Source organism: Dermacentor andersoni, chromosome 9 (genome assembly GCF_023375885.2).
Source record: "Dermacentor andersoni chromosome 9, qqDerAnde1_hic_scaffold, whole genome shotgun sequence".
Classification (NCBI taxonomy): Eukaryota; Metazoa; Arthropoda; class Arachnida; order Ixodida; family Ixodidae; genus Dermacentor; species Dermacentor andersoni.
The window spans coordinates 21,089,055-21,377,412 of NC_092822.1; the positions used below are offsets into that span (position 1 = coordinate 21,089,055).

Below are 288,358 nucleotides of genomic sequence, written 5' to 3' on the forward strand. Positions count from 1 at the left end.
AGACTCATTCCTTCTTGGCAAATCGCTAACAATCTTCATTCCAGTCGCCTGCACTTGTTCCGTTAGAAATGGGAGCGCTGCACCAGTACCACCGTGTTCCCTCCGCCAGTGATGCGTGGCGTGGGCATCTGCACGTCGCCACCGGAACCACACCACGGTGCATACTTCGTGCAGAACAAGTTCACAGCGAGTCTCCTCGCCGTCCGTGAGAGTGATATAGCGCATGACACGAGATGTTGGTTTTGTTCTGCGTGAACACAGAACAGGGACACCTGGACTGCCGCAAAAGCGAGTTCACGAAATGCGCGGCCATTCGACTGCCACTGTACGTACTGCACCTCGACAGCAGATATAAGAGAGCTTTAAAATATGGGCCCCAATAGGCTGGGGCCCCAAAGAGCTTTGTGGGTGTTAGTACAGGAGTGAATGGAGAGTTTTAGAATAGGGGCCCCAAAGAAGTAGCGTCGAAGCCACTGCGCATGCGCGAGACGCGAACTGCGCTTGGGTTTTGCGTCGGGCACGCTATTTCACTGATTTAGCAGGAGCACCAAAAGCTTCCCCAAAAGATATGCGTAAACGAACATGGCGGCACCCATCGAAGCGACGGCTCCAATCTAGCACCAAACTGGGCTCGATTCACGGTAACGCGTGAAGTTCGCAAGCTAGGAGAGGTGACTGCTCTTATCGCTTTCTCTCGACTAGCGTGTTTTATTAAGATTGATTAATTAGACGCCGCTGATTCCGAATTTGATTGTGGATTTTATGGCTCGTAGGCCTAACACGGCTTAGTTTGGCTTTCGTGCTTTAGCATTTAATTACAATGTAGAGGTTACTCTACTAGCAGCAAATAATCAGTTGCGCATATTTTTGAGTAACTAACGTTACGTGCTTTCACCAGCCAAGCTAAGCCGTGTTAGGCTTACGAGCCATGATATCCACAATCGAATTCGGACTCAGTGGCCTCTAATGAATCAATCCTCATAACAAACGCTAGTTGAGAGAAAGCGATAACCGCAGTCACTTCTCCTAGCTTGCGAACTTCACGCGTTACCACGAATCGAGCCCAGTTCGGTGCTAGGTTGGAACCGTCGCTTCGATGGATGCCGCCATGTTTGTTTACGCAAATCTTTTGGGGCAGCTTTGGGGCTCCCGCTAAACTAGTGAAACAGCGTGCCCGACGCAAAACCCGAACGCAGTTTGCGTCTCGCGCATGCGCAGTCTCTTCGACGCTATTGCTTTGGCGTCCCTATTCTAAAACTCTCTATAGGCGAAGACTTCCGCATTGACCTGTCCAATGTGAGAGTATACAATCCGCACCTTGCGAAGAAACTGTCGTTTACTCTATACCGCTACGACAAATACGCTCCATGTGAACTGCCGACGCTAATCAGGCTGCGTGCCCGTTGTTGTTTACATGCAGTGTGTACACATGTCTGTATATATAGCATGCATTTAGATGTGTGACAATATGCGAAGAGAACGTCTCGTGACTCTTGTCTGTAGACTAGGTTGATGTTGGGCACGAGGTGATATACGTAGTATTTATATATATATATATATGTGATGCTGTGGGTAAACTCTGTTAAACTATGTAATGTACAAACAACTTTTTTAAGATTTACCAGACGCGCGGCGACCAAAAAGAATAAAATAAAAACTCGACGAAACGAACGCACGGACGGACTGACTCACGGACGGACCATTTTGTTTAGCTTTTTTTTTTTTTCCTCCCTCGATAATGCGGCGACTAGGAGCGAGGAAACAGCAGAATGCCGATCCACGCATTCTTTTTCATATATGTGTATATGTTATGACGTGTGCGCCAAGCTTCATGCGAAACGCTACGTGACACACTTGCTCTCCTACAGGGGGGGCAGAGAAACATTACCGACGGTGCTCGTGTGCTTTTAAGATGCAAAACACCGGTCAAACAAGACAGGAACAGTCTGAGAACAATGTGCTACATCTGAAACCGTCTCATACCCAACTTCCATTTTTTTTTTCTTCTCCCTTCGCCACAGAAAGGCAACGCGTAGCGACCGAAGCGCTACCTTTCACTGTGGGAACATTTGCTGTGACGTCACAAGGCCTCGGCCACAGTCGTCGCGTGCGTGCATGAGCGTTCAAGACATATGTCGTAACTGACGCGCATGTCGGATCGCGTAAGAAATCCGACACTTCCGATCGGTCAACTCGGGCGATGACGTCGTCCCGCGTTGTAAAAACGGTTGCAACCACGTAGTGCGAAACCAGCCTTACCGAGGCGCTGTCATCGCAAGTGTGAACCGCGAACATGCACACTTGGACGCGGCCACTGTACGAGTCCGAGCGTTTCGACTTTCCTGACGTGACTTCCGACGCCCCCTGTCGGTGCTGCTGCCAACGAATTTCAATCCTGCTCAAGTACACGGAATGGTGTCGTGCACAGACCACCTGAAATCCTAGCGGTAACGCACGCGAGCTAGGCCTAAAATGAGCGAGCTTATGCTGAAGTGAAGTGAAACTCTTCTCCGACGCTTTCAAAGCCAATCGAAGAGGCCGGAAAGAAAAGGCTTCGAATCAACGGTCTTTGCGCATCACATTTGCACGTGATCCCCGCTTCAGACATGACGCCGCGCCCCAAACGGTGCTTCAGTTGGAGGACTCGCTCGGTTCACGGATTGCAATGACATCGCCTGCTTACCGGCGGGCACGAAGACGAGTGTGACTGCGGGCGTACACCACCTCTAAGGCAGTGTCCCTGATTTTTTTTCTTTCGTTCTTTTTTTTTCGCCTGCGTTACGGAGCAACAAACTTCAGGAGGAGAAACTCCAATCGGTCACATATAAAGGCGACCCGAACGCCGTTTGCAGGCAGGCTTACGATGGCGTCGTCCGACAGCTACTAAAGAGGCGACCATGGACAATCGCTCGTCACGACATTTCAGAACGCTCGCGTCAAGGGCGCGCCGCACGGGCAGGCATCACGAGACATTGTCTCGTCGACCGCTAGCACTGGGCCCGACCAGAGGCTTCTCCAGAAAATTGTTGCCCCGTAACCAGGAGGTGCCAACTGCCAAACTCCGCCAAATTGTCCAAATTCTGCAATGGCGCTTTTTCGACCAGCCAGTCAGAACTGGCAAGATGGTGAACTTCTGCAATTTGGCGGGGTTCTAACAGCATCCAGAATACCACCCCAGAAACAGGCATCGACATCGACTTGCCGAAGGGGGGGGGTCCCCCCCACTGACTCTTGGCTGGCGAGACCGGCTTCCCGCGGCGAAAGCGGCACATGCAGACACTTTTCCACAAACCGAAATATAAAAGAAGAAGAAAAAACACTCGAAGTAACAAATGCTCACTGAGAATGAAAGCCGGTCACGTGTCTCTCGACGCTGGTCGAGTGTCCCAGCGTTGGGAACGTTTCCCCATCGTCGCTGGTCAGGCAGCGACCGAGTGGGAGCTCCCTGCCGCGACAATGATCGAGCCGCGCGCACAACTCGATTGCTACGCGAAGCGTCCGAGGTACAGTGGGAGCCAGCTACACCGTTCGAGCACATCTCGAGAATATCGGCTCGGCCCCATCTCGCTCCGAATAAGTTAAGTGTCTTTGTCCAGTGAGAGAGAAAATGCCGGTGTGGGGTGCGCTGCTCGGGACGAGGCCGGTGTGCACGGTGCCGAGGGGTGGCGGTGTAGTAGTAGTGGTGGCGGTGCTTGTGGTGGTCGTGGTAGCGATGCAGGTGGCACGAGGAGGTGAGGGGGCGCTAATGTTTGACGCGCGAGAGGTGCCCCGGACGAAATGAAGACGGCGAAACAAAGAGTCGGATGAGTGGCACGGGAAGAAAGCGAGGATGGAGCGTGGAAAACACAAGGCACACACACGCACACACCACGCACGGGCACGCCCGTCTCAGGGGTCGAAAGCCTAGGAGTCAAGGCACGGCCGCGAACGGACGCCGCTGGATGCCCCAGGCTTCCCGGCACGGCGACTTCGGCGACCGCCAGGACCACAGAACGTTAGCGCTCCCTCTTAACTGTAGGGGGTCTCGTGTGTCTCTGCCACTCACGCTCGGCTGCGGAGCCATATGGCGTCGGAGTACGGCGCGCGTCATCGCTGTTCGTCCGAGGCGGCGCCTCGGCCGTGCCCTGGCCCCTAAACTTCCGGCGACGGCTGTACGACGTCCGCCCCTGGGTCCCGCGCCTAGGAGAGAGGGGACGGGGCGGCCGTGGTCCGCTATCAGCTGGACGCTGCTCGCTTCTCTAGTTCGCTCAGCGCAACGTCCACTAGCAGGTAGAGGCAGCTGAAGGGGTCGCCGTCGTCGGCCGGGGACCTCTCGACGACGCGGCCCTTGACGTCTTCGCGAAACCAGGGCGAGCCCTCCTCTTCCTCGTCGTCCTCGTCCTCGTCGTCGCCCTCCCCGTCGTCACCTTCGTCGTCGTCCTCGCCGTCGTTCTCATCGTCGTCGTCGTCTTCGTCGTCGTCGTCCTCATCCCAGGACGAAGGCGACGGGTCTTCCTTGAGGTCCCGCTCGTGGCTCCGCTGCCAGCGCTTGGTCAGCTTGAGCGGCGATCGCGGCGAGCCGAGACTGGCGGCCCCCTCGGAGTCGTCGCTGTTGAGGTCCTCGTCCTTGACGGCCTTGAGCGGTGCCGACGAGGGCGCGGCCGACGTGCCGAAAGGTGGCACCCCGTGGTGCCGGTGCGCGGGCGCCAAGTGCGGGGCCTGCTGGTGGTGGCTGCCGCCGCTGTGGTGGTGCACCAGGGGCGGCAGAGACGGCGGCGGCAGTGACGCCTGCGTCGCGACAAGAAGAGCGTGTCAGTTACGCGATCCTCGTGTGCAACTGACAAGGCGCATCGGTCATGCGCAGTGCGCTATACGGCGGTTACATATAAATCCCAGTGAACTATATACTGATAGCCTATCAACATCCAGGTGGGATCCATTCGTCTACGTCTCGTCGTAGCTCCTAATAGACGTCCTACTAACGTATTTTGTAAATATCAAATAGGCGACGTCGTATTGACGTTCATTCTACTTTGGAATTGGACTGTTTATGGACATTGCGTTAAGGCGTCATGGAGATGTCTGTGCTACGCGTCATATCGGTTGGGTACATTTTCAGTTTTCTTGAAGATTTATTTAGGATTTCATATCGGTTGGCGTAATTTAAATATTTTTTTCTTGAAATATTGATGCCACTACATCTTTCGAAATGGTAAGTACCCCGAGCTTTATGGCACACGCATTAAGATTCGCACTAAATGTGGTCCTCATGTTTTGCAGAAGTAAAATGGGGAACCATAGGCTCAGATTAGACAGTGAAGGCTTGTAGAAAATTGCAGAGAATGTTCGTTCAGAAACGTGGTAGTCCGTGGCTATGGTGTTGCGCTGCTGACCATATGACTTCTATAATTTATGTAACGACATGACAAATAATTTTCCGGTCCACACATGAATACTTGTCCTCCCCATAGGCCTTCTTTTTCCAGATTCCCTAGGACTCCAATTATGCGTTCTGATCTTATAGATATTCACAATGTCCAGAAGAAACTTGCTAGAAACGTCCAAGCAATATTTGCGATTTACTAGGATGCGGCGCACACAATCAACCGCCCTTATTGTTCCGGCGGTCCTGATGTCGCCTCTGTCATACACGAGTATTAGACCGACAGAGAGAGAACCACGGATTTGTGGCAAACTCTTCTCATCGCGGCCAGGTTGTACCACGTACATCGCACAGCCGGGGCGCATGCCAGGGGTGTCCACGACACACGTAATCAAGCAGGCACGAAAGGGTTCGCCACGTTGTTCAAGAAGCACGGCGAAAAAGAAATCGCGACAGTTTCTGATCCTAATGCCGCCGGTGCCACGTCCTCCCTACGCAAAAAAACACACCGCTCTGTGGCTTCCTAGAAATGCGAATGCGTAGTTTCGTGAAAACTGACTCATGCACATGAAATATATATGCTCATCGTGCCTATAGGTCCTGTCTCTTATCTCACACCTTATCTCACAGAGAGAGAGAGAGAGAGAGAGAGAGAGAGAGAGAGAGAGAGAGAGAAAGGACAGGAAAGGCAGGGTCAACCATACGAGCACCCGGTTTGCTACCCTTCACTGGGGATGGGGGAAAGGGGAAATAGAAAGAAGGGAGAGAGTAAGCATTGGGTGCGTGTGAGGTCAGCATGGATCGAGTGCGAGTCGGCCTGTTGTGTGCTCGTGAGGCGAGTCTGGCGACCGACACCCACCTGACTCGGCGGCGACCTGCCGGAAGAAGAGGACGAGGAAGACGATGACGACTTCCGGGTGATGGTGTACTGATGCGGATCGTGGCCCTCCTTGCGGATCATGTCCGGCAGGATGCGCCGGCGGGCGTTGATGAACCAGTTGCACACCTGCAGCACCGACAGGTTCGCCTCCCGCGACAGGTGCAGCTTCTCCTGCGACGCAGCGTCAAGCAGGAAAAGCGCAGGCGCGTGATCAAACCGCGCGAGCGGGGCACATCGTGTAATATATATACGACTGGCTTGTCCTAAGGAGCCACTCCCCCCCCCCAAAAAAAAAGAAAATCTGGTTTTCGGTACCTTTGTTTGCAACGTTCCGAGCAGCCGTGTTTCTGACGCGTCGTCTCTTCTGTGAGTTGCTAAACGTATTCGCGAAAGAAACATTTTATCACTAGCGGTGTTTAACACGAGTATAGGCCTGCGCTCCCTAACTTTCTCGAATCGGGGAACCCCACCTGCCTTTCCAGTGTAGGCCGACAGTCCGACAGTAAAGTGGCCCGATCCCGGAGACGGTGCAATGAAAACGTGGCCGATCCCGGAGGTGGGTCGCGTAAATAGGGGAGGGCGGGCGTGTCTGGTTTCGCGTCTTGCCGGGTATAGGCACGTGATAGGCCATGCTACAAAATCCGGTGCATTGAGGCAATTGTAGACTTGCATTGGAATGTATACCATATGCCTACTTTGGCCGCCAAGTACAGGCGGCTGGCAGTGCCGACTATGGGTGATAAATAAATAAGTGCGCCCACCTGGTCGGAAGGGTATGCGTTGTACCGGTGCTCGTAGAGCCACATGCGAAGTATCTTGACCGACTCCTTGGGAAGGTTGCCACGGCGCTTGCGCGGGGACAGCTCTCCCAGCGTCCCTCGCGGGTACGGCAGGGACTCATCCCCCGAGCACAGCTGCAGCTTCAGCCGGTCTCGACCTGGTTGAGGGCAGAACGAGAACTCTGCGTCACGAGGTGAAGTATACACTCCTACGTCTAGTTCGCGTGATCAACTGAGCCGCACAATGACTTGGCGCATCGCACTGAAAGAGCGCGCACCTTAACGAGAGGGAAGCGGCACTCCGGCGCGGCACATGTCTGAATACGAGAGTATGAATTACGTGTTTATTGATTATTGACCTGTATGGTGTACAAATGGGAATACAATATACAGGAATAGCTCCTCTAGTGAAAAACACTGCAATGGAATCTTTTGTTATAACATATACGTAACAAAATATGGAACACAAGCAATTGCAAAACGTACGAAAGGTAGGCACACATGCATCTGTCGCTTCGTGGTAGTTCAACGTAACATGCCAGGATTAAAAGAACTCAAGAAAAAAAAAGAACGGGTAAAAAGTATCTGCTTCATTGGCGAAATAAAACGAAGAAAAAAAAATAAACGAGACGCAATACTCTATGCAAAATGCAATATTTAGTAATATTATAATACCTTACTACAATTAACCATCATTTCACAATTTTCTAAACAGCACCTGTTGAGGCATCTAAAGCGAGCAAAATTGATGTATTGTACATATTATACGTTATATATACGTATGATACACCGTTTGTAGGATATACCACTAATTTGTGAGTAGCATTGCGCAACACTCGTAAATATAGTAACAATTGTACGTCACTGTAAAGTTATACATCACATTTGTCCGTTTGAAATGTTCTAGGAGAAGTAGTTTGCAAAACTACGTTATCTATTCGGGTGCAGAGTTAGGGATTTGAAAATTTGTGCTTCAATTTTCTTGGAACTTACTGGTTTTAAACAATCCCTTTTCTTTCTTTTTTAGATTAAGAGGCCATAAATCAAAATTATCTTTCACGCAAACTGAATTTCTGCTTTCTCTCTTGAATGTAACATATCATTCATATGTTGTCTAATGAGAATCTTAATTGCTGGGCCGTGTGTCGTGTGTGCATCGCATAATTACGGGTGTGCTTTAGCAAGCTTCACCGCAATACAGATATTTATTGCTGTAAGTTTATTAGGAAAAAAAATATGCACATAGAAATGAGGAGAGCACCGGAGATTATAATAAACCGGAGCGGCGCAGGATCTTCAGGGCCCCCTAGGGGCAGCGGAGGGACTAAAGCTGGAACCAGGGTGGTCCGTGGGTTGGGACCTCGTCGGGTTCCAGCTTTCGTGTCTCATTTGCTCCTTTGGTGTCTCGGAGCTGCCGCCAAAGAATACTAAAGACACGTTGTTTAAACTCAGTACTTGCGCAAATTCTCACTTCCCTTCTCTGCAGCACACTGTTCATGCTTCACCGCATTACGCAACTGTGCTGAGGCGAAGCCCTTGCGGAACGCCTGTTTTTGCGTTTAGCAACTGTTTAATGGAGAAATCGGAGTTGGCCGCTAGCTGAAACGCCATCTAATGCCAAATTATCGCACTGTAAACCAATGTAAACCAACATTGTGAAATCACTTATATAAAACAAAAGCGTCTAAGAATAAACTAAGAAAAACCATGCTGATAACGTGTACGCATGCACTGTAAAGCACGCTTCACCTCATCACGATGCGCGCTGTAAGGATGGCTTTTTCGCAAGCCGTAACGCCGTGCTAGCAAGTACTTCTCAAAACGAGAAGGAAGGAAAATTTTTGGGTCTTACGTTAAATTCGAATTAACCGAAAAAACAAGAAAGCTTCAGAAATAGCTTTGCCCTGCCTGGCGGAACAGAGATGACCGCACGCAGGCGCGCATTTACACACCCATATTTTCACTACTCGGGTTTGGCAGTTTTCGGTCATCGCCGTAGCAGGCCGTGATAAGAGCGAAACCGAAACTTCGTGTCCGTTTCTGGCTTCCCAATAATTTAGTTCTGTTCACAAGAGTAAATGCTGAAATGAATAGAAGCGCCGATTTGTAAAATAATATCGAAATAGCTGCATTAACGAGGTATCAACCACCCGAGTCAGCGAACGCATTCTTTTACAACAATGAACGGTACACGAAGAAATTCACACGCAGTACGGTGCGAAAACAGCTACGGGCTCCGCGCGGAAATTTTCTCAACTAGTGCGCCTACGCGTGCGCTTCTCTCAACGAAACGGCCTCGACGAGATGACGCCGTGCAGAAAAGCGAACAATTGTGGCATGACCTCCCTCCGGGATTGGCGGGCGCAGAAAATCACGCGCCGACGCAACTCGGGAGGCCATGTGGCGTGGCCTCCGAGATTTCGACGGTGAACGCCGAACGAGGTTTCTCCGTTGAGCCGAAGGGCGGCGCGGCGAGTGCTATCGCGACGCGCACGCACTCTGTAGCTGGTGGCCTCTGTCGGCAAAGGGAGAAGAAGCAACGAGCGAAGTGGTAGCACCGAGACCATACTGCTGCTTTTCTACGCCGGTTGGGTCTCTCGGGGAAAGGGTTAATCGGTTAGGCGGCTAAAGATAGTCGGCGAGAGCGCCGGCAGAGCGGCAAATTACGTTGCCCGCTCGCGCCCCTCTCTTCCCTTTTCTCTTCTCCCACCGGCGAGAGAGGGCGCTCCGGCGACGTGTCCGTCCCCATGTTTGGGTTTTCCGCGCGCGCCGCCCGTGTGTCCCGAAAAAAGCCGCACGCAGAACTCGGAGCCCCGCGGCAGGCGATGTGACAGGTGCGGCCTTGGGTGACGATGCGTTTCATCTGGGAGGACGACGCGCCGCTTCCTACGCAACGATTTCTTTTGAGTTTTTCTTTTTGCTCGCAGTATAGCGACGGGAAAGCCATCGAAGCCGGATCAAAGTCGTGTAACTGTTTATGACGACGAGGAGGAAAGACGGACAAGTGTACTGAGGATGGTGTAACTGCCAATTTGAAGACATTGATGCAGCACGTTATTTTGTTTGCTAGCAGCCGAGAACCTCAGTGCGTAGGCGCTGACGCAAGCGTTGAACGCATGAAAAATACCGCCATAGTCACTCAACTCGTTCACATAATTTCTATTTTTTTTTTCTTCTTCGAAATGCCGCTTCATTGAAAGTCACCCTCATCGTGCTCTGCCGAGAGGGGTGGGGGGTGGCACAAGATGTCACGTGTCACCACGCTCTCCTCACTTGCTCCGGCTCTGCTGGTTCGGTTGCTCGGTGGTTAAGCATCGCTTTAATCACATCGCATCACTGACAAAGCTTCTGGGAGATTTGAGCTTTGATTTCCCGAGGCTTTCGATTACGGCTGGGAAGGGGAGGAGGGTTCCCGATTAACTTGGATCACCCAGGGTTCCTTGACGTGCGCTCGAGGAAGCACAGTACTCGAAACACGGCCGCAGAGGCCTGCCATATAATTCGCGACCTCGCGTAGTGCAAACACTAGAAGACACGGGCGTTTTGCATCTTTTGGTTTCCCAACGCCGTTTAATTTATGCCGTACTGCGAACTAGCTATCTCGGAACGCAACGCTACTAACACAGGTCGGCACGGTAACTCACTCACTCGCTCACTCACTCACTCACTCACTCACTCACTCACTCACTCACTCACTCACTCACTCACTCACTCACTCACTCACTCACTCACTCACTCACTCACTCACTCGATGGAATAATTTTCCTTTTGCGAAAGGAGATCATAACGAAAAGCCGTGCTTCGGCTTGACTGAGGTGCCGAACTCATAGGTGCAGTCGCTGATATTCATAACTCATTTCAAAGGCATAAGTGTGAGTTGGCGTCACCGAGTACCTATGAGTGTGCGCAGACGTGAGTTTAAACGAGAGTGAGGGTCAGTGAGTGTGAGTGGATGAAACTATGAACGCGAGTATCTGTGGGTGCCAGTGAGTACGAAGAATTTGAGTGAGTGCTCATGAGCATACTAGACTATAAGCGTGAGTGAGTACCCGTGAGAGCGAACAGACGCGAGCATTAAAGCCTAGTGCGAGCGACTGTGGTTAGCCTTATAACGCGTTCCCCTCGAAGCTTCACGGGAAGGGGGCGCTGGCTCTCCCTTCCCTTCAGGACCAACTAGGGATGTTATTCTGGACGTTGCCAAAATCCGTCATATGGTCAGACTCCGCAATGGAGGTATCTTTAGCCAATGAGAGGGTCCGTAGCAGCCCTGCGAGCCAATCGGAGCTGACAAAATGGTGAATTCGACAACATGGGTGAATTTGGCAGTGCCTACAAGAGCACCAGTGCTCGCTCAGCGCCACCGCGAACGCTCCGACTGCGGCGCAAGTCCTGAATACACTCGACGTCCTCGCCCCAGGTTATATCAACCCTACGCCCTCGCCGGCACGTCATTCCCACACGACCGTCGGTTCGGCTTTGTCGCAATGCGGCTCGGGGGGGGGGGGGGGGTGAGGGGAGTGGCAAATTCGACGCTGGCTCGGTCATGCAATCCGCTTACGGAAGGGACGCTTCTCTTCTTCCGTCGCACCGCCTTCTAAATGCGTTCGCCCTTTCCAAATGCGGCGCGCGTGAGGGCCGCCAGGCGACTATTCTAAAACGGTTCCTCCGTTACCCATACGCGGAACGGTATTTATACAGTGGCCCTGTTGCGTAACGTTTTGGCACGGATCGGTTCCGCCTGTCTCATCCGCGCCGCGCAGTGAAATCTGTAGCTTGCCTCTACCAATTAGGAATTATATTACTGCCCGTTGAAGGAATAATAAAAGGCACAAACAAACAGACTCGGCATAAACAGACTCGGAAGATTAATTACTAGCCGTGCCAAACCACGGGCAAATTTCTTACGTGATCAATGAGAGAAGGATCTTCAGTACAACATTAGTTTATGAAAAAGAAAAAGAGCTGGACATCCACCTGTCTTTTAGCACACAGCTTTACAAAGAATACCCATACGGGTTCCACATAAAGCTTCGCAGTTGAAGAAACATTCGTCCTGGTCTGGGATTTCCTTTGTCTATAGCTTCCTGTTACAAAACGGGTGGCAGTGATTTTTTTTTTCCCCTTTCATAAACTTTCCTCCCCCTAGCGAGCTTCCGCACAACTGATTTACAAGGTTAGTTTTGACGTGTTGTGGCTGCCTGGTGATAACGTTAGGCGCTATTTATAGACAACACGAGACCCTTCGCTTTAAACGGACACTAAAGTGAAGAATGATTTCTTCTGAATCAGTAAATTACCGTTCTACAACAACAAAAACACCACTCTTACAACGATAAGACGTTTGGTAAGCCAGAAAAAGCGCAAGAACGAAATACGGGTGGCGACGCCTACTTGAGTTCCCGCACCTGGGGGCTGTGACGTCATGGATTTTGATGGCATCTTCTAGGGCCTACTAATTATATATAGTGGTACAGATTGACTACATTGTGTTCTAAAGGAACCAAATATTAAACATTGCAAGTTTCGGGAACATTTATTCAGCCAACGCGGCCCAAATGCGAAAATATGCTTTGGAATCCCTGACGTCACGCTGACGTACCGGCGCTGGGGTTTCGGCGCGAAATTCAAATGCTGATACTTGGACCTTCATTTTCTCATCTAATAATCAAACTATCTTTTTGAAATGACTGCCTGCAGGGTTCTCAAACAATGCTCCATTAGTTTAAACTGATTTATTGTTTCCCTTTAGTGTCCCTTTAACAAGATCTTTGGCGACCACGTCCGTGCACATTCGTTATTGCATCTTCACGTCGACCATTAATGTCGTTGGTATTCTTCTCATTGCAGAGATAATCGCAACGGTTCTGCAACTGCGAAAAGAATGACAAAAAATGATTTCGTTCATTAAGCGATTGGCACGATCCGAAGCCTTCGACTGAGCACCGTTGGCCTCCAGTCACATCGATATTCGATACCGCACCCAGCCAGACAATCACCCACAGCTCGCTTCCCATGGTAGCGTCCCTCTTTAGCTAGCCATGACGTTTAACCCTTTCCAGACCGGGATATAACAGCGACGTGATAGCTGCAGTGCAGACTGTACGGGAAGGAAAACAGCTTGTTGTGATTGACTGTCTGTGCGCGGTGCTGATCTCGAAGGAATCCAGGTGCACTACGCCGAGCGGCTGCGAAAGTGATATACGCGACAGCGAGCGAAAGGAACGAAGCCGTATGATTGTGAAAGAGGTAACACACGCTAACGACGCAAGACTATGCCGTATGCAGCTTTCCAGGCTGGACGGCCTTCCCCTCCCCCCCACCCCCGCCCACGCAAACGCACAAAGGCTATAGGAACACCAGGAGAGGGACGATAACGAGCTTAGTACGAGAAGATGGGGAAGCCTAATACCTTCGACTAACAGGGAAACATTGGCGCACGCAGCTCCGCGTTTGCACGGAGGAAAGTAACTGTAAAAAAGGCATAACATGAACTGAAAGCTAGGGGAGTTAGTGCGGCGGTGCAGTACCGAGAAAAACACAGCATAAATGAGATTTCTTTGGTTCCGCGACTAGAGTCGCAAAGCTGCCGAGCCGCAGGAGCGGGAAGTCGGGAACACGCTGACAGCTGCTTCACACGGCAGTGGCGGTGCGAGCAGACGCGAAAGGCACCGTTCGCGAGACATCGCATGTCGCTGGTGCCGCGGGTCGCCCCACGGTCGCCAGTCGCGCGGTCGGTCGCGCGACCTCTAAAAATCGCTAGTGTGAACGCGTCACGTGAACTGCGTAATCACGCGTGCCGGTCCCACATGCATACGCGCGCGTTCACTTTGTCTGCGTATCTCGGACGCGTCGCACACAACACGCCTTGGGGGGCACGTCCCGTGCCTTTGTCGCACAACGCATCTTTCGACTCGTTGCGCAACACGCTTTGGGTACGTCTCGCATGCCTCGTCGCGCGACGTCCCTCGGGCCATGGCTGCATGCGCAACGAGAGCGTGTCCGAAATTGAAACGCCGTCCTCGCCGCAGCGTCGTCCGCTAATACCACTGCACGGAACTACAACAGAGGCGACTACTACGACTATGTGGGGTCCACACAGTCGCGCTTCCGTCTGCGTGCACAGTAGGGAGGGAGGGGGGGGGGGGGGGGACCGCGTGCGACCGGGAAAGTCGCTCTGTGCGCACGACACGCCACTGATTAACGAAGCGGCCGACCGACTGACCGCCGCCGAGCCTTTCGCCGGAGCGGCAACGGGGAAGCGAGATAGCGCACCGCGGACACGTGTTGGGGAAAGGCGCTGCACGAGGAAGGCGCCGCGTCCGCTGCCACTGACACTGACGGAACGGCGCGGGTCCCGGGCGGGGCGTGGTCCAAACAGCACCGCCGCTAGCTTTTCGCGAGGAGTGAGCGAGTGCGCGTTTGTTTGTACGCTGGCTGTTTGGAAGAGCCACAGTCGTTTGTGCGTGCGCGTATACGTTTGTGCCTGAGAGAAAGAGAAAGTGTGTCTGTACGTGTGTGCCTGCAGTCATGATAGAACGACTTGGACGACGTCCAGTCCTTCTGTGTCGTTCCTTCGGCCCTGCGTATAGGTTTCCGCGCTGCCATTCAAACGTGGATCAGTACCGACTTGCCCGCTTTGCAAGTCTCCTCAAGCCCTTTTAGGCAAGATGCTCTGCTAAGTGTTCATCCGCGATCGATACGCTGCGTTTGTTTTCGTTCGTACGTAATTACTCACTTGGCCATCGCGCGTGACCCTCAGGCATGCAGTGGGTTTCCTTTTTTTTTTTCCTGTGCATTTTCTATTCTCAAGTGAAATAACTCCTCCGAGCCTGCGCGTGATCAATCGAAGGCAGAGGTATAAAGAGAGCTCGGCACAATACGAGCGATCAATACGATCACCAGCTGCACGAGGGGTTGAAAGGAGGCGTTCCGGGTCTCGAGCTCTCATGAAGCTACAAATATATGGAGCGCATTTTCGGCGTATTTACCGCGCGGCGTGGCACAGCTTCGGGGCGTCGATTACAAAAGCCACACAATATGATCACGGTGCATGTGGCCCTTCAGAAATGCGCTGTACGCCGGTTACCAGACACGGTGAATACACAAGGGTATATACACGCGCGTTTCGTTCGTGAAAAGAGCGTGATTACGACGCACTGTAAAATGAGCTCCACTGACGCCGGGCGATGCAGGGCCGAAAATGCGTCGGACACGCTTTCCGTACAGGTGTCGCTTCGATCGAATCAGTGGCAGGATGCAAACGATAGCCCTCGTTTCCTCTCTGCTTTGAACAGATCCCCCCAGCTTCCCGGATTTCAACTGTCTCTGTAGAAAGAGGCACCTGGTCACGTGCTGCGCCTTAAACTCAATCTTTTCTTGGCCTAATTAAGTAGCTCGGACTGTACTACTGTAAACTCGGTAGCGCTTGCTGCGCGATCCGATGCCATGGCCTGAGGCATGATGAAGAGCGAACACGTACGACAAATTTCAATAATGGAAAATAGAACAAATAACGTAAAGAAAAGAGCATGCGACTTTTACGTGTGCCCCATAGCGTTATAGAGGCACGAATGAGACGCGTCTGTCTCACCTGTACTCCGCGCGCTGCAGCGAAGCTAGGCTACAGGAGCTCGTGCGAGCCAATCAGAAACGAGAGCCAGCTGCGCGTTCCGAGAAGGGAAAAAGGGGGCGCTCGCCCATTGTGAACCTCCAATCCGTCCGTGAGCATACAATTCCGTTCAACGCGCGCTGCGCACAAGTCGTTGAGAAGCGAGTCCTCGGCTGATTGGCCGACGCGGTCCCGTAGATTTCGCACCACTGCACGGAACTGGTGAGACGGCGAGCATACGCACTCACAGTGCGGTTCAATCAATGCCGACCACGTATGCCAGTGTGCTCGAAGAAGCATTAAAGTGCGCTCACTGTTCGCGATGCGTTGCTTTTGATGGCGCTGGACCCTTGGCAATCGAAGAAGTATTCTGTGTTCGTTCGTTTCGACAAAGAAAACGCGCATCGCATTTCGAACGAATATATTAGCCAGCCCGAAGTGTTCCGGTCAACTGCCTCTCTTCGGCAACCGAGACATTAAAGTTTCGTTTTCTACCATCTCTCCCAGCTAACGTTAGCCAAGCTCTTCCCCGAAACGAAAAATATATATGTATGTATATTAAGAAAAGATGGCGCAAGATACAGTTATAAGACCTACAGTGTTCGAGCAACAAACCTCTGACGACCGAGTACCGCAGATGTTGAAATCGCATCTTGCACCGTATTATTATTATTATTATTATTATTATTATTTCACTGAAGAGCTTGGCTAACGTCAACTGGGACACCCTCTATATAGGCGAGCCCTGCCGTCTCTGCACGGACGGCCACAGCTGCGGTGAGTGCGGGGTGCATCCGGCACACCGCACTGTAATGGGCGCCGCCTGCGAACGCAGTGATGCGACTATAGAAGTAGGGGGAGGGACGGCGGGCGACCAAGATGGAGGCCAACCTGTCGACGACCGACGAGCTTCGCAGCTGGCGGCGTTGCGCCTTTGACGCGCAGCAACGTACGGCACACAGCCAGCCAGCCATCCACGCTCGACGAACGACGCTATGTGACGTTCCGACGACGACGACGACGACGAGAAAGGTCAGACAGGCATGAAGGAAGGATAGAAACTGTAAGGTGGGCAGCACGGTGTAACAAACAAAACTGAAAGCCAGGAAAAGTCGGCCCAACACGTGACCATGTCGCGGTGCGCTTTGGTACCTATACACCACCCGTCGGCGCGCTCAGTCGCTCTTCGGAACAGACAGACTGTTGAGACGGCAACGTATAGTACGTGCGGCTGCCGTGAACTCCCAGTTAGCAACGAAGGCGATGAATGTGTGAACGCATACGCTGCTATAAATAACCGAAGTTGCACACTGAGCATATTCGGGAGAAATTAATGCGCACAGCGGTTGGGTAAAAAAGAGAGAGAGAGAAAAGAAACCCGAGAGAAGTGCGCGTCGATTAAATCCTACCGGGAACCGAGCGCACGAGGTCACGAGGCCTCCGAGCTCAGGGTCACGTGTTGGGCCGACTCCTTGTTTTGATAGAGAGATAGCGTAGGGATATATAGCGCCGCGGGGAGTTGGCTACAGCGAAGGCAACTTGCCGTGACGTAATGCTGCCTCCTATAGTTCAGTTCCTCCCTAGACGTGTATCCATCAGCCTTTATTTTTTGGTGACCATGCTTCAAAGCTGTCGAGTCGCGTTCCTTGCTATAGTCATTTTCCTTTCGTGTGACCAGCGAAGAGAAAGTCACGGTGGCGCAGATTTTTCACGTGTACGCGTTACTATTGTTACTGTACCAAGTAGTCAGGCAGGGTTCGACAGTTCCATTTTCTCGGAGCAGATACTGAACAAGGCGTCGCTCACTGTACTAGTGACGGTTTAGAATTTGGCAATAACGTGCAATAACGTTACTCTAGTAGACAAGATGTTCTTTTCTTTTATTGTATCTCAACAAACAAATTAAAATGTGGGACTATTTTTTCAAGCGCAGTAGCGCACGCGCTTGGTCCCCGTATAGCTTTCCCTTCATTGCCACGGAAAGTTGACCGCGAGGCCGTGGCAAGAGTAGTTAGTACTTGAACAGGAGAAGGAAACGCCGCGATGCTGTATCGCAGACTAACTCGTTATCCCGTTGACTAACTCCCGTGTTCTAATACCATGTCTACTGTTCTAGCGTTCTTCTCGGCCCGACCTTTACCTGTGCAACGAATAAACCGTCACGGCTTGTGTTACCTCGTCAAGTCGTCGTCGGCGCACGATTCCACGCTATGTCACAAAAAAGTACATTTTAACGTGTTAGCGTTAAGGACCCCGCGTCGCAGAAAATCCGGTGCTGGCGTCGGAGGAGTTGTCCGTGAGCGAAAATTTCCGTATATATTTAGGTATATGTATATTCCACGCCCCGCTGTATGACATGCGGTATATGCGGGTTACACTTCCACACCATTCTATCACTAAAGTTGCTCATACTTTGTCTTATATTCTCGACAAAGTTATTCCTTGGAATCTTGAGAGCGACAGCCCACAAATGTCACGAAACGAAACACAGACAGCGCTCGCCTTTTATGTTAAATCTTCCCCGACTGAAATAATAAAATTTCGAAACAATAACAGAAACCTGAAAATGATGTAATTTTTCTGAAGCGGCTGTGCTCCAGCAACCTCCGGGATCGGCCCACGCAAGAGGCCGCGTTTCCACAAGAAAGCTCGTCGTCATGCATAGCGTTTGCCGCAAGCGTTTACCTGTAAACATTACGCTTACATAAGCTGCAGTTGCCTGGAAGTGTGAGAAGTCAGGGATCTTTGGAAGCTGTCGCGCTCCACCTCTTAAAGGCGAAGCTTGAGCGTCCTCCAAGTTTTCAGGAGCTGGGAAAGACATACTTTTGGCGCGCTATTCGAACGTATCCCCAGAATAACCATCGGCACCGTCCCACAGAAACGTTCGTGCGGGTTCTGCGTGGGATAATTAAGCGAGCGGACTGTCTGGCATGCAGTTAATTGCCACGGCGACGACACCGTTTCCTTTCGTTCCGTTTTTCGTTGGCATACGTTGCACCGATTTGTCACCGGATGACGCTGCGATCAACGGTCTGTTTAATGGCAGCGTGTATAGGGACATTATCATGACACACATGCGACGACATTCATTGCGAAGTGTTCCGCACCTAAAGACTATAGATCTTACACACGACGCACAATGACGAACGACTTTTCAATCCTCAAGAATCCGTCCTTTAACGGATTCAGTACGCCTTCTTGAAATGCGGTATAATGTACGCAGTTTCAATCCTGCTATAGCGAAGTATTTCCTAGTTCGCAGCGCGCCGGCTCCAACGCTAATCGCAGGTCACTCGACAACCAAGTCTTTATTTTCCTTCCTTCTGCTCGCCAAGTCAGCAACTGCAGTTCAACTGTAAACAAAAGTAAAAAATGTTCAAAACTATGAGGTATGAACGTAAGCGAAGAAAAACAAGGATATGGCGCCTCTTCGATGTGCCCTATAAGCTCATATATATTATAATCAGATACATTTGACACATCTTCTGGGCCAATCCCAAGCTGCGCGCGCACCTACGCACCACCACGTCTTTCGAAGAAGCGATGGAAGAAGCTGACTCTGCGGCCACCTGCTAGCTCACGCGACAACCGAAATCAAACAGCAAAAACGCTTATTAAACCGACCTTGCAAGTTCAACCTTATATAGCTGCATATGCGCAGCAGCAAACGCTCGGCACATTCTCAATCGTCACGAGCATCGCGCCGAGAGATCCAAGAATGTCACGTATCGCCGGCGCGTCCGACTTGTATCAGCGAGGGCTGTGTACACAGGCCCAGTGGGAATGTCAGCACATGTCGCGCGCGCGCCGTGTGGCGAGCAGAGACGCGGCCTTTGCCGCTGCAGGGAGACAATTCAATGTCAGCGCAAAGTCAGCGCTTGCGGCGCCTCGAGCGTAGACGTCGAACGTGAAGAGCGACAGTCTCGGGCCAAGACGAAACACTACGGGAGGCACATATATGTGGGCGTAGACTCGGAGCTTATAGCACACTCTCCGTGCTTGTCGGATAATCCTTCTATATATGTGAGGCGGCGGCAGCATGTCGCTGTAGTGAGTCGATCGACCACCAGACGTGGCTCACAAGCACCCGCGTATACGCAAGAGGATGTCCTTGTCCGCTTTGTTCTTTGTGGTCCTTTATTAATTTGCGCTTAATCTACCATAATAATCGGCATTATACACAGATGCGCGGGGATGTTCGCGCGGTCGCGTCCTGCAGTGTGTGTGTGTGTAGCTTAGTTATTACTCGCGAGTGTCTGGTTCTCGCGAGACGTAGTACGTAACGTTCCGGGTTGCGCAACGCGCAAACCGTCTAGCCAAGGCCGAGAAGTTGCGCTCCACGTTGGGCCTCGCGTTAAGTGACAAACAACAACGCGGAACGCGATACTCCAGCCAGCGTGAGAAGTGCGCGCCGTAAAAACAGGCGTGACGTCGTACGTCGGCGCCAAAAAAAGAATAGGTGGTGTCTAAATCTCGTTGTACCCCCCCCCCCCTCCCCTCCCCTTTCGAAGTTTAGAAAAATCCGTGTACTTTCTATCATTCGCATGCTAGATAAGCATGCACTGCTACCAGAGTTCCCATAGCAATTTTCAAACGTTATACGGCTCTCTGTATACTCTTCAGTGAGGAATGGCATGCGCTTCCAGGCGTGACCATAATGGCCTGACATATAGCGTTCTTGGCAGGAAATTACAGAGCTTTATAATAGGCACCAGCCTTAAACTACGGTGTCTCTGTCTTGTTACCGCCATCAAGCACGCTGACAGAGGCGGCCTGGACTGAGGCCACCTTCTCGGTAATCCAGTGAGCGACAATAAAGTTCTCTCTCTCTCTCTCTCGTTCCGCGTTGCTACAGCGTGTTTCAGGAAGACCGGTCAGGTTGTATCGCAGACCACCAGATCATCCCTGGACACTATAGCAGCGCTCTTCGAATTCCTTCCCGTGCTATGTCAAACGGGTCATCGCTCCACTTGTCGGTGACTGTACGTAGACTGTAGCTCTGAACGACGTGAACGCAGCAATAATCGGCTTTACTGAAGGGTCGCGCTGCTGTTCGTTCTTGAAGACGGCAAAGTCAGGAAAGTCCGGTGTGATTGTAGTTAAGTAGTTGTCGAAATCGCCATCATCATCAGTACCTTCACTCTGAGAGGGAAGACGAGATAAGCAGTCGGCATCTGTGTGCATGGCACCGACCGCTCTTATAAGCAACAGAAAAGTCGTAATCTTGAAGGCGCAAGACCCACCGAGCCTATCGCGTGGCTGGGTCACGCAGTCCAACGAGCCAGCAGAGACAATGATGGTGGGTGACAGTCTTGAAATGGCGGCCATACATATAAGATGTGAACTGCCGGTTTGTTCCCAGCACTTCCCATTTACCAGCGCTTGCAAAAGGTGGTGTCCAAATCCGTGCCCCACTAAAGCCACCGGAACATGGAGTTCCAGTGACCTTCTGCGCCAGAGACGGCTCTTCTTTGGGTAGCACAAACAGATCTCGAGAGCAATGCTTTTTTGCTGCGGCTGCATGCGCATGGAGGCGATTGCGGGAGCCGGAAACTCGTAGTAGGCGCCATGTTTTGGACGACACCTGTGTATACCTTTATATATCACTCAATTGATCAATCGCCTGTTAGGACGTCGTCATAGCCGCACCACGTGAAAGAATGATGGTACGCGACGCGGAACGAAGCAGCAGGTACACGCACGAGAGCTTATATAGCAAAGCCGAGTTACAAGGAAGTTGGAGGAGGGAGCAAAATTACTCATCAATTTTTAATGAGATTTCAAGGAGAATTTCACTTCCCTATATTCACGATTTCCTTATATTCAGTTTTATTATAACGAAGCTTGACTGTGGTTTCTTATAAAGATCACCATTGAGGAAACTCTGGCGATAGTGTGTATACGGGAGGTGCACGCATGCACGCACGCCAGTTCGGCCAGCATGGAAATGTTGGTCATATAGTGCATTCGTCTATCCGTCCGCAATGCTGGCTTCACACGGGTTTCACGCAGCAAAATATGGCGTTACATGCACGTGCGCAGAGTCTCATTGCCTTACGCGTTTACACAAATAGCATTGCTTCGAAATTTAGGGCAATTAGGTCAAGTAAAGCGTAGTAAACGCGGCGACAAGGACGCCCCAAGCTATACAAGCACGAAGGTGAGACAAACCCGTGTACTAGACATCGTTTCAATAGCTGAGCGATCGCCTCCGCCAGAGTATACCCTCTAGTAAATTTAGAGTAGGAGGCCACTAGGAGCATCGCACTAGCACTAGCGCTGCAGAGCATCGAGCGACTTGACACTCGTCGCCTGCTTGCACAACGTGATCGCCTGTCCTTGGGGGCACGTAGCGGGGAGCACTCCGATAAGAGGCGCGAATTTCTTATCAGATGGTCGAAAGGAAAGAAAGAAAAGAAAAGAAAGAAGGAAAGTGACCGAGAAACGTGGTTACAAGGTGCGCACGCGGAATAGTCACATGGCAGCAAAGAGTTTGCTACAAGAACTGCAAAAGAAGCTGTGGCGCGAGTGGCCTTTCTTTAAAATCTTTTCTTTTCCTTTCTTATCGGACACTGTTATTTTATTGTTTTAATTTTTGTTGTCGCGGCTGGGGCGCAGCACCTGCGGCTGCCCGTTCAAAAGGGCGAAGCCACATCAACAACAACGTGATGGGAGCGCTACCCGGTCAGCGGTCGAGATTGGCAGAAGACGCTTATAGTATTGATGGGGAAAAAGAAAAAAACTTTCGGTATCGGTGCCTCTTCCACACTGCTTTGTAACGTGGAGGCACAAAGGGCGAACGCGCAAAGGTGGTTCTTGCGGGCGTATACTATAGCGTGTGCTGAATTCTTAGGCTGTCACCGACTGAGTATAGATTAATCGTCGCCGTTACAACGCCCGCCATCGATCAAACTGTGAAACACCTTTATAATATCTATTAGAACCCACCTCGTGATGGATGTCGGCGTTATAATGCTATCAGCATTGAATCAATGTAGCGACATGCCGTATTGCCATCGCTGAGACGCGTCATGCTAGAGGTGTGTACGCCACTTGGCTCCTCTCTCCCTTTTCCCTCTGGGCACGCAGCGCGACCTAGGGGCGCCGCCGCGAAGTACGCGCGTGGTGCATGTGTGAATATGTTCAGACAATACTGTCTGAATATACATTGTATATGACGCGGGTTCGATGCCGCCATGCACCGTATAAATTTTAAAGGCTTATTTTACTATCTTCCATTTTCTTTTTGTCCTTGAAGAGCGGCACTTTCCTAGTATCAAATATCCAGTGACCCAAGTTGTTCCGACGGTTGGTTTCGAACCGGGTTCCCTGAGCACATTATCCCAATGCTTTACTCATTACACCATATGGACCACCCAGTTACCCAAGATGGAGGAAAAACGGTTGGAGACCCCGACAGACAGACAGACAGACAGACAGACAGACAGACAGACAGACAGACAGACAGACAGACAGACAGACAGACAGACAGACAGACAGACAGACAGACAGACACCGGGAAATGCTTGAAGTAGCTTAAGGATTCTACTCCCATTAATAAAACGTGGCGAGTGTTGGCAGCGTCGTCTGCTCAGTACCTACCAAGATCGAGCGGCATGGACACACGCACGTACCTCGCGGAGCAACACGCATGCTTCTGCAGTGCGCTCGCTCTCTACCGACTGACCGACGCTGAGTCCTCCGATAGTGCCGCGAAAACAGCGCGCAACGGGCGCCATACGCGTCCGTCTCTCAATATCGCCAACGCCGTCATACGTCGTCGTCGCGTCCGCATGTCCGTCGCACTTATCGGCCCTTATCTCAGCCTTCGGCGCATAGGGGGAGCCCTCAGCGGTTGCGCAGGGTCTCCGGCGCAGAAGACCGCATCGGCGACGACAGCCACCCCACTTTCTCCCAACAGAGATACCACAGCAGTGAGACCCAACCGAATGGCGCGGCTGCTTCCTCATTCACCGGACGTCGCAGTTGCGTGCAACGAAGTATATATAGGGGGGCTTACATCCACGCTTACATCCAAGTGAAGAACTATACGGTTTGGTCGTTGTGTGTACGTGTGCGCGACGTCGTCGTCTGCTCGCGGGAAGCGGCGAACAGACGCGATCGCTTTCAGAACACATCTCTGACACTTGTGTATGTCACGGTGGCCGGCACTCCTGTAAATATACATACGATGACGAGAGCAAGAATGCATATGCGTCGTCTCATCAGCGGGGCGCGTCGTTCAACTACACTGTGGGTTGTGAGGGACGCCGAGGGCTCCGGTTCGACCCCACTGGCGTTCTTTAACGCGCACCCAATGCGCGGAACACTAGAGTTCTTGTATTATGCCCCCATTGGAAAGCTGCCGTGCCGCGACCGCATTCTATGGTAAGCATTTGTTGAAACTTAACGCTTGTGTGCCTCGCCTATATACTCTGTCCCTTGTCTTGGTTTGCGCTGTTGCTCTTTCGTATATATTGCTCGGCTCCTCTCTTTAGGAGATAAGATAGACGCGGTATAGTTGCCAGAGAGAAGTGGGAGAGAACGAACATGGCGGCTAGGGAGCGATTTCGATTTCGCGCCTTATCGCGCGGCCTGCAAGTCTTGTTCTTGCTTTCGGGGCAACGGAAAGGCCGGGGTGAGGGAGGGGGGAGGCAGACGCGCGGTTTTCGGGGGAGTGGGGAGGAGGAGTAGACGACACAGTTGTGTCAGCTGGGGCGACGACAGTGCGTAGACGTGCATGGAGCAGTAGTCGCGACGCTTTGTCAACCGTGGAAAACTTCCACGGCAGGCGCAAGGAAAGACGAACACTGCCAAGAGAAGCTTCCAGCGGAAAACACTGACATGGACAGAAAAATACGAGGATAAACGCCACACCACTGGACTAGCAACTGTCACTGCAGAAATTGTTTGCTATATTCCAACGGTGTGGCGTGTGTTTTCTTCCCTTCTGTCCATGTCAATGTTTTTGCTTGGGAGCCTCTCTCCTGCAGTGCGCATCCAACAAGTTAAGGCAAACACCTGTATAGACCGACGTGTCTAAATCCAGCACCCAGCGACCGAAGCTTCCTTGGGGTAACAGATGAAAATTTCAAAGGTCATGTTTTGGAGAATTGAGTGCAAAGGAAGCAGTTGCAGAGCGGAAAACTTGTCACTGTAGCCAAGTATCTTGTAAATCACGTGTTATCAAAGGTTAACAGGCCGAGCAGCAGCACACACTTTTTGGACCTGAAAGAATGACGCCTAGCAAGGACGAAGGCTTGGAAACGCTTATTAGATGTTTTCATTTTTACGAAAGTTCGTCTCGAAATGCCAAACCTGCAGTTGTCATCGACATTACCGCAACGTCAACACACAGAGCGAAATTTGCTCACGTCGTGTAGCAATAAAGACTACGTATGATGACGTCGCGCGTAAAAAATAAAAATAAATAAATGAATAAGCAAGACTTGTGCGCGCGTTTTCTTTGGCTTCGCTATCGCGTGGTATATCCGCACTGACAGCAGGAGCGGGGGTCAGCCAGTGTTTTGTGACGTCATGACGCGTCCACCTCCTGGGTATTGCAACCGAAACTCCTGCGTAGACACATAGTACTATAGCAAATCACTTAAGGCCTTACGCGTGCCTGTCAGTATTTCTTATAAGGTTCAAACGGTTTTGTTCTTCGTTTAACGCAAAGAAAGTGTGGAAGTCAAGAGTGTCATGTCAGTACTCTTCTAAGATGACGGAAAACTGGAGGATGAGGATGAAAAAAAAAAGGGGGGGGGGAAGACAGGTAGTTTAGCAAATGCAATGCCGGCTGGCTATCCTGTGCTAAGTTCTGTACTGTGACTTTCAGCGTACGCTGAAGGTCCATCACATCACATCACATCAGCGCAGCGGCGCGTTTAAGGCCTTCCGTGCTGAGTGCGATCTGAGTCAGTGACTCAGGATTCTCTCCTCCGACAAGAGCAACGTTTAACGTGGTTGCTCCCATCTGAATACGCGGGACAACTGAGATATCGTTGTAGATCGGAGTCCATTGCATGGAATTTGATGAGGTTCGTTGCATTTAACTGAGCAGAGTTGTAAACTACCGTATGTAAGCTGTAGATTTTTTATATACAAGGCCATCAATTTGTTAGAGAGAGAGAGAGAGAGAGAGAGAGAGAGAGAGAGAGAGAGAGAGAGACTGATGCTTCAAGCTTACACCTCTGCAACTGTAAGCAATAAAAGAAGCGATATCACGATTCTATAAATTGCACCTGTAACGGGACATCTAACGCGAACAAAATTGATGCATTATACATCGCTTTTTTAACGTAGCACTAATTTGTGAGTATGAAATATTAAATAGTCCTGCCACCGCAAAACTCCACCTTCCACCCCTTACCCTCTTGTTTTTTGTATTTTTCAAATCTCTCTCTCTCTCTCTCTTTATATGTGTTTGTGTGTTTTATTCCTGTCAAATCAGGGTTGTCTGTTGACTGTCAAAGAGTCTACAGACCGTGAAAACTAGGCTCGCTGGCACTATCAGTGTAGCCCCGTCAATGATCTGCATCATCACGCTGTTTGTGAAAGCGTAAACCTCCTTATCTTTGTTCGCGCGCAGATTGCAGCGAGGGCATTTATCTATTCACTTGCTCGTTTGCATAGTGCGTGCGGTGCATGCACACTCAAGCGGGACCTTTACATTTACACAACAAACACGACGCTCCGTCGCGCAAATACGCTGCGGCGAAAACAGAAAGCTAAGACGAAGCGGTGGAGGTGAAGTTAGATAAGACGGCGCAGTGCAAGCGGCACAGAGTCCAGCGTAAAAAAGAATTCTGTAGAAATTATCACACTGATTGTCAATGTAAGCAAACAGTACGAACGAACGAACGAAGCACGAACGAACGAACGAAGAACGAACGAAGAACGAACGAACGAACGAGATAGAGCGAGATAGAGCGAGCAAAACAAGAGAACGAGAGAGAGCGACCGAAGGAACGTTTTTCTCGCCGAGTCCGACCACCGACCTTAGACCGACCACCGACCAACAACAAAAACGGCCGAAAGAGCCAAAGAAAGCTGTTCGCTTTAAAACTCGGCTGAGGCTCTCTGCTAGTCTTGTTAAGTTTATTGCACGTACACCGATAGCATCCCCCAACTTTTTATCACCTATTTCTAAAGCTCCCTAATCTCGAATTCAGAAGTAGCCTACTCAAGCGTCTTGGCTCACTCAAAGAGAACCCAAACTCTGGTTGTGTCACTCTTGTTTCGTTGTGTTCTCCTCAGGGTGGACAGAATCCCCTAACTTTGGGTACCATGTTTCTAAAACTCCCTAATAGAAAAGTTAAAATAGTCTACCTATGCGACTTAGCCTGCCCAGAAAACCCGAACTCCAATTGTAGTTTTCTTCTTCCACACATTTTGTCTTGTCTTGTATCCACGGTCAACAGCGTCCCCTAAATCTGGGTCCCTTGTTTCTAAAACTCCCTAATAAGGAGTTTAAAAATGCCCTTATAACCCCCCCCTCCAAAAAAAAAAAAAATCCAAACTGATTGGGTTCTATTGCATTCTTCCTTTGTGGTCTTGCATGTACCGCCAATAGCGTACCCTTACTTTGGGTCCCCTGCTTCTAAAGCTCCCTAATTCGGCGGCTCAAACAGTCCATATCATATCCGCCTCTGAGTTATCGGCCAAAGCGTTCCCCGCCTTGACTGCGAGCACGCGCAACGCGAACCGCATATACTATAAGGGCCATGTCGCTCTGCTTCAATTTTCAGCCCCTTTGTACGCCCGTTTAACTGCAGCTTCGCAGGCGCGCGTCCAGGTCGGCCCTATTGAGGCTGTCAGCCGTCAGCAGCATCCCCTAAATTCGGGTCCCCTGTTTCTAAAGCTCCCTAATAAAAAATTTAAAAAATAACCCATTTAACCCCACCAAAAAATCCAAACTCTGATTGGGTTCTATTGCATTCTCCCTTTGTGGTCTTGCATGTACCGCCAATAGCGTACCCTAACTTTGGGTCCCCTGTTTCTAAAACCCCCTAATTTGGCGGATCAAACAGCCCATATAGTCAAAGTAATCGGCCAACGCGTTCCCGCCTTGACTGCGAGCACGTTAACTATAAGGGCATATATACTATAAGGGCCATGTCGCTCTGCTTCAATTTGCAGCCTCTTTGTGCGCCCGTTGAACTGCAGCTTCGCAGGCGCGCGCCCGGCTCGGCCCTATTGAGCAGTCGCAGCTGCCGCACGTGAGGCCAGTTGCGCGCTTTGTTTATCGCGCCGCACTCGTTGCCCCAGACATGGCGTAAGCAAGAAAAAGGAACTTGCCCTCAACGCTGGGCGAAAGAAGAAGAAGGAGAAGAAGAACGGTCAAGATATGACTCCATAAGGAGTGAACTACAAAGTATATATATAAAAAAAGAAACAAGACGCCGTTAAAGAAGCGGAGCTTTGTTAACTGCAGGAGGTGCAGTTCGCACAGCGCTCGAGAATCACGCGTTATAGACTCCTCCTTCAATAGATGCGTGACAGCTGGGCAGAGGGAACCTCGCGGGCGGGCCTTATCTGGCAAGAAGGACACAAAAAGAAAAAGAAAAAAAGAAGGAAAACGGGGAGGGGGGTGATTTCGTTTCGCGCGGGGCGGCGCGTCTTATCGGCGGTCGTGCATGCAGGTAGGTCCATTTTTGTGGACGAGTGTTGCCTACAGGCAACGCACCCGCACCCGAGTAATTATTTGTTTCTCGCTTAGTTTCGGTTTGGAGTACGGAGTTTGTGGCTGAATGCCTTCGGCCGACACCGACTGATGGGCAGCGAGCGCCGTTTCTTTGGATTATGGAGCAGAAACAGAGGAAGAGGAAGTTTGACACGCGCCTTGCTTTCTTTTCCTCCTCACCGCGAATACATATTGCCGATTAGTATTCCCTTACTAGTCTTTCTTAATTTACGAAATTCCCCAAAGTTACATTTTCTAAGCTTAGAGTTTCCAACAAGAGTTACTACAGGGAACTGTGGCGCTAGTGTGTATTATAAGCTGTTACATAAGCTGCAAATATCGCGGTGTGGCGAGCATGGAAATGACGGCTAGTGCATGGAGTCACTGAACTCCGTTCTCTCGTCTTCGACTGGCTTTGTGACTTCGCGAGTCGATCGTTCTTGAATAAAATATTGCATTGTATACACGCAACGATTCGCAATGATCATGCATGTGAGCAAACACTAATTCATTTCCTGTGTTTAGAAAATATGTAAGAGTGCTCGGAAATTAAACAAAGAAGAGTCAAAGCGCAATAAATAAACTCGAAAGAACGTTTGAAGCCACACGCACGAAGATTGGAGAAATTAGTGTACTAATCACCATGGTGACGGAGCAACTCCAGCGCCAAATGCTCCGGTAATGTTTGTGGAAAAAAAAAAATTATGGTGTACACGCCGGTCTGAGCTGAGCGCACCAGTGTGCACGCTAAGCTAAAACTCTCTATTATAACGGAGGGGGACCATTACATTTTTCCATACGGCACGCAGAGCCGGCGAAAAGGAGAAGTCAGCGTGTCACACGAAAGCGGGGGTTCCGAATGACGAAAGAAAGAAAGAAAGAAGGAAAGAAAGAAAGCTGAGAGGAAAAAAAGCAGAAGAAAACTAAAGAATTAGAGAAAGGAATCGGGAGGGTAGCGGTGCGGCCGGGGTCCGTGACGCGTATATTTAGGGATGTGCCATCGATTGGCAGAGCTCGATCGCGTCGCACAGCGAGGAGGAGAGTAAGGTCCAACTTGCGGCCGAGTACGCTGCACCAAGCCAACACGAAAAAAAAAAAAGAAAGAAGACGGGAGCTGTCCTCAAAAAAGCGACAGTGCGCGTCCAAATTGAACTTACGTTGACGCTGCGTTAATTGAGCCGATCATCGTCGTCGGCCTATATTATGTGCACGGCGGGACGGATGCCTCTCTCTCCAACTACCCTTGCCTCGCGCCAGCTGACACCAACCAGCAAGCTTCGTAATTTCGGCACGGCTCATTGCCCCCTGCCGTCCTGGACTGCGCGTGGGCCCTTTCTTCCCTTGGCGCGCAATCGGTAACTCAGACCATGGGTTATTACCTGTCCTACACGTTACGTGGTCTGCCCAGCTCGCCATTTCTGGCTCGTGATGTCAACTAGATTAGTGGCTGCCTCCGTTTGCTCTCTAATCCACGCCGCTCGTGAAGTCAGGGGGAGTTGCAGGGGACCTTACGCCTATGATTATGAACGTAGGTGTTCTGTTACATCAAGTCTGCAGTGTCAAATGTACACGAAGTGTCAAACACGATTAACTGAATGGCGATACTTACACGCAAAGGACACCCTCATCGCATTGACGGTATTTATAGTTCCCTATTTATTTTTCTTTCAGTCACTGCTATTGGTGAGGATAGCTTATAACACTGACTTTACGTATCTTGCTTTCAACTTGCTGTGTCATGTCAGGTATCTCTTTTTTGTACATGTTTAACCCGTTAAACAATTATTGAACGTTCTGAATTTTTTTTTGTGTGTGCGGATTTTTGTATTATGTCCGATAAGTATGAAAATGTTTTATATTGTATAATTCATTGTAGGTCACGGCAGCTGTCACGTTCCTACGAGACCAAGACCCAGTCAGGAGACTTCATAGTTTCTCATTTAGTGTTCGCCCGTGGGCAGTACGATTGTATACATTGCCTGAAACAACAATAAACTTCAAACTTCAAATCCTAAGAAGAACTGCAGGCCCCATGCATTGTCCCTCTAGGGAGGGTCAGTGTTTAATCTACCCTGCTTGTTTACCTCCGGAACATTGGCTTGCTTGACAAGCCCTCGGAATTCCTTTACACACATTAGAACGCGCAATTGGGAATATGTCGGTACGGCTCCCACCTGCGCTAAGTTGTCTGACTCACACGGCAGGCACGTATAATAGATAAATGAGCAAATCGCAGGAGATAAACCACGAGTAATACGGGGGTTAACTATATTGCACGGCCAGAAATGTCTGTTCGATGCGCGCAGGACCACTGTGCAATGTCAGAACCGCAGCAAAATGGCGGCACGTGGTGTACAGTGAAGACAAGCAGGGGAGACTGGAGACACGTCGGTTGCCGCTCTTCACAGAGGCCGTTCATAGACACGCGTGGGAAGCATTTGTTTCTTGCAGCGCGGCGCTATAGGTATACAGATGGCAGTCTTTAAGTGGAGAAACCGCCACGGACAGCGAATCCTGCGCTTTAAATGTCACTGCGAAAGCAGCAATGCTATTGTTTAGAGCACTTAAATCATGCACTTGAACCGTTTGTACCCACACGGTACAATCACTCACGTGTTTCCGCCATATACACACCCACGCGCAGACAGAGACAGACAGAGACAGAGACAGACAGAGACAGACAGAGACAGAGACAGAGACAGAGACAGACAGACAGACAGACAGACAGACAGACAGACAGACAGACAGACAGACAGACAGACAGACGCGCAATGTTGCGGCTTTCCAGCAGATCTCAATCGAAACAGAGGGCCGGAAGAAAAGGTGCTTGAAGAGTGCCGGAGCGTCAACTGTCACATCAGCTAAGCCTAGCGGAACCGTTGGAACGCCACACAGATACCAGACGGACGACGCGGACGCCTCTATTACGCAGGGCGACAATCTCCCGCGCAATTCGCTCGCGCCTGCCAACGATACGCCATAGCGCGGAAACCTCCGCTCCGTGCCAAAACGCGCGCAGCTATAGAAGCCGGTGGAAGAATCCGCCTCACCGGTTGTCACGTTATCGTACAGCTCTAAACGTCTCTATAGCCCGGCCTCGTGTATATACCCTATACTGCAGCCCCGGTAGCGGCGCTCGGTCCTCTCGCGGTAATGAGCACCGCCTAAATGGGAGCGACGCTCGGAGGTGTACATTGGGGGTGGGGGGAGGGGTCAATTGCGCCTCGCGACGCTCGAGTTCGCGTTTACGACGAGGTTAACGAGGTACGCGACAAGTGGACCGCTCGCATGCACGGGCCCTCTTACCGCGCCTTATCTCTGCCCAGACGTGGCGTCTGCTGCCCCCCCGCTGTATCTCGGCGAGAGTAAAATCGCCGTTATCGGCGCACGTCACAACGAGCCGAGGAGCAACTTGGAGTGCCTCCTCGCTTTTGTCTTCGCTTCCTTTTCGACATATTTTTTCCATTGTTCGAGATAGCGCGCGCACCGGGAGCCATCGTATCTGAGGGCGCGAGGAGTAGGGAGCGGAAGAGAGGAGTTTCGACAGCTGGCACGTCCTGTAAACGAACGCGTATATAACACTCCATGTGGAGAGGCCTTACGAGTGATCGCGTCATCTATGGACACCGAAACTAACTACAATATGTCACTTTTCGAGCGCAAAAACAGATCTAAGACCTGTAATCGACATTTAGGAGACATTTAAGTCAGAGAACGGAAAATGTAAGTTAAGCGTTGAAATAGTGAGTAAAAGGGGGCCAACGAAAGTGGACGAAAAGATAGCTTGCCACAGGTGGGAGTCGAACCCGCACCTGTACCGCATGACGTGTGCGTTGCTTTAGAAATTGCTGTACCAATGCGAGCGGCACTGTCTAACACTCCGAGGGCTGATTCGGTACACCCCCACGCATACACAAAACATATCCAAAAGAAAGTGACGGTGAAGATGGCTCCTCGGTAGCTGCAGAATTGGCGAAGCAAACGCACGCGCGACGCGTGGCAGATGTACTACGTGTCGGCTCCAATACCGTAATTATACAAACGGCAGAATTGGGCGCAGAGCACGCCACATACTCTGCTCATGCGACCTGGGAAACGAAGTTCAGCATACCATAATCTGGGTACCAGGGCACACTGGCATAACAGGGAACCAAGAGGCGGATAGGATAGCTCGAGGGCATACCAACCGGGCGTCTCAGATATCCTAAATTATTATAAAGGGGTCAGACTGAGGTACCCACCCCCAGATAAGGATCTCAGCAGAGAGGATGATGTTGCATGGCGACAACTGCAGACTGGTACTTTCCCGAATCTAAACCTTCTCAATAAAATTTTCCCTGCACAGTATGAGGCTAAGTGCCCATGGTGCGGAGAGAAACCAGATCTATACCACATATCATGGGCCTGTCAAAATATTGAGTCCCCAACTATCTATAAAATTAAAAACCCGAGTGCGGAACAGTGGGAGAGTATGCTTTCCAGCGTAAGCTTGAACGGCCAAAAGCGCCTAGTAGAGCGAGCTCGCGGGTTGGCCATACTCAGTGGAGCCTTGGACCAGGACACCAACCCTGTGATTGCAGACAGAAGAATCCATCAGAAGATGGAAGAGGCCGTCTGAAGCCGCTAAGATCTCTTTTCTAGATCCCAATAAATGTTTTCCGATCCGATCCAATACCTTGGCACATAATACTGCGCGCGCACTGGAAGCCCAAACGTTCACCGAGCTTTCGCCGAGCTTGAAGCAAGGTTTCGGAACCAAATGATACGGTCCAAGAACTCTGCGTATGGGACCATCGTCCGTCCGCGGTCTGTATTACGCACTGTACGTGGCATATGACGGGCGTTCGTGTCGAAATAACGTAATTACGGATCATACAAGAAATTGCAGACACTTCCAAATTCCAAGGCCTTTTTTTTTATTCTTTTGTCGGTGACTGTAGAGGCTGTGAAGGACGCATTACAGTCGACGGAGCATGGCAGATTACTTCCTGCTGCTGCGACGTTCGGTTAACGCGCGTCGAAAATCTCCGCGCACGCGTGTACTGTCTGGTGTTTCGCCCGTCGCGTCGCAGCGTCGCCTCCGCACACAGAAATATAACCCGCGACATCGTGTATGCATGGTCAGCGAAATCACCGCGTATCCTAACTAACCACTACGGCCCGAGAGAGAGAGAGAGAGAGAGGAAAGATGCGGGAAAGATTACAGAGGGCGCGAGCTCGGTTGCGTACCTCGTTCTCCGGGCCAGCCTCGGGTTATTATCCCCGCTATTATCTCTTCGCGCAGAAGGCGCCGTTCTTCGCAGAAGACCGCGCCTCGCGCGACGCCAGTCCGCGTGCGTAGTAGAGCAGCCCACTGTGTATAGCTCGAACGCATAACCACCGTTATTTGCGTATTCATTTACTTTCTTCATTTTCTTCGCGTCGACCGCCCTGGGCCTATAGCTCGCCATCGCGCGGTGTATTTGCACCGGTCAGCGAGGCGATCGAGGCGATTCGGGCCGATGCGCTATCTCGCGAACCATCGACCTCCCGCGGCAAACGCGACGCTGAAGCGCGTCCGAGTTGCACTGCGCTAATCTGGTATCGTCGCCTCGCCACACGCCTCGCAGCCTCCTCGTACACATCTACCCCTCCCTTGTGCTTCCTCTCTCCACGAGGCAAGCTTTCACCGTGCGCGCTTATACCACCATTCGTTTCTCTCCTCACTAACCATTTCGTTGCGACTGAAATAATCCGGACACTCGGGGCGCGCTTCCGCCGCCGCCGTGCTGTCCCGGCTGCGACGGCGCATGCGCGGCCTGCACGAAGTGTGTTGGAGGTCACGTGATGGGCTGCGGGCGACAATGCGAGTTCAAGCCGAGTACAAGTCTGCGTCCTCTCGCGCGCCCCGTGTTGGGGTCACGTGATCTGCTGTATTTTTGGAGGCACGGGCAAAGTGGTACGGTAAAAAGAAGCGGCGGCACGGAACGTTCGCTCAGGGGCGAGCACCGTGCGCTTCGCGCAGCCGGCGCGATCCTCACCAAGCCAGCGTTGTGACTGCGAGTGCTTGAGGTCATTGGGTAAACTCTGTTAATGAGTGTTAATTAGGCTAATGAGTCCCTAATGAGTGTTAATGAGGCTAATGAGTGTCTGCTAAATCGGGTCGAGCAACGAGTGACAGTATAACATGACCGAGCAGCCGAAGGAGTGCCAGAACATCACGGATGTTCTGCACTGACGTGACGGCCTTCTGCGTCATGACGTCATCACAAGTACACTTCCGGGGAAGCGATACCGGAACTGGTTCGCAAGAAAGCTACTATAAATACGTTATTCAGGGCGCTCGGATGCATGCCAGTATATTTTCCTAGGGTTTCGAGACTGAGGGCCTTCACTCAACGCAAGGATAGAAAAAAAGGTAGAAAATGTTATGTCAAATCTTTTTTTAAATCGTTTAAGAGCACGCGCCCCTTTTCACCTGTGCCCTCGCCCCTGGACTCCCTACTGAGTCAACAGCCCCATTAATATTCTCAGTTTTCATTAGTAGTGGAGTTACGGCAGCTTTTACAGGCACGGACACGTGCACACATACATACACGCGGAGAGCCGCTACTAATGTTACAACTGCTGTTACTATAACACCACCATCGCTACTCCTTCTACTAAAGGTACTACTAGTACTGCTACAATACCAATAACGACTACTAGAAAAAAAAAAAACACGAAGTCTTGTGGTCACTGACGAAGTCAACAAAACACGAAACAGTAAACAGATCAATGCTTTTGCGTTTTTTCTAATATGCTACCTGACTAGACGAGATTTCGTCGAACTCTCGACTAAGTGTACTACTACTACTACTACTACTACTACTACTACTACTACTACTACCACCACCACCACCACCACGACCACTAATACTACTTCCACTGCTTCTATTTTTATAGCCTTACCACGCTCTCTCTCTCTTTCTCCCTCTAAATGATACTACGACTACTACTGCCGGCATAAGCAGACGCGAATACAATACAAATAGCGTATAACAATGCCGCTATAATGAACGACCTCGGCAGAGGCAACGACGAGACGCGCGCGCTAGCCGCGCGGCTTTTGTTGGCTCATATATATGGACGAGAACGCAATCGGCATTATCGGACTCTGCAGCGGGGGAAAAGTCACGGAACACGCAAACGCGCCTTGACGGGAATACAGCGGGCTTGCGCTCCCCAGGTCGACCGGCATCGATCCCTGCACGGGCGAGCGTACGTCGCCGCGCAGGAGGTCGATAGCCCCCCCCCGCCCCCCCCTCTTTTGCGCGGGGCACCGGAAGAGGACTTCGAACGACAGCGATTGTAATGCACGCTGCTTCGGACCATATATATAGGGCGAAAGTTCGACACCCGCTCGAGGCACGTACGCTGCAGCCGCAGATCCGAGTTGAAGCGAGAAAAGGAAAGGAAACGAGCAGATCCAACGTAATGTTGGAGGAGATCGCATTTCGCTCCCCGTCGAAATGCGGCCGCCTTGTTAGGGAACCGAAGCCGCGACCTCGTGCTAAGCAGTGTAGCGCCAAAGCCACTGAGCTGCCGCTGCTATGTTGGAATCGCAACGACGCGGTGTTTGAGTTTTGCATTGTATATAGCGGCAGTAAATGATGCTGTATAGCAGTCTCTGAGTCTCTGTCACAAAGACGAAGCCTGGGCAACGTGTATTATGCCTGTCGAGGGATGAACGCTGATGAGAGGCGTACTCACAGAGAACTACTGCGCGAATCTGAATACACACAAGGATTTTATAGGCCTCTTGTGTCGCAATGGAACAGGCGTGCACCCATTTCTGGGGGGGATTGGCCAAGAATGGGCGTGTGTGTGTGTGTGTGTGTGTGTGCGTGTGCGTGCGTGCGTGCGTGTGTGTGCGTGTGCGTGTGTGTCAGTTTTCTCTCGTCACGACGAAACTGATCTTGTCGTATGGTACGAGACGGCTGGAGTATATATGTTTAATACACGCTCGACTTCAGGACGACTCGACTACAGAACGACGACCAGAGGACGACGCACCCGAAAACAAGAATTGTAGTCATGGCAACGAGACTGTACGTTCCAGACGTGGTGCAATGTTTACGCGCTACACAGTTGACGACCTGAGGCGAGATGAAGACGGCAGTTCGTGCGAATGCACGCTGCGATCGAGACGTCGACGCAGTGACGTCATGCGTCCATGGTCTAATGGTCCATGGTCTAATGTGAAGCTGGCGCGTTCCGGAGAACGTTAGGGGAACGTTTCGCTTTGCTCGCGGAAACCTTCTGGGACAATGACTGGAAAGCTACGGGGGCGGAGCATCTGCGCGTGTGTCACTGCGCCAAGTAGTCCGGCAGCGTTCGAAGGCGCTTTTTGTTCCTGGGAAACAGATACGGGATCCGCGCATAGCTTCTACGCGCGATGGTTTCGCATTCGCCCAAGCGAGGAAAGTAAAGCTGTGAAAAAAAAAGTCAAATTTTAACACTTAGTGGTTTGTTCCGTCATATTTTGGCGTTGCGAATAGGGATGTTTATGTTGCCGGCTACACAGCTTTAAAGGCTAACGCGGATGATAATGTGGGACTATATTTAGGCGCGCCCTCACTTGTGCGCGCTTTGCCTCCGCAGCTTTCCCACTCTGTTGCCACAGAAAATTGTCCGGGAGAAAGCTTCGCTTTAATAGAAAGAAGAAAAAAATTCGACTGAAGGAAGAGCGTCGAAAGAAGGAGAGGCCCTGGCCGGCGTTCCGTACACTTTGCTGTGCGGCTTCTGACACCGATGTTGCTACTTTGGAGGCGAAGCGTTCGAGGCTTGACTCCTCCGTTTCTCCACCGTGTTCTGGATCACTGCCAGATGAGACCGCGGTGGGTTCGTACCGTCGTCGCCGAAAGCGAGCCCTCCTCGCCTGGCTTATACTTGCCGCTCTGCGCGTCAGCGGAAGCTTGCAACGGATTCCGCGGGCTAATTAATAGCGACAATGTTGTAAACGCGCGCTTCTCGACGAGTGAGATTTCAGTTGGCCCGCTATATGAGTGAAGAAGCGGAGCTCGTAAATTTGCGCAGCGTCTAATATAGCTTTAACTGCAAACATGTGCTCGTTTTCATTTTTTTTTTTCGTGCTACATAGTTGCCGAGTAATGTGTCGTGGACTTATTAAAAAGAAAGAAAGAAAGAAAGGAATAGAATATAGCAATTATATGTAGCAAACGGTGACTGGGCGAGGAGATATGTTGGTTTGCGAAACGGTGACCGACTGGTAACAAATTACACTCGGTGATAGCGCGTGCGTGGCAGTGCTTGTGGTCAACGCGCCTTGCGCACTCGCAACATTCCCGCGGGAGTCGCACCCGCGACGTCCCCCACTTGCCATCGCACTCGCATGTCATCCTTATCAGGCACGCGCCCCGGGTAAACTTCCGGGGTCGCTCGCTGCCCCCGGACGTAAAAACGGTGCGGAATACATTCGCAGCGTCTTTATCGCGTGCAACCGTGCCCTGTGTGTGTGTATACACGACTATCATGCGAATGCAGGGACGATAACGTGACGGGAGGGGAGGGGACGCCGCGCGGTGAGCCAAGGGGCTGGGCTGCAAGCCTCGTCCCATCGTGAATGGTCCATCTTTGTTTTGGGGGTGACAAACTCGAACGTGTCCCTCTCTATCGGCGCTCCTTGATCGGAGAAAGATTGCGGGCAGGTCAACCCCTCCCTCCCCTTCATCTCTCTCTCTTCCCTTCTCCCGCTTCTTCCCTTCGCGGTCGTGATACGCACGCTTGGGCGCAAGTGGACATCTTTAACGCGAAGCTTCCTTTGCGAGCCCTCCCGGGACATTCCTGAGCGCGTCCTGCCGAACAGCGCAACACAGCACAGTACGTACTCGTACGGTTCTTATTAGACCTTTGCGCCCGCAAAGACAGGCCGTCGAACGAAGAAGGGACGCACACGATGTCCCTTCTTCGTTCGACGTCCTGTCTTAGTGCGCGCCAAAGTCTGATAAGAACCATGTACAACCAACTCGCCCAAAACGTAACGCTACAGAACGCATCGGCTGATACACTCCTATATGCAGTTGTGCCGGCGAGAGGCTCTAAGCCCTATACGGAATTCATCAGTGACCAATGATACAACGAAATGGTACCTAAACATTCTTCCCGCAACAAATACACGTCAGTGTGCACAATTCGTATATCGAAGCGTTCTACGCCTCAGTCGGTTTCTCGCCTATAGTAAAGTGGGCCGAAGAGTGTGATCAAAGCTGGGCCGACACCCTGGAGACAGCGTAACCTGTGGTCACGTGAGTCACTTGGCTCGGGGTGCAAGGCGTGGTATCCCTGTGCCGTAAGGCTCGGTGCGGAACGCGAAACAGTATATAGCTACGTATGTACATCCGCGTCGCCGCGAAGCCAAGGGACACAAAACTGCTGCGATGGGAGAACGACTTGAACAGTTCGAGGAAATATTAAAGTGCAGGCGTCATGCGTTCTTCGTAGAGCATTTAATTGAAACGTCTCAATCCACGGTTCAAGTTTCGCTCATCGTTGATTCCAGTAACTGCGTCGTTGAATACGCCGTACGATTTTTTTAAATTTATTTTTTCGACGGACGCAGGTGCGATGAGTGTCTCGATCGTCGGTGTTCCTCGATGGCGAGTCGTTGGTGAAGATAAGACAAAAGTCCGGATTTCTGGTGGATTCGCGTGTTTGGAGAGCTTATTGACCAACTGGCAAACTGCTTACTTAATTCATCAATCGACTGACTTGGTTTGACTGGCTGATTGATTGTGGAAATAGAAATTGATTAATGCGCTCAATTGATTGATTGATTGATTGATTGATTACGTGAGTGAGCGAGCGAGTAACTTTGCTTTCTGTGACTGGTTTCATTGACTAAACCGACCGACCTGAGTGAGTGCGTGAGTTATGAATGAATGAATGAATGAATGAATGAATGAATGAATGAATGAATGATAATTATGGGGTTTTACGTGCCGAAACCACTTTCTCAATATGAGGCACGCCGTAGTGGAGGACTCCGGAAATTTCGACCACCTGGGGTTCTTTAACGTGCACCTTAATCTAAGCACACGGGCGTTTTCGCATTTCGCCCCCATCGAAATGCGGCCGCCGTGGCCGGGATGAATGAATGAATGAATGAATGAATGAATGAATGAATGAGCCGGTGAGTGAGTGAGTGAGTGAGTGAGTGAGTGGGTGAGTGAGTGAGTGAGTGAGTGAGTGAGTGAGTGAGTGAGTGAGTGAGTGAACTCCTTGAAGAATCGTTGAGCTTACGAGACACTAAGCGAACGACCGAGTAAGTCAAGGAGCAAGGAGGCTGCTCACCGAGACAATAGTAGCTTCCGAGCAAATCAGTCACGTACTGACTGCCTTACGAGGTTCCGTCACGAAAGACTACCCGCATCCCTGTCAGTCCGTCTTGAAATACGCACCCCACGTCTTCGCTAGCGGAAAGCACTTCCAGGAAACGATGCGCCGTAACCGTGTGACGCAACTAGAACCGAGTCAGGGAGATCCCTGACTCGACGCCTTAGCCTCTCGACAGGCGCTTATTCGTCTGGGCGGTTTTCCGCAGGCTGGCTTCTGCACCGTCACAAAGCCGCGCGTCGAAACAGAACTGGGCTAGCAAGCTCTTTCTGGAATGACGTGATAGCTGGCTGGTAATACTATAACGGCAGCCTGCGGGTTTCAATAAACAATAGTTGAAAACTAAAGCTAGTGAAAGCTTGCAAGGAGCCGATGACAATCCCTGAGGGCCTCTAAAGCACACAAACGTGATACCAGAGTCCTTCCATTCTTTTGAAGGACTCTGGTGATACTGAGCTCACATGAAGCTTAAATTTGACGTTGTTACAGTGTTTACGAGGGTTCTGCAAAACTCCAACTCGCAGCTTAAAGGTATACATATTTTAGAGCGGTGTATCACACATCAGTTTTGTCCACTTTACCTGTATTTATTTGGCGATTCTAAATAGTTTTGTAAAGTGACGGCCTAAACAAGAAAATCTTCCTGCAGTCAAAAGTGCGTTTAACTGAGCCAGTTGGTTCATTCTTCGAGGATTGTAGCAGCAGAAGTTGTAGAACAAAGACAGAGAAAGGAACGAAATCAGTTGACGGTGCAGCTGCGTCTGCGTCTATTCGTTCCTTTATGTGTCTGTGTTCCACAGATTCTCAAAGAATACCCGCATTTGACAGTGATTAATAATTTCACTTGAAGTGCAGCAAACCTCATCAAATTGGGTTCACTTGTCGCCGCCGAGCAAAACGACTTCCCCTTTTCCATGCGTATACTCAGAGAGGAGATCTCGAAAAGTTTGTCAAACTGAGTTTAGACTCTTCCGCTATAGCTACAGAGTCATGAAGAACTGGCCCTGTGCGTTGTCACTCATTGTCAATCCATTATCACTTGGGACAATACTTGTACCATGACCAGTTAGTGTCCCAGAAAAGGACAGCTTTCACTGCAAGGAAAGACTATGTTTATAAGTACGGACACGTGCTTCAAATACTAGGAACGATGTTACGCACTGACTCTCCTTCGTTGTTTTAATGTTTCGTAATTTTCTTTCTTTCCTGTATGTGTTAGTGTTTGGGCAATCTAACCTAATCTTTTTTTGCATAGAAGTGAGATGGAATAGCCGGGTGCGTAGCGCTTCCGACCTCTCCAGCTAGACCCCATTTAACCCTAATAACCTACAACGCTACCTGGTTCGACAGGTGCAAGCAGGCTTGACGGCAGATCAGTCTTTCAGGAGGAACCAGTGCGACAAAGAACAGCAGGTGACGGCGACGACAAATTGCTTTAGCAATTCTTCCAGCGACGGTGCGCCCGGTTCCACTCGCCCTTATCTCTGCCGTCTCTTGCACCCCCGCCGTTTCGTTTTCTCTTCAAGAGGCGCGTTCAGGTCATCACGCGGGTATCGCATTGTTGCAGTGTGCTAGCTTTCTTCAAGCCCAAGCGACGGAGAGAGTCGTCTTGGAAGCGTGCCCGGCGCAAGTGGAGCGTTTGCTACGCCGTAGCGATGGCGTCTTCGGGCTTCTGAGACGCGGCAGTAGTTCTTTTAGGCAGTTTTAGAACAATGTTCGGCTCCTTAAGCACTTTAAACGCAGGCTCTTTGCACGACGCTGCGTACGGTGCGCGTCCCTTGAAGGGTTTTAGTAAAACACTGGAATTCAGGATTAAGTAAACCGTTAAGGTGTATACCACGTGACAAATTTGACTTTCATTTCTTCTTTGTGATGCGATAGCATCAAATGGCCCAGTGAGCGAAAAAGCCGGCGTCTGCAGCAAAGAAACGGCGCCTAAATTCGCATTGGCTGCGAAGCCACGTCACGAGCACGTCACGGTGTCGCGATGCGTGCTTGGACGGTGCAGAGCGGGAGAAAGGGAACACCTGCTGTGCGTTAGTAGGCCAGTTGTCGCGTGAGAGGAGAGGGCATCGCGCGACGCCACGTCACCCTTGCTCTCGCTCTCGGGAGCCGGCGCGCGGTCCGTATTTCTCTCACCCTCCACTGTGCTTAGCTATAGACTGCACGCCCCTGCCGGTCTTGGTGGCCGCTGCTGCTTCCTCGGTCTCTCGTCGCGCAGGACGTCGCTTACATGCGGCGTTGGCTCTGCAGGCTGCTGCTTCTGCTTGCTGGCTCGGAGCCTGAAGCATCTATGTCGGCGGCGGCCGCAACGAGCTCGGGAGTAGCAAAACGTGGCCGTTTACGCCAGCACATCGCAGACGACGTAAGGAAGCGGAAGAACGCAGCAAAACGAGCGAAGAAGCAGCCAGCAGACCAGTTGAGGGGGGAATGAAAACACTGTGGCCACAGAATAAGACATCGTCAACTTGACTCTTCCCATAGCGATTAGCAAACGCACTGTGCGAAAATAAATGCGCTTGATTTCTCAGAAATATCGTTCAAATGATTCATGTCTACAGCCAACGTGCTAACTTAGAAATTGCAAAAATAAATAAATAAGTAAACAACCCGTACCAATTTAATCGCAGAACTAGATAACATACACTACAGCAAAACTCGAAAAGATTTCTGGCAGCGCATAACTGGAAGGACCGCTTAGGGGCTTTCAGTTGGAAATTTTTTCGTTAAGGTCTTGCACCTTGAAACCCAGAACAAATGCTGGACAGCCCCGGAGCGCCCTGAATAATTTGTAGCAATTAATTTTCTACGAGCATGCGTTACCGTTTTCTTTCCGTGGAGGTGTAAGTGTCGTGACAATTCATGACGCAGAAGGTGCTCACGTGGGAGCAGGACATCGCGGCGTTTCGGCACTCATTCCGGCTCGATCGGTTGCCTGGTATACGCTGCTGCAGATTGGGCCCATGCCAAATGCAACCCTAGCTGTGCAGGGGTGGATGTTTTAGATAGCGTTAAATTTCGCAATACTGTCGAATTCTGAGGCGTTTTGAACCAATGAGAGAGGCCATGGTGGCCCTCTAAGCCAATCACAGCCGACAAGATGGCGATATCGACAATATGGCGGAATTCGACAGCGTATACAGGACAGCACCCCCGGACTACTTGGTGCAGTGACACACACACACGCACAGAGAGAGAGAGAGAGAGAGAGAGAGTAAGCGGAAATAAAGTAACTGTTGCTGGTGGATTGGCTCCATGCACGCGCCAAAGGCTGCCGTAGAGCATCCGGGTCCAGGTTCACCGCACGACTCTATACCCTGATGACTGTAGTCACGCAGATGGAGTCTGCTAGCACCTGTCAGCGGTACACGCGCAAGGGGGGGAGGGGGGAGGTGGTAGGGAAGCGTCACCGCCTTCTATAGGTAGTTCAGGAGCACCGAAACGATTCACTCGACGACTAACTCGAGCCACCACCCGAGGGGACGCGCAGAGACGCAACGTTGCGTGATGCCGGTCATGCAACGGTTTTACAAATGTTCCGCTTCGAAAAGAAGCAAGACACGGCGAGCACAGCCCCATGTGTTTCTCGAAGTTTGAAGTTTATCTTTTTCTTCACACACACACACACACTCACACAAAAAAAAAAGAAAAGATACCATGGGCCAGAACTTATCATCGCGAACTCTCTCAACGATTGTAGGAGATTATGCGATAACGTAATTAGAATGCGATGATTGCGACGTCTCCAGAGTGCGTGCTTGACGCTTGACCTTGCACGCTGTCACTTACCAAGGTGACGTTTCTACACACAGAACATCTCTTACAAACTTTCGATTTCGTGCACACCGTGACGTGCTTCCGCGCGCTAAACACGCCTCGGGTGTTCTGTTAGGTACCGCCAAAGTGGGTGAGGTCTACCTATATAGAGTAAGCTATAAAGAAATGCGTCACCGACGGTGGGATCAGACCTCTGTCTTCCGGCACAGCATCGAAGTGCTGTAATCATTACGCCACGATCGCACGCACGCTTCTTTCGTGCCATAGTCGCTCCTTGAGATGTCTGGCGTGTTCGTCACGTGCCACTTTCTCGCGTTGAGTGAGACCGCACTGCATTCGAGATGCATATGGGCCCACAATTTCTGTTAGATACGCGCAGTGGATGGAGTCCGCCTGTAATGCTATCGCATTAAAAGAAAGCGGAAACCGAAGCGAAAGGCGGAGGCCTGACGAGGCCTCGGTGCCCGCAAGTGCAGCTGGCGTTGTCAGAGATTCAGGTAATAATAATAAAAAAAGAATAAACATAACTAGCATTATGCAATCATGGACGAAGTCACAAAATACCGTTGAAAAAAGAAAGAACTCCAGGACAGGTTACGTAAATTACATAATTTGTGGGTCATGAGAAGCCAACACTAATAAAAATCGGGACCCTCGGTTAATCCCCTCTCTTCTCGTTTATAATTTGTGGGTGTGTTTTAATCAATAAAGAAAATTTTCACTCTGTACAGCGTGACGCAAAAAAAAAAAATCGAGTCCGATGGGTGCCACGAGATTTTTTTTTTCGCTATATATATATATACATACATTATATATATATATATATATATATATATATATATATATATATATATATATATATATATATATATATACATACATACATACATACATACATACATACATATATATATATATATATATATATATATTTGCTGCTACGGCGCACGTGCGTGGTGCATATAAAGGTGGTCGGCAATCCCGTCACGTGCGCGCCGAGTCGTTTCATGTCAGGGTCACCGGCTGTTCCGGCCAAGCCAAGTCGTTTCCCGTCACCCTCCTCCTCCTTCTGCGGCTGGCCGACCAGCCAACCCCAAGAGAACCAACCGAGTGTGCGTACGTGCGCGAGTCGGGCGGCACACTCCAATCAGCGGTGATTAAGGCCGCTGGCCTAGAGAAGAGGAAGACGCCACGAAAAAGAAACGGAGGCCTGCGCGACTTCCAAATCCGCAAGCGCGCAGCCCAAGACACCTCGAGGACAAAACGAAAAAAGAAAAGTAAAGACAAAAGAACGACGAGCTACTGCGCACTCCCTGAAATGGCGAGTGAGGAAGCATCGAAGGGGAGAGAGAGAGAGAGAGAGAGAGAGAGAGAATTGAAAGTTACGACAGATATCGACGCTCTTGTTGCAATCAACGTTAAGCGAAGCGCCTTTGCTAAACGTTTAAATTAAGTGCAACGCAAAGGGACACATGATGCGTACAGTTTTATTTTACGTTCCGGTACGCGTTTGCGTTCTCCTCTAGTCGGAGAAGTGCCACGTGATCTCGCGGTCGTGCGCGTGTGACTGATTCGTGTCCTGCGCCGCGTTTTTCCCGGTTTTGCAGCGCATGGCGGTCGCGAACGCGACCACGTGACACACGCGACCACGGATGACGCTGTCCTCGGTATCGGTTTACCTTGCACGGCTAGAAACCGACAAAGCGGACGCCCGCCAGTCCACGCGAAACTTGGAAGGCATAATTGTACGCGCTCGAAAGGGTCTAGTTGTTGCGGATCGTACTTATGGTAGCGTTTTGCCTGATCCATCGCGCAATTCCGTAGAGGAGAAAGCCAGTCACCACCGCAACTGCATGGGTATCATAGTTCAGCTGGCTGCATAGGTCGTCCCAGCGAACGTTAGCCAAGCTGTTCAAGGAAAAAAAAAATATTTAGAACACACGGTGCAAGATATGATTTTAACAGATAATTGTGGTCGGTTGTCAAAACTCTGGCGACCGAACGCCGCGCCTTTTAAGTGCACCTTGTACCGCGTGTTCGGTAAGACAGTAGCAGCAGCAGCAGCCACGTGATCGGCACAGTAGGGAAGGGTTAACAAAGAAAGCTTCGCTTTAAAAATGTGTCTCGCTGCTTCCGTGGAGTTCGCCCCGTTTCCACGCAGCACGCATCGCAACGCACGCGACGATCGGTCCTTTTTTTGCGTCGTCGACGTTCAAGAGGTTCAGGTGGGGGGGGGGGGGGGGGGGGGGGGGCTGTCAGCGCGCGTGCGTGCCGCGTCCGTCAGGCACACGCGTCTATGGAAAAGGGGGTCAGTGTGGGGGGGGGGGAGGGGAGGGGTTTTAGCCAGAGACAGGAGCCGACGTAGTCGGGAGTGTGTACGAACGAGGAGCTGTGTGAATGGTCGCGTGTGCGTACGCAAGCACGTACGTACGTAGAAGGCAAGCAAGTACACAGGCCGTGCGCCCTATAATTGGGGGGGGGGGGGGAAAGGAAATGACGTCGTCGCGTGCGCTGGTACCGTTGGCTGCAGTAGCACACAAACGGTCGAGGAAGAGTGATGGAGGCTTCTGAAGAGAGAGGGAGAAAAAGACACCGGCGTTGTGCGTGGGGGGAGGGGGGGAGAGAAAGGGGGGCGTAGCGGCAGCGTAGCTCTGCCGCCGCAGCACCGTTCACAGTGATTTCTCCCCCCGTTGCGCGAGCGCTGCCTCGGCGCCGTCGCGGCAGGGAGCGACGACGCTGGCGCGCGCTGCGGCGCGCTCGTTAGCGGCGTGACGCGTGTCAGCGCTCCGTCAAGGCAAGCGGCGAGCGTCGCCGCTTCGAGGCTGCGGAAGGCATCGAGGACGTCCCGCTCCGGGCTGCACGCAGTTCAGCCGAGCGTTCAGAGAGCGGGCCGCGCTTCGCGACACGTCGAGGAAGGGGTGGGGGGGACTGCGTGCACGCCATGGGAACGGACAAGCCCGCACCACGGGGGTGGTTGCGCGTCGCTGACTCGCGCTAATCGCGCCGGCAGTTGCGACGACGCGCATGCGCCAGTAGCGCGCGCGGGCGATGTCATCGTGAAGAGAACACGAGCATTCGTCGACAATCGCCGCTGCTTGGAGCTACCGATGTCCTTTGATACTTTCTTTGGAGCACGCACGCTCTGGAGCTAGCAGAAACTGTGTGTATACGTCGTGCCTTGCCATATGGCGCTGCTATATACTTATCGATGGCCAGCCACTATACTACCCCCTTTTTCCTACGTACCCGTCGGTTGTACGTACAGCTGGCCACAAAATATTACGGACCAAGAAATCTGAGAAAAAAGCTGAATATCTCCGCAAGCTCACAACTCAGCCTGGAATTTGCATTTCGGGCCTCGACTAGAATACGCTAACAACATTGTCGTAGACAGTTTTACTGGCTACTGCTGCAGGTTGCTGAGGAACTGAGTGTTTTCTGACATTCCGTGGTCTGTAAAGTTTTGTGGCCGGGTGTACGTTATTGGAGGAAATGCTATTGGAGGAAACTCTGGCGCTAGTGTCGACGGGAACTACATACAAACGTGACGGTTCCGCCAGCGTGGGAATGGTGGTTATAGCACGCGGATTTGCCTGAACTTCGCCCTTCTGGCTTCCGACGGCTTTGCGAGTTTCCAAATTTCCAAAGAGTCTCAGTGCCTGCTGTGTTTGGGAAAATTGGAATTCTTTGAAATTTAGGCCAATGAAGACCTGATGAGGCGCAGTAAATAAGACCGTAAGAACGCCCGATGATACAAGCACGAAGATGCGACAAATCCGTGCACTAACCTCGATTCCCACGCAAGCTGAAAAATCTGCGTGCCAGAGTTCCCTATATACAGCGGTTTTAGTAGGAAAATAGGCACCCATTATTCCTCTGTCAACAAAAACCCTCTCTTTTTTTAAATTTTCGTTTTGTTTAAGGCGTCGACGCTTCGCCATTCTCCGTAGCTCTAAACGCGCATCGCATCGCTCGGCCGGCTGTTGTTAGCGACGTCGTCTCGTCCTCGCTCGTGACGATTTGTCGCGTTTAGTGTCATTTCGCAAATATTGCCCGAAATAATAGGCGTATATATAGTGCGCCCGCTGATTCATCGATCCACCACTGCCATCCATTCCGAAATAACACGCATACTTTTTCCTTTCCTGTCTTACAAGCGCCCCGCGAGAAAAGTGACACTCGCTGCGGCGAAGTGCGCTCGCGCTCACTGTCACCAAAGTTTGCCCGCGTGTCACTGAGGCGGCGGCATGTATATGCACTTACGTCACGGTAAGAGGGTCCTTCGGTAAACTTGCCGAAACCCAATGGCATGCACAAAACGCTTGACAACATCCGGGCTTGAAGGGGGGTGGTTGGGAGGGGAGGGGGGTGAGGTTACCACACGAGCACTGCGGACAACGCAACACGCACGAGATGCAGTCGAATACGGGGAACCGGGGAGGACGGAGGGATCGGGGGAGGAGAGCGGGGAGGGCAGAGGGACGCACGGACATCCGGTGTGGGTTTACACTCCCCGCCAGACTCCGTAAAGGAAACGAACGAGGCGAACAAAAAAAAAAAAAAAAAAACCAACAATAACCGATGCGGTGAGGACGCGTGCAGACGGGCACCCAGTGCTGAGCATACGCATCGACATTGCGTGGGACGCGCCGTCCCGGCGTGTTCGCGGCGTTGGGCTTCCCCGCAACGCACTCAGTGCAGCGGCTTCGAAAAGCTCTCTCGAGATAAGGACGGAGGGAAAGGGGCGTGAAGCTACAGGGACGTTAACCGAATGGTCGTCCGGTTCGCTATGCCACACATGGGGCGGGGGGAAGGGGGAGGGGATAATATAGAGATGAGTGAGAGTAAGGCATGGTTCTCTGAAAAGTAACCAAGGGCACAGAGTTGCTTCATAGTGTCACAGTAGAAAGAGATGCGCCACAACCTTGCGGTAAACGTGCATTGCTGTGCCCTTTACTCTTTTTCACAGCCGTTTTACGCATTGTAAGCACCGAAATAACTGAAACACCGATGTATTTCGTCGCACACCACGGCAATGGATTGTTGCATTTCCCGCGTTCATCCTTGAGAAACGAAGACGACGAGGTTCGTGCCGTGGTGCAAGGGTTGAAGGGGTGGGGGGATTCGACCGCGCTTAGCAGCCGTCTTTTCTTTTTTCGGACTCGGGAGGTCGCTGATGAACGTGCGGCTCTGAGCTCCGAATATTTGCCAGCTGGTCCGTTCGATATATTTAATAGGATAGCTCGAAAGTCGTGTCATCCAGGGAATTTATTTAAGGGGATACGTCATGCGAATTGATATGTTACAACTGGCAAATTGCAATGCGTGCCTAATTAGTTAATAATCCGGGCAATCTTTTTAATTAGTTGGTCATCAATTTCTCTTTCTAGTCCAAATTAAGTAACCCCCCGCCTCTTCGAGTAATCCAACTCTAGGAACAGAATTTTGCAGCTTACCACACGCGATTTAAAAATAATCATGTACAGTTGAAACAAAACGAAAGGGGGGGGGGGGGGAACACCAGCTATACAATCTCTCTAGCAACAGGCGCTTCGCCGCCTTACCAGGAAGGTACCGCAGTCCGCGGATTGTGGCACCCCGGTCGTCGGCTCCATCAGCACGTGGTGGTACGTAAGCTCGACGGAACCATCGTTGTAGACGGCACGCAGCAACAGGGCCAGACGACACCGCGGCCTAGTCCCGCCTCAGAGTGCAGGACCAACCGGCACGGGCTCCGCGCCGCGGACTCATCTCCGCCACAATACGAACAGCGAGCACCGAACCCCGCGATGACCCTATACAGAGTAGAGGAGCACAGTCCAGCCCGCCTATCCCGCAGGGACCTCACGCGAAGCGCGTTGCGACGTCCCACATATGTGGCGCGCCGTACGCGAAGCATGTGTTGTCGGAAGACCCCCCCTGGCGGGCACGCTCTACCCACGTGTATGCTGCGGCTTCATCTTTCCATTCGGTTTGCCTTTTCCCTTTCTCGTTCTTCTTTTAATTTTTTTTTGTCATTTGTCCCCTCGCGACTCGAGAGAGACACGTGTCTTTCTGTTGGGCACTGCGTTGGGCTCCACCGCCATAGTAAACTTTTTGCACATAAGGTGAGACGAAAGGGGGGAGGGGGCAAACAGGGAGGGGCGATGTTATACCCCCCGCAAGCCGCGCAGCATCGTATGGAGGCAGGTGTATTGCTTTAACGGTCACGACGCGTGACCTCCGAGACCGGCGCGCGTGAGGTTGCGCTGATAATCTCGGGAGGGAAGAGGGGGGGGCGGGAGAGTGTTAACTTACATTGCGACTAAAGGTATGTAAAAATTGGCATAGAAGTGGCGCGAAACCTTCTAGAACGAACGCCTCCGGTTATGGAGTTAACAGCGGAGCCGCTACCGCGTCTCGACGGTCGCCTTGCGCAATTATATCTTGCGACATTGCCAATAGGTGGTGTCCAAATCGGAATAATTATGACAATTAACTTCGGGTATTCTTAACGTGCACCTAAAAAGTGCACGAGCGTTCTTTCATTCCGCCACCATCGCAATGCGACCGCCGCATCAGGGGATCGAACACGCGACCTAGCGCCCTGTAGCAGAATGCCACAGCCACTGAGCACGGCTCACTGGCTCTGATCAATGATCCATTTGTAAGAAAGCACCCTTAACCGTGTACTACAGGCATTATAAAGACCGCCATACGGAAACGAACGCCGACATCGCTTCCAGGTCTGCACGTACGTATCAAACACCTTTAAATGTGGCTTTCCCGCAATATGAGTGCTTGTGTGGCGAAACCCGCTTTTGCGACTCCCTTCGTTTCACAGGCGGCGAACTCTATATAGTCGTGTAAACAAGCGAGTTCGCTCCGAAACAGCAACCGTCGCCACAAAGCAAATATAGGCGTTAAATTTGGATTGAAGGCGGTGCTTCTCGATACTGATGCCGGCGCTCAACTGGATATATGCGTATATAGGATAGGCTGCTCACACTGGAAATGCCTAATGCTTCACGACATAGCGTGCGGTGAACGCCTAACGTTGGCGATGATCGACTGCAGCATCCGGTCCGAAAGAGCGGTGCCAAAGATGACGTGTATCAGAGATACGGCAGACAGGTTGAGCACATGTAAGGCAGAGCAAGGATGCGAGTCTGAAGGTTTTAGGGACGTACAGAAGTGTGGACGGCTGACGCCCGTGCGAAACTAATACTAACGTTGGGAAACGTATAAGCCCAATTATAGAGCGATTGAGGCAAGTCCAAATCGCCGCGCACACTTTGAAAGGGGGCGCTGCTGTACGGTGTTGGAATCGCACCGCTGGCACGAGTTGTTGGGGTCTCGGTGCTGACGCCCGTTATTGCCAATGGGTCGCAAGCCCCAAGGGTAGCGTTGGCCTGGCGGCCTGGGGCACTGGAAGCATCCGAAGGTCCCGGCAAAGCAAGAGAAGACTGGTAACAGAACAACTTGTTTATTCTAACATAGCAAAAGAGCGGCCGGTCAGTTCGACCGAAGTGGAGAGACGGGAGAGCACGTAACTCAACAGTACAAATCGGAGCCTCTCTCCTGGCGTCCGGGGGCAGCTGCTCTTATACCCTCGGCGTCGCGGTCCAAAAGAGAAGGTCACGGGATGAAGGTCACGGGATGAAGGTCACGGGACGGCGGAGCATGACCCCACGACGGCGCGAACTGTCGAGCCGAGAGACCTGCTGAACCGAGTGTAGTGACGCATCGCCAACCCTCACACACGACGGCGCGAACGGTTGAGCCGAGAGACCTCCAGGCTCCTCATTCGGGGAACTCCGCTCCCCGGCTGCCGCGCTTTGACAAGCGAGGGCACACACAGACACACGCACACACGAAGACACGTGGCACTGAAACACGCCTGGACACGCTTGGCGGGTAGGCGTTGCGGCGGCGTCGAACGGCCCAAAATGTCCGCCGCTTTGAACAAAGCCCCGGCGTCCGCTGCATCCGCGCCGGCATTACCGCGCGTTGTAGGCGAAACGTAACAACGGTGAGGCTTAGCAGCACAGGCTAGTTCACTATTTCGGCGCACTCTATCGTATAGTGCTGTGCCAAGAGGGTAGAAATATTAATTTTTTGTTGTCCACCACTTTTGGTCGCGTTGTGGGTGAAATTATTTACAAATAGGTGCAGGGTAAGTTTCCTTTCACTTGATTTTACGACGTGGCGTCGTCAGAAGACTGGCTCCAACACGCTTATGATGACGTCATGAGCAACACTTCAGAGAGACTTACCAGCAGTTTTAGCGGCAGTAAACCCGGCGACTCGGAAACACATTTCTGAGCCACAGCGGCTCTCCAAGAATACTCGTATCTCGGTAGTTCGGCGTCTCGAACGCGACCAAGCGCATGGAACCCGCCTTACTTTTCTGGAAGAAGCGAACTTGGCTTACCTGGCATATCACCCCCATACCCGCCCCCATCCCTCACCCTTCTTTGCGAGTAACGAAACTTCAACCCTTCTATCCTCGGTCATCGTTGTAATTATTGTGGTGGGTCATGTTCGTTTTACCTTCGCTTTGTCCTATATTCAATTTATATGTTTGTATCTTCACCGATGCCTCAAGAGTATAGGCAGGCGGTGTTCTTCTTCCCATGGTAGCTGTCAAGCTGTTCTTCCATTTTTCCTTCTCTGTCAGTTGTGTGTGGATATAATATATATATATATATAGTGTGTGTGTGTGTTCTTTCTAGGCAACAATCATCATCATCAGTCTACCTATTTTGTATGTCCACTGCAGGAGAAGGCCTCTCCCAGCGATCTCCAATTACGCGTGTCTTGCGATAGCTGATTGCGACTATAGCGCCGGCAAATTTCCCAATTTCGACACCCCACCTAGTTTTCTGCCGTCCTCGACGGCGCTTCCCTTCCAATGACACCCCATTCTGTAACTCTGATGGTCCACCGTTGGTTATCTACCCTACGCATTACGTGACCTGCCCAGCTCCATTATCTTCGTTTCTCTTACGCCCCGCCCCTCTCCCCCCCCCCCCGCAAAACCAAAGCAAACTAGGGTATGCAAATATCGTGCCGCAATATTAACAGGAACAAAATAAAGTAGGGCGTGCCCTCTGGACACAGCGACGACGTCGACATTCCCGTACGCTCGCTGGCGCCGTGTATTGATCCGCGGCAGTCAACCTTCGGCAGACAAAGCGTGCAAAAAAAAAAAAGAAAGAAAAGAAAAAGAAGAAAGGAAGGAAGAACAGAAGAAAAGAAGGGAAGAAAAAAAAAGACGATATTGACCTTTAGAGGCGACCTGCGCGTATAAGTCTTCCGAGGACGGTGAACACAAGTACGCACAATTAAGCGGGAAGGACCAAGTTAACTTCGGTGTTACGATTGACAGTAGCGTAGGAAGTGTAAGCCGGTTGGTGCATAGCATTGTCGAGGGTGAAGCAGGCGCAAACACGCGGGAGGAAAACTAGACTGCACGCGAGCGCAGACTTGCGAAAAAAAAAAAAAGAGAACAAGATGCCGCGGAAAACCCTCGTTTTGCCAAACATCCACGCATGCGTGTACGTCAGGTCTGTAATCTCCTCCGGCTTCTTTTTTTTTTAATTATTATTGTCAGATGACTACTATTGCAGGGGTGTCAGCGGGATTAACACTTTCGGTAACAGGCTTACACCGACTGGTCCCAGTGCGGAATGATTGTGGCCCCTGGAGTTCGGTCGATCTCTCAACTGATTGTACATAGATGATTTAGTCGATACCGTGAATTTTATCGTTCGACAGATCGAGCGATTTGTTTATTTATTGGGCGTAACTTCCTACAGTGACGCAAGGGCTTTGAGAGGCACCGCGATGGAAATCTCTTGGATTGACACACTTAAATCTAAGTACACGATTTCTCTCTCTCTCTCTCTCATTGCACCCCCTTCGGAATGCAAAAACGCGTGTGTGCTTAAATTTAGGCGCACGTTAAGGAACCTTGGGTGGTTAATCCAGAGCCCCCGCCGCGGTGTATCCAATCGTTCAATCAATCAATCAATCAATCAATCAATCAATCAATCAATCAATCAATCAATCAATCAATCAATCAATCAATCAATCAATCAATCAATCAATCAAGAGTCCTACGATCAAATGATCAATCAAATTCGGGAGATTGTTATGTTCGAGTAAATATACTCAATCTTCAATCAATCAATCAACCAAATCGATAAAAGAATCGCGGTTATGCTAAATTTGAGGAAATGCTGTGCACAGACCACATCGGCAAATCAGTCAGCGTGACGAGAATGCCGCGGCCTTTATTCTGCGCTTAAATTACCATTCCTCATCGGCGCGCGCGACTTGCGCTCAGCCAACGGTATCCAGCCTCTGGATGCTTTATTTGATAGCGAACGTAATCGTGCCTGCGTGACGACTCCGACATCGCCCGAGTCACGTATGTATACCTATATATATACAGCGCAGCAATGACAAATAGGATGGCGAAAGGCGATATTAAGAAGAATAGAACACAGCGGGAAAGGGGTGGAAGGGGAGAATGAACAACAATGATAAAAATAAAACGAACGAGTGTCCCCCCGTCTTTATCTCTCCTTATTCCCACGACCGTCACGGAGACCGCAGAAGAACAATCGACTCGCTCTCCTGTATACCGTTATCTCGAAACGGCGGCAACAACCACGGTCATCCGGGTTACGCGCGCCATTGACAGTCGACCAGCGCGTTCGTGGGGAGCTTTAATGCGATTAGCATTCTCTGGGAAGGTCACCCGCTTATGCGATGTGTGCGCTTTCCGCATCTAACCTCTTTCACATACACAGCGATCCAAGATGTCCACCAGCTTGGGCCACCGAGTGTGTGTCGTCTGCAGTCTTGCCGAGCAGCAGACGACATGGGCCGCTTGGCATGTTCCCGAATAGAGAACTTTCTGCTGTCTGGCATACAGTAGCCAGCTTTGGTCACTGTATTGGTGCCACTGGGCATTTGCCCGAATGGATGTGCCAAGCTGACACGAATGATATGTAGCTTCAAGATATCAAAGCGAAGGCTGATGGATAGCTATTCGTCGACGCCAGCACTGACGGACGAGAGGCTGCTGCTGCTGCACCTGACGATGCCGTGCCTTCGACTATACGTGTGCTGGTGAACCAATGGACACTCTAACTTAAAGTGTGTGCATATGCGCATATAGAGAAAATGCAGAAATACGAATGTGTAAAGAGAGAAAGTGTATATGAAACAGTTAAACGATCAAGCTCTTTAATAAACACTATGCACTTGTACATGTCACAACTCTGTTTCGCCACTCCCGTCATCGTAATCGTCACAATAGACGGAATAATAATCATCATAACGTATGAAACATATAATCACTAATAGCATAGCGATCATAAGAGACTGCTTATCGCACTAACGCCGCCATCCATCTACAAACGACGGATGCGCCTGCAAATTCCTTCGCTTTCTTTTTTTCGCGAAACTCGGTATACGCGGCGTGCACGCCGATGGCCGCGCCACTGGTGGCGGCCTTGCGCAGAACGCATGGGAGAGGAGCGAGCCGCGCGCCGTAGCACGCCGTAGTTTGTTGCGTCGCTGATGGTGCTTCTCCGTCTTATTTGTGTTTTCAGAGCAAAATAAGCAACACCCTTCGCATGTGTGGGATGGCCAAAGCTTCCGAACAATGTCGAAGAAGAATTGTTGCAGGGTGGGGGGGCTCAAATACCGGCGAAAACGTGCCGGTGATACGGTTCTAATTATTCCCCGCAAAGCCTCATCAGCAGGAGCAACGGTGGCAATGGATCGTAGCTTCGGCGCGAAATTTCTTGTTCTCATCCTTTCCTTTGTCGCTTCGGTGTTTTTTTCTTTTTTATTATTATTTTTTTACTCAATTGTAGTTAGACGGGTAAGCGACGAAGTTCGTTTGCAGTGCAACCTGTGGTTGAAAGGCATTTCGCTAAAGTTCGGAATGCCGTTTGCCGCTTATATTGTTTTCCGCTTCTTTACCGCGTTGGGCTAGCTAGGCAGCACGACTGCATGAGCGCATTGTTTTGCATGTTAAAGCTACAGAAGTTTGCAAGAACTGAAATTGTTAGTTTTATGTGGCCCGGTAAATCCTCGCACCAGCTGTCGCGCACTTCATGTTTTTACATTTATTTTATGCGTGGCTTCGCCCATGTTTAACTGTTGCTAGTTGCTTCATGCATAACTCCTGATTCTTTTGAGCTGCGAGGTTTTCACCCTGCCTCGTTTGTAAAGGGTATAAATCACGCTGTGTCTTATCGGAATGACACCAAGCAAGTGCTTCTTTAACAGCTTTATTCATTTCGCCCGAGGGCACCTTAGATATTGTGGTTTTTTGGGAAATGTGTTTAGAAAATAGGTAGCTCAGGGCGAGAATTGCTAATAGTTACTGCATATGGTATCTTTGTTCTATTTTTCGCTGATCCATTTTTCGCTGAGTAGTTCGCGTCACATCATCATACCTTGATGCTGTCTGAGCAGACTTAACACGCCGAGTGATTTGTTTGTTTCACAACGTAGTCGCTTCTTGCAAGTGAATTTTGCACTCAGCTGAATTATTTCTTATTATGATTACGCCGCATAGGACTAAACCCGGCCTTGCCGCCAGCGCTGTATCTAATTTGACTGACGCTGCTCTGCCTTTAAATATATCATGTGGCCATTCTCTCTAGTAACATTTAAAAAAAGTACTGCAATGTTAGTCACACTATAGCTTTGTACGTTTCCAAGCAGTTCCCTTAGGGAATTTAAAATTGCAAAAACTGCAGCGCGAACGGCAGTTCATCGGCGGTACAGCGCTAACACGCGCTTTTATTAACCCGTGCGTTTGGTGGCTTCGTTGACTATAGTGTACGCGTTTCTATCAATAAATTCGCAATTATTCTACTTCAGGCGACTTTCACTACACTTATTCGGCGGCGTCACATGTATTCATCGGCAGAAAAATCACAACGGTATATGCAGACATCGCACCGTGCGGATTTGTTATCTAAGTCTGCACTAACGACGGGTGCTTATTATTGAGGTACAGAAGCAGCATTACGGCAAGGGTAGAATTAAAGAAAAAAAAAACGGTCGAGACATCGCATTAGTCAACAAAATTTGTCGGCTAGTTTACATGAGCTCCACTTCATATAAATGGTCTTCATGGCGTTTGTCTGCGGGACGCACCTGGCGCGTATGTGGACCATGTTGCCCCAAACACCGGTAACACCTTGTTCATACCCGCTCCCACAGAGGTCTGCGTCTTCCCTACAGCTGTCACCGCAGAAGAAGCAGTCTGGCGCCCGAACCAAGGACAAATCGCAGCCGCGAACTTCAGTCACCCTTGCTGCAAAGCGTTGTCGTCTGCTACTGCTCCCACGCGTATTGTTGGAAGCGCCCGCTAGGTGGCTATCAGTGGCGCCTCTATAGGCGGTGAACTGAGACTGAACGGGACGGCAGCGTCGCCACATCTTAACGTCGCACTCTAGCTGCAACGATTAGGGCGAAGGCGGTCCCAATCCACAGTACAAGTCGAGCTAACAAGGAAAATCGTCGTTTCTCGCAGGGTGCAAGGAAATGCGCGCAAGGACATGTTTGTCGCGCCCATTGCAAGCGTAGAGCAGCCAAGCGGTCTCGGTATAGTAATGCCCATACCGTGGCCAATCGCGGTTCGTGCTCTTTTTACCATTTTAAGCGTTAGCTTCTTCGTGACGATGAAGTACTTCTGTAACTGGGTCGTTGGTGCCGTCTCTGGCAGCGGACGCGAAGCGGTGAATTCACTTATCTGTACTACACCTACAGATTTGCCGTTGACCGGCTCTTGTTCTCTACGACACTTCGCTCAGAAACATGAAACGGTACCTAAATATTTCTCAGTGCAACAAATACACGCCTTCGAGCGCACACTTCTTTTATTAAAGCGAAGCTTTCTCTGCCCTTCCTCTCCGCGGCGTTCGGCGCGTCTGCTCGGTAGGCGTCTCTCGCAGAGTAAAGCGGATCAATCACGGAGGCAACACAATAGTAAGCCAGGCCAGTTCCGGCGGCGGTGTAACGAAAACTGTGCCGATCCCGGAGACAATGTAATCAGCGGTCGTGTAGGTGACATCGTGGTGGATTCGCTGCTGTATCTTTATTAAGCCACTCTCTCTTGCCCACTGTGCGACGCGCTTGTCCTTGCTTCGTCCTTTAGGACAAAATGCCGCTTAACAGAATTCCGTTGAATTCAAACGAAGCTAACGCTGTCCTTGACAAGAATTATCGATGGTCCCTAGCGGAATTTTAATTGGTGCATGCTAATGTCGAAACAATGGCATTTCACTGCTCTGCACCTGTTTAACTATTTTTTGTTACGTTAGATATATCAGTATTCATGTATACCTCTGTCATCCGCAGGTCGCGTACGGTGACCTCGTCAGCAGTACGTGTTGCTGGGCTAGTCGATTCACACCGAACAACTTCAGGCCGTAAAACCTGTGGTCACTTAGCGCAAAGAAATAAAAAGGCGAGGACACACACACACACACACACACACACACACACACACACACACACACACACACACACACACACACACACACACACACACACACACACACACACACACACACACACACACACACACACTGCTTCGTGACCTTGGCAATGCTCAATTGCCTGTTGTCCTGTTTTTCTTTCGTTGTACATCTCTTTTTCGAGATTCTCGGTTGGAGCGGCACACCGCAGAGTTTCCGACAAAAAAGGAAAAAAAAAAATAACACAGGAGAGACACGGCGCTTGCGTCTGTGGGAGCTGAAAGTATGGTAGAGTTCAGCAACACACGAGAATGGTGGGTAGCGCGCATGGATTTGGCTAAAGTTCGTCTTCAAACGGCTCTGCAAACTTTGCGAATAAATCATTTTCATAAAATATTCCCTTACAAGTGAAAAAAAAAATTCGCAATGACAATATGAGCACGTGCGCAGAAACTTATCAGTTTCCGGCGTTTAGAACAATATGATTTCTTGGACAATAATGGCGAATTCGGGAGATCGCACCGGGGCGCCCCCATGCACCGTTTCATCCAGTGATCGTCGCACCAGAAAGCCAAAGCTCAAAGGCGAAGCTTTGTCAGAAAGACAAAGCTCAAAGGTTACAAAAATCTACGTACTATACAGCATACCCATCATTCGTCCGGTATACCTAAACAATGGCGGCGCCAGATTTTGGACTAGTAAACCTTTTTTTTTAGGAACCTCCAGTGGCCCAACGACAGGTCCTGACATGATCGCCAAAACAGAAGCAGCGTCTTCTAGTATCAACCTATGGCGGATAAGCCCCACGACAAAGCTGCACGCGGTCTCAGCGTGATTTTCGCACGCCCTGTTGTGTTGGCTTCACCCGGAAACGCCGCTCGGGCGCCCGCATCGTCGCGCCGGCGTCCTGCACGCATACGCATATAGCGTAGGTCACCGCGTCCTCGTCCCCAAAGCGTGCACGAATTCGTAGGGGCTGGCTGGTTCTCGAATCCGGCCAAGTCGTCTATCCAAGACAACGAAGGGCATAGTACACAGGGATGCCGTTAGAGAAAAAAAATATAGGGGACGGGGTGGGAGGGGTTGGCGAGGGGGGAATCAGTACGGGGGAGAGAGTTTCGGAGCTGGACGAAGAGACTGAGGGAAGGTCGACGCGCACACCGACTCCAGTGATGCATGCAGCCGAGGCAAACACCACCACCGCCGACGGCGACGTAAATACGCGCGCGCCCACATCAGCGCGCAAACCCGCCGCACTCTGGCCCCGGTGTCGGGCGGACGCGAGAAGGTTTAGAGAAGGTAGCTTCCCCTTTCCGAGACCCCTCTTTCCCCTTCGTTTTCGGCTCCTTTGTGAGCTCGTCCGGCGAGGAGGAGGGATGACGCAGCGGTTGAAGGCGACGAGAAAGACGGGGGAGGTAGTAGTCCGGGAGGAAGACGCGTTCGCGTCGTTCTTCCTTTCGAAATTCTCACCGTGGCCTCGGCCAGGGGGAAAGGGAGTTCGACGTGACAGAGAGAGCGCGCGGGATGCGAGGCAGAGAGCACCCGAGAGAACGGAGCAGGCTGGCGAGAGAGGGCGAGAGCTTGGGGAAAGTGCGTCCCCTGGGCGAGGGCAGACGTCTCTCCTCTCGGAACTTCTTTGTGTCCTCGAGTCTCGGCCACGGTGCGGCACCGGGGAAGGAGTTATGCAGAGCGAAAAGCGGAGTGGAGTCGACGCACGAGGGAGGAAAAGTGGCGACGCAGTAGCGGCACATCGTCCGGAAATAAAAGGAACCGAACCCTAAATTTAGCCCCTTGTGGTCCGGGGAGCCCCGGCCCTCCGGCGAGGAGCTCGGAGAGGGGCTCGCAAAAAGCAAGCGCGCATGCATGCATAGGGCGGGGGTGTAGGGGGGTGTACCGCTCGGTCCTCCTCCTCGCAGTCTATTTTTTTCTTTCCTTGCGCAGGCGGAATGCCCCTTTCACCCTTTCTCGTGCCTTTCTATATAGTAGCTGCTCCGTGCCGGTCGCAGGGTTTCCACCGCGGGCCGGGCCTATTCGCGTCTTCCCTTCTCTCAATTCGCGTCCCTCACACTCCCTCTCCGTATCGCAATCGTCGTTCGTTCGCGCTCTCTTTGTGATGCCCCTCACCTCCTCGCAGTTTTGCGCACGGAAGCACCAGTTAGGTGACGCCGATCCGGACGGAACGCGGCCCTCGACGCCGCTTTATGTGGACGGTGACCTTTACCAGCCGGAGCTTCGAGTCATGGCGTTTAACCGTAGGTCGGCACGCTCGCTTACGGGCACACCCGCTCGCACTCGCTCTCATTTCGCAGCTGTGAGTGTGAATATATGTCAGTGACTGAGGAAGAGCGTGAGTGACTAGTATACCGCTGAGTGTGAATAGACGTGAGGGTATATGAACGTGAGCGATTGCCGACGAATGTGAGTGGACGTGAGTATGAACGCGAGCGAGTGCGAGTTGACGGTAGTGGGAACCGGCGAGTGAATTTCGGTGAAAGTGAGCAGGGCGTCAGTACGAACGTGGGTGAGATTAGATGAATTATGAGGGCGCGAGCGAGTATACCGGTGAGTGTCAGTTGACATGAGTGCGACTGCGCGTAAATGCGTATCCTTAAAAATAAATAACTAAGTAAACGTCGGTGAGTGACTGAGTTCTACCGAACTATGCTTTTTAACGGGCGAATAGCAACTCGCTGGCTATACGAGAGACACACGCGTATAGGAGAGAACTATCAATCCCTTTCGATCACCTGGGGTTCTTTAAAGAGACATAAAATAGAAAAATAGTTTGACCTGTGTTAAGTCATGTCCTTCTGCAACACTTAAAAACAAAAATGCCAATCTTACCGTGAGCGAGGACGTTTGACAAAACAGAAAAATACGCAGAGCTAAAGACGGGTGGCGTCGCCGCCTCGATGCTCCCGCACGGCGTGACGTCACGTATTGTGACCTCACGACGCGAAGTTAACAAAAGAAAAAAGCAAACAAGAACAGTGGCCTTCGTTTTCTTTTCTATAATCAACATAATTGAGCGGAAACAGCGCAAATGAACAGGACACAATAAAGATATATATACACACAACGACGCTGACTATTTAAAAACCAATATGGCCGACCTATAGTCACTGCAATGCGTTGTATATGGCTGTGAGCCACTTTTTAAAGAATGCACTATACATTGTCAAAACACCTAAGTGAGGGCGCACGGCTCATATCCGAAGCCATCCACATCCAAAAGAGCTATAGTGGAGAGGGATGCGCAAGCTCCCCTTCAGTTTCACGCCTTCTGAAGGAGATGTATCATTCACATCGGTGGGATTTCGTTCCATGTATTACTTTTCCACGCATGCTCCCTTTTTGGTCTTTTCTGATTGTTTTTCTGTGCCCGTTCCTCGTCATCTCGTGTTTGCGCTGTTCCTCCACCAGGTGACCAGCTGTATCTCACATGTGCACCCCCTGCCTACGTGAGTACTCACGTGGCGTGCGCAACGGGGCCCGCGGGCCCGCCAGTGCCGCGACAAAAAAGCCTTGTGCGACGATGCCGATTCGTCCGGGAGGGTGGGCCCGCCATGCACACACAGTGACGCCGCGCGAGGCAACAACAGTGCGCGATCAGCGCACTGGAGTGACGTAAGCAAGAAGCAGCGTCGACTTCACCTGCGCGCGCGCAATAAACAAATGGAGCGCAAGAGACGTCGAGAGCGGCCGCTATAATAAGCAGCGCGCAGCGCAACCGTGCACGGGCCATGGGACGCGCGCGAGCACCTGTGCCAATTTCGTGCCCCCCCCCCCCCTTCCCCCACGCGCCCGCTGTCCTGGTCGCGGGCATGTCTGAACAGAGGTCCTTGCGTGCCAGCGGCTGACTCGACTCAGGGTTTCTCTCTCTCTCTCTCTCTCTCTCTCTCTCTCTCTCGACTTGGTTGAGGCTCTTGGTTCACAGGGGTGGAAGAGAAAGTGGAACGCTGACAGATCGGCGTCCGGACAACAACAAGGGCCACAAGGTCCCGAAGAAGACACGAGGCGGGCGTCCTCTTGTCCCCGTATACTCGCAATAAATGCTCGGGCGTCGAAGCTCCTCCTCCGGAATTCCAGTCCACGGATGCATGGATGGATGATACGAACAAACCCTTTAAAATAAAAGGGGAGTGGTCGCGAGCGTCATAAAGCTTTTCCTTCGGGCATATGTTCATTAAATTCAACGAGACGGCGTGCAGTTCTCAATGGTCACAACTCATACCGTAGGCCCGATCTCGGAGGCTGGATGTAACCGAGGCCACGCTCTGTCTTTTCCAGACCTTTCACTCTCGCGGTTCGCGGTGACGATACGTCAAAACTGTGAAGACTGCCGGAAGCTGAGCTACATCATGAAGCCGACAGATAGTGAAACCAAGGAAAGCATAAGGTAAATTACTTGTTTCGAATGAAGATGTAAAAAAGTATAAAGTGAAGAGAAATGAAGAACGGACGAAAAGATAACTTTGCCACAAGTGGGATCAGAACCAACGTCTTCGTGTAGACGTGGGTCGTATCGAAGACGTGGGGACCCTACGCTACATAGGCCCTCGTCGCGGCACACATTCTCCACGGTCGGGGCCCACCACGTGACCCTACCGTGACCTGCAACCTACTATACAACGGATGGCCCGTAGTATACCATATAGTTAGCGTCAATAAATGTCTGTCTGTCTGTCTGTCTGTCTGTCTGTGTCTGTCTGTCTGTGTCTGTCTGTCTGTGTCTGTCTGTCTGTGTCTGTCTGTCTGTGTCTGTCTGTCTGTCTGTCTGTCTGTCTGTCTGTCTGTCTGTCCGTGTCTGTCCGTGTCTGTCCGTGTCTGTCCGTGTCTGTCCGTGTCTGTCCGTGTCTGTCCGTGTCTGTCCGTGTCTGTCCGTATCTGTCCGTATCTGTCTGTATCTGTCTGTCTGTATCTGTCTGTATCTGTCTGTCTGTATCTGTCTGTCTGTCTGTCTGTCTGTCTGTCTGTCTGTGATCAAACGGTCCTGTTGCTAGGGGAACCGGTCTCTGCTGCGGTATTTCTCACACGTTATTTTAACAGTTACTTATTTTTAAATTTCATTATGATTCCAAATCAAAATATCACCCCCCTCTCCCCACCTCCAATTTTGTTCTGTACAGCTGGTCAGACCCCTTGTCTTCGTGTGGCCGATTCCACTGCGAGGGCGTGCGTCATGTCGTAAGAAATAGCGGGAAAAAGGAAGGACGGACGGGCACAAGAAAGTTTTTTGAGCGTTCACCTGCCCGGTATATATAGCCGAGAAGATATTGTCGTATAAGTCTCCGTCCACTGGGACGTATATGCGCGTCCCGCTAAAGTGAGAATGCGTTAAAACGTTTCCGCGCGCGGCTTTCCCCGGTCGCTCGGGCTCCTCCACCACCGACGGCAACGCGCGGTCCTTTTCGGTTGCCGAAGCTGACTCGGTGGAGTCGAGCACGCGAGTCAGGAAGACCCCGGGTGGAAAAAACGTGGAAAGGGGTGGGGTGGGGGAGGGAGGAAGAGGAAGCACTGTTGCGTCAGTTGCTTGCGTGAGCTATATTTGCGGCAGCAGAGAAGCAGCGGCAGCGGCGGCAAGCCGAGAGAGACGCGCGACAGTAGCGCTGTGCCGCGATTCGGAAAGGCGTGCAGCAGCCGTGGAGACCGGAGGAGGGAACGACTTTTTAGACGACAAGCGAGCGGCACGGAGTGCTCGCCGGTGGCGGTGTTTCGCCGACGACTGTCGTGATGAGACCAAGGGAGGGGACACCGGGCCCGCCGACTGCATGGAGTCGCACCCCTTTTCGTCTTCTTAAGGCCGAGAGTTCGGCCTCGCGCGAGGAACCGCGGATGCTGCTGAGTCAGAACTCGCCGCACTCTCGACGGGCGCGCGGTTCCCGAGCTCGCGTTCATATATGCCCGCGACGCGGAAAGCCTGTCCTCGCTGCGCGCTCTTCTTCTTTTCTTTTTTTTTTTCGGAGGTGGGGGGATGGGGGAGGAGACTGTGTGTGCCGGCGTGCCGCTGGAACAACGTTCCCCGCGCGCTTTCAGCGCTGCAGAGTCAGCGGTTCCGCAATCGTTCTCGCGCGTCGTTCTCTGCTCGAGGAGAGCGGGAAAAAAAAAAAAAGTTGAGCTTCGGTGACTGAGCCTCGTATAGTGATTCGTAGCATATGCATAGTTTATGCCAATGGTATATTTATTCTGTATAGATAATCTAGAGACTCGCGGTAGAGTGGCCTGCCTTCTTCCAGGCTAGTCCCCCCCCCCCCCCCCTTTTCTTTTTCTAAGGCCCGTAATAGTGTCTTTTTAGCGTTTAAACACAAATATCCCTTCAGGTTTCTCCTTCTAGAAGGCCCCGCTACATTTTGGCAGGTAACGAACAGAATAGTAAAATGCAATAGCCTGCAATATACGTAGAATTCTATATAGTTGCACCATTCTTTTTTTTTTCTTTGTGCGTCCAGTTAAAAGAAGGTCAACCACTTTCACTGCCTCCTTTTTCTTCCGAACCGCCACAGACTGCAACAGTCTTCATCCCAACATCGCTAGTACCACTTGTCCATCTTCGTTTGCAGAACTCGTAACCGACCATATTGTTAAATGATTACTTCTCACGATGTTTTTGCTATTTTATGAAAACCGACCCCTTATGCAATGCCCCTGTGGGGGAACTGAACTGAACTGAAGGTAGACTGATCAATTGATTTTACTGAGTCTCGTCCTATACCTCAGACAGAACAATTGGCGTCCCGCTCACGAATTTTTCGACACCGCTTCGCCCGTCATCCAAAGCTCGTGCGGGCGGCTGCTATATCGTACACTGGTCACGTAACGCGCCACTCCGGAAAAAAAAAAAAAATCAGAAAGAAAAGGGGAAAAAAAAAGAACTTCGCGCTAAGTGGCAGCTGGGACAGTTCTTCGTGACAGCACTATGGGTGCGGCCTGGACTGGGGGTGCGAGTGCGTAAGTATATAGAAGCATGCATATAACAGAGCGCGAGCAATGCATTCGGTGGGTTCCGACGGAAGAGGGAGTGCGGGCGAGGGGGTGCCACCTCCTCCCGCGCTATCGCGGGGTTGTCGGTTATAGAGTTTCACTTTCGGAGGGAAGACACCTGCCACCGCCGCAAAAGCTGGTTTTCCTGCGCCAGAGCCTCCGCGACGATTGGTAGTTATTTATCCTCGTTTCCTTTGTTTGTTTGTTGTTGTTTTGTTATCGCTATCTTTCGCTCACTCTTACCTTCGGGAACGAAGCGTGGTTGTCGCGTTGCGCTAAAACTCTGTGCGCAAGTGAAGCCACCCCTTGCCCTCCTCCTCCCTCAATAAAAGAAAGAAATGACAGGATTAAAATTGTACAGAGCCGGGGAAAACGCAGGTGGAACCTTTGTGGCTTGGATCACGAAGTCAACTTAAGTGTTGTAAATCCCCCCCCCCCCCCTCACACACACACACCGCACCAAAAAATAAACGTATTTTCATTCATTTCACTAAGAAAGATGCCCAATTACTACCGAAAACGACAAAGGCCGAATATACGAATGTCGTATTTTGCACCGACACGAAAGCATCGGTTAGTGTGAATGATGTCGCGGAGTTTCAATTATATCGCGTATACGGGCTGCTGCTGCTTTGGCGCAGGAAGAAATTCCAGAAGCTTCGTAGGTTGATTATAGTTTGCTCATTTACAATGCAGCGTATAGTTCTTGTTTTTAGTCGATAAACAATTAACGTATAGTCCCGCGGGTACAGACACTGTCGAAATGCATGACACCGCGGCTAGCCGTAGTGCGTGAACTTCAAGGCATCTATTTGCCCCCCGTCTATCGTCTTTGCCACTTTACTGGATTGTACCATGCCGCGGCTTTCCTTCTTTCTTTTTCTTCGCATTGCAGGAAGGTATCGAATTTACGAATACAGCTAGCTCAACCTATCTTTTTTCTCTTTAGTGCCCGAGGGACCACTGTAAAGCGATTGGCAATCTCTGGGGCGATCCTCTCTCGACTATCACCTCGATCGTCGTCGCCATTGGTGGGCATGCACTTGAACGCCTCCAGATGACGTCACATACCTACGTATAAGGAGTTTCCCCCGAGGAGAGATGCCCTTCTGTCCTGATGCATGCAGGCACGTTCTAAAGACGGCCGAAGGTTGAACAAATGCTTTTTTTTTTGTTTTATGTAGACAACCGGTGCATTCAAAATCGCCATCACGATTATGTAGGTCGCCCTTCCTCCCCCCCCTTTTCGAAACGAGCGTGCAATAGAATATTCAGGAACGTTAACGCAACCGGCGCTCCTTATCATCAGGAAGGCTTTACGTGTCCCACATACCGGATACATGTAATGAGCACTGTATACACTGTATAAGCAAGTGCGCTGTAACTCAGGAGCCCGCTGCGCCAGAGATAACTCGGCACAGTGTCTAGTGGAACGCCAAGATATTCACCGAACCCAAAACCGCGGACAACGTTCACTTTCGAGAGGCTGACACGGAAGCGCCGTATAGCTGCTCTGCTGTCGAGGTGGGCTAAAGACACGTTTAGAGTATTGGTAATCAAAAAATGCAGGTGGGCGGGATGGTCGGGGGCGACATCGTTAGAGGAATAGGTAACCTTACAATGCAAAAGGCAGAGATAGGCGAAGCGCCCGACTGCTATGAGATACAGCAAGAACGTATTCGCTCACGTAGGCTAGGTGAATATTTTGTCGCCGGCCCGTTTCGAAGGGGATGCCATTAGAAATCGTCATCACGTCGCCATCGCTGTCGAATGAGAAAAGCGCAGCCACCGTTATCTTACTGCCTCCCCCTCACCCCCTCCCTGCCCCGTGGTGCATCCGTCCGTATCTATTCCATGGTTACAATTCGCGATGCAAGCACGCGCGCACTCACAAAGTTAGGTTTAATCACGCTGCACCGACAGCCCTGTTATCAGACCGCGTACGTTTCCGGATGAAACTTCAGCGGGCCCAATCTCCATTCAGTCGTATTAATCAACAGAGAGAATCACACACACACACACACACACACACACACACACACACACACACACACACACACACACACACACACACACACACACACGCAAAAAAAAAAAAACTTAGTTGGCAAATCAGTTCTGCGAAAGCCCGCAAGGTGGAGGAAAGTACATGAAAGGGAAGACTTGGCATCCACCCGAATCGTAGCACGATGCTACAGAGGTAACCCATACGGGTTTCTCAGAAAGAAACCTCGCAATTAAAGAAAATTCCGTGTAAAATATTATATATATATATATATATATATATATATATATATATATATATATCGGTTTCGACGCAGGCGTGCTTCCGATGGTTTCTGCTATTTTTACTTTTCTTTTTTTGCCAAGAAGGCAAAGGCGCACGGGCACTAACAATGCCTCAGCCGGGATTTGCTCCTGCGAACTAAACTCCCCCTCACCAGCTCCCTGCAGTGCATTGCAGTGCAGCGAAGCGAAAGCTAGGCGATCGTGTCAGCCAATCAAGAACGAGCGCCGGCTGCGTGTTCCATAACGAAGAAGGAAAGCTCGCCAGTTCGCACGGCTGCTAATCATTCCGTTGAAGCTTCCATTCAGTCAGCGTCGTCGCGCATAGGGAGATGAAGGTCACGCCGCGCAGGAAGCAGCCCACGGTTCTCGCTTTTGTGGTTGGCTTACGCAAACCGTGGGTTTCGCTGAACTACACACAAATTGTAAGGTGGGCTACATACTCCCGTATTCTAGAACGTCCCTCCACTTCTGCCTCGAGAATACAACGTTCCTACAAGAAAGCGGATGGTGGCGCCGTACCTCGGCAGAAGTGGTCACTGCGCTTCACTGATACTTCACGGGAATTATTGAGAATCATAGAGTCTTTTTCGGACGAAAGGTGGAGCTGTGCTCAACTCGGTGGAGTGGAGGAAGAGCTTCGAGTCCAGGAAGGTTTGAGAATACGGGCATTGCACGCAACTGGTGCGTACACGTAGCCGTAGCACCTTACATGCTTCGGTCGTGTCGGAGTCGGCGAACGCGAAAAATGCGAGGTGAAGACCACCGAAGCCGCGCCCGAACGTCACCGCTGGTGGAAAGTGCGAAGGAGTGAGAGGAGGTGTTCTCTTTCGTAACACCGTGGCCGATCGGGAGCCCTGCCAAGGAAGGCGGCGGTGATGCGCCGCGCAGCCTTGGCGGATGCGTGAATAAGTGCGCATGCGCCACTGCCCTTCCCCTCCCCACCTCCTCCCACCTCTGGCAGGAGTTCACTACCATGGCGGCAGTGTGCGCGTCCTGACCTGTCTGTTTACAAGCTACCGGCACGTTACACAATGCTCGCGCAATTATAGGACAGCAGACTAGCATCCTTACAAAGAGATCGTAGAGACGGGAAAGTTGACTTCGTTATAAGCGGGCATTTCGGTAAACGCGAAGGGGGCTGTTAAAGATTCATGGTATAATGCGGGATGCCCACTTCGACAGCGCGTGTGCTCGCAAACCGTATATCGAAACAATAAAGCCGCAACCCAACAGCGCCGACATGACCGATTGGCAAAATCCTGCTCGCGCCCGTGACCAGCTCTGCCTAGTCTGTCGGTTATCGTCACGTGACAGGGTTAGGCCGAAGGAGCTGCCGCCACCTGGCGGAGTTACCTTCGCAACGTTCTTTGCAGGAGAAACGCAAATACTGCAGCGAGCGGTCCCGTGTGGCTTTCCCGCTTCGCTTTTCGTACTATAAGCTGAGTTTGGTGCTACTACACTGCGGCTGGGAGCTCGAAAAACTTCGAATAAAGCGGTATTTCGAATGAAGCGGTTTGTTGTAACGAGGCACAGAAGCGCAGCTATACACACACACACTCATGCAGGCCGCTGAAAAGACCATTTGACGAGCTGTACAGAAGAAGATTGACTTGCTCGCGTCTGTGTGGAACGTTTACTCCTCCCGGAAGGACAGCGAATTACGCTGAAGGAGCCCTCGCTCTTTCTCGTATTTTCACGATGCTCTGAACTCGTCGGCGAAACGGCAGCGCGTATTTCGTGTTTTGCAAAGAGGCCCATTGGCGGATTGCGAAGCTACCAAATATTGCCGGAAAGGACACCGCGCTACTCGAGCCGTTATATTGACATATGTAGGGAACAAGCGAACGTGTCATGTATAACAGACGAACTACACTCGCGCCGACAGTCCGCAGCTTTCGGAGAAAGAGGAAACAAACGCCCGTCGGGACCTTGGTGGCGGCTCGGTGAGTGGGCTGACAACTGCAGCGTCAATCGACGCTCGTTGAGGACTCTCGATACTGTCCCAGAACCGGTGCTCTGGAGATAGCCGTCAGAACGACACGGCGGGCATTGGCAGACCCGTGGACGCTTTTTCCGCATGGACGCAGCCTCGCACTGCATATTGAGAACCCGTTCCCGACGTGATCGAGACCGTTTGCGGAGCGCGTCCCTTATCTGCGCGTCTCACAACGGGAACACGTCCATGCGGACCGCGTTTTGACGGCGAGACCCTCGTCCGTGCCCTGCACGGGTGCCCGAACGTCGCCGCCGCTTTGGCGTATCGCGCGGGTGGCGTCACCTGGTGCCCCTTGTAAAGTGACTCTGCGATAAGGCACACCTACAGTGTTCGCCCGTATAGATAGCGTAACCGTCGCTCTCGGCACGGAGAACAATGCGCCTGAAAGAGCAACGGATAAGTGGGTGAGGAAGCGATAGAAGCAACACGAAAGACGTTTCGCGCATTACGTCGATTACGCGTATACATACACTTGAGGTACAAATCTGTTCCTTTGTTGGTCGCCGTTCAAGGTCGCCGTGATCAGCGTGGAGAACGGCTTCGGTTGTTTCTATGTCCTTTTCTGGTAAGTGAAGAGATTTTCGGGACTACAAATTTGCGAAGCTCGCTTTCAGTTGCATTACAAGATCACACTCAGGACATCAGGGTTACCTGTCAAATTCCGCCATGTTTTTCGCATTCGCCATCTTGAGATCTCTGATTGGCTTACAGGGCGGCTGCTCCCTCTCTGATTGGCTATAGTAACACCAACGTGGCGGAATTTTACAATGTCCAGAACAGCACCCCCAGATCGCGCTCGTTACCAGGGGGTTGCGGTAACTGAAGTTCATATATATGTTAGATGGCTCTCATCGATCGGCAGTTATAGTTTGGCATCTCCATTGCTCTGCAGTCTACAGTAAATTGGACCGCGTATAAAAAGTTTAAGACAGTGTAGGTATAGAAAATTTTCCGGGCAACATTTTACGTTTCAAATACGAGTGGATGCGCCACGACAAACTCGCAATATATATATATATATATATATATAGAGGAGAGAGAGAGAGAGGTTTGTGGTGGGACGTGACGTGACCTGAACATGAACTTCAGTATAGCGTCCAATATGGATATCTTACAGTAAGTCAACGTGGCATTAACACACTGCACATAATATAACGCGTCATTATTCATTGCGGGCACTATGTTGCCGCTACGTTGCCACAATATTGGGAATCGTTGACGCTTCGCTGAAACACGCTACAACGCTACAGCAATTTACCTTCGCGTTCCCAGCTAACAGTGGCGCGGCGTGGGTTTCTGCATCGGTCTCCGAATTCGTGCCCACTGCCTTTCATTGTGGTATATACCAGAGCGGACAAATAAAACGCGAACAACAACAACAATAAAAGTTACAATCGCTTTTCGCGATGACTCCAGAGCTGGATCTCGCGCCATTATATTTATCCGCCCGCCAAAGATGGCGTGGGCCTCGAACTGCCGCACGCAAGCTGAAATCTTGCCAGCGTTGCACACATATATATGCCAGCAGAAAGTGGAAACGAATGCATTCCAGTTGGAGGTGCTAACTTTCGCTCGCGTTTCAATCTGCCCGCGCTATAGTGAATCACAGCAGGAACAAATCACCCCGTCCATTATTTCCTTTTCTCTCTCTCTCTGTCTCCTTCAGTTCTCTGGCACAATGTCAGGCCGACTGCGGGCGGAAGCGAGAAAGTGCTGGCAACCAACCCACAGTTGTCGCTCAGCCGGACGCCTGAGTGGCGCACGCGGTTGCATGCTTAGCTGCTTCCAGTGCGACATTCCTAGCCGGAGGCGCGTCGCGGCGATTTACGGCTGAGCTAAATTGGCGCACCTGTCACACCGTCGGGAGATGTTTGCCAGGTCACGCGAGGGAGTCCCCCGTGGTTTAATTTTTGCGAAGCTATAGTGGCTGCATTCCGAAAAGGGGATGTGGTAGCAGTTCGTTCTTTCAAGGAGCACTTGTCAGGGCTTCCGAAAACTGCGGTAGGGGAGGGGGAGGGGGCATGTGTCCCCACATGTTCCGTTGCTAGGCAGGGGTGGGGGTTGTGGGGTGCAGAGCCCCCTCCCCCCCACCTCCCCACCAACCCTTGAGAATCGATCACTTCTCTAAAAAAAAAAGTAAGTTAATCCTGAATTTCACAATAACGGAACAAGTATGTGAGGGCGAAATGAGCACCTGCTTCGTTGAATTACTTTCGCTGCTTTGAATATAGAGGGTGTTTCAACGAACACTCAAAAAAATTTTGAAAGGTTGCCTGTGGCAGACAGCACAGTTCTAGTTCATGAGCTGGTCTGCTCGAAGGTAGAAGCGGACATTACTTGCACAAGAAATTGAAATGCATAATCGACTAATTAACAAACATTCAGTAATTATGTTTTAACTGATTACCTCATGGCCCATATTGCAATAAGGCAGATCCACTTGGAACGAATTCTCACGATGACACCAGTTCCGAGATATTAATTTCCGAACTTTGCGGAGATGCGTATTGGCGTTCCAGTTACTATTGTGCTTTAACGCATATAACGACGTTTTGTTAAGAAAGTAACTGCAACGCCGATTCATTTCTCCGCAAAGTTCGGGAATGAATATTTCGAAACTGGTGTCAACGTGAGAATTCGTTCCAAATGGATCCGCCTTGCGAACTCCCCGGCTAGAATTTATAAATTGCAATATAGACCATAAGGTAATTAGTTAAACACAATTAGTATTTTTGTTAATTAGTCGGTTACGCATGTCAATGTTTTCGCAAGTAATGTCTGCCTCTTCGAGTAGACAAGCCGATGAACTATAATTATGCTATCTGCCGCAGGCAACCTTTAAAACAACTTTGAGTGTTCGATGAAACACCCGTATCACTTTGAATTTCTCACGTCACGCTGTCGCAAAGGATAGAAGATTGATCTTCATCATTTTCTCTTCAATACCGATCAACCTCTTACTGCGATATTAACAAAAAAAAAAAAAAAGAAAACACTCTACCGAAGCGATCGATACTTCATCACCCTAAATTGATTTAGTGTATCTCTCTCTGTAGTGTCCTCCTGACGTCATGCAGTGTTTCGAGAGTGCGGACGCACCGCGATCCCGCTGACAGCCGGACGAAAACGGTAACAAGACCCGCTCTCCCGCCGAGCAGCCCCTGACAAGCTTCGGCGAGATAAGCAGCGGGTCCGGTGTGTAACTGATAAGGCGACCGATCGACCGCGGTTGCAGCGCGATATCGGAGCCGAACCTGTCGTGTCCGGTATGCGCGGAGTCAATATTGTCGCGCTGCTCGATAGAATGACGCAACGAGGCGCGCGCGACTCGACCTCGCCTCTTTCGAAATATGTCCGCATCGAAGCCAAGGAGACGACGACGGCCGCGAGAATTGTCTCTCTGCGTGGTCACGCCAACAGCGGCTCGCGGTGCGAACTGTCGGGATCGCCGAAAGTCGGGCCTCTGAGATGCTGACCGAAGGTGTTATATGCATGCACATTGTCAAACTGCGCGCGCCTGTCGTCGAAATATTCGCCGCCTTGTCAGCTCCGATTGGCTGACACGTGCGGCGAAATATTCGCCGCATTGTCGGCTCCAATGGGCTGACACGTGCGAAATATTCGCTGTTTTGTCGGCTCCGATTGGCCGACACGTGCGAAGTATTCTCCGCTTTGTCGGCTCCGATTGACTGACACGTGCGAGATATCCGCCGCTTTGTCGGCTCCGATTGGCTGACACGTGCGAGATATTCGCCGCTTTGTCGGCTCCGATTGGCTGACACGTGCGAGATATTCGCCGCTTTGTCGGCTCCGATTGGCTGACACGTGCGAGATATTCGCCGCCTTGTCGGCTCCGAATGGCTGACACGTGCGAAATATTCGCCGCCTTGTGAACTTCGATTGACTGACACGTGCGAGATATTCGCCGCCTTGTCGGCTCCGAATGGCTGACACGTGCGAAATATTCGCCGCTTTGTCGGCTCCGATTGGCTGACACGTGCGAGATATTCGCCGCTGTGTCGGCTCCGATTGGCTGACACGTGCGAAATATACGCCGCCTTGTGAACTTCGATTGACTGACACGTGCGAGATATTCGCCGCCTTGTCGGCTCCGAATGGCTGACACGTGCGAGATATTCGCCGATTTGTCGGCTCCGATTGGCTGACACGTGCGAGATATTCGCCGATTTGTCGGCTCCGATTGGCTGACACGTGCGAGATATTCGCCGCTTTGTCGGCTCCGATTGACTGACACGTGCGAGATATTCGCCGCTTTGTCGGCTCCGATTGGCTGACACGTGCGAGATATTCGCCGCTTTGTCGGCTCCGATTGGCTGACACGTGCGAAATATTCGCCGCCTTGTGAACTTCGATTGACTGACACGTGCGAGATATTCGCCGCCTTGTCGGCTCCGAATGGCTGACACGTGCGAAATATTCGCCGCCTTGTCGGCTCCGAATGGCTGACACGTGCGAAATATTCGCCGCCTTGTCAACTTTGATTGACTGACACGTGCGAGATATTCGCCGCTTTGTCGGCTCCGATTGGCTGACACGTGCGAAATATTCGCCGCCTTGTCAACTTCGATTGACTGACACGCGCGAGATATTCGCCGCTTTGTCGGCTCCGATTGGCTGACACGTGCGAAATATTCGCCGCCTTGTGAACTTCGATTGACTGACACGTGCGAGATATTCGCCGCTTTGTCGGCTCCGATTGGCTGACACGTGCGAAATATTCGCCGCCTTGTCAACTTCGATTGACTGACACGTGCGAGATATTCGCCGCCTTGTCGGCTCCGAATGGCTGACACGTGCGAAATATTCGCCGCCTTGTCAACTTCGATTGACTGACACGTGCGAGATATTCGCCGCTTTGTCGGCTCTGACTGGCTGACACGTGCAAAATATCCGCCGCCTTGACGGCTCCGATTGGCTGACACGTGCGAAATAATCGCCGCCTTGTCGGCTCCGATTGGCTGACACGTGCGAAATATTTACAAAAAACGTCACGAGAACGTTTCAACCCACAACTACGAAGATTACGACAAATCGATGCGCTAACCACCATTCCCACGGAAACCGAACGATCGCAGCGCCAGAGTTCCCTCTAGCTAGTTCTGGTACGAAACTCGATGTGACCATCATGGCCGGCCGTGTGCGCGATGACAACGCGTGCCGCCCGATCTCGGAGGCCCTGTTACAATATCTGCAGCTTCCGTATAGGTGTTAGCGCCAGAGCTGCCCGCAAATTTCTGTCGCAAATTCTATGCTATGTATAAGGCTCAGCCGACGGCCATAACGAACGCACTATAGCTATAGCCCGCGACGCCAACGAAACGTGGCCGGCGACAACGGCCGCACAACGCACGCACGCCGCGGCGACCCGACCGGACCATCGCTATTGAGAATCGCTGGACGCTGTCCAGGCGCCCGCTGGTCTGAGGAGGATGCAACTGCGCTGGTACAAGGACGACACCTCCTCCTCCCCCCCTCCCCCCTAGCCATTTCGAAGCGAGCGCTGGCAGCAGTAGCCGTCCGACTGCCCCGATCTCGCGTCTTCTTGGCGGTCGAGGACGGGCCGATATAAAACGCGGCGCAAGGACGCGACGGGAGCGAAATAATCGCGCTGCTTCTTTCGCGCCGCGTGTTGCTGGCGGGGGGGGGGGGGGTTCGGTAGCGCGGTCGCGAACCGAACGACAGCGCCAGCTTTTTCTCGCACGCATAATCTGGCAGGGCTGCATTATATGGAGACTGTTGAGATTCTGTTAACGGCGGCATTTTGAGCCAATCGTGCGAGACGTTGTAGCGGCGCTGCAGGCCAATCGGAGCCGCTGACTAAGATGTCGAATTCGGAGACCTCCAGAATACCACTCCGGGACCTCCTGTGCACCAGAATCGGCAGCACTTGTATATGTGGCGGACTTAGGGAACCAGCGGGAAGAACGATCGTTATAGCGGTCTATATATATATATATATATATATATATATATATATATATATATATATATATATATATATATATTCTAAACAAAGCGGCGACCCCGCTCCGTTACGCGGCGGTCACGATCATAGCGCGAAAACCTCCTTGTTCGGTTTGGCGCGCCTCCCAAGACGCACACCCATTGCAGGGCTAACAACAGGTCGCTCTCCCCCCTTTTACTACTCTCCCCCCACCCCCACCCGCCCTCTCCACTGCCTTCTGCTTAAGCTTCCTCCGAGATGGAAAGCGAAGGAAAGGAAAGGAAAGGGAGAAATCAAAACACGCGCGCGCGCGCGCCCGACCCGGAAAGAATAAAAAAAAAGAGAGAGTGAGCGCCTCCGCAAGCAACACGAAAATACCGCCGCCAAGGAGGAAGCTGAAAGCCCCGGCCAGTCGAGAGGCGACGATCGACGGGGATGCTCCGCGGTCTAGCGCCAGTAGCTGTTTCGAGACTCGCGTTTACGGGACGAGCGCGAGAGGGGGGCAAGATTGGCCGCGCCTCCGTAAACAAGCGACAAGGCCCCCTTCGATTCCTTCCGCGCAAGACTTCCTCTGCAACAGAGAGCTGCTGTAGCAGCCAGTCCTCGCAAAACGAAATATTCAAATGTATCGCAATAGAAAGTCTAATGAAGGCAACAAAAAGATCGAAAGACGACACCACGGTTCAACTTGGAAATCTGAAAAGGGTGGACGCGGGACTAAAGGCTGCGGGAACAGCCTTGACTATAGGGTTCCCGGGCCCCTTTTACAATCGGCAGCATATACGACCTTGACTGCGCACGACAGTTGGTGAAAGCACGTAGAAATAAAGTTTCGTTTATGTGCCTTTCTTTGCTGGAGAAAGTGTGTGACATATATTTCACTTGCGTCACAATACTTGTCACATAATCGAATGCTAGTTCAATAACAATATCGTAAATATGTTACGGTATTCGTTGAATCGCACTCGGAATACTAATTGCGCTCAGCATAGTTAAAAATTGAAAGAAATATAGTTAAGGGGAGGGGGCTTTACGAATAGATACGGCTAAAAACTAGAATGGGCAGGAACCATCGGAGGATTATTGTCAAGGTCAGGCGTTAGCTTCGCAGTAGGCCTGCCGAGATATGCTGCTGGGCGAGACTGATTGGCTAGCTCTGTTTGTTATCGCTACGAAGGCGTGTGAGAACTGTGACCAACTACAACAACAACAATAATAATAATAATAATAGTAAATAACCTTGCGAGTACACGTATCGTGCGCCGGTATCAAGATCAAACCACCAAGTTTGATTACATTGTCCTCGGAATCGGCACGATTTGCTAGGCCAGACAGCCGTCCACGCAATGTGGGAGAGACGAGTCAACGGAAGCTATACTACAAAAATTGATTCGAAGTGCAAAGCAACACAAAGGGGTCAAGTCATAGGAAGGTTGAAGTGATCAACAGCAGGAAAAAAAAAACAATTAGGACGCGTCAGCCGGTGTGTACAGCCATCGTTTCGACAAGGGGAATTGCCTTCGTCAGGTCAAATTGACTGCTGCAACGAGGAGCGTTGTTCTGACGAAGGCAACTCCTCTTGTCGAAAACGCTTTGGCTCTATAGAGCCAAAGCGTTTAGGCCGAGGTCTAGACCGAGGCGTTGTTTGTGCTTTGTTCGCCAGCCGCTGGTCGCAGGAAATTCGTACGAACAGTCGGTAAATGGCCCACGGGTGTCGTACTGTGACGTCCCAGTTTAGTGCGCCCTTATTTAAACTTATCTTTCTTCTCTTTTTCAACTCGGTAGAGTTGCTTGAAAGTTTGTGAATAACAATGAGATCAGATGAAACGAACTGCAGCAGTTAGCGACGTGTCTATAGGCAGTTTAATTGTACACTTTTTATAGAGAACAGTACAAGTCTTTACAGAATACGGAGGCAAATCAGTCTATAATTAAATTAAGCAAACAGTCCAGATACTCATTGAGAATTCAGATAATTCGTTTCTGCGATGAAGCCGAGCCGGTAGAAAAAGAAAGAAAGAAAGAGAAACTACGCCCTCAATTTGCAGCAGATGTCACGCCATTACTGAAAAAAAAAAAAAAAAAATCAGGTGTATCTCAATCAAATTTTAATAGGATGTCACACGGAGATGGCATTTCAGTTGTTTTTTTCTTAATTGAACACTGACATTTCTATCTGTGGACGCCACCGCCTAATTCTTTCACTTACGACAGCCTCGCTGAAGACGTCATCCATTTCCGTGAAAAACATTGTTACGCAAGCCGTTGTGACGTATAACCTCGTCTTGTGATGTACACTGCGCGTTGCGCATATGCGCTTCCAACAAAAAGTAATGTGCAATGCGCACTGCGCAACCGAGAGAGACGGAACATCATTGGTCGATCGACGTGCGCCGAAGTGTATAGCTGCGTTAAACACGCGGTGGTATCTGAAGGAAGCGGATTTCAAAGCGACGGTATAGTGAAACGCGGTTCGAGGCTATATATATATACGTGACCGTGCAAACACCCGCACACACACACACACACACACACACACAAAAAAAAAAGGTAAAAGATAACGAATGTGCGCGAAGCGCTGAGCACGCGATCGAACCTGTATAGCTCGGATTTGCATTTTGCGTTGTGTACCGTGCTGCAATGCCACGGTCGTCCGCTCCCGGTTTCTTTTTCTCTCTTAACGTTTAGTTTATTTTTGGTTTTTCATCGAGGACAAACCCGTCCTTCATCCTAACCGTCTGCCAGAGATTGCGTAACGTACGCGACCGCCGGCGTCACGTGAGCGCGCAAGGACGCTCGCTGCGTGAAACGCACAGGCGCGATTCTCGTCGTTCAAAATAAAGCCGCGTGTGTAGGCAGAGACGATGCAGCTTTGCCAAATGAGTCTGGCGATATGCAACTCGTACCGAGTAAGAAGTCAACAGAATGACATTAGAAACTCAACAAGAAAACTCAACAGAAAGTGAATAGAAACTCAACAGAAATTTAATAGAAACTCAACAACAAAAAAACTCGGTGAGTGTTTATTTGCGTGGAAGTTGCTCGGAGGTTGTTGCTTTCTCTCCTTTGCTCAACGCGTGCGTTTGAGAAAGGGCGGGAGGACGCCACGAGAAGGTGCCTCGGACGGACAGAGGAATTAAGCCGCATTAACCATTACCATTAACCATAATTAACATGGAACTGAATACATCAGTCAGCTCTCTGGAGAGCCGCACGTGGTAACAATATGGACACGTCTGTTGCCGACTATTAACCTGCTTGGCCTTTCGGTAAACAGAAGCACGTGTGGTAAATAAATAAATAAATAAATAATACAGCGCCTGCTTTACCGAAGAAACAGCCACCATCGAAACCGATGGAGCAGAAAGTTTCGAAGCTTCGCAATTCGATACATTTTTCATTATACACTATAGCGTCTCCTTCCAAATAACGATTGGTTGGCTGCCTTGCTTAATGCTCTCTCTATCTCCTTAAGAGGGCGCATCGCCGAACAAAACTGCACCCAGAAGAAATCGGCACAGCACGTGTGATGACGTCATGGTAACCTTTAGCGTCTTCCACATTACCGGCGCGCTAAAGGCACGCTCTCCCTAAAACACAATGGTGTCAGAGACAACGAAAAAATGAAAAACCCGGCAACGTGCGGCTGCATGCCGCACCGGCAGGTTGCAACGAAGACCGTATATAAATGCAAACGCTGCAATAAACGACCGAAGTTGCACTATACTATGGCATATCGGGAGAAAATGTGCACAGATCGGGCGGCCAAAACACCCCCGAAAGAGTTCGAATCGTCTTAAAACCTGTATGCCGAATCCGCCGAGCGTACAGTCACGTGTTGGGCGGGCTTTTACGAGAGAGAGAGAGAGAGAGAGAGAGAGAGAGAGAGAGAGATGTCTTACACGGAGGGTTGCCTCGCGAAGGCTGGCTACGTCGCGTATTATGCCACCAACCTTGTGGGGATTTGGGGAATTCGACGCGCCATTGCGCGGGCGCATTTCACCCATGTCTGCAATCCTTTTTGCCACGTCGTCCTTGCTCCGAACCAGTTTTGGCGGTGGCGCTCCACTTGCGGCTGGTTCGCGGTGAGGGCGGAGCTAGTGACGTCACGGAGCGGCCCCTGGTGGCTACTGCCGTGACGGTAGCGACTCTCTTGCTCCTTGGGACAGCGCCCGGTACGTACATGCTTCCTCTCGTCCGCCGACACCTTTGTGACTAGGACTGAGCTCACGCACGGTGCCTTTGCCCGTGCGGGGAGCGCGTACCTCGTGTTGTTCCTATCCCGACGCTAAGCCGGAGAACGGGTGCCTAGTGCTCGCGCGAGGTCGTACCACGCCGAGCCGCACTCATCGGAGGCCCAAGCCGAAGGAGATTGCCCGAGCTCTCGCGAGTTGACCCATCGGTTATCGCGAGAGCAAGTAGCATAGCCGCCGGGACTTTTCCTAGCGGCGCGTCCCAGCTTGAGCCTGTGCTCTCGCAGCGACGTGCTACAGGCGCCCCTAACTGTATTTTCGCCCTTGGTGCGGGACCCCTTTGGTTCCCCGCCGTCCCGGGACTGGGCGTTTGTGCAGTGTTGGGTGCCGCTGGAGACAATAAACGGTTTCCGTCAATTTAGGGCAATACTGTGTTCTTGCGTGCGTCGCTCGGTAGCCCCTAGTGGCCTGAGCTCGCGCGCAACGGTGCTAGAGGCTGACGGCTGACGCGGCCCTGTGGCTCGCTAAGCTCGAACCCGCGGTGGTCGGTACTCCTGTGAGACCCTAAGACCCCACACTGGCGCCCAACGCGGATTCAAAGGCTCATTAAGCTTTTGTCTGTGCTTAGCCGAGTCAGTACGCCTTTGCATATTGTACTCGCCGCGTTATGTCTGCTAGGCCTAGTGACCTTTGTCATTTGTTAGGTGACTTTTGCCCTTTGTTACCGCGAGCAGACGCCGCGTCGCTCGATAACGGGGCCAGTGCTCCCCTTGAGCAGCGAACTTATGCACCCTCACCTGTCGCAGCCCCCTGTGGGGACGACAACACGAGGCGCTACGTACCAGCTCCCATTGGAGCAGTAGCGTTGTTTGGGAACGGGGCCAGAGCCCTCCCCGAACAGTGCACACCAGCACATTCGTCTGCCACGATTCCCTTCGGAATGCAAGGCAGTGCGACGTCGCAGCGCTCTCGATCGGCTCCCTGTGGAGTTTATGGAGCGCAGCACGGAAACGGGGCCTTAGCCCTCTCCGACGTTTGCCCGCTGGCTGCTCCTCAAATGAGCAGCCAAAACCAGTGGTCTGCCACGGCCCCCTGTGGGGATTACAATGCTGCAGCCACGAATTTCGCTCACTCGTCTCCCTTTGGAGTGCATTCGGTTGTGCCCAGTGGCGCAACCTTCGAGCGCGCACCTGTTTTGTCGACGCTCGCTGCAAGCGGCTTAAGCAATTCACGTATAGCTGCCTCAAGTGGCGGCTGTGAACGACAGCAGGCGCACCCCGCTAGGAGCCCGTTTTGCTCTGGGGCTGGCGGCGCCGCGGCCGGTAACCCTGTGGAAACCGCGCCGCTAATCGAGCTGGACGACTGTTCACCCTTGCTCGGCCACGCCGCTAACGCGCCAACGGTTCCCTTTGGAGCAGGCGCACAGACGCTGTTGCAAAACGCCGCCGAAATGATTCAGTCACTCTCGGGGGCAGTTAAGGCGCTTTCGGCTGTACCGAAATGCGCGCACCCCGCTGTACGGTTGGCAGTCCCGACTTACAGCGGATACGGTGACCTGCTCAGTGCCAGGGATTATTGTGACTCCCTGGTACGCTACCAGATGGCAAATCGTTTGGAGGATCAGGAGGTGCTGGAACGCGTCGTTCCCGTAGCACTTACTGACACGGCGGCTAGGTGGTACCGGCTTTCCGGATACCGTGCAACAACCCTCGAGGAGTTCCGCGTGGCATTCCTGCGCGAATTCCTACCCGCTGACTACCAAAGTAGGATGCGGCGAGAGCTTGAGCTACGTACACAAGCCCCTGACGAGTCGCTTCAGGAGTACGTACGCGCGATGCAAGACCTGTTCTTAGTCGCCGAGCCCAAAGCTTCGAACGAGGAACGCGTCGAACGGGTGATCAGGCAGGCACATCCGACCTTTTCGGCGTACCTGCGCGGCGGCCGCTTCCGAGATTTAGAAGAATTGGCCGCCGAGGCAAAGCGCATTCAAGGCGACATTCTCGCCGCGCGAGCCTATCGCCCACCGCCGCCCGCCAGCGAGGCCCTTGAGCCACGCTGCGCGTGGGGAGGGCCTGTGCCCCTCCCCCAACGGCAACAACCCGGCCAAGCTGCCTTTGCGGCTATAAGCGGGTGTGCATGGGAGCTGAGCGCGCGCGCTCTAGATCCCTACACGTACGGGAGGCGGGCAGCCTGTGCTGCACCACTACCCGAAATGCATGCGCAGGGACGCACTTCGACCCAACGCATCGCAGATGCGGACGCTCGTGACAACAGGCCCTTTGGTCATGCAGCGAGTCGACCCCGGCAGGGAGCTGAGGCCGCTCCGCCTCAGGAAAGGTACCGCGGCGGAGTGCGCTGTTTTCGCTGCCAACAACGAGGGCATATAGCAAGGGACTGCACCGCGCCCAGGCCTCCTGCGAGGTCGGGAAACGGGAGCGCGGGTCGCTCGTGAAGGCACGAGTGACCGAAACCTTGCTTGTCCCCTCGGCGTACCGAGCAGGTTGTGTTGCTGGGGCGCACGCGCCCTTTATTCCGGTGACCATTGTCGGCCGCGAATTTCCTGCGCTGCTGGACACGGGCGCAAGCGCTTCGTTGTTCGGCGAACAGGTGTTATCCCACTTGCAGAAGCACTCAGTGCGCTTGCGGGATTGCCGAACGACATTCAATCTTGCGAAAGGCGTGGCCCATTCGGCGGGCGCCGCAAGGCTGACTGTCAGGTGGGGAGAGCGAATGAGACGCACGCGTTTCGTTCATCTCCCCGGGCTCAGTGTTCCTGTGATCCTCGGAAGGGACTTTCTCCTTAAAACAGGAATCGTTGTGGACATTGCGAATGGCGGCTATCGCGACGGACCGTTCACGTTGCTCAAGCCGTTCATCAGCCCGCCGGCGTCCGATCTTGCCTGTGCAGATGGGGCGTCGGAAACGTGCCGCGCGCCGAGTTCGGGGGCAAGCCCTCGAGCTGTGCGCTCGCCTGCTAAGACTCCCCTTTGGGAACGAGAGGCACGGCACGAACCGCGTCGTGCGCAGAATTCGGGGGCAGGCCTCTGCGCTATGCGCTTGTCGACTCAAAGTCCCCATAGGGATCGAGCGACACGGCACGAAGGGGCACCACATCCTCTGGCCGCCTGTGCGGTTCATTTGGATGATACACAGAAGGCTCGCTTGTCGGCACTGTTATGCCAGCACGAAGAGCTCTTCACCGATCAACCTGGCTGTACCGATTTGGCGAGCCACGCGATCGAAACTGGAGACGCGCTTCCTTTGAAGTGTAACCCCCGGCCCGTCAGCCTGGCCAAGAGGCAGGTGATCGATGGCTTGCTGGACGAGATGCTATCGGCCGACATTATCCGCCGCTCATACAGCGCCTGGGCGTCTCCAATTGTGTTGGTGCCTAAGAAAGATGGCAGTCATCGCCTGTGCGTAGACTACCGCCGTCTGAACGGAGTGACTCGTAAGGATGCCTATCCGCTCCCCACGATTAACTCCATCGTAGGAACCTTGGGCAGTGCGAGGTACTTTACTACGCTGGATGCCTCCAAAGGTTACCTACAGGTCCGGATGGATCAGCGTGACCGGTGCAAGACCGCGTTCACGTCCCACAGAGGGTTATTTGAGTTTACTCGTATGCCCTTTGGTCTATGCAACGGTCCTGCGACCTTTCAGAGACTCATGGACCGCGTCCTCGGGGAAGCAAAGTGGTCATACTGCATGTGCTACCTCGACGACATCGTGATTTATTCACGAACCTTCGAAGAACACTTGGCCCATGTTGCCGATGTGCTCGAGAGGGTGAGGGCCGCCGGGATGACTTTGAATCCTGCGAAAGCCCAACTAGCGCAAACCCGAGTTCAGTTACTGGGGTTTACGCTGGGCGGAGGCTCCATTGAGCCGGACCGGGAGAAACTTCGGGCAATCCTCGATTTCCCCGCGCCCAAGGACGTACGTGGCCTTCGCCGCTTTTTGGGAATGGCCAACTTTTACCGGTCATTCATTCCGTCCTGTGCCCGAGTGCAGGCACCCTTGAGCAAGCTCTTGGGTAAGTCGGCCGCGTGGCAGTGGGGACCTGAGCAGCAGCAGGCCTTTCGCCAACTGTCTAGCGCCATTGCGGAGACAGCGCAGCTCAGACTCCCCGACCTGACCAGACCGTTCGTTGTCCAGACCGACGCGAGCGATCTGGGTTTAGGAGCAGTCCTCCTACAGGAATACGATGGTGTGTTGCAGCCGTTGGCCTTTGCCAGCCGCTCCTTGATTCCGGCAGAGAGGAATTATTCCGTGACCGAGAAGGAGTGCCTCGCTATCGTGTTTGCACTACGTAAGTTCGATGTTTACCTTGATGGGACGAAATTCGTAGTGCAGACGGACCACAGTGCGCTCAGTTGGCTGATGCGGCTCCGTGAGCCTGCGGGCCGGCTGGCGCGCTGGGCTCTCCTAATACAGCATTATGACTTTTCAGTGCAGTATCGAAAGGGGAGCACCAACGTGGTAGCTGACGCGCTATCCCGTGCCCCATTGTCCACCAAGAGCATTCCTCCAGGTGTTACAGCCACTGCCGGTGCCTTTGCGCCAGCAAGCGTCGGGGGCGAAATGAGCGCAGAGAGAGGCGAGTCCGCAAGCGGGCAAACCTGTCATTCCGCTCTCCAGGCAAGCAGCGCGCCGCAAAACGAGCGAGCGGGGGAGCTTCTCGAAAGCGAACCTACAACGCCGTTGGCTGCAGTCCTGAGTGGGGACGAGACCGGACTCCCCTTTGGGAGAATTGGAATCGCATTCAGCAGGCAAGAGCTACTGAAGGCCCAGCAGATTGATCCGTTTTGTCGCGGAGTGAGCGACGGTCTCAGGGAGACGGAGCGCCGAGACGCTGCTGGTAGTGCGGCGGGCGCAGGGGGACCTGAACCAGCGTGTGTCGCTGGGTCCCCCGCGGATTCATATTTGCTGGATCACGATGGGCTCCTGCTGAAATACATAGCCACCGATGACGAGGCTGTGGACCCGTTTAAGGTGGTTATCCCCAAGAGTCTGAGAAGCGCACTGTTGCGATCATCTCATGACGAACCCTTGGCCGGTCATTTGAGTGGCTCCAAAGTTTTTGCGAAACTAAGCCAAACTGTGACCTGGCCTGGCATAAAGCGTGACATTTTTCGCTATTGCCGTTCCTGCCATGTCTGTCAAACGGTGAAATCAAGGGGTGGCAAGCCGCCCGGGTTGATGAAACCAATTGACAGTGAGCGTCCGTGGCAAGTGGCCACCTGCGATCTTATGGGGCCTTTCCCCAGGAGTAAGCAGGGGTTCACACACCTGATGGTAGTCGTCGATCATTTTTCGAGGTGGGTGGAGTTGTTTCCGCTTCGAAAAGTGACCGCGCGAGCGGTGCTGGAGAGGCTACAGGAAGTCTTTTGTCGGTTCGGCTTTCCGAAAAGACTAATTACGGACAACGCGTCCTATTTCACTGCTCGGGTGTTTGGTGCTACGTGCCGTTCCCTGGGAATTAATCACTGCACCACGTCGCCCTACCATCCCCAGTCCAATTTGACGGAGAGGGTCAATAGAACCCTCAAACCAATGTTGGCGGCCTTTGCCGTAAGTCAAAAGGATTGGGCAGACCACTTGAGTGAGCTCGCGTTCGCAATCCGAACCGCCGAGAATCGCTCGACTGGTTTCTCTCCCGCTTTCCTCAATTTTGGAAGGGAGCTGGCAAATCCGGTGACCAGTGTCATTCAATGTCAGCTCGGGGATGAGGAGGCGCCGGCAGACTGTTCTGCGTACGCTTCAGCACTTCGGGACAGGCTTTGTCGGGCTCTCTGTAGAGCAAGGCAGAGTTTGACTTCGGCCAGGGCCCAGCAGAAGGCTCAGTACGACCGGAAGCATCGCCATCTTTCATTTAAGGTAGGTGATTTAGTCCTGAAGCGCAACCAAGCTCTTAGCGACGCGAGCAAGGGGTTCTCAGCCTCGCTCACTCCTAAGTGGCTTGGTCCGTACCGAGTAGAGAAAGTTTGGTCTCCGCTCGCGTACTTGCTGAAGGATTCCCCTTCGGGAAAACTCAGCCGTGCCCATATCGCCGACCTGAAAGCCTTTGCGTCGCGGTCCGACGAGCTCGCGCCGGTGCCCAGTGGCACCACGCGCAAGCAACAGGGCACACCCGGCGCGAAGGACCGCATTCGGACCACGCACCGGTACAACCTGAGGAAACGGTCACCTGTGTGATATCGCGCCCGACGGCGGACTCTTTCCGCCACCGAAGGCCCTCAGTAATATTGCTTAGCCTCAGTGGGTTAGCTTCTTTGCGGCCAGTGCACGAAAAGAAGCTGGCCCCAGCCCAGCTTTCTGCTAATGTTGTTAGCAGTGTGTTGTAGCGGTGTGCATTTTTATTTTTATTTTTGGGTACGCATGCTGAGTGTAATTATTGTGTTAATGTTTTAAGTGTACAGTTGTATAGCTCATTTTTTTTTTGTAACTTGTAACTTGTTTTCTTCTGTGTTTTTTTTTTTTCTCTCTTCTCGTTTTCGTTTTTTTTTTACCTTTTTTCTTGTCAAGAACGGGGTCATGTTGTGTCGTGTCGTGTGTAATTGGCGTGTCGTGCAGCGCGGGGGTGACAATGGTCACGTTGCCTCGTTGGTGCGGGGAGAGGGAAGCTTCGACCCTGGATCGGCGCGGCGCGTTGTGAACAACGGGCGGCATGGCGGACGTTAGGAGTGATGCGCGGTACCACGAGGAGAGTGTGCGCGTGCGTGTGTGTGCGCGTGCGTGCGTGCGTGCGTGGAGGCCGTTGCTCGTTGCCGCACCAACTCCATCGGATCGCCGCGGATACCGATGGTGGACGGGACCCTATGACATCACGCCAGGAGCTCGGCTCTCTGCAGTCGCCGACGCCGTCCGAACGCCCTGCAATCGCCGCTGTGGCTGCTCATCCATCTTGCATACGGCGGCGTGGCCAGCTGACCTGGCAGTGTCCTGCCCCGTCCACCTGGAGTTCGGGACCACCACCACCACGAAAGCCGCACTCATCGGGCTCGCCGGCAACTTCGACGGAACAACGGTGAGCCCGTTCCTGGGTTAACGTGGCCTGCAATCAGGCCTACGCTCGCAGCTCCCGCGACTTCGGCCACCGCCCTAGCCACAGAACTATACGCGCCGCGTCCTCTTCGCACCCCTGGACATTGCCCCGCGCTAGCAGCAGACTCTTTTGTTAATATTTCTCCCCCCCTTCGCGGCGTCATTTTCTTGTATTTTAGAGTGTATGATCTTTTATTTATTATTTTTCCATTATCATTGTATGTATGTTTTTTTTGTACGCATAGTGCTTGCTGGGCTGAGGTAGCAATTAGCTAGTGCATGAAAGGCTCAGTTGTCTTTGGTGCATTAGCCCCTACCAGCTTCTTCGCCAGACTGGTAGGGGGGCAATTAAGGAGAGGAGGATGTGGGGATTTGGGGAATTCGACGCGCCATTGCGCGGGCGCATTTCACCCATGTCTGCAATCCTTTTTGCCACGTCGTCCTTGCTCCGAACCAGTTTTGGCGGTGGCGCTCCACTTGCGGCTGGTTCGCGGTGAGGGCGGAGCTAGTGACGTCACGGAGCGGCCCCTGGTGGCTACTGCCGTGACGGTAGCGACTCTCTTGCTCCTTGGGACAGCTCCCGGTACGTACATGCTTCCTCTCGTCCGCCGACACCTTTGTGACTAGGACTGAGCTCACGCACGGTGCCTTTGCCCGTGCGGGGAGCGCGTACCTCGTGTTGTTCCTATCCCGACGCTAAGCCGGAGAACGGGTGCCTAGTGCTCGCGCGAGGTCGTACCACGCCGAGCCGCACTCATCGGAGGCCCAAGCCGAAGGAGATTGCCCGAGCTCTCGCGAGTTGACCCATCGGTTATCGCGAGAGCAAGTAGCATAGCCGCCGGGACTTTTCCTAGCGGCGCGTCCCAGCTTGAGCCTGTGCTCTCGCAGCGACGTGCTACAGGCGCCCCTAACTGTATTTTCGCCCTTGGTGCGGGACCCCTTTGGTTCCCCGCCGTCCCGGGACTGGGCGTTTGTGCAGTGTTGGGTGCCGCTGGAGACAATAAACGGTTTCCGTCAATTTAGGGCAATACTGTGTTCTTGCGTGCGTCGCTCGGTAGCCCCTAGTGGCCTGAGCTCGCGCGCAACGGTGCTAGAGGCTGACGGCTGACGCGGCCCTGTGGCTCGCTAAGCTCGAACCCGCGGTGGTCGGTACTCCTGTGAGACCTTAAGACCCCACAACCTCCTATAGTTTATTTCATCGCTCCACGGCTGCCACATACTTTTTGACTCTGCTAGTTTAGCCCGCACCAAACGGCTGAATAAGATATCTTGGGAGCCAGCGTGACGTCAGGCAGTCAGCCCTTCGCAGGGCAACCTGCTCTGACGTCGTTCTCTCCCCGCTTTCGCTCAGGGATTCGCGTTAAATGCGCCCATCGCGCGTTGAATCCTGGAAACGGCACTCCGTACACGTGGGTTAATTGGGCTGCGGTTTGTTTGAGTGCAGCTGGCCGCCTGGCGTCGCCGCCGCCACCTCCAGCTTGTGTCGCGCTTGCTTTATGCCCACCGCATTCGGTATGCCTTTAACTGTCGGCTTCGATGCCTGAAAACACTGGTAATCATTTGAAATTATTTAAATACTGGGGTTTCTCGTGCAAAAACTACGATCTGATTATGATGCCTGTCGTAGTGAAAAGGGAGAATGTCATGTATGTAGAATGTAATAGTGGGGGTGCTCCGGATTAGTTGTCACCGCCTGGGTTTCTTTAACGTGCACCACCCAATGCACGGTATACGGGCGTTCTCGCATGTCTGTCTGTCTGTCTGTCTGTGTCTGTCTGTCTGTGTCTGTCTGTGTCTGTCTGTCTGTGTCTGTCTGTGTCTGTCTCTGTCTGTCTCTGTGTCTGTCTCTGTGTCTGTCTCTGTGTCTGTCTCTGTGTCTGTCTCTGTGTCTGTCTCTGTGTCTGTCTGTCTGTCTGTGTCTGTCTGTGTCTGTCTGTCTGTGTCTGTGTCTGTCTGTCTGTGTCTGTCTGTCTGTCTGTGTCTGTGTCTGTCTGTCTGTCTGTCTGTCTGTCTGTCTGTCTGTCTGTGAGAGAGAGAGAGAGAGAGAGAGCTTGAAGATTTTTGCCTGCTGACGCTTCCTCCCAAGTTTCTTTCTTTCATGCCGCACCGACTGGACATTCTGCTCAAGGAAACAGGTCTATTCCGCAAATTTACCTTCCCCTCTTTGTTTTTTTCTCGCGCGAACCTGCAAAGTGGCACGAAACAAGCTGAGAAAACACCGCGACCTTCGCCACCCTCGTGGACCGAGCCGCCCGTCAGACGGACGCAGCTCTCTCTCTCTCTCGCTCGCGACTCTCTCCAAATTGGCATGACCCCGCAAAAAGACTAACGAAACGACAACAACAAAAAAGGAAGACGCGAATGGCCGGAGGAGGGTGTTGTAGTAAGCGAGACGACGGTCCCCCAGCATGGCTGACGCAACCGAATAGTCCTACCGACCACGAGCAAGTTTATACGCAAGTGGTCGTGTGTATACGCAACTGGGCGCGTGCCAAGTGGTGCTAGCGAGGACAGCGCGGAAATAAGAAAGACTCCCCGAAAGATCGACCATGGGTCGACGACAGCGTACACGGGTGAGTATGTATATATATGTGTGGAGGAGATACGTCAGCGATAGAATATCAGCCTCGCTCTGTGTATTATTGTCGTTGCAGGTTCTGTTATTCAAACAGCGCTAAAAGAAAACGATCCAGACGAAATGCACGATACATGTCCACACTTCTGTTTTAAGCGTACTGTGTTAAATATGTCCACAGTTAAATTATACTTTCTGCAAGATATGTTTTCTGTGGATTTCACGTGTTTTCTCATTTGACACCGACGTTGAAATGTATTTTTCTTTTACTGCCTTGTTGCCTTAGTGAACCGGGGACGTGGGGCTAGCCAAGCTGTTCTTAATGCATCTTGTTTTCCCTCGTCCCAACCACTTACGTGAAACTGCATGTATGTGGTAAATAAGTGAACTTGAACACAGGAATGCGCGCACTGGACATTACGAAGGCGTAGAGCGTAGAGCCTAAATTTACTGGCAGCACATCGAGGAATCAACGCCCTCGACACGTGACTGTCCCGCAATACTTTCAGGTCCAGAACGGCACGCGCTCCTGAGAGGAAGGTACCGCGAGATGACCGTCACGCATCCAGCGTCCGCGTTCGAGCCACGCTGGCGCTTCAACGTGGCTATTAGTACGCGATGACGTCAGTGCAACCCCGTCCATGAAAATGAAGTCCACGCAAGATAAATGAAGATTTTTGTTTCGAGACGAAAGAAACCCCAAGGTGGTGTACATTCACCAAGTCTGCCTCCCCCCGTATATATATATATATACATATATATATATGTGAGTGAGGCAGAGTTCTGGAGCTTGAATATGTCGGTCCTGTAATGCAAGGTTCGGTACTTGTAATGAGGTGTTTCGTGATCAGCTATGAAAAATCGAAAAAAAAAATAAAACTAATCAACTGCCAGAAAAAATGCTAACAGTAAACACGCAAATTAAGCCAGGACGACGGGCAAAAGGTCAAAGAATGTCGACAAGACGGTCATGACGTAAATTCAACAGCAGGGCAGCCTGTAGCTGTCTTATGCAACAGAACGCAATGATCGTCTGTGCGCGCAGGTCGTCGAGAGCGAGAAGCCATTAGCGAGAGAGCGAGAAGGAAGTGAAAGGCATTGTATGTAGGATAGAGAAAGAGAAAGGGTGATGGGGTTTGGGAAAGCGTCCAGACTCACTCTGCAGATTCTAGATACACCTGTCAGAGATAAACCTCGTGCCAGAAGTGACGGAGCGAGGACGAATAAACGGAAAAGACGTAAAAGAAACTATACAATCGCTTTTTACAACATCCTTTGCGAACATTGTACACACGCTTATCTACACGCGTAGGTTCGGTGCGCGACCCGACCCCCTCTGGGGACACAGCGGTGTGTCTCGCGCAATGTTCGTGCAACGTGTACACGCGATCGTCCATGTTCCCTGCCCCTGGGAGACAACTGAGCAGAAGTGCAAATTGGAAGCGCACGAGTTGGCAGACGTCTCTCGTGTGTGACAGATCTGTCGCGGAGTTCGACATGTCCAAATTCGATATGTCCCATTCGATATGTTCGAATGCCCCGAGTTAGATTTATCCGACGCCCAGTTCCCTATGAGGAAGCTGACTTTACGTGCGCATCGGTAACTAAGTTTCGCGTGTTCGATATAGCGAATAATTCGCTTTATCTGGATTTGTTATATTCGGGTTTGAGAGCAGGCTTAGTGTTTCCCCTCCCTCTCTCTCTCTCTATCTCTCTGACACAAAAGAGGAGAGAGATGACGAAGCAGCGGGAAACCAGATTCGTTATTTACGCATACGTCGGCAAAAGATACACGAGACGCATGTGATAACTGACAGTCACCAATCAAAAAAATTAATAGTTCTACATGATGTAACATCGTCGTCGTAATCATCAACATTCTACGTAGAGTGTAAGACGAAGGCCTCTCATCCGGTGTCGTCCAATTACCGCCTCGCAACGGCGTCATCTCACTCCACCGTATATACACGCGCAAAAATTTTCCGCTTTCATCCCACCACCTGTAATCAATCCTATGTGGTCCTCGACTGCGCTTCCCTTTCCTTGACGCCCACTCAGTTACTCGGATAAAGACCACCGGTTATCTGATCTATAAGAATCGATGAGTTACAACTCAATTCCTTTTAACCTCAACCAGAATATCGGCTAGCCTTCGCTTCCATGGCTCTCTAAATCCACACGACCGCTTTCTATTTATATAGTCGCTAAACGTAACGCCTACAATCTTTTTTTCTTTCTTTCGCTATCAACGCGCGGGTGAGCGCAGCTTCTGTTTGCCCTAATCGTCCCCTGGCCATTTCGATCTCTTGGCACCTGGACACGAAAGCTTGCTTCAACGCCACGGCAATATAGCTTTCTAGTCGTCAAAGCAGGCGACGCGGACGCGTGATAGAAAAAAGAAGTAAGGAAAGAAAAGCAGAGTCGGTTTATTTCTCATCTTTGTTTACCCTCTATTTTCGTTTCCATCTCGCCTTTTTTCCTGCTAGCCACCATTTACTTCCCGCAAGACAAGATTGCCATTTATACGTTCTTAGGCGGTGGCGGCTATCCGGACGGCTGTTGTCCGCGTAAGGCGCGGGTAACTCCGCAAGTGGCTGTTGAGCAGCCAGCAAACGCGCTGCATGGGAAAAATAAAGAAAGAAGAGGAAACCACCTAGGCAATGTCTGTGCCCAGGATACACTCTATAAACGCGGTCACATTTATCAAGCTCAATGTTTGAAGAATCTTAGGTTGTCCGTAAGACGTACGTGTTGCCCTTTAAGGAATACGGGAGGCGGCCGAAGGAACGTTACATGAAACCCCTTAAACTTTGTAGAGTAGCGGCACGCTTTGAAGAATGCCGCCTCCTCCTCGCGCGCGCTCTGGCCGAGGCCGACGCCGCGTCGCTATTGGCCTAACAGCATCACGTGGGCCCTCGCGCCGTGCATCAGCGCCATTTTCGATCGAGAAGCGTCTGCGGAGTGGCGAGGAGCGCATGTTGGCGCCGTTGCTACGCTCGAGCAGTGTAGGCGGCGCCACGGTCGAGGAGGGAGCGTGAAAGAGAGGAGAAACGAGGAGTGAAGGCGGAGGAGGAGAGAGTCGCTACTTTACGAAGTTTAAGGGATTTTAACGTTACAATGCTGGTTGCGACACCTTGCGACGATTTGTCCAACTACAACGCGTTTGACACGCTATGTTATGCGAGCGTTCTCGTCGAAGGGTAATAACGTCGCAGTTTCACCTGTAAGGGGGCAAATCATTGATAGCGATGCGCTATAGCCTCCGAGATGGCGCAACGCGCCGCTTCGTCTCATATGCGCCACATATGCGTACGAATGTTCCTTTCACATGGCCGAGCTGCGCTAATACATTTAGGACTAATCTCGTACACATACATATATAATTATCCATTGAAATTGAAAAAAAAAGGGGGGGGGGGGGTGGCCACCGTGGTAGTTGAATTGGTAAAGCGCCGCACACGTGGAAGATGTTGATTCGGCTCCCGCTTTCGGTGTGTTCCTTTTTTGTTTTCTTTCGCCGATTTCATTTCGCTTTTCCTTACTATTTCAGCATCTCAATTAAAGATAGTTTGTTTTTTTCCTATGCTTTCTCTTACTCCATTGTCTCTTTTCTTCACATATTCGTTAGAAAAAGAAGGAATAGAAATCTGGCCCCTTCAACTGTCGGATACCCTTGCCCCCTTCGATAACGTATCACGCAAGGCTTGGGTCTTTTGCGGCAATCACGTAAACAGTGCCAGTCGTTCGCGCACCCTCGCCGTTCGCTCCTGTTGCGTAAGACCGCCATCAAGTTCGGCTCTCGATTTCACTGCCGCTTGGGGTCGAACGCGGGCGGTTGTAGCATATGCATAACTAATATATATATGTATATATATACGAGCGCGCCGGGGGCCGCCGCAAGAGGAGGAAGTGCCGAGACGAACGACGAACGCATACGTCAGCCGGGGGGGGGGGGGGGGAGAGGACGAGCGAGCGCACAATGTCCTTCCGCCTCCCGGCGTCTCGTCTCGGGCCGGCAGCACGTCTTGTCGATTCGCGAGGAAAAAAAAAAGCTGTTTCGTAAGGAGGCGGCTCCCGCGCAAGGGCACGCCGAAGCCGCGGCGAGGGGGAAGCGCGTGCAGGAAACACCGCGCCACGCGGCGCGAGGTGACAGCCCTGCTTGATTCCGCTGCGCATAGAACTCTCTCTCTCCATCTTTCTCTCTGTGTGTTACCACCTTTCTGCCGTTCTTAGGTCCCGGCCACTTTGGCGGCACGTTTTGATTATGTTTGGGGTTTCTTCGCGGTCGCGTCCCATGCCGTATAGTTATTTATTTAGCGATTCATTATTTTTTGCTTGATTCTATCTACATTTCTTATCTGTCATCCGCCACTCACAACCGGCCGATATTGGGGGTAACGTAGGCTGAGCGCGGCTCGGACCAATTGCGACACGCGAAAAAGGAAAGGAATTGAAATAGAATCGTGACGTTATCCAGTCCTTGACAGCCTTTGTTTTTGCCGTTGTTGATGATGTTGCCTTTATCATTTAAGACGTACTATAAGATGATGCGCCACATTTGTTATCAACTTCGTCGCCCAGGGCATATGGCGAGATTATAAATTTATTTATTTATTTATTTATTTATGTACGTATTTATTTATTACTGCGCAACGCAGTAATATCAGCCGAGACAGTGAAGGAGACGGGTTTAAGCGTGACGATGTGCGAGGCCGTCGTAGTGTTGCGCGATTGAGTAACGCTTAAACGACCTGCTCAAATGCAAACTTTCAAAAATTTTCTCATAATCAAGCCGAGGGAGAGGCGAATATGATATTACGAATAGAAAGAGCGGGCAAACTCAAGATGAAAGAGAGATTGATAGAGTGAAGAATAGATAAAAAACATGCAAGGAGGTTATAACCAGGACTGAAGTGAAGTTGAGATTCACGACACTTCAAGTCGTGAAGTTATCGAGTGCGATCGTGATTGACAAGTATACGATTGACAAGTATTGACACCTGCGTGACCAGGTGAGGCGTGGTCGTTAGCGTTCCTTCCACAAACGTTCGCGAACACACACACACAGAAACGCCACACGCAAACGCGAGAACACATAAATATGAGCAAATACACGCGAAACACAGGCAGCAACAACGCACGTACACACGCAAGCACACATGAGCGAGTAAACACACAAACACACCGGCAGCATGCGGCTTTTACGACCTGGAACAGTTTTCCAAATGCGTGCCGCAGAGTACCAAACTTCCGCGTCGCGTTGATGCTGCGCTGTATTGGATCTTTCTTTCTTTCTTTCTTTCTTTCCTTCTTTCTTTCTTTCTTTCCTTCTTTCTTTCTTGCTTGCTTGCATTTCCTCTTTCGCTCATTTGTTGCATATCTTTCAAGACTCGACAGCGAAGCGTCGTCACAAATCTTCGACCGCTGGCTTCGCGGATGCTGTGCCTATGTCGACGCGGTCGACGTAAGACTTCCTTTAGTGCGAGCATTTCTTTCTTTTCTCTTTCTTCTTCTCTTCTGTGAGAAAGACGAAATGGGCGGGAGGAAGTGGCTGCTCGTAAATCTAGCTCCTAGAAAAGGAGTCGCGAAAGCGGTTGTTTGTCCTCGCGCCCAACCGACGCCGAGCACACGACTAGGGCTTCTCCTTCAAGCAAGCACAGAAACCCAACAAAAATAGGAAAGTGAAAAAAAAAAAGAAAAACGGACCCGTTAATATTAGGCGAGACTTCAAGGGCCTCGTAAAAAGGATACCGCGGTTTTGACGGCCTCACGTGACCGAGGAACACCGTTAATCGTGCTGAAGCGAATACATTGGCTTCTTCCTTCTTGGTTCTGTCAGTTTCGATTTTGACATAGTAATAGGCAGCCACACACACACACACACACACACACATACACACACAGAGAGAGAGAGAGAGACATACAGACAGACAGACAGACAGACAGACAGACCGCTCACTACATGCTTCGGCAAATTACAGGCATTTGCGTGCCCCGGAGGGTTATAAGGCGGCATCTTTTACCCTCAACCTCCTTGATCGCCTTGATGGAAATAAAATGCTATTGTTTTATACTGTATTGTGTCTGAAGTGGTTGAGGGAAGCCTGCGCGAGACGACATATCGAGACGTGCATTGCCGTCCCTCGCGGAAATCGGCTCTGAGGCGATCGGCCCATACTTTATCTGATAGTGAAACGTTGCAGCAGATGCAGGGAGTGCGCGACGCGGATGACATTACCGAGAGAGAAAGCGAGGAGATAAGAAAGGCGCGATCTGCAAGTGAAAGTTACGTGAAGTAGTGCGCGTGTGTGAAGGGGATCGAACTGAAGGAAGAGGATACGAGATAACGTCTGTGCACCGAAATGCTGAGATACCACTGCGACACGTGGTGTCGTACGAGCCTGCTCCTAGCTACTCCAATATACTAGTTACCGCTGATGCGTGCAGGCGCCTCCTGACGTCACACGAAAGCGTGAGTGATTGGTCTACAGTTGGTTACTTTCCGTGGCGCTTGGGTACAGCGCGAATGTAAGACACTGGCCAAGGGTGGACGCGAGCAGAAGGAAGGCTTGTCCTCATCGAGTCTATGTCTGGTCCTTTGTCTTTCATTCGCATCGCGCGCAAGCGCCGTGGCCAGACAAAAATCTACACAAATATGGCGCGCGGACTCCCGAGAAGACAGAAACACGTCTGCGTGATGACGGCGATGAGAAGAGGGGAGAGAAAGACAACGGCATACGAAGGGAGGATGCGTTATGATGGAGGTGCGAGGTTGTGACGTCACGATGGCTGACCTCCCACGCGGTCGCTCCGTCTTCTTCATCTGCTTCCGAAGAGAGCGAGTTTCGAGGTCAGCCGGTGTACCACCACGCTTGCGTGCGCGTCTCGGAACCACTTTCTCGCGACGACTACCCCCCCTCCACTCCACTTCCCCCTATGCTTTTTTTTTTTTTTTTCTGTTCTGAGAGAGCTGCTTCTGCGCTGGAGAGAATGGTTCCTCCCCGGAATCGACTGGCGCGCCCCCCGTGGCGGCAAGCGGGTGCGTTTACGTAGCCGGCGTGCGACGGGAACGAGTGAGCGCTACAAGGGAGCATTACGTAGCAGCGTGGAAGCCAATAACTGTCGGCCCAACACGTGATCATGTCGCGTTAAGCTTTGTAGCGCCTTCCAACCGCCACGCTCGCTCGTCCCAAAAGACGACGGCCGGGTGCAGAAGATGTGTGTGGATCGCCGCACACGCAAGCAATTGCAACGAAGGCGACAAACGTACGCCCAGATACGCTCAATCTGCTCACACCGTTCCGCACGACACGCAGGTAGAGCGTTCCGTACTTGTCCCGGAAGGCCGTGCGCGCTTCTTTTAGAAGTGCACGCAAAAAAAGTTCGACAATCTCACCGATGTTCCGCGAGCACGTGGGGAGAAGATGCGCACAGAGCGGTTGGCAAAGCACCCGCACGATAAGCACCCGAACGAGCTCGCCACGATTAGGATTCGCCGGTGTTATGATCGACCTGTCAGGTGTGAGAAGCATACAAACGTGCTTACCCCCACGTCAACATAATTGCCCTCTTCTCCGAATCGATGCCACCTCGTTCTCCACGAGCTGACACAAAAGCATAGAAGCAGACACCAAACGTCAAGACGACGTGCCGCTTTTACCCGAGCCGACACAGAAGGATAGAAGCCGAAAGCAAAAGCCTAGACGACGTCGCCCCTTTTACCCGAGCCGACACCAAGGATGGCCAAAAGGGAAAGATAGGCTTCGGAGAAAGACAGCGACGATGACAGGACCGCCAGTGGTTATTTAAGGCCTTGCTGGCCCACGTGTTAATAAGACCGCTCGAGACTCAGATGAGAGTCACATCCATGTGCCTTGTGAAGTGAATAGTCTTTTCTGCTCTTTTTTTTTTTTCATCCTCACTATGCCCGGCTTCGTCGTCGTTTCCCAATTCCAGCGGTGTAGGTCCATCTCACCCGGTCGAAATTATATCATCGAGAACCAAGTACACTATAGGCCAAGGCCACCGAGCGCAGGGTCACGTGTTGGGCCGACTCTTTCGAAGAGAGTGAAAGTGGCCTTCACGCAGGATTGGTTCGCGAAGTCTGGCTGCCCCCGCCCAGTTCATTTTTTTCCTCACTGCACACACCCGTCAGTCATACGTCGTGAACCGCAAGTTACAAAGGTGTTTCCTACAGTGCGGAAGGATGCGTTGGGAAATAATATTATCAGCAGTGCAGTACAACTTAAGTAGAAAAAAGAAAAAAACTAATTCGTACCTGCTCCTGACCTAGTAACATTGATTATTACTGTATAACGGCTCCTTCTATTATAACCCTACGAGCATGTTATTGTTCATTATAGTATGAGGTTTCTTACAATGCTAATATTCTCGCTCTCGCATGATATTTCGCCAAGAGAGGGAACTTGTGCACGTAATTTGTACTTATTCTTATTAGTTGTGAGCTGTTACATTGTCTAATTCTTTTCATTCGTACTTTATTTACTCTCACCACAGAACGTCACTGCCGTGAAGAGAATCCTGGGTAATCTCAAGCTAAGGTAAACAGATTCTGACTTGGGGCGGCGTTCACACACACACACACACACACACACACACACACACACACACACACACACACACACACACACACACACACACACACACACACACACACACACACACACACACACACACACACACACACACACACACACACACACACACACACACACACACACACACACACACACACACACACACACACACACACACACACACACACACACACACACACACACACACACACACACACAGCATAATATTCTTAAAAACGAAGTACTTATATCTCTCTACTATATCATAAACTTTGGTGCTTTTATACTTGATTTGGCGCGAAATTTCGTTAGTGACCTTTTAATTACATAACATCTGACGGATGTTTGTCATGAGAGTCAACATCTTCGAGTAATCCAGGTGGTGTGTCAGAATTGACCTATTTTCCGCAGGCGAGATTTAATAGGCCGGCTCACACACACAGAGAGAGAAAAGGGGTGGTTTAATAAGCTGCTTCCACAAACGAACCGAGAAGAAAAGAGAAATCACCTGTTATAACGGGTCCCCGTTTCTAAGTAGAGCAAGGTAGCGCGTTCCCGGGTCGGCGTTAACGGTCTCACTCGCCGGTATATATACCCAACACGTCCATCTTTTCCCGAAGACGCCGGATATGGAGATACCGTACGGGAAAGACATAGCGCCGTCCACTCTTCAGTTCACCGTGCACACAGCCTACAGCGGCAGCCGCCTGTTTCAACACCGCGTGCGACGTTCACGCGTTTGCTCAGCGAATATGACGGCAGCTTCCGCGGACGTCTTTGTGTGCGCAGGGACGCAGCCCGTGCGATGCGGAAGATTTTCATTTTATTACTTTCTTGTTTCTCATGTCGGCGAAGCCGACGTTTTTGAGAGGACCCTCCTGCGACTGGGTGCTTGAAGTGCCAAGTTTGTTTATTCTCAAGTACGCGGGTATATCATCATACCTTGCTGGTGAAGCAGCGCACGGACACAGTGAAGACAAACAGGAAAAGACGACACTCGCTGACACTTTACTGAACGCGGGTATACACGTTCGAGAGAAAGCAGGTGACCTTTGTCACCCGAGGCAAACCCGAGCATCCCTACACCCTTACAAAAATTATATCAATATTGCTGTTTATTGAGGTTTTTTTTGTTTTCTTTTTTTTTAACAGACCTTCTGTTGATAGGCAATTCTATGCTGTTCACGATATTTGCAAGGGGGCAACACGGAGCTCGACGAGGACTAATATGGGGGCGAACTCGGAGACCGTCACGAACACTAAAAATAAAAATTTTCAGTAATATACGCGTATGGTATTCAGCAACACTTCGAAAGAAACGTACGTACATTAAAGCAAAGTACACGTGAGACGGTTCAACGCAATACAAGTAATAATGTTACATGAACTGCTGCTATACTAAGTATACATAACCTTCGTTATACATAGCCAGTCTTCTTAACGCCAAAATAAACATTGCTCCGCACTTCGCGATAACACCGCATCCCTAAACTCACGCGGACTACACTTTTCGACTCTTGTCTTTTTTCTCTGAAGTGATTTATTTAAGGCCATGGAGCTTCCTACATAATTTATTAGAAGGAATTATGGCGCTGATGCCTACCGAAGCTGGAAATACGGCGGTTGAGCCGGCGTGGGATAAATCCATGGAGATGTACGGATTTGCCTAGAATTGGTCCTTTATATATATATAACGAACAAGAAGCGCCATAAGTGTGCTGTTGTCCTTATTTTTTGTTTTGTTTCTTTCGCGCTATTACATTTACAAAGCATGTAACAGCCAGCCCCAGCCACTGTATTGAATAAAAAAAAAAAAAAAGCGCACTGGCTTTGGGATTGGCCCAGTGTCGAAGTGCCTGCGGCGGTGGCCCCAATGAGGAATGCCCAAGCTTCGTGCAAAAGCCTCCGTGAGCATAATTTTAGCCACTCTTTTACACCGTGCCACGACCGAAAAAAGAAAGAAAAGTGAACAGTACATGCGTCAGCGCGTGACCGACGACCTTCCTATATACGCCGCCCGTATTCTCGGACATATCGCTGCGTCGCGCTGTCACACGTGACCTCAATGCGACGCGAAGGCGATCCCCGGGTATGAAAGCGCGGTCACGAGGAAGAAGTGGAGGAGGAGAAGGAGGATCGATTTGTCAGAGTGTCGTGTAAACAAACAGCCGCCAGGCTACGCGCCGCGAAGCAAGGAACGACGCCTTCCAGTCGTCAAAAAAAAAAAGAGATTAAAAAAAGAAAGAAAACGCTTGAGCGTGTCTCTAACGTAATAAAGGCCGCTTCAAGAAAGAAAGGAAGAAAGACGGCACAATCTAATTTCCCTTTCTTACTTTTTAGGACGTCTCTCTCTCTCTCTTACGCAACCTATACAAAGTTGCAAAAGGAGGACGCGAGGGGGCGCAGCGAACGCGTCCTTGCGTCGCCGCCCCGTAACCACCACCGCGGCCGCCGCTTCCTCGTTTGGGCCGGAGAAGCAGCGCGGCGGGGGTCTTTCCCGGATCGAGCGCTACGAGAAGCGGCTCCCGCGTTGTGGGAGGGAGGCGCAACGTCATCATCAAACGACACACACACCCCGAGGGCGTTGTCGTCGAAGACGCCGGCGAGGACTCGGCGGGTACGCGTATACACAGAGCGCGTAAACACGAACGCGCGCGGTCTCGCGGTGGCGGTAGTAATCGGTTTCAAATTTGAAACTGATTCATTCATTATAGATTACAGGTTATGAAAAAGAATAATATACAGAAGGAGGTCCCATAGTGAAAGACTGTATCGGGACCTCCTGTTGCTTATAAAATATGCGTTTTCTAAATTAGCAACGAGGAGCACTACATTAAAATCATGTATGAGGAAACGTGGAAGAAAGTATGGTACTGGAGAATGCAAAACAAGATTAGGATTTACAATGAATATAACGAGGGAAATTATGCAATCGCAAGGAGCAAATGCAGCAAAACTAAATCAACTAAACGAAATTGACAGTAACGGACAAAAAATGTTACCCAAACACGCAATACAAACAACAACAAAAAATCTTCAAAATATACATGACCATTAGTACATGATATAACCATTGCTTAATTAAAAATAAATAGAATAAACGGATGAATAGGAAGGGACGAAAATTACTGCTGGCGTCCGAGCAGTCGGGTGATGAAGTCAGGGGAGTAAAACGGACGGGGAGAGGGGATAGCGAAGAGGACGTGGTAATAGAAGGCAACCATTTACATACGCACAACGGAGCGATATTTCAGTATACAGGATAACAGTTTATCTGCAGTTCGCTTGTACAGCGACTCTCTCTCTCGAGAGAGAGAGTCTTGTCACCCGGCCCCGCCTTCACCAGCGCCTAGGTGTTAGGTCAAAGTAATCTAGTGCAGTATTAAACGGAATTGCGACCGTATTTTGGGAGAATTCCCTGTTCGATCGATTCCGTTATTTTCGTACCACCCATTACAACGACTGGCTGATAGAGGTGACGAAGAGAGCCTGGCTTCGTGTCGGCCAATGACTAAGCGCAAAAAAAGAATCGATGACGAACTTTAGCAAAGCTGTTCAGTGAATATATATATATATATATATATATATATATATATGTGTGTGTGTGTGTGTGTGTGTGTGTGTCTGTGTGCGTGCGTGCGTGCGTGCGTGTGTGTGTGTGTGTGTGCGCGCGCGCGTGTGTGTGTGCGCGCGCGTGTGTGTGCGCGCGCGCGTGTGTGCGTGTGTGTGTGCGTGTGTGCGTGCGTGTGTGTGTGCGTGTGTGTGTGCGTGTGTGTGTGCGTGTGCGTGTGTGTGTGCGTGTGCGTGTGTGTGTGCGTGTGTGTGCGCACAGACCGAACACCGCAGCTCTTATAATCGTATCTTGCAACGTGTTTCCTTTCTTTATCTTTTCCTTTTTGCTAATGTCAGTTTGGCTAAAGTTAACCAAAACACCCTGTATACGTAGTGAGAAACATGTTTATGTGTATGTATTTCTCACTCTCTATGTGTTCCTATCTCTCTCTGTCTACGTGCTTTCACCTGTTCCGACCCGCCTATGCGGTACATTGCGAAAGTGCACACCACGAGTAGCGATCTCTATCTGTACCTTTCTCCTCTCTCCCTGGCGCTCAGACGATCCTTTCTATTTTTTTATTTTTTTATCCAGCGGGGCTACACAGTTTGAGCACGTAGCCGCCATACCGGAACGGGAAGATACACACTCGGCGGCGAACACGTATGCGGGGGTGCACAAGGTTGCGGTGTGTAACCGCGTAGCACGCAAGGAATGCTCAGCTCGGCGGAACGACACGCATGCATGCGGGCGGCCGATCTCGAACTTCATCTCGACGCAACGAGAAAATAATAACTATGAACGACAACAACAACAGCCACAGCAGCAGCAGATATACACAGCTTCTTGCGCTGCTACCCCCCGCGTAACATCCATTTGTCTGTCAGGCTACCTGTGTGTGTGTATGCCCATACTTCGGACCAAAAATACTCGTTCCGGGAGATTGTGACCGTCCTTACTATAAAATCACAGGGGAGAACTTTGGCAATGCTATCGTTCGGCTACCGTGGTTAACACGCGGATTTGTCTAATATACTTACTTGTGGCTTCGCACGTTAATGGGACGTTAGCGATTACGCTGTAGCTTTCTAAATTTCCAAGCAATCGTCAGTGGCGTATGTAGCCAGGTAGTAGCACAGCTGGCCGAATAGGCAGAAAGAATAGGCAGAAAGCCCGCCGCGGTCGCTTAGTGGCTATGGTGTTGGCTGTTATAGCACGAGGTCGCGGGATCGAATCCCGCGGCCGCGGCGGCCGCATTTCAATTGGGGCGATATGCGAAAAACAATCGTGTGCTTAGATTTAGGCGCACGCTAAAGGACCCCAAATGGCCCAATTTCCGGAGTCCCCCACTACGGCGTGCCTGGTAATCAGAAAGTGTTTCTGGCACGTAAAACCCAATAATTTAATTTTAATAGCCGAAAGATTCTGTGTGCGTATGTAAGCGCGCGTTCTAGTTGGCCGAATAATAAGCTAATATATATAACATGTATTTTTGCTAAGAGCCCCAAAGAACAGTGAGGCAATAGTATGCTATAACAAGCTTTATGAAGCAACGTTATACGCAGTAAGTTATGTATTTCGCCTAGTCGACGTACGCATTTGCGACGGCCTTCTCCCTAATATTCGTGTTTGTTTACGTCCGCAGCTCCCTGCAACAAAAGCCTCGGCCCAGCGACGGCCCAATTACAACCGAGTTATCGCGTCGAGTGACCACATATCCTTCGTGCCCGCAAATTTCGTTATCTCCACGTCACATGTTGCTCCTCTGCCACCGCCGACTGCCTGCGTCTCGGGCGCGGTGCGCATTGGGTTACTCCACAGATAACGAAGCGCCGAATATCAGCTCTAAGAATTAACGCGTACGACTCGCCCAACTCGACGGCTTCCAAAAGCCACTATAGACGTGGCACTTGTACACCAAACGCGTCATCGGTGCTTGCACGTGCGCTTGTGTGAGCGAGGATGTGCTGACCAGACGCCGCAAATTAAAAGGAAGGAAGGAAGGAAGGAAGGAATGCACAGCGCAAAAGACGAGGACAGAAGAAAGTGCATGACACAGCGCTTGTGTCGTGTTCTTTCTTCTCTCCTCGTATTTAGCGCTGTGCATTCATGTCGGTATTGGTTCATCAACTCGCCCAAGCTTCCACTTTATCAAGAAACAAAGAAAGAAAGACAGAAAGAAAGAAGGAAATTAAATAAAGAAAGAATGAAAGAAAGAAAGAAAGAAAGAAAGAAAGAGAAAGAAAAATCGCCAGTGCAATGCTTGGAAGCAACGAGGCATCCACGGGGAGCCACCGGAGTGTGCGGAATAAAACAACGCAACAAAATTTTGGCGCCGGTTAACGAAGATGCTGCAGCCTTTCGGGCTCCGCCGTTCAAAGCAGCCGCGCTCATCCGAGCGGCTTGACGAATGGCGGCTGCATCTTGTAGCGTCGTCCCCCTGTTTTGCCCTTATTTCCCAATTTCGGAGGCCACGCCCTCTCTCTCTCTCTCTCATATATATATATAGTCATAAGTCATATATCTGCTTCTTATAATATGACTAAATAAAAAATCGGGCAAGTATAACTACTTCACCTATATTTCGGCAGTTGGCTTGTGGTAGTTCGCAAGCCAGGTTAAACAACTCTGTCAGGCAGTTTTCTAATTTATTCAAATATATTCTGCGCGTAGGCACTACGCCAATTGAGAGAGTGTACGACGAGCTACATTTGTAAAGAGAGAGAAAGAGGAGGAAATTCACTACAGGAGCACAAAGCCGTCGGTGCGTAATAAAATCTAAGTCATCGTCGTTTGCACGACGGGCGAAGCAAATTGAATGCGCATTGTCCGGAGACCTTCCGACTGATTGCAATGAGGAGGCTTTAGAATCTCACCTATAGCGAACCCCAAAACGATTAGTTAAGCGAGATCTCTAGAATGGTTTATTCTAAATCCTTACGAAGAGCTTGCGGCAGCCCAAAGGCTGCCCTTTATGCGCCAACAGTTTATTATTTGGACGTCTAAGCATTAAGCTCGGAACTGTATGTATAGGCAGCGCAAATAGCCTCGTTTCTTTATCAAGAGCACAATATACCAGTTAAGAGAAGAGTATTTCTAAACATTCCGGCGCTTTCGATTCTTTATTTCATGAGCGCCATCAAGCGGCGTACGCATAAATCTGCGTACGCCGATTCAATATTCATTAAGGGTGGTCGTTATGTAGTGTGCGCAGCTTAATCATTTTCCCTTAATCCCACAAAAGGAGGCCCGAATATTGCTTACGTTGACTAATAAAAATGAAGAACGTCCGCACCGTATTAAGCGGACCTGCTTACATATTGTCACAGTCGGTAACGTGTGAAGAAGAGGACTATGATGGTGGCCTGAGAGACGACGAGGAAGAGGGTAGTTTTTTTTTTATCGCTGCTCTACGCTTGTTGGCCCAGCCATTAAAAGCCATCTTAAATAGACGCACGCTTCTTCCTTTCCGTAACAATATATAACTTCGCCAGAACCGAACGCGATAACTTCGCGCAGAAAACGCTCAGGGGACGTCCGTTTAGCGCTCACTAATTAACCACGTGACGTCACGCTGCAGTGCGCTTTCCGAGGGTGAAATGGAAAGGTCGCGAGTGCCAACGCCCTGTGTGCCGCTGTGTTCAGCGTGCTCACACACAAACGCACCCAAGTGAATAAAGAACATAAAGAAAATGAGTGAGCGATTGACTGACTTGATTGATTGATTGAGTGATTGATTGAGTGAGTGAGTGAGTGAGTGATCGTAGAGATAAAGGAAGGTAAGGCGGGGTCAATCAAGTGACCCGTCCAGTTTGCTATAGAGGCCTTTACGTAACTTCCCTTCTCCATATACGAAGGAGGGAAGTTAAGGGATGAAAGGAAATAGAAAACGAAAGAAGTGAATAACATTGAGGGTGCCGCTTCAAGGGAAGGTGCGCGTGGAAACTGAAGTCGCTCACTGAGGTCGGTTGAAATCAGGAAGTGCAGCAATTCACGAGTCGCTCATTTCTGGCCTTGAGACGCGCATTCCTACAAGGGCGCGGTACGCAAGAAATGTTCGTCGTTTGGGGAGCAAGTTAGAACACCAGGTGACCAAGTTATCCATCCGAAGCCGGGCATCTGCGGCGTCCAACATGCACGCACGCACGCACGCACGCACGCACGCGCACACACACACACACACACACACACACCGCCGAATTCGTGTCAGCGTTGGGGGGCGCGCGCGCCGCTCTGACGCCGGAGTCCTGGGGCTCCGCGTTATAAATATAGGTCTCTGGGCCCCGGGTCCGGAGACGGAGGGAAGGGGGTGAGGCACCGAAGAGAGCGCGAGCGTCGAGGCCATCGTGCCTCGAGCGTTTGTGTGTGTGTGGGTCGTCGTGAGAGAGACAGAGAAAGAGAGAGAGAGAAAAGCTGGCGCTGCTGCATTGGGCTTGGTTGGCGGCTGCCGCCGGAGCGATCGATACGCGGAAGCCCTTCGACAACCGAGCGCCGCCAACGGCGGCCGGGCGGGTACGAAACCCCGGCGTTGGGACGGAGAGCGCGTATCGACGTCGAAAGCGGGTTATATAGTATAGGGGCGGAAGAACGCTGCAACCGGGGTAAAAAAAGGGAGAAACAAACAAACGCGACGGGAGAAAGTGCCCGGAAGAGAGAGCGCGGAGCTGGCTGGCGCTAGAAACCGCCGGGAGTGTATATATCGCCGCGCAGTTCCGTTCTCGCTTCGGGACTGCACGGGGCCCACGTCTCGACGCGAAACCGTGCACCGAGCGTAAACAAAATAACGGGAGGGGGGGGGGGGGGTGCGTACACGTACACTCATCGTCAAAAAGTGTACGCGGACTACGCGTTGCCTGCGACCGACAGGCTGGCCGGCTACAGGCTGTTTTAAGGGAGTGATCCCTGGCAGGAGTTAAAAATTCCAGAACGCCTCGGGGAACGATGGAACGATGACAAGAACCCTCGTGCTCGTCATCCAGAGAGGCCTGAAGTGTCGAGGGCGCCACGGTATAACCGCACCGCACAGCCGAACGACACATAGTGTGCCGAAGGCGTGGAGTGGTCTGTGTACTTTCGCACGCATATACACATACGTACACACGTAAGTACGCACATGTGTATATATGTTGTTTGTATGTTGCATTTATGTTGTATGTATGTTGTAGGTGTGTATCTATGTTGGATTTATGTCCTATGTAGGAGGTACATATGTGTGCTGTATGCATGTTGCATTTATGTCCTATGTATGTTGTATGTGTGTTAGTGATTGTATCGGTGGTGGTGGTGGTGGTGGTGATGATGATGATGATGATGATGATGATGATGATGATGATGATGACAGCGTCGTTCAAACGCTGGTGGCATCGAGTACTGGAGCGCACATTACGCATTAAAAGAGGAGGCTCTGCGTATGCGAGTTCGGTGCAGATGGAGAGAGGTCGGCTTAATAATACATGGTATACATGCGCCGCTCGGATCTGTTTCGTCTCTCTCTCTCTCTCTCTCTCTCTCTCTCCCGACGGCGACAAACGAGCCGCGGAACGTGCAGGCCGTTCTCTGTGCAAGGGTCGATCGTACTTACAAGAACGGGCGCCCTCCTTTCCTAATTTGCGCCCTAGCTTTTTCTTTTCCTTTTTTCTCTCTCTCTCTTTTTACCGGCTTACGAAGTATCCCTCCGGTAACGGATATTTCAATTTCGAGAGGCAAGGTAGCGCTCCTTCGACGGAGAGCTCGTGGAGACCGTCGGAATTTCCCAGATAGATGAAATGGTATTGCCAGCGGCACTTTCCCACTCTCTCTTATTTTTTTATCTTCCAATGGAATGTTATTCTAACTGGCGTGCGTCGTTCAAGACACCAAAATCAACTTCTTACTCTACCGAATGTATCAATATTAGATCACCATCGTCGTCGTCGTCAACCGATTTTACATGCACCGCGGGACGAAGCCGGTACGTCTGCGATCTTCAATTACCCCCAGCCTCTCGCGTCTCTCTGCTCCCACATTGGGCCCGAAAATATCTAGATTTCGAAGCAGCACCTAATCTTTCTTTCTTTATTATTTCCTTAAAGACCCCACACACGGGTGTCACATTAGGGATGGGATTACAACAATAGTTAAAACAATATTAATTAAGGTGAGAGAATCGCTGACACTTCTTTCGTGAGTGGAGATGGAACTTGTGATGGCACTGATGTCTTAAGGAAGGCCGTTCCAGTCTACAACTACATGAGGGAAAAAAAAAGAAGACAAAAGTGACAGTGCGCGCTTTGGGGCGAGCAACACTTAACAAATCTTCTTAACGAAGCGGTGCTGGCAGCAGCACTGTCAGAACAGAAAAGTAGAAGAAAAACAAAGAAGGAAATTAAAAGGAGAAAGAGAGAGAGGGAGAGAAAGAAGAAAACGAGTAAAAAAGAACGAGAAGCGTGATTTCCAAATCTTAAAAGAATCCGCCGGGACAAATTTCCTCTCCTGAAAAAAAGCGAAGGCGTAATCGAACGGACCGCCAGAACGCCGCTGAATCCTTCGCCTGCAGTCATAATGCGCGAGGATGCGCGCAGCTTGGACGGACAACATCGCGAGTTGCTCGCGCCTTTCGAAGCGCGCGCTGCCCCAGACTTCGCGCCGTGTGCGAGCATCGGCGATGCTCCATAAAAACTTCGGCGCCTCCGTTGTGGGAAGGAAAAAAAAAATGAGAGAGAGAGAGAGAGAGCGTGAAGCCAAAGCGTGCTCTGAGAGCCGCGCTGTTTCCGCTACATAAATTCGACGCCTCGGAATCGCGTGTAGCGCTATTACGTCGGAGGCGAACCATGCGGCCAAGATTGATCGACGCACTTCGAAGGGACAATAAAGGTGTCAATAAGTAAGTTGAGATGCCTCAGAAGGGTTTGGGCGCGAGCCAGTTGGTACGGACCATTCGTACTTAAAACAGCGCCAAAAAAAAAAAAAAAAACCACGGCCAATTGGGAGGCCAAATTGTATATATTTGCGCAGGCTTCAATAAAGGTGTTGTTGGCAGTCAGCGCTCTTCCTGTGTCCTCCCTTGGCCGTGTTTTTTTGGCGCTGTTTTAAATATGAAAGTTAAGATGCATTAGTAATACGTTGCACGATTCTGCAGTAGCGAAACGGCCATTCTTAAATGCCGAGAGGAGGATTGGGAAAACCTGTTCAAAAACCCAAGAACGCAAATGAAGAGATAGGCGGGTGGCGACACCGCCCTGACGTTTGCGCACCAGCTCACCATGACGTCATGACGTCAAAATACATGGCGTCATGGGGGCGAAGCGCAAAAACGCCCCTGTCCCGTGCATTGGGGGTACCTTTAAAGATCCCCTGGTGGTCAAAATTAATCCGGAGTCCTCCCGATACGGCGTGCCTCATAATCATATCGTGGTTTTGGCACGTATAACCCTAATTTCTTAAAATGATACATTGCACTGCAATGGATTTAAACGCTCAGCCCTCCTCCCCAACACCTCAGAAGAAAAACGAAAGCAAGAAACCTCTCCAACGTCGAAACGGCTCAAGTATGAGAAAAATATATCCGAACGTATGACGTTACAAGTGGCGTATCAGCGCTGAATACTTCGGCGCGAAGTTCCAAACTAGGAACTGTGGCCTCCGCTTCGTTAGGTAACATGTTTGGCCTTCTGTCGTGCAATGACCTCAAGTGGACTTCTGGAAGAACATTTTACCAATCTAGACTGACTTTGCGCTTCTGTTTAGTGTCCCGCTAAGCAACGCTCAAAACAGCTTCACGAAGGAATGACGTTGTATTTTTATTTTTTTTTACCGCCACTCGCGGGCGCATGCAGTCCGGCGCATAAACGGCTCGAATGCGAAACTGCGGAAAAGAAAGCCCCGTCAATCACCCCAACGAGCGCGCACCATCGGTGAACGTGATTCGCGAAGAGCTTTACGAGCAACTTTTGTTCGCCCCCCCCCCCTTCATTTTATTGAACGCACGGAGATAGAAACAGTCGTGCCAGAGCAACAAACAGCTTCGCGCTAGCAATAAAGTACGCAAAAAAAAAAAAAAGCGACGACCGTTTGTGGCGCCCTCTTCGGGTATATACTTGTCAGACCATCACTACGTTAATTGCACTTAACGCCACAAGGCAGACGACGGGTACGGCAATACAAAAGCATCAGCGCTAATATAACTTCCAGTTGATTGATTTATTCTGAAGTCGATGGGAGCGTAGAGACATGCCGTTAACTTACTCTGTCGGTGCAACCTATAAGCAACGTGACCGAAAATGAAACGAAGGAAGTCTGACGGCATCAAGGAAGTGAAAGAGAAAAAAAATATGCGAAAGGAATCCAGACGACAGCAGAACAAACAACAGCAGCTGGTCGAGCCACACCAAAAGGCAATCGGGTCAGGACAGGTTACGTGTAGTTTATAGGGCTATCCGCTGAGCAGTTGACGGAGTTGTAAACAGGACCAAGCTGTAGCTGTTTCCATTTCCCGTAGTGACTGCACACGTCTCCTACGTAATGCATGGCAAGTGAGAGAAAAGGGAAATGTCACGTGATGATGACAATTGTGTGGCTGGACAATACTCACGCGCTCGTCCATACGAAAGAGCAAAAAAAGGGAATAATTAAAGAGGCAGATGTCCGCGCTTCATAGTAATTGTTTCTCGCTGCTCGGCAGTTACATTTTGTAACCGTAAACAGTGTGAATGAAATTGATAGCGCGCAAGACTGTCGACCGTGGCTCGTCACACGAAACTTTCGTTTTCGAATGACTCACTGAATGGTAACCGAGCGCGTCTTGACATTCCATCGAAACTTGAGAGAAAATGACAACGTGGTCAGGTGAGGATGACAAATGTCAGTGCGCACGCACACCGAGCAGCCGAGGTTCACACCTGATGCAAAGAAAAAAGTGAAAGAAAAGAAACAGAGAAAAAAGAAATACGCTTTGTGGAACCATGGCTATAAGGAAAACAATGTTTAAGAAACGTAGAAGGCGCGCGAGATATGTGACATTAAGCGAAGGAGGCAGCGATATGTGGCGAGGAGGGGAGGAGAGGGGAAAGTTCACGCGTTCATGCACCGACCCCTGTTCATAGACTCGCGGATAGCGCGTTCTCGCGCGGCAGAGTCGAACATGACGACCCCGCAGAAGTCCTCCGCACGGTACTACAAGATGTCACTTCACCGCCAGAGCTTCCTGCCGACCTGTCTGAACGAAGCTTACTAACTCTTTCTTTGACGTCAGAACTCTGCGTTTGTAGCACTGCCACGGCGCTGCTATATAAGCCCAGTTTTGGGCTTATAGCAGCGCCGCAACGAAATGAAGACGAAGAAAACTGGGGTTTTTTTACACAGATGTATATCTGTGAGTGAATCAATGGGAGGGCACGCTTCTTTGAGGCGGGCTACGCCAAGTATACTACTCGGGTAAAAATAACAGAAATAAAACGCACGAAAATATCTACGAACACTTCACACAAACGCGCAAACACAAGTCTCAAGCACGCAAATAGTGTCACTATGCTGTATAAGCGCACCAGCACCGGTCCTGTACCTGGCACAGTCGCCCATCACACCGGAGGGTTGTTGTTGTTCCTATCGGATGAATTTATACGTCAACATTGCCTTACTAGAGCGGCTAGCTTTTTTATGCGCTTTTTTATTCTGCATCACTGTCCATCTATATATTCTATACCTTAGTAACGTATTCGGAATTTTTGGGTAGCTGTTCTTAAAAACCCTATCTTCCAATTTAAAGTAAAGTTTAAAGTCCCGCAACGAATACGAGTGCGTATTCAGGTCTGAACAACAGCACGCTATTTCTTTCTTTCTTGTTTTTTATTTAGAAGCTTGGAAAGCTAGATTACACCAGAGCCAGCCATCCGGAAATTCCAAATTCAGCACGTTCTTAACAACGAACACAACATCATCAACTTGCGCCTCAAGCCTGCTCCTCCGTTCTACACAAGTGCAATCTCTGAACCGGTCACGAGATTTACGCTGGACGCCCCCTTAGTAAGAATTGATTTCCAAGCAAATCTTGAAATTCCCAGTTAACGTCCCTGTATTTCGCTCACTTTCGCTTTCTATCTCTCCCGCGTGCTGAAAGGTTTAGGCTGTGTTTACCCTTCCACCGCGCTGAACTGCCCAAGCACTAGCGCCAGATTTTCCGTAAGAGTATTATATTATTCTTTAATGCAATTATAAAGTGACTTCGAACGCACGCGGCGGTAGAGAAGCCGGATTTAACGTCATTTCGACCAGATGTAGCCTTCGTAACCTTGCGGCCTGGCAATTCGTACGACGTCACGTAAGAATATTATTGTAAGAATTCGTATCGTAAGAACGTCACTGTAGCATTTCTTACCGTAGCGCTGTTATATTGTTCTCACGCGAAGAATTCTTATGGTATTCTTAAGTCAGTTTGCAAGACTATCATTTCCAAGGAAAGAAATTATGCTAATTTGCCTTTGCCTGCGCCCCTCGTGATGTAGGCATCCGCAACGTCACCACACCAGACTGTTGCAGACGCCACAAAATCTCTCTCTGCACGTCACGACGTGGCGATAATGTCGATGGCGCCAGGTCCGCATTCGTGGACCAGCTTTCGTGTGGAACTTTTAAAGCCGTCTCGCAAGCGTTTCCCAAACCTTCCTGCTCGGCAAGTGCCACCCTCTTAAACACGCTGCGAGAATAAGCACGTGCCAAAGCGTCCCGCAACTACGACGACAAATACGTGCGAGCATATGTACTCCATTTTCGAGGGATAAAACGCGGCTCTCCATTAGCTCGCACGAGATCAGCGGCAGCCGGCGGAGGCATGCGTGCAACCCGCGAGGGGGGGCCGCACGCCGGCTAGCGGCCCTGCGCGGATCGTTGGAGCGCAGCACAGCTGCAGCTACACACGCTCAACCTGCTGCCGCCGCGCCGGCTGAGAGGAAGAACGGAGAGCACGCAGCTGGGAGGAAGAGGGAAGGGAGAGGAACACACACGGCGCACACTGCAGGCTCGAGCAGTCGGCGTGCGCAGCACCACTAGCCCGTCTCTCTCTCTCTCTCTCTCTCTCTCTCTCTCTCTCTCTCTCTCTCTGCATGCGACAAAGCTGGCGGGAAGCGGGCGGGAAGCCTTTTGCGGTGCGCTGAGCTCTCGGCCCTTGCAGTCGTCGTTAAGTCATCGACGACGGGCGATAGACACAAGGAGCTGGGTTTGTACGTTGCTGGCGCTGAGCTACGTTCCGTACGTAAGAGGCAACGAACGCTGTGGAGGCTATGGAGCCGTGGCCTCCGAGATCGCTCCGGCGTGCACCTTCGCGATCTCGGAAGTCGGGCTCGAGTCGTAGGGTTTCCTATGGCCCTCGCTAGCGTGGCCACGGAGTCTTGTGGGGGAAACCCTTGAAACGTGGCGGGTTTCACGTAAAAGTAGCTTGTGATAGCGCGGTGAACTCGGAGCACCCCCTGACTCGTCCTCAGCGTCAAACAAACACCTCACGATTACTGGCAAGCGAAACACAATGGAGGCCCTAGAGAAATAACACTCGACAGGCATACCACTCGAGCTTGTGCAGAGTGCACAAGCTCGAGAGAAACTATACTAAAGAGCAGGATCGAAGGTCTACGCGTTGTCAATTAAAGGGTTTCGGCACACTTCGTCAACAAAGGATCTGGGAGGGGTTGAATGTCATCAACTTATACGAAGTGAAAGGACCAGCTCTTCAGCCCGATGAGCCATCGCCGTGACTACTCGCAATGCAATACAATGGAATCCATAAAGGTGATACACATCGAAAGCTACATACCGGATCATTACGCACGGTCGTCAAAGGTTGCCCAATACACCATCAACACGGACTCTTCCGTTGTTCAGATGTTGCACCAAACCGCACAGTGAAAGTATACGGATTGCTGGCAGAGCGGTGCACACTGCAACCGCTGGGTGGTCGGCGCGTTGTTGGGCCCTCGCCCACGGCTCTGGGGCAGTCGAATCCGTGACCAAAGCCTTTTCGCAGCGGTCGCTCGATATAATCGGATCTGTCTAACAAGGAGGCTGGCAGGTTGCAAGGCGAGGGCGAATTTATCGACAGTAGAAGCGCACGGACAGATCAGAATATGACAGATCAGTTCCGCGGAAGCTTGAAAGGTGGAGGAAGCTTCATGAAATGGAAAATTTGTCACCCTCCTGAGGTTAACACGAAGCTACTAAGTCTTCCTGCCATGCCAATTTGTCTTCGTGCATTGCCGATTGTCTTCCTCTCATGCTGACTGTTTTCCTGTACTGCGGATGTTTTCCTGTTTTGTCGATTGCCTTCCGGTCGTGCCGATTCTTTTACTTTCATGCCGATTGCCTTCCTGTCTTGCTAGTTGTCTTCCTGTCGTACCGATTGTCTTCCTCTCATGCCAATATCTTCCTGTCATGCCGTTTGTTTTACTGTCATGCCGCCTGCCTTCCTGTCTTGCCACTTGTCTTCCCGTCGTTCCGATTGTCTTCCTCTCATGCCAATGTCTTCCTGTCGTGCCGATTGTTTTACTGTCATGCCGCTTGCCTCCCTGCCTTGCCGATTGTCTTCCAGTCACGCCGACTGTCTTCCTGTCTTGCCAATTGGGTTCCTGTCGTACCGATTGGGTTCCTGTCGTACCGATTTTCTTCCTGTCGTGCCGATTGTTTTACTGTCATACCGACAGACTTCCCGTATTGTCGATTGTCTTCCTGAGCCGACTGTCTTCATGTTATGTCGACTGGCTTTCTGTGTTGCCGATAGTCTTCCTGTCATGCCGATAGTCTTCCTGTCGTGCCGATAGTCTTCCTGTCGTGCCGATAGTCTTCCTGTCGTGCCGATAGTCTTCCTGTCGTGCCGATTGTCTTCCTGTCGTGCCGATTGTCTTCCTGTCGTGCCGATTGTCTTCCTGTCGTGCCGATTGTCTTCCTGTCGTGCCGATTGTCTTCCTGTCGTGCCGATTGTCTTCCTGTCGTGCCTATTGTTTTAATGTTATGCCGACTGACTTCCTGTATTGTCGATTATTTCCTGCCTTGCCGACTGTATTCCTGTCATGTCGACTATCTGTATTGCGGATTGCCTTCCTGTCGTGCCAACTATTTGATGTTATGCCAAATGCCTTCGTGTACTGTGGAGTGTATACACCTGCAGTGTCTATAACCGAACGCCTTCCTGTCTTGTCCACTGTCTCTTTGTGTTACCGAATGTCCTTCTCTATTGCCGATTGTGCCGTATTTCTGTCGTGCCGATTGTCTTCATGTCGGCTCTTTTACTGTCTGTACTGTTGATTGTTTTCCAGCCTTCCCGGTTGTCTTCCTGTCATGCCGATTGTCTTCCTGACTTGCTTATTCCTATCGAGCCGACTGTTTTACTGTTATGCCAACAAGCTTCCGGTACTGTGGATTTTATTCCCGCCTTGCCGATTGTCTTCCTGTCATATCGACTGTCTTTCTTTATTGCCGGTTGCCTTCCTATCGTGCCGACTGCTTTACCGCTGTGCCGGCAGCCTTCCTGTACTGTGGATTGTATTCCTGACTTGCCGATTGTCTTCCTGATTTGCCTATTGTCTTTCTATTGTGCCGACTATTTTACTGTTATGCCAACAGCCTTTCTGTGCTGTGGGTTGTATTCCTGCTTTGCCGATTGCCTTTCTGTATAACCGATTGTCTTCCCGTCTCGCCGATTATTTTCCCTCTCATGTCGGTTATTTTCTTATTTGGCCGATTGTCCGGTTGTCTTTTTGTCGGGGCTATTTTTTTTTCCTGTCTTGCAGATCGTCTTCCTGTCTTGCCGTTGCCAGGCTGTATTCCTGCACTATGCCGATTTCCATAGAACGTATCTGCCATATTCACTGTCCTAAGAGCAAAAATCAAAACGCGGGAAAAAAAGAGCCGCCAGTAAACAAAAGCTACATTGACGCCTCGTGCCACGATTTCTATAACTCTTGCTCATGCCCCCCCCCTCCCCTCTCCCCGCTCTGCCGAAGGTCCCTCGCTATATACTATAATATGCCTCACGCGTTCTGCGCGAATCTCTCTCTGCAGCTGTCAGATGAACGAGCACAGAGGGCCATAACGCATGGGCGTCACGCCGACTCCGAACAATGCCGGCCACTTCACACCCTTTCCACTCGTCTCCCCTCCCCATCTGTTGGCATTACGCTTTCCTTTTTTTTTTAAATCCGTTTCCGAAGTTCTCGAGGCAAACGCACGCTTGCCCGGCTCGACAGCTTGCTTGCGGCGGAGCCCTCGCGCACGCCGAGACCCGACGCAATATACAACGCCGACGCCTTAATTCGTTCATTCGGCAACGAAACCACTGTATAAGTTCTAAAAAGAAACAATCAACTAACTGAATTCTGCAGCCTCACGTGCCACAACCTCTATCGGATTTCGAGACGCGCCGTGGTGGGGTACTCCGGATTGAGTTTGATTACCTGGCGAGGTTCTTAAACGCGTGCGCATAAGTCTAACTACACAAGCATTTTTCAGTTCCTCCTTTCATTGGAACGCGGCCTTGCCGGCAGGGATCGAACCCGAGACCTCGTGTTTACAGTGTAACGTTACAGCCACTGAGCAACACAGGCGGATAATACGCATATGGTTTCCTACAATTATTACGACAGGAAACTGTAAACTCGTATACATCGATCTTGTCCGCTTGACATACGCTATAACGAATGATGTTTACAGAACCGCGATATATCTGGTTCCGGTGCAGAGTTATGGATTTGTAAACTACGAGGTTCAGATTTCTTTTCTTTCTTTTTCTAGCTTAACGATAACCGGCAATTCTTGCAAGACGTTTGAGGCCCTAAATCATAATGCTGATTCCGACAGTCGGCCAGAGGAGTTCGGCTTTAAGTCATGAGTGCAGCAAATTTAATTGACATCAGTTAAGCGGTTGTCTCGTGAAAGTATTTCTACGTCTGACGTGTATTTGAATAGGGAAATCTGAGTTGGTCATTAAGAAAGACAAAAATAAAAAAGAAAAAAAAAGAAGAGTAAATCTGTCGGTATCTAATATTCCGTAAGCAGGCTTTTCCACACACCTTACTTGCCCTAACCAATATGGCCGCGTTTCCGCTATAGTTGCCAGTGGCACTGTTAAAACCGAAACAAGCTTTTTTTTTTTTTGACAGTTTAGACGGCGCGAGGAACGGAGCGCGGCAAGAATAACGTCACCGACCCGCATGCTGAAACCTCAGTTACGATTCCAAACCGTTGTCCGCCATCTTGGTTAGTTCACGCTAGCTGCGTGGAGAAGCGCACTTGCAGGTTTCGTATGTCGTCTAGTAAGCAATGTTTCTTCTTTCTTTTCTTTTTGCAGAAATTCCTATATTAGTGACCTAAACGTATTTCACCCCCGTACAAGTCGTAAGTTGGTTTAGTAGTGCCGTTTAGTGTCTCTTTAATTCCGGCCTCAACATATTTGTTTTGACACACGCATAACTTGTCAAACGTCTCATTCAAAACGAGTGACATTCAAAAATTGCGCACAGTGTTGCTCAAGGACGAATATGTGGCATCAAACGCGAGGTTCGTTAGATGCGTGACAACCCACAAAACCTCTCGATAACGTAGAAGATAAGGTAGACAGCGATGCATATCTCTTGCTCCGAATATAGCATCCACAAGCGTACCTTGCGTCTGGCCACACTGAACGCCCTCGCCCACTTGCCCGAGGCGCCCTGCTATAAACTGTGTCCGGATTTCGTAATCAAACGGACGCGACTGTTATAAAAGCGACAGTCACGCACGTGAGCTCACATTCACGCACGCACGCACGCACGCACGCACGCACAATCAAAACGTCATTCTAGACGAACATGCAGTAGAATAAAAAGAGAGAAAAAAAAACTGGGCCTCGAATCGCTCGCTGACATACTCGTCTGCGGTGTGACAAGTGCGATGCGCCTGAGGGGCCGGGCCACAGCTGCGACATCCTGTTGATGCCAGTGCCATGCCGACTATGCGACTGCGCAGATCATGCTGCAACTGCACGTCTGTGCACACAGACACACACGCATGTGCACATGCGCGCAGTGAGCGAGACTGCAGCACTTTGTCGCGTTGTGCTTTCGTAATTGGCGCCACACTTCTGATGTCCTTGTCATTCGCACGCAGGACGTACGTACGTACACACACGCATACATACACACATACATACATACATACATACATACATACATACATACATGCATGCATACATGCATACATGCATGCATGCATGCATACATACACACACACGCACGCACACATACATACACACACACACGCACGCACACATACATACATACACACATACACGCACGCACACATACACACATACACGCACGCACACATACACACATACACGCACGCACACATACACACATACACGCACGCACACATACATACACACACGCACACATACATACATACACACACGCACACATACATACATACACACATACATACATACATACATACATGCATACATACATACACGCATACATACACACATACATACATACACACATACATACATACACACACGCATACATACACACATACATACATACATACACACATACATACATACATACACGCATACATACATACATACATACATACATACATACATACATACACGCATACATACATACATACATACATACATACACACACGCACACATACATACATACACACACGCACACATACATACACACATACATACACACATACACACACATACACACATACAGACAGACATACACACAGACAGACAGACAGACAGACAGACAGACAGACAGACAGACAGATAGATAGATAGATAGATAGATAGATAGATAGATAGATAGATAGATAGATAGATAGATAGATAGATAGATAGATAGATAGATAGATAGATAGATAGATAGATAGATAGATAGATAGATAGATGTAACCACGCACGCGCAGCATCCGCACACGAGCAACAACAGGCGAACTTGCGGCTTCGGAGGAGTGCCTGCGCTGAACACCCTGCCGTGTCTGCAGGCCTCTCCAGGCGCCGCTAAACATTTGACAGCGGTGCGCCGCGCTGCACGTCCGCCGAGCCGTCATCCTCCGCGTGACAGTCGCACGGGGGCAGATGAAGCCCGACCAACCGCTGCCGCCTCGCGAAGGCATGGGTGCAGCTGTTGCACGCATGCCCGTCGGGTGTAGACACAGAAAAACGCCGAGCGCCAGCCCCGCGATACCCCCCCCCCCCTTTTTTTTTTGCCCTCGCTACAGTACAGGTCTAACCCGATTACGCGATGCCGAAGTCGGCCGCGTGACTACGCTTCGGAGCTCGTTAATGCACTCCCCGCGATAACCCAGCGTGTAAAAAACACCCACCCCCCTAAGACACACACACACACACAAACACACACACACACACACACACACACACACACATACACACTTTAACGAAGCTCTGATCGTGAAAGACGAGAGTTCGTAAGCGCTCGAATCGTTGCGCGTGACAAGAACGGACGGACGGAGACTGCAGTGTCAACACAGACGACCTAACGGTATACCGCTTACAGAAAACAATTTCTTTGTTTCCGGCAGACCGCTCGGTCTATAGACAATGTGCGTGTTTGTAAACGAACAAGGCGTACGTAGTACAGGATAGGACATGGTTTCAGAGGAGAGCAGACGAATCATTTGAAGATGACGCATCCCAGAAAGGTCTACCACTTCGTTTCAAATGGGGCACTCGTCACCATCATCATAACCCGCCAGGCGACGAGACGGTTCGAAAAAAAATTAGCGTGTTCCAATTCTGGCCAGCATTGCAGAGAGTCAGACAGACAGTCTTCAATGACTGCTATAAGACAGCTTAGAGTCCTAGCGACGGCACATCACCTCGTGTTGACGATGAAAGCTAAAAAGAAACGTATGATATGGATGTATTTTAACGTTTAGCATGCGCGAACCTATGACAGACACAGTGTAACTTACACTCAGCGCATAACAAGGTGTGACTACGTTTTCTAGTGCCCGTGCGATCTTTCGGCCGATCTTCCAGGCAAGCTAACTGAGCAGCCGCCATCTTGCTTGGGCAGCAACGTAACCCGGGTCGTTCTGACCCTTGGACGAAGTTAAGAATTGAGAGGGCATTGACCAACGCGATGGAAGCCAAACATATCGGCCAAACCGATCGTATCGGTCACGTGATCGCCACGTCAGCGAGCGCGCGGTGTAGGCGTCAGTGCTTCCGCTCTGAAGGTAGAGCTACGGCAGGGCAGCCGAAAAAAGTGCGCATCAATTAAAAACTACCGGGGAACCACACAGTCCTGGCCAATAACGCACCGAGTTTCAGAGGTCACGTGTCGAGCCGATACTGAGGGGAGAATAAAGTGAAGGGAATAGCTTCACGGTGGGTTCGCTCGCCAATTAGGCCGGCGGCGGCGCCACGTGTAATGTTTCCTCCTAGTTTATTTCATTCCTCCATGTATAATTGCGACGAGCACGTTTCACCTATTTGCTGGGACAAATGCGTTGGCAGTACCGCTTATTAGCGCGTAGTAGATTTCTTTCTTTCTTTCCATCTTTCTTTCTTGTTCTATTGCGGAAACAACGACGCTGCACAAATGTGTATACTAACGCATTCGTGGTCGAAGAGAACGTTACAAGATGGCGCTGCGCCAGGCAGCATTCCGGCATTCTTAATACGAACTTTTTATACGGACGAGCGAAAAATCGCTCCTAGCAAAAGAGTCAAGCCAGAGAGTGGGATTGCGAGGAAACATGTGATGTAAAGAAAACATTTATATACATATATATTATATCGGGTTATAAGTTATGCGCAGGCGCACCTAGAGTCGATACAAAAAAAAAAAACGAAAGAAATCTGGGGAAACGGAAACGGTGGATATAAAACCTGGCGAACAAAAACACAGGCGAGCGAGCGCAAATGACAGCTGGGTCCTTAGCCCCTTTGTCCATTTTTTTCTCCATTTGTAGTGTGCCTACTTTAACGACTGAAACGTGCGCTTAAGAAGAAAAAAAAAGGGGGGGGGGAGGAACCAGAGATAATTCAGAACGGACATGAGCGCATGCTTGTCGGCTTACATGAAGTGTTCTTGTTGCATCGCGGCTGCGTCCCAGTTATATGTATCATCGCCGTTTTTGACGTGCTTTTGCGGATTCATACAAACAACCAGTGTGAAAGTCTGTGAACGACAAAAGAACAAAGGGGTCAGTCTCCGTAACGACTTTCTTTCAAAAAGCGCCCGGCATAAAATTCTGTAGACAAAAGGACAACTCTACGGGAAGAGGAAAGTGACTGTATAAATCGATGCCAAATCTTAAAGGGAACACTTAACTGGTATTTACCTAACAAGGTGTTGGTCTGGTCGCAATGTAATTGCCAATCCATGGCAATAGCTCTCAGCGCAGCATGCATGGACCATTCATCTACTGCTCAATTACAGCTGTGATACACGGCGAAAGCTCGTAGCAAATATTTCGTTATGCATGGATGTCTGCCCGAGAAGTCACATCAGCCGCTCTTCTTTTGCGACACAGTTGAAAAAAGATGTTGCTGTTAAAGCGCATTAATTATCCAGTTAGACGTGTTTCCTTTAACAGTGGACCTACACTCAGTGAATCATGCCATCAGGGGAACACCATTAGAGCTGGCTATATTTAAGCTAGATGGGGACCATCCTTGCGCCCCGAGCTTGTCGTGGACCGACTAAAAAATTATAGAAACTTGGCCAGTCCTATGCTACCGGTCTGTTTGCAAGTCTGTCTCTCACCCCCACCCCTCCGCCCCCAACCCGTCAGCATCGTGAGGGCAGCCGGCGCGGAAGAAGTTTGACAGCGACTTAGCTGGAGGAGTGCCAGCCGACGGGGTATACACGCCAAAACCGCTAAACTCTTTCTTTCGAGTGGAGGGCTTGGAAAGATAAGGGGTTTCGGACTGTAAATAACCCGAGCGCATCTTCTGCACGGCCCAAAAGCTGTGTACTGCTGCCTCCGTTATTCAAGCATATGTATACGCGGTTGCGTTATCGTGCTCCGGGCGGGTAACAGAAGGGAGGGGGGGGGGGGGGCTGTACCCGCTAATCCTTGAAGGGCGCTTTCAGGCAGAGGTAAGTGACGGTTGACTCAACGCTTCCCGACGCTGCGAACCCCGGCCGTCACACTCACGGTCGAGGGGCCACGTGTGCGTAATTCGCAGAGTGTATCGTCGCGAGAGGCGCCCGCCTGTCCCGATTGGCCGAGGAATGGGATGCGGATTAGGCGCCGCGGTTCAGACGTGTGCCAGCAGGCATCGGCGTATATGCAGCGGGAAGCTGTCAACGACCACGATGAACGGAACATCGCCGTGGCCTCAGAGGTCAGAAACAATTACGGTATAGCCTCCAGTCGGGCGCCACCTATGCGGCCTCTGAGATCGGCAAAAGGGGGCGGTGGTATCGGACGACGCCGCATCTTAAAGGGTGTAACCTTCCCCCCCCCCCTAAGAGGTCGGCCGACACAGACCCCCTCCTTCTTTCGAAGGTTGCATTTTCGTAAAGTATGCAGAAAAGCGCGTATATATATGAAAGTAGAAGAAATATCTTCCGTTGCCGCAAGGTTATGATTGACAAGTTGATGTATTTCTTCAGAAGAACTGTTTATTTTGTCTACGTTTCCGTCGGAGCCGAGTCTTTCCGAAGACACACACACATACACACAAAAGAACAGGCTTCGGGCGTCACGTTGACATAATAAACAGTTGCTTTTAAGAAGCGCCCATAAACTTTTCGATTATTTATTTATTTATTTACAGAGAGAAATCATGGTTGCACTAATGATCGGCTGTTCAAATTCGGCGTCGTTAATGACATTCATTTTCGTCCTATATATATATATATATATATATATATATATATATATGTATATATATATATATATATACGCAGTGCGTGAAACGCAGCTCGGATCGTTCTGACGCAGAGACGCCCGACTGGCAACGCTCGGCGTGCGCCGCGGCATGCAAGCCTCATATTTCTGTCGTTAAAAACAAAATATATAATTAAGCATCTGGTTGCACGCCTTCTCTCTCTCTCTCTCTCACTCTCTCTTTCTCTAAAATTTTTCTGCGAGCAACACAATCTCTCTCAGAGGCGCTCCATCTCGTTGACGTTCCATGCATCGACGCTACACGGAACGCGGCGGCATATGCCACCTCGGGATCCTCGCGAACGGCGCGCCGAGACGTCACAGGATGCGACCTTATGAATGCGGGCAGGGCGGCGTGCCCTTTTTTAACGGCGGGCGAACGCGCAGCATGCCGCGGGAGAAAGTCACGCCGTGACAGCTTGTATCACCATGGAGCGCCGCCGCCGTCGGCGCTGAGATGACAATTGCGAAACAATTAAACATACAATTAACGCGTTTGGCGCGACAGTCGCCGAAACCGACCGGCGCCGATATCTGCATATGTGCCCGGTATAGCATATAAAGACGTGGCCTCCGAGATTGCAGTGGCGGTGGCCGCGAATCTCGGAGGCTGCGGGTTTAGTTTCGATCGTGAACGTGTACAGTGCGTACGGAATGAAACGCGACAGAGAGCATTCAGTAGTACCCTGCATATGCACAAAGAACTCGAGAGTGCCATGTCGTGTCGCTGGGAATCTGGTCACGAAAGGCGACTCGGACTCCGATATAAGTGTACGCGCCAAAATTGCGTCGATGTGACACGAACTGCAGCCGCTGGAAACGAAAGTATGTGCATTAGTTAGCCCCAAATTGACGCGTTTCATTCCGTGAGAACTGTACACGAAGGCTCTCTGTATACCGTGCAGTCGACTGTCAGTGCCGAAACGCAGACAACCTCGCGAGCGAAAGAAACAATGCTGGAGAGGGACGCGATTCGGAATACATATCGATGACACTTCAGAAATCGCGCGAGAATGCGGGAGCGCGCGATCGTTACGAAACGCGGGCTTTGTTTTGGACTGGACAAAGGGCAGCGTTTTAACAACTCGGAGAAGCGTTCTCCCGGCGTACAGAAGCGTCGTTTCATTTTTTGTTTTCTTTTTCACAGCCCTATAGTGGCTGGCGTCGGCGACACTGGCGTAAGATAAGTGAAAGAGTCGCAGCCTCCTCTGGCCGATGCAGCCTGCGAATACGGCTAACGGCAACCGGGAAAAAAAACATGCTCCGCGACTGCGCCGTCGCCGCGTCTGCGTGACCCCATCGAGGCACGTGCCATCAGTAGTGACTTTCGCGTTCTTTTTTTTTTCTGACAGACGCGCGCAGGAAATTAGTTGCGCAATCGCGTATTGACAAAGGAGCGAAATGCCATGCTACGCACACGACTGCCGAACGCATTTTCACAGGGCGATAACTGCGTTTCTTTGAGACGGCTGAAAACACTTCGGGCGGAATCCACGGAAAACGATCCCACAGACTCCCGGCCAACGAACGATGCAGTTGCTTCACGCGCAACGCGAAATGAGACGCAGCAACGGTAGCCTGATCGGCAGCAGCGACGACAACGCGATTAGCAGTGACAGCAGCGACAACGACGTCCGCAACGACAGCGCCGTAACGTCGACACCGGCGAAGACAACAGGAGCAACAACGACAACTACATAGCAGCAGGAGCGCTGAAAGCAACGCGAAAGACACAACAAGGTCAGCAACAGCTGCAGCGACAACGACATCCGCAGCGCTGCCTCACCTTTACCAACTGATATTTGCCCGCATAAATTTAGTCATTCTCTCGCGCATATGTATTCTTTTTTGCTCTTCAGTCCTTTATTCTGTTCTTCGTTATGCTCGCTAACGGCACCGAAAGCAGCGCAGACAACAGCAACGACAGGAGCAACAACGGCAACTACACTGCCAAAAGCGGGAATGACAGCAGCCCTCAGAGCAACGCAATATAGGCAGCAACAGCCTACACGCACGACAGGAACGAAAAAAGAAAAAGAACGAAAATCATCGACACAACAGCGACAAGACCTCGAGAGGCGACAACAAGCTCGCGGAAAACGTCAAAGCCTCGGGAGTATAGTGTTCGGCAAGTCTGGCGCACTTCCCGCGGCAGCACGCCGAGAGTCGCCGACGCGTCAACGAGCCGTGCGCGCAACAATAAAAAACGGCAGATGCGCGCGTCGCATGCGGATCGGCTCACCTTTGCCGGAAGCGCAAAAGGAAAAGAAATAAATGAAGAAAAAGCAAGAAAACGAAGAACCCCCGGCATGCGTGTGCGGTCGCTGCGAAAGTCGCGATCTGACCGCGCGAGCTAGCTATACCACGGGCGCGCGCGCATGTCACAACACACGCGGAAGGCGGCGGCGGCGAACAGAAAGGGTTTACACAAAGCGGGGAATGCTGCTACGACTGTCACCAGAAATAGCGCTTACACACACAACGGCGCGCGAACATTGGTCGGTTATTGATTACCCCGCAAAGCGGGACACAATGGCATTCGAGAGGAGCGAACTGCGGCGAGCGCTACATTTGACGTAGCCTGCTGTTTTTCTCGCAAACAGCGACAAAATGACAAACCGCGTGCGCTAGAAACCTGGCAGCAGAAGTCGCAGCAGACGACGACAGCTCTGCTCGCGAGTTCCAGAAGAGCCCGCTGATCGCACCGTGAAAGACAACGGTTAATAGCGTCACTATTAATGGAAACACCCGCGGTCCTTCCTCGAGGATCAAAACGTTGAGTCAGCAACAACCGCAAGATAGTGACACACAATGATCAACAACAGCTGCATTTTATCAGAGGAATAAGCCAAAGAAACTTGCAGACGACACCTCTGAATGGTTCCTCGCAAGGCCTGCTGCTCTTCGTAGGGGGCAACAAAATGACAAGCTGCGTGCCCTCCAGAAGCGTCGCAGTAGAAGTAGCAGAAGGCGACAGCATCCTTGCTCGCGAGTTCCTCGAATGGCAACGTTTCGTAGCATCACTATTAAGCAAACTCCCACTCTAATACGGTCCTTGAAGCTTCAAGGATCGAACCGTCAGCGTCAGCAGCAATCGGAAAACAACGTCAGAATGTAAAAAAAAAAAAAGAAAAGAAAGAGAAAGAAACGCGTTCACGCAATACGTACAGCAGTAGCAAATACACGAGAAGCAGCGGAAACCTGCAGACGACAGCTTTCATCGGTTGCTTGCAAAGCCCTGGTCGAAAACAACGAACATTAGCTTTATACGTACGCTTTTGTGTATACCGTCGATTTCTCACGAACGGGAACGGTTGAATCAGTAAATGGCGATTAACTAACTGTACAACGTCGTAAACAGCCGCAGCATTCATGAGAAAACAGCTCTCATATCTGCCTCTCCGGCCTCCATCATCACTCTCGCCTAACAGTAAACATTGCATTAACCCCGTGATGCCGAATGTACCATTTATGCCAGGCTGAGTTTCATGCCTCGAAATTCTGATTTGAGCATGGGAAAATTGACGCGTAGTCTATAGTAGTAGCTCTGACTCGCAGTGCAGAGATTTCAATTATATATAGTTCAGAAAACCGATAACTTATGAATTAATTAATATACTAACTAGGTTTTTACTCAAATAACTTTCCCTCTTTTCTTGTGCTTGCGAATGTACCCTCTATGGTCATAAAAAAAAAAAAGAACAAGTGATTCCAATTTTCCTTAGTATGTAACTTCATTTGTGTGCGCTACAAGGTTTTAAAAAAATACACAAATTGCCCCCAGAAGACCCCCACTGTCGACCGTCAAGAACTCTGCCAAAGTGCTTTTCTCTTCAGCGTATCAAGCAAACGCGAGAAAAAAAAGAAAGGCACTTGAAAGTGATGACCGCTGCACCCGCCTTTCTTTCTTTCTTTCTTTCTTTCTTTCTTTCTTTCTTTCTACCCCTTTCCGCTCTCTCCTTCCGTTGCATTTTTCCACTAGCCCGCTGTCTTCCAGAGGCGATGCGTGCAGTGTCACTTTAGCACTGGGTTCTGCGACGACGCGCCTTTCGCCGCAATCGATGCAGCGTCGCTTATGCAAACGTTATATTACCCGTTTAGAGCGAAAAAAAAAAAAGGTTTTTGGTTTCTAAAGGAAACCGAATAGAAAGCGCGCCCCCTTCAGAGGCAACGTCTCCTGGTATATTTGCCCATTCCCACTGTAAAACGGCGGCATTGTGAACTACCGGCGTTAGACTCACCGATTACATCTGCATCCGTTCAGTATTATCAGTCTCACAATTTTTACTCAGTGTGCTTCAAAAAGCTCTACGATATATGGGACAGGGCATTAGACAGGCAGACAATACATTAGACAGATAGATAGATAGATAGATATTTGCGAAGTGTCGCGCCACCTGTCGCAGATGGATAAAGCATAAGAACCAACGTCAAATCACGACAAATGAACGACGCGTGCGCGACAGATCTCCCTCTGTTCCTTGCTCACAGGAGGCGCGAATGTCTGTTAGCGCTGAAAAAATAAAAATAAAATGGCGGGATTGCCGCGGGAGACCCGTCCGAGATTGAAGCGCGCGAGCTCTTGCGGCCGTTGTCGTTATATTAAATAACTCGGGCGCTCGTGAGATAGCGTAAAGCCCAGCATCGCAGAAATGGACCGAGGCAGTAAGTGTTGCGCACGAGGCATTTTGTGGCCACGGCGCCGCCGTGGGGGAGAGAAGAGCGATAGCGAGCTCTCCTTTTTGCGTCACAAGCGCGCGCGCACACACACACACCGACTGTACCGCCGCATGTGCGTCGAGAGAGCTGTCAAGGGCGACGCAGGGCTGGCAGGACGACAGCACGCGGTCGGCTATACGACCACGACGGCGGAGAGGAAACGCTGGACAGAAACGAAATAAAAAGAAAAACCGCGAAAACCAGGAAAAAGGAAGCGGTCGTCTCTCGCATGTCAAGCTCCCCTCTCCGGCTGTGTAAGAATTGACGACAAAATCGGGGTCAAAAACGCAACCGCTTCGCTCTCTTTAGTCTGCCGAAACGTCGCGCAAAAAAAAAAAAAAGACCTTGAAGGTGAATCTCTCTCACCAGGTGTTATGGCACACACGTCAAACGCGCGCCCATGTGAGGTGCACGGAAGAGTATGAACGAGCGTTCTTCGCCACAAGAACCGGGAAGCCAGCACGAGGAAAGAAAAGTAAAAGTGGATGTAGTATATACATATTCAAACTGCACTGTGGTTTCTTACGGTGCATGTGAACATGCGCACACAAACATACGTTGGAATGGAAATGGGGGTGAGGTATGTCTGCGGAACTGGGGTGAGACATGCCATTTTGTCTGATATTCTTCGCTAGGAGGAAAAACAAACGGTGCGCCGCGCCTGCGTGGTGTTTCACAGCAGCCGTCAGCGCTAATGTCAAGTGTCAGAACGACGGTTTGACATTTGACGGCCGCTCGGCCGAGCGGCAAGTTTTTTTAGTTCTAACGGTTACAGCGTTGGTACGGTTCTTTCGAAAAATAAAACATCAAGCACCGACGACGAGGCGGGCTGTTGCACACGAATGCCGATCGTCTGCTTAAAAACTTTTCGTTTTCTCGCAGCGTGCGTGAACGCGCGAGATGACGGCGACGTTTCGAACTTGACACGGCGGCACGTGGTCGCGTCGAGGACACACCGGACGGCGCTCACTTTTCTGCCCAAAAGATCTGCAAGCACTCACCTCTCTTGGACTTCATCCTGACACGGCAGTCGGCGAGGCAAATAAAAAAAAAATGCACTCCCCACAAGAGTCACGGGCTCGTCGTCGTCATTCCAGATACTATTCCCATCTTGCTGCGTCGTCTGCGGCGCGCTGCTCGGCTACTGCTGTCGCTGCGACGACGCTTCTGCCAATCCAGGGCGGCACACGCGGGATCTCTGAGTGCGCGGGGCGCGTTGTAACGGGCGGCGAGCGGCGCCTGGCGTCGTCTGCTGCGCTCGCGGCGGTTGCAGCGGCGGCGGCGTTGCGCCAAAAGCCCGGCTGCTCCTTGCTTGCGCTTCCCTCGTGCTCGCTCTTCAGCGCCGAGAGCGCCGCGCCGATCTCTCAGCCACACACGCAGCGCCAGCGGCGAAGCCGGCTTGCCGGGGCAAAAAAAAAAAAAAAAAAACGCTTCACTGCTGCGGGCACGTCCAAGTCGACCGTTGTGAGGGGGAAGAAGCACCGGCGCGCTCGCGTCGCCTCTCCCCTCCACTCCTGCTGCAGCAGCAGAAGCAGCAGCAGCAGACGACAACGAAAGCAGACGACAGCAGCGAAGCCGAACGACGCAGAAGGGCGGCGCCGGCAGCGCCGCCGTTGCAGCAGCAGCCGATTCGCAACAGGTGTGCGCGGACCCAGCGGAGCAGACGACGCGACCGCAGAGCCGCCTGCGCCGTTGGCAACGGAATATGCCTGCGGAAAAGCCTACTTTCTGGATCCGCTACGTGTTTGAGTGCCCTTACCTACTCTAGTATTCGTGTTCGCTTTGAACGAGGTCGGTAGTGACTGCACAGTTGCGCCGCCACTGCAAGTGTCGCTTACACCACTGCAACCACGAACTACGACGAGAGCGGCGACGTTCGGTGTTTTTTTCGCACGTCATCACAGCCGATCACAAGCCGAGTTGTCTGTTCGCGTGTCAGCCGCAACTTTGTGTAACTGCAGCAGCGGGTCCGAAAGGTGCGTTTTAGGTAACGTCAGCAGGATATTTGTGCACTTTATCAGAAAAGTAAATTTAAAGCCAGTGGTTGGCATCATTTTAGTCCTTCTATATATACATTGTTGGCGATAATACCTTTATTCACTGCCGGACGCACGTCACTGCGGCACAGATGAGAACAGCAAAAGTGGTGCGCATTCATGCAATCCGGCATTGCGCAGCTCATGGCTCCGGTGTACGCAACAATAGACCATCATCGCCTTATTCTCTAAAAATATATAGACTAAATCTGCTTAAGAAAGAAACTGCGATTGAAATGCATAGCATTTTTCGTTGCTATGGGGGAGGATTAGCTAGAGTGATAGCTATATCAAGTTCGTCTACGTAGGTGTCACGACCGTCTGCTATACGCGCTATCGGAGAACAGACTACAGACCAACGCGGAGCACTTTCGGATCGACGGGCCGCGCTATTATGTGTGTCAGCGGACACGCTCAAGTAGTTTTCGTGTCGCGTGTTCGCCACGTGAAAGTTGTTCGCTTACGTGTGACGTCACGGTGCGATAATATAGGTCAGATAACCGCTTCGCCAGGAAGGCCGTCCTGGCAATTCCCGCAGGCCGCCCGGGGGGTAGAACGAACAAGTAATTTCTCGCATTCACCTGAAGTTGAAGGTGGCCAGTTTTATACGGGCATCGCGACTCGCACTTTCGTAGACGGTATTAATTATCGTCATTGCGGCAATGTCAATTTATAGGCCAGCGTATTTCTAAATGCACGTACTTCCCAGTGTGTAGCTCTGCGGAATATACGCAGTAGTCGAGCAGTTTAGCATATCGTTGCCGATCAACCGATACCGTCTGCCACAGATTGTGTATATATATGGGCAAGGTCCACTGCGCACGTGCAGTTGTGGGAAAGTAGCATCATTAACGGTAGAACTATGTACCGTTGTGTTAAAATATTGTAATAGTAAAGGCACCGTTATGACAGTTTTAAAATTCCGCTAGCGCCATGATGTCTCTAGCATGCACATACAACGTCAATGTGACAGCATTTTAAAAATCGCTTTCAGCTTATACGAAAACTAACGCGATATTTTGCTGAAAAAATATTGCCGAAATCCCCGTTAGTCGGCTGACCTGACTGTAGTTGTCGCCATTGCTATTATTCCGATTGTTTAAGAATTAGATTATCAAAAGAATGAGATTCGAAAGACGATGAGAATCTTTACTAACCAAGCTTTGTAACGCCAGCGGACGTTACAATTTGCGCGATAATCAAGGATGCGATTATTAATAATTCGCATGTTCACTGATTAATTTTCAATATTGACTTAACTGCACGTAGTTGCCGAAATGGAAATCAGCCAGTGCTCTAAAGCATATTCCTTCCTCCCTGTAAGCTCTGTGTCTTGCACGAGTTTCGTGAAACAATCGCTGGAAACATACAGTGAAATGCATTCCAGTTCTTATTATTCCATACTGCGTTGTTCTCCACTGCAAAAAAAATACCAGCCGAAACGTCACCGTAGTTCGCTGCGACGCATCGCACCTTTTCGCAGAGCTCGGCAGTAACAATTCACGCGGTGTGCTGCATCAGTTTAGACGTTATCTTTACTTTGGTCGAATTCCACGTACGTTCTAGAGAGGGCGCTTTCGAGAGGAATATATCAAGGTTCAAATGCGTACCAGAAAGCGGTCGTTCGTTAAAAAACTGGCGTTGGGTTGGCAAATGCCACCGTTTCGTTTCGAAAGGAATGCTATATTATTATTATCATCGCCGCCGTATTCGTCGTCGTCAAACCGTCTGGAACTGTGCGCGGTGTACAATCATTGCTGGCAATACAAATATAATGTCGCGACAGTTGAATCTTCTTTGTGCCTCGAAGAACGCACAAGATAGTGGCGCAGGCAGCATGATCGATTTGCCGCGCCACCCATGCATTCACCTGCTATTTCGCTTGCTGTTCTGCAATAAACGTTTCCGCAACTCCGAATACGAGTCCCCGCTGAAATATTGAGCGACGCAAGTTGCTCTGCAGATAAACTACACTCACTAGCTAGGAAATTATCATGCTATCGCGAGTATATATCGCAAGAATGGTAGCAAATAAGTAAGTTGTAAACTTAAGCGTGATAGCTTACATTATAGTAGCGAAGCCATCGCACGAGAACCGCAAGAAGGCTTTTCCACATAACAATGTCCCGTTAAATTTGGCAGAGAAGCCCACCTATGGCATTAAGAGGAAGCTTTAGCTCGGGTGCTCCTATCTAAATACATGTAAAAAGAGAATTCGTTTTTCTCAGCAACCACTGCACCAAATTTGATGAGGTTTGCTGCATTTAAAAGAAAAACTTAAAATCTAGTGACTGTTCGTTTCGAATTTTCGATTTACGTCGTCAATATTTTATTGAAAATTGGCAAAAATCGAAAATTTTCAATAAACGAAACTATCAAGTTTACAACTCTGTAACTCAACAACGAAACACGATAATACAATGCTGTGAATTGCATCTAATAGCATATCTAAAGCGGACAAAATTTATATGTCACACATGAACATAAAAAAAATTTAGTAATATGGAAATAGAGCTTTTGCAGAACCCTTGTGAACGAGGTAGTAAATTCACGTAAGATATAAAATGACGGATCGAATTTGTCCGCTTTTAACGATCTAATGGATACCGCTTACAGAACCGCGATATCTGTTCTTGATGCAGAACTATGAATTTGTAAACTTGGTGCTTATATTCTTTTTCAACTTCCGAATTTTTGAAAATTTATTTAACAAAATTCAGGGCCTAAATCGAAATTCCGCCTCAACAGTCACTAGAATTTAACTTGCTCTTTTAAATGCAACAAATTTCATTAAAATCGGCCCTGGGGTTATCTCAGAAAAACGTTTTTGCATTTTACATGTATTTGAATAAGCCGCGTCGGAGTTGGGCCCGAGCTAATGCTTCCTCTTAAGTCGAGAAAATTGGGAGGTGGAATTCGGCAGGTTTCGTGCAGCATGGCTTGTTTATTCCTTTCTTGCTTACTTATTTGGCACCGTAGAATCTAAGCTTTTTTTTTTCAGTTACAGAGTAGTATTCCTAGGGTTAAAAATGAATGCATTATTGTTAAACATATTGCAGATACTGCCAATAGTTTCAACTAATTTGCTTTCAACATTCATCGGGGCTTTTACTGGGGTAACGGAACGTAATGGCTCTCTTATTTTTGAAGCAGTTGCCGCGAAGGAAACGTTGCGAAACTGCGAGTACAAGATGACTCCAAGCGAGCTTCGCCACATGAATAAAAACGCCGCCACTCGTGCATTTCAGCCATGTAAGAAAGCCAACTTACAAGCCAACTTTAAGTGCCGCTGCTTTTTAAAGCACTGGCGATTTGTTCCGCCAAGCTATCACGAAGAGGACCGTCGACAGTGCTTCGTAGAAAAATGTTTACAGTATATTTATTTATTTATTTATTTATTTATTTATTTATTTATTTATTTATTTATTTATTTTGCGCCACGGTCTCACTGCTGCTGCGGTTCGTGCTGAACCATTTGTTAAAACAAGCGCGCGCGTACTGTCACGTTTGGAGCAAGTAGCGTGGAAAGTGTGACGCATTGTCCTTCTGGCGTTGTCATAAGCCTACTTCAACCTGTGTCGCTTGGAAGATGACAGCACCATATGCGCAGTAAAATATAGCGAGAGAAAGCTAGGAAAGGCATGAAACATGCCTCTCGCGAATACGACTACGAGGATGCGATAGAGCTGAATTTGTAATTCCAAAATCAAGAACACCAAAAATGAACGAGTTTGAATCAATGTAGTACTTAGCTTGTTTTTTTTGTTTTTTTTGTAAGATAGGAATGTACGATGTAAGAGAGGAATGTACGAAACCGGGGAAGCGATAAAAATTGTGAGAGCAGTACTATACAACAATGAGGGAAAAATTGTACAGAACAAGGAAGATGCCACAAGGCAGACAATGGAAATGTAATTCCGGCGACAAAAATATAGTAAAAAAACAAAGAAAGAAATGAAGATACAAAGAATCAAAGAAAGAGAGTGAAAGAAAAAAAAAAGAAAAATAAAACCCTTGGAAACCCATTGTTCCGACGCACATGTCAACCTACAATCAATGAGAACCGTTCTCAAGCGCCCATGTCATTGCTGCGGCAGAGTGAGGAGAAGCCATTATTCTATAGCAAAAAGAAAAAGAAAAAACGAAAGAGAGAGAAAGGGACAAATGAAAGAAGTTCTGTAAGTTCAGGCTAGTGGCCTGAACTTACAGAACTTCCGCATAAGGATTACCGAGATTCCGCATAAGGATTACCGACATGACATTTTCGGCTTGCCTTTTTTTTTTCTTTGCTTGAAGTGAACGTTCAAGCACTCTAAATCCTAGCTACAAAAAAAAGAAGGATACTGTCAAGCATCAAAGAGCCCTATATAATTTACGGTAACACTTGTTTCTGCGAACAAGATGTGATGTCCTGGGCATTGTCAAATTCCGCCTCATTGTAGAATTCGCCATCTGGTCAGCTCTAATTGGCCCACAGGGCTGCTACGGCCTCTCTGATTGGCTTAAAGCGCCGCTGTTGCGCGGTTTGACAATATGACGGAAATGACAGCATCCAGAACGGATCCCCAGTTTCGACATCGATACCCAGCTGTTTTGATTCCTCATTACGTTATCATATACCGGTAATCACCATCTGTTTCTGCGATCGCTGCGCCATCCACAGTTGAGCGAATAGCGAGAAGAAAACGCACGCATCACTCTCGATTATTTCTTGATGAACGAGATCATCGTACGTAAGATTTTATTCGCTAGACTTGAACAGCTGCCCTTTGTAGCAGTGCATAAAAACACCACCTGCGCGTAGCAGCGCTGGAGGTTTCTTTTGTGTGTGTGTGTGTGTGTGTGTGTGTGTGTGTGTGTGTGTGTGTGTGTGTGTGTGTGTGTGTGTGTGTGTGTGTGTGTGTGTGCGTGTGTGCGTGTGTGCGTGTGTGTGTGTGTGTGTGTTTGTGTGTTTGTGTCATTAAAGTCTGTATCTCTGTCGTCTGGTGTATCGTCTGCTCGCTAAGACAGCAAAGTAGCCTTGCGTCGTTGCAGACTTCGATTCTGTCTTCTCGAAGCAGCCTTTTTAATGCGAAGCAATCATGGCGATTTCAACACTGCTTTCTATAACGGATATTTGGCCGGTATCCGGCCGTTCTCGTGGGCCGATCCCGAAGATAGTGTGTTCTAAAAGTGATGTTGCCCGATGTGCGACTTCGGGGTCACTGGGTATGTGCGCCTTGTGGGTCATTAGGTATTCGCTGAGTATTCGCCGCTCCTCAATGAACTTCTTTAATGCCAAATTGGGTCATTGGTTTTCGAACAACAACAAACAGCACCTACGTTGTGACATATACGTAGTGACAATGCGAAGCATTATGTAGATGTCAATTGAAATTGACTCTGCTTAACTTTTTTGACGTCTACGTCAGTATTGTAACAAGGCTCAAGAAGAAGCCTTACCCTATGGCAACCTTTGATTTCTTTAATATGCTTCTGAAGAGCAGGAATGCTTTCATCAGACAATCGCTGAATTGATCTGAATGAAAATGGTTGCATTTAAGAAAGATGAATTTTCCCTTCTGTAGAAAGCAATTTCTTTTCGCCACCTTTTTGCAAAAAATGGCCGAGAAAATTGGTAAGCTTAAGATGACCAAAACATAAAGCTTACAGATCAGTAAGCTTGTGCCAAGAACAGGTATCACAGTTCTGGAATCTGAATCTCTTAGAGCATAAAAATTTGATACGTAAGTTGATAGATAAATTTACAGGTATAATACAGTATACGTACACGTTTACAACTTACCTGAAATGATTGCAATGTTTACGACGGTTTTGAAAAAAGTCTGCTCATTAAATTATTGGCATACGATTGAAAGCGGTGTATAACACGTAAATTTTGTCCCCTTTATGTGACTTAAGTGGTGCAGCTAACGGAGTTGTGATACCGTGTTTTTTTTATTGCTGAGTTTCAGAATTGTAAACTTTATTCATCGACTTCTTTTCATTCGGAGGGCTTCAAGATTTTCTCTTTCTTTTAATTCATGACATATATTGAAAATATGCTCCCTACAGTCGGTATACTGCAATGACGTACTGTTGTACTAGTTAATTTGACATGGTCTTAATTTCCAGCGCGAAGGCGAGCCTACAAACCAGACAGACTACAAACTCATCCTTGCTCTGGAAAGTCGCACTTCTTAGATTTTAACTTTTACGTTCAACAAAAATCATCAAGATCGGTGCAGTGGATACAGAGAAACGATTTCCTAATTCCTTCGTACTTGGGTAGGATTTTTTGACGTAAATGTTTGTGTTAAAATGACTTCTGTCCGACGAAGGCGGTACAGCAGCTGTCTGTCACCTTCAGTCACAAATTGTGACTGATCGCCGTATTCGGAAATGCATCTTATCTTGAAGCCCATGCTTGACTCCGTGTACACGACGCCTGACGTAAACGCGCTCAAGACGCTCCCTGCGTTTCCTTTGGTGCGTTCACAACAGGCGTCACATAAATCAAGTCAAGCGTGTGCTTCAAGATGCATTCCTGAATACGTATGTGTTAAGTCAGGGGAACTTATAAACTTCGCAAATAAGTTACGGAGCTGTGTTATGTATATCTAAGTTCCATCAAGCCGGTCGTCACGACACAAATTCATTGTCTTGACGGATATTGACCTCGTGTAGATGATGCGTTATATAATGAAAACAACTGATATATCTTTTACAAGTGTATATGCGTTGGTTATTATTAATTTGAGTAGCTTTTGATGCAAGAAAGGACACTAATTAACAGCAGCGATACAATGTAACGCGTCGAAATTCCCGTGAAAGCTGGCAGTGCACCTCTTAATATACCTCTTAATATAAATGACGAGGATCAGCTGATCGAAAAAGGAACGGCGCTTTAAGCCAACGTTTCGACCAAGGGACTTCTCTCCAAATCCTCCTGTCGAAACGCTGGCTTAAAAGCGGCGCCCTTTGTTCGACTGCGCTTCACCATTCCAAGTTTCCATTTTGCTTTGAACTTCCTTGTTTCGATCTGCTTACTAAAGTTACTTACGACACTGTTTTTTGGCTAGCCTCGAGGGTTATGTTCGAGATGGTCATAAAGTCGTCACTAGTCAGAATGAAATTGGACAGTAAGTTGCGCCTCCATACGGAGATAACCATGACTGAAAGGGCCGACGTTCACTGTTTGACGGAAGCCCGTCTGTTCGGGATGAAACATGGTAAAAAGGTAGACAAAACCCGGGGCACTACGCCGACCAAAATAAAATTTTAAAAGAAAAGAAGACGTTTCGGCTCCCACACGGGAGCCTTGTTCACAGGTAAAAAAATGCCCCGGGTTTTGTCTACGTTTTCACTGAAAGGGCTGTGCCCACGTTTGGAACACGGACGACGCGGCGCCGCCACGTTAGTCCTAGCGCGCTGTACGCAGACGCAAGGCAACAGAGCGAACTCGGCGAGCAGACGGCGTGCAGCCCGACGGCCCGCCATTAGCAGGTGGGCGTCCCGTGGTGGCGCTTGTCAGTGGCTGCGGGCGGATCGACGTGTGCAGCGGGCACAGACAATGCCCCGGCCTTTCCCCCCATTCTTCCGTCGCGCACAAGTTGATCGACGGCGACGCCACGCGCGTCTCCAGCTGCGGAGACGACGACGGTGAATGCGGCGACAGCAGCGACCGACGACGACAACGCGTATACCTCCAGAAGGTGTAGATCGTCCTGACGACCCCAGTGCTTCGTTGCGTATACGGAAGGCAGGCGTTACAAAACACGTACACAAGGAGAACCAAAAACTGCAGCAGAACGCCGGCTATTAAATGACTCGATCGACTGTACTACGGAGTCTGCAGACGCATAATGACGTACTTTTTTCAATTTGCTAGGGCATTTTGCATAGCTAGTTGGTTAGGATTCATAGTAGACGCGGAGCAGCGCCATACGACAGGGACCAAGAATGAGAAGACACATGCACAGCGCCAACTTTCAACTAAACGTTTTATTCGAACGCACGTGTTATTTATGCAACGTCGGGGGATCGAAAATAAAACCAAGGAGACAAACATATAAAGATACAGTACTGAACCCACACGTGTCGTCGCTGTAGTCACATCGCACCTGGTCATTTTCAAGGCGGTCATTCTAGATACCCCTTTCTCCGATAAGGCCAAAGATGGAAAGCTCACGCATTTTTCTTTCATTTTGTCGATTTCGTGAGCTTCAGTTATCTCACGTGTCAACGTGTGGGTTCAGTACTGTATATTTATATGTTTGTCTCCTTGGTTTTATTTTCGATGCCCTGACGTTGCATAAATAACACGTGCGTTCGAATAAAACGTTTAGTTGAAAGTTGGCGCTGTGTATGTGTCTTCTCATTCTTGGTCCCTGTCGTATCGCGCTGCTCCGTGCATAGTATGTACTATTAAAGAAGTGCTGGCGTGACATATCCATGTTGACTTTCTGTTTTTTTTTTTTCTCCTTCAAATAAATTCCGAGACCCCCATAAACGCTAAAAAGATATGTTGGCAAGCATCCAAGACGCCTTTGATAACTTAAGAACGAGTTTCGGTTTTGATAACCGCGAAGTTGATACACCATGACTCCATGACACTCCCTGGGTCGCGCCGTACGTGAGATCTTTTCGGCCTACATAACGGGCGTACATAACAAGCCTGCTACCGTTACTACCGCATGACTGTACGCGGTTTATCTCATTTTTGCTCCTCTGTTTTTGTCTGTCCCCTCACCTCTTTCTAATGTGCAGCGTAACCAACCGGAACTATCCCTGGTGAACCTCCCTGCCTTTCTATACACCCCTTCTCTCTCTCTCTCTCTCTCTCTCTCTCTGCCGATGTGATTTGTATGCCAGAGGATGACTGGGCGAATAACCGTGAAATGGGACCGCGGGACCCCGGAGTCGTTTATGACGCAGTGCCCCCGCAGTGAGTGCAGCTTTGCCTGGCTTTGTCTTTGCTAACGTCGCCTCGTCAAGTATCTGTACGTCGCTCATGTGCGAGTAATCCAACTAAACAGAATGAGAGAGTGAATGAATCTTCGAAACAGAAAGCGGGGAAAGAAGCAAACTCCGTCTTCGAATCTCGCCGCGCTCGTAACTGCGATTTCCCCATTCATACGCACGTGGCAGACACAGACATGCTCTAGTTGTACAACCGCTGAACCTATTCGAACAAAATGTGTTTCATTTGAGAGAGAAATTTAAATTCTGGCAATTCTGGGAAGGCTATGCTTTTGCAGGTTGAAAGCGCCGGACGCTATTTCGGAAGCCGGAAACGCGTCGTAGGCGTCTAGTTTTGGGCGTCACCTATATTCTTTATTTTAATCACGCACAGCAACAGCAACAGCGGGCATCAGTTCAGGCGCATGTAGATTGCGGGACGTCGACGCAGAGATGTTTCGTCTTTGTCGAGTGGGCTCCCGTATACAACGCCCGCACCCTTCCCGAGTGACCCCTCAGTGTGCTTTGCTACACCGCAAGAAGATTCGCTGCCGCACCGCGTAAGCTTTATCCTCACCGTGTAGTCCAAACCTCCCAGGTCACGTTACTTTCCAGGATGGTGTTGCGAAGGCTCCGTAGTGAGGGGGCGGGGGGGGTGCTCTTACCCCATCTAAAAACCCCTTAAACTTCCTAAAGTAGCGACACTCTCCTCCTCCACCTTCACTCCTCCTCGTTTCTCCTCTTTCACGCTCCCTCCTCGAAGTGGCGCCACCTACACTGCTCGAGCGTAGCAACGGCGCCAACATGCACTCCTCGTCCCTTCGTTACAGTGAACTAGAAGCTAGTACACTGTACCTTCGTAGACGCTTCTCGAGCAAAAATGGCGCTGAAGCAAGGCGCGTGGGCCCACGTGACGCTATTAAGCCAATAGCGACGCGGCGTCGACCTCGGTCAGAGCGCGCGAGGAGGAGGCGGCATTATTCAAAGCGTGGCGCTACTTTACGAAATTTAAGGGGCTTTAACCCCATCGTGGTCACCTATGTCTGGCCAAAAGATCTCCATGGGCCATTCCGGCATACCTTCACATATCTAGGTATTGTCCAAAACCTGACGTCCGTTGACGTATTTCCGGCTCCCGCTAACGATTCCTCCGCATGCGGCCAGGAAATGTATGGCCTTCGAGATCCGCGTTTGTTACCCATAGGAGTCCGTTATTTATTTCTTCCCTTTGGCCATCAACATCCATAATAAAACACATCTTGCGGGTCTGCACTGGCCTTAACCAGCCTGCAAACAGTGTACCTTCATCCCACGAGACCACTGGTGTGCGATTCCTGGCTCCATGGGCACAATCACTGAGCCCTACTGCCGATACCGGCTTAAACTTGTATATATAACAACTTATGCCGTTGGGCAAACTTCGTCGCTCGCTCGCCTCTACTAAAGTTCCTGAATCGCTGTGTTATAACGAAAGAAAGCATATCTAGGGACTTTAGCCTATAGGATATATACGGCCGGTGGTCAGTATTCGTGACAACTACACGGCGGCGTGGTATAATGTCAGCTACCCTGCCGCAACAGCTTTCGGATCGCGTTATCCAGGGGAAAACGAAATTTATTTTCTGCAACCACGGCATCCGGGCTGCAACTAAAACATGCGCATGATACTTCCATGGAGGAAGGAATGAAACTAGGAGATGCATTACCAACAAGGCCACAATTGCAACCCTCGTAGGAGAAAGCGACGTGATAAACTTAAGCAAGGAAAACGAAAGGAGAAAGTCGGCTCAGCACGTGATCATGCCTGAGCATAATCTTGATCACGTCACGCAGCACGTGATCATGTCGGCACGTGATTAGTACCTCCCACTACCTGCTCTCTTTCGAACAGGCAATGGATGTGACTCCGACACCCGGCAGCCGCAACTCGCGAGTTTCAACGAATTACGATAAACGTATGCGTTGCGAGTACGTTAACAAACGATTCTCCTCGGCGCGAGCCGCCTGCGTGATGCTTGCGTTCCTTGCACGCTCGTATTGCGGAAGAGCGTGCTGCCCGGGCACTTCACGGGCAAAATTCTTGCGCGATTTGCATCATCTCCGGCGACTTTGTGGCACCAGATTGCGTCAAACGCCAGAGGAAGGATCTGGTCATTAATTCAAGGTGAGAATTTCTGGCTTCACTGCTCAGCTATACATAACGAGGCATTCGAGCACATGCAGCCTCGACGGCAATGCATGGTATACGTGAGACGGGCCAGTTACCGCGGTTGCTCCAGACACCAGTTGCGTTTCACGTGAAGAGAAGGTGGAGGGAGGAAATAACTTCTTTGAAGAAAGAGCATGCCGGCTGTTATTCCGTTTTGCACCCGGGGTCTTCAGCCCCGGCTCTAGCGCTGCATCCTGGGCCCGCCACACCAGCTGCAGCGGTTCTGCGGGTCCGAGCTTGACAGCACTGCCTCCCGCTACTCAACGTAACGAGGAGGATTGCGCTTTTTTCTATTTGTCGAAATTCGAGTTCCTTGGGGGCCGTCGACGACTTCTCTCTGAAAACGCAAGAACGGCGTGGCCATTTCTACCTTAAAGGACTCCTCACCAGGCCACATTGCAAATTTTCCTTATACACAGGAAGTTGTAGGGCGTCGTGTATATAAATAGGCAGCGTCTTGCCGCAAGCTTTTTTTCTTCTTCCACGTTGGTTTATCATTAGAGGAGATAGGAAAAATTCAAATGTCACGTTGCTATGGTGCCGGGAGGTTGAGCCTCGCGGCCAATGTCGACGCTCTCTCTTCCTGGCTCGACCGTAGCGCCCTCGAGCGCGAACTTTATTCCTTGCATTCTCCCACACCGTCGTAGCCGAGGGACTGCGTCACGTTTATAAGTTGCTAGTCCCACGGCCCCCACCTCATTCCCCCTCTCCCTCTTGCTGCGCGGAGCGCTCTCAGTGGCGGTATTGCACGATCGGCATTGGGCATTATACCGAGGTCACCTGCCATTTTTTGTGACGTTGCAGGCAGTGCGTCTTACGTAGAGGCACACGTGACCCTCGACTCTCTCTCGCTAAAAGCGCGGCTCTCTCGAGTAGAGTAGCTGTATATGCTTTCTGTACTGTTTTCGCGGCCGTGATATGCTTCGATTCTTTGCAGGCAAGAATGGTCATCACGTGATCTACGCGCCGCGCTGTTCTATCTGCATTGCCCAACTTGGTGAGGGACCTTTTAAACAGACCGGGGGGGGGGGGGGATAAAACAATAAACATATACCGGGTCCATAATTGTCCACCATGTTTCATTGATAATTTAGAATATGTTTTGTTAAATAAATATAACTGTCACTGACGCATTTTCCAGTTCTTTCATTTACTGCAACGGTAACACGCAATCCTAACACACATACACACGCAAACGCCGCAAGTTGTGTGTGTGTCCAGGCGGCCACTATATAGCTGAAGCCACCTTTTCAGACTTCTGTTTGCGATGCGATATACTATTTTTAAAAAAGCCACAACGAGAGGAAACAGAGGGGATCGTTTTATATGAGTTACAATCACATGAAGCTAGGGAAAATAATGGGAAACTAGTAACTATGCATGTTAATTCCTATGGAAATGCAGATATTGATTATAAGAACAAGTAAAGTTAAAATGAGCGAAAAGGCAACATGTCGCTTGTGGGAGCTGAATCCACATTTACCGTTCATTTTTCCCGCGTGCGGTGCTTAAAGGAACGTACACCCGCCAAAAAAAGAATGATCTAAAGATAATTTTTAAAAAATATTGTTTACTGATTTTGGCGAGTCTGCGTCTTTCTTTTTGTCTGACAACGTTTGCTCCTCGCCAGACCATGTTTTGTCGAACCATTGACTACTTAACAAGAGGTACAATAAAATCCCTGGGTGTGCTATCCAGCGTCCCTTTGCGACCACTGCGGAGGATGTGGAACATCCTCCGCAGTGGCCATATGTAATCAATGCTAAAGGAAAAAAAAATGCTGTAAAGAAATCCAGGTGACAGAAATTAGTCCGGAGTTCTACATTACTGCGCCTCTCAAGGACCGATGTGTCGCTTATTTCGAACGTTAAATCCAAGGAATGAATTAAAAAAAAAAAATGAACGGTGCTGGAAAACACCGCTGGAGAGCTTGAAGGTCGCCAGCCGTGAAAAACGACGTCGTCTCGCCGCCCTTGGGGCGCCTGCCCGCTCGGTGTTCACACATCGTGAAATATGCGGGACAAACGAGGCCTTCGGGGGAGAAAAGTCATCTTTCACGGCGTTTGTGAGCCCTTTAACGGTGCAGTATTTGTGTCTGTTCAGCGTGTTATCCCTCCTCGTGCAGCGCTGTTTCCAGTTTTCTATAACGACGAGCCATCTTTCAACCCTTAAATCTCTCAGCGGCCGTACTTCATTTCATCTAATCATTGTATGCTTTAGACGGCTAACCTCTGTGGAACCCTTCGCCCCTCGTTCTCGAGAAGTAATAATAATAAGTTTTAAAAAAGCCGTACAAGTTAGTCTAACGCACGAAGGCGATTGGTATCTTCGTGCACGCATAATTGTAGCGCTGCTTCGCGTTTATAAAGCAATATACTCTGGGAAATGATAAATCTGCTTGGTCGCAAAGCCGTTTGAAACCAAGTTTGGTACGAAGTTTAGGCAAATCCATGTCATTCCCATTCCGTCAAACCGTCATTCCGTCAAAACAGTCGTTCCCATTCTGGTTGAACCTTCACCACTTGCAGCTCCCGTAGACACTACTACCACCACGAATAGTAACATTCATTCATTCATTCATTCATTCATTCATTCATTCATTCATTCAAGCATATAAAATGGCCCATTGAGCTAAAAATACGGCGGTGTCTGTAGCAGCGAAACGGCGCTTAAATTCCCATTGGCTGCGACGACGCGTCACCAGCGCCCCCCGACGGAGCAGATGCGGCGACGTAACGCCGCGTGCAGAGGCTGTTCTCTTGTTGCTTGTGTTGTCCGCGCATTCCTAACTGGGCCTCGGTAACGGTCAAGTGAAAACGCGCCAAGCGTCTCAGCGCGCTAGCTTGACCGCGAGGAGTTCCTAAGGAGTTTCCGAGCTAGACAGCGGCGATTGAAGCGAGGATTTCAGCGGCAGTGGCGGTATAGTCTCTGACGTCACAAACACAGGGCGGCCAGTAAAAAGTCATGAGTTGGGAATGCAACCAACCTTTAAAATTCGTTTTCAGGAAACCTGAATGACTTGCAGCCGTATAGTTTGGCACAGATAATCGGAGTGCAAAAGAGAACATATATTCAAAATTTTATTAAAATCAGTGGACATAGAAAAATTGATTGCCCTTTAAGTGGCTCGTTGCAAGGCTCACATCCGGAAAAAAGCAGCGTCTGGCCCAGTGATGCGAAAAATCATTGCATAGATGCTGTGACTGAATATGAACGAAGAAAGAAAGAAATAACCAAGGAACCTTTAAGTAGTGCATCTGGTGCTCGCATGTGTCGTTAAGGAGGTCGACCTATAGAGCGACATACGTTTACTTCACACTGACTCGTTATGTCTTGCAAAAAGTCTGGCCACTCCGATCGTATGACTTAATGCATTACCACGTGTGCAGCAGGCTTTCGCCTTCACGTGTTATAGGAGTGTAAGATGCTGCCGAACTTTTTATAATCATTCTTTTTATATTCTAAAGAAGCAGATATCTGACAAACACGACAGGTAAATTCTCGAATCGAATACGAATCGAATATAAGGGACTATTCCATTCAATTCGCAAATTCGAATATTCGTACACCTCTATGATACCTTGCAGGCTCCTCAAAGGGTGCATTGAGAAAGGAGGGCATGTTAGAATAATAAACAGTTATTAGACCGATAACACCAACAACAATATAAGACATCTGAGCAGTTAAACCAAACAGTAAACTGTTGCGTACAAAAATGCAAGGTGCAGCAAGAAAATGTTCTGCTGCAACTTTTTGCAGAAGCCACTGAGGTCCGATTAGGCAACATCTAATATACAAGGGCGCGGATAGCACGGGGCAGCGCAGGTTAATCTTAGCATGTGATACGTCCAGATATGCTTTTGAAACTTTAGATGATTTATGAAACCGATTATACATACGCGTCGTATATTACTAGCGTGACACGAAATCATCATACATTCTAAAAACATGTTTGTGGAAGAAAGAGAGGGAGGGGGCACAGGAGGGCGATAGAGCAGCGCATTTCTAAACGCTGACGCGCAAGGTCGCACGCTCTGCGAAATGTACCGCCCCTGCACGACGCAAGCCCAGGGAAGGTATTCTGTAGAAGTCGACCTAGTGGACTGTCCACTTAGGCCGCTGCTGATTGGTTGGGGCCGCTCGTCTCCTCCTCGCTCGTACAGCTGCATCCAATCAGCGGCGTCCAAAAAGGACAGCCCACTAGGTGAACTCTTGCAGAATACCCCACCTGCATCAGTGTTGCGAGTCCTCGGCTCCCGACACCACAGCCGGTGGTCTCCCTACGCCTCCCGGAGAAGCCACGCTCCTGAAGGTCGCACACACGCAGGCGCTGACCACGTGAATAGTTTCATTACGTAGCGTCGACGACGACCCGCGCACGCGGTAGGCTACGCTCGTCGCCTGCGTCACCTGCTGGCACCTGAAATCGCCGCCGTCTCGAACGCTGCACCTCCGATCCGGACACCTGCAAGAGACCGTGGTCAACTCGCGCGGTATCCGGTCCCAGTCCACGTCCACCGCAGTCGCGAACGTGCACGTCGACCTGTCGCCGATGGCTTCGGACGTGGCGTCCGGATCGCAGAGGTCGCTGGACGCGGGCTTCGAGTGGACGGTGGTGCTGAAGAAAGATGCAAGCAGAAAATGTTTGCAGAAGTTCGAAGCATGCATCGTCCGTAGCCGGTGTGCTGTGCAGTGTTTTTACCTTACAGAGTCGAAGGCCAGTTCCAATGCGACGGCGCGTAAGGGGTCGCGGCAGGCAACTTGTTTCTCGGGGAGAGTATTCGAACTCTTTATGGCGCTGCAGATCACGAACACCACGCGCTCACTCAGAAGCTTCTCTCTTAGTCGACGACGTTCTCTCGACAGAACACGCCGTTGCTTTCCTAGCTCTTGACGCGAGCCACGATGTCATTGCCGCGAGATAAACTCACTCTGCCCCAGGAACTTCGCACTAAAGTGCCTCGCTACAAAGCACTTTCACCTTATTGCAGACTCGTCGGTCACCAAAGCCGAACTTCCGCGTACATGACGTGCGCTCGTGCCCGCGGGATTTCTTAAAAGTCGTTCGCGTCGGCGGCCGAATGTTTTCTCCGTCACTCCGAACGTTTGTTCTCCGACGCTGAATTGCAGAAAAGAACTCTCGCGAAGAACAGTCGCGCACCGTAAAAAGCTATAAAGGTTTGCTTTTGGTGCAGTTCAGTCACGCAAAGCGGTCGATGCCATGCAGTGTCCCGATCAGGGACACCTTACACACGTCCCTTACGCAGTGTTACGTTTCGCCTACAACGCGCGGTAATGCCGGCGCGGATGCAACGGACGCCGGGGCTTCGTTCAAAGCGGCGGACATTTTGGCCCGTGCGACGCCGCCGCAACGCTTCCCCGCCAAGCGTGTCCAGGCGTGTTTCAGTGCCGCGTGTCTTCGTGTGTGCGTGTGTGTGTGTGTGCCCTCGCTTGTCAAAGCGCGGCAGCCGGGGAGCGGAGTTCCCCAAATGAGGAGCCAGGAGGTCTCTCGGCTCGACCGTGCGCGCCGTCGTGTGGGCGGGTTGGCGATGCGTCACTACACTCGGTTCACCATGTCTCTCGGCTCAACATGTCTCTCGGCTCGACCGTGCGCGCCGTCGTGGGCTCATGCTCCGCCGTCGCGTGGGCTCTTCCCGTGACCTTCCCTTTTGGACCGCGACGCCGAGAGTATAAGAGCAGCTGCCCCCGGACGCCAGGAGAGAGGCTCCGATTTGTACTGTTGAGTTACGTGCTCTCCCGTCTCTCCACTTCGGTCGACCTGACCGGCCGCTCTTTTGCTATGTTAGAATAAACAAGTTGTTCTGTTACCAGTCTTCTCTTGCTTTGCCGGGACCTTCGGATGCTTCCAGTGCCCCAGGCCGCCAGGCCAACGCTACCCTTGGGGCTTGCGACCCATTGGCAATAACGGGCGTCAGCACCGAGACCCCAACAACTCGTGCCAGCGGTCCTGTTACAACAGCAGCTGTAACGTAACGACCTCATTGAGGACGACACATCCGGCACCGACGCCTCCGGTCTTGCATCCGACTCCGACAATGCTCAGAAGCCTTTCAAAGATGGCGTATAGACCTCTTGCTGAATAGAGTTATACTGTATGCTGTAGATGGACTCCAGGTGGGTGCTCGACGCAGTAGCATGTGTACGTGGAGCTGCTGTTCGCTTCAGAGCTTTCCGTGCCGCGACGTGGCAGCTTGTGGAGCTCTTCAAACGTTTCCACAGAAGCTTGCTTGAGGAGACTCGTGATGCTTGCACCGAGGCTATACTGTGTTTGCCGCGGGGGTAGGTTGACGAGAATACAGCTCACATGCCACTGTAACGCAAATGAGCAGTTACAATCGTGAGCACGTGCGCATGCGTTGCTTCGTCAACGAGATCACGTGACGTGCACGGTCCGGTGATCGCGCATCCGGATTGCCATACACCACGGAAGTGTGCGCGCGCACACCCCGTCGCCGACTAAATTATGCGCGCATGATCACGCGAGAGAGGCGCCTCTCTGAACACGCGTCACGGTGTGCACGTATTTCGGCCTGTCCCGGATGAAAGTGCACCTGTAATAAGAGAACCAGACAAAAAAAAAAGAAAAGGAAAAGAATGAAAGAAAGATGGTGGCACCAATTATGCCTTTAGCAGGAGAATTGACTGTGAGAACGATCGAACACAATGAGAAGGTGTTGGCCGATTTCCCCAGGGGGTGTCGAAAGTGACAGGGAAGTGCGTGTGTTGGGGAAAGAGGGAGGGAAGTGCGCCCATGGTGCGCCCTCTTTCTCTCTCAACTCATTTACGACGCCACTGAATGTGTCGCGCTTCGTTAGTAGATGTTGACAGACGTGCTACATGGTCAGGCATAACTGGTAGGATGATTAATTGCGTAGCGCCCACAGAGAACGAAAAATTAGTCGCGAGGATCGATACCTGTAAGGGAACGCCTGTATTCTATAGCAACTAACTTTCCTTATATAAACGCAGTTTGTTTACATGTACACATGCTGGACCATCCATCAACATAAGAAGCACGGGCAAGCTGTCGTTTCCCCCCCTCCCCCGCTTATTGTACATCTTACATCACTTGGAACAGGATCCGTCGCGGTGGCTCATGGTGGTTAAGTGGCTATGCTTCTCTCTGCTGCTAAACACGAGGTTGCGGGTTCGAACCTGGAGCACATAGTGTTGCACTGATGAGTAACGTGTATGGGCCTGACGGGCTTGAGTTTTGAATATAGTCACTAGAAATATAAAGAAAGAAGACTTTTCTAGTGACTCTAGTTTTGAACGCACTGTGGCGCGACCTGGCGGCGGACAAGGATGATGGCTGGGTAGTACTAACTTCCCTCTATTTAGGTAGTACAGAAAAGAAGCCACCTCGTATAGTGTAACACGTGTCTCGCTCGTTTTGTCCGTTGCTTCAAGTTCCGTGCGTAGTTCTCACGCTCGAAAAGTGCTTCAAACATATACCTAGACGTTGTGCGCTACTGCCTGTATCACAGGCCATGGAAAGTAGGCGCTTCCCAATGAAAACACTTCGTCCATAGGACATCTAATTCATGTCCCAATGTCCATGCACCGTTTCAGTGTAAAAGACAGCCGCCGGACGTCCACTTTTCGATATCCTACCATGGACGTCCCAAGGATGTCGCACATGCAGCTGCTTCGGATATCCTACTGCGGATGTCCCGAGGTCATCCCACATGGACCTTTTTCGGTGTACACGAGAGTACTTATTGTTCTCCAATTCAGGCTTTGTCTTTGAGTTTCCTCGTGGCAGAAATATGATTTCTAACATGTTCGAATTGCGAAGTGAAGCTGTCCTGTCTGTCGTGTGCATGTCGTACTTTGCGAATTTTCTGCCGCAATGTACTTTCAAAATTTCTCTTGGCGGAAGGCCTAGAAGATCAGGAGTGTACTGCTGCTGCACTGCCACAAAAGCATGTGTGCGCATAATGTACGTGTGCGCACGGTGTATCTATATATTGTTTGCATCTGTCACATAGCGAGTACTGTGACCGCATTAGACATTATAGCGAACACAGTGCCAACGGCACTGATCTATGTTGTGGGGATGCGCGACTCTCACGTGTCCCCTGATGTTATTTTCCCCGCATGGCTCCCGTCTCCTGTCATCCTGCTTCGCCGCGTGGCTTCACGGTGGCGGTCGGTGTGGTTGCAGAGTAATACGAGAGATGGCGCGAGTGTTGCGCTGCTAATGCCACCTAACAGTGGGGTTTCTTAGGCGCAAAAGGAAGAAGGCTGTCCCCATAGAGAAATGCTGTTCCTCTTTGGCTCGGTATTTGCAAGCGGCGCAGATGTACCCCGCGTGCACCGATCCATGCTTCTGCGAGACCGTCTCACGAGGTCTAGGAGCAGGACACCGGAACAGATGAACACGATCGCTCGAATGCGCCACCATTCGCATGACCGTACACGCGAACGACCAGCCAGGTTTTGGTGTCCAGCACGGGGCGAACATATTCGCTCGACATACAGTCGTGGTGAGTCGGACTTCCTAGATTTGTCGCGCGCCCATCGGCATGTTTTGTGGATAGCAATTCGGCTAGCAGGCATTATATGTGTATGAAAGGTGCAATAAATGCCCTTTTGGTTGTTTGCGCTACTGTGTTGTCGTTCCTTTGTTCCAAGAGCACGGGTGCAGATCCCACAATGTCCTCTTGAAATCTATGCAGCATGTCCCTATGATGTCTCTTGCGGACATGCAAGGGACGTCGGTGGGACGCGGAAAATGTGGCCAAACGATCACGTGAGCGAAATCCGCAGGACGTATTCGACACATTTCTAGGATGCCCATGCTTTGCCAGTGGATGTTTAAGGAGTGACAGGACAGCACTGTTTTCACTGGGTTTGCACTGTTTTCACTTTATCCGACGAATCTTTCCAAAGGTGGAGGGACCCATCGACGATGCCTAGCAGCGCGTGCGGTCCCCAAGCGTCGTGACCGCCGTTATTGTTGCGTGGCGAATTGTCATGAGGATCATGGGCATGACATGCTGAAGGTTTTCAACACATCGGGCTGCGACTTTGTGGCAAACGACGAAACTGACTGGGTAGTACCTGTCACAGCCTTCACTGGCAGTGCGTCATGATGTGACGTCGCGTTGTTCACTTCCGGTGTCTTGGAGGCAGCGCGCCAAACCTCTTCGCTAGCCGCCTGGCCACAGAGAAAGAAATTCAATAAGAGGGGACACTCGGCGAAGACTGGCAACAGGAAACACGTCACGCCTAGTGTTAATCCCACCCGTTAGTTGACGCGATCATCGGGGAAAAAAAAGAATGTGAAATAAACTTGCAGACAACATTTAATATTTTTATTCTTTCCCACTAAAACTAAAAAGCTTTAATGAACGTATACTTCGCGACCTATTTTTCTTGCGTCACCTATCAACAAGCTAACGGCACGCCAGACGCGCCATATGATACGTCATCCGCCAGACGTGCCACCGTAGCAAGCGAGGCCGGCTGCGCATGTGAAGTTCGTCTGTTCGGCGACCCGTCTCTTTTTGGATGTAGGCCGTTTGTTGGCCTCCCGGCGTTTTCTTGCGTTCCTTCTTCATTTCGACACGGCATCACTGCACCATTAGAAATACGGCAAGGTGAGAAATTTTGTTTGACAGTCTGCGACGCATTTCAAGCAAATTTAGGCTTAAGGCGTAAAACCAAGACTATAGTGACGCAGTTAGAGAAAAACAGCTCGGCCGTTCTGGCGCAGTTAATTCGAGTTAATGACTCGTACTGGGAGATGTTTGCGACGCTTTCTATGAGCCCCAACATTATTGTAACTTATTTCGGTAGTTTTTGGGCACGCTTGCCGCACCCGGCTTTGTGACGCAGTTAGCGAAAAGCAGCTCGACCGTGGTGACGGTTTCGCGTATACTGAATCTTACTGGGACAAGTTCGTGACGTTTTCCCTGACCCCCAACATTATTGTACTTCGCTACTTTTGGGGATAATTGTGAGGTACACGCGCCACGCCTGGCGTTGTGCCGCAGTTAGCGAAAAGCAGCTCGGCTGTGTGCCGCAGTTTCGCGTGCACTGAATCTTACTGGGACAAGTTCGTGATGCATTCTCTGACCACCAAAATTATTGTAATTCGTAACTTTTTGTATACTTTTGAGGCATGCTCGCTGCGCCTGGGGTTGTGCAGCAGTTAGCAAAAAAAGCAAGCCAGCCGTGGTGATGGTTAGTTTGGCGTGTACATAATTTTAGTGGGACAAGGTTGTGACGATTTTTGTGGCCCTGCAACTACGTACACCTTCTCTCGGCACTCACGCTTGTCGAAAACGCGACGAGCGATTGCCAAGAGTGATAGCACGGGAGTGTGTTGCTTGCGCCTGTAGGACGCGCAAAAGATAACGCCGAGGAGCTTGAAAACCAAGAACTTAAAAATTCTGTCTTCTGAGCCACTGAAAACAGCCTTAGCACCCACGAATTTTTTTTGAAGGCGAGTGGAAGGCATTCTGCGAGCGTGTAACATGGTGTGACTGAGAGCCTGTGTTGTGGCCACCTCTGTGTACTTGGCGAACCATCGCGTCGACTGAGGCCAAGTTGTTTTGGAAACGCGCAGTCACCCGTGTATTTGTGCTCTTAAGGAGTAGGAAATGGTTCCCGGGAAGGGAGGAATGCTTTAAAGTCAGATGTTTTCTTCATATTTTATGGCATTGTTTGGGAGGACTGTATTTGCTACGAAATGTATGTAAAAGTGAATTTATTGTAATGCCGCCCATTCACCACATACGCACGTTTCGCCTTTACACGCAATATTCCTGTTAGGTTTATATACCAAAATGATACATGCTTGTAATTTACTTTTCTTCAGCTGATGGCGTTCGGTGGAGCTTCGTACGGCAACTGCTGCTACTTACCCGGTGCCAGAACTTCGGATGAATGCACAAGAAGCCCGGAACGAGCATTTGTATAGAGCAAAATAAACATTTCATCATTTCAGAAGAAGTCTTGCGTTTACTTTATGAAATTGCACGTGGCACAGATTCGGTGGAGGCTTGCAAAGATCGTTCGCAATTATTCTTGCTAAATAATAAAACGATTCCGCGCCAACGCCGCGCGTGGTTCAGCAATATAAGCGGGAAAAAAAAAAAAATGACGCTCCGATCAGTGGAGCGGGCGTGACGTGTACCATGTGGCGTTCAAAACGCGCGCGCCCAGAACCAAAACCGAAAGGTGATAATCCTGTCCGCTTGGTGCGCTACAGTCTGTTCGGCCGAGTGTCCGCTCTTGTTGAATTCTCCATGGCCTGGTCGTCGATCCCCATGTGTGTAGTGACTTTTGAAGGAGAGGAAGAGAGAAGTGCAGTGCCGTAACTGTCTCTCAGAGGAGGACACCTCAACAGCATTGCACAGGGAAGTGGGGAGAAAAAGATCAGGGAGAGAAGGAAAAGAAGGCGGCAAAAAATAACAAGGGTGAAGAAGCAATGCGGGGCTTACAGCCGCGCTCTCAGCTGCGTGTCACAAAGTCAAGTAGATCCCCATGCAGCGAGAGCTATCCAAGAAGCGTGCGTTGTGAGCGTTAGTGTTCCTGTATATGCGGGAGCATATACAGGAACACTAGTGAGCGTACTGTTGCAGCGCCGAGCGTGTCCGGTATCCCGGATGCAGGCCTGTGCTTGGCAGATGGGCAGATACGCAAACGTTTATTCGCAAACGGTAGCCATTTCTCATGCGCAATGCCACAGCGCTTTGCTTCCTTGGCGATGGAAGGCATACTAAAAAGTCCCCTATGCACGAAATTCTCCGAAATTACCGCCGCAGCGCAGCTCAGACGAGCAGATATACCGCGGCGCTTTGCATTGACCAGCAGGGCTTCGCATTTTGTGCTACCCGAAACCGAACCGCGCGGCGTGGAGGACTTTGCTGACCTATGTTGACTAGAGTCACTAAATTTTTTCCAGTGACTAATGTTGACCGGAGTTTCCGCTGCGTCGCCTGGGCAGCCCGTCGCGCCCAATTTTAGCACGCCGTTAATACCGTTACTAGAGTGCAGTAGCTACTATAGTACAGTGAAGATCGTTGCTACTCTGTGCCGCCGAAAGCGAAGGTTACCGGGAATGCATTAGTATTACCAGTACAGTGGCCATCGTGGCAGAGAACATTTAAAGTGAACGTTGATTAAGCGTAATGAAACTGGGTGAAGGAAGAAAATTCAAAATTTTGTCGCGATTAACTGTTACCAGCTAAAAAAATGGTGTAAACTAAGATACCGAAACCGAAACCAAACGAGGGCGCTATAATAAAAATACTTGTTTATATTTCTTTAAAAAGCACACTTGACAGATAATTTATTCTAAAATATTAACGTTATGTTGAAAAACTATATTTCTTTTAGTTTTTACAGTTTGCCGCTAGGTGGGAGCGCCGTGCCGGCCTTTGCTTTGTCTCTCTTTGTTTTCTTCGTTTGTTTTGTTTTCGCACGTGCCACTGCGCCGTTTTTACTGTGCGATACTTGATTTCGAAGGGGGGCGTTTGCACGCGCACACAATAAGCTTCTGTTGGCGTCACACCGACGGCCCGTGCAGCGCCCGCCTAGGGGATCCCGCCAAGGAACTTCGACGGCCACAACGGGCACGCCAGGATCGGTCGCGAAAGAGGAACAAAGGGGAGGAAATTATTCGCCGCGTTCGAGAGCGAAAAAAATGGTGAGTTCCTTCGTCTCTCGTGGTAGCAATCCGAAGGAGCGCGCGAGCGCAGAGGTTTCGAAACGCGCGCACACACGCACAAAAAATGCGAAGGATGAACAAACGCCCCGCGCCTATATAACTACTCGGCAGGTGCATTTTGCGCCCTAGCTTACTCAACGCCGAGGAATGCCCCGTTCGCTCTCGCTGACCGCAGCGCAGATGGACGATGACACAGCGTTTAACGCCGTCCACGTGAAGTACTGCTGCTCTCGTCACAACGACGCGCGCGTCACTGTCGCGTGGAGAGCGAGCAGGGATCAATCATTGGGAAGGGGCGGGAGGGCCAGTCACTCCCGTTCGGTCGCAGACGCGATTGCGCGCAGGCACAGGGCCGCATCACCTTGACAGCTGCGCCGCTTACGATATGCGGTTTTGCGGGACGTTGACTTGCGAAAGCCGCCCGCTCGCCCAGTAGTACGCTGTGAATTCACTGTGCGCGCTGCGCTCTTGCGTATTGCAGCAGCAGACGTCGTGCTCCTGAGAGGACCTCGATCGTCGGCGCAGCCTCTCTGTCCTTGGCAAAGGGGCCGTGCGGCCTTATCAGCGCGAGCACGAGCTGCAGCCACCTTATCGGGCGAGCCTACGTCGCAGAAAACCCGACCGCTTCTGGGTGGGATCATGAGCGGCTCAGAGGGGACCACCAGCGTTACGGTGCGGTGACGGCGGAGTCCCCGCTCCGTCTCTCTCAAAGGGGACCACTAACACGGATCGTCACTTCCAGACGACGCCTAATTGTCACGGTGGGTAGTAACTCCTCCTTGCGGTGGTCCGGGGAAATCTCGCGGACGCAGTAATGACGGAAGCCGGCCCAGTGGCCTGTTGGAGATTTTATGGTTTTACAGCCGCAATAGGCATCTCGGGCTCGCGTGCCCCGCCTGGGGCGGGCTAGCCCCAGTTATGTTGGTGATCTTCCCCCAGACAGCTGTGATGGGTCGTTTCTGGACCTCGACAAGTGGTTTCGTTGAAGTGACGGGCAGGAGTAAGTGACAGGCCACTGAATGAATGACCTGTGCACAAACATGAAAAATGTAACGTCTGTTCACATACTGTGAAGCTTGCAGAAGGCGAAGCACCACTGCTTCGCCTTTTATGGGATGTGCCGGCATGTTTGCAGTGGTCTGCAATTTGTCTTTTACTTTCTTACGGGTGAATACTGAATACCAGCTTGACGGTGAATAGAACGCCATCACTCATTCTTGAAGCTTGTTTAAAAGCACATTAATACAGGTAGAAGGCGTTCCTGCAGAGGTTTGTGTTTTGACCACATTACAGTGCAGTCGGTCTGTCTAGATTATTCACATTAATGCATCTCCATCCTTGCACCCTGGCTTATTCATTTGAATTTGCTACTTGCTTAGCTATGATCCGTGGCGGGCAGAGAGACCGAGGCAGTATTTTGTTCTAAACTGTGTGTGATAAGATAGACCTATGTATTTCCTGCTAAGCTCCAGCTATGTTATGTTTTGGTGAGGAATTTTCAAAGGAGCATCCCTTTTAAAGACAGATGCATTTGGAATATTCTAAGAAAATTTATTAATGGCAGTTGAAAAGGATTTTTTTATAGTGCATGCTTATTCTGTGATGAAATTGTTTGCTAATAAATCTGCCATTTGTGATGTATTACCCAGTGGCCTTTGGCAGTTTGTCATCATTGCTTAACTGCATACTGTTTCTGCATAACGTATACTATCTTTTATTAGTTTTGTTCTGTGTCATTTATTTGCTTTAACGACGAAGCATTCAATTTGGTTTATAAGTATGTTGTAAAGTGATTCTCCTCTTGTAACCTTGGGAAGCTGTCTTGAGATGTGTCATTTTGCCAAAGCGTTGGTTTTCGTATAAGTTGGCAGCGTTGTGTTGATTTAAGCTAACGGAAGGGAATGAAAAAATCTGATTGCAGGATACAGAATGTCGGACGCGCTCGCAGAGCCAAAGCTGCTTCGCGTTCATCACAATGGTTCCACGCCACCTCCACACACAACTGCTTCAGTTATCAATTCAGAGATACAGGAGAAGAACAAGAAGTTTACGGTATGCCTCAAATCTGCTTGTTATCGCTGTTTTGTTTGCCAACTATCGACGCTCGGACATAATAAACTGATTGCAAGCATCCTTGACACCTACAGCTTCTTTTAGCGTGTCCTCAGTGTCAGGCGAAACACAAAAGATGGAGCGCACGCCTGAATGCACAGTTCGTGTCGTCTGCAAGCTATGGTAACGAACAGGCATGTGTGTCATGTTCGCAGAAAGCTTGCAAGGATTGCCACTGCACTTCAGTAATTTTTGCTGATGTCTTTCTTGAAGCATGCTTTTGTACATGGCCAGGAAAGTGCAACCTGCTTTGTATACACTATCGCCATTTGTGAAGCACACAGCCGCTTGATTTGGGAGGAATGTTGCACTATGCTGGTGCTGCTTGTGTACATAAAGCACGTGAGGCTGCCGTGGCAGAATACCAAAACAAACATTAAACAGAACGTCGGCAAAACTATTCCCAGTGGGTGCGGGGATGTCCATTCTTCTGCTCATATTGCAATAATGCAACCAATTTATGCAAACTGCACGTGCGAGTTTATCAGTAGCTATGGTTGGCAGACAGTGGTTACAGAAGGGCTCCTGTCTGTAATCACCGCTAGCAGACGATATGGACTGTGCCTTCGGTGTTTATCCTACGTATATCTTCCTTTGCCTCGTTTCAGTTCAATGATGGTAGATCTGCACCACATTGCATGTAACCAGCTAGATCAGCTTTCATTTAATTGGGAAGTGCAGCATTTTGTTCACTTAAGTAGCAAGTCTCACTTATGATGTAATAGATGAGAGGCTTTTGCTTACATGGTCAAACGGTCGTAATAGCTTTAAAGAATGTCTTCCAGAACTTGCAGCAAATGACAACTTTATTTGCCTCGATTATATATGTCTGAGTCCACATATCTTAATATGCACCTTTTCTTTTTGCTTTACAACTCCCGACAACCAGTAAAGTTGGCCCACATCCATCTCTTCCTTTTTCATTCTTAAAGGTTACCTGGCTCTTGTATGTTACAGTGGCAGTTTGCTTGCCACCTGTAATGTACTAATCAGCGTGAAAGTGCAGCGAGTTGTCAGATTACAAAGTTGATAAATTATATCTCCATACCCTGTTTACAAAAGTGGTGTGGTGATAGGCTTTCTGTTGAACCTCGATGCAACGAATTACTGAATAAAGTAACTTCAAAATATTTGACCGATGCCAAATCGTAACAAATGTAAGCTTATAATGAATATTGTACATTAGGAAGGTATTTTTGCATTGGATGCAACTTCCTTATAATGAGGTTTGACTGTACATCTCCAAATGTTTGCATATGTTGCAATTTTCTTGCTTACCAGTGACAAGGCTGCAACTTGGCTTTATGTTAATCGGTTTGACTTGCATGATTCCACTTGTGGCCTTATATTGCGAGCGTGAGTGTGTTGCTGCTGCCTATTATGCTGTCATTACAGGGATGTGGCGATAGTCATCGTAGCAGCATCTTTTCATTGCTAAATCAAGTGCTCGGTTTCAAAGCACTTTGCAGGAGGCCACATTAGGCATTGTTAGCTTCAACACCAGATTTTTAACCCTATCACCGCTTCTCTGTATGCAGAAATTTTGGCTCACTTCACTTAAAATGTTTTATATCATCTTGTGCATAACAATCATTTTAATGAATGACTTCATGTCGTTATGGCTTGTTAAAAACAGTTTTGGAATGGCTTGACATCGATGACCGGCTCGATCAAAATGGTTTGGAGTCAACTAAAGTGTACGGGCTAGTCTTATCTAATCAAGAAGTTAATTCCACTGTAGGACTAACACTTCTCCCAGCTATGTCAAGTTACCCCCGACTTTTGTCAGCCAAACCCATCTTGTGTCCTGAAATTTTCTAATCTTATTGCCTCAACTAATCCTTTGCTGATCTTGCATTGCATTTACCTTCCCTTGGTACCCATACTATTTTACTCTGACAACCAGTTTACGCGTGTTGCGCATTACACAAGTTGCCAAACTCTGTTTAAATGAATGCGACAGAATCATGTCATGTCACCTTTTAAGCATATCGTATCTCGTGTAAATGAGGTAATACACTAGTAAGGCGCATCTCATTTAATGCACCAAATAGGGGTAGCTTGAGATGGAGAGTGCACGTTTCAGCGGCGCACGTAAACAGAAGCGTATCATATTGGGAATTATGGGAAAGCATTCGCTGCGGGATGAAAACCGGCCAGGTAACCAGCAGCAGCCACTACTGCACTGAGAGGCATCAAAACAAGACTGCCAGCTTACGAAGCAGGGCGAACAAGATTTCTATTCACTTATGAGTACATTGCGTGCGTTGAAGCAGTGTCATCATTGTCATTAATAAATCATATTAACATTGGTGAGTTGCTTGATTCGCATCATTAACATAGCTAAGTCCTATTTGAGGTAATAGAAGCTGAGACAGCCTGTGCTCGTCTACCACTGCTACACATGCTGAGAAATGTTGTTATTATGATAAAATACAGTATGTTATCGCGAGATAACCTTACTGTAAATTTGCCTATGTGGAAAAATGAAGGAAAACCTGTGGAATGTAGCCATCACCCTGTGGGTATTTTTGGACACATGTGACAGAGCGGCAGCAAAGGCAGGCTCATTGGAAGTGAGAGCGCTACTTCTAAATGTGACACTAGGTGTCGTTAGTTTGCTGGACAACAAAATGCACATTCACGTAAACGGTGGTGTGTGAGTGTATGTGATATGATAAATTAATATGATACGCTTCTACTGTACCCATGTAAACACAGCTATTGCGAAACTGTAGTGTTTTTATTTTTAATACTGCTTGATTCTAGCTTGGCTCGAAGTGGATTTGTGACCCTGCATTGCGTGCAACTTTTCAGGTGTACAAAGTCGTCGTGACTGTTGACGGGCATTCGTGGTTTGTGCTGAGGAGGTACAATGACTTCAGCAAGCTTCTGGACATTGTAAGTCGGCACATTGTACAGCTGCTGCTGCTGTGCTCTCGATGTATTGTTCATATCCTGATAGCTCGTAAACACTGAGCATTTAGCTATATGCTATATTTGAGACTTGAGTAGTAGCTTTAGAGAAAGAGGCAAAAACGCATTTCATGGTAGCTTGAAGTGTACACGTCCTGCATGACATGTACCATGAATGGAACACCTAGCTGATAATATAACTGAAACATTCCTACCTCATTGAGAGAGAAAAAAAGTAAAGGGTTGGTAGGATACATTTGGCTGAGAAGTATTGAAAATTAAAAAAAGTCTGCATGTCTTTGTGTCATAATTAAGCTGTAGTTGGTATCCAAATCAAACAGGTGTTTCCTTTAATGTTTGATTATACTGCACATGTTGCGAGAAAGTTGAGGCCAGCAACAGGTAGCTTGTTTTAACATTCTTTTATAATTGGATGCTGCATTTTAGGGGAGGGGGCTCTCACTATGCCTTTCTGTTCAACATTGAATCACGATTGTGGTTGGCAGAGTTTACGTGAGCATTGCTATTGCTCGGCTTGTGAATTGTGACCGTGTTGTTTCTGCAAGGAAAACAAGTTTGCAATTAACAGAGCAAGTGCACCATTAGCACTTGTATTGGTTGCTTTTTGGAAAGTATGACACTCTTTGTGTTGACCTTGTTGTAGTGTCAATACCCCCTTCTGTCACAAAACATGATGGACTCTGAACAGATGTGTCAGTGCTAAAATCTTTTGTTGTGATGTTCTGCAGACTACATTGAAAGTAGAGAAAATGAGAGGAATTGTCCATGCAGCTAATTAATGTACTACCAACATAAGACCAAATGCGAACAATTCTTAAACTACTCCAATGTGTTATTCCATTTCCAGGTTCACCTGCATTTGTAACGGCAGCTTAATTTAGACTCCAACAGAACATACACTTGGGTTTATACCTCATGCTTAGAAACCAGCTACAGTGATTTCATGTCACACTTACACAGTGCATTCCAGTTTATGCTGATGGTACAAAATTCTTTTTAGATCAAGAAGCAGTTTCCGGGCTGCCATCTCAAGCTTCCTGGCAAAAAGCTTTTTGGGAACAACTTCAGCCCCGACTTCATACGGAGCAGGCGTCAAGGGCTGGACGAGTTCATCCAGAAGCTCGTCACAGATGAGAAGCTGATGCAGAAGTGAGTAAGAAGTGATAAAGGTTCAGGAAATGCCACTTTTAGGGCGAAAGCCTTAAGTGGCTCATACCCAAATTGTGTTGAAAAAAAAAAATGCATTGTCCGGTCCAGTGGTACAATAACTAGCATCATCAGCAATGGCTCATATCCCTCTAAAAAGCAAGAAATGCAATGGCTCATCCCTCTCGTAATGCAGAGGCTACAAGCACTCATCAAAGTGATGTGTACATTGCATACATTCATTGAAAATGCGCATACGACGTACAGAAATGTGGCGTCTAGTCGAGTGGTGCAAAAATAATGTGGCCTTCTCAATGGCTCATACCCCCGAAAGCGAGCGAAAAATGCAATGGCTCATACTCCCGTAAGGCTGAGGCTACAAGCGTTCAGCTAAGTGAAGTGGACAGCGCATACATTCATTGAAAGCATCGATATAACATACACAGAATAGCATACATTTCAGTCCCCCCCTGCTGAGAGGATGTGACGTAAAGTCAAAGAGAAAGGTTGTTGGCGCGAGGTGACCCCACTATACGAGCGCACGAAGCCGAAGCTAAGCGTCGAAAACGATCTGATGAAGCCAAACTGTGAAAGCAGCAATGCAACAATACGAGACGATGCATTACCAAGTCTGCAGCAGGCTTTCGAATTTGTGTTACAGGAGTATGTAACATGCTGCTAATTTTTTTTTTTTTTTTTTTTGTACTTCGAAGAGAAAAGTTGATTGCTTGTGATGTCTCTGCACAACCGATTGTGCCAACTAAATGTCGCCAAGCATTAAAAAAATTAGAGAGGGCTTGACCCAAATGGCGATCACTGTATGTTGATGGGTATTGTTCATGCTTAGTAGTGTAACTGACTGGGATGGTAAGTGCTGCATCATTTTTGTGTGAAGCACGAACATTAAACGGAAACATAGAAACAGGAAGATATGAGGACTAGTGTCTTCCTGTTTCTGTGTTTCTGTTTAATGTGTGTCTTCCTGTTTCTGTTTAATGTTAGCACTTCACACACTCGCAGGAAAATGCTCGTGCTAGCCATAAGTGTTTCTCTATTTGCACTAGTAATAAATTAACAAAATTTAATTTGATATCTATATAACTCATCCAATCGGTAAGGCATCAATGCAAAAGTTGTGAAGGATGTTGACAAATGACTGATAACTGTGTTTATAGCCACTTAGGTCTTTTATCCTTTTTTTCCGTCTAACAAAGTAAGGTTACAAAATTTTAAGATTGCCACATAACGTGTCCACATGCCAGCGATTGCAACACTCTCAATCCCGAGGCACTTCCTTTTGGACCTTTTCTGCAAATGTGACTATATTCAGGTGTTTCAGTGACAGGAGTTTGATGGTAGATGTCTGGATGTTTGCTCTCGGTGCCAGTACGTCGCCATGTAGCAGGTTCACTTCTTTCATTGTTTCTCACAGATTTACATTAGGGATATTTTTCAAAATGATAGCTGGATGTTTTTTTTTTCCAGAGTATATCTGATGCTCCTGTAGAAAGTTCTGACATGAACTTCACGAAACTCACTTCAAATTTCAAAATTTATTACCTGTTCTGCTGTAGTATGCTTCTCATGCATATGAAGATGCACAAAACATGGTGAAACCAAATTTTCAATGAACAAAATTAATTGGCACCCGAAGGGAATATAGAAAAGATTATTAGCATGGTTAAATGCAGTATAAATCTGTGTTTTAGCTGCACTGTTCTTCTGAGAAGAATGACTGGTGCGTGTAGCTACAATTGCTCAGCATGTTGTTATCGCAACCTGTGATGGCCATGATGTCTGGATACTCAAGGACCTCTTGTTGGCTACCTGCCATATCTTTCAGCCAAGACGTCAGGGCCTTTCTCAATGTTGACAAGAACTTGAGCATCAAAGAAGTGGCCGAGGAAGAAGAAAACAATGGGCAGGGTGTGGAGGCTCCCGAACCAGTATGTTGTCATGGTGCCTTAATAGTACTACACATTAGTCTGTGATAGCCATCACTAAATAGCTACCCCCCTCTTCCTGCAGACATTACAATGTTCACATTATCAACCAAAAATTAAGAATTTGGTATATTTTTTGCTTGCAGATGTGTGAAGGGCTGCAATTTATTTCTTCAGTGCACTTGTCACCCTATAAATTAAGTACTGTGCATAAAGTGCAGTCCAGAATTTGTGTATGTCCCTAATCTACTTTTCATTATGTTTATGGGTAATATCATTCTTTTTACATATTTTGCCGTGTTGAATGTGTGTAACATTCAACAAACATTTTCCTAGTAGCTGTTAGTGAAAAGAAGGGAAGCAACAAAGCACAGAGGAAATCAGTTTTTATTTTTGAAATCTTGAATTATGAATAGGGATATGTCTGCAATAAGCTCCATATTCTTAGTAACAAAAAAGGGAAATGAAAGTGGGAAAAAAAACGGGCAACTGGCCTCAGGTGAAGTCTGGACCCACAGCCTTCTTGTAACCTCCTATGAAGGTTGCGAGCTCAGATTTCACTGGTGGAAAGTTGTCTTCTTTTTTTCCCTCCTTTTATCCCTCATTTCTGTTTTTCTGTACTAAGAATATTAAGGTTATTGTAATAACAATCTTGTGCAATTCAATTTTAAGAAAGCAATAGTTAATTTCTCCTATGCTTGGCTTTGTGTGAGCTCCTCGGTTCCTGTGATATTCTGCACTCACTGTTTTCACATTATATCTTGCTTGTATAATTAGATGCATTTTTTGAAGACATGTTGCCTACAAATTGCAAAAGAAAGGTGGGAGGGATGTTATCTGGCTAGAATGTCAGAAGATTTTGACATCTGAATTATGGAGTGCAAGAAGGTACTGTAGTGATTGGAGAATCAAGAATGTCGGACATATTATTGGTGTGATGGCTAAAACCAGCACAGTGGAATGAAACGAGAAAAATGTTTCCATGAAATTTGGTGGAAATCGGTCTCTATTACGATTTTTTTTTCATGGTCTATTCTATTTTTCCCTTCATCATTTGCTTGTGACCGTCACAGATTGGCAAAATAAACAGAACTCGCTCAGACTCACTCGCAAGTTATATTTCTTGCTTAGGGCTTGCTTTGACTCGGTCTTGCCAAAAATATACTCAGCCGGGTTCACTAGGGCTCAAATTTGCGATAATGCCAGTGAGCTGTGCTTCGACTCGTGGGTTGGTGCGAGTCTGTGTGAGTTTGCTGACCTATGGTGTCTCATCTGCTGCTTGCCAGTATCGTTTTGGTTGGTTGTTTAATGAAACTGGAGCACGAGAAAAGAATAATTGAAAGGGTATTGTTGTTTAATATGGCTCCTGTTTGCTTACATAATAAAACCTTGTTGCAACAAAGTTGCATCCATTGCAAAACTACCTTCATTATATCTGATATTTGTTACACACTTACATCAGCAAAAGACATTTATTTACTTTGTTATATCTGGTAATTTGTTAGTATAGCCATGTTTGTTATATCGAGGTTTGACTGTGTAAGTTTCAAAATGTAATGCAATAACTGTTTTTTGGTGTTTTTCCTTTTCTTGCAGGTCGACCTAGGCTCGACAGAAAAACCACAGTAAGTTTCTCTTTTTTGCTGTTGTCGATTTTAGGTTGCGCTATTGACCTTATATTGTAACCTTACAACGTCGACCTTACATTGTGTTACAGTGTAAAGCCGAGTGATTTCGAGTTCCTCAAAGTGATCGGCAAAGGCAGCTTTGGACGAGTGCTGCTGGCGAGGCACAAAGTGGAGAAGCAGTTTTATGCCATCAAGGTACAGCACCCCGAGTTTGCATGCTTTATAAGGCCTGGTCACCGCCGACATTCAAAGAGACACTGTAGAGGAATATGACGTTCACCCATATTGGCACATCGCACATCTGTAATAACCTGCAGCATTCGCATGTGCAACAGTCGCACGGTGAAATTCGCATATGATCCGCACCCCCATTTTGCTGTTATTCTTTTGTTTTCTTTTTTTTGAGATGTTGGTGCAGGTTATATGTGCAAAATATATAATAGTTCGTAGTACTGAGGCGTTAACATGGCACAGAAACTGAATAATGATTGTCATTCTGGAAAATTCGGTATCCTGAAGTTCGTCGTACCGAAATATTTTTACGTTGAAAACCATAAGAAGTCGGCAGGGGTGTTCTGAAAAATTCGTTTATGAGGTGTTCGTAGTAACAAGGTTTCAATGTAGCTCACCTAGCCTCATTATTTCCCACTATCATTTGTCTTGTCCTGGCCAGGTGCTGCAGAAGAAGATGATCCTCAAGCGCAACGAGCGCAACCACATCATGTCCGAGCGGAACGTACTCCTGAAAAACCTGGACCACCCATTTCTCGTGGGGCTCCACTACTCCTTCCAGACGCCCGTGAAGCTGTACTTTGTCTTGGACTACGTCAATGGCGGAGAGGTGTGGTGCTCTTTCATCCATTCTTGTTGTGCCGAGCTTGGTTGTTCTGTCTCAACCCAGTCACTTGTGACACTTTAGTTAGCACGAAATTCCCGCGACCCTCTCTATTTCGAAATATTTGACAGGTGGCAACTCATGCTGAACCTGACAATGAAAAATTGCCTGCTTTACCGTTGACACCGACCGCGGTCGACCTGCACAGCACCAACGATAGCTACGGAGCGGTGATTGAGTCACGTACATAATGCACGGTCCGTGCTTTCGTCTGTCACGCAGGTTGGCCTTATTATAACCCACCTGCGGTATAAATTAGAAAGTCCTTGTGTATTTTCAGGCAAAACTGGAAAGCAAAACTTTCTATGCAGTAAAGGTTTGTCATAATACACAAGTTCATTGTTGAACTAAGGGCCTGATTGGTATTCAGTAAAACATAACATCACTAATTCTTTACCTTCAGAGATAAAGAAATCACTATATTCAAGTGACATTCTATTGATTAAAAAAAATATTTTCAAGAACTTTTTGCTAGAACTGAGCAGTAATCAGTGCTTGTATACTAATTTGGAGATCCCTTTACTAAAGGTAGACTGTACCGTATATCTTGATATTCATGTACCCTAAATTAGTGATAGCTTACTACATTCTTGTTATGCAATGCTAGGCAACTCCTGAGCATGTGCGTCACTTTGTTGTTTTGCCCAAAATTCGCAGACATTAGATGTGAATAATTTTTCTGATATTCGATATTCGACTTTGTTTTCTTAATTCGATTCGAAATCTACTATTCGGTATTTGCAAACCTCCTAGGTTTTTCGTCATCACCTAGTATATCTGATTGGTGTCATACTTCAGCTTGGGCATCTTTTTGCAAGAAAGCACAGCCAAAAGTCATTGTTCTGAAATGCAGCTCTTTTATCTTCCAGCTTTTCTTTCACCTTCAAAAGGAGAGGACGTTTGCAGAACCCAGAGCTCGCTTTTATGCTGCTGAAATTACAAGTGCCCTTTCGTATTTGCATTCTCAGGGAATAGTGTACAGGTAAGAAAGGCAAGCTGCTTCTGGTCACCGTGAATAGCCTTTTGGTAGCCTTGCAGTTGTTCAATGATGGTAATTTTTTGTTCTGCAGAGATCTGAAGCCTGAAAACATCCTGCTTGATGCACAGGTAAGTTCTTCCTCTCTTGTTACAATCGGCAGGCAATAAGTGCATACGAAAGTCTACGTTAGATGCGTGAACTCCAGTGGCACTACTTGCGCGGCACTACTTGTGCGGTTCAGCTATCAGTGCCAGCTTTCGTTTTCTAGGAACTCAAGTTCATTTTTATTTGTTGTTTGGCCCTTTGCACGTTCTGTACTTTACACATGATCTGCAGATAGTAAAATCATCATGAAAGACAATCGTGGTGTCAAGTGCTTGCTTAATGTTGACACCATGTTGCTTTGAGACCACAGGCTGTCTTTATGCGATATGGCTGTATTACTTCAATAGCTCATTTTTCCATTCATCATTGCTTTCACTGAGTGCCAACCATACAGTATGGTCTGTTTTTAAAAGGAACATCTAGCTGGTAATAAATCCAGTGTAACTGAAACACTTCTACTTTAACAATAAAGAATTCAGTGATGACTTAATGGTATATACGAGAGAAATACGTTAGCATTATGTCGTACCTATTTGAGGTCTCAGATCCATGCATTAAACTGCTTTCACCACATTGAAAAGCGTTGTTCAAGAGCACATTCAACACGTCCTGCCTCTTCGAGGCTGATGGGACGCGTTAGGCTGACCTCTTCACGTTAGCATATCGTCTACACACCTTCAAATCATAATTGAGTTGTGATTGGCAGCCAAACTCTAAGTGGGTGTCCTCTTTAGCAGTTGACAACAGCAGTTATTGAAAAAAATAGTGCTGTCATTGTGTGGCCTTTCTTTTTGTGCTGGTTGTTAAGTAGATGGTGCAAGCGATTCGGTGGGTAGGTACACATAAAAAAATGTGGGTTGATAAAATGTTTTTAGAGAGCACTAATGCAGGTACGTGTCTTCCTACTTTCAGGGTCACGTGGTTCTCACTGACTTTGGCCTCTGCAAAGAGGGTATCAAGGAAAAGGAGACCACGAACACATTCTGCGGAACACCTGAGGTTAGTTATGTTTGCCCCATATTCACAAGGCCAAGCCACTCTTCAGTCATGCCCAGCATTGCTAGATTAGTCATACTCACCATTACTAGCTTACTCAGCGTTCAAACTCTGCTTTGGAGCACCACAGAAACATGACATCTTGCTATTATCTGCTGTGCCGGCCAGGCAGACTTCATTTTGCATGTCGCAATGTCCTCTTTGGATCCAAGAAAATCCTAGTGATTCATGGTCAGTCCTGACTGTCAAATGGTCTCTCATGAATCTGAGAAATGTATTGCTTGAACAGATGGCGCAAATATGTGCTCACACAAGCTCCTTCACGTATGTGGACAAAGAATCCATTTGTTCAGGTCAAATTAAAAGAAGTGTTCTGTTTGCCTGAACACTTTAATAGAGGTTCTAACATCACCTGGTTGTTTGTTGCCTTCACTTCCGATTCTGGATAAACACGTCATGCAGTGGTAATAGAAATTTACTACACATCCGTGTGTTGTCGGTGATGATGCAGCTAAGCGTCTCGCACAGAGTATAAAATTTTCCAAGAACCAGTGTCAACAAAATGATTAAATTCTTAATACAGTGCTTTCTAAGCTATATCTCAGGCTAGAATTCTTTTAGCTTCTCGTTGCTGGTTTAGTCCCGACTACGATGAAGGACAGTGTTCGCAACAGTGGATGCTGAGTCCAAGATGGTTAAATCAAGACTGTAGCCTTCTGTGTTTTACTTGAGATAGCAAGTTAGTCTACATGGGTTTGTGAAGCCTCTTGTGTGTCATGTGTGCCTCCGAAATGTGTGGTTATGGAGCTTGTCCAAAGCCTCTTGTGCTTCATATGTACAATCATGCAAACATAAAAAGCGAACACATAGTGGAGAAATAAGTAAAAGTGTGCGCCAGAATTTTGCAAGCAACAGCCTACATTCATCAAGCGCATGCTAGATGGCACCACAATGCTGTACTGCAGAAAAACAGAAGCACTGACAAGGAGCTTGTAGTATGTGTGCCTTGCTAGAGCAAGTTTGTCAACATGCACCTGGAGTGGTGATTGATGATCATGTGTATCAGGAGTAACATGTGCAAGAGAGAGTAGAATTTGCTATTGCAACTGCTTTCAGTCGCTGCCTAATGTGAAAAAGCCTTTAGCCTTTCGGTTTTTTTTACGATTCCTGTCCAGTTGCTCCAGAATGCATGGAAGCCAGTGGCCCACCATGGCAGTGCCACATTCAAACATTTTATAGCTATCATTGCTATAGTATGGACAAGTTTCTTTGCTAGACAACTTCCGCACGCAGCTCTAGAAGCGGCGGCTGCTTGTAATAGTAGGAAGTTGATGCTACCTTCACCAGATCCTTCAAACTGTGTCCGACATCTGGGAAAGTGGGTAATTGCGAGGTTGCGTAAAAGATTGGCTAGGAAATATGTAATCCTTTTTTACACAGGGCATTTCGTTGTAAAGGTGTTTCTTGTAGAGGCTTCGACTGTATACGTGTTACATGGGCGCACATAGAGCACAGAAGCTTGCGTGTGCCATTTAAAAAAAAATTTTTTTTTAAGGTTGCTTTAATTGAGGCTATGACACTATGGTTTGTTCTAAGCACTTGAGCAGCTTACTGCAATAACTACAACGATTCCTGTGCAGTACCTGGCTCCAGAGGTGCTCCGGAAGGAAGCTTACGACCGCACAGTGGACTGGTGGTGTTTGGGAGCCGTGCTGTATGAAATGCTTTACGGCCTGGTGAGTGTCTGTCAGGCGGAAGCGAGGAAGTCCTGTGGTACCACTGCTGGCGCAACAGCAGTTTTTGCACATTTCTTCCTGCGCATATTGCACTGTTCATCGAGACCTGTATTGTTTGCTGACAGAAGCCGAATCATTGTGCCAGGCATAGTACCATGCACTAATTACTGATTTTAGCTATCCCTGGAATGTCCCTGCGTTGTTGGATGGTTAGGTGACCCACAGTTCATTAGAAATCCTTAATATTTTTGCATGCGAGAGCATTAAACTCGGTAATAGTAGGAGCACCTGGTATGATAGCTCTGTGGCTATGGCATTCCACTGCTCAAAATGAAGTCATGGGTTTGATTCCCAGCCGCAAAAGCGCTAGTGTACATTATTTCATGTGTGCTTTAAAGAACTGTGGTATCCTTCATAGCCCATATGTTTCTTTGGGACATTACACACGTAATTTCAGCTTTAGCACTGGTGAGATTAAGATCAAGTTCTCGCATAATTTAAACTAGACAAGTTTATGCATAATATTAATGACTGGATATCTCGATGGTCTACTGTGTCTGCTATGTGCTCAACCTGCTAGGCATCAAGATGGTTGATGTAGTCAGCATTTTGGAATACGTAAGCATCCAAATACGCCGTCCGAGAGTCATCAGCAGCATCAAGTTGCTGTTTCAATCAATTATTTGCATGCCGCTATTCCAAAACGTTTACTGATTTGTTACTGTATGCTGCGCAGCCACCATTTTACAGCCGAGATACGGTGGAAATGTACGACAACATCCTCCACAAGCAGCTGCGACTGCGCACCAACATCTCGGCAGCAGCGCGAGACATCCTTGAAAAGGTGAGCGAGCATGCTGTCATGCTTGGCACAAGTCATGTTTGCAAGAGAGATGAGGCCCCGTGGCCTCAAACACGACCAGATTTTTCCTTTTTCCTGCACTGTGCATTTTAGCAACCGTGTAAAATTTAATACACGAGGCAATGGGTGCTCTTTCTCAGTCGCAATTTTCATACAGCATGCACGTGCACGTACTCCCCTCTCATGGACACAGTGGGCATGGACAGAGTGATATGGCAAGGTTTGAGACCGAGCTAGCTGGTGTTCTATGTTAGTGTGAATTACAGAGCACACTGGGACAAGGACAGGACACGACGAAGACAAACGCTGTATCAGCGCTTGTCGTTGTCATTTCCTGTCATTGTCGCAATATGCTCTGTAATTCACAGTGCTGTGGCAAATCAGTCCTGCGGAAGGAAGCCTGCAAGGTTCATGAAAGGGAAAAACTGGCATTCACCTGCATCGTAGCATGAAGTTTCAAAGCAAATCCAATGGAGGTTTCTCGGGAAGAAACCTTTGCAATTTAAGAAAAAAAAATTCATCCTTGCCTGGAGACCGAACAAAAGACCAACGCGTTTTCGGGGCGGTCACTCTACCATCTTAGCTAACCAGAAGGCTAGCAGGTTGAAGAGTGAGGCTGAATTCATCGACAACTTGAAGCGTGGTGATATTAAATGTGGCAAAAACTTCTGCAGAAGCCCACAAGATAGAAGAAGCTTAATGAAAGGAAAAAAAAAAAAAAGAAAGCTCTGTTTCAGAGCTTTCAGAGAAACCTATGCGGGGTTTCCTTTGTAGGTTTGTGCTACAGTCCAGGTGGATGTCAATATTTAAAATTTAGAATGATAAATGAACAAGGTGAGAAATAAGCTACATGCACATGAATGTGACAGTGGCGCAACGCATCAGGTTTCAATACTACATTTCATACATTGCAGGCAACGCTACCTAGTCTAGAGACTCGCTTCTTTCATTTACAACCGATAAATATAGTGTGCCCCATATTAAAGAAAGATGTAGGTATCAGGTTTCATACTTTCATATCACAAAATATTACCTAATTATTACGTGTAAATCGTCACAGATCTGCTCCTATTTACCACTGAACAAGTCGAGTGGCACGTTTTCGGTCACTGGTTTCTTCCCCACTTACCTGCGAAATGCACCCATGGAAAACAGTTTCCAGCTGGTTTCAGACGAAGTTGGATGCTCCACATGTATATAAACACTGTTATTATATTTCCCTGATGCACCAAGAAATGCGGTATGCTATTGTCACATTCATGTAAATGTGCCTGTAGACGAGATGCTGAATAGAGTTCAGTAATTTAACACCTTGGATGCATGAGCAATCATTCAAAGTGCCCAGCCTCTGCACACGAAGTGTCGATTTCGGACGTTGTACACAGCAATACTAAGTACTAATCTCAATAATAAGGTGCCATTGGGAGCAGGCTGTTAGCCTAAATGTGAGAGTCTTGACTCAACTCTATGCTGTCTTGCTGCTTCTTTTTCATCTGTGTTCTTTTGCACATTCAGCTTTTGCAGAAGGAGAAGCGGTTGCGCTTGGGTCACACGGACGACGGCAACGAGGTGAAGCGACACGACTTCTTCAACCCGATCAACTGGCAGGACTTGGAATCCAAGCGAATCCCTCCACCCTACAAGCCTAGTCTGGTGGGCATACAGTTCTTGTCATCCTTCTTTTTTTTCTGAAGCAAATTGCTTTCTTTGGCTCTTTCGGCCATTCCTGTGGCGGTCGGACGTCCATCACCGACACAAATGCACCGATGCAAATGCCATGTTCTTTCTCGCGACTGAGTTGAGGTGCACATTCGTCACCAAAATGCCAACTATGCTCTTTGAGATGCACCTGCCGTCATGCGACACCTTTGGAGTGTGTGAAGGTTCAGATGTTGTTGTGGACTACTCATTCTATACTACCGCTACAAATGTGCTGGTTAACAGCTCAGTTCTCTTTTGCACAATTGTGCAATGAAACAACAAACGCTGCCTAAATATCCTCAGTGCAAAAAAAAAAAAAGAAAAATGCCTTCAATTTCATCATTCCCATCATAAAGCTAATAGCTTTTTAGAAGCGTTTGGCTATTCGCTTACTTGGAAATCATCATTGGAGGTTTCTGCACGATCGGGCACATGCGACCATTATTTTGGAGGTTGCTTTCGTTCCATTAATTCAAAATTTAATTTACTGCCTAAAGGGGCACTAAAAAAAGAGACACTAAAATTAGTTCAGACTAAAGTTTCTCAGTATTCTATTTTAGTTGCGATAGGAGGTCGGTTATTTGAAGAGGAAATGCAGGTGAAAGATTAAGTTATTGAATTTCGTGTGTATGTCAGCCCGATGTCATGGACTTCAAAGAATGTTCTCGTATTTGGGCAGTTCTGGTAGGTTAAACATTCTCAGAACTTATTATGTTTAGTGTTTTGCTCCCTTCGAATACAATGTAGTCCATCTTTACTGATAAAACTTAACAAGGCCTTAGTTATCTGTGACGTCAAGACGAGCTGGTGCGAGAACTGTGGGCCAGGCAAGGTGGTGCATGCTTTGGCTGTGGGCCAACTCCGATTTCCTTATCCAGATTGCACATAAAATGCAGAAGTGCTCTCGTGAGACAACCACTAGGCTAATTTGAGTGAAATTTGTTGCATATTAGAGAGAAATTTAAATTCTGGTCACTCTAGGAAGCACAGAAAAATTTTAGGACTTCTTACTTTTTTTACACACATTGACTAAAATGGGCAAGTTTAACAAAAATAGAAGCACAAAGTTTACAAATGTGGAACTCTGCACCAAAAACTGATATCGTAATTCTATAAATCGCATTTGTTAGAGCATATAAAGCATACAAATTTGATATGATTTTACAGCCTATGTGAAGTTGTCGCAGTGTTCGGGTGTTTTGCAAAAGTCCTACTCGCTAATTAGTGGTACATTTGAGAATGATCTATAACACATCAGTTTTGTCTAGTTCAATTATTTAATAGGTCAGAATCCAGAATTGAGATATCTTTATTTATTGCTGAGTTATAAACTTCGAAACTTGGTACTTTATCATTTTTTTTTATTTCCAGCAATATTTATGTTAAAAATCTTGAAGGCCTAAATGGAGAATATACTTCCCTACAGTCGCTAGATTTGTCTGTGGAGCCTTGCAGGATACTGTCATTGTGTCTGGATGGAGCACACAGCAAACTTTTGTTCCCGCAATTTTTTTGTTGCAGTCGGGAATAATGGACTTGAAGAACATCGATCCGGACTTTGTCAAGGAACCAATACCTGGTAAGCTTTCACATACATCTGTGAAAGAAAATTGAAGCCCCTTTTCTCTTTCTAGTGCTGTCAAGATTGTTGTCATCTTTGATAAGACACCTTCTGTGACAGCTTGTACCTGCAGTCAGTATGACAAATAAGCACCAATTTTCAAAGTCGTATGTTCCAGCGATAGTCTGTTGATAAATTACCAGCTTGCTTTGTTACATGCATATTGTTGGTGCATATTCATGTCTCAAGATTACCATGAATTTTCAGTCAAATTTAGCTCGAATGTTTTGCACAAAAGTTCTAAGGGTGATACATTGCAGCTTTAGTACAGCATTTTTACCTCATGCAAAATCTCTACAGGATGCTACAAGTATGTTCTTGGAAAGGAAAGGTATTTAGCGTGGGGTTTGCCACTGCTACAGCATGGCCAGTGAGTTACATGTCATGGGGCCATCTGGTAGATGGGGAACTAAGCGTATCTGTGATAATAGTGACTATTGTGTCATGCCTAACAATGTCAAAATAGGTGCCTAAAACAAAGTAATGATGCAAGATTTAGTGTCAAAATAAGATACAATTAAACAAGAGCAGATCTCACTTCTTTTTTTTAAGACTCCACCGAATGGCTATGTGGAAACAGCGAATTGGTACATTGAAAGTGGGTGCTCTTGGCACTAATAAGTTAGTCACATTCACTACGCAAGCAACATAAACCTTTCTGTACAAAGATCCATTGCCTTAGTTGTTACCCTTGTGATTTCCAAAAGGCCTCATTGTGTGGGATGATGTACCACTGTGAAATTTATTTAAATCGTCTGAGTTTCTTACAGCATGCACATGTGTGATCAGATGTATGCGAGCCAAGGGTTCTGTGAAAAAAAAAAGATTCTTGGCCACTGAGACTGACTACTTGAAGCCTATGAATGCTCTGCAATGTTTGCAATGCAAAGTCCAAGCTGCAGTTTTCAGTTTTAGGTTACATTCCAAAGAATTGAGGAAACGATGTGTTTTTCGCAGAACCTTTTGTCCGCATACTTTTGGTAATGGGTGTACCTAGATCTAGGTACTATAATATCCCTGAGAGATGTCCCATCACCGAAAGAAAACCCGCGCCTGTTTTTGGCACAATTTGCTATTTTTTTTCCAAAACACTGAAAGATAGGCCACTTCTCGTAATCAGTCGGCCCTGAGAGCGCATCGTCACTGCTGCCACCACCAACAGTGGCTGGCCACAGCAAAAACGGGCTTTGTTAGCTACCGCTGAAGATGAGGGACAGTGCTGACTGGGAAGGACAGTTGCATTGTGTTCAACCCCCTTTGCTGCAATGGTGCCCTTGCCAGAAGCTGGTACCACTGTCAGTGAACAATGCTGATAGGTCATCAGCATCTTGTTTGGCAGTGATAGTGACTGCTCTTTTGAACGTTTTGAGGAACACTGAACAAGGGCTCACAAAGCTTCACAACCTTCGACTGCAGTGTGTGTTTTTTACTTTTCTGGATTATTTCAAGCTCCCGCGTGGTGCTTCCATGGGAATGTGGTCACCAGGACAGGGATTCATTTGATCGTGAGATCCTTTAACTCGGCAGCAAAACAGCAGTCACTGAACTCTAGCATCACCTGCATCTAACACCATTCAGCGAAGTGCATGCCGCGTGCTGAACGCTGGTGCTAGTAATTTTCGCATTCAGTTGCGGTGTGATAAAGAAGGTACAGTGGAAGTGGTAAAAATGGATCGCACATGGAAATGGTACATCTGGTCACTGTAAAGCGGGCAGTTTGTGTTTCCGACGTGTCCTTGGTGGGGTGTCTACTGACATTGCTGCGTCTATTTCACACTGTGATGACTGCATTGTTATCCCAGCTGGAAACTTCCCATTCCACATTCTAAATGATCAAACTGAAATGATTGAAACACCCTTGGAATGCTTTTGGCAATGATAACAGCGTGGTTGAGCGTGAAACGCACGTAAAGACCATCCAGTTTGCCTTACTATCAGGTGCCAGCAGCTGGTTCCAGCCAGTTCCAGCAGTCTGAACAGCCCATCTTTGTGGCATATCTGTCTGGTAGATTGAACAAGTTATCGCACTGCCTGCAGTGAACGCGCCAGCACTAGGCAGTGACTTGAGAATATTTTGTGCCCGTTGCTTGTGGAGTGCTCATTACAAAAAAAGACTTCCAGAAGAAAACGCCGACATAAACTCCAGCAAATAAGACTCGAAGCCCACTAGTGGACTAGAAACTGAGCCATCTGAACGATAAACCTGACTGGTGACTGTTCATATGGCAGACCAGCAGCTGTTCTGACTGGCAGCTGTCCAGCGGTGTCACTTGTCTTCTTCCTGGTGTTGATGCTGACGTGACCACCACAGTGGTTCATTAGCTATATTGTTCCGCTCAAAACAAGGTCGCAGCTTAGACTTCTGGCCACGGTGACCACTTTGCTTTAGGTGCACGTTAAGGAAACCCAGGCAGTCAAAATTATTGAGTGACACCTCTATAGTGTCACTTGTAGCCACAATGTTGCTTTGGGATGTTGAACCTTATGAGTAAATCAGTCATTGTATTTGTATCGTCTGCTAGAGGTCATTTTCTCCCACGTGCTATTACACAAAGACAAAAATACATTGGAAATGCGTGTCATGAAGCAGCTGCTCGACAGTTCGGCTGCAGGTTCATTAACCCTTCATTGACTAGTCTTGCCTACAGGCAACACACCAGAAAAATGTTTTTCCTGCCGAGTTTCAGTACTGAGTGCGGTGTTTCTTGCTAAATGTCTTTGGCCAACACTGAATGACGGGCAGCAAGTGGCAGAGTAAGAAGTTTTATCATAAGGAGCCAACAAACACTGACACCAAGGACAACATAGGGGAAATTACTTGTGCTTAATAAATGAAATAAACGATAAATTAAGGCAAATTAAAGTGGATGAAAAAACAACTTGCCGCAGGTGGGTTCGGTTCCCACCTGCGGCAAGTTGATTTTTCATCCACTTTAATTTCCCTTAATTTATTGAAGGTTGTGGGTTCGTTTCCCACCTGCGGCAAGTTGTTTTTTCATCCACTTTAATTTCCCTTAATTTATCGTTTCTTTATTTCATTTAATTAAGCACAAGTAATTTCCCCTATGTTGTCCTTGGTGTCAGTGTTTGTTGGCTTCTTATGATATGACTAATAAAAATCGGGCACCTCGGTTAACCCCCTTTCATCTCGTTTAGAGTAAGAAGTTTGGCACACATCTCGCTTTCTTTTGAAGGCACATCAGAGGAGACGGAACGCAGCAAGATCTCTGGCTGCAGTGGTGTCAAACACGTGATGTAAAGCAAATGAAATGTACGACTATGGTTCAAATATGACGAGCTGTCTGTACATATTTCAAACAAAGCCACTGGTAGCCTGGTGAAGCCCACTTCCTATTTTCTGCCTGGTGTTTCCCCACTATTGCTGAAAAAATTCCCGCTAAATACTGTATTAATTTTTCTTTTCGGCGATTGTGCTTGCTTTGGATACGTTCTGCACATTTAGATAGAAAATAAGCATTTTTTTTGGGTGCATGTGACGAACGCCGGAATTTTTCGTTTTCAGCTTCCGTCGGCAGGTCTCAAACGCTGAGTGCCAGCGTACAGGATGCAGACACCGCATTCATCGGTTTCTCGTATGCACCTCCGCTGGACATCAACGCGTGCTAAGGCGGAGTGACCCGCACGCAAGACTGCCAAGGAATCATCGCCTCGACGAAAGATTCCTCCTGTTGTGCTTTACAGTGCCTTTCCCTTGCGTTCCATCGCTCTAGCATTGATATTGCTCGTGAATGTGTTGTGCATTGCCCAGTGCCCGCATTTGCTTGACTGCCATGAGAGACTGCTGCTGTTCTTGCAATACTTAACGCTGTAGCTGAGAAGCCGCGTGAAAACAGCCGAGAGTTTGGCAGGCAGTGCCATTGTTTGTCAGTGGTGCTACCTTTTGTGCACTGTCAACAGCGATGTTATCAGCAGCTGATTATTATCGATCCTGCTAGCCCAGATAGTCCCGAGTGCTTTCCTGGCTTTAAGAGCGGCACATTTCGGAAGCCCGTGGAAACGTGCTGCGTCTTTCTGCTGCCGATGCTTTCTTTTTTTAACCGAGTGCGTTAGGTTAGAAAGGCCGTCAAGCTCATTTCTTACGCCTTTCTTCTACCACATTGACGTTCATGTTGTACCCATGTCCCTGTCATACTCAAGGCTTCAAGAAACACAATGTTTCGTCTTCGTTATTCAATTAGAGCAACTGATTGTTCCCATCTAGAAGGGTTTAGAACAAACAAGGCGCGCAGTTGCTTTGTGCATTGCGGAATTTATGCAGATTTGAGAAACACGCAAGCTCGTAATGACGCGATATTATCCAGTGAGAAAAGGCTGTAATATTCTTGCCTTTTCCTCCCCTCTCCCTGTTTTACTTTAGTTCAGTCATACCAGAATTTTTAGACGATTCATTTCGCATTACATCTATCGGAGTACTTCGACGAAGTGTTGAAGTTTCATTTATTCCGCAGAATCTGATTAGCCAGGAGGTGAAGACCTGCCATGTTCCACGTTTGGGAACGCTACCTTTGAAGCTGTGATTACTGCATCAGTCTTAAGGGCACTCTGCCTGGCGGCCTGTACTTTAAGGACCAACGAATTTTACTGAACTGACCAAAATTGTCGGGGACCAACAAAGTCTGCCCTGGCGGCCTGTCTTGTGTACAGCCGTGCTTGGCTAGTGATTAATCTCTTTTAGAGCCTTGGCTAGTCTTCCACACACATCCAGTTTGGTGTTGCATCAGCCGTTGTTGGTGAATGCAAACATGTGAACTTTTCTTAATTTAAGTATTTCTTGTGTGTTTGGAGTGAATCGTTTTACGTTGTGTTCTAGTGGGGGGGTTCGTCCTGACAACCACCTGTATGTGTGGTGGTAACATCTGGGCTCACTTATTTGCCAAGCCTTGGATGTTTGTCTGAAACATGTTACCTAAATTTTGCTGCAGCCTTTGATGATACTGTTAAGCTCCAGCATGACATTGTGCATCTGTGGCCAATTGGAGCATAATGCATGGTTTCAATACGATTTCGTAATCTACCACGGTGATCTTATGTACCGAAAGTGAACTAGGGTCCGTGTCATCTTCGAAGTCGACTGTCTGGAATGACAAACTTGAGATATGAAGGTCTGCAGTTAGCCTTGTTTCATTATGAAATGCAGGTGGGTTCCCCTTTTGGAAGTAATTCACAGGAGTTCATAAAGTAGGTTTGTGCTAACATGTGAAGAAGCTTCAGAGATGTCTGTACCTGTTTGGCTTGGCATGGATTTTTACTCGTTTTCTTTCTTGGTGTACACTTGCAACAGTGCTTGAAGGCGAGTGGGACAAGGCCCAGTCATTAACTCTCAAAATGCGCACACCAATACAGAGAATGACCACCTGCAGTGCATGCTAATTTTAGCCTTTCCAACTTCTCGTGCTTAGTGAAAACGTCTTTCCTTGACTTCACAAATGGAAAAATTTTTGCATGCTAGGCGCTCACCTATTAGTAACCGTGCAATGTTCAATCAACGCAGTCACTTAGCCTTTTATTTCAAGGTGTCATTGCTATGAATCAAACTAGTGCGCACACAGACCTTGTACCATTCTTCTCGTTGCCTCAAATACTGTTTCGAGTTATCAAGATAGTGCGCCGTGTGCCTTACATTCTTATCAGACGTACAGAAAGAGTGCCATATTTGGTTGCAGTGGTGTTTTTGTTGTGCTGTGTGGATATACAAACATTTGTACAGTTCTTTGATACTGCAGAAGAGATATATTATGTACACACACTTATATATAGAAGCTGGCAACTTTTCTGTGTACTTTGTTTTTACGCGATTAAAAGTTTGAATTTGGCCAGCACGATTTTGTCCACTTGGACAGTTTATTTGAGTCTTTACATTTTGTGACGAAGGAATTCACTTCTTGGCCCTTGGCTTGAGTTCCTCGAAGCAGGAATGCAGGAAAATATAGTTCTTCTTCTGAGGGTTGTGAAACTCGTAGCCCTAGAAAGGAGACATGTAAACATCTGTATTATGGCTTGCACAGTCTTAAGACGGGCCCACGCTTAACTGCTGTCATGCACTTAGTCGGGTCACTTTGTTTACGCTAATGGCAAAACAAATTGCATTGCAACTACCATCGGACGAATTAGGTGTAAATGTTTGATTGGTTTAGAGTTTTGTGGATCACTTATGCGAAGAGGATTGCCTGACGAGAAAAAGAAATTTTAACGGTCCCTTTGAAGTAGTCTTAAAGAGACCCCGAAACACTTTTCTATTGCAGAATGGCTTCCCTATATTCTGAGAATATTGTGCTGGAAAAATTTCCGAAGTCCTTCAAGTACAGGTGGAGCTCGACGTAATTACCAAGGCTCAACTGTACTTCCTTATAACCAACATAGCCAAAATGAAATTTCATTGCACTTGGCCTTTAAGGCCAGCTGAAAATTAAAACTGCAATAAAATGGCATGTTATATCAGCCACGCGACAAGAACTGACCTTTGACCAGTCATAGCTGACTGCATAGGCAAATATTTCGCCACGAGCATTGAAGCAGCAACGGGTGATCGGCTGTTCCATCTGTTCAGATGTCTTCAGCTTGGTGCGGGCATCCTTGTCCCAGAAGCTGAATTTGCCGTCTGAGCCTACCGTTGCTAACGTCATGTGAACAGGGTGAAATGCAATGTCATTGACCTGTTAAAGCAAATGAAAGAGAAAATATAAAAATTATGCATACCCCGCACACTGTGAGCATCGACGTCACACAAAGCATTTTGCGGGTAGCTGGCTATTCAACAATGTTTGTGTTAATTAATGCAAAGCATTGCCAAATGGACCAACATGTTTTGTTTTTGTAAGGTGAGCAAGTGTGCTGACAGCAGTAAGGCCACAATGATATGACAGTGATGGCATAACGACCAATTTATCGTACCCGAGCAAAAAAAAAAAAAAAAAAATGTTGCGACCCGTTTGGTTATGACCTGAGCCAATTCAGAAGGCGCTGCAATATGAGAGAACTGGCCCCCTGATTGACACCTTCAATAGTATATATACTACTGCTCTTGTACAACAATACCAAGGTGAAATTTCATTGCAGTTAGTCCTTAACTACCCGTTCGGGCCACATCTAAAAAAAAACCTAATAAATGTACTGCAGACTTACCGCGAAAATCTCCTGAAAGCCGTTTGTTGTGCCATTGGCACGGTGACACTTGAATGTGAAGTTGTCCTTGGGGTTCTGGGGATTCACATACTGGATGGCCACGCGTCCTTCGACGCTTCCAAGGGCAAAGCCATTCGGCTGTGCCTTTTTGTCTTGAAATATGGACACACACCGATGCTGCAAAGAAAGACAAAATACATGTGGTATTAATGAGTCATCCATTAATGAGGGACGGGGTATAGAATGTGTATACATATGTACAACTCAATAAACCAAATCAACATCATTAGCAACAGACGCCTTAACATTTGTACTGAAGGGGGGAAAAGATGTGTATTGTTCAGACTTGTGGACAGGGTCTGCTGCCACTCTTGTAATGCACAATGGTCACCAGAGTTGAGCTTCAATTAACATGGCAACTGGTAAACTCCTTGGAAATTTGGTACAATTTGGATGTGACCGGATTTGGGTGTAACTGAAGCTCATTATGATGGAACAATACAAGCAAAAGACGCTTTGTAATAACAAAGTCAAATCTTGATTTAATGAAACCCTGCAAAATTTTCCATTTAAGGAAGTGCTTTCGATTCCTCGACACATATACATAGAGCCCAACACATTGAAAACCATGAAGCAACAAAGTGAACTCCATGTCTCACCCGATGTAATGAAGTATTTTTGGGGAAAAAAAATGTTGATAAAATATGAGTATCCCAGGTTTCAGTTCAGGTGCTGGACACCATTGCCTGGTGAAGGTTTGCCACTCCCATAAGAGAACACAGGATGCGCTCTACAAGTTCACTGTCTACAATAAGTGCGAATGCAGGCAATAATTGGATGCTTTTCTGCTTGAATAAATATTATGCTATTCACATCAGTGCTATTGACTTAACGGACCTCTAAATTTCACAAAAACGTTGGTATCGAGTCCCATTGACTTGTCCATGTTCACACTGCGGCAACAATTATCAGTTACTGCGTGTGATGACCCACCGGTGGGTCACTTGTCAAATTCCTCTGGTGCGTCGAGACCCACCAGTGAATCACCAGAGAGTTGTACTCCTTTGAAACCTCTCCAAGCTGCAGAGGGATGACGCCATGACGCGTCAAATCAGAAGCAACGAGAATTTTTCCTATCCTTTAATTGCTAGCAAAGATGTCAGTTGCACACTGCAGTAATGCCCTGCAATGTTGCACAGGAGGAATAACTTCCGTCACCCGCTCATGAGCCATGCTGCAGTGAACATACTAATTGTACTTGATTTTCACTATGAAATTAGTTTGGTGTAATTAGATGAGTAGTGATAAATGAGTTCATATATAGCACCAAAAGGCAACACAACTTCAGAATTATGCACTAATGCACCACAGAACAGCTGCTAATGTTCAACATTTTCTTTAGTTTACATTTTGCACCCATGTGCACGAGGACTAACACATGCCTGAATAGATGTACACTCGCCAACTGAAAAAATTCAAAATGCAGATTGACGTTTCGGCGCCCAATACAGGTGCCTTGCAAATATACGGGTGAACAAGCCACCCGTATTGGGCACCGAAACATCAATCTGTGTTTTGAATTTTTTTCAGTTGGGTGAACAAGGCACCCGTAATGGGTGCCGGAAAGTCAATCTGTGTTTCGAATTTTTTCAGTTGGCGAGTGTACGTGTATTCAGGCATGTTCTTTCCTCGCCAGATGAGTTTTCGTCAAACCCTAGACAGGACTAACACAATACTGTACTACAGAGTGCCTGAAAATATAAGTATACAGTCTTATACAAACCTGGTACTTGAGTGGCGATTCAATCTTCTTGTACTCTTGGGGCTGGCCCTCGAGCTGGTAGATGATGATGTGCCTGCCTGCCGTGCTGACGACGGCCATGGGGTACACCTGCATATAAATTCAGGCTCTCAGATTAGAGGATGTTGAGAAACAAGCCTGAAACTGGGTGGGCAAAGCTTGTCTGGTCAAGGATACATGAAAATATGGACCCTGACTTACATAAGACAATAGAAGACAGAAAGAAAAAGGGATTATGTTTCAGCTCTACGAGAGCCTTGCTCAAAGTCATCACAAATGTCATTCCTTCTTTCTTTCATTTTATGTTCTATTAATGTTCTTATGAGGTCAGTGTTTGGGGGGAGTTGTAACTGTGCTGCGAGAATTCCGAAGGCTGTCAAGCAGCACTTCGGTTTCACTGCACTGTCGCCGCTGAGCTAGAAACAGAAAAACCTATTTTCTAGCACGGCAAGGTAATGCTGTACGTGGCTAAGACTAACCAATTGATTCACTCGGTTTAATATCCCCAAATTTGGCAACACTGGGGCTGTAACAGATACTGTAGTGAACAGCTACAAATTTGACTGGTGTTTGACTAGTGGTTTTGAAAGTCACGCACGCCAGCACTTTTGCATTTTTGCACTTTTCAGAATGTGGCGAATGCAGCAGCCAGGAATAAAGCCCACTATTGCTGTTGCTCAGCAACAGGATGCCATAGATGTGGAGCCAGTGTGGCTGGTACGGCTGAGTTCACTCTGCACCAGTGGCAATCTCGTGTCATATAGTTGCCAGAGAGACAAATGTCCTTGAGTGAGATTTACCAGAGAGACAAGCTACACAGTCACAAATGCCACCGAAAACGAATGGCATAGAAACCAAGACAAAGAAGCGGTGGGTTGGGATTCTGGCAACTACATGTGCTACAACAACACCACTCCAACTTTTTCTTTAGTTTTACGAGTGTCTCCCCTAAGGGCCCAGTGGAGAACATAGCACCGGTCAAATACTTTGCATGGCAAGTTGTACAGCCAGAATGTCAGCAAGGGCTATCGCCTTTGAAAACTTCAGAACCAATCAACCACGCTTTCTGGAGCAGATTAACATAATGGCTACACAGCTAGAATATCCACAAAGGCTAGTGCCTTTGTAAACTGCCGATACAATCTCGCTTGCTAGCTTCCTGGAGTAGGCCAATTTAATCATACTATACTAACTTATTTATTATCATTTTTTTTTTGCACCCCATAAGTGGTTCAACCGGTGCTCTGCCTACTTCATACCAGGATCAGCCGGTCATAAACGGGAGATGATAAGAAAAGAAGGGGATTGAGCAATGAGAAAGTCGCCTTGCTTTGTGTCAGTGCGTCTTTTCGAGCTCTCGAATATGAATCCGTACGATATACCTATACTTCTCTTCCTCCGGCAACCATTTATCAATCGTCTTCTGTGCTTTTAATAAAGTATTCAAATTTATCCAAGTGCACCAGTACAGAAGACTGAAATTTGCAGAAGAGCACCTCTCAAGCGCCAAGGCCAATAGTCTCACTAGCATACTCACAACATCAGCACAGTAGCAGCGTTCCGGAAGGTTGATGGTGAGCATTGGCGTCGGTGTCCTGGTGTCCCAAAACTGCAAGGAAAGAGGGGTAAGGTATAACTTATCACTTGCACACCTTACAATCTGTTAACCACACAAGGCAGCTAAAGGACGTCATTCTGTATAATGAAAACAACAGCCAACTGTTAAGAAGCACGTGAGAAATAAGCAAATAAAAATGGCAGTTCTCCATCTCAGCGATGTTGAACCATTCTTCAACAGAGGGACAGTGGTGAAAATGAAGCCGAATCAATGTACAGAACAAGGTTGTTTCTGAGTGCTTTTTCTCATGCAAATAAATGTTCTCAGTCACTTTCAGAAATTTTTAAATGCTGTGCAGAGGCTATGTACACAAATTTGTTTTTGCTAAATTCTTATGGGTTGTACTGGGGCATGACTGACATGCAGGGATGTATGCGTGTCAAAGCAAAGTAAACACATGGATGCTGTCAGCTTGAAAAATCATTTCTTAGGGTTCTGTTCAAAACAAGACTAATAGAAAGTTTCTGTGTATTTGTATACATATCACCACTCGTGATAATACTGGGTAACCGGAGACATGAGGAGGTTCATAATTATTTCAGTAATTCTGCCACTGAACATTCATTTGCTTCAACATGCAAGCAGCTGGCTGTTCACCAATTTCATATGGTGCTTCTGTGCGGTATATTCAAAAACAATGCCTGGCAACATATTCTAAAACGTGCCCTATAAGGAAAGGTGGCACTAGTGTCTGTGTTGGTCCCTCAACCAGTGCTCCAACCAGCATGGAATCAGTGGGAAGTATCAGCTCAAGCAGCTGGCAACTTACTGGATGGTGTGATTACGGCTGTATAAGTGCCTTTTTTAACTATCAACACACTACAGCAAAGTACTAAAACAGTCTATATCATGCGCTTTGCACAAAATTGATCAGTATAAATGTTACACATGCTTTTTTGTAAATCACAGCAAGGTTGCGTAATTTTCCCTGTAAAGTCTGATCCCCTGCCCACTACTGACTTCAATGCCACGGCACATGCACGAGATCACTGCATGAAAGAGTGTGCCATATATCAAGATAGAAAATATGGCACAATGTCGTGGCAGCAATGTAAAACTGCCAAGTGAGGTCAGCCGAAGAAATGTTAACTTGCAGAGCCGGAGAACTGGATCTGCTTCACATCATGAAGTCAACAAATGTTACGAAGAGGCCTGTACTACTTCCCAGCATTGCCATTGTGGTCAAACATTTGCAATGCCAGTTTTCCCTTTATAGACTATGAACGAAACTACGTGCTTTGCAATCTCAGTAATGTTTTCTCACGACCAGTACCGAGTTTCACAGATTGGTGCGGTGTCGCAGCAGCTTGTGCAATCTGCCTAATCACTCTCACCTTCAGGGTCTTATCCCAGCTTCCTGTCATGATGCAGCTGTAATTCGGGGCTTTCACCCAATGTACTGTTTTCACTGGTGCATCGTGCTGCAAGAGAGTTCACACTTGTCAACACCCATCCGCACAGCACATTCAATTTGTTGCACATAAAACATGTACAGACCTGTGCTATAGACATGGCTTGATTGCTGTTCAGATCCCACATCTTGACAGTTTTGTCACAAGAGGCAGAGAACACCTTGCTTCCATCCTGAAAGAATGGCAATATAGAGGATGAGGGCGAGTGCTCGCGCGTGTCACCCGTTCGCGTATAAATAATACTGGTGTCACGCTGCATTTTCGATAGCGATCGAGCACGATTGAGACCGAATTTCTCAATCGCGATTGGCCAATTTGCGCAAGTCAATCGCGGTCGAGATATTCGAAACCGACTGGACTCGATCGCGATCGAAAGAGCCCTTGTGCTCCGCGGTAAAGCAACTTAATGGTAACCTTTCAGTTGCACCAAAACGTACTTGCGTATAAAGGGCAAGTACACAGCTGTGCGCACGGTTGTCCCTATGATTTATTTGTGCTTTTGCGACTTTATGACTGCCTGCCGGAACGCCAACCTCTGCACCACCAAAGGAGAGACGAGTTCATGGCTTACGTCGCTCCAAGCTACGTCGAGAATGGGACCCTGATGCGTCTGTTGCGCTTTGGGAATGGTCTGCCCCGTGCTCTGCACCTCCCAACACCTGATCTGTTGTATTGTAAGAAAATAACACACGTTAGGACACATCGCACGTAGCCAAAGCGCTCGTTTTGATGCGAGCGAGAGACTCGAGGATGTAGAGTGAAGTATGCACCTGGTTATCCCAGCTCCCAGCAACGAGAAAGTTCTGAGGCAGGGATGCCGGACTGAACGCCATGCTACTGATGGAGTCCTCCGGCGGCGAGACTACTTCGAAGTCCTTCATTGGATTATGCGTGCCGGTGGCCGCCGCTCCGGAAAACATGCCCACCCCGCCGCCGAAGTTTACTGACGTGTTCGTCGACCCAAACATGCCTCACAAAGTGGCGGCGATTTGGCTTACGATAAAGCAGGGCTATCGTAAGCGAGATTATCAGCTCGCGTTACAAATTCCGTTCGGGGATCTCGCTTTGACAGCAAAAATTCTCGAACCGCTTCAACACACAGCGTTGGAGAGCGCCATGTTGCCGAAGCAATAAATACACATGTAAACACGGTGATGTCCGTGTAGGTGCGGCTTGTGCTATAAAACAGCAAGGGATAGAATTTGCGCATTGCATTTGTCACGTGCGATTTCTGGTATGGTCATCATTTAAGAAATTTATCTGTGAAAAAAAAAATGGACGGTTATTGTGAGTTTGCTAAGTGCATATGTTAACCAAGGCTAACGTTGTTTGATTCTCACAAAAACGAAAGGCAGCACGTCAGCAGCGCACTCAAGTGCTTTCATCAGCTGGTGCTGGCGGGAAGTGTTTTCGCGGGAAAGTTGGTGGAGGAAGCGCTTTTATCGGTCATGCGGTCTTTGAGCCATTGTTAACTTCGCGAGTATACATACTTTTGCGCAAATTTCACTGGCCACTGGAGGAGTGTGAAACCTTCAGTGATTTGCCGCGGATATTGCGTGACTATGCGTTATAATTTGCACCAATTGCCAGTTAGAGAGAATGAACGTTGAAGTCAGCAACTGCTGCGCTGCGTGTGCTTTAGGTTAGACAGGTGTGTGAAACCTTTTCTTAAGGACATTGCTTCACGTGAGGATGGATTCGTTTTTCAGTCAACCTGAACAGGCTTCCGATCAGTCTCTGTTCTCGCAAAAAACGGACACGATCTCCGAAACGTACTCTACATGCTCGCCAGCGGATACACCATCCGTCGGAGATGGTGCGCAAAAGCTCCCACATTCCAGTCAAGCTTCTCAGTGCCTGAGTGACGGAACTCCAGGTGAACGCCTCCAGGTAATCCCTGAAACAGAAGAGTTGTCTCCTCAAGACGACGGATTAACGGGATCATGCCCTCCGGGAAGCCCCCAAAATAAAGCTCCGGGCAGCACAACCGATGTTCGAAAAGACTTCGCTACCGACAGTAAACCGGCTGACAGCTCTTGCGCCCAGAACGTGCCAACGGATGACTGGCAGAGTCCTGATATAAATGATGGTAATTCAGGTCTGAAGACCCGAGACTCGGGTATCGGTTCCGAACAGCGAAGCAGTACCCTGCTCGACGGTGGTATATCCAATCACAGCGTCCAACTGCCTGCCGGAGTGCAAGGCGAGAGCACGCATCGGAGGATTCGATTACTGGACGATTCGGATGACGATTCGACGAGTGACTTGAAACTCCCCGAGTCGAAGTCTGCTACCGACGCCGAACAGCGAGACAGTACCGTCCCAGATGGCGACGCGTCGAATCTCAAAAACGGCCTTGAAGTACCACCTAGTGCACTGGGGGGCTATAACGCGAACAAGCCGAGGAGAATTCGATTACTCGACGACTCGGACGACGATTCGACAAGTGACCTAAAACTCTCAGAGTCGAAGTCTGATGCCGACGCCGAACGACGGGATAGTGCCGTCCCTGATGACGCGCCCAGCCTCAATGGCAGCCTCGAAGTACCTGCACCCAGTGCACTGGGGGGTGACAGCGCGAATAAACCGAGGAGGCTTCGATTGCTCGACGACTCGGACGACGATTCCACGAGCGAGCCAATATCACGGGGCGTCGAACTTGCGTCGAATTCGGACGCGGTGCGCGGGGGTGACAGTGGAACAGAACATTCCCGTTCACCCGTGCGCCGCCGCATCTGTGACAGTTCCGACGATGAAATGGTGGACGACGTCGCTGGAGACTCAACTCGTGCTCTTGGCGATGAAAATTCGTGCGGTCCTTGGGTACCTGATGAAGACGGCGAGTCCGCCGGCAACGTCACAAAGAAGGAGCGAACAGGTCGAAAGTCGGCCAAGAAAGCAATGGAGGAACTTAAGCAAATATACAGCACGAGCCAAAGAATGGCACGCGGTGAGAGAGCTCTTGCCTTTTCTCTATTTGGTATAGCATTTCCTTCGGCATGAAAGTGAGATGCCTTTACTTGTGAACTATGTATGGTGCTTTAGTGAACGATAAGCAGGAGCGCATTGTCTCCAGGTGGAATCTAGAAACTGCCTTTGCAAAAACTGAGTGCTTACTGAAAAACTTTTCTGAAGAGCAGAAGTTAAAAATGACCACCACACAAACTCTTTTTGTACTTGTCTTGAAGCAAGATGTCTCCTTTAACTGTAGACATGCTATGTTATTTGTTCTTAATTAACTTTCCCAAATTTTCAATATCAAATCAAATATCAAAGTGTATTTGCTTTATACTTGAAATAGAGATATTCGATACTGTACCGCAATATCACTCGTACAGTGCTACCATCTTTTTCGTAATTGTACATGCTTTTCTTTGCTATTCATTGTTTCTGTTTTGTTTTTATGCGTTCATGGCAGCTCATTGGGGTGACATCTACTGATGCAGTCTGCGTAGTTTGTAGTCAGATGTGTACGAGTACACATGTACATGCATACACTATTAGCTTTTGAACTAGGCACAAAAATGTTGTGATTGCTGTTATACTTGTTCATCCTACATGTCTTCAAGATGAAGTAGGTAGTCCGTATGTAAATAAAATGTAGATATTCGTGCACCATTATTTTCTATGCATGTTTATGAGCTCCAACATGTGTCTAGAGGTGTGTTCTGTTTCAACTTAGGAGGCAGCATTTTTTTTTTTTTTTTCTAACTGTGTTCTAACTAGCTTCTATGCTGTTTGCGGTTTACATTGCAGAAAGACGAATGTCACTGCCTTATCACGAGCCAGAGAGGCTGAGCTTGAAGGATTTTCTGCAGCAGAGACGGAGTGCTGGATCAGAATCAAACTCGGCCTGCAAGAAGGAAGAAGAAACCGCCATGGCCACACTTCCAAGTTCAAGGTATGCCTCCTTTCAACCAGTATACATCCTTCTACCTTAATTCGTAAGAGTATGGAACTTGGAAAGTTCATGCGAATGGTAGAATACTACTGTTGGTGCCTGAGGGTGTTTAGTGAAATGTAGAGTTTCTGGAAGCTTAAATTTGCGTTGCAGTGCCAAAGACAAAGTATTGTGGGCATTTTTCTGCTTCTTTGTGAATACCTGAATGCTGCCTGTATGTTGTCGCACGTAATAGTCCGCCGGCCCTTTTGTCTTTGTGCTGCATCATGGTTCATATTGTCACATATTGTCAAATATGACACATATTGTCAGCATAAATTTAAACACAAACAAGTCAGAAACCACTAGAATGTATTGTTGCATTTCCAGGTTCTCCTGCATTTGTAACAGCAGCTTAATTCAGGCTTCAAAACCCGTGCTTTGTGGGACTACACTACGCTTACAAACCAACTACAGAACATTTGCAGGTTGCACTCCATGGTATAACAGCTGTTCTGAACAGATTTCTTTCTGTTCACATTTCATGTGCTGATGGCACAACTTCAGTCCAATTTAGACGGAGCACACCATGCTCTTCGGACTGCAGTCACACCCATCCCAGCAGATATGTTGGTGAATAACATACTCATTTGCTTGTGCACAAGCAATGTTGTGGTTGCGGAACTACAACTGGTTGCAGAAGATAAACTGCAATTTTTTCGCTCATACCGTGCTTTATTTATTTTTTTCTGGAGATGTAGCTGAAGATGTAGTGTTGTATCTGTGACATTTTTGGGGCACTTGCTTTTTTTCTTCTCGATGCTAGCAGCACAGACCCCCTGCTTGATGACTTGCCTGCTGTTCTCACTACACCCAATGGCGTGGGTGATCAGGAATGTGCTGAGGAACCTGCGATGACAGAGGCAACGCCTTCCGAAAAACAGCCAGCTGAGACCAGCCTTTCATCGAATGGCGTTGAAAGAATAGAGATGCAACATTTATCTGCTAGACGTCGGCGGAATTTGGAAGCCATTGCAGCTGGCATAGTTCCTCGTCTCAGTAAGGAGCCTGTGATCCTTCTGGAAGACGATAATGGTGACCACTGCGAAGGTGTGGACCATTTGCTGAAGCGGTTGGTGAAGCATACCAAGGTGGATGACCCTAAGAAAAAGAAAGAGTGAGTTCCATGTCTGAGAAACGAAATTGGAGAAGCAGTTTCTTGAAAATCTCAAATACAGTCAAACCTCGATATAGTAAATATGGATATAACAAATTATGTATTGGATATAATGAAGGAAAACTTTAAACTGTTCTCGTTGATAGAAGCAATTTGCTGTACTTTTAACAGACCATTGTTAGCTGTAGCATGCTTATGGAGTGTTTCAAAAGTAGTAATGAGTTTCAGAATGTTTCAGAACAGCTTATAACAACAAATTCAACAACACATAACAAATATATGCTTATAATCAAGATATTTTTGTATCAGATGTCACTTTGCTATAGTGAAGCTCAGCTGTATTTCAGAATTGTGCCTGTACAATTGGAGTTGTATGACGTGCGATGGAGATGTGAGTGTGTGAAACAGGTGAAAATGTTCTAAGCCTGTAGCTGACATTGCATTAAAAGTGGTGATGAAAAACTATTCGGTAAATTGACCATCAATTGTATCGATAGTTTCTTTCAACTTTCGGTAGTACTATCGATAGTATTACAATAGTATGCTAAGGCTTGCTGTTGATAGCACTGTTGGTAGCTTTGAAATTGTTCACTGGCAATGCCCGAAAATATTGACATAACTGACTGTCAGTAACATTCAGTTCAATCATTCTTGCGACGCTTTCTTGGCAAATTTAATTCAATTATTTCCCTGTTGTCAAAATCTCAAATACAGCTATCCCTGGTACATTCATACTCGTAACTAGTCGTAATGTAATAAAAATTTATTGTACCGCAGTTACACATATTTATGTTGGCTTTTCATTCTCACTGAGCAGTTATACATGCAATCTAGTTGTGTCTCCTCCAGGTGTTCTGGTGGAGGAACGAGAGCATGTTTCATTTCATTTTATTTCTTCAACTTTGTCTGCTCCTCCTGTTTTAATTTATCTGCCCAGTGACTAAGAACATGTGCTTTGTTTGATGCTTGGTTGCTTACAAATCCCTTACCGATGACAAATAAAAGCTGGTATGCAGGCGCAACAATTTCTGTGCCACATTGAACATTAACTTCCAAGAATTTTGCTAAGAGAACCCTGCGAAATAGTTCTGAAAAGCCTGAGGTGCAAGTATTTGTACATCTTCAACACAGATGGCACAGAATCACTTGACGGTTCTGTAACGACAGTAGTTGAAAGATTGGTTGCTTTATATATTTTTCTGAATGGAGTTGAAGCTTATGCAAGTGTTCTTTAAAAATTTTTATCTGGATATGTAGCCATACTTTGTGTTTTCTTATTTTTCTCTCATGATTAAAAGCCCACTAATTGCAGCATTAAACTACCATAAAATCGTGGTCTAAAAGCCAAGCTTCCAATGTTTAGTAAACATTTTGCATGGCTAACACGCAGAATGATTTATTTTCCCTGACTTCACAAAAAACACGGGAGTACTGTTTGAAGTCAACACCATGAACACATAGTATATGTGCATACATTTAGTGAAATTTCTATTTTTTCTTGTATTAGAGTAATGGTTTATTCATTTATGTGAAGCTTCTTTTGCCCTTGTCATTATAACCAGTACAACTAAAGAATGAAATCTGCTTGCTCATGGTCAAGGTACAGTGTTGAATTCAAGAGCTAAATTACTAAGGAATGTAACGCAGTACACTATGAAAGTAAAATGGTAGGCTTAGCTTGTAAACTTGCAATGAAAATTTCGCACATAGCAATTACTGTATGTTGTCTAATTTCAGGTCCATCAAAACAAGTGCCATTGTAGTGCCTGGAGTTATAGAAGAGTGCTCGATTTCGGAAAAACGTTCGTATCTGGCTTTTCCCATTTCATTTATTGTTCGAAAACAGGGGTAGCCAAGGGATGTGTTCACTAGAAGTGAGGAAAGTGTAGCTTTGCCGAGTTGCTGTGTTACGGGTTTATAATGCGTCTGCTCGCCAATGTGCATTGTTTATAGCAAGTCGACAAGTAGGAAAGTTGGTCATGTAGACATCATGCACATTACATAACATCTAACTGCACGTTGCACGTCTGCGTGCACATGTCGGGCACATTGCACAATTTCGGGTAAAGGAGAGCTTAAAGTGGTATGGAAAAACAGTTGGAAAAGCTGACAAGAAAGATTCTCATCGCTATTCTGAAACATCCTGAAACTCATTACTACTTCTGAAACACCCAGTGTGGTGGCTTAGTGGCTATGGCGTTGTGCTGCTGTTCGCAAGGCCACAAGATTAAATCAAGGCCGCAGCGGCCGCATTTTGATGGGGGCAAAATGCAAGAACATCCATGTACCGTGCATTGAGTCGTTAAAGAACCCCAAGGAGTTAAAATCAATTCAGTCCCCCACTACGGTGTGCCTCATAGCCAGATGGTGGTTTAAACCCTGGAATTTAATTTTGTTGCTTCCGAGGCACTGCACAAACCTGCTACAGCTAGTAATGTTCTTGTTAAAAACACAGCATTTTCACGATGACGGGACAGTGCCCACAGAAGAAAATGACAGTGGTTAACAGACATGGACCTGTGTTCACAAAATTTTTCTTGCGCGAAGGCTGTCTATGACTAGCCATTGACACACACTACAATGGTCTTGTTATCACGCCGATTTTTGCCCAGACTGGCAAGCACCCATGCACCAGCCATTGAAAAAGCACTTTTATGTAAGAGAACTTGTGTGAACACAAGCCAGTGCTTTTTACTCATGCACAAAGAATAGAGGATATGATATGGCTTAGTGCAAGCTGATAGGCTAGTTTGCTAGACGTCTTTTGGGCTGTAGCACAGAATAGATGATCGTTGTGTATGTCTCTGTGTTCCTTTGTGCTGTAGTTCAAAGAGATCAGGTTCATCAACTATTGCTAAGTATTTTCAGACAACAATTGGGGTGCCATGTCACATTTCTGAATGGCCAATAGTTGCTTTTAGTGTTGTCAGCTGACGACTGTTTCAGTACATCATGCTGCAACCTGTGACTGAAGTTATACCATTGCAAAATTGTGATGTTCCTGTTGAGCTGTCTGCTCTCTTGATGTTAGAGTGAGAATGTTGTTGATGCAAGCATAAACTTAAATTCCAGTGCAAAACAGAGCATGCATATTTAATTTAGGAGCCTGATCTAGGTACCGTGAAAACATGTTTAAAATACAAACAAGAGTAAAAACAAAAGAAAGCAGAATGTGAATTAAACCTAATGCGCAATCCTTTTCTTTCAGTGGTAAGCCAACGCTCACTCTTAAAGGAAAAACTGTTGAGTAAAGTTCGACAACAACGCAACCGTTCACGAGAGCAACGTTATCTGCAACACTGCCTGGACAATGAAGAACTCCCACCGGATGCCGTTCGGCCGGATGACGCACCGAAGTCTCCGTTGGCGCTCGCTGATGAATTTGAAGAAGAAGAAAATGACTTTTCTGATGCTAATGACACGTCATCTGGTTTGTGTGATTTCATTTCTTTCATATTGTAGTCTTTTTGTTTTTATTTAAGCTACAACTGACCTCTCATGGCTTTTAGAATCTTCTTTTCATTGGTAGAATGGGCTCATGACCTTAAGTAATGTATTCCTGGTACTATGGCGATCTTCATGCTCCCATCATAAAGCGAATCCAATGTAATATACACTCTTTTGATCTGAAAGCATTTGATGAGAGGTCACAGTTTTAATTGTCGGCTGCGGTAGTGCCATTTTGAAGAGTCTGGAATGCAAAAAACTGTCATGGTCCTAGATTTAGATGCTTGTTAGAAGAGCCGCATGTGGTCAAAAACTAAATCAGGAGCCCCCCCCCCTTCTCTATAGTGTCTCTTGTAGCTTACATGTTGCATTCTGATGTTAAAAACTCCACAATTTGATTTGACTTGACAAATTGTTAGGTATTTGAAACTTGCTCCAGTGCTGATCTTGTAAGTTGAGGTGATTCTAGTTGTGGGATCAAGACATAGCAGCCTTGGAGGGCACCATTGACATTTGTCGCAGCTCAAATGAAGCTTTGGGTTATACAATTGATTTGCTGTCTAATTTTGTCATTTACAGTGTTCGCAGTTGAGCATTGTACTTTCATTCAACAGGTGGTGAAGAAGAAGATGATAAAAACTCGGACGACGAGGATGTGGTTCTCAAACACAAAAAGCGAACAAAGAGAATAAACCCGCTTTCCGACGATGAAGATCAAGAAGACGCAGAAGATACCAAAAAGACTTCTGCCGGAAATGCTGAAGATGAAGATGATGACTCCATTGGCGAGCTCCACCTCGAGATGCCCGCTTTTCTTGACGCAGAGGATAACGTTGACCAGCCAGCAACGGGCGATGAGGATTGTGAGCTTCCAGTTTAATTTCTTCCGTTGCATTCCGCACTTGACACTTTCAGCGAGTTTGCATGTTGGAACATTATTACCTTCAGAGTTTTTGCCCATCCATCTTATAAGCCAACTAGTGAGTCGAAACCTGCGGAAACAGATTATATTTCTATAGCCTTAAAGGTAACAGCAAAAGAATGTTACATGACTGATCTTGTTTACAGTTTTGTGCCAACGGGGTTTATTGAAGACGGCTTCAAATCAACAAGCCTTGCTTTCTATCTACGAGTCATTTTACACCTTGTATACATTTGCAGAGCGATGTATACCTCTTTGAACATCATAAGGGTATGCTGGCAGGCTAGTTGCTTTGACGTAATTATGTATCTTGCACAGCATATGTGAACAACAGTCCGGTGTTCTCATTTCACCTGTTGTCCATATGCGCTGTATAAGTATGTAATCTATGAAAATCAGTGTAACTCAAGAAAAAGCACTTTCGTGCAGTTATATAGTTATAGATTAGGAAGTTTCATATAATCAATGTTTTATTGTAATAACTTCAAAACAACTGTAGGCCAACTACAGTGTCAGTCATGTGATTTCATTACACTTCCTCTGCTGAATCATCATAATCAACTTTAAGGCTAATACGGATACCTTATATTTGGTGTTGCGCATGCCTGTACAGAGAAAAAGAAATTTTTTTCCCTTACCTTCATTTAACCCATAGAGGACAAAATTGGCAAGACAGGAATATACTTTTAGATTTAAACCGTGTGGGAACCCATTGCCTCTGCCTCTTTGCATGCCTGACTTGTTGAACATTTCCTCACATATTTGTATTCACATTTAAGGTATGGAAAGCTTCTTGGATTCCTCACAAGTGGCAAACAGTGACAAGAATTCGCAAACACCCCTGATTCGGAAAAGCAGTGCTGTGCACTGTTTTCAGCCTGATGAAACGGAGCTGTTCAGCCCTCTTACGGGTCTTCCACGGACACAGTCAAAAACTGTGAGTATTTTCATGAGCTACTTACAACTGTCATTCACTTGCTTTTAGTTTTGTAGTTGTGTTTTGTTATTGTGTCATCATCATGGATGTTGTTTCATCATTACAGTGTTGTCGTTGTGGTGTCATTATGTTTTTTGTTGATGAAGCACTTAACAACACAAAGTAAAAGGAACAGGTTGGTGAACACTGCCTAAAAGGGAAATTGACCAAATTGATTAAGGAATATATAATAAAGGAAGAAAGCAAAGTATGAAAGGAGGACCACTGTACGATGGATGCATAAGCAGATGAAAACGAAGTGCAAATGTCGAGGCAGTTGGCTGGAAGGTAGGTATTCCAGCAGACAACTGTGGGCCTCATACTGACAAAGCCCTGTTGTTGTTTGCACTCGAATTCCAACATAAAGAATGCTGGTTCAACAAAATTTCCAGTGCAAAAAGTTTCCTTTACTCTTTGTTAGAGTCCCATAAATGTGCCAAAGTAACCACCGCAACAAAGTCTGTCACAGGCACCAATCATGTTTTTGTTTCAACATTGTTTTCACAGAGCAAGCCTGAACACAAAACTTCGTAAAAAGAGGGGACAAAAAAAAAAAAAAAACTGTACAGCTACCCTTGCGAGTTCTGACACTAAGAAAATATTGATGACCGAATTAAACTACAAGGATCCACAGTCTTTGAATGCTCCTAAATGTTATGTTGGCAACAGCTATGCAACAGTCTTTGTGAGAGTTACATCACGTTGCTGCTTTCCTGCAAATGCAAGCAGGCCAAAATTGCAGCTTTTTGCAACTAAAGCTTTCTGTCTGTGCCATTAAACTGCGTGTTTCATGCTTACTTCTAACTTTCTTCTCTACTGTATTCTACAACAAAATTTTCTTATGAGCCCCACCAATTTTGTTGTGGCAGGATTCAACTCTATGTTGTATTTAACTATGTAATCATATTTACATACTGCAGACTTCAACTAAGGTTATCACAGTGAAACCCCGCAGGGGCGTCTGCGTGAGCAGGCGTTTGGTGTGTTGTGACACCACGTACCCGAGCACACGAGGGTTGGACCCTCCCGCGTGTAGCCGTGCGCGGCTTAGCCGTGTCTGGGGAAAAGGGGATCCTGGCGGTTGAGCCGATGCTGGGTGTCTGGACCTTTAAGGCCCCCCGGCGGAGGCAACACACCTCTTCGGCCTCGGCTTCACATAGACGGCACCTCCAGGCTGACCCACCTGGAGGACATCGGCAGTCGCCTTTTCCTGTCTCTCCCTCCTCGAATCTTCGTCTTTATCTCTAACTTTTTGACCTTTCCTGTCTCCTTCTCTCTTCTTTTTGCTTCCTTTCTCCTGGCGGCAAGGGTTAACCCTGTGTGGCTATCCAACCTTGGGTACACCATATTCGGTTATAGTGACGGCGTACGACTGGCGTCGTGCAGACTTGTACGCAAGCTCTGCCGCGTCCCCTCGTTGGGCTCCGTGGTGGGTGGTCGGCGCTGTTGCCGAATTTTTATATATTCTCATGGAAACTCCTTTCCCTAAGCTTCCTGATCGCCCTCAGAAACGAGGGCGCACCGAAGATGTCTTTAAGTTTTTTGGCAACAGACTACAAAGCTTTCCCCGATTCCACGTCATCCATTCCGACAAACCTGAAAAGACGATGAGAATGATTTCACCTTTCCTTGTGTCAAAATGTCTTACCGAAGCACTTGGTGCAGGTTACAAGGCATCAAAGATGGCTAGTGGAGATCTCCTTCTGGAACTCCGCGATGCGAAGCAACATGAAAGCCTTCCGAACCTAGTTAAATTTGGAGAAATTCCAGTCACTATATCACCGCACCGAACTATGAATACGAGCCGTGGTGTTGTCTCTGATGATGATCTGATGGAGCTGACAGAAGCCGAACTGATGGAAGGCTGGACCGAACAGAATGTTATCAATGTCAAGCGAATTATGCTAAGGCGTGACGGTAAGGAAATCAAGACAAAGCATCTTATACTCACTTTTGGCTCAAGCATCCTGCCCGAGACAATCGAGGCAGGCTATGTAAAGCTACGTGTCAGACCCTATGTCCCAAATCCTCTTCGATGCTTTAAATGCCAGCGTTTCGGACACAGTTCCCAGAACTGCCGAGGCCGGCAGACATGTGCTAAATGTAGTGGCGGAGATCATACTTCTGAAAATTGCGAAAGCGCTCTACACTGTGTCAACTGTGATGGCGAGCACGCCGCATACTCGCGCTCGTGCCCGTCATGGAAAAAAGAAAAAGAAATCGTGACGATAAAAGTTAAAGAGAATATTTCATTTAAAGAAGCGCGCAGGCGGGTTTCCTACCTGCCCAAGAGCAGCTTTGCCGATGTGGCGCGTCAGGGGGCAGCGCCACAACGGCCTCCGGCGACTGTCCGACCCACACCCAGTGAGGCGGCAGTGACGCCTCCCGCCCCCCCGGCGGCTGCAGCTAGTGCTGCTACGCCAGCCCAGCCGAAGGGGCCATCTACCTTAGAGCAGGTGGCCTCAAAGGTCTCTTCCACAGGGACGAGGCCTTCTTCCCGAACGCAGCGCTCGCAAGAGCGCTTGTCCAGCACCTCTTCCGAGGCGATGGACACAACCAGCCAGACGGCGCCGCTAGCGCCTAAGGAGCGGCGAGATTCTCGCAATAGCTCCCAAAAAGAAAAGCACCGCATCTTGGCGCCCTCAAAGGGCTCCGTGAGGTAACTCGTCTTTCTTAAACACACAGCACATAAACCACATTCAACATGGATACGCAAATAATACACTGGAATGTCAGAGGTCTGCTGCATAATCTTGATGATATCAAAGAACTCCTATACAAGTATACTCCAAAAGTGCTGTGTGTTCAGGAAACACACCTCAAACATACGCAAACTAATTTTCTCCGACAGTACGCTATTTTTCGTAAAGACCGTGATGACACTGTCGTGTCGTCCGGGGGTGTGGCCATTATAGTTGCCAAAAGTGTTGCTTGCCGGGAATTAAGACTGCGTACGCCCCTAGAGGCAGTTGCTGTCCGAGGAGTGTTGTTTAACAAACTAGTCACGATTAGTTCCATATACATTCCTCCAAATTACCAACTTCACAAAACAGAATTTCAAAACTATATAGATGAACTTCCGGCACCTTACATAGTTGTCGGCGACTTCAACGCACATAACACTCTGTGGGGAGACTCTCGTTGCGATGCGAGAGGTCGCCTAATTGAAAATTTTCTCTCCTACTCAGGAGCATGTATAATTAACAAGAAAGAGCCGACGTACTACAGTGTTGCACATAACACGTACTCATCAATAGACTTAAGTATAGTATCGAGTACACTAATTCCGTATATTGAGTGGATTGTTCTGAAGAACTGCTTTGGGAGCGACCACTTTCCAATTATTTTAAACCTAACCAAGCAGGATGGATGCTCGCCACATTTTCCGCAATGGAACATGAACTCAGCCAACTGGGAACTGTTCCAAGAGCTGACGCATTTAGGCGCAGATAACATTGCTGGTTTTAATATAGACGACGCTGTGGCATATCTAACAGGTTTTATTATTGACGCTGCAACTAAATGTATCAAGCAAACTAACGGTTTGGCAAGTAAACGTCGCATCCCATGGTGGAACGACGAATGTCGGAAAGCACGGAAAAATCAAAATAAGGCCTGGAGATTGCTTCGAAATTGTCCAACCGCCGAAAACCTTATTAATTTCAAACAAGTCAAGTCACAAGGCCGGAGAACACGTCGACGAGCAAAGAGAGAAAGCTGGGATAGGTACATCTCTAGTATAAATTCGTACACTGATGAAACCAGAGTATGGAATAGGGTAAATAAGTTAATAGGCCGGGAGTCACATCCCCTACCGTTAGTAAGTAGCCAAGGTGATAGCCTGGAAAATCAGGCGGATTGTCTAGGCGACTACTTTCAATATATCTCCAGTGCATCGCACTATACAGAAACATTTTTAAGACACAAAGAACGTGAGGAGCGGCATCCCATAAACCGCAAAGGCTCATCGAGTGATGCTTACAATTGTCCATTTACTTTGGCAGAACTTAAGGCCTCTCTGGCTTCTTGCAACCACTCGGCGCCAGGTGGCGATCGTATCATGTACGAAATGATTAGACACCTACACCCTGAAGCTCTGGAAACACTTCTATCTCTTTTTAATACCATGTGGGCGGCGGGGTATATCCCATCGTCCTGGAAAGAAGCTATAGTAATTCCCATACTTAAACAAGGGAAAGATCCTGCCTTAGCCAGCAGCTACAGGCCAATAGCGCTAACAAGCTGTCTGTGCAAAGCTTTTGAAAAAATGGTAAACCGGCGATTAATCAGCTTCCTAGAGAGCAACAATAAACTAGACCCCCTTCAATGCGGTTTCCGAGAGGGAAGGTCGACAGTAGACCACCTTGTCCGCATTGAGGCAAACATTAGAGATGCCTTCATTCATAAACAGTTTTTACTTTCAGTGTTTCTGGACTTAGAGAAAGCGTACGACACGACGTGGCGATATGGGATCCTCCGCGATCTTTCCGCGTTGGGCGTCTGTGGGAACATGTTGAACACGATCGAAAGCTATCTGTCTAACCGCACTTTTCGCGTAAAGGTTGGTAATGTCTTATCCAAATCATTCATCCAAGAAACTGGTGTTCCGCAAGGGGGAGTACTTAGTTGCACACTGTTTATTGTTAAAATGAACAGCCTACATACAGTCGTTCCACGGGCAATGTTTTATTCCGTTTATGTTGACGATGTACAAGTAAGTTTCAAATCTTGCAATATTGCTGTCTGCGAACGACAAGTGCAGCTTGGGATAAACAAATTGTCCAAATGGGCGGATGAGAACGGCTTCAAAATAAACACCCAAAAAAGTACCTGCGTACTCTTCTCAAACAAGAGGGGGGTAGCACCACTGCCTAGTATTATGATCAAGGGAGACCACCTCTCTGTGAGCAGCCAACATAAATTCCTGGGAATCACTTTAGATTCAAAGCTCACGTTTATTCCCCATATTCAAAATCTGAAAATAAAATGTTTGAAAACAATGAACCTTCTCAAGCTTCTGTCACGCACAACATGGGGTAGTGATCGAAAGTGTCTTTTGAACTTATATAACAGTCTTGTCCGCTCCCGCCTTGATTACGGATCAATAATTTATAATTCTGCAACACCAAGTGCATTAAAAATCCTAGACCCCGTCCACCATTTGGGTATCCGTCTCGCGACGGGCGCTTTCAGAACCAGTCCAATCCAGAGCCTCTACGTAGAGTCAAATCAGTGGTCACTTGATCTACAACGGTCATATAGCAGTTTCACATATTTCCTGAGAGTACAAGCGAACATTGAACATCCTTGTTATCCAACCACAAACGATACCGCCGCTGCTACGCTCTTCCATAACCGGCCTGCAATGAGGAAGCCGTTTGCTTTGCGTGTGAGGAACCTAATGGAGGAAATGGGTGTTCCCCTCCTTGAACATTGTCCTATGACTCAAGCGAAACTGTTACCGCCTTGGCAGTGGCAGATCATAGACTGTGATTTGTCATTTGTAGATGTCGGGAAACATGCGCCAGAGGCACATATTAAAATGCATCTTTTAGAACTCCAGTATAAGTACTCTTGCACTGAGTTTTACACGGACGCTTCCAAGTCGGATGCAGGGGTTTCTTACGCAGCCACCGGCCCATCTTTTTCAGAATCCGGCGCGCTGCACCCGGAAACTAGTACATTTACGGCAGAAGCCCATGCACTATTGTCGACAGTGAAGCATATAATGAAATCAAAACTTCGAAAAACAGTCATATATACAGACTCTCTAAGCGTCGTAAAAGCCCTGAATTCACTCTCTAAACACAAGAATCCTATACTTGTTGAGCTCTACTCCGCTCTCTGCAGAGCATACATATCTAACCAGCATATCATTATATGCTGGGTACCTGGCCATAGAGGTATTGAGGGAAATGTTCTAGCAGACCAAATGGCCAGATCAATTACATCGCAAGCTACTCTTACCGCTGCGGTCCCTGCTACTGACCTGAAGCCTCTCTTACGAAGAAAACTACGGAACCACTGGCAACGCCTGTGGGACGGGGAAACAAATAATAAGCTCCACGTGATAAAACCACAGTTAGGATTCTGGCCCTCTGTAGCAAAATCACGCCGAACAGATGTCTTATTCTGTCGTCTCAGAATAGGACACACGTTTGGCACCCACACTTTTCTACTCACAGGAAGTGACCCTCCAACCTGTGGTAGATGCGGGGAGAGGCTTACCGTCCTCCACGTCCTCCTGGAGTGCCGGAAAGCCGAAGCGGAGAGAAAGAAACATTTTCCTCTTGCATACCGTTACCACATTCCTCTTCACCCGGCTATGTTTCTTGGCAGAGAGCCCCTTTTTAATATTAAGGCAGTCCTCAATTTCTTAAATGACGTTGTCCTACATGTTATAAGCCCATTACATTCGTAGAGCATCCTCTTTCCAGAGGATGCCGCTACGATAATTATGTTGCATAGCACATGCCTCTGGACCCTTGCGTTTCAAGGGCTCTAAGGAGGCAGTAGTGCTCCAGCCAATCTTATAACCTTCTATATTTTTACACATCGTATCATCCTTTTTATATGCATCTAAATTTTCGTAGTACAAGTCATACGTCATCGCCATAATTTTATCATACAGATTTTACGCACTTTAGAGCGTATATTTTAAGGCCTCTTTACAGCCACCTCACACCAATTTCATAGCAATCATAATTACACCGCAAACTCATTACCACAGACATGGCGCTCTTTGGCCACACCTGGCCCTTGCGCCATAAACCTCCACACATCATCATCATATCACAGTGAAAGCACACCAGCAATGCATTTCAAATTGCAGATTACGGAGGACAATCTGACATTCAGAAATCCTTGTTACGGTAATGACTACATATTGTCAGTTTTTAAAATTTTATTACTGTACAGGCCCAGGGAAAGATAGTGTGCATATTTGAATAGGTAAAATACTCGTTCAAGAAAGCCCAGCGAGATGAGTTGAAGAAAGTACAGAAGTTTCAGGGAATCAATATGGCGTCATTGTGATGGTTAGATGAGACCAAGAAGTGCTAAATCGTAAATCTTCTGTTGAGCAGTGGCAGAAGAAACAAGTACCACTATCTTTTTTTCTAGGCAGATTGTACTTTTGAATGTTGGCAGTTAGGATATAAGTTAGTTGTTTAGTTTCCTTTGAAGCTGCTCACAGTAACAAACAGTAGCATAGCCTAGCGTTTCGGAGGCTTTCCTACCAGCAACATCAATATATTGAGTATTGCCAGGAAAGCACAGGGTCAGATACACACAGCCTTGAGGTACTCCAGAAAATGTGCATGCTTCAGATGAGCTGCAGAAGTTGAACTGGACATAATGATTATGAGTGAGGACATTGAAAAGGAAACTATAAAATTACGACTACTGACACAGTCAGCAGGTTGGGTATCAGTGTGAGACTATGTTTACTAAAAAGTTTACAGCATGTGGCAGAGCCAGAAGCTTTGGAATAATGTCAATGCTGTGTGAACCTAAGTCAAGAGTAGAAGATGTGAACGGATTCAACTAACTTGGTTATGGTGCAAGATCCATGCCAGAGACCATGCTAAGCATCACGGAGGATGTTATAAGTTTTGAAGAGGTTTACAATATTGTGCTTGCGACATTACTTAGAAGTTTCTTTGTTTGTTTGTTTCACATTTAGTTTCATAGAATGCCAGTTCAGCCTGTATAATAGAAAGTTGCATGAGTTTACATACACTTTCTTTTTCTTTCTGAGACTATGTGGTGAATAATAACAGTACTGTTGCGCAATTGTGCAGAATACTCCACAGCAGGGAAATGCTTCTGCATCAAGCAGCTTTCAAGAGAGCCCAGTGTACTCGACTATTTCAAGACCTCGGTCCTTGGCTTTTTCTCCCTTGACTGGAACTGCCGGGTCTGTTGCTGTTTAAGCAATTCCACTCTTGAAGATAACAGTTTGTTAAAGGCCTATTGCAGCAAAATTTTAGACCGCATAAGAAGCCGAGTTGCAGATAGCAAAGATGTAAAGTAGCCTTTGTACGAGATTCTGGGCCTGAAATATGATAGATCTATCACAAAAGAAGCTTGCAAAAATAGTAAATGTTTTCGATACCAAAACTAAAGAAAAGAAAAAGAAAGACATTTCACCATCGCATTTCGCCAGATGTAATCTAGAACTCGGAATGTTGAAAACCAGCACAGCACCTGGGCATGACCTCCCAGATCATGTCGCAGCCACAGCATGCTTAAAATCTCAGAGGTCGTGGTCTGAAGTTTGCATCACATCTGTTAACAACCAGATGCGTGCTTCTGCTAGGTGTTAATTAAAGTATGCTAATAAGGAAATTAGACATTTACCATCCCATGCACATGGGTTACACGTGGTCTTTTAAGTACACAGTTTGCATTAAAAATATTATGAGCAGGCTCGTGTTTAATTAATGTGCTAGGTGAATGTGCCTAAACTTCCAGGGAATGTGCCTAAACTTCCAGGCACATTTTTTTATCTGCAAGATGTCCGTTATTTTGGATTTGCTCAAAACATTTCACTGCCTTTCATGATGAATATACGGACACGAAAAAAGACAAGAGAAAATGGGCAACAGGACAAGTACTTGTCCTTGCAAGTACTTGTCCTTGTACTTGCAATGTGGTATAACATGCATGTGTTGTGTGGCATGGTGCTTGCTGTTTTTGAAGCTGTTACGTGAAATGCCTTGCAAGAGACAACATGGTAACTGTGAGGGCATTGAAGTATGCAATTCCATTTATGACTGTGCTTCTAAAGTGCAGTGTTATATCCGGTGCTCTTACTTCAAAGTTTGAAAACTTGTTGAAAGCACCAACTCTGAAAGACTTGTATAGGAACCAAATGGTGTCCACGAAGACAGTTCACTTTTCAAAATACTTTGAGCACAAAACAAACAGGGACGAAGAAAAGGAGCAACACAAGGACGAACACTTCTTCGTTCTTCGTCCCTGTTTGTTTTGCGCCCAAAGTGTTGTTAAAAATTAATCTGGTCCAACTAGGCCAACTTGCAGTTATGCTTCATGAAAACAGATGACATGAGTTGCCCGAGACAAGTGTACAATTTATTTCAACGAGTGTTTTCGAAATTGTGGCTGTGCTATTGAGCAGTGCCAACTGACACTTCCTTGTTACCTCTTCCAGGGCCTTAACAGCATGCAGGTCTCTACGAAGGCAGCTTTCAGGTAAGATTACGAAAAAGGTCGAGGGTCGAGCACTCCAAGTCACTGTATATAGTGCCTCAGTGCATTGAGACTGGAGACAGTGCAATGGTAAAGATGGATTAGCAGTTTTCATTGGCACGAAAGCTTTGTGGCCCTAATACATTCACATTTTGCCCTTGGTGTCTGCGTGATTCGCCACTAAATTTCTGATTAGCGATCAATCAATAAAAAATGAGCCTTATAGTTGGACCAATAGCCGATGTGGCTGATACCTGGTCCAATATAGAAAATATAGGGCAACCATGTACATATTCACTTGAGGAGTAAGAACATTGTTTACATTAACAAAACTTCATTTCCTAAGGAAGAGTTATTACATTTGTTTAGACATGAAGAAGCGTTTACATGCGAGGTCAAAGTCTCTCCTTGCTTTTATTTCCACAGGCACAGTGTTCCAAGTTATAGCTCCAAAGAACTCTAATAATCATTCCCCATAGACATTGCTGAAATAAAGAAGATTAAAGTTAAAGTTACTTGCTTGCCTGGTGTTTGCCCGTGTGAAGTTAAATATGGTGGTGGGTAAGGGGACTAAATATGGTGTTGGGTAAGGGGTAAGAGTAAGCTTGTGCTGAGTATTTTGTGAACTAAACAAGTGATCTTATGATTTTTTAAAACCTTAAAATAATAGATACAAAGGTCATTAAACAGATTGCAACTAAGGTGATGAACATGGGAAAGTGTTATGATTCTGAGGGCATGCTTTTGCAACTGTAGTAAAGGTGTTAAGTAAGTTTTATGTGCTAGGCCCCATATTTCACAAAAATAACCAAGGTGGCAATGAAATAAAGAAAAATTGCAGGATCAGACCGTCAGACAGCCCTATTAGATTAATTCATGTGTTCATGTAAATTAATTCAGTTTTGCTTGTTTGTCAGTAATTTCAAGAGATGGGTGACGATCTGATCGAGAGCTTTAATAGCTTAATAAAGGGGGAAAAAAAGATATCAAGCTGACAAAAATTATGCAGGGAGGTTGTCTTGGTGGTAGGCCTGGTGAAGCTGCTGCTGTTTTCAGTACTTTTTCTCACCCTTCACAATTTTCTGAAGTGTCTTCCTTGTGTGTCTCGTCATCAGAGGATTACACTAAGCCCTGGGACGGCAGCACACCTGCCCCTGTTAATCCATCTCAAGACATGGATGAGTTGGTTGGCTTATGTTCTGGCAGCTTTGGAGCACGGTAAGCACCCTTACTGTTGCATGAATGCATGAGACCATCTTTTAATTGTTTGTATTGTTGAAAAGTTGGTAGCTTGCACTGCATTACTGTACCTACATAAACATGTGTCAACATGGAGTAAACATATTTGGGGTCTGAAAAAGAAAAGAAACGAAAATTGAATGGCACACTCCAGTGACCCTTTCATCCCCTTAACTCAAACTCTTACCCTAATTCGCAGGTTCACTTTTCTACATTGTGCATTTGTCCCACTAATGGCTGCACCAGTCATGGTTCAAATGAAAACAAACTGCCAGCTCCACATCTTCATTTTTGATGTCATACGACAAGCAAACTGTGGTCTTACCCACTGATTGTAAGAAGCAATTGCGCCACGATTAGCTTCATTGGCAAACTGCCTCGCTAGGAAGCTAGTTTCACAATCATGAAAAGGGTCCAATATTGTGAACAGTATGCTGTCTATCCTCCAATCCATGAGTGAAAGACTTCTTGCAACATCTGCTCTTGAAAGCAGGCGAATTTCTCACTTGAAGCACGGTGCTTGGCAAAGCGTGCTTAGCATTGTGTGAGGAACACTACCGCATGTAGACTCCAACACAGCCCTGCCAATTGGGTGATGGACACATTCAGCCCATTTCGTACCTTATAACGGTTGATTGGAGAAGAACATTTATATGGAGTTGTAGTAAGAGTGCTCGACTCGAAGCCACATAAGTACTTGGTTGACTCTTTACACTACCTATGATATTCTTTTCCTTATTTTAAGAGGATTGTTCAAGGTTTTTTTTTTTCCAAATGTGTAAACCCATTCATGCCATTTTCTAACTCCTAATTGCTCTTCACAGTAATTTAAAAAAAAAGAATTGGTATTTTTGCAAATAGAATGCGTGTACTTGATACCGAGGGCAGTAGCCAAAGAAAATGCTTTGAAAATGATAAAAAGCATGTGCAGACGCTTGTAATAAAGGGTCCCTTCTACTTTTTGTTTCACCTGAGCTCCTCTTAAATGATCACAAGCAGTGCAACCTTATGTTGAAGTCACAGCCTTGCCGGCATCATTGTACTGCCACACATCACATTGTACCACTTAGCACGTAAGATATACGAGGACTTTCACTTACAGAATATTGCTATAGACGTTCAGGGTTCGCTCTCCTCCAATGATGCCTGGTGACACTGGTGCCTTGGGCAATACAGTATCGCCTTGTAATGCAAAAACACTCATGTACATACTTATGTTTTGGTACACGCTAAAGAACCCCAGACCCCAGCTGGTTTAAATTAATTCCAAGGCCCCCACCGTGGTGCCCCTCAACGCCCATGCATTGCATAGGGGCATTAAAAACCCCACTGTTAGATTTTTCAATTTATTTGTTTATATTTAATATTGTAAAAACCTATATCACCCAAAAGGCATTATTGTAAGGGGGGGGGGCGGGGGGGTTCAGTTACGACTAGAAGTGGCATATTGTTAAATTTGTAATACAGCAGCAGGAATAAACATAAAATAAACAATAAACAGTCATGAATCAGTAAAAGCAAACCAGCGCTTATAAAAGAAAACATGCGTTTTATACAGTTTTGGTTTCTACAAGTGACAAATTGTATACAACGGACACATGACAAATAGTTCATTAGAAGACATTTTCAACAACGTTTACAAAATCCTGTGATTGAATACGACCACTTCGCAACTTATTCCAGTATTCGATTGTACTAGAGGCAAAAAGAGTATCTAAAAGTGCTATTCTTTGTTTGTAGATTTTGTTTGTGTAGATATGTATTACAGTTCTGATACAGCACAATGCACTGTTTTGGAATGGAACTTGAAGAAGAACAGATTTGATTCTCGCGAATGCAGCAGTACTTTGCTTGCAACAAGCTTCTGCCCGTTGTCCAGCATTTGTGGATGTCTCGCTTGTTTTGTGTATGTATGCTTTGTGTAGCTATCTGGCTTTTTGATGCAGTGCTCAAGCTGATCAGATCGATGAAGACGAAGAAGACAATGACATGCTTGAAGCCAGCCCTGATGAACCAAATGAGGAGGACGTTGAAACTGACAGTGAAGTCGAAGGCACTCCTGCGGCAAGAGAGCAACCAGCGCTCAAGTAAGTTTTCTTAGTGCAATTATTTAGTGCTGCATTCTCGCACATATCTGGTGGTGCCGTTTATTTATTTCGTTAGTTCTAACAAATTCTTCAAAAACTACTTGAAGCATTATAGATGAGTTCTTCCTGTTCAGGTGGCTTCTGGATGAACAGGCAGACACGACTTGCAGGACAAGATGCAGTGCCCAAAAATCTGATCAAAAAGTTTCTCTAATTCATTTATTTAAATGTTCACTTTAGAGAACACGTTGCAGTTGAAGAATTGAGACCGAACAGGGGTGAGGTCGCAACTACTTAATGCAAATTTTGAGACTGGCATCGCTTTTGAGATAGTCGTCTAAAATGTGCGACGAAGTACAGTCATTCCAGTTAAGCCTAAAGCATCGATCTAGCAGTTTGGGACGACTGTAATGATAACTTCAGCACATTTTTTAAGCAGAGTTTGGGGACAGATATATCAAAAGTGGTGCTAGTATGAACATTTCTGGTAAGCAGGCGTGATTTCACAAAAGCTGGCGCTTTAGCTCAATCGCAGAGCATCGCAAGCATAAGGCGCAAGATGTGGGTTCGGCGCCCACCTGCGGCCAAACCCAGTGAGAACAATGGCGTCCTATGGCTATCCTACGGACATGTACTGCCAGGATATTGGATATCCTAGGGATGTGTTGAATACGTCCTGTGTACGTCCCTCCCCTAACCATTTGGATGCGCTTTCCGTGTCTGTGGACATCCCTTGCATGTCTGCAAGGGACCTTATGGGGACATGCTGCATACATTTTACAGACATATATGCCAGGGCCTTTTGCAAAGTGTTTGCCATAATGTCAATACGGTCACAGCATACGCTGTGTGGCAGATGCAATAGGTGGAGCCCTCACGCGTCAAGTACAGGTGCACTGTGTGCACACGTTACATGTACCAGAAATGCAGCATGCTCATTCTTCTAGGCCTTCTGCCAGGTGCAAGTGGCTAATTGAACTAAAGTTCTCAAATTAAATTGTGTCTGAAAATTTGTAAAGTATGACATACACATGAGCTGCAGACAGGACAGCTGCGCATTGTAATTTGAACATGCAAGAAAACGTTATTATGTTACGAGGAAACTCAAAGATAAAGCCTCAGTTGGAGGACAAATATTCACGTGTATGCTGGAAAAGGTTCGTATGGGATAACCTTGGGGCATCCGTAGTTGAATGTCTGAAACAGGCCCATGTCCTATATCCTTGGGACATCCATGGTAGGATTATTTGTCCTATTTGTCCTCGAAATGGTGCATAGACATTGGGACACGATTCAGATGTCCTAAAGACAAAGTGTGTTCACTGGGTGGACATTGGTACATGATTCGGATGTCCTACAGGCAAAGTCTGTATACTGGGAAGTCTCCTGTTTCCCTAATTTTATTTCCTCATTATTTCTGCATCTCGAATAAAGAAAGGTCAGTTAATATCACCTCTGCTTTTCTTGGTTTTATTGTCTGCTGGCGTCATGTGGTTGCTACTAACAAAAGACTGAGGCCTTTAGGTCCCATGTTCCTTCTTGATCATGAAAATATAATTCAGTCAAAGTAAATCTAGCTTGCTTCTCGCTGATATCAGCTTGTAACGAATATGTGCTTCAAGCAAATATTGGAAATTACGAATGTTCATTCTTGTGAGGTGCGACTTTATTATAACATGGTTCAGCCACATTACATTACTGAAATAGCTGTGTGACTTATGTTGTCGATACGACGTAGTGCTCATGCATGCTTTGTGTTTGTGCTGGGCTCAGGAACTGAAGTGCAAAACGTTTATCCATGATTCAGGTTGCAGGACTTCTTTGAGGACGAGGCCGAGCTTTCCGGAAGTGACGTTGGAAGCGACGGTGAAGATGAGGATGACGATGAAGGAGTGCTGGCAGACCTTATAGCCACAGAGAATGAGAAAGAAGACACCGACAAGATCCGGGAAGAAATTGGCCGCTTTCATTTGTGAGTCATCGCTTGAATGTCTTTGCAAAGTGAATCATTTAGCGCATTGAGGGCATGAAACGGTAGTGGAAAGAAAGCATACATGTGCCTGCTTACCTTTTAGTCTTTCCTTATTGTTCCATTGATACTGTTGAAGGTGAAACATTAATAATGTTTACTTAATAGGCTCTCTAGACACTGTGTTAGAAGAACTTGGTATTGGTAACTCATTATGGTAAAACAAATGAGAGCTCAAAAACCACACCAGCATACATGCACGCACCCACACGCTCAATCACTCTGTCTGAAGGGGGGGGGGGGGGGGGGGGGGTCTTTTCAGAGTGATTGCGTGTGTGGGTGTGGGTGCATATGCAGATATGTCTTTTGCGTTATAATTCTACCATAATAAACACTGTGTGACCAATCACATAAAGGCTTATGATCAATCATGCTGTTTTATAAATTAGATGCTCTTTGCAGTGTGTGCTCTGGTAAGAACTCAAATTGCTTCACCCAGAGGTGGTGGCTGAATCGCTATTTCTGCGGCTGAGCAAAAAATAGCCACTGAGAAATGGTCATAGGTTCAGTTACTGGCTGCATTTCAATGAAAGCAGAATGAAAAAATACTCATGTGCCAAGCTTTCCATGCATGTTAAACGACTGCATGCAATTTTTCATAGCTCGCGCATTGCCTTGCACCATTGAACACTCTGAGATATAATTTTATATGTGTAAATTGTTCTATTCTGGCTGGATTTTTGTTTTAGGCATGTAAAGCATACTCCTTGGCTGGGAAAGTTTCTTTTCGTCAAATTGACGATACAGGCATTGCATCGTGGAAGAGTGCCGATTTTGGCTTGATCGATGACATTGCAAACAAAATGGAATATAGCAGGGCCGTCCATCTTGATCCCCATAGTTTGTTTCTGTGCGAGTGCCTGTATTTTCTTCTGCAGCGTCTGCTTGCTGCGCATTGTGTTGTAGCTTGTTATTCTGAGTTGCTGCATCGTCCTTTAGCAAGCAGCTTCTCGATGAGGACAAGCGTGAGTTGAAGATCTACCAGGAGCTGCTCTTGGAAGATGGTGACCTCCACTCCGACGGTGCGGGGCGTCAGCGACAGTTTCGTTGGCGAAACTCAGGTACGCATACCATAGTGCTTCGGCTGAAACTTGAGCACATTTTCACATTCTCAATGCGTATTGGCCACCTTCATTCAACCAATTGCAGCTTCTGTTAAAGAAAAGAAACGGATGGCAGAAATTATCAGGGGAAGGTTGTCAAAGCCAATTGATAGTTTCCCAGTAGATCTGAGATATTCTGCTTGGTATACGTGTTGGTTATAGCTCTATGGGTTAATGCCATGGTTAATGCCATGTGGAGGCTTTCAAGTATCGACATCTAAGACAGGTGGTCTACAGCTTCACCGTGTAACGAGACAAGAGACATGCTGATGTATTCACATTGCCTAAACCTACGGTTATAGCATCAGACATGCTGCAGCCAGCGTCTTGTGAAGTGTTACCTGTGTTGCAAAGCACCTATTTAAATCTTGCATTCATGTGCCAGTGACCCAGCATAGCGCTGTTGTGTGCAACAGAGGAACACTGTGCATGGGTGATAGCGGTGCACCAGTTCAGCTGTCTGTTTCACTACCCAAATCAGGCTGCAGATGGCAGGGATATGATGCAGTGAGGGCAGCTGAAGTGTTCGCATAATTGCTATTGGATACACACACACACAAAGTCGGAAATATATGCTGGCCAAGTTGTGCCAGATTACTGCTTTTATGTTGGATACTGTGTGTCCTTAAATATTAATACAGACCTACTTAGTGGCACTGGTTTGCTGATCTTGTTACAGCCTTGTATCTTGTAAAGTAACTTGTGTTTTCCATTTTTGTATTTTCTCATTGTTTCTATTCTGTACAGCTGGCTGCATTTCTTGTTTTTTCTAAATCATGCCTTCACTCTTGGCGGGCAGCACGTATCAAACTTTATTAAGACAAATAAATATCTGATGTTGTCTTCTCTACAAGCAAAGCACATTTTATCTCCTTGCTTAGTTTCTTAATTGCTTGCATGTTTTCCTTTTCTTCCCTTCTTTATATTGAATATATATTTAGATGTAAGCTAGTCCAAGTGTAAAGCCGAAAAAATAAACAAGAACATTTTTTTCCATTGTCACTGTTAGCATAAATCTGTACCTCTAGTCTCATTTAGTAATAATCTGTCTGTCGTGTGAGTTCAGGAAACAAGAACACACGAAGGAAAACAAAGCACATAAGACCTCTACAAATTGGCCAGTACAGGAGACTACCTATAAAGCCACTTGAAATTCAGCGTAACTGATTGTGTCATTTATTAATATGTTCCAAGAGTCACAACATCTAAAAAGCTGATATAGTTTCAAAATTGTGTTGCGAGTCAGCATGGTTGTACTGCCAGCCACTTGTATTTTTGCAAGCTAATGAAGGCATAACGAGCCGTGTATGTAATATGTGGGTTAGTGAAAAAATGTGCCTCTACACCCACAGGCACTGATGACCTGGACCAGCGACCTGGTTCAGACGGTGAAGAAGAGGCGCACATCGAGACGGAACAGGAGGCAGATGCAACATGGCGCCTGCAGCGGTTGGAGCGAAGACGCTGGCTGCAGGAGCAGGTGCGGGGTCACAGTCTTTGTCTGACCTTTCTATGCATCACAAGGTTTTGTTATTTCACATCTCGGTGATTGCCATTGTGCAAGCCTGCATTCCACACAATTTTGTGCAATGAACTCGTGGCGCTGTCTCTGTCGAAAGACTCAGAGGCAGAGCTCAGGATCGTGGGTTCATTTTCCCAACCACTGTGGTTGTATTCCATTGGGAGGAGTGCTCAGACTCAGGTGCACATTTATGAACTCCACGTGGTGAACATTAATGCGGATCCCTACACCATGTTGTCTCTCCTAGCTCGGTTGTCGCTTTGGGATGGAACATTAAACACAATCAGATGATTGCCACATGCAGGTTGTTTCTTCATCCACTTTCATTTCCGTATTCCTTATTATTGTTGTTTCTTCATTTGAATTAAACATAACAATTATATTTCTGCTACTTTTTCTGTGGCTTCATTGTCTGTTTTCTAAATGTGGTTATTACTAGCAAAAAATCGACTTCCTCAGATCCGCTCAATCTGATAATCAATTGGTCAGCGAGTCCATAAGCCACTCACTCACTCATTCAGGCCCCCACTTCACATAGTCAATCAATGTTGCTCTCTATTTACGTTATTCAGCAACAAATGTTATTCATTTGTTGCTGCAAAGCTCAAGAGATAGTGAGGGACATAGTTTTTTTCATGCCTCAGAGTACCAACAAGTGTTACAGGAGCCTTGCTGCCAAGATTAGTGACAGAACTTGTCATGTGCACAGCACTGTTAGTGACAAATAAACCACGGCACATAAAATGTCACGCAAGGCCTATAGAGGGAACACTGTATACGTGCTTATACTTATAACCCACCACAGTGGCTCAATTGCAGTGGCGTTCTGCTATAATCACAAGGTTGTGGGTTCAATTCTCAGCCTCTACGTCTGCGTTCCAATGGCGGTAGAAACACAGAACCAACTGTGGGTCGTCTTTTGGTGCATATTAAACAGACATTTAAGAGAAAATTTTATTTTACCTCTATTAGTCAATTACTGTATTTATAAGAACTGAAGTATGCACACTAATATAAGGCGATATAGTGTAGCTGATGGATTGCCCAAAATACCGAATAATCGCAAGCACCTGGAATAATAGGGATACTCGGTGCGGGTTATATGCAGATTTCACCTTAAGATGTGACTTCATGGCAGCGTGAATATTGCCTTATGGTATGGCTTTATGGCAGTGCACACTGTGCTGCTGTGAAGTCACACCAGAAGGAGAAATTCGTGCTACCACAGTCTCACCTCAAGGTGAAATCCAAATATAATCTGCAACCAACCTTTACTGTTAAATAGTTTGAATTCTCAGTGCAGGTTATACGCGCAAAAAATATGGTACTGCCTCCCTGCCAAGGTTTATTAGTTGCAACAATTTGCCCTGCCATCCAAAATCTGGATCGCTGGAACCTTGCGTTACATTCGAATACATACGGTGCACTTCTAAAATAACAAAAAAGCCATTCTTACCATAAGAAGAGATTTGGCAAGCCATAAATGATGCAATAAAGCCTAATGACGGGTGCCAACACTACCTCGGACTTCCCGCACCTGCTATCCCCGACATCATGGATTTTCCTCCAACCATAGCATCTCCGTAGCCCTTGTGTTCATTTGACACGTTAAATCTTGTCAACCAATCGTTGTCTATTACCGTTATCATGAAGAATGGGGCTGCGTTTGTTCCTTTAAAAAAATGTCACTGAGTTACCAGGGAGTGTGTCATATCTTCAATGTATCTCCTGTGGCAACAGGCACTGTAATTGGTTTTCTTGTTTCAGGAGTCCACGGAGAGCCCGGACACTCCCGACAGTGCATCCTTCTCCGAGCAGGAATCGTTGCTAAGAGCCCCTACAGGTGATCCAGTTGCTTTGACTAACATCCTGGTTATATTCCGTTCTGTTTCTCTACACTACTCCGTTAATTTGGCTGGAGTTTTCTGCTGTTTGTGACATTTATGTCTCTTCCCCTTCCCCCTTTCTTTCTCTTTCTGCAGCAATAGCAAAGCAGGACTTGAAGTTTAGCAATAAACCAGCAGCCAAGAAAGGGGTAAGTGTCACAGTTTTTTCATACCTCTCTGTGTACTTTGTTCAGTGAGCATCGATTTGTGTAAGGAGTAGCAGTAAAGCAATGGATTAGCAGTGGAGCTATTTGTGAAGTCATCATTACATCCTCAAATACCTCACCCACCCAGCAGTTAAACTTAAAGACTTAGACTTAAACTTAAAAAAACTTAGACTTAAAAACTTAGTTGGTCTGAGCCATGTGATGCATTGGAGAGTTACCAGAGTAACAGAATTGGTGTAAAGGGAAGGGATGTGTAGTCGAGGATGGCCAAGAACTCGGTGGTGTGATTACATTTTTAAATTTTTGCAGGCATAAGATGGAAACAGCTGACACAACACGGTTAAATTAGAGATTCCTGGGACAGGCTTTGCATACTGAAATCTGATGTTAATAGTCTGATGTATGATGATAATGATGAGTGTAACAATAAGCTAATCTCACAAATTTTCAGTCTTCGGGCCTGAACTCTGTGCTGTGCATTAATGACACAACGCTACCCTGACAACGACACAAAGCACTAAAGGAAGTAGTAAAAAATGCTTAACTTGAAAATAGTCTCTTGCATAGACATGTAATGTAAGTCCTTCAATGGCAGTAGCCATTGTGCATCATAAACAGCCACTCACAGAGGTACACAGGTCAGACCACAATGGTGGCCTCAGATGTTCACATGCACTGATCTGATGTTCCCTCAGCTCCAATTTCATTTCGTTGCTGCCCTCTTTGTAATGTGCCTAGTCCGGATTCGGAAGTTGAGACGCAGTACTTAGCAATATTGCTTTGCTAAAATCAGTTGGAAGAGGCTTAGCAAAGAAAAAAAAAGGAAAGAAAGAAAGGAAGCAGGCTTCGACACTTCCAGCAGCTCTGTACCCGCTGCCGCACTAGCAGTCTCTCATTGAGGACAGTGCCATTTTTCTCAAGCATAACTTTTTTTTTTTGCCATGCGCACAATGTCTTCCTTGTCTGAAATCTCTTCCTTGTCTCCAAAATAAATGCTCAGACACTGGTGGCGACGAGTCCTTCACAGTGGAGTTCTTTTAGATCAAGTGCAGGTTGTCCAGAAGGTCCACGATACGGCGGTAAGGTTAAACATTACTGTCCCGACGTGGGAGCCGCCTGCGTCAACCTAAGGGTTGATCTTCAGGATGTGAATAAAGTTCATCACACCATACCATAGTGCTGTGGTTAACTAGTCCAAGTCTCAGTTGCACGTTGCCGTTAAAGCAACAAAAAAAAAAATGTGGTGGGCAAAAAATGTATATACATATTTTTTTTTTCTTAGCCCTATGGCAAGGTTCAAGCTGAAAATGAGGAGATGACCTAACGACATCACAATAATGATAATGACTTGATGACAACGACAGCGGTCATTGGCATAGTGAAAAGGACAGCTGTACACAAGAAACCCAGTTTCGAACAGCTGTCACTGCAAAAGTTCCAGTGGCAGCATGCAAGCAGGATCTTGCTAATTTTACGGCACAATTTCTCTTTGTTCCCAGGCAATGTGTGGTTCTTTCCTGAAGCTAGACTCTGGAGTCCTCGGCCGCATTGCCGAACGCATCAAGGGTGCTGCTCCAACCGAGGTAGAAGGTTCAGTGACCACAAAGAATTTCGTATTCAGGGCTGCCGAAGAGAAGCCTGTGAGTATGACAGTTTTTTGTCATTACCAGCATTGATTCACAGAAACAGTCATTGTTTTGCTGCTGTAGTAGAAATGGAGGGCTCACATTCAACTATGTCCTAGTGCATCATTAATGCATCCATTATAGATATTAACCCTCTCGATGTTGGGTTTTCTCGAAGGTGACACACCTCCAGCGTCTTCTTTTTTCCCCCCTCAGATATTAAAAAATTAACACAGCGGTTTATTTTTGGTTGTTCAGAAGGGCAAAAATGACACAGATAATGGCAGATGCTCTCTTGATATGGTCCTCACATCCCATCTGATGCCAGTGGCACGGCGTGACTGAAACGCGTAAACATACCGGTACGTCAGTGACACTGAAAGGGTTAAATAACTGTTATGTTGCATTTATATTGTTTGTTCTATGGCAACATCATCCTCTTCCTTGCCAAGCGGCTCCCTGTGCGAGCGCTTGTAGCAGACGACAACTGTTCTGCTGGACCCATTGAAAGCTGGTTAAGGGAGGTGAAAATGTTCAGTGGGAATTGGTAAATGTGACAGTGTAAGCTGAAAGCAGCCGGAGGGTGCTGCAAGTGCTTCTTTGGTAGCATGCAAAAATGCTGCTGAGTCACAGTTATACATGTACGTGCATATCTTGTTATAGTGTCAGAGTATACATCCAGAGGTAGATAACAATGTGGTCAGTCTCCTGAATGCCTAGGAATTAGACTATAGTGAAAGGGTAAATATTGACACAGTGAACATAAGCGTCATTTAAAATATTGGTGGAACATATGTATATGTATGCTGAAAAATAAAAATGAATAAGTAACAGGACTGAGAAGAGTCAGAGTGACGTCGAATACAAATCGGTGCATGGGCTGCTGGTTGGTGTAATCAAGTGCTTATTATATACAGCAAGGAGGGAACATAAAGCATATGTGAGGGGCTTAATTAAACAACCACATGAAGCCAACAGGAAAGCATTGAAGAAAAACTTTTTTTTTAAATTGAATTATGTATATAAGTCAAGTTAAAGGGAAGCCAAACTTGCACTTTTACTATCACGCATGCGATGTTTCGTTGTCTAGTGGCTCCATGTGGTCGTAACAAACAAAAAAGCACATCGCTTGCGCTCGGGACCAAAACATAGTACATGGCACACTAGAATTGCAAAGGTGCACATAAATGTGCAACTTGACATAGTGTAACTCCCGCAAGTCGTAGTTGTTAGGTGAAGCAATTTTTCTGTAGAGAGCACTGCAAATCGAAAACAGTGACACTGCGAAATGGGTAGAGTGAGATTTCAATGACCGCACTAGCGTAGCTTGTGCAGTGCTGCCTGATAAGTATTAAGCAGAGCATTGAGTCGACATTTTGACAAGACGACTTTTCTCAGTCAGGCCCTGAGAAAAGTAAGTATCCTTGTCGACGAAATGTCGACTGGAGACATCCCCTGCTCAACCATTTCCAATCATGCTGGAGTGCCTCACTTCAAAGGAGCATTCACTGATGGTCGTTATCATCATGGTGTGATGGTGGTGGTAGATTGCTCTTGAACATTCTGGTTGTCTGAAATGAAATGTCAGTGTAGCTATAGGAAGATTTTAAAAAATTCTTTCTAAACAGTGTTTGTAAACAGATGCGCTTGGTTTTTCCAGAGAACAGAAAACAAGCAGAAATAACATTTGGACAGTTGGAAAAGAAGAAAGAACAGGCTTATTACCTTAAAACCAGTCACAAACTTTACATGCTGTTCACTTGTGTTCAATTTTAACGTTTTTCATTCCTTATTTTTAGCAGAAGAAACGACCATCTACCAGTCAGCCCAGCCAGGAATCGAAGAAACCCAAGCTAGTGGAGCTTTCGGAGCAGAGAGAGTTAAAAATCAGTGTCTTCAACTTCATGTGAAAATTTAAACATATCATATACAGCGGGGATTTTGTATATTGGGACTTATTTTAAATAAACATATTTATTTTATTTTTGGTGCTGTTTTATTTCTCCTATTTTCAATCCTAGAACATAAATTGCTGGAGAAACAATTTTTGTGTGTTTACACTGAATGCATAGTTCCTTTCTCCACGGAGATTTTGAGGTATTATGTGTGTGCAGTTTTCTTCTTTTTTTTTTCTTCACACGGGGTAATTGCACTCAATTGGTGGTTGCATGTAATTGTAATAGTTGGTTGCAGTAACATGCAATGCAATGAAGTAATGATCAAATTCTCCAACATGTGCAGTTTTTGTCTTAATGTTGTGTATGTTCACATTTCTGCCATGGTGGGCAAAGTTGTGCACAAAACACTGTGTGCACCTAGCAAAGTTTGAGTATATTTTACAAAGAGGTTGTGCTCAATATTTGAAAGGCTCTTTATGTGGATGCTGTGTCCATCCAGGGAGTGGGATGTGTGGGATTCTGTAAGCGTCCACCTAAATGGACATGTCCATTTCGTCTGCTGCTGAAGTTCTGATTGGCAAGGCTGGCATACGTGTCAGAAGGGGACAGGTGCCCTCAGCCAATCAGTACTCCAGCACCAGACAAAATGGACATGTAAGTGAACACTTATAAAGTAGCCGCCCCCCCCCTCCCCAGATCTGTACTTTCCTCTTCAATTTAGGCTTAAACTTGCATATTATTAGGTACCCAAGAGGTAACGAGATGTTAAAAACAAAGCTTCAATTATTGGCCTCTAATTAATCAGTTATTGTTTAAATAGAAACAAGAATGGGGCGGATAGGAATGGTTTAAAAGACTGCATTCTGATGAAGCCAGTGTCTATTCCTGCGTTTGAGCTGTTGTACTGAGTGGCAGCGCATCACATAGAACATTTATTTTAAGGAAAACTTAAATTCGCGCTAGTCCACCAAGCCGGCTTTCATAAAATGGCGCCCTTATGCATTTTGACAACCTTCACTACGAACAACTTCAAAGTGAGCGGGCTTGCGCTAGCGTGGTAGCCAGCGCCACATGTGGGTCGCCAAGAAAAACTCGCGATGTCCAGGCCTGGCTGGGCTGGCCTTTGACCACGGGCACGGAGTGAGAGAGAGAGGCCGGCGGTTTCGCCAAGTTTCGCGTGATGCGGAGTGGAGGGTCTGTTTGAATGGGTGCGGCATTCGCTTCCTTTCGTCTTCGTGTCCCAGGCCATGTGTTCGGGGAGCCTAGAAACGCCGCCATAAACACGCCACGACTTCCGGCCCGACGCTTTGGGACTCCGACACTTTTCGAACCCTTCCGCCTCCGCCTAGCCCGTCGAAAACTCCCGAGGTTCGGGTGGTTGGTCCGGAGCGCGAAAGATCGCCCTCCCGCGTCGGCGTGACGTCTCCGGTCGGCCAGGCCAATGGGATATTTGCTAAATATTTGCGTGCGCAGCGGTTTTAAAGGTCATGAACTCTAACCTTCCCGTGTCGCGGAGACTTCGACGACGCTGCCGCCGGAGCAACAAGCCGCGGCGCTCCCGGGTACCGCTACGCCGCCCGCCTAGCGTGACGACGACTCGCTTGGGGTCACACCGCCGGCGCAGCAGGCAAGGTCAGTTGCGTGGTCGCCGTGCCCTTTGCGCCTGGAGGAAAGTCGCCCGTGCAACCTGTGACAACCGGCCTGCGGCGGACAGCTCGAGGGCCAGCGAGCTCGGCGCAGCCACAAGAGGTGCGCGTCAGCTGCACGCGTGTGCTGCCTGCCCGTCGGGCTGCGCTGACCCGTCGTAGCACTCCGGCTGTCATCGCGCTGCCAGCACCGTCGCCACAGAGCAGGTGAGTTTAAGGCGTCGCGCGTGCGTAACCCGGCTGCTCCATCGTGTGTTGCGAGCAGCGAGGCGGGTTCGTTAAATGTTGCTGCGTTCACGGTGAGGTCATTGCAGCGCCACTCGCAGTACCGTGCAGTGTGCGCTACGCTGCCACTCGCCGGAACTTTAGCTTTCCGTTTGAGCTTTGCGCGTGCTATTTTTGTCTTACATCTGATGGAGTACTCGCAGGTTATTCCGTTATCGAGGGCGTGATCCTGCGTGCATGGGCTATGACTCGAGCGTAAATGTTCCTCCGTAATTTATGCACTTCAACTTCACAATTTGCCCGAATTTAACACTTTAATGTGTGTGCCCACATCTTGAGTATGCATATTTATCCGACCGCGCCAAGATTGCACGTGCGACTTGCTCGCACCTCGCGAAACCGCGGAGTCGAACGTCGATCTTCGTACAGGGAGTATCGCGTTGCATTTCGGTTGCTGATTTCGCGTGCCCACTTTATGTCAGGCTCACTTTTTTTACGCGTACGGCGAGTGCGTGCGGCGTCGAGGTGTGCATGCATATCTCGTCGCAGAAACGCATATGCTTGCGTAACAACAGCAGGTTCGAGCGCCGTGTATCGTAGATGCGAGCATGACCTGCGATCGTTTGCCCGATCCACTCGCAGGTGTGTGTGTGTGTGTCAGAACTTCGGTATTAAGCTGCACTAGGCGGCGTACGTAGCTGACACTACGACGCGTTCTGCGGTCATGTAAAGTGCGCGTTTTGCGGGGCGAAAGTCGAAAGGCAGAAGGTCGTATGGAGAAAAAAAGAGGAAAAAAAAAAAACGACTGGGCAGGCGGAGCTTGCTTTGCTTATTCAACGGAAGTGGAAGGCTCGCTGCCCTCTGAGCCGACGCGCTCGCGTTCTCTTGCAACCTTTCGTCGCGGGCTGCTCTCTCTCGCGCAGGGTCCAACTCCGAGTCCAGAAATAGTCGGGAACGCACGCCGGCTTCTCAAGAAAGCGACGAGCTTGTGCAGTACTGCCCGTACGCGCGGGGAGGACAGTTTTAACCCTTTTCGTAACAGACAAGAGGAAAGAACTCGAGGCGCAAGGATGGCAAACGCTGCGAGAAAGAAAGAAATAAATCTACTCTCGATGGGCGCGTGTCATGTCAACTCCGGTGATCATGACGTCTATATTGTTCCTCCCTTCGGTGCAAGGGCGAAAAATCGTGTGAGGGTGGTGCTTATGATATTATGAAGCTTCCCTGACGTATATCTATACAATAGTCTGCATTGCATAATTACAGCGATACGCCGTTATACACGCTGTTCTTTGATAACAAAGATTCAACTACTCAGAATGTCCGCACAGACATGACAGACACATATATGACACAATTTCCGATGACAGACACATATATACTCGAAGTCTAGTGGTTGTAACATAATTAAAAAAAAAAAAACGATCGAATACTCAATGCGTGTCTGTTTTACCATAGTAAAAAGCACACGCATATCTTGTCGACGCATGTGTGTGGACTTCATAACCTCCCGTTCTAGCGAAGGGGCATCACATGCCCTCCCCGTTAAAACGAGTATCCGGAGAGCGCGCCCCCACTCCACTACAAAGAAGAAAATGTACGTGAGAATATCAAAATAACCTTCAGACTGTGATGCAGCTCCGAGCGTTTCTTCTGGTCTTTCATATTTTTCCACATTTAAGGCCCGCTGATTTTTTTTTTAAATCTTGCTTTCTAGCACGGACGAGCAGCCCCCTCCCCCCCCCCCTCCTTCTTAACCGAAGTTCAGAGCACGTGACATTCATTGAAACCACGCTAGCCGAAGGGCGACGCGCGCGTCTGTCGGGCCCCGGTTTTCGATGACGTGGCCCAATCTGCAACTGTTCTGCCCTTTTCCAGAGCGCTGCTGTCCGTGCACAGCGCTGGCACAGCGAGTCGTGCACGTCCGGCTGACGTACAGCATGGGGGCACGCAGCCATGGCGAGGGGTGGGGGGGGGGGGGGGGGGGGGCGACCGGCTGCACCGCGGCCGACGCGCGTCGGCGCTCAAGCGACCGACCAGTCGACCTCGCCGGTTGGCGTTATGCGCACTTTTCCAGCCTTCTTTTGTTTCTTTTTTTCGTTTATTTCCCATTCAAAGCACGTCGTGTCCAGCCAGCGAAGCCTACCTCCTCTCCTTGCATTTCTTACGGGCCCCCCTTCCTTTCCGAAGATGGGGGGGAGGAGCTTTCCTTCTCTCCTCCTGCCTTCTTGGTTTCGGATTCTTCCTTTCCGAAGGCAGCGACGAGACGGCGACGTCTTGTTCTTTAAAAACGTGCAGCGCTGTGGCCTACTACTGGGCGCGCTGAGATGGTAGCAGAAAGGAATGGTCACACGAAGATCTTACAGCGCCGCAAATGCGCCTTCGTTCGAAATATATCGAGTGCTCGTGCCTCTTTCGGAGCCGCGGCCGCTAGTGATCGAATCGCTTGAGATAACGCGCTCGGAATAATGCAAATGTCTTGCGCGCGTCCCTCCCGGCGGTAGCCCCCCAATTGGCTGCCGGCCAGCTCTACTGCACGCTTTTCGAATAGACGCATTGCAGGCGCGCCCGTGCAAAGCGCATGCAGGGCCCGTGGTCATGCCACCGCGGCGTACTATACATCGCCACTCGACTGATGGCGGCGAGTCGGCACGTCGAGTAGGCCGAGTTCTTCGATGAGCATGTTGTCGTAATGCGCTTTTGTATTGAATAAGAAATCGCCCGTGCATGCCCCCCCCCCTCTCCCCCATGGCACCTCGACGCCGTCTGTCATCAGCTGCGCCCGCAGCGCTGTATACGTACGCGTGTGCGTGCGTGCTGGCGGCGAGATTATTAGGGGCGAGGTTTTCCACGGCCTTAGAGGAAGAAGAAGACAAGGCGAAGGCGCGCTGGCTGCTGCGTTTGCGGCGGCCTTGACCGATTTTTAAGACAGCGCTTGGCCGCGCCGAGGTCGCACGGGCCACGCAACGCCACGCGCGCGCGTGTTGAATGGTCCAGCTCTAGCTGCTCGCTGGGGCGACTGGCTGCAATCTCTCTGACGTTGACCTGCGCTCCGCCGCCGCCAGTGCGCAAGGCGCGTTACGGCGCGCGCGGCCTTTTTATTGCTCCCAACTGGCCGGCATATGGAGGGCAGGTTTTTGATAGAGTATTTGATAATCGCTCGACGGACCGAACGGCCACGCTATAGCTGTGAGCCAGCGCAACCCCGTCTTGTTGAGCACGCGCCTTGCGTGCAGCATGCGTACTGCACGTTTTGTGCGTCGCTGTCGCAATGAATTGTTCTGTTAGGTGTATATACGGAGCGTAGGCCTTAAGAAAACACAAGTTGCTCCCTGTTTTGAAAGTGCAGGTTTTGCCTAGAAATAAAGGATGAGCCACGTAAAATGTGATGTGTCTTTATGTTTTTCACAACATTGCATGGTTTGTTTGAATAAGTGTGTGATCCTGGAAGAGCAATACGGCTGTTCGTATATCAAAAAAAAAAGAAAAACGGCCTAAACATATTCTTTCTTTGCACCTGCTATATGTGTGGATTGTCGATCAAACAGACCCTTCTCAATAATCTCCACTAATCCGGTGTGATACATACATTCCACCAAAAATGTCACGCAGAAGAAGAAAGCCTTTTCATTCACCATGTAGCAGTTTACATTTTCTCAAAAAATTTGGAGAGCTTGAAAAGTCTCGAGTTGTGAGAGGTGCCCACTGTCAAATCTTTCCCAACATGAATGTTTCTTAGTTATTGTTTTGCATTAGACGCCCAGTATGCCAAAGCCACTGTTCACCATCTTCATTCAGTACATTACTACTGCTTTTGCCATTGGTCACACGCTGCAAGCTAACGGTCAATGCTGGCAGGAAAGGCACTGCACACAGAAGCATTTCATCTGTCTTGGTGGCAGGGCATGAGTGGTCAAAGAAGGCTGGGGTGCCAGGGAGCAGAGTGATCTGGAAACGGTGTGAATGGCCAAGTGACAAATGGGACAAAAGCTCATGCCTCACTTGTCACAGCACGACTGGGGCATATAGTATGTGGCCAGCTGTTGTCTCAAGCCTGTGCTTGGTTGTTTCAGTAAGACGGTCACAAACCTCAGATAGATGTTCCTGTTGTCTACCTCCAGCATTTCAACCAAGCGGTGCAGCATGCAGTGCTGAAGGCAGCACTTGAGGAGTCCAGTCAATGGCGTCAGTGGACTCTCAAGACAGTGTGGATGTCAAGGAGGAGCGACGCAGTCCGACGTCGCTGGCTGGGGGATCAGGTAGTCATCTTGCTTGAGCAGTTTTTTGAGGATGCTTTGAAGGTGCGCTAAGAGGAATATCAGCTGAAATTTTATTAGTAAGTTAAGCTTCTGCAACTGTAAAAAGGAGGTTCTTACCGAAACAGGAAGCTTGGTAAGCCAGAAAAGACGTGAAAATGAGAAAGGAGGGGATGGCTCTGAAGTTCCCACATTAACCAGTTGTGATGCCATAAATTTTGACAACTTTTGCTTCGGTCTGGTTACTTGTTTGTTGGTAAAGAAGGATTACATCACATTTTAAAGGAACCAAAAGGTCAACAAATTTTCACAACTTTTCTAGCGTCGAAATGGCCGAAGTACGAGAAAGTACCTTGAAATCACTGGCATATCGACAAGATCATTGTGGTTTGGAAACAAAATGCAAAATTATCAAGTTCGTTCTTCATTTTCTCCTCTGGTCATCAGCCTTTTCCCACCATCTAAATGAAATAGAAGTCTTTACCAGTATAAACTGATTTTGTATGGTTCTTTGGTGTTAAGTTCGTTCAAGCTAGGTTATCTTGAACTGTGAAATCGTGTCTTTTGGCCCTTCATGCTGGCAAGTTATGTCTTAGTTTGCTTGGTCAGGAGAACCAAAGAAGTAAAAGATAATGTAAAAGGATTAAAGGAAAGCGAAGAGGGAATAGAGGACTCTTGCGACATTACGGTATAATGTAGCAAAAGGGTGAGAACACAAAGGCTGGCAGTATGAAAGTCATGTACCAAGGCTTGTGTGAATGATATTAGGGTGTATGAAATTGTTAGTGTCCCGTAGATGCAGTATGATTGGCATATATATGGGACAAATTTGAGCACATATGTCACTGTGAATTGTCAATCTTGTGATGACATTTTGTGTGATCGGAGAGCGAAATCACGATAAAGGAATAAACAGGATATCAACCAATACGTTGGAATTACACAAAATTAGAAAGACATCTTCTTGTAAAGGACCTTGTTGTAGAAAGACATTATTGTAAAAGTCAAAATATCTCTTAAAACCTGTGTTAGCCCATTTAGGGTCAACATCCTGCTTCACTTTTTAACCTAAGTTTAGCTATGGGGAAACTTCAGGTCATGCACAGTGACTGTTGCGCTTTCAGGCACAAAGCCACGCACTCCAGTTCTGCTCATCGCACAATCTTGTAAAGACTGAAACAACCGAGCAGCTGCTTGCTCAGTCCGTGTCATCAAACTGATGTCTATAACTGACTCAAAAGTTGCGTTAATTGCCTCTCCAGTTTGTGTTGCACTTCATCATTTAAGGTGCATCACTGCATCTTGTCTAACTTGCGCCTGATCTGGATTTTGTTGTAAAATGTGCCGCCACAGACAATGGGAGCAGCCCTGGAAGCCCCGAGTCTGGTGAAACCCAGGAAAACGGCGCAGCGCTTGGTGCGGAGTGGCTCGCGCTGCGGTTGCATGAACTGCAAGAACCGCGGCGTGGTGCTACGGCGGCCACAGCATCTGTGCTCCCCGCGTCGAACGTCATCGAGCAGTGCGTGGTGTGTGGGGACCGGGCATCGGGGCGTCACTATGGTGCTGTGAGCTGTGAGGGGTGCAAAGGCTTCTTCAAACGCAGCATCCGCAAACAGCTAGCTTACACATGTCGTGGCAGCCGGGACTGTCAAGTGACAAAGCACCACCGGAACAGGTGCCAATACTGCCGGCTACACAAGTGCCTCTCCATGGGCATGCGCGCCGACTGTGAGTAGTGGTCTGCCTGTCGATTTGTTTAGCCAGTGGTTTCATGACATCAGTTTCATAGGGTTTTTTTACTAAAACTGCTAGAGGGAACTCTAGTGCTATGATTTTTCCGCTGTCATGGGAATGTTCAGCATGCAACAACAGCACAAGTTAAGCGAGATCATGCCTGTCTTCATTTTAAGTTGTGCAGTTCTATGCTCTACATGCTGTACGAACAAAGCCAAATTCTTATGCTTTCAAGTACCATGGGAAGGATGGGTTGTACATGGATTTGTATAATTTTCATACCTGTGGCTTCAGATGTTCTTGTGGCTTTGTTGCACTTTACCTGCCTTTATTGGCCTAGATTTTCTAGCAAGCACATTTTTCATAATGCAGGAGGCAATAAGACTGAGCGCATGCATAATCATTGCAAAAATTGTTGCATTTATGATGCAATGTTTTGTTGAATATGGTCAATTTGCTAAGTCACAAAGTTGTTTGAAGCCAGGACAAAGTTTAGGTAAACTTGTGCTCTACCTGTTGTTCCCATGGTAACTGTACATCCCACCACGCTTACAGTTCTTGTAGGCACTACAGCACCAGATTGCCCTCTGGTAAATTTAGTAGGAAACTTTGTGTTGTGTTTATCCACCATTGATGTCATAACTCTTCAATCATACTACTTGGTAATTCCATTGGCCACCTTTTTCAAAACTGGGATGTAGTTGTTGGCAAACAGCATTACTGTGCCACCTGTGGACAACAAAACTAACTATAAAACCACACTTTTCGAGCACAACAAAGAAGTGGCAAGTCTTGTTGCTCTCTGGTGGAACATCAGTCACTTAACCACTCACAGTAAGGTACCCGAGAGCATCCAGAGCTTGAAGTAAACTTTCGGAACTGCTACGATTGAAGAACTCTAGTATTTGTGTTGCATCAGCGTTGACTGCTATGTATGAAACGGAGTATAGTGCCCTTGCATTGTAGGTTGTCATTACTGATGTTCACTCAAGCTTGTTTTATGCTATCTTGTGCAACTTGTACCGTATGCGATGTGTAACTTGCAAATGACAGTGGGAAAGAGTGTTTTCAAAGTGATATAGTTCTAGGTATATTGTGGACTTTCTTTCTTCCATCATTTTATTCGCATCCACACATGTATTTAAGAGAAGCTTTTGTAGATGTAGAAATGAATAGCCAGCATGTAGTATGTCGGCTGTTATATAAAAGTGAAATGGGAATGGGACAATTCAAATGGCAATACAGTGTAATAAGAGGGCAACATAGGTGAATAGTGATGCACTTGAACATAATTTGCAAGAGCAAAGTCAGCACCACATGTCCACAGTGATGATTAGCTGCAGTGTTACTTAACCTCACTCTCAGTTACAATTTAATTCAGCTGTAGCATACATTTTACAAGGGTATGCAGCAGGATTAATGCATTCACAAGTCCCTAAGGTCACAATGTGTTACAGCAGATGGTAACATAAACACAAGCTATCATGACAGGTCTTGTATTACAATAAGCTTAGAAAACAACAACACAAAGCAAATAGTGCAAGAAATCAGTGCCGAGGCATTAGATTTGAAAGATGTGCTTGACTTTGGGCAAGTATCCATGACATCTGAAATGCACTATCTGTGTCATTGTCACCAGTTGTCAATCAAACGCCTAAACTATTTCCACGCTACTTTTATGTGGCTTTGCAAGTTAGAACCTCCTCATTCTGCTCCTCATAACCATTGTCGTCATCATCATCCTTCGACAACTATGCTCACACCACTAATTAATCAAAAGAATAAAGCAAAAAAATTCAGATGTTACAACAGTGTTGTGAATTGTAATTGTAGCGCAGAGTATAGTCTTGACTCAGTTATGAATGTTGTCATCTTTTTGTTTGCATCTGAAAGGTCCCATCCTCGTTTCGTTTCATACCAGTAGCACGCGCCTAATGATGTTGCACTTGCCCTCCATTCAGGGCTGGGCTTTTTGTCTCCCCCTCCTGCACCAGCTGTGCTGTATGCTTTGCGCACGCTGCTGAGCAATCCGTGGGTTTGTGTGGTGCTGGGTGCTTTGGCTGACATGCACGCACATGCCCTTTGACTTTGCTCCACGACAGCTGTGCTGCCCACACCCCTCGCCTCTCCCCCTGACCCCACAACTGCTGTGACCTACCCCGCCCCCTTGCTGCTGACGGCAGTCTCACACACAATCCCCGGTGGTGGTTCTACGCTGAGGCTTTCGCGCCACAGGGTGGAAGGTTAGTTTGTTTGTGTGTGCATGCGAGGTTTTGATCTACACTGCTTTCTGATGATATGCCAAACAGGAGTATTACACAGGGCACTTTTGATTACAATTAAGCCTGATCGGGATTGAATTTCTAAGTCTAAATTTCAAGTCAATTGGCTCCCTTCTGTGCAAGCTACGGAAGGGATCGAGCCAATCGCAGTTGAGAAATTCAATTGAAAATGCCTCGTGTGACTGAAGTATAAGACCGTATTTGCAAACATGCCTCAACTCCAACCTCTTCACTCACTGTGGTGGCTCTGTGGCAATGGCATTCTGCTGCCTAGGATAAGGCTACAGCTTTGACCACTCCACGAGGCGGGCAGAAAGCAAAAACACTCATGTGCAGAGTGTTGGGTGTGTGTGTTAAAGAACCCCAGATAGTGAAAATGAATCTGTAGTGCCCCACTGTGGGGTGCTTTGTGGTGCATTTGGTACTTTCAAATGTTAGCCTCTTAGCAGCCAACACTTCTTACCAAAAATGGTGCCAAAGTGGTCATAAAGCCATTTCGTGGCTTATGTAACACTAATTCCTGTGCAGGCAGTTCCACGTTTGACAGGTATAGTTGTTTACCAGAAACTGTACTGCCACCTGCAGTATTCAATAATAACTATGAAACTGCTTTTATGTGCTCAGTTTGTCAAGCGAACTCTGCTGACAGCTAAACAATAAGATGATGCAGGTTACTCTAAAGCCAAGAAAGCGGTTTTGACTGAAGACAAACTAAGCTTTTTGAGGCCTTTGAAGTGTTAAACCCTATGTCAATCGGTCAGTCAATCATTCAACCTTACCACCAATACTGCTGACAATGCTGCCACCCAACTGAAGCAGTCGCTGCAATACAGTTAACGCTTCTCAGGGATTCCTGTAGAGGAGTTGCTTGAAGCAATCTCCTGAAGCAACCCTCAATTCCATGTCACCCTTGAGTAGGGGCTAGAGATGCCCACCTACAAAATAAGACTCGGGAATTGCTGAGGAGCATCATTGAAGAGCAGTGACTACTTCACTTGTGAAGTTCACTGCTTGATGAAGTTAAGGAAGAGGCATGTCTTCTTATGCGGTGTTGAGTTAGTCTAGATTGGTACAATTACACATTTAGAATAGTGAATTTCAATGCGTTCTTGGCATTAACAAAGTTATTGCTAATGCTAGTTGCTACTGATAGACTGCAAGGGGGATGCCAGCACAGAGTAATTCCTCACTCAGATGGGCAAATTTAGCGACCCCTCCAGTGAGAGCACTTTGCCACAGCGAGTGTAACTCTGGCAACATGCTCCTAGATGGCAAAAAAAGTTATTTGGCATTGATGGAAATGTCAATCAGTAAATCAGTTGGCAGATTACATATTTGTTGCTTCAGGCAGTACAGTCAGACCTTCACAAAATGATCACATATATAATGAAGTAAATTTAAAATCTTTCTTGACAATATCAGCGAGTAACAAATATATACTTATAACAAATACTATTGGACATAACGAAGATATTTTATGCTAGATGTGACTTGGTTATAATAAGTTTCGACTGCATTTGCAAAATGTAATCTTGCATTATAGTTGGGAACGATATTTAGCATTAATTTTACTGTAAATAAAGTAATTCATTACAACCCAATAATATGATCAACCGTCACGAGCCAAGACAAGATAGCGTTGTGTCTAAGGTCAGCAGAAGAATGAAAGTTTCTATTGCAGATGTCAAGAGGACGCTTACAACATTTAAAATTAAAAAAAGATGGTTTCACGATTAAAGTCGAACCTGCACCAAGTATTTTTTATTTATTCTTGATGCACTGCTGTCAAGGCTACACACTCCAACACAGTGAAAGGAGTTTGACTCACTGGCAAATGCATTCCACGGCGAGTGTTGCTAGAAATGTCAGTGGGAAATCTTGCAAATGACACTAACAGTAATATGCATGCACTTGAAGTGACACTGAATTTGCCCATCTGACTGGGACATAAGACTGGAGCAGGAAAGGCAGAAGCTTTCCTTCTGGTTTTCCGTCTTTGTTTAGCATAGCTGAAAAAAAACCTTTATGTGCCACTTCCAAACTATTGAGAGGAAGGTTTACCTTAAGAACTCCTATCTATCTGAATATATGGAATGGAGCAATCATTTTGCTTGACCTCCACTGCACCAAATTCGTTATTTGTCGCATTAAAAAGAAAAATGATAAATATATACCGATGGTAGGGAGCACACTTGATTTTGACCATGAATTTCTTACAAAAATGGTCTGCAAAATAAAAAAAAAACGATGTCACACCTCTAAAGTTTGTTCTGTTTAGGATCTTTTTCACTTAAATGCAAGAAATTTCATTCGAATAGATTCAGTGGTTGTCTAATGAGAGCATTTCTGTGTTTTACATGATTTGAATAGGCAAATAAGTCAGTTATGGAATAAAGTGTCATCCTAAGAGAAAAACTCCAATTTGTATAATATGTCAGTTTTGCGTGCTTTAGATGTCTTAATAACTACAGTTTACTGAATTATCATATTGTTTTTGTTGCTCAATTACAGAGTTGTAAACTTGATACTGCAGTTCTTTTAGCTTTTCATATCTTCATGTGAGTTTTTTAAAGGGACACTAAAGCGAAACAATAAATCAGTTTAGTCTAATGAAGCATTGTTTGAGAACCCTGCCGGCAGACATTTCAAAATAATAGTTTGATTATTAGATGAGAAAATGAAGGTTGAAATATCAGTTTTTGAATTTCGTGCCAAAACCCCAACGCCGGTACGTCAACGTGACGTCAGGGATTCCAAAGTATGTTTTCACATTTGGAACGCGCTGGCTGAGTAAAGGTTCCCAAAACTTGCAGTGTTTAATATTTGGTTCCTTTAGAACACAATGTAGTCAATCTGTACCGCTACATAATTAAGTAGGCCCTAGAAGATGCCATCAAAATCCATGACATCACAGTGACCAGGTGCGCGAACTTCAAGGAGGCGTCGCCACCTGTCTTTCGTTCTTGCGCTTTTTCTGGCTTACCAAGTGTCTTATCGTGGTTAGAGTGGCGTTTTTGGTGTCATAGAAGGGCAATTTACTGATGCAGAATAAATCATTTTTCTCTTTAGTGTCCCTTTAAAAAGAAATTGAGTTCAAGATCCACTTCCTGCAGTCAGTAGATTTTAACTTTTTCTTTTAATCATCAAATTTCATGCAGTGGTGGGCGAGAAAAACATCTTTTTCTTTCCCATGTATTTAGGTAAGAGCCTCTGCAGTAAACCTTCCTCTTAAATCTGTTACTTGCCCTTTCATGCTACACATTCTCGGCTACCTCTCAAAACATGCGTAAGCTGTTTGTGCCCAAATAGGAAGTTCTTTGAGCTGAAGGTTAGAATGATTCCTCTTGTAATCGCTTACTTCTTTTTTTTTTCTTCCTTCATTATATGTGCGGGTGTCTGTGCTGTGAGCTGTCCTCTTGGCTGCTGAACTGCGCTGTTTTGTGCTTGTGGTGATGCACTATCGTGGTGTGCTGGTTTTGCCTGAACTGCTGGGTTGCCCATCTTTGAACATCTGTGTGATCAACAACAGAACTAAGTTTCTAATTTTCTGAGAGTTCGTAAACTACAGCACAGTTTATTGGCAGGAGCACATCTTGCACTCCCGGCTCATCATCTGTATTAAGCAGTAAAAATGTTTTCACTGCCAAGAAAGGTGAGGAAAGGAAGTGCAGTATCGCTGTTCAAGCCAAAGAAAGTAAAGGGGAAATGCACAATAATGAATGCAGGCTTCCGATCAGCTGCATATCTTAAATGCTGTCAAACCTTGATTCAGCCACACCCTATAAATAATTTTTTTATTTAGTGAAGTGATTTCAATCCCACTCCCTCTCCTCAAAACACACACATATTCATAGAACCTAATGCATTGAAAAAAAAAGAAAAAATAATGCCCAAAAATTTATTCACATATTGCTACAGTAAGCACACTATTATGCTTTTGAGGTGGGACGTTTTCTTCTTACGAAAAGGCCTGTTGCAGTATCTCAGCATTGGAGGCTTAGTGTCAGCTCTGCCAGGTGCTGCTGCCGAGTTGAAACGTGTCATTTTCTCAGTGCAGCCTTAAGCCTGTTTCACATGGTGTGATCTTACTTGCAGTTTTGCAATTACTAATTGGCAGGTGTGGCAAGTGTACTGTTAACCTCGTTGTAGTTGCAATGCTTTTTTCGATGTTCAGAGATGCTGAACTTCTTCACAAGATTGCGCATACTGCAATGATGGGGAACCAATAACAATGTGGATCGTCAGACATGTAACTGTGGCATGCCTGCTTATCTTTTATTTTGGAAGAATAACGAATTCCTGCATAACCGTGCTGTCTTGTATTTTCCTTCTCCGCGTCCCTTTTTTTGCATTTTTCCGATAATGAACCAACTTAACCAACCTTCAATACTACGGCAAATGTGAAAGACATTCCACGAGAACAGTTTCTTGTTTGCTTTGCTCTATTTTTAGCCGAAGCAAAATGAATAAGCCTATGCCAAGAATAAGTCAGTCTTCCGCTAAATTCTTGCAAATGCAAAAATCACAGCCGCCACGGTCGGTGCATGTGAAACAGCAGTGGGATGATCGCATTTGTGGAAATAGCAGCTTCGAAAAACGCAGTGTGGAATTGCAGCATGTGAAATGGGCATTAGCTCGCAAGTTGTTTTCCATACGGTGCTGAGAAATGAAGCCTCCTGCAAAGAAAAGTGCTCACCATTAAACAGAAAGCATAGATTGTATGTGCCGTCATGGGCAGGAGCATTTTAAGTGTTTTCGGTATAGCAAAGCTCTTGAGTTAACTGAATAATTCTTAGGTCCCACTGACCTTGCTAAATTGAGGTTTATCTTGAAAAAGAAAATAGCAATGAAAGTGGTAGAAAAGACAACATTGGTGCCAATGGGGAGTCGTACCCACAACCTCTGCACAATACATGCTATGCTCTGTCAGTTGCATGGCAAACTCTACCTTAGTGCCTGTCCCTTTGTCTTCTTTTTTTGGGTAATAGTGTAGATGTACAAAACCCAGCTTTCGGAGTGTTAGCCAGCAACATGCATGGCCTTGGCAACAGATGCACCCTGTCAACAGCAGGCGTCGCATAGTGCGCAATCTTACGGGCAGGCAACTAGCCAGTTAGCTTTTGTGCGGCACTTCAAAGTGTCAAGACAGCTGGAGTTGGCTATAAGACTGTCAAAGTTATCATCAGATATATGCTTTTCTGTCTAGCTCATTTATTGCCTGCTGAAGTTTTCTTTTTCTGAACACAATATAACTCCAAAAGGCCAATTCAGTTCTTCTGGTCATATGCATGTAATAAAATAGTCAGTAAAGTACTATAAACCACAAGAAAGATAGCTTTTGACACCATGCACTAAAAAGAAATGAATTGTCTGCAGAAATTGGCTTTGCTATAATGCTTTTGTAAACAGTCATGAGTCCCCTAAAAAAAGTAAATGCCTGTCTGGGCTTCTGTGGACTTAAGTACAGTACTGAACCGAAATTGCATTTTCCTTTGCCTTTCAGTAGTACCTGTAGCTGCATGACTTTATGCAGACAGTCACTGTTTGTTCTCAGATGGATGAGTGCTACAAACAGTGTGGATGACTCCACTTACCCTCATAAAAAGAAAGATTGCTCCAATGCTATGTACCATTTAACATGGAGAAGTCCACCAAAGACAAATTATATTACATAAGGTATAAAAGCTTGCAGGAAGCTTAACGAGGAAATAAGTAAATTGTGTCAAGTTATTGTGAAGATTCGAACTGAGTATAAATTGTAAAGTAAAGGTATTCAGTTTCTCTTAAAAATTTACAGTTTTCACATGCCCTTACCTAAATACATATGATGAAGGGCTTCACAGTCAAACACAGGCAAAATGCAAAAGCACCCTTTTGACTATCACTGACCCAATTGTATTAAGTTTGTTGCACATAAAGTCGAGTTAAATTTCAGTGACTGCTCAGAGCAGTTTCTAATGTGAAAGCATTATATGGCTCATGAGGCAGAAAGTCCGTCGTTGGTGACGTTGCCGTGACCATGATGGTCCAAAAAGTCAAGTAAGCCAATCGAGGCAGCTGATGATGTCAGTTAAGGCAGAGTGAATTAAGGTGAAGTTAATTAAGTTCATTAAAACAGGTTTAATTAAGATAGAGTTCATTATGGCAAGCAAACCCACGACCTTTGGTTGGAGTCGAACCTACGACCTTTCGTGTAAGGGTGAAGTCAAATAAGGCACATTTAATTAACATAATTAATTAAGGCACTCAAACCCACAACCTTTGGTGTTAATTAAGGTGGATTTCATTAAGGCATAGTTAACTAAGAGATAACTAAGGCATTCTAATCCACAACCTTTCATGGAAGTTGAAGCCACAACCTTTGGAGTTAAGGCAAAGTTAAATTAAGATGACTGAAAGCGCACAGCATGGCGTGGTGATTGCAATGCTTTCACATTCATACACGTAGTGATAACTAAGTGCCCCTTGAATTTTTTTGCTTTGGCATTAGTTCTATTTTCCACAAAATTGGCATAAATTTGGAATCTAAATAAGGTTGAAGCATCAGGTTTCCAATTGTATAACTCTAGAGCAAATATAGATCTTGCGAAATTCCATCACCTGGTTCAGCTTTCAAAGCATATAAGATTGATATGTGCTATGCTCATTGCCCTGAAGCCTACCATTAATTTGCCAGCAGAACTTCCATGATACCTCTGTCAACCATTTCACACCAGCTGTGAAATAATATAGTCAGGAAACAGTCAGCTGTTGTGCACATGGCAATATGCGATGTTTGTGTACTTTTGATGGTGTAATTTTCACAGCGCTGCAGTAGTATCACAATGAGGGTTGTTTTTGCAGAGTTATGGTATTGTAAGATTAATGATTCAATTTCTTATACAGTTACTAATTTATGTCGATTTTTGCAATGGAGAAGAATATAAATTTACCAAAAGAACTTCAGGCAAACTTCTCAAGGCAGCGCATGAGCGATAGTGATTGGCTGTACACTCCGTTTAAGGCGCATTCAACCTGTTGCCGACTGAGTTCTTTGGTTTTGGTAAAGCTGGAGTGGCTTCTTGCTCATCACTTTCTTGCTGTGCATCTGTCTACTGTTGTTTCTTTTACCCACATTTATGTGTCTTTTGTGCCTTTTACATGTGTCACACACTTCATACGCGCTGACGCGAAGTGCATGCACAAGGTTAAAGAGCCCCTGCAATACTACATACATGTGCGCCAAACAAATGCTCTAATTGGCACTTGAGCCAAAGCTTAATGCTGTACCATGCAGCAGGCCATTTAAGTATCGCTCCGGAGACCCACTGTCCTTTCCTACTTGAAATTTTCACCACTTTTCATGCTTTTGATGCACCAGTAAAGCAATGCTTACATTCGGGGTTTGTTTAGATGTCACAACTAAATAGTGCCTTGGCATATTCAGAAATATAGAAATGTCTTGACTGATTTGAGAGGTGGTGCCTTTTGGTGACATCACCAGAAAGCCAACACCTAGTTGGTATGGTAATTTTTCTTTAGTCTTGTGTTGTGGGCAGCTACACTTTGTTGCCTAAAAAGTGAATAAACCGAAACTGGATATTACCTCTGTTCTAATACTGTGGCCTCTGAGATTGGGTGGCACAACAAACTCTTATTGGAGACCATGCCTATACCGAAGGTTACAGCAGTGCGAGTGTCTCTTGCTATTGGAACAGCAGCATAACACTCGATAACCGATATCTAAAAAAATTCCTTGATGTGAAAGGTTTTTGAAGTGATATTCTTTAATAACAGGCACCATTCCACACCTTAATTCTCTAAACAATGTTCCAGAGCCTCTTCAAAGACAGAACTGAAACCTATTGGTTATTCCTTTTTTCCGTGGACCCCTTGTATTCTGTCACTTTTTCATAGATGTGTCAAACAACCGTCCTGAATGTGAAAAACCTTTATTCCAGTGCACGCTAAAGTTGAGTGTGTGGTGCTCAATGGTTAGGATTTGAAGCGTTGAGGTCAATATGCCTTACCAGCATGTTACGGTCAGAATTCTTTTTCTTTCTCTGTACTAGAAAGAAAAAAGACAACATACTGTGTCCCATTTCTTGGTGATTTACAATGCTGAAACAGTTAAAAGCTTTATAAAGAATCAGGCACAATTACAGAGGTTAAATACATCTAATAATCACATCTGTTGTTCTTTTTGTCTGTGGGTTTCTTTAGTTGCCGGCTATACAGCGCCACAAACTACTAGTGTTAGCTTCAACTAGTTACCCGCCTTAGTGGTGTTGTGGCTTCGGCATTGTGCTGCTAGGCCCAAAGGCACAGGATAAAATCCTGGCCGTGGTGGCCACATTTCGATGAGGGCTGAATTCAAAAACGCCGGTGCATGTTAAAGAACCCCAGGTGGTCAAAATTATTCCGGAGTCCCCAACTACAATGTGCCTCATAATCATTTGGCTTTGGCATGCAAAGCTGCTGAATTTGATTCAGTTCAGCTCCATTTAGGCCACACCAAACAGCGAGTGTAGTCATTCATTCAGGTAGAAGAGAATTTCAGTGTCTGTGCTGCTACATTTCACGGCATTGCATAACCTGGCCCGACAGCTGTGCAGTCGGAGCGCAAGCCCAGCGCGGATTCGGCCAGCCGATGTGAAAAGGGTGCAAGCACACTCCTCACGTCTGTGGGTGGCCTCTCAAGCCACGCAGTGAACATGGCTCATAGACAGGTGCCGCATGCAACAGGCCCCGCACAGCACGAACAGCAGGTAACCTCGTGTGTATATGCCACCATTCTTTACGTTTCAGAGTGCTTAAATGAACACTGATGAACATCAAGTTATTTTAGTTACTTTAAGTAAGTTGTTTACTTTATGTTTTTATGCAGTCAAACCTTGTTACAACAAAGTAGCATTTGACACGGAAATGCCTTAATTATATTCAATATTCGTTTCAAGTTTATAGTTGCACGCTGATGTCTGCAATAAACATTTTAGGTATACTTTGTTATATCGAATAATTCATTATATCTAAATTCATTATATCAAGGCGAGACATATTATTGCGATAGCAATTATACAGACACTCCAGGCGCATTTCTGCCGTCGGCATCGCCGTGAGGTTCTGTATAAAGTCCGAGGGCGATAAAATCGTCGTCGCGCGCCATATGCTGTGTGTGTGAGTGAAAGCGTGCGAGGGTGAGCTGGCGAACGCAGTTCAATTTCGCGTGCGCAGCAAGGAATGCGGGCCAGAAGCATGCCCTCTCCTGTCGTGCCCGAGGCAGGGGGTTCAGGCGAGGGAGGAGGGGGCATTCTTTGGCGGCTGCTAGGGTGCCTTGATGTCCTCCTCGCCAACCGCTCCACACAGAGTGGAGACAACCGCAGTGTCTACTACGACGTTGGGCACGCGATTGGCGCGTGCCGTAGTAGACGCCTCTGGTGGACGCCATTAACATGCGTTGCCGCACTCGTGTGTCTTGAAAGCGATCTGCGACGTGGCTAAAGTGCGTGTCCGCATGGGCTTCATCTTCAAAGCGATCTGCAATGTTTGAAGAGTGCGCTTAGTGCCAGTAGCTTCGTATGTGCTGTGCTTTCAACATTTCGTTCACATTGAAGCAAAAGATGCACAAAGGTCAATTCGCTTGCTGGTGCCACAATTTCTCACTCTAGCATTTTGACAGTGAGTTTCCGCACTCATCAAGAAAGATGTGTTCATGTTTACCTGTGTGCACGTGACACCGTGCTTGTCAGTTTAGGTAAAACACGTTGGCGGGCTAGTTGGTTTGAATCTATGATAGAATGTGTAACGACTGAACAAGGATGCAGAAAGAAGCAGACGCACAAGAAGACAGCGCTGTCTCTGTGTGTCTGTTTCTTCCTACATCCTTGTTCAGTCATGCTTACACATTTTATCATTGTTAATTTGGTTAGTAAGCGAATGTTTAAAAGTTTATGCGGACCCACCGTGGTTGCTCAGTGGCTATGGTGTTAGGCTGCTGAGCACGAGGTCGCGGGATCGAATCCCGGCCACGGCGGCCGCATTTCGATGGAGGCGAAATGCGAAAACACCCGTGTACTTAGATTTAGGTGCACGTTAAAGAACCCCAGGTGGTCGAAATTTCCGGAGTCCCCCACTACGGCGTGCCTCATAATCAGAAAGTGGTTTTGGCACGTAAAACCCCATAATTTAATTTTTTTTTTTTTAATTTATGCGGCCGCTAAAACTGCTATCCTTGCTTTGCACAGATATCCACTAATTTGCTATCGCAATTGATGCTTCACCTTTCGGATGAAACTGCCAATTTTTATTATCCTCAGGTCAATATGGCCATTAAAGAAGGAAGTTTTTACAAAGCAATAGAATAAAACAAGTACAGTGAGTTATGGTAATAGCAATAAGATCCTCCTTATTATACATATTATTGGCAATATATTCACAAAATATGTTTGTTAACAGTGAGGGCTACGACACTTAGGGAAAGCCTCTTTGATGTCTATTTAAGGGATGTAAATAATGCCCATGGTGGCTAATGACACTGCTTGACAAATGACATTGTGCACTTATTTCACAAACGGGTTTCAGTAGTTAGGCATTTGACTAATGTGTATACTTGCTCCACTTGCTACAGTTGTAAAATTGACGCCATTCAGTCCTTGAGACATGTCAATTTAGTAGCAGTCTTGTACCAGCAGCGGTATCAACATCAGACATATCTAGGCTCCTGCAATTCTTGGAGGTTGGCTATGTGGCTATCAATTAAAAAAGATTTTGTGATAATTTCATTAGTTACCTACCTGAAATCTTCTAAGGAATTGTTCAGTTAATATATAATACTTTAAATGGGCAAGAAAGAGAGCAATAATCTCAGACAGCATTTGTAAGTTACCCTCCTACATTAAGCAAAGAGCCACTGTAACTGAGAATACTCGAGTCAGAAAAGACGCAAGAACGGAAGACTGGTGGCCATGCTACCTTGAAGTTGGCACGTCAACTTCCCTTGACGTGGATATTGACATTTGCTCAGGCCTAGTTAACTTTTTATCGCTAAAGATGGACTACACTGTATTCTAAAGGAGCTGAAGATTGAACTTGGCAAGTTTCAAGAACTGCTCAGTTACAACGGCCCAAATATTTTTTAAAAAATCATTTCGGCACTAAAGAAATTAAGGTTTGGCCTGTGTGTTCTCCTGCAATATCGAACTTATTACAGCAAAATTTAAAAAAAAATGGTGTTTGGATAGGATACTTCATCGATCTAAACCGATTTAGTGCTTCTCTTTGGCGTCCTTATAATTAATTGTATTTTTATTTTGTTTTACATTCATTTCTCACTGTTTCACAACATAAGGCAAAGCAAGGCAACTTTTTACCTTTTGCTTTTCTACGTGTTTCAGAACTCGAAAGCAAGCAGCAACAAGGATGGCCCTATCCCGGTGGGCACCAGCTGGGCACCTTGGGACGAAGATGGCGAAGACCAGGCTGCTGACGAAGAGTCATACTCAAGTAAGTAGTGAGTACTATTCAAGCGAACAAGGGCCGTGCCCACAATCAACTGCTCTCACTGGTACTTCTACCTTTGCATAACGTCGCATCAGATGTGGTGTCTCCCCACGCTGACCAGCATGCTATGGCAAATCACTTCTGGGGAAATCCACAAGAGCTTTATGAGAGGGAAGAGCATGTTGATCCAATACGCTTTGGGAATCTGAAGCTTTTCACTGGCGTTTACGAGGGATGGTGCTCTTCTTTATCAACCATTTCCAAGTGCAAATGGCATAATCATGCGGGACGCATTTCGACCAGGAAATGTGTCACCAAACGTAAACTTACGGCACTCCAACATGCAGATCCCACACATGACTATGATAGCATGACGACGGAATTGTCGTCCACCCAATATAAGCACAAAACTACAAAGGAAACCCAATACATGTTAAACTTGGAATGGAAGCTTTGCATTTGAAAAGGTTTTGTCCTGGTCCAGGGATTGAACTCGTGATCAAGGTCTTTCTGGAGCGGTCACTTTATCATCTGAGCAAGCCAGGCGGGTAGCAGATCGCAGTGCTAGGCCAAACTAATTGACAGCTTGAAGTATACTGTCAATGTATTAGTGCAGTGTCAGCAGACTGCAAAAATATATGACGTGAAATAAACACTCATATGGAAGGCACGTCATCTTTTTTTTTTTGCACCCCCTTGTGCTGCATTTCAGCTGGTCAACGCACCTCTACATGTGATGTGTTGAGAATACGGCTTCTGTTATGCCAGGGCTGAATGCTTGAAGTGTCAGTTACGTATGGCCACCATGCTTTCGCCATTGTCATTGTCGTTGTTGATGCTGAGGTCAGGCTAACAAGGCTTTCTGAAATTATGTGTTTCTTTAGGCACATTTTGCTCAGTGATGACAAAAGACGTGCAACAGTAGCACATCGTTTTGTCCACTTATAGGCCCCTCTTCATTTGCATGATTTTATGCCACGGCTGAGGTGTGAAAGGTCCCATTCAGAAGATCTGGAGCTTCTGAACATGCACTCACGAGCTGCCCTGCGAGGCATCAAGCTTAACATTTTTTTGTTGGCCATTGCAGGGTCGAGGCTGAGCCCATCGTCTGGACCCCTGATCTCAGAGGAGCAGGCTCTCTTTCGTGTGACCCTTCCAACGACTCCGTTGGGTGGTGCACTCAATGTGCATTACGTCTGCGAGAGTGCCTCCCGCATCTTGTTTCGGTCGCTCATATGGACACGTACCCTGCCGGCATTTGAGGAGCTGCCGTAAGTTATTTGCATATATATAACTTCGATCAGAAGTATGCGGGGGTCCACAACATTGGCAAAAAATAAAGTGGATTTCCTGGCCACATAGACTGACAACCTGAAACTGGCAAATGCACTGCAATGTTTGTCATGCCAAGTCTGAACTGCAGTCTTATGTTTCAGGTTATGTGCCATGTTATCAAGGAAACTATCTTTTTCTCACAGAACCTCTGGTCCACATACTATTGGCCGTGGGTGTACACACTGACAACCCTTTCTGCAAGATTTTAGCTGGAGAGGCATATAAGTGTTAAGCACAAGTTGCTGTGTTACGTAGTTTGTTTTGCTATTGTTGTCTCTGTCAACAGTGCTACAGTGTTGAGCGTGCAGGTGAGTGCTGTGTTGTTACGGGTGCACCTTTAAGGTGTTCTGAAAGAACACCAGTTTGCTGGAATAATGACACAAGGCAGTGTCTATGGAACACCAGTGGTAAAACACAGGCTTAGGCTTTGTAGGTGTCTTCTGTATTGGACTAAAAAGATGAAGCAGCCAGCACTTGAAGCTTTAACAAAGGTTATCATGTCTATTCAGCTAAAGTCCAGAGTCTGACACCAGTTTATGATGCAGTCGAACCTTGATATAACGAACAATGGCATAATTAATTATTGGACATAATGAATTACCAGATGTAACAATCTATCGGACATAACGAAGTAATATACAACTTGTATCTCCAATATAAGCAGGTAAGAGATATCGGATATAATAAAGAGTACTTTCAGGCCAGGTGCGACTGTTATCGCGAGGTTCGACTGTGTGCTCCGCACTAGCATGTTATGGCATTGCTTAAGCCAGGTCTCCATCATGCTAGCAGCATGCTCATCCAATACCGTACTTCACCCACTATGTTGTTATTCTTTCAATCCCGTGAAAAGAGCATTACAGGGCCTCTGCTGTATATGAAGGTCTCGTACTCCATTTGCTTTGAGAGAGGGAGAGACGTTTAAAAGCTGAGCTCGGCCTGAATTAAAATTCTGCCCGGCTACTCGGCATTGCGGAATGATGGAAGTAAAAAGAGAAAGACAAACATGATGATAATGATAATGGTGGTGAACGAACTTGAACAGTGAAGACTCTCACCTCTCTATTCAGAAATGCACCTTAACTTGAAGCCATGACTTAACTTGGCCAAGTCCGGCTCAAAATAATGCCCGTCGTGAATGCACCCACAGAAACACAATGAACGACCTGGACGTTATTTTGAGCCGTACTTGACCAAGTCAAGTCGTGGCTTCAAGTGAACCCTTTAAGGCACTATGTTCACACTTGTGTATGTTAATAAAACTCATCAAACGCAGTGATGAAGTTTAAATGTGTCACATGCATCCTGAAACGCTTATGATAAGACCTGTGCTGCAAGTTTGACTAATATTTATACAGTATCTTAATAAAAGGAGTTCGAAGGTAGACATCTGGGTGTTTGCTCTCGGTGTCAGTATATCGTCATGTGGCAGATTCACTTCATTGATTGCTTTTCACAATACTCTACATGGGACATACTTATCTAGTGGCCATATAGGTACTTTCCAAGTATGCCAGACGCAAAACAGCTGATGTTCTCGTATCTGATGTCCCTGTAGAGAGTTCTCGCATGGAGCCCACATTCTGTAACCTTAAAAAAACTCACCGAAGGACTGAAAATTTTCAAAACATTCTGCAACTGTACTCTCTTTAACTCTTCCCGTACCGCGCCCATTGTTCATCGTTAGCCTGGTAACAATAGTTCGAAACGCCGCTTTCGAGACCTTCCGCGCCGCTCACTGACACACTGTGCTATCGGACGTAAAGGAGAACTATATTTTTATTTTCTAAGCAGCTTGATTTTTTCCAGAGACGCGGTAATCGTTTAATGCGTTGCAAAGTTTCTTGATCGTCAAAGTAGGAAGCAAAAATGGCTGCTTCCGGGAGCGGTGCGTGCGCTTTGAAAGATGGCAGATGTCGTGATTCCGCTGCGTCCGCAGCTCATTTTATCGATGGGTGGAGTAGCAGCTGGTCTGAGGATGCTGCCTTTTCGTCGAACTTAGACCCTGAGAACGATGACACAAACCAGCCTGGAACATCGGGAGCTGCAGCCTGGCACGCCCAACTGTAGTGCTTGCAGCTAAATTTTTTAGTGTAATACCTGTTCAATAAAAATGTTTCATTTTTGGGGGAGATGGTGCCTACTAGATAGCAATACATTTTGTATAGCTCATCATTTCTGTTACATATTTTCCTTAGTAGATGCAAGCATGTTGTTGCAAACATTGTTCAATGTTATCCCACAATCTTGATTCTGGTAATTTATATCTTTCTTTATGACATATATCTCGTTAATAATGTACGAGAAAAGGGCATTCATTCGTTTTGTTTATCTATTACATAAAATATTCAGTGCAGTAGTTCCTTCAGAAAAAAAGATCTGGCATAACCTACAAAAGACACCTATTTTCACCATGGTAGGGAAAGAGTTAAGCTTCTGAAGATGCAAGAGATGTGCTGAAATTAAATTTCCGGTGAACGGAATTAACTGCCATCTGAAAAGATTAAGGTGCATTTCTGAATACAGGGGTTGAAGTCTCAAATCCAGACGACTCTCACGAAAGAATTTGATGAAAGTATTTAGAACATCGTGTCGACAACAGGGGTCCGACCAACGTCCCGATGGAACCTGTTCAGACGAAGATTGATTGATGGGCTTGGACAGATGTTCTGATATTGATGGTTTTTGAGCATTCAGTCTTGTATCCTTGTCCTCTTTACAAGCGCACAAGCTACTGCGCACTGAAGTGTGTGGTTTCTTCGATTTTTCCTTTGTTTCAGGGCATCGCTCCAGCTGGCATTGGTGCAATCAGCGTGGAGTGAAATTTTCACCCTGGGGCTGCTCCAGTGTGCAGAGCAGATGCAACTCTCCACACTGCTGTCAACGGTGGTGACACACCTGAACGCCAAGGGTGGCCCTGCCAGTGATATCATGGGCAGCTCTCAGCGTGCCCAGGTGTCCGAGCATGTGGCTTCTCTGCAGCGCCTCCTCACGGCAGCGCAAAGGTTGCAGCTCGATGACCAGGAATATGCCTTGCTAAAGTCTCTGGTGCTTTTTTGCCCTGGTGAGTAGATAAGGGCTTGATTTAAATTCTGTGCCAATCAAAAGCATTTCTGGTTCAGTTTAACATTGTTGTGAGGGGTGCGTCCAATTTTGGCCATCATTGAACACAATTTACTTTGAGCGCTAATAAGAGCCCAAATACCATATTTTTCTGTGTTATTACCTGACCCTCCAATTACAACAGCCTGGAAAAAAAAGAAATAATCCATGCATATAATTAGTGAAAATAACTGCTACAACAACGCTCGAATCTTTGCAAAAACAGTCCCAATTTGTGGATGCACGACGAAATGATGTGTGGCTTCACACAGCACGTGCTGCGCTGCCATGAAGCCACACATCAAGGTGAAATTCACATGAAACTCACACCCCTACCTTACTGGTAAATGTTTAAAATTCTTGGTGCAGGTTACACATGCAAAAATACGGTAATGGAACTCATTTGGAAGTATCTGCCATTTTATGCTATTTCGTGTCTACAAGAAAAGGCTACAAAAAGCATATTTCTCTTTTATTATTTCACATTATTTCTCTATTGTGATGATGTCTCCGCATCATGTCTCCGATAGGCCAGCAGGTCTCCTGCCAATTTGGACAGCCTGTCAGTGGCTTGCTGTGCCGATATGTGGCACGCTAATGATGCAAAATTATATATGCGCTTCACACCATTGTTAATGTGCAACCGTGCAATCAGTGTGAGTAAACATTATTCGCACATTTGCTTGCTGGCTGCAGCCAGCCAAGCCAAGCAACTGGCCGGAATGTGTACGCACGCCTAGAATGTGCTATTTCAAGTTTCTCTGAGGGGAGTATTGTAATGTTTGTGCTACCAACATGCATTTTTAGAGCTGCAAGCAAACAAATATTCACTTCAGTGTAACCTGTATTGGTGTGAAGCATGCTTTTTTGGTTTCAGTATAGCAGTTCAAAACTAAATGAAATAAAGCATGGCAGAGCAAATTTTAGATTATGTACTGTGCAATAATTCATTATTTTTGCTGCTCAGTATGTCGAGGTTTGACTGCAGCACATTTTTGGTCGCTTTGGTCATTTGTTATGCGAAGAAAAGCTAGATTGATCAGTAGTCGGCCCACGTGAAGAATCTCAGCTCGGAGCTTATGCTCTGACTAAGGAACTTGTCTCTCTCAGACTTATCTTTGACTTCGTCTTTTACTCATCTTTAGCAGAATGAAGACAGATGTCAAAGCATTAGCTTCATACTAAATATCCCTTGTTTGCCTACAGTTGCTCGATTTGTGTCCATTTTGCTGTTACAACTTTGCCTTGTTAAGATGGAGCTAGGTCGGTATAATGTTGCAATTCTTTCTGCTCGATTCTGTGCCACTCTTCCATCCATTGCTAACGGCAGGCAGATCCTGCTTATGTTGGCGGAGCGCCACTCCGACCACTGACAAAACGCAAAAAGCAATGGCACTGACCTAAAATGATTACGTGAGTCTGCACAGAATGAGTCCGCACAGAACAAAAATAACTTGTTGCAGCGTGTCCTTTAGAATATAGTTAAACCCAGTTATATGGTACAAGCTTAGGCTCTACAAATAGTTTTATATATCAGGTAATACAATATATCCAAATTTGCCTACATCAAAAATGAACAAACTTTTGTCGCAATGCATTTGTTATATACAGATGTGTTATCTGCAATGGAATGAAAGAAGTAAGGGGAGAATTCATTCAACATCATCACAACATTCATCAACAGAACTGATGATGGCACTTTCAATGCATGAGATTGTGTAGACTTGCTCCAACCTACTTCCCTCAATGTTGGCTCAGTACTGGTGCACCTCGTGCGCCGTAGACACGTTAAGCATTGGGTGACACCCTGATACCTCGAGCGGACAACCCGAGTTATTCATATATCAGATGTCTCGCTCTTTACGAGGGAGTCATTCTACATAAGTATGGGCTAGTAAATTTCGCATATTGGATATGCAGAATACTTTGCTTTATCTGACTTCATTATACAGTAGAACCCTGTTGTTATGTTTTTCAAGGAACTGCGAAAAAAAGACCCGTAAAAGCTGGGAAAATGTAACAGTAAGGAAGGCCGCAAACTGCCAAAGCAATGTCGCAAACAGCTCTGTATGGCTGTCAGTACAGTTATTAGATGTATCGGCGCTCGTACCAGAGATTGAATGTGCTTGCGTGTATCATTAAACACGTACGGTGTTCCATGACAGTGGCCCCTTTCCACTCTTCAATTTTCTTACAAGATTTTGCATATGCTTCACCGCATGACACAGCGCTATTGCAGTGAAGCTGACTAAAAAGAACCGGCAATTATGCACTCGTCGGCCCCAAAACCGACCCCATTACCGAGCCCTTTGCTCGGTTCCCGCTAAGCTTTAACCCTCTCACTACCGAGTATTCTCTGCAAGAATGACCCAAATATACCAATTGTTTTAATTTGTTCAAACAAACATATACGTAAAGAAACAGCCAGAAATACGATTGGATATCTTTGTTTCACAACAGGGCTTTAAAAAATATAGCTTAAAAAAACAATGAACTCTTTAACCCCAGTAACAATAAAAGCTTCATTGCAGAGCTTCAAAACTCTAAAGTTAGCTGAGAAAGGTGTATTCTTTGTACTGAACAAGATTGGTACTATCATTTTGACGAAGGCTCATATGACTTATGCCCCAACTGACTTGTGTGGCGAAACTGGACCTGTGCTTGCAGGTTTTCTTATGGACGAGCCCAGCTTGTAGTTGGTAGGAGCGGTACACATATGGACAACTAGCCTTGCTTTCGTCCTTTGTACATATTTACATTATATTTACGTCCTTTGTAGGGAAAGGTTTAACTGGTTCACACTTCTTTGGGTGCTTCACAAAGTATTTTCTAACTGCTCTGTGCATGTTTTCTCTGGATATGCCTGTGCTACCTCAGTCACTTATTACTTACTTTGGTCCCTTGTTGCAATGTACCGATTGCTTGTTGCAACATAATGGTAATAGCAACGTATACATTTAGTCTTCATAGCAACATGCGAGTGTAAGTTTCCCTCTGCACCACCACATTTACGTGACTGCCACGTTCAAATGCAACGTAAGATGCGGGAACACTGGAGAATGGCGACTTATCAAAAGGGAACGTAATACTATGTGGGAGTCAATCGGATTCAGGTTGGGCCCGCAAAAGCGTGACGTAGCAGCCAGGAAAACACAAAACAAGGAATGTACCAATGGGGTTCCACTTTATTCGGGTTTGACTGTACCTCCCTTTAGAATACAGGCCCAGTCATCTGCTTAGACACACTGTCATCAGTTCAGAATGTCTGAGGACTTGAATGACTGAGTGCCCCGTGGCAATGCGCAGACCGACCCGGCCTGGGGCCGGAGTGGTGCGCACGCCTGGAGCGTCTCCAGGAGCGCACCTGCCGGGAGCTCGAGTTGCACTCAGGTGCCACCAGTGGGACCTGGAGTGGGAGCCGTGCGCACCGGCTTTTGTTGCAGCTGGCACCCCTACGTGCCTTGCAGCCCTCGCTGACCGAGGACCTCTTCTTTGCGGGCCTCATTGGCAGCGTGCGTATCGGGAGCATCCTGCCTTTCATCTTGCGCATGGACCCTCAGCAGCTCGAGCGGGGTGAGTGAGCTTGTGCGGCATTGTGCACACTATGCATGTGGCGAGAGGGATCTGTGCCCATGTTTGTCAGAACACTTCATTTGCATTTTCGAGCATACAGTATCACGTAGTGTGTACAGCCATACAGTGCGCAACATGTATCCTCGCATGTGCTCTAATGTGGTTTTTAACTGTGGCAGATGTCGGAGACAGTGTAATCAAAACTGGGTCTGCCCTGAGGCATTTACCCTCGCATTTAAAAAAAAACATAAGATGGGTCTATACTAAAGGCGGTTTATAGTTAAAGGTGATGACTTGGTGGACTGATCACCTGACACGAATGCGTGTGTTCTTGCAAAAGTTTTAATGTAGTTTGCAGTGTGGGCTGATCGTGGAGGTAGTGCAACACTGCAGCACACACAGGCCTCATAGCAGTGACCAACATGGTTGCCCTAGTAAGTGTCCTTATTGGGATACGATGAGCAAAACGTGAACAAGGTGAATGCAGGAGCCAACGTTTCGACAAGTGGACTTGTCTTCTTCAAGGTGACGTATGCTTTCCTCGCCACAGTATATATAGGTGAGGCTCTTCTAAAGGGGAGAGGGAGTGAGGCTGGAGGATGCGGAAACGAGGGAAAATGTGTTAGCGTGTCGAATTGAGAGTAAAGGAATGCTGTGTACAAGGTCAAAGCCAGGGCACAACCGCCCCCCCCCCCCTCCCCCACCCCGGTCTGTCAACGCACACACGTTAGCCGGCGTGTCAAGGGCGTCTGACACGCCAGCTGACAAAAAATAAAAAGTAAAGGAAAGGAAAGGAAAAAAAAAAGAAAGGGGGGGAAAGAGAAAGCATACGTCGCCTTGAAGAAGACAAGTCCAAACGTTGGCTCCTGCATTCACCTTGTTCACGTTTTGCTCATCGCCTTGAATTACCATCTCCCGCATTCGCCGTCTTTTCTCTTATTGGGATACAGCAATATAATAGACTCAACTAGGCCACGAACATGAACAAGAAATGTTCACGTGAGTCTGTTATGCCTCTGCTGCGCTGTATCCCAATAATGATATTTAAGCTAGTGCCAATACAAGCCTTTTAATCAATAAGTGTCTCTCCAGCTGCCCATCTCAGCAGGTCTACCGGTAAGTTGTCGCTTGAATATTACAATCCACCAATGGTTCTTGGCCAGTTCTTTCATTACTTTAGCCAGTCTCATTTTAAGATTCAGATGCATAAAATGTAGATTTGTCATTTGTGATAAAGTTCGTACCAGAAAGGGTGGGCAGCCCTTTCTCTTCATGTGATGTGCAACAGACGTTTTTGCTTTTCTTTTTCCCTAGGCATGAAGTCTGATGCAGTAAGCTGAGCAGTGCTTCCTTTGAAGACGAAGGGTGCCTTCCTACTGCGGCCAGGAGTGCCTTTATTCAAAAGTTGTCACGAACCCGGTGATATACTCAAGTCAAGTGCAGATATTAAAGAAAAAAAGATATGCCTGGACGGGCAACATTTCCAAGAAACATATTGACCGTGATGTTCATACACATATTTTTATTCCTGTAAAGCACAAGCCAAGTTTGTGCTTTGGAACATTTCTTATACACATATGTTGCACACATAGCAGCGCCAGTATGACGAATTCAACACACGCAATGTTCTTATGTAAAAATGAAAACATTAAAATCGTACATATATATTGCTTCATAAGTGCAGTTCCGTTCTTTCGCTATGTTAAGACGGAATACAGTTCACTGGTTAGAAAGTTTTGTATAGTCTAGATAAAATTTTGAGTACTTGAAATGCTTGTATGAAGTCGAGTGGCTATTGAATATCCGTGTGCTATTAAGAAATGATGCACTGCCTTGCAGCATTATTGACTGATCGTTTTCCAGCGTCTCCACTAAAAGTCCAATGGATTTATATGGGTTGTCTCTTCTTCGTCTGCCATGATGCGCGAGCCGTTGTAGTGTTCTATATCAAACATGAGAGTAGCGTGCGGTGTTTCTGTGACTACATTTTCTGGTGGGGGTCTAGAAGCAGATGACACGATGCTGTAGACCACAACTAGAATGATGAAAACCATAAGGATGGCTGCACAGCCCATGATGACACCGTTGAAGTTGTTTGGGTTGGCTGCTCCCACGGCATCAGTCTCGGCAGGCTTTTCGTCACCTTGCTGGAAAGAAGAGGTGTTTAAAAGGTCAGCTGGAGCCAATTCAAGAAGTAGAAGTTCATTTTGATAGTGTTCACAGCATGCACATACCAAGTAAAAAGGACAGGCAAAGTGAAAGAGCGCTGTGAACACTATCGAAATGTGCCGTTATCAACTCGCCCAAGCTTCAACCCTTACTTGCCGAGTAAATTGTCCCTTCACAATTGAGAGGCAAAATCAAATTAAATTAAGTTAATCTGTTTCATCTCCATGGGAAAATGGGGGAGTAAGGAATATGCTTGAGAAAAGTTATTTCAATCAGTCAGCCAATCAAGCGATACATTTGACTTGTTTCTGCCACAGTCCAACTCAATTTTCAGCAATGTTGGGAGCCCTGTCGAGATTGGAGCCAGAGATGGCCTGCTCGAGTTGAAGCCGTAGGAGCGAGGTGATGAAATTTGTCAGACCTCAGTCATGCTCCCAGCTCGAAGAGGCTAATGCCTCTGAGCTCTCGATTTTGGTTGGTCAAATTGAAAGCGCTCTGCTGCAGTGCTTGAAACTGACCAGTCCAAACTGACCAATGTACCAAAAGATTGGTTTAAATGAAAGATTAGTTGAAATAGTTCAATCAAAACGATATTTTGTTAGAGGTTTCTAACTTTCTAGGAGCGTAATGTAATGTGAGGTTAGTGTTTCATTACTGACCAATGTGAAAAACATATAAACCATGCGTGACATTTCAGCATCTCTGCAGCTATCTTGCTCCCAATTAGTCGACCATCACAAGGTTCGCTTGCGAAATGGAAAAATTGCCATCTGCCTGCGAGTGTTTGAATAGTGAAATCTTCCTGTCGCATCAAACAAGGAACACTGGGGGGGGTAGCTAGCATCAGATATCAAATACGGAAACATTCCGTATTTGAAAAATGAAAGAAAAAAGTGTATCAGTTAAAACATGGAAGTCTGCCAAGGAAACCACACAATGTTGCACGTGCTTTAGGCAGTTAATATGTCAACAGCCTAAAGCCCTTAACAGCAGTGGTTGCACACACGAACACAAAAAAAAAAAGGACTGCATTGCATGTTACATGCTAAAGCAGTCCCTCGTATTTTTCAGTTGAGATGGATTAGTAAAGGACATCTCAGCAAAATTATCCTTGAAAAGCAAGATTGTAGAAATAGAAAAAGCTTTTTTGTAGAAATAGCTTTTGTAGATACTAATTGTTACGATTGTCCCTGAAGACAAGAGACATGCACCGTATTTCTTCGAAGCTCATGCTGAGACTGCCACAGAGTTTCATACAATACTTTACTCGAGAGAACTCTGGCACTAGTGTCTACGGGAACTGCAATGAGAGCGGTTGTACCAGCATGGGAATTATGGGAAGTACACGTATTTGCCTAAACTTCGTCCTTTTGGCTTCAAACGGCTTTGTGACTTTGTAAACTCGTCATTTTCAACAATGTACTGCGTAATAAATAATTGAATAACCATAATTAAAATTGTCCGACGGCAGGATTCGAACACAGGAAATCTAGAATAAAAGCCTGATATTGAAACCGTTAAGCCATGGACGCATGTATCGACAAGCGAATGAAACGCCCTTATAAATTTATCGCGGGCATGCAAGTGCCCTGAGACGCTTGGCACGTTTCGATTTGGCCACTTGGACAAGCTCAGTCATTTCAATAGCAATTGTGCGTGTAGGTTGCTCTGAAATTTATGACAATAAGATTGATATAACGTAATATGTACAAAGCCACAAGAACGTCTGAATCCACAAGCATGAAGATCAGACAAATCCATGTACTTCCTATCATTCCCATGGTGGTACAACGACTGCAGCGCCAGAGTTCCCTCTAGTAATTATTGTATGAAACTATGGCGACTGCCGGTGACCTGGCACACACATTTTTTTTATTCAAAGCGTAAGCATGACTAGCTTTAGTGGCACTAGTTTTCAGAAGCATAAATAACACTAATGTAATAACAATTGTAGCCAGTTTTGTTACATTGTAAAAGAATATTGTTACGTAGGAAAAGCTATATACAAGTATATTTACAAGGTAATACGCCGCACTTGGCCAAGAGGCAACAGCCCGCGCTAGCCTCCAGTCGTCGTCATCGTCTTCTCGCTGCTCACCTCTTCGTCATTGCAAATACTGTTCCGTAGCAATATGCAATAACGTTGAATATCAAATTATTTAATAACTTCTAATATTCACACACCCCGAGCTTCTTGTTCTTAATATGAATGAAAATTGACCAAAAGTGTCAGCATGAGTCAAGAAGGAATGCTTGTTTCTTATGTTGTTGGTTTACAATGTTAAAGAGGTTAGGTGGCATCCTCACTTAGTGTATACATGTGTAGGTGTACGTGCATGCATGCAGGCATGCTTTCCAGTAGATAAATGTAAGCAATTGAAACTGCTCCTGTGTTGTGACAATATTTTGCATTGGCTTTGGTGATGCCAGCAATATGTGCGTGAACCCTGGCAGTTGCACACTTTAAGTGTTCCGGCTTGCCCACTGGTAGGTGCTCTTGGCATGAACAAATGCCAAGTTTCCAACTATGAAAGTTCCAAGGTTCCTCTTAACTTGAGAGATGAAGGGAGTCGCAGAAAGTGAACGCCAAGTGCAGTACGACTACTCAGTTATATTCTGCAGTCATATGACTACTCGTATGACAGTATGACTACTCAGTTATTTGACTACTCGGGCACGACATCTACACAATGAGGCGGTAGGCACATATTAGAAAATTTTGAATAATTAATCGAATATATTTTTAATAAATTCAGTGCTCGAATTGAATAGCTAATATTTGAGGCACCAAATACATATTGAATTGTTTTCAAATAATCAGCAATGATGCGCAAGCACCCTAAAGAGGTAAAACTAAGACTGCAAAGGGTTCATTCTTTTCTTGTTTCCATCCTTGGTATACCCGAATCTTAAGCATAGCCCAAGCTTCAATACTACTGCAGGCACAGTACTGATCTCGGGGTGATGCTCAAGCTTAATGCTTTTGTGACACCAACGGTCGTGCACCACCAGTCTGGAATTATATCCTCTTCAGTCACGAATTACGATCAACTGTCGATAAATGCGTGAAATTTACATACTTTTATGCCAAGATGCTGGAAACTCCAAAAAAACCAAGTCAAGGTGGGATGAGAATGAGACTGTGCATTTTATATAGACCCATCATAATTACATAGTAATTAAATATTGATATATTGTACACTCAGTCATGCTACATTTCTTCATTAAGAATATTGAATCACTCACTCGAATTGCATGCGCAGGTTAATTATTGGGTGCCAGCATTACAAAAAGGGGAAAAAATATTTTGCAATAACTATCGAAACGTCCCACTCCAAACGTCCCATCAAAGACGGTGTTGCCTTCACTAAAGCGGTCATCTGAAGCGGTACATTTCACTCAGAAGTGAAATGGGGGCACTTTAGGAAAGCAGAATGTTCAATTTGCAGAAAGTTTAATGTCTGTTGTCTATTCCTTGAAACCACTGCACAGTAATGGCGAAAATAAGTCGCGTCCACAAATGTGTACGCCGTGACTGAAGGGGATATGGGTAGGAGCTAGGCTTGCCTATTGCATTTTATCACAACACTTTCTGTTGATCATGCCTCTCACTGGCACTCTGGTACTCCCGCTTTGCTCATAAAGCTCATAGTCACTGCTGTATTGAAGCTTGTTTCAATGCATAATGTTGGGGTATATTTTTGTTGTTGGTCGAAATTTATGAATGCTTCAAGCAATATCTTGTGGAACTCACGCATTGCGTTGAAAGAAGTCTCTCTATTCGAAAAGTATCAGATTCGTATTCAAATTGGTATTGTGACTACTTGATTCGTATTCGGTTCGAAGAATTACTTTTAATACACCTCTATACGCAACTCTGAGAAGTTCTGCGGGAAGAGAAACAAGAAATAACCTCAGCAAGGGCTGCGTCTTTATCTGGCTTTGCACCGTCGCCTTGAGCCGGTTGAACGCCAGCGGCTGGCTCGATATTGATAGCTTGCTCTTCCGACATGGGAAAATCCGGTTGCAACAAGTCCATAATGTGTTCTACATTGCTCGAGTCGTTGTGGTGTTCAGGGGGTTCCCCAGCTTCGTCACTCTGGCTCGACCGCTTCGAGATGGTATCGGACGCACCCGGTTCTTCATTGCCGGTAGCATTGCCCTGCATAACATCAGGTTAAAGCTGGCGGGTGATTTGTATTGCGCGAGAGAAATGCAGCCCCTCTAGTCACAATTTTCTCTAAATTTTGTATTGAGTACTTGGCCCGAAACAAGTGCTGCAAGGCTTCTGAAATCATTTAGTGTCTCTCAATCTGTATGCACCGTCAAAATGCAACCTCTATGATAAATTTGAACTTGACCAAGCCAGCAGTTTAGCTAGAAGGTAGAGTCACACACCCACTACACACACACATATATATATATATATATATATATATATATATATATATATACACATACACACCCAGTCGAACGCCATTATAACAAAATGCTTTCGGCCTCTGAAATTATATTTTGTTATAGCGCAAGCTTGACAAGGACAACAGAAAGGCACATCTGACACACACAGCGCTAACTTCAGATGTGCCTTACTGTTGTCCTTGTCAAGCTTGCACTATAACAAATTAGATGCCGTACCAACAAGCCCCTGTAGCTATCCTCATCGACGTTGAAATCATTCGTTATACAGGTCACTTCATTGTAGAGGTTGCACACTACACAGCTCGCAATAGAACTGGGACAGAATTATCACTTGGTTGTGGAGACATTCATTGTAGAGGTGCTTTTACTGTACCTTGCACTTTTATTTAGGCAACATTCTGCATGTCTCACCTTTTCGGACGGATCATCGCTATAGTCATCACTGTCTTGTGCAACTGCAGCCGCAGTAGTACCGGTGGCAGTGGGACCTTCCACTATGCCTTGATTATCTGCTGGAGCATTCTGCATACCACCCTTGGGTGGTTGAGGCTCTGCATTGGCGTCTGGAATGCCGTCGGGTAAGAGAGAGTCGGACCGTGGCACGTTGGGTGGTTGTAACATGTCCATTTCTGGCATAGACTTCATGGTTTCTGGTGACAGTGAAAATTCGCCCAGTGAAAATTCGGCCGTGGAATTTTCTGGCATAGTTGCCTGTAAGTTGGGAGGCTGCGGCACAGACAAACGAGTCTCGGGCAACTGTGCTGCAGGGAGCCCTTGCTTGGGTGGTGCAGCCACACTTGCTGTCGCAGGGTCTTTGCTGGTGTCAGACTGCTGCCTTGGGAAAACGTTAGGATCAAGAGGGGCCACTTCAGCCCCAGCTTGCTTTTTCTTATGCCTATCTGGTTGATTTCCTTGCGCTGCTGGTTGCTTTTTCTTTTCTTGCTTTTCTTGCATTGATGGCTGCTTTTCCTCATGCACTCCTGTTTGCATGCCCTCAACTGCTGCTGATTGCTCAGTGGATGGCAGACTATGTTGAACAGAGGCTAGCGGCGGTTGCACTTGTGGTTCAAGCGAGCCATCATGTACATGGGACTGTGCTACAGGCAGAACTCCATCCACGAGAGGTTGCACTTGTGCCAAGGCTTCAGCTGGCTGTAATGGCGGGGCAACAGATGCAGACGTAGCTTTAGGTTCCTCAGGAGAAGTGGTGTGTTCGGCAGTTCTTGCACTTTGCATCACTTTGGGTGCTTCTCCACTCCTGGCTGTTGAATGGCCTGGCTGGTTGTTAGCTGGCTGTTGAATTGTCCGAGAACCTTTAGGAGCTGCAGTCTGGTCAGCATCACTTCCGATTGAGTCTGATGGCTGCGACTCTTTTCTGGTGACTTCCGGGCCTTCAGGGACATTGACCGGACTTTTTTCAGTGCCATCAGCCGGCTTGCTCGATGTGGCGTCAGTCACTGCTGCCACTTTCCGTTTCGAGAGGCTTTTCTTGCTGGGCCTCTGTGGTATCTGTTTCCCCTTGGGTGCGGCTTGGACCAGTGTCGAGAAGTCGTGTACGGCCTTGGCAGGCGCCAGTCGGCGCTGCTTCGCCTCTTGCTCGCACTGTTCGCACACGCAACTGGAATCAGAGCTGCGGGAGCTCGTCCACGTCTCGAGCGGCGGCACTATGGGGCCTGGCGGGTAGAAGTAGTACGGGTGCTGCGGCATCGGCCAGTAGGGCAACAGGCAGGTCATTCCGAAGGGGTTCTGCTGCAGTCCGAAGGCCCGGTAAGCCTGTGAAAAGGTTCGGAATATCTCCAGCGGGTCTGGGAAGCGATTACCGCAGCGGCACTCCGAGCAGCACGAACGCTCGTTGTACGGAAGCGGCGTCGACGACGGGAGCACCACGCAGCAAGACGGCTGCCCGTCCGCAAAGCTCAGGTACTGGTACTGGGGACCGCTTTGGGATGACGGCAGCGAAACCTCGCTTTGCGTGGCCCTGCTGGCGGTGGCCGTGGCGCGTTGCGGCGGCCGTCTGCGCTGCACCGCGGAGGGCACCAGCTTGAGCCGGTACCGGTTGCGAATGGCGGGCGCAGGGAGTTGCGGGGCAGACGGCCGAGGCCGGTACCGCTCGCTGCGAGAACGGGCGGGCGCGCTGTCGGCGGATTTGATGCTAGGCGCCGAGCGAACGTCACGAAGGCAGGAGCGGGACGGCGGTCGCACGACGGTTACGCCTATGGAAGAGCGGCCGTCGCTAGACGGAAGCATTTCGGGAGCGAAGACCGTGAGGGACACGTAGTCCAGGGCCTTGGAGAGCGGAGACTGTTCGTCGCGCGCCGCTGTGGAATTGGAAGCGCTGCCCGATTCGAGGGTCACCGACGTCCGGACCAACGTGCGGTCGGCCATCCAGTCGAGGGCCTTCTGCAGGCCTGAAAGTGGACCGTCGACGGTTGATGGCCCGCCTTGAGGCGGCTGCTGGGATCCGTTCACGTAGATCTCGTTGAAGTACTTGAGTGCCGTCTGCCACGGACTCTCCTGCTGCTCCTCCTGCTCTCCGCCTTCGGATTGGGTTGGTACTGACGGTTCACTGGCGTATTTGGTCGGCGGCTGGTCCGACATAGTCGGCTTGCGCACGGTGACAGTCTTTCATTTGCAGGAAGGATCGAACGCGGCGCGCGGAAATGCGCACGTACGGGTTCGTGCCATAACGTGCAGCAATTGGTTGGTTGCAACCCACTGCTGCGCGCCGTTTTCCTCTCGTGTGTGCAGCAAGTCGAACCTCGATAACGACGTTATATTTGCAGCGGAAAACTTCGTTAAATCGCGAATTTGGTTAACCCGAGGTTTTAAAGTTTCAGCATTAAAAACAACTTCACAAATTCCCAGCGCATTCCGGATGGATATCTTCTAGTGACCATTTATGAACAAGTCGCAAGGAGGTCGGGTCATAATAGCGCGCTTATGAGCACCAACGCGTGCGGTGCAGATCGCACCGAGAGCAATGCATCCACGTGGCTCACGGCGTCCGAGATTTGCATGCGTTTAGCGCCCCCAGCCGGCAACCACAAATTAAAAATAAATGTGCAAAATAAATTATATTGGTCCTGAGCAAAAAAAAAAATTGGAGGACGCTTAAGCTTCGCCTTTAAGAGTGGAACGCGATAGCATTCAAAGATCTCCGACTGCTTCGCACGCTTCCCGGCAACTGGAGCGTATGTAACCGTAATGTTTACTGCGAAACGCTGGCCGCTAATGCTATGTTTGAAGGCAGGCTTTGTGCTAGGAACGCAGCCTCTTGCGTGGGCCGAGATGCAGCGGAGGCTAGCGCCAGCTGGAGGTGTTGCAAGGAACCGGGCGCGCTGCTCCGTGGCCTCCCAGACACCCGTGCGCCGGCGCGCCTTGAATGGCGGACGCAGCGGCCGGTCTGTGAATGGTACAAACGCTGGGAAAGAGGTTCCTTTGAGTTTTCGCGTAACAGAATTATGTTTTCTCGTATAGTCAAATTACAATCCAAGAGCTATAGTGTCTGTAAATAGTGTGTAAGTCGTAGTTTACGTTTTTTTTGCGTATTTTAGCTTGAGAAATTGAATTAGTTCACATGGAGGACCTGGGTATGGATGGTTTGAAATGTTGTTTACCGCAACGACGTCTGACACCGGACGCGAGGCGCCGAATTTTCTGCTACACGGGCTCCTTAACGCTATCGCTTAAAAAAAGAAAGTCAGTTTCGTCGGAAAGGTGGAGCATTGATGACAATAGCAAAGACTACATGAAGTAAGGTTCGTAGTTTTATCGGTATCACGCACACTCAGGCAAACATTAACAGATCTCACTTGATGACCACAAACTGACAGTCACAACGCCAGCGAGCGCTCTGTACTGTGTTTCGGAAACTTGGGATTATGTGCCCGCCAACACTAGACGCACAGGGACAACAAAATGTGCGTGATGGCACCACCCAAGATCAATACGGCAGGTGGCCCGCGCACCGACACGCGCGTGAAGGCAGATAGGCGCGCGTTCACTCCCTCCCTATCCCTCTTGTGTAGAAGGTCAGCTCTCTGTGTTTCTCCGAGTTGTTTATGAACACGACAAATGCCACAGTGGTGTTTCTTGCCCACCGCGTCTCGGCATGCACGCCTTGACAGCGGTATTGCCGCGCAAGCTGTTCATGCAGGAAGGCTCTTGAAATAACTTTTGCCACTGCCGGCATAGTTTTTTGCTAGATTTACTAGCCATATAGTTTCCAATTACATGATTGAAATGGCCGAAAACTTCGTTAAATCGAAACTGTGTCACAAAGTTATTTCGTTAAATCGCAAAAATACACGGTTCTTAAAAAAATACAGCAAAGTTCGAGAAAATAGTTGCATTGCGAATTTTGTAAGTCGAGGTTTGACTATATCCAGAAACCATGAGCCGATGAGAAAGAAGCTGAATTATATGGCCGAATTCCATGTGGCCAGTCCCCCTCCTGGGCATGAGCTATGTTTTGAGGCCGGAAAATAATTTACACTCGTGCTGCAGGTTCATAGACCATTTAGCAAGTAGTAGTTGCAGAGCACCAAGTCAAGCTTAAGCCTAGTTCAGGCATGCTATCGCAGCGCAACACACGACGCGCTCCAAGAGGTAGACACACTATACTTGCGGACAGCTTTCTCTGGCAGTGAAGGGAAAGCTATGGAGGCAAAGCGCGCACAAGTGAGAGCGCTTCTGAAAAGAGTCGTGTTTTCATCCACATTAGTTTAAGCGGGGGAAGAGAAAACATAAACACCTTATCAGCAACAGTTAAATAGAACGCACCACTTCCCGCCAAAGTTTAGTTAATTTGCATCTTTTCCCTTCTGCGTCTGGGCAAATGCGAAACCGTCGCACGTGAAGCTGCGTCGATTCAGCGTCTGTTCCGAGCAACCGAAAGCACCGTCAAACGCTGGCGGACTACGTGGCACCGCAACACATGTGCAGCAGCCACGCGACCATAGCTTTCCCTTCATTGCCACCGAAAGTTGTCTGCGAGTATAAGAAAAGTTTGGACCCTTTGCGGTGTACCTTCATACTTAAAACAGTTGCACCCTTTGGGGTGTGTATTTTTCCCACAACAATAATAGTCATCTGTGCCTTGCTTGCGTTTTCTTTCTTGAAAACTCGGCGCTCACTACTTTCCTGTCGAGAATGATACGACACAAGCATGCCATTTGTGACCAGGAAGTACCAGCATAAAAGAAAAAAAATGCGGGCAAGACAGGTGGCGATTTTTGTAGTGGGACAAGATAAGCCCCAAAGGGTGCAAACAAGTTCTTGCAAGGCACACCATAAAAGTCATCACAGGGTTAAACTTAAACATTTCTCTGTAACTCAAACAGAACCAATCAGCCCAGCTCATTAGAACCAGCTGGTTCTAATAATGGTAACGTTAATGGACAGGACAGAGGCTCCACCTCACCTTCTCGAGCAGTCGGGCCTCACCACCCGGCTGTTCTACCTAACAGTGCCAGTGTGCAAGGCCAGGTGACAACTCTCTCGGGGAAGTCACTCCACAAGCGAAGTATGGATATTTCTGACTTAGTCACTCTTTTTTAAATATGTAAATATTGTCCCTTACTTTAGGCTCTCTGTTTTTACCCCCCCCCCCTTTCCTGCTGTTCAGGTATCGGCAAGCTCTAGACAGTTACTGTGGTCATAGCAGTTTACCTTCCCTTCCTTTATGTGTAGTTATTTATCGAAGTAAACAACAAATTACCACTACCATACTTTTTCTATTTTTCACTTGGCACAATGCTAGCAGCGCATTACCGACTAACCCAACAGTAAACCTTGCTAGCCCAACTTCTCACGCTTCAGAGCAGCGAGACAATGAAGTCGATGAGAGATCAAACTATTTCCTTGTCAGCAAGCATAATCTTGCAGCAGTGTAGTAGTAGCACACGCAGTGCTCAGCCGGCCGTAGTTTACTTGGGAGGCCAACTGCAACAAAATTTTGCACTGCGCAATACAGTGTAGTTTCAGATACTGTAGTTGCACAGCAGCCTTTGCGGTGTGGATGCATTGAGTTTGAGACAAAAAAGACAAAAAAAAAGATGTTGCCATTACCGCTCGCTGGAAGTGATGCACGACTTCCAGGTTAGGCAGCACCCACTGACCACCAGGTGCATGCATAATCTGCTAAGGTGCTATTTGAAACCTGCCAACAATAAAATTATACAATTTCCATACTGTAGCTTCGCAGAGACCGCTTCAGTAATATATGCCAACCATTTATAGCCAATTTAGCCAGTGACATTTCATTGCAGCTGGCCTTTAACCTCTCACGATTATGCATTCCGAGCCATGTGCACTAAAAGTTGTGCCAGCAACAATCACTGAAGTCTTACTGGGAACCTTAATAGCACTAAAAAGAGTAGGACATAGAAATGACGACACACGTGGAAGTCAGCACCATGTGCTGTCGGAAGTCAGCACCACGTGTTGTAGCTTGTCAGTCTTTCTTGCACTATTGAGGTTCCCAGTATGACAGACCAACTAGCCTGAATCAATGCCTTGGTCAATGAAGTCAAGCACTGCTGTACCAAGTTCTACACCTTTCATGCAAGCAGCCTGTCCTCGTCCAAGTAGGTTTGCATTAAACCTTTCAAAACCAATCAAAGTGCGTAGTACAACCATAGCATGATTGAAACAAGTATACCTGAACAAGCTTGTATAGAAGCACAAAATATGGGTATGTGAGAATGCTTGAAAATGCCTTTATGACTGCAGCATCTTAAAAGCTGGAGAATGGTTCCAGGGCCCGATCCAAAGCCAAGACTTGGTACAGACAGAAATACACAATACACAATCACTGATTAAAAAGTTTTATTTATACTTGCGTACGTATGGAGCTCTTTCTCAATCCTACAATCAAATCTGTAGCACCATAAGTACAATCCAAATTCACATTTGCAGGTAATTTCTCTATTTGGCCAGGAAAAAAAAAGTTTGCCATGAGGCACCTTGCACGATTTGAAATGCAAGGCTAAATAAAATAAGCGTTCATCAGGATTGCACCTAAGAGTCTCTGCATATGACCAGAAAACATGCAAAGAACTGCACAAAAAAGAAAGTTAAAATGTTTGATAAAAACAACTGGCTCAGGGAAGAAAGTGTAAAAAGGGGGGGCTCATTCAATAAACATGCAATACCAAGCGTGCCATTATGATGTACATCAAAAAGAAGTGTAGCAAAGAACTCAATTAATAAATAGAGGGGGAAAAGACATTGCTATCTCGATAGAAGCCGACAAAAAAAAAAAAAAAAATGGCAACGTGCACTTCGTGTGCTCCTCTCCGTAAACTATTCTGTGGATTGCTTTAAGATCACTCCTCCTAATATATATATACACCACCAACTGACTGCCAGTAGTTGGGCAAATATCTCGCAACACGATGCTCGAAATGCCGCCAGGATTCGAGGGGAGAGAAGAAATGAAACAACTGCTGTCTTTTCCCAGTGAAAATGAGCTAAATAAACACTGCCTCACAGCCCGTATAGAGAGCATGAAAAGAAGAAAAAAACTATACTAAAAGCATTACACAAATTATGAGGCCACATTTGGCAGATGTAACACAAAACTGCTCTGCATGAGCAAGTGGTGCTGTGTGTGTAAACGCAGGTGCAAGAAATCTGCGGAAGCCGGCAGCGGAGAAACCAAGAAAGCTTCCCGCGGAAGACAACTCGCAACGGAACAATGGCTGCTGTCGTGTGACAGGCGAGTTCTCGGCAGAGTCCTGACACTTATCGTTGACTGTTCCAGCTTTGTTGTGGATTGAGGGGGCAAAGGATGGGGGTGGGGTCAGGTCTTGAAAAATAGACCACAGTGCTACGACATGAGACACAAGTGAGAGGCACATTTGACCGGAAGACCCGCCAACGGAAAGCGATGCCGCGCAGACTTTCAGAGCACGCCGCCGGCCTTGAGAGAGATGTACAGACACAGAGCAACGATGTGAACGTGAGCAGAGTTTGGCAATCGTTTTTCTTTTCCCGGGGAGAGAGCTTCAATTAGACGTCCGCGGCATCACAAGCCCACAGATTACTGGTTGTAGTAGTAGTAGTACTAATATGTTGAAAGAGGGTGTGCTCACAGAGATGGGGGTTCCCAGAAGGGACAAAAGAGAAAACAGTTTTTGTACCCCCCTTTGGTTATGGTTCGGTAAGTGTGCGACGGCAGATAGGCCATTACAGAGAGCACGACTGCGCGGGGGATTTTAAAAAAAAATGAAATAACAAAAATCTGCAATCGAGTGAGTGCGTGCAGACGGGGGCTTGGCGAGCTTCAAGAGTTGCGGATGCCTCGATTCCTCGCTGCCCGTTGTCCGAAGGCCTCATATCGCGGGCACGTTGCAACCAGGAGTTGGGACATCTGTCAGCCTTGGTGCTGGAGGAGGTTGCAGCCTGCAATGGAGCGAGGCAGCGTTACGTTGGCATCTTCCAGTACCCTCACAATCGCCAGTAGAGGTGTGCAAACAGCAATACTTGAGAACAAATCGAACAGTGCCAGAAGCAAGTAGAGTATTGAATACTTTTAGAATGGTTTTAGAATGAACAGCCAATTTCTTAACACAAAGCGCTGTTCACATCTAGTATGTATAACATCAGTAACGGTTTCTGTCATTCTGTTGCACGTTGTGAAGAAGCAAGCAGTTGGTTCACATAGGACTCTGGAGCCTACTTCACTACGCAAGCTGTCGTGTCCTAGGTCTGTATACTATGCCTGCAGGGCTGAAATTTATCCTAGGTGCGATTCAATTTTAGGTTTGATTGTGCACAGTTGATGTTCTGAAATATCAAAAGAATATTCGAAGAAAGTATTAGTGTTCTCAAACAGCGACTATTCAATTTGAAGGCTGAATCAAGTGAGACACTTTTAGAAAGTTCAGAATATGCATTCGCACACTAATCGCTAGATGCCAACCTGAGACTCATTCACATTGGCACAAGTGACCTGTTTCCAAGGACCAGCAGCATTTGGAAGCGCTTATACCAATGAATTTTAAAGGAGTACTGGAACATGCTTTTGAAGTTGTAGAAACTCTACCAAACGCTGTCACACGCACCTTGGCAGACACCAGGTGTGTCAACACTGGCACAATAAGCAGCGCGGGCAGTGGTGCTACAGGTGTTGCACCTCAATGGCAGCGCATAAGATGAATAATCTGTTTAATAGCACATTTATTATCCAGTCTGCTCAGGACAATGTATGCACCAAGCTGTGGTATGCACATAGCTCTTGAGCAGGAACATTTCCTTGCAAAGCTCATGCCAGCAACAGAAGGCACAGATAAGAACAGAACGGCATAAGCCACACTGTGCAGGGTGCATTGGTGCAGTTAGCTTCTAAGCAACCCGCTCATGGTGCGCACCAACCAGTAGGCAAAATGTGCAAACTGAATGCTGTCACGGTCCCTCGTGCTGCCACCTTTAGTTTGTACCAGCTGGGCATCAGTTCCACATAAAAAAATAAAATAAGATTACGTACTTCACTTACATGCTTTTCTACAATAGGACACACTTGGACTTCTTTTTGGTGTTTGGCTTCTTCTCTGGGTTCTTACGGTTGATCTGCCGGACAAGGTCGTAGAAAATCTGCAAGGAAAGACGGATGCCAAAAGTGTTTTAACAGGCAGATCGATGGGCAAGAAATTCACTGATGCCAGGGATGTATGCATTTCTGATTCATATTCTTATAGGCATCAGCCATGCCAAAGATGAATTCATTGGGAGACCAGTCTCTGCACTTTCCGACAAAGTGAAATATCTTTTGGGGCACGGCATGGTGTGGGCCCCGCTGAAAATTGAAATGGCACAGCTAGCCTCTCTGAAAAAGAGTTATTGTGGTGTGCACTAACTGGTAGGCATACGATGAACCACTACAGATTAAGCAGCCGATCAATACATCAGGCACTATGGAGACTTGTTTGGCAAGTCGTTCCAACTAGGCTTTAAGCTGTTAGTATGTATTAAGCAGGCACACATTAATGAGGTTTTGTTGTACGCACCTCATTGACATTGATCTTCGCTTTGGCTGAACTTTCGAGGAATGCACAATTGTTGAAAGAACGCGCCAAATTCGCTCCCTGGTCCTTGCCGACCACCCTTTCATCCTCCAGGTCGCACTTGTTTCCGACGAGAATCATTGGCACCTGCGACATGGTAGAATGCGCAATACCGTGAACAAGTGTTGCCAAAGTTAGCTGACTTTCGCTAACATTTCTATGATGTTCAAAGGAGTACAGACACAAAAGATGTAGAAACTACCACATGCTTGTCACACAATGTTATTGAGTGTGAAGGTTGGGAAACACTAATCTAATAAGTTAATTTAATGCCCAAGTAGTCTCGAAATGCCAGACCTGGCATCACCATTACTGCGTCATGACACAGAGCAAACTTTGCCAATGTCGTGTAGCAATAAACCTTGGCATGACGGTGTTGCTAAAGACAAAAGAGAGAGAGAGTTGTGGGCATTTGTTTAGGCTGCACTTGTGTGAGGCAGCTGCAGCAACCTTATGTACTGTGACATACCTCCTGTGTACTGAAACAAACTGGTTTGCAGAAACAAGCATTTTATTTAGAATGCTTTGACCTTCATTTAACGAAAAAAGAAAAAAAGGTTGAAAATTCTATGCCAGTATGTTTGTGAAATGTGCCTTTGTTCAGGTCAAGTGTGTTGATGGCTCTACCTTTGTGGACAAACGAAATTAAACGCAAACAAGAAATTACGAAGTTGACAAAATTTTGCAAGTAACATCTAGATAGAACGATCTTGCACGAACACTTGTCCAGTAGCCAAAGATAGCACGGGCCTCACACCAAGTGCCCAAGCTGAAATCATGGCAATATCAGTCGCCGACAGATTATTTGGACTGCTTCGTGGCACCACCACTGGCCCCGTAGATTTAGTGTATAAGGATGACCGAAATTGCAGATGCCTCACAGTATGCCATTAACAGGAAACACAGTGGGAGAGTCCAGCTGTCCTCGATGCATGTGTGCCCATTTGTACAACAATTTACTACTGAGTGATACCGGCAGTGCTTCTTCAAGCTATGACAGCTACAGCAATGTGGTGGCAACAGTTCCATGCAATGTGCACGCAGTGCAGCGCCTAATCAGTGTGGCGGTATGCTTGCTGTATCATACGCACGCGTTTGCTGGAAGTCAATTTTTTCAGCGTCTACACTGCTTCTGGCTATGCATGCATGCAACGCACCTGTCGCAATGGCGGGCTGCTTTCATTTCTGCAAGCGATGTGCACATGAAGTGGTTACATTCAAAGACGCAGCAGAGAATTGCAGTGCGTGTAGGTTATCGCCTATTAAAAGTGTGCAGTGTGCTAACAACGGCACTATGCATTTCGCCACACGCATTGCCGAGCAAACAGCTGAAGATGCCTATTGTAAGAGGGTAGGCAACAAGTGATACTGGTGCATCTGTTGGTTGTATTCTTTGTTGAGGCCACCATCATGCCTCTATGCGTTCCCAATGCTTATCCGTAAGGTGTGACTGCAATTGCTAGTGAATCCGATATTCCGGTCCTCGCCGTGACTGAATTATTGGTCAGCGACAGTACACAAATTGCGAAAGCGGAAATGAAAGAATGGCTTCCAGTCAGCCTTGCCAACGTTTCAGTTGTCCATGATCCTCCAGTTGTCCACAGTCCAGTTGTCCAGATAACAATCGAAATGATCCTCAAGCTATTTTGTAATGGTAACCACCTGTAATCGCTTATACCAATGTCACATGGACACTTTCTTACCACACTGTATCCAATCTGGATCAAGTCAAGGGAGCTCTAGCGCACCAGGCATCACCAAGAGGGTACAAAGCGCTTGACAAGTTTGCCTAATGCATTAAATATTGTACTGCAGGTGACAACTGATCACTGCGATTGAGAAGCTCGATAACGATACAAAAATCACCATTAAATGGATTCGGGTCGAACTCAATCCGGGCAAAGGCTTGGATTGCGATTTAATGTACCTGTGTGACACCGGTCCAACCAACAACACAGACCTAATGAGTTATCAGATACAACTAAATTTAAAATCTATTTCTTGCTGACAAACATGTAACAAATATATGTTTATAAAGGACATCAAATATAACAAAGGCATTTTTGTGTCAGATGCAGCGTCATTATAAAGACTTTAGACTGCATTATAATGATGTCGCGTAATGCCACACTAAAGATCTGAGATACACAAGTGCACCATGTCCACTCACATCATCCATGTCCTTGACTCTGAGGATCTGCTCCCTGAGGTCCTGGAGGTCATTGAAGGTTGATTGGGCCGTGATGGAGTAAACAAGCACAAAGCCTTGGCCATTCTTCATGTACAGGTCGCGCATGGCCGTGAATTGCTCCTGCAAAGGCAGAGAAAACGCAACTGCAGCAACTGATGCCAATTGTGTTTGCGTGAAATTTCTCGCTGTTAACTGCATCCACTGTACGCATAGACCTTCATGTGAATAGATGTGCAGACTTATGCGTGCCAAATGTTTTGCATAATTTCACTACTTCCTGCTGTGTAATATACTCTTAAAATAAACTGGTCTACCTCGATACTTAAGATAATCCTGTCTGCGTATGGGAATATTGGAGAAAAAAATGTGCTGATACATTGTTCATAAGCCTGGTGCAGACATCTTCATGCAAAACTAAGATGAAAGGTTCCAGTGACAATTTTTCAGAAATTACATGGCAACCTAAGAAAAAGCTGCAGATTTATTTTTATCTTTTATGCTACACTATAGGCCTGAAGATATGTTGTACCAGATTACACACTGCGATAGTGCAGTGACTAGCTTAATGTAACATAAGCAGCACACAGACTTAGTGCTGAATGCATCAGTTACATCAACAAGCATTAAAAATTAACTCTGGCTAAATAGCACTCGCCTGGCACTTATAAATTCTGTAGCAGTGTCACTATCCCTTGTCATCAGCTTGCTGAAGAAGCAGCTAACCCTGCATTGTTGCAGACTTTAACACCATCTTCTCAAGACATCTTTGCTGCTGATGCCTGAATTGGAACAGGGCTTAACATGGTAACAGTCCAGAGAAGACGGAACAGTAGCTGTCCACTCCAGGAAGCAAAACACATGCACAGCACCCATTACGAAGGCTGGCTACCTTTTAAATGTAGCCGGCCAGCTTAACTGGCACTCATTAGGCAGGAGTGCTGGACTGTACCAGTACACGCAATACATGAATGCTGTCGTGTACTTACATCGCATACATCTTCAACACTGATGATGTCTGAGGTTCAAAAGAAAGGCAAGTTCATAATGGCTCTAACCAACACTAAGGCTGTAGCTTGTGACCCAAGAAAAAGCCAAGTTCAACTTACCGTGCCTGCAGTATCCAAGATTTCCAGCATGCATTGCTGACCGTCCACTTCCACTTGCTGCAAATTCAAAATGAATGCAACCGTCAGCAGAAAAGTCTACCGCGTTGGTACGACCACTCAAGAAGTGGACAAAGCGAAAAGCAGTTTCCCTTTTAGAACTTCCTGCCAGAACTACGGCATTGGCGTGTTAGCATAATGTCACATATGTCAAAGTATTTTCTCATGTTCGGGCAGATCTTTCACTAGGTTCATCCTTCGGCTCCTTCAGATAGTAATGCAATCCTTGTTGATAAACTATCAACTAGTCTTGAAAAGACAATGCCAAAACCTAGTGATGTCGTGAGGAGGTATAACTTCCAAGCCAGTCTTTCATTTTTGTTTTCTTCATATCTTTCTTGCTAACACTGACTCACTCTCAAAGCAAGACCTGAGACTTCTAGTGATCCAGACGTAGAATTAACCAATCCAGCTTAGACAATTAAGGATCGCTTCCTCTCCTTTTTCTTTCCTATCTTTTCCTGCATTAAGGATGATCACCGAAAGATGGACCTATGCTGCCATATAATGGCAATGTGAATTCTGCAACTGTAGCAAATTTCTCAAATTCATATAACCTGAAATATGAGCTCCGCAGCACATGGTGACCACATATGGTCACACAAACCCCACTGTGGTGACCATGTTCAGGCATAATGGGTTAGCACTCCTTTTTTTTAGTGTTTTAAGGTCCCGTACATTAGACGAGTAATTAAGAAAAATTCAAATGTACCAACCTTCCTGTAACTGTCTTCGATGGTGGGATCATATTTTTCCACGAAGATGCCCTGGACAAACTGTACCGTCTGTGGGGGGTGAACAAAGAGATGCAAAAATTAATATCCCCAGGTTGTCACGGGTGGATGCATTCATGACCAGCATGCAGTTTTCTTTCTTTTGCAATCAAGAAAGACACTTACCAGGGCGCTTTTACCAACGCCTCCACTTCCCAACACCACAATCTTGTACTCTCTCATTGCGGACCCAGACAGGGCTACGGCTGCAACAAAAAGTTTTACAACAGATATATTGCACGTTTCCAAAGACTGCTGTAAACATTACTGATGTACTACAGTGAGCAAAAGTGAAAAGCTCAGCAGCAGCAGCAGTGAAAACTTTTTGTTTCCTTCCGGCATAGCTATAGAGCCTGAAGCTGCAGTGTGTTGGTCGAATGCCCACACATGCCAGTTCGGCTGCACATCTGGGTTGCAAAGCTTCTTCCACGGCACCCATGCTCTCCATACTTTTGCGTGCAACTACACACATTTAAATGTTGGATAGTCTTATATACACCCGTGCAGGTGGGTGTGTCTGCACCCCCCCCCTCCAAAATAAAGGGCAAGTGTTGGACTGACATGGTACTGTGGACAGCGAAATGAATGAGAAAGCCTGCCAAGTGACTTCAGACAAGTAAAGGCCATCAGGCAGCAAAGGCCTGGTGCACGAGCTTGATGCTGCAGGCCAATGTGTGTGAACAGTTGGAGCAAGTACTGTTCACACAGTCAACACATTCACTGCAGCAGCACTTTCAAAGCCCCGATTCCTAAGCATGACAACACACCGGCGAGCCACTTTTCACAGTCCTCTGGTGCATCGTGACCCACCGATGAGTCAGCACGGGGTTGTGCTCTTTGGAAACTTTCTCAAGCTGCAGACAGAAGATGCCACGATGCGTCAAATCAGAAGCGACAAGAATTTCTCCTCTCCATTGATTTCTAGCAAAGCTGTCACTTATGCAGTGCAGGAAGGCCCCCCACAGCTGCGCAGGAGGAATAACTGCTGTGGCCCATCTGTGGCCCATGTCGCAGTGAACACACTAAAGGATGTCGCACAGGCCTGCTTGTGCGGTATGCCTTTTCTCACCGATAGACACTAACCTTGCCTACTAAAAACAGCATAATCGAACATATCAAAGCTTTTTAAGAAATTACAGTAACTGACTGCTGCCTTACATGTCAATAGTAAAGCAATGCTTTTACTACAACATATTCTGCCAGTGTACTCGCTACCGAGGTATTGACCTTGTGTCCATGTGTAAGGTTACATAAACAGCGGAAATTTATCTACAAAGGAAAGCAAAACCCAAAAATATAAGCTTGTTCAAGTACGCCAATAACAAAGCAAGGCGGGAGGTGGAGGGCTCAGTGGATAGAATCATCAAGGCCTCCAACACGATGCAGCACCTTTCAAGTCGCGACCTCGTTCAAAAATAAAAGCCAGAGGCTTGAAACCCCCACCCCCCCCACCCCAGTCACTTCCACGCAGGATGCGCAAAGCCTGCTTGCTTCACTGTCCTTACATGAAGTTTAACAGCCCCTTACAAGACTGAGCACACACGCTAACTTTCCCACGCAAAAGGACGGCTGACTTGCAATGCTTCCCAGCTGTGTGAAACCATAAAGCTATGCAGTGCACGAGGAAATTTCCTGCCTCCTCTCGTTTCCTTGTCATCTTGAGAGGTAGCTGGCAGACTTCCAGGCACTACATGTGCAAGGCCCCAGCTGTCGCAGCCGTGCCCCAGACACTAGACAAATGACCTCGTATCTCAAAAAAAAATTTTCTGGGGTGGCCCCACCCCTCACGGCGTCGACGGAGGAGCTATTAGGTGACAGTACATCATCGCCGTGGAGCGAAAACTGCCTGGAGATCACGCTGAACAGCTGTTGCGAAACATTAGCTATGTTCCAAAAAGTTGTTACCAATCCAACAAGCAAGTCTAACCGCTTCGTCTCACCGACTTTTAACCATTAGTTAAAAGTCGATGTACCAAGGTGCTCAACAAAGCAGCACTACACTTGAGTCGCGTCAAGAACCAGCTTGGAATGGAAACACCAGCTTCCCTCCATCGTTTCCATCAGACTCTTCATTGTGCAGAATATCGCTATGTGATTGATATCGCTTATACCTTCTTGTTCCACTCACTTCTCTAACGCCAAAAGGCATTGAGAGGAAACAAATGAAACTATGTAGGAACTTCACTCAAGCACTTCCTACCGCACTCGACAATTTCCTAGACAATTCGCAGCAATAAACAAGCGCAATACCTTAAACATGAGGGCGAGAATTGCCTAACAAGTGTATTCTACAATTAGCTGAGGGGGGCGCAAACGGCTTATTTGAACAGCGCATTGCGAAAGGAGCAGATGGTGGTGCAGGAACTCACCTAAACAAAAGACACGAGGTAAAAAAAAATACTGGAATAAATGTGAACAGCAACGGAAGTTTTCGTGGCCGGGCAAGGCAGTACGAAGACAAGACCTTGTCGCGCAACGTGGGGGTCAAAGCTCCGTCGTACGAACGGCGACGCCGGTAACTTCGTCACGGGCAGACGTCGCCTGTCAATAGACACGATTCGGCGAGGGCAGGAAACATTCGAAACGCTCGCATGAGCGTAAGCGGTACGCGACAGCGATGTAGCAAGGCCTGCGTGTACGGGTGGGCGTCTCTCCGCATACACTTTTGTTTTTATTTCACGCCCATCACCTTTTTCAGCGAAGCGAGAGAAGGCGGCACGTTGGACGGCGGCCAAGATCGACCGACCACGCACCATTGACCGACCCCCACCGGTGGCTTCTCATTCAGCGCGGACGTTGATCATCGGGCGGGAGAGTTGTACTGTACTCGAAACCCAAGCACATGGCGACGCAGCGGAGTAGGTGCGGGCCGTTGAGCTCAAGGTGACAGCGCGTCGCGTTTCCACGCGACGCCGCCGAACGAGCGGCTAACAAGGCGAAAAACACGGCACACGGTGCCCCCCCCCCCTACGCCACCCCCTTCCCACATCCCGATGCCGCGCTTCGACATCCACGCCCCAAAATTGCGAACGGCTTAGCGGCACCGTGGTCGCCCACCACAACCGCAGAGATGTCCTCCAAAGGAAGAGGAAAGGAACACAGAGTTAGAAGCAAAGAAAAAAATCGTGACCCGCCTTCCCGTTTCGCGGACGGACCGAGACTCTTGACAGTCAGCTCCAAAAAACAACAAAACACGGGTTTAACAGCGGCAGCATTCCTCGCATGCTGGCTACAGGGAAGCAATATGTGTCGTGACTCAAACATATTCCTTTTATGGATGTCAACGATCTGGCATCGCTTTGATTAGGAAGAGTCGACAAATGTGTCCTAGGACGTGGGCCGCAGAAGAAAAAAAAAACGACACTGCCCTTGAAAGAGAAACGCGATAGCTGCGCTGCCGAGGCCCAACGTTAAATGGGCATCCCTCCCTTGCCTTGCCTTCGGCTGGGGCTTCCAGAGCACTTCGCTATCATCCGAGTTGAGTATCTTCATAAACAATCGAGGCAGGCCTTAGCAGACTGTAGGCTTAACTGCGGCCGATGCGAGCAAACAAACCTGAGTGAGAAACTCTGTCAGGGAATCAGCTGTGCGGTCATCTAGGAACGGTCTTCCGGACAAGCTGGACACAAAATTCGACAGGACGAATAAAATTTCACATACCTTTCGTAGTACGGCAGAATATAGATATACAGCAGGGCGATGCCTCTGTGCTTCCTGGCGCGATGACGTCAGGCCATTGGTGACGCAGAAAAGGCGATGCACAAAGTAACTAAAATTAGTATTCGAAGTTTTATTAAAAAAGTATAATTGGTGCAATATTCCAACACGAAAAAAATTATGTTGGATTTAACATATTATGCTATTACACGATGGTTAAACTTGACGCTCTTTTGTGGCGCAGTTCTTTTATCAAAGCACCTTTAGTTTCTCCTATTCGAATACCCTTTCTCTACATTTTATTTCATTCTCGTCTTCGTCGCTGTCACCTCACTTCACCATCCCTGTTCTGTGTTTCTTTATTCTCCCTGTCATCCATTCTGGTTTGTTTCCAATCACTTCATTTCCATTCTCTCATCTCCTTCCCACTTTTTTTTTAAATAACTTGCGATACTATTTTGATCTTATTTGATCGGGGAAGCGTTGAGTGCTGTTAGGCCTAGCGACCCCGAGATGATGACAAACGAGGAGATTTGAGCCTTTGCTGTGATGATCTCTGGTCCGAACTCTATCGGAGGTGATGACAGTGAACGGATATCTTAGCAGCGCAAACGCCGTTTCTCTGCTGGTTCGCTCTGTACGAGCTTGAGCTAGTGAGAGCGGCTGTATGCGTCAGTGAAGATGCCTGTCACGAACTGATCCGATGCCTTTCCATGTGTTGAATGGAGCAATTATGCTGCTTAGCTGGCTGTAGGATACGCATATGAAAGTGTACCGTGATTTATACCTTCGGTTGACGTGTTTATGCCGCTGCTGTTGATACAAAAAGAAAGGAGTACTACCGTGAATTCGGCGCGCGCGGCGTGAAGCCAACTTTGTTGTCTTTTATTATCGTGCTTCCATGGCCTGACGCTTCAGGCTGTACCTCGCCGAACCAAAAGGAATGAAAGAAATACTGCGAAGTAAGAAAATAAAACACTTTTGTTCGCGTGCACGTGGCCACTTAGGCTGTTGAAACTATCGGTTTGGTCAACCACAAGTTCCACATCTCGGATTCCTTGTGCTCGTGCACACGTAAATTTTGTTGCTGTCGCTAGGTGACGTGGTAATGCCACGTGCTTCCTTTATTTTTTACATTTTGAATTAGGCGCAAATCAGCCGACAGTATGTTTGAATGAGTCATTATTCACTTCACGCTTTGCAGCCTCGCGTGTGGCGTCCGAAATGGTCCAAAACCCGAGGCCTAGCACGACTCTCAAAATCACTTCCGCCGCATTAAACCGGCAAAAGCATAGCCTTTAAGATCCGCATGTAAAGGCACAGGTGTGCGTTTTTATTGAGCGGCCGTGGTGCCACCGAGCCTGTTGTTTGGATTGATCACAGCTAATCAGAGCGAACGTCGGCATCTGTTCTGAACGTTCCGACAAAATTCGAATATTTTCTTTGCTGTCAGTAGAACCATAGAGAAAGAGATTGGTAGAACTGTAAGCAAGCTGCGCGGCGCAGATATCAGTCGTAAGGTGGCGTTACTGAGCGGAACTGTTCGATTCAAATTCATGTTTCCCCGTTTGAAATACGTGTTACGCGCGCTCACGTGCACACACACTAAAAACAAAAAAGTCCATAAAAATATTTCTTTTGATTCTGTGGAACCAGTTCGAGTGAATTTTGCTGCATACGAGGAAGCTAAATTTTAGCCCACTGTTTAAAGCAGCGCAACATTTTGATTTAGGCCTTGTTTTTATTTTTAAAAATTGCCAAAAGTAAGTGAAGAAATTCCCCGACGATTACGAAGCTCCCTAATGCGAATTTTGAGCGCAGCTGTTTAGGTGTTTTGAATTTGCGATATATTGTGACAAATAATTTGATTCTGAAGAACAGGGCTCTCTCAGCTATGGCCGCATATCTCGGCGGCGACGCTTCTGCTGTAGACGAAGCACTTCCACCGGTTGCGTCGTTCATTGTTCAGAAAGAACTGGCTTTGTATTATGATTTACATTGTCACGACGTGGCAGTGAAGAGCGACACAGTGGCGAAACTGTAGGTTACAAATTTAACTATTTAGTGGGCGAACGTCTGCCCAGCAAAACAAGTAACTCTCAAGCACAACGATAGCGGCGAGCAGAGTAGGCGATCGTCGAAAATCTGATCTGCGGGTCAAGCGCGTCGGCTTTTATATATACACGACTCGTCTAAGGCTCCAGTGTAATCGCTGGTACCTGCGTTGCTTCCAGGAAGTACTACACAATTCGCGTCGCGCGTATAATCACACTACAGTGATTGTACATCTTTGGTGACAACAGCCAATTGATAGAACTATCGATAATATTCGAGAAACTTCTGATATATGCGGGCGCGTGGCACGTCGAGGGATAACGTTTAACATCTGCAAGCCGGTGAAAAGCAGCGACAGAAGAAAGATAAAGTGGTGAACGCGTGTACTAGACGCATTCTGCTACAATGGGGGCGAAATGCGAAAAACACCCGTGTACTTAGATTTAGGTGCACGTTAAAGAACCCCAGGTAGTCAAAATTTCCGGAGTCCTCCACTACGGCGTGCCTCATAATCAGAAAGTGGTTTTGGCACGTAAAACCCCATAATTTAATTTTAATTTAATTCTGCTACATTCTAAAGTGAACAGACGACTCGCGGTACTCTGGCGCCATCTCGTAGCGACGCTCATGGGACGCGCTCACTTGAACTGGCATAGCTGGCGGTTGGATCGTCGTGGCTTTGGTGAAATCCGAGCCGTCTGGAGCCTAGAATACAACGAACCGGACCAACCAGACGGACTCGCAGACTGTGACAAAACTGTGTTTTGTGTTCTTTCTCTCCTTACTTTCCTTTTCGTGCGTTCAACATTTGTGGCGTTGACGCCTGCCCTGATTCAAAAGGGATAAAGACCACACTAGAACACGTCTTGCGCGGCACTGCCAGGTGGTGTTGGCACTGCGCTTTTCTTTTCGCGCTTTCATCCTCGCACTCTCTTCGCTATAGCCGCCTTTCGTTCCTCGCTGCGCTCCGCGTTGCTCTTTCATTCTTCGCTGGTGTGCGCGTTCGCTCGGGTTCGCCGACGTTCGCCGCAGGAACGGGCGCCGAAAGAGCGGCGCTTTAATAAACAAATTGAGGTGCCTTTCCTATAAGCGTGTCACACTGTGCATTTTTCGATCGGCATCGAATTTCTCGATCGTGATTGAAAATGCACAGGCCGTGTGACACCCGTTTAAAAAAGGCACCTCAATTTGCTTTCTTTCTTAACAATTTTCGGCAATTTTTATAAAAATAAGGCCCATGTCACAATGTTGCTTGTGACTTTCAGTAGAATTTAGCTTCTTCGAATGCAACAAGATTCGCTCGGATTGGTTCCACAGTTGCCAAATAAAAACTTCCTTTATTTGTGTGCAACAACGAGGCAACTGAGGAGAAATTGGAGGCCATGGCCTCCAATTTCTCGATCGCGATTGATTTTCTTTAGCGCAAGCCTCGGAAAGGGGTCTATCGCGGTTCGGGATCGACTGCTATCGAAAATTCACCGTACGTGTGACATGTCTTACAAAAATAGACGATTTCGATCGGGAGACACGCGACAGCATTGTTCATTACCGCGCTCTTTCTTGCAACTCAAACGTTTTTCATACTAGAGGTGGCGAAAACATTATCTATACATACAGAGATAATTGGTTGATCATATAAAAGTTGCACGAGCGCATGTCAGCATTGGCCATTGCCTGCAGTCATGACGTATATCCCTGTAGATTACCCGCGGACGTACGTCACGACGATATATCTCTGCATCCGTAAACCAAGTGCAGCCTATTAAACGCCGGTTATTACGACTGCGGCGGCCTGCGTTATACTCGTATGTTCAATTAATTTACCATTATAAACAGACACGTCATTGGCGTTTTGTGAAATGTCACGGAGTCTTTCATGCCACGGTCATCGCTTGGAGATGAGCCACGTATATATAACTGCTCGTATCTTAATTAAAGTTAAAGGAGTACTGCCATGATATATTTTTTTTTTTGCTTTATATACATGAAGGTTCAAACGCTGAAGCGTCGGAGTGCTTTAAATGGTTAGCTGAATACTTAATTGTTTAGGAATAGTGAAGTGTTTTGTCTTTGTCTGCATTGATATATATCTATATATAAATGTATTACATTGTTGCTTCTCCCCTACAACAATGTCCTAAGGGCGTTCTAGGTATGCTTCAATAAATAACTTAAGAACTGTTTTGGTACCCAGGGTTGATATCGTATAACGGTTCGGAAACTAACCGTTCGCTCGCACTCGCGTGATTGGTCGAAATCGCGCTTTCGATGATTGATTGTAATCACGCTTTAGTCGTCAAAGCGTAATTTTGGCTATATTTCTATTCTGACCAGTTATCGAAAGCGCGATTTTGGCCAGTCACGCGAGGGCAAGCGAAGGGTTCGCTTTCCGAACCGTTACACGATCGCACCCCTGGAGGTGGATAAGGGTCATGACGTCACGTAACACTGGCTCGCTCCGTCCTGCGATCGCTAGCGGCTGACACACGCCGAGGGCGCGTAGAACTTGATAAAAAACGGACGTAGTGCTCCTGTTTCTTTCTTTGCGTGCAACGTCATCATGCCTAACCTTATTGCTACACGCGACGTCAGCAAATGTCACTCTGTGTCATGACGTCAGGTCGATGACGTCAGGTCTGGCTTTTAGAAACCAACTTTAGTACCAAATTAAGATCTCCTAACTATGTGTTTCCCAACACTGATGCTTGCTAAATGTCGTCCTAAAACGAGTGAGAAGAGTGTGGTAGCGCCTCTACAACTTGTCAGTACTCCTTTAATTTGTTATCAGGCTCGGAGAGCCGCTTTGGTGCTTAGAGAAAAACAGTTCTAAGCTCTTATCGCTTATCGATACGTTGGTGTAAACAAATTTGAAAGGGAGCTGAGTGTAACATACATATACGGCGAAGTGCCGCCCCCCGTCTGAGGTGCCCGTAAAATTCGTTGCTGTTCCCGACGAACTGGCCCTTGCGCGGCACCACAAGGTAATTGAATGGTTAAGAATTGGGCGGTTTAAACAGAATGAGTAAAATAACTTTATAGGTAAAATATTACTGCTGAAAGACGTATTATTGGTCGGTGTTCAAAGTAGTAGAACGGCCATCATATATGACAGGAGTGAATCGAAAAAAAAAGTAGTTATCATAAATTTACTTTTCTTTAGGGAGGCAACGGATGGCCGGGTGTCAAGGATGAAGTCTTCCATCGCTTTGCTAACATTCTGGTGGCTGTACTCCGACGTGAAAGCTCCAAAGAAAAGCAGCACTGGGGCGTTCATGCTGAGGCCAAGCCTGCTTTCATGGGCCTCGAGCAACCTCCTTACTGAAGAAAATCTTCGACAAGCAAGGAGAAGCAGTTTCCCGTTCACCGCACTCGATTCCGTCGCCCGACTTTCGGTATGTCGATCCCCTTAGCGGGTACAAGTCGTAATAAAAGATCATCATCATCATCATCATCATCATCATCATCACTCTATGGGCGTCTTGCGCTGGAGTTTGAGGTATAGTAGCGGCGCCTGGTGGCGACGCGCGAAACGTTATCTGGGTAGTACCAGCTTGGGTAGTATTGAGCCCTGGCTGTGATGAAGCACGTTTGTAGCCCGAGTTTTGCGTCGATTCGCACTTTTTTCTGCCCTGTTGGGAGTGTGAAAAGGCATGTCACTTCTCACAGACCACGCCGACCACGCTGCGAGCTAACCGCAGCCTATAGTTTAACGAAAACGGACTCTTCGTGGGACGTAATGCTGGAAGCAGAAGGAATTGGCGACGCCGATCCGGAGAGACCTAGCTCAGCCTCGAAAAAGCGTCACCATCGTAACGGCTGCGTCGTGGGCTGCCATGGACAAGAAGGCCTGAATCCCAACATCAGATTCTACCGCTTTCCTTCAAGGCCTCACGAAGCGGAGCGTCGGGCGCGCTGGATAGCTGCAGTTCGTCGCGCTGGGTAAGCGAAACTTTGCGCCATGCTGACTGCTTCGCCTGTCTTGAAGCTTGCTTGATTATGTGCGTTCTAAAATTCGGTCTTTTGCACCTACAGTACCGACGGCAGACCGACATAGCAGCAGACATGGCTGGTGATTCACGATTCGAGACCCGGCCACAGCGACAATTAACAATTCGACCGGGGCGAAGTGGTGAAGTGACCAAGTGTGTGCAAATGACCACAAATGGTCGGGCTGATTCGGTGACAATTCACTACCCCACTACGAGCAGCACAGGTTAGAGAGTTACATGTGCTCATCCTTGACCTCAAGCCAGCACGTTGAGGCAGCGCAGCAAGGTAGTATTGAATGCAGCACATCGATGTTCGAGCGCTGTCATTAAAAACTACTTCAAGCGAGCAGCGCACGAGCTCGCGCTGCAGCGCGATTCGCACGTATACGTTTAGCACCGTTTTCGCAGCGCCCCCTGGGCAATGCAGGAGCCCCATACACAAAGGACATATTGCCAAACTGCAGTCCCGTGAGTTGATCCACCTAAGGTAAAGAGGAGGAAGAAGACTGCTGGTGACGGAGCCTTCATTCGCTGCTTCGCACTGCCCAGATTAACGGATCGATTTGAATCGTCTAAGCGGAAGCGCATTGGAAGCGGGAAACGTACGCGCACTTAACCGATCTCGTCAAGATGGCGCCAAAGGTAGGACTCGTCTGTAGGCTTTCTGGGCTGTGCGAGGTGACTTGTCGAAGCTAAAGCTTAGTTGTGAGAAGCTAACGGCCATTTCTCGGCCCTGCAGTTGACAAAGCTGTTGGATTGAGTAGTTATCCCCACAGAAATAAACATATCAAGGGCCGAATTCACAAATATTTTCGTTCGTAAGCCGGCTGTTTCCCATTGGACGACCGGCTTCACTAACGATATGTCCTAAGTCGCGACTGATTGGCACCTGTGATTAGCAACAGTTTTAGCGTAAGAAGTTTTCGTAAATAAGTGCCGCAAGTGTTCGTTTTCCCCCTTGACGTTAACGTGATTTTTGAATGATTCTACTTGAGCTATACTAGGACTATCAAACTCTTGAGATGACGTACTGGAAGAGGCTTCTAGTCGGCCAGTGAGCTTGCGAGGCATACTCTCTTCACGACTGATGAAACTTTCACGGCTGTACGTGTGTGGGGGGTACCGTGCAGTGGCGTAGCAAGGGCGGCGGGGGGGGGGGGGGGGGGCGTGGGTCCCGGGTGCAAGGGGCCAGTGGGTGGGGAGGGGAGGGTGTCATATGCGTCTGAAGACACCCGGAAATTGTCGATATCCTCGCCTTCCTCGACTACACTTGGGGGGGGGGGGGGTGACAGAAGACCCATGGGCCCCGGGTGCCAGACGACCTAGCTACGCCACTGGTACCGTGTACACATAAACGAATGCCTGAGACGGTGGCCGGGAAGATATGACGCCGCGGTAGTTCATTACTGGGTAAAGCACTCGTACACATATACTGCGGAAGGTGTGGGTCCGGCTCCCACATGCGGCAAATTATCTTTTCGCCCACTTCCATTTACCTAAGTATTTCTGCATTTCAACCAAACGTACAACAATTACCTTCCCACGTGCTTTGGCCGGCTTGATTGTCTTTCGTTTCCTTTGTGTCGTTTCGTCCACCGTGTGGCGTCAGCATGCATGGGCGCTGCTGCATCACTGACTATACTACTGACGTCATTGTGTAGTACTGACGTCACTGAGCAGCGCCCCGCGTACGCCAAAAGCCACACAGCGCTGACGCGGGCTTGTCGACCTGCAGGGAGACAAGGCAAAGGCCGCTCGCCAGAAGCGCGCAGTGCCATTCACGTCATCGAACAGCCACAGCCAAGCCTCGAGCACGAAGTCCTTCGAGCTCTACGAGGTATGAAGCCGCGGTTCGCGCCGTTGCCTCCCGCCACAGCGCGGCAACGGCGAAAAGCGAGTGATCGGCAAATATATACAGGGGCAATGCACAGGGTGTTTCAGCGAACATTTTCAAAAATCTTTAAACGCCGCCTGCGGCAGATATCGCAATTCTAGTTCATGAGCTGGTCTACTCGAACCGGCGGACAATACTGGCAAAAAAAAAAAAACAAAAAAAAAGCTGAGATACAAAATTGACTAATTAATAAAAAATCACTAATTAAGTTTTTAACTAATTACAGTATGGCACATATTGCAATTTACAAATTCTAGCCGTGGAGTTCGCAAGGCGGAACCACTTGGAACGAATTTTCAAGATGACGCCAGTTTCGAGATATTAATTCCCGAACTTTGCGGAGAAATGCATTGGCGTACCAGTTAACTGGTTAACAAAACATCGTTTCATGCACCTACGAACACAAGTAACCGGAACGCCAAAGCATTTGTTCGCAAAGTTCGGGAAAATATCGAAACTGGTGTCGTCCTGAGAATTCGCTCCAAGTGGATCCGCCTTGCGAAGTGCACTGCTAGAATTTGTAAATTGCAATATGGGTCATACAATAATTAGCTAAAACATAATTAGTGAATTCTTGTTAATTAATCGACTTTGCATTTCAATTCTTTTTGTGCAAGTAGTACGTGTCCGCCGCTTCGAGTAGACTGGCTCATAAACTAGAATTGAACTATCTGTCACAGGCAACCTTTAAAAAAATTTTGAGAATGTTCGCTGAAACACCCTCTTTATAAGAAAATCTACAATACCGTCGAATTTCTTAAACTGGCGTTCCAAAAGCTGTGGTCAATTCACGCGTAGCGGGTGCAATTTTCACCGATGAGATAAAGTGATAAGGTCGAGCAACAAATGAATCGTTGAGACGCCCGTCCATGAGCCACGGATTAGACAAATTGGTCGAACTGGAGCCGTCAACCCGTAGCGAACGAGGTGATAGGGAATGTGCGGTCACGGTAGCTCATGCGAAGGAAGAACATTGCGTATTGTGTAGCAACTAATAGGCAATGTTCGTGCATTTAAAGAAAACATGTGGTTTTCTGTAAGAACTATGGCACCAAGGCTCGTAACCATCTCGATAACCGTCGCGGATGGCCACAATTCGATGGGAGTAAAATGCAAGAACGTTAGTGTACCGTATTTTGAGGGCACGTTAAGGAATTTAACCCGGAGTCCTCCACTACGGCTTTCCACATAACCCACTGACAGTTTCGGGGCGTTACACATTCCCAATTTAAAAGAAAAAAGAAAAGAAAGAAAAAGATATCGGTGCATAGGAAACTATATAGTGCACTGTAAGTCACTTGAAAGTGTTCATTGGCGTAACTTATGTGTGTCAAGTGACACCGTAATATAAAATTAGGTTCGTGCGCTAGATTCCCTTTACATCCTATTGTTGCTGTTCCTTTGCGAACGGAAATGAAAGCTCTTGACAAATCTTTTCAGACGACTTTTAACAATTAATCACCGCGCAATTTCACAGGTGTTGCAGTTTGTGTTCTTTGATGGACTCGAATTGGGTTCACAATTCTCGCGTTCGGCCTCATAACTACGCCTTACCTTTAATTAATTAATTATTGTATTGTCTTGGTCAGAGAACGACTTGCTTGTACTGTAGAATGTGATGACCACGCGGTCCTTGGATCTCCCTATATAGACTTGAACGTCCTGGCACCGCAGTGTTGACTCATGTAGCCGATCTTTCTTCTAGACCTCGGGGAGCAGCTCGAGCGCGCGGCACAACATACTTCCTTTGACCTCTGCTGCCGACGTACCTCAACACTTGGTGCGTTCATTTTTATTTTTATTAGTTATTATCTTTTGGTTGTGTTCGTCTTGCTTCGTCGTGTCCCCGCCATGCAGTTCCAACTTGCCCAAACCTGTACACTTTATACCCGCGCCGTGCAGTGACTATGACGTTGTGCTCCTGCAGCACCAGGTTGCGGGTTTGATCCTCGGTCATGGCCGGGCTGTATTCCGATGCCGGGGGCGGGATGCGAGAGAAAAAAAAAAAGAAAACAGTCGTGTACGAGTACAACACACAACGCTTACAGAAACCCAGGCGGCAAAAAATTATTCCTCGAAGTGTGATTTTTATCTTTGGGACGTTGCACTCACGCACTAGCTCAATCAATCAATAAATAAATCAATCAATCAATCAATCATCAATCGATCGATCGATCGATCGATCAATCGTATTCCTCTTTGACACAATTGTAAATTAGGTGTGTCAAGTTGACTGCACCTGTTATACTTCGGAAATACACACCCTGCATAGATAAATAATTGAATAAATAAATAAACTTAGTAACCTTACTGTGTACAAAGCACGGAGCCAGCTCCTTTTGCACACACAGTGTGCCCCACTCACTGACAAGGAAGTGCCCAGGATTTACTCATTGCAGTCGTGACAGCACTGACAGTGGCTATATCATGGCTTCCGATAAACACTTCGTCTTTACCATACCATGAAGCGAGCCCTCGGATGATCCATGCAAGGGAACTGGGTCTAAGCGCATATATGCTGCGATTCAGAGGCACAGGACTCGTTGTAACGAAATTTTCGCGGGAGCGAGGGTGGCACGTGACCTCTCCCGACGTGCCTGCGCGCGCAGGTACATTCGCTGGCGGAGCCGCCCGACCGTCGCCTGTGGTCGAGCGAGGTGCAGCTCATCCTGTCCTGCGCCGCAATCGCCATTGGTATGGCCAACATCTGGCGCTTTCCCAAGATGCTCTACGAGAACGGAGGAGGTGCGAATGTATACAGTTCCCGCACTAACCTCTTCGCCACGAAGAGGTCATGGCCGCGTCACGGTAACGCCTCCCTAACAGGGGAAGGCTAACCGTTCTGCAGGCGTTCACAACAAAGTTTCCTCACTCACTCACTCACTAACCTCTTCCTTACGAACACACTGCGTTATTTTGCATACTTTGCCATTTCAGGCCTTGAGGTGTAGCCCGTTTGATGGGCATTTTTTATAACGTCTGGTCTGGACGTTTCAAGCCACGCATGCAATCCCTGTGCTAACAGGATGTGGTGTGGCTCAGTGTTCGGTTGCCGGCAGCATATACCGACGGGTCGAAACGAAAAGCAAAATGAAAACGCTTTTGTTACGCTGTCGTAACCTTTGAATAGGCGAATCAACCCTCACTTGTGAAGCAAGTCAAGTTAACCCTGTGCTTGAACCTGGGCAGGCTCGTTCCTCCTGGCGTACATGGTGGCGCTGGTGGCGGTCGGCTACCCGCTCTTCTACCTCGAGCTCATCCTGGGGCAGTACACGCGGCTCGGACCCGGCGCCGTCACCAGATGCGTGCCCATGGCCAGAGGCAAGGCGGCGCTGTGTATATATGCGTAGTGGGCGATATATATCATTACGATATCATCGAGAGATGCTCAAGAGACGAGCCGCCGCGAGAACGACGATGGAGTGCATCTGCGCCCTTGGCGCGAGCGAGGTTCGGCCTGGCTGGCTCCAGTGTAAATAGCCTGTAAATAGCCCTCTTTCGTCTATTTATTTATTTATTACCTACCGCCAGCCCGAATGTCAGGCTTTAGGCAGGAGTGGGGTACATAACAATACAGTATATAGGAATACAATGTACATTTGGTCGAGCAAGTACGGCATTAGAGGAACCTACATAAGACGTACAAAGCGAAGTACAAACAATACGACACGACAATGTGAAGCATCGTTAGCTATTGCGGAATGCACCCAAGAAAGAAAACACCGTCGAACACGGTGTGCGAACAGGTTTGTGTCTTTCCACACGTAACAATATCATAGTATACCGGCCCCGTTTTTCAGCGAACATGACATGACAAGAACTTTGCTTGAGTCCTGAGGAACTGAGATCTAGGGGAGCCGCAAGATCAAGTCGGTGGCTCCGCCCACGATGGGACCGGGCGACGATGTCCCGTCGCAATGTCGTGGACCCTCTGGACAGCCTGGAGTTCAATGTGGAGATTGCTGCTCTTGAGGGATTCCTCCCATTTCTCTTTCGTGATGGGTGCACGAGAGGCTTTAAGGGCTGGGCACAGCCAGAGCATGCGTACAAAAGAGCATGAGTCATGAGCACATTTGGGCCACGACTGTGAGTGGTCAGGGTCTGTCCTGTTATGGGACCGAGGAGTGGGATACGAACCGGTTTGCAGAAGTCTGAGAAGCGGACACTTCCAAATGTTTTTATAAAAAAATACCTGTGGCACATAGCACAAGTCTAGTCCATGAGCTGACCAATTCGAAGAGGCGGAAATTACTTGTAAAAGAAATTTAAATGTATGATCGACTAATTAACAAAAATCACTAATTTTGTATTTATCTGATCACCTTGCTGCACATATTGCAATTTACAAATTATAGCCGGGGAATTCGCAAGGAGGATCCACTTGGAATGAATTCTCATGACGACACCAGTTTCGAGAAACCTTTTCCCGAACTTTGAGGAGAAATGCATTGGCGTTCCGCTCACTTTTGTGCTTCAATGCATAAAGCGAAGTTTTGTTAAGAAAGTAAGTGCAACGACAGTGCATTTTTACCGCAAGTTTGACGGCGCATATCTCGCAAATGGTGTTTTCAAGTTGATGTGCCTTGCAGTCTCACCCGCTAGAATTTGTGAAATGCAATATGTGGCATAACGTAATTAGTTAATGACTTAATTAGTGCACTTTTGTTAATTAGTCTATCATGCATTTCAATCTTTTGTGCAAGTAATGTCCGCCTCTTCGACTAGACCAGCTCATGGACTAGCATTGTGCTATCTGGCAGACAATGAAAATATATATATATATATATATATATATATATATATATATATATATATATATATATATATATATATATATATATATATATATATATATATATATATTTTTTTTTTTTTTTTCTTTAAGTGTTCACTGAAACACCCTGTATATACAGTGCGATGTTCAGAGGGCGACGCCTTGTACTTCGATCAAAGTAACCTGGCGTGCACCTTCTTTATGGCAGAAGCGATAGAAAGTTATATCAAGTCGTTTTTAGGTATAGCCGTCTGTACTTACCCTTTCAGATGTGCCTGTGGCCGGATGCTGTTCTCGACGGAATTACGAAACGAAATAAGAAACGTTGCCTAAATATCCTCTCTGCAACACATGTGTGACTCGAAGCGCTTAATCCATTTAATAAACCGAATCTAATTATTTGGCTCTTTCTGCCGTCTAAACCCGAACAGATTTATTTGGTTCTTTCGCCCGACTACGTGTGTAGTTCAAGGAGCTATGTACTTTTGTTCCATAGCTAAAACATATCTCAATGCCATACGTATACTCGCAAGCCTATTTGTGACTGTTTTCACTGTTACATTGTTATGGCACTCAGCGGCCGCAGCTCCGACTGTAATCCAGTTTGGTTCAGAAATCAAGTATAGACCTACTATATTTTAGCTCGCGTTTTTACAGCAATATTTATTGGGAATCGCGGCTCAATTCCTTTTTTCCTACATTCAGATGAAACGCGAACAGTTGAAGGCGCGATTGTGAAATGACAGTTCCATTGTTGCGTGTTCCAGCGAGCGTCACTTCATAGTTATATGTTGTGCAAGGATCAGCGATTACCTCGCGGAAAGAAAGTCCGAACCAAACTCACTAATATGTCAAACACTTCCTTTTTGTCTCTTATATAACGAAAACAGTGCACATCGGGACTATATACAGAACGGATCACAGTTACACAAAGCTGTGTCTGTCTCCCTTTATTTGTTCCATTTAGCGTGCGCCGTTTTCGTTGGACTAGCCGACCATGGGCCAACTGTAGTCCAGGACCTCACCTGTGCCTATAGGACTTGATCTTGCAATGCCGTCCGTGTGTCGTTTTCACCACACACAAAAAAAAAAAAAAACTGGCCCTGTGCTCGGTGGACTCGGCCCACACTGCAGTGTAATTTACACCCTTAAAAGTGGAAAAAGGGAGTACGTATCGGTCTGTAACTCGTACCCTTAGACCCGAAAAGGGTATAAGAGTGCGAGTCATAGGCAGATTTACACTTTTATTCACTTATAAGTGCGTGTAAGTTATTCAACAGTGCTGCAGTGTGCCCGGTTCCCGTTTTTTTGCCGACTCACTCTTGTGCGCGGGGTTCCTCGCCAACCGCTGCGCGCGCATTTTTCTCCCAATGTGCTCGTGGCAACTGCGGTTGTTAACTGCAGCGCATACGTTTATATCGCCTTCATTGCGACGTGCGAACGTGGCTGTATATACCGCACTTTGCCGTCGCACCGGTTGGCTTTTTCGGAAAATCGTGTATATTTATACTATATAAGCACGGCTATAGGGTGGCCGGTGGAGGACACAGAGACTTACACCGCGACACGACCACGTGTTCGGTCAACATTTTTTTTTCTTGGCTCGGTTATTGTTACGTAAAGCTGACCCCTATAGGCTATTTCCTTCCTCCGTGCCTGAGAGGCAGGTCGACATTGCCACACAAATCAGCCTCATTGCGCGAGAGTCCTTCGAAACAACCGATCGATAGAGCAGATCGAGCCATGACCTCAGGCGCGTGTATCATGCACGCTTACGCGTATGGTGCGCTGCAGGTGTGGAGGTGTGCGCGGGCCTGGTGAGCTTCCTGATGAGCGGCTACCTGCACGCGCTGCTGGCGCAGTCCCTGCTGCAGCTGCTCCTGTCCTTCACCGACTTCAACCTGGTGCCGCTGTCCGGATGCTACGGCTTCTGGGAGCAGCAGCTCGAGACCTGCTACAGGGCCGAGAGGGTATGTGCACCGAAATTAAACCCTGGGGGGTTTCTAAAGGTGCCATAACCACGACCTGATTGTGAGGCACGTCGTGTATAGTGGGGGACTGCGGGTTAGTTTCGACCACCTGGGGTACTTGGGGTACGACCACCTGGGGTACGCGCAGCTAAATTTGAGTATACACGGGCGTTCTTGCATTTCGCCCTCCGAGATCGGACGACGCGCGCCTGTCTTTCGACGACGCGCAGTGCCCATCTCGGAGGCCGTGTTCTGAGACGCCTTCAGCGAGAGGGTAAACCTTGCTATCGCTTTCAGTGCTTCGCCTTCGGGCGAAACCGCCAATTTCTTTTTCGTGCTGCGTTTCCACAATAGTTCGGAAGCACATTACTACTAACTGAAATTAATGCAGTCTGCGGAAGACTTTTGACTCCATATTTGTAGGATATGGTGCAAGGTGGACAGTCTTCTAGCGATAGGTTGTGCTTTTTATAGTGGCTGACTTCATTTCTGCAATTACAACGTGCTTCCATAAAGTAAAAAAAAAGATAATTGATGGCAGATAAGCGAACTTGTTAATCAATAATCATATTGCGTGATCGCGCATATCCGCTGCTGTGAAGCATGGTCAGCAAACAAGGTAAGTTTGTAATATTTTATCTTTGTTAACCCGAGGCATCCGGCGCAGAAACCTGTAGTCAAGTTCGCCGTTTTGGCGAAGCAGTTTTTACAACCGTAGATACTTCAGTTTATTAGAAGCGACGCTTTTTTAAACGTTATTTCTATGCGCTGTTTTACAATCGCTTTTTTTTTTGTCCTTGCGATCGATGTGCATGCCACTTACTGGTGCGTGAGAAGCAGTTCTCGCTAACGGGCTTCTCTGCAATATGCAGCGGCTGTGCGGGTTGCAACCCTCCGTGCAGCGCTCTGCACGGAAAGGCCACCAGAACCGCTCGTCGCTGCCTTTGCACATGCGACCGTTCAAGTACGACGACGCCGTCATGGACTGCGTCAACGTCACCGAGACAATGAGCGAGCACTTCTTGTGAGTCGTGCACTCGCTCGACTTCACTTGTTTGCATAGGTTCGAGCAAACGCTTTGTGCGTGCCACTGCAGTTCAAATCTGGACAGAACATATACAGAGCATTTAGCTGAGACGATACATACTAGTTAAGAAAAAAGTTAGGCATGAACAGGGACATAAGAAAGGATAAATGACAACACAGACGGTGTTTGTTTGTCTGTTTCGGATGTACTGCGACGTTGAGACGGTTAATGTTTAGTCTTCGCGGACCCCTCGATACATTTACACATCATTCAGGAACCATCCTCGTGGATGATCTTTCCTTTCTTTCTTCTTTCTTTTTTTGCTTTTTGCGCAGAAGCATGTAAAGAAAGACAAGCCTGTATTTGCTAAAACATGTTTGTGACTGTACGTGTTAAATTTAACACGTACAGAAAATTTTCTTTTATTCCCAAGCCATCTACGATTTGTGAGAACGTCTTTTCAAATTGCAGGCGTGAGGTTTCTGCTTTCAGTAAGAAAGTTGTTATTTTCAAGGCAGCACATCTGTAAATGCAGGTTGCAACACTGATACAAACAAAAGCACTTGAACTGCAGTTAAAAAGAAACATAAGGCTTTAGAAACTTTAACTTCCGCTTCTAGAAACGTGGGTTCTCAGGCTCGGCCGTGGCCTCCACCGAAGACACTGAGATCACGAACCACCGAGGCTTTTATTCTTCCTCCGGTGGAGCAAGGCCAGCTCTGACCGCTGGCTGTTTCGAGCGCGCGCACCGGAGTTCTGCAGGCCGTCACGCGCCACGGACAGCCGGCGAGACGCGTCCCACAGGCTTTGCTCGCGTTTGTCTCCGTTTCAGCGTTCTTACATCTGTCTATACAAATTGCGCATGCCTCTGCAACACGCTCTCTGACCCTGTTGTCTGAGGGCTGTGCTTCCTCAAAACGAACACACGTATCGAGATTTGTCGTTTCAGTTTTTACGCGTTTAGAATACATGCTCTGCGGATGCATGCAGCCACACGTCCGTGGGCCTCCGGTCGCACCGGCAGGTGTGGCGCGTGGGCAGCTTGCATTTCGAGCTCCTGCTGTGCCTGGGGCTCATGTGGGCGCTGCTGTACGTCTGCCTCGCGTCGGGCCTGCGAACGCCGGTGGGTACTGCGCTGTGAGGCTTGCTTTTCTATTGCGTCATGCAGATTATACGGACACTTGGAGGCGCATTTCTTCGCCGTTGGCGCCGCCACTGTCCAGGGTGTTGCACTGTCGCGGTCGATGGCGCATGCGCGGCCCTCATGCGGAGGGTTAGGTCTTCAGAAACGCGAGAGGTGCGCAATAGGTGGTGTTCAAATCCACGCCCCATTAGTGTTCCTGTATATGCTCCATACAGGAACACTACGCCCCATATAGTGTGACGCCTTCTCGATATAAGATTAGGATCTCAAAGGCTCTATGCTTTTGCTGGTTAAATGCGGCGGGAGCGATTTCGCGAGCAGGAAACACGTCGTATAGGCGTCGTGTTTTGGACATCATCTATGCGTCTCGCTGTGAAATCGGAGGCGGCGTTCAGGTTACATTCAGGTTCAGGCTTTCAAGTTCAGGTTACTGACATTAGCGTTCTGCGCGCGAACACTATAGCGCCTCCTAGCTACTTTGCAACTGTCTGCATAGCAAACACTGGTAAGTATGCAGTGGCCTTCAACGGACAGTAAATTTGACGCTACGAATGGCCGACGAGTTGTCCGTCGAATTCATCTCGTGCACCATCGACGCACGTCTCCTAGCTACAACGCCGTTAGCAGTGTTCCTCGACACGCCTGCGTAAGGTCTCTAGATGTGCAAGTTTCAAGGTGGGTCCGTTCTTTCATCTACATTAGCCGCCGTTGTCCTCATCCTCGCGCGTTGCCGCCATTGCCCATGATTGATTGGCTTAGTGCGGACACGTGGCACTTTCACGTGCTCGCGCTGATTACCAGCGCCCCCAAAAGGTCCCAAATGCTTTTTTTTTCTTTCTTTTCTTTTACGTGGGGTGGTTTACGCCAACTTACGCTTGAATAAAGATTTACTGCGCGGAATACAGTTTTAAGACGGGTATTGATAATAACAGCAGCAGGAGACAGGAAGATAGCTGTGTGCATCAGAGCAGGGATTTATACAC

The 288,358-nt window shown here is 47.7% G+C and overlaps 8 protein-coding genes and 1 long non-coding RNA gene across 15 annotated transcripts; 5 read left to right on the forward strand and 4 right to left on the reverse strand.

Moving 5' to 3' along the window:
- Positions 1-1,543: 1,543 nt before the first annotated feature.
- Positions 1,544-130,731, reverse strand: LOC126527218 (uncharacterized). Its single transcript, XM_050174974.3, has 4 exons — positions 127,757-130,731; positions 7,004-7,179; positions 6,222-6,413; positions 1,544-4,767 (listed from the first exon to the last, which is right to left on the reverse strand). Exons 1-4 carry the CDS (start codon positions 127,770-127,772, stop codon positions 4,216-4,218), a joined length of 936 nt encoding a protein of 311 aa, XP_050030931.1. The 5' UTR covers positions 127,773-130,731; the 3' UTR covers positions 1,544-4,215.
- An 18,691-nt stretch (positions 130,732-149,422) lies between these two features.
- Positions 149,423-150,923, forward strand: LOC140213148 (uncharacterized). Its single transcript, XR_011890124.1, has 2 exons — positions 149,423-149,566; positions 150,790-150,923. It is a non-coding gene; the product is annotated as an uncharacterized lncRNA (long non-coding RNA).
- A 1,483-nt stretch (positions 150,924-152,406) lies between these two features.
- Positions 152,407-177,147, forward strand: LOC126527230 (serine/threonine-protein kinase Sgk2-like). The gene is made up of 17 exons (XM_050174984.3): positions 152,407-152,622; positions 153,125-153,404; positions 154,565-154,695; positions 157,573-157,656; positions 158,693-158,841; positions 160,682-160,784; positions 162,378-162,406; positions 162,499-162,604; positions 163,083-163,250; positions 164,174-164,286; positions 164,375-164,411; positions 165,301-165,387; positions 167,025-167,120; positions 167,857-167,964; positions 169,498-169,635; positions 171,205-171,262; positions 174,828-177,147. Exons 3-17 carry the CDS (start codon positions 154,573-154,575, stop codon positions 174,929-174,931), a joined length of 1,503 nt encoding a protein of 500 aa, XP_050030941.1. The 5' UTR covers positions 152,407-152,622; positions 153,125-153,404; positions 154,565-154,572; the 3' UTR covers positions 174,932-177,147.
- Positions 177,134-184,420, reverse strand: Rae1 (ribonucleic acid export 1). The gene is made up of 9 exons (XM_050174985.3): positions 184,049-184,420; positions 183,850-183,942; positions 183,364-183,450; positions 183,201-183,287; positions 181,786-181,857; positions 180,231-180,338; positions 178,448-178,624; positions 177,784-177,978; positions 177,134-177,287 (listed from the first exon to the last, which is right to left on the reverse strand). Exons 1-9 carry the CDS (start codon positions 184,244-184,246, stop codon positions 177,201-177,203), a joined length of 1,104 nt encoding a protein of 367 aa, XP_050030942.1. The 5' UTR covers positions 184,247-184,420; the 3' UTR covers positions 177,134-177,200.
- Positions 184,421-184,691: 271 nt separating this feature from the next.
- LOC126527229 (uncharacterized) lies at positions 184,692-216,533 on the forward strand. 3 transcript variants are annotated; one of them, XM_055068615.2, is made up of 18 exons: positions 184,692-186,228; positions 187,035-187,179; positions 187,985-188,335; positions 190,073-190,137; positions 191,544-191,765; positions 192,397-192,645; positions 193,484-193,641; positions 201,483-201,598; positions 202,856-202,896; positions 204,009-204,111; positions 206,079-206,219; positions 208,027-208,191; positions 209,188-209,309; positions 210,704-210,831; positions 212,641-212,716; positions 212,856-212,908; positions 214,426-214,566; positions 216,351-216,533. In XM_055068615.2, exons 1-18 carry the CDS (start codon positions 184,971-184,973, stop codon positions 216,459-216,461), a joined length of 3,645 nt encoding a protein of 1,214 aa, XP_054924590.1. In that variant the 5' UTR covers positions 184,692-184,970; the 3' UTR covers positions 216,462-216,533. The 3 variants fall into 3 exon arrangements, with proteins under 3 accessions (XP_054924590.1, XP_054924591.1, XP_050030938.1); XM_055068616.2 differs by having other exon boundaries at positions 216,354-216,533; XM_050174981.3 differs by having other exon boundaries at positions 187,988-188,335.
- A 1,013-nt stretch (positions 216,534-217,546) lies between these two features.
- On the forward strand, positions 217,547-247,750 carry LOC126527232 (orphan steroid hormone receptor 2-like). Of its 4 annotated transcripts, none has more exons than XM_055068618.2 (10): positions 217,547-218,302; positions 222,394-222,579; positions 223,930-224,304; positions 226,413-226,553; positions 235,179-235,339; positions 237,965-238,073; positions 239,158-239,341; positions 242,186-242,469; positions 245,814-246,080; positions 247,395-247,750. In XM_055068618.2, exons 2-10 carry the CDS (start codon positions 222,501-222,503, stop codon positions 247,418-247,420), a joined length of 1,626 nt encoding a protein of 541 aa, XP_054924593.1. In that variant the 5' UTR covers positions 217,547-218,302; positions 222,394-222,500; the 3' UTR covers positions 247,421-247,750. The 4 variants fall into 4 exon arrangements, with proteins under 4 accessions (XP_054924593.1, XP_054924594.1, XP_050030943.1 ...); XM_055068619.2 differs by having other exon boundaries at positions 222,419-222,579; XM_050174986.3 differs by having other exon boundaries at positions 217,548-218,302; positions 222,442-222,579.
- On the reverse strand, positions 247,588-255,831 carry LOC126527233 (uncharacterized). Of its 2 annotated transcripts, XM_050174988.3 has the most exons (3): positions 253,083-255,823; positions 252,163-252,411; positions 247,588-248,227 (listed from the first exon to the last, which is right to left on the reverse strand). In XM_050174988.3, the coding sequence occupies exons 1-3, from the start codon at positions 255,267-255,269 to the stop codon at positions 247,952-247,954; spliced, it is 2,712 nt and encodes a 903-aa protein (XP_050030945.2). In that variant the 5' UTR covers positions 255,270-255,823; the 3' UTR covers positions 247,588-247,951. The 2 variants fall into 2 exon arrangements, with proteins under 2 accessions (XP_050030945.2, XP_054924592.1); XM_055068617.2 differs by lacking the exon at positions 252,163-252,411 and having other exon boundaries at positions 253,083-255,831.
- A 3,651-nt stretch (positions 255,832-259,482) lies between these two features.
- Positions 259,483-270,612, reverse strand: Rap1 (RAS oncogene family member Rap1). The gene is made up of 8 exons (XM_050174989.3): positions 270,526-270,612; positions 266,992-267,071; positions 266,809-266,877; positions 266,036-266,092; positions 264,909-265,049; positions 262,682-262,825; positions 262,171-262,268; positions 259,483-261,077 (listed from the first exon to the last, which is right to left on the reverse strand). Exons 2-7 carry the CDS (start codon positions 267,046-267,048, stop codon positions 262,179-262,181), a joined length of 558 nt encoding a protein of 185 aa, XP_050030946.1. The 5' UTR covers positions 267,049-267,071; positions 270,526-270,612; the 3' UTR covers positions 259,483-261,077; positions 262,171-262,178.
- Positions 270,613-284,831: 14,219 nt separating this feature from the next.
- Positions 284,832-287,372, forward strand: LOC129383841 (uncharacterized). The gene is made up of 3 exons (XM_055068767.2): positions 284,832-285,204; positions 286,077-286,228; positions 287,222-287,372. Exons 1-3 carry the CDS (start codon positions 285,064-285,066, stop codon positions 287,370-287,372), a joined length of 444 nt encoding a protein of 147 aa, XP_054924742.1. The 5' UTR covers positions 284,832-285,063.
- The last annotated feature ends 986 nt before the right edge of the window (positions 287,373-288,358 follow it).

Excerpts from the sequence above, each read along its gene's own strand:
- LOC126527232 (XM_055068618.2), top strand. The coding sequence starts at position 222,501 with ATGGCGTCAGTGGACTCTCAAGACAGTGTGGATGTCAAGGAGGAGCGA. Across the intron at positions 224,305-226,412 it reads CATGGGCATGCGCGCCGACT|CTGTGCTGCCCACACCCCTC; the intron begins GTGAGTAGTGGT and ends GCTCCACGACAG. Across the intron at positions 242,470-245,813 it reads TCTGGTGCTTTTTTGCCCTG|ACCGACCCGGCCTGGGGCCG; the intron begins GTGAGTAGATAA and ends GGCAATGCGCAG.
- LOC126527229 (XM_055068615.2), top strand. The coding sequence starts at position 184,971 with ATGGATTCGTTTTTCAGTCAACCTGAACAGGCTTCCGATCAGTCTCTG. Across the intron at positions 188,336-190,072 it reads GACCCTAAGAAAAAGAAAGA|GTCCATCAAAACAAGTGCCA; the intron begins GTGAGTTCCATG and ends GTCTAATTTCAG. Across the intron at positions 212,717-212,855 it reads GTTGCTAAGAGCCCCTACAG|CAATAGCAAAGCAGGACTTG; the intron begins GTGATCCAGTTG and ends CTCTTTCTGCAG.
- LOC126527218 (XM_050174974.3), bottom strand. Across the intron at positions 6,414-7,003 it reads ACGCATACCCTTCCGACCAG|GAGAAGCTGCACCTGTCGCG; the intron begins GTGGGCGCACTT and ends GCTGCGTCGCAG. Across the intron at positions 4,768-6,221 it reads GCAGGTCGCCGCCGAGTCAG|GCGTCACTGCCGCCGCCGTC; the intron begins GTGGGTGTCGGT and ends GTCGCGACGCAG.
- Rap1 (XM_050174989.3), bottom strand. The coding sequence starts at position 267,048 with ATGAGAGAGTACAAGATTGTGGTGTTGGGAAGTGGAGGCGTTGGTAAA. Across the intron at positions 266,093-266,808 it reads TCGAAGACAGTTACAGGAAG|CAAGTGGAAGTGGACGGTCA; the intron begins GTTGGTACATTT and ends TTGAATTTGCAG. Across the intron at positions 265,050-266,035 it reads TCTTGGATACTGCAGGCACG|GAGCAATTCACGGCCATGCG; the intron begins GTAAGTTGAACT and ends CTGCCTTTGCAG.
- LOC126527233 (XM_050174988.3), bottom strand. The coding sequence starts at position 255,269 with ATGTCGGACCAGCCGCCGACCAAATACGCCAGTGAACCGTCAGTACCA. Across the intron at positions 252,412-253,082 it reads GCGATGATCCGTCCGAAAAG|GGCAATGCTACCGGCAATGA; the intron begins GTGAGACATGCA and ends GATGTTATGCAG. Across the intron at positions 248,228-252,162 it reads AAGACGCAGCCCTTGCTGAG|CAAGGTGACGAAAAGCCTGC; the intron begins GTTATTTCTTGT and ends TCTTCTTTCCAG.
- Rae1 (XM_050174985.3), bottom strand. The coding sequence starts at position 184,246 with ATGTTTGGGTCGACGAACACGTCAGTAAACTTCGGCGGCGGGGTGGGC. Across the intron at positions 183,288-183,363 it reads AAGCCATGTCTATAGCACAG|CACGATGCACCAGTGAAAAC; the intron begins GTCTGTACATGT and ends ACTCTCTTGCAG. Across the intron at positions 178,625-180,230 it reads AATCGCCACTCAAGTACCAG|CATCGGTGTGTGTCCATATT; the intron begins GTTTGTATAAGA and ends CTTTCTTTGCAG.
- LOC129383841 (XM_055068767.2), top strand. The coding sequence starts at position 285,064 with ATGAGCGGCTACCTGCACGCGCTGCTGGCGCAGTCCCTGCTGCAGCTG. Across the intron at positions 285,205-286,076 it reads CCTGCTACAGGGCCGAGAGG|CGGCTGTGCGGGTTGCAACC; the intron begins GTATGTGCACCG and ends TGCAATATGCAG. Across the intron at positions 286,229-287,221 it reads ACAATGAGCGAGCACTTCTT|CCACACGTCCGTGGGCCTCC; the intron begins GTGAGTCGTGCA and ends GGATGCATGCAG.
- LOC126527230 (XM_050174984.3), top strand. The coding sequence starts at position 154,573 with ATGTCGGACGCGCTCGCAGAGCCAAAGCTGCTTCGCGTTCATCACAAT. Across the intron at positions 157,657-158,692 it reads TCAGCAAGCTTCTGGACATT|ATCAAGAAGCAGTTTCCGGG; the intron begins GTAAGTCGGCAC and ends AATTCTTTTTAG. Across the intron at positions 164,287-164,374 it reads TCTCAGGGAATAGTGTACAG|AGATCTGAAGCCTGAAAACA; the intron begins GTAAGAAAGGCA and ends TTTGTTCTGCAG.